General features: G+C 45.0%; 2 protein-coding genes and 1 long non-coding RNA gene across 3 annotated transcripts; 2 read left to right on the top strand and 1 right to left on the bottom strand.

Moving 5' to 3' along the window:
• The first annotated feature begins 30,995 nt into the window (after positions 1 to 30,995).
• On the top strand, positions 30,996 to 91,039 carry GPA33 (glycoprotein A33). Its single transcript, XM_077479743.1, has 7 exons — positions 30,996 to 31,172; positions 64,054 to 64,205; positions 65,674 to 65,890; positions 66,526 to 66,690; positions 72,568 to 72,684; positions 83,607 to 83,733; positions 87,848 to 91,039. The coding sequence occupies exons 1-7, from the start codon at positions 31,133 to 31,135 to the stop codon at positions 88,026 to 88,028; spliced, it is 999 nt and encodes a 332-aa protein (XP_077335869.1). The 5' UTR covers positions 30,996 to 31,132; the 3' UTR covers positions 88,029 to 91,039.
• A 16,738-nt stretch (positions 91,040 to 107,777) lies between these two features.
• Positions 107,778 to 158,054, bottom strand: MAEL (maelstrom spermatogenic transposon silencer). The gene is made up of 13 exons (XM_077479742.1): positions 157,841 to 158,054; positions 151,791 to 151,904; positions 148,959 to 148,994; positions 145,788 to 145,863; positions 135,629 to 135,784; positions 134,306 to 134,347; positions 134,022 to 134,149; positions 130,737 to 130,791; positions 117,898 to 118,039; positions 117,618 to 117,680; positions 115,653 to 115,788; positions 114,293 to 114,350; positions 107,778 to 112,185 (listed from the first exon to the last, which is right to left on the bottom strand). Exons 1-13 carry the CDS (start codon positions 157,970 to 157,972, stop codon positions 112,070 to 112,072), a joined length of 1,254 nt encoding a protein of 417 aa, XP_077335868.1. The 5' UTR covers positions 157,973 to 158,054; the 3' UTR covers positions 107,778 to 112,069.
• Positions 158,055 to 175,218: 17,164 nt separating this feature from the next.
• Positions 175,219 to 176,005, top strand: LOC143984227 (uncharacterized). Its single transcript, XR_013274729.1, has 3 exons — positions 175,219 to 175,294; positions 175,640 to 175,818; positions 175,917 to 176,005. It is a non-coding gene; the product is annotated as an uncharacterized LOC143984227 (long non-coding RNA).
• Positions 176,006 to 273,851: the final 97,846 nt, after the last annotated feature.

Below are 273,851 nucleotides of genomic sequence, written 5' to 3'. Positions count from 1 at the left end.
TTCCTTATTCTAGTCCGGTCGTACGTCATCACGTTCGAATCCGTCGGACTTTGGTGTGATTGTGTGTGGCCAAGTCCGTTCATTCGGAAAGTCCGTCAGAACTCTGTCAGAACTCCATCAGAACTCCGTCAAAAGTCTGTCGGACCTAAGTCCGGTCGTGTGTACGCGGCATAAGAGTACCTGAAGTTTCCTCCTAACCCTCTGATCCCAATTTAGGAGACTGTTCATTGTCTACGTTTTGCAAATAAAAATCTTTTTATGTGGATCTGTCGTCAGTCTCTCAAGTTACTGGCCCATCTACCATGGGAACCCCTAGACACAGATCGAGGAGGAGAAGGTAACAGTAAGCCCAATTCAAACCAGCAACTCCTTCGAGGGTTAGTGCTACATACAGAAAGACAGGCATGTACTGGCCATCGGGACTACCGGGAGTTTCCCGGTGGGCTGATGGCTCAGTGGGCCACTCTGATGTAAGGGGGCTGGTGATGGGCCACTCTGATGTAAGGGGGCTGCTGATGGGACACTGTGATGTAAAGGGGTGCTGATGGGATACTCTGATGTAAGGGGGGGCTGGTAATGGGACACTCTGATGTAAGGGGTGCTGATGGGACACTCTGATGTAAGGGAGTGCTGATGGGACACTCAAAATGTAAGTGGGCCGGTCTGGATGAAGTCCAGGGCCAAATTTGCAGAAAAACACACAAATTGGAAATTTGCTATGAAAATAAAAAAGGATAAAAACAGATATAAACTTTAGCAAAGTCTATCCTTCTTGTAGAAGCATACTGGAACACGTGGGCGCTCCCCAGGTTCGAACTGGCTTTGTGGAAGAACGCTGTCCATATCTCAGGCTACTCAATTTATTGAAATATGGATGTGAGCGGGACTTTAGCCCTTGGCCAATCAACCCTGGGGGGTGTTCCTGTCTCAACCCACAGGATGTTTTGTGTTATGAAATTACCAGAGTTGAATTGGCCCAGAACGGCGTTGATTGCCGGGTCATGGATAGAATTTCTGATACCAGCGTATCAGTCCAATTGCAACAGTGCCAATCACTGCCTGCCTGCCGCTATCAGGTGCCATATAATGATTTTGTGTGGTTCTCTAGGATTCCACACATGCTACAAATACAGAGTTACATGTACACATAAAAGAGGGGTGGCGGTGGATGTGGTATACTTGGATTTTGAAAAAATGTTCGATACAGTCCGCACATACGGCTCATGTGTAAGGTAAAGTCTACAGGTTTGGAAATATCAGTTTGTAAATGGATGGAAAACTGGCTAAAAGACAGAATTCAGAGAGTAGCGGTTAATGATTCTTACTCTGAATGGTCTAAGGTTATCAGTGGTGTACCCCAAGGTTCAGTGCTGGGACCTTTACTTTTTAATATCTTTATAAATGATATTGGGTCTCGGACCAAAAGTAATATTTCGGTCTTTGCAGATGACACCAAGCTATGCAGTGGAATAACGTCCTTACAAGATGTCTCCAATTTACAAGCCGACCTCAATGTACTTTCTAATTGGGCAACTATGTGTCAGATGAGGTTTAATGTTGAGAAATGTAAAGTTATGAACTTGGGGGCTAAGAATATGCATGCGTCATACATACTAGGGGGAGTACAACTGGGGGAATCCGTAGTGGAGAAGGATCTGGGGGTTTTGGTAGACCATAAGCTCAATAATAGCATGCAATGCCAAGCTGCGGTTTCCAAAGCGAGCAAAGTCCTTTCCTGTATTAAGAGAGGTATGTACTCCAGAGAGAGAGATATAATTTTGCCCCTGTTCAAATCATTAGTAAGACCTCATCTGGAATATGCAGTTCAGTTTTGGGCACCAGTTGTCAAAAAGGATATCGGGGAACTGGAGAACGTGCAGAGAAGAGCAACCAAACTGATAAGAGGCATCGAGGAGCTCAGCTATGAGGAGAGATTAGAGGAACTGAATTTATTCTCTCTTGATAAGAGGAGATTAAGGGGGGATATGATCACCATGTACAAATATATAAGAGGTCCATATAGTGAACTTGGTGTTGAGTTATTCACTTTACAGTCATCAAAGAGGACACGGGGGCACGCTTTACATCTATAGGAAAAGTGATTTAATCTCCAAATACACAAAGGTTTCTTCACAGTAAGCCCCCGTACACACGGTCAGAAATTCAGTCCACAAAATCCGTCTGATTTTTTCCAACGTACAGGACCCTTTTTTTGGTCCGCAGCAGAATCAGATCGCATAGGTGTTCACACCATGCGATACGATTCCTGTCCGAGTTTGCAGATCGCACTGCGATATGCGAACTGATTTGGAGGTGTCATTAACTTTTAATTGACACTCCCAGCAGTTCGCATAGGGCAGTGTGAACTGCCGCCAGGAGACATGCGATGCGGGAACCCGCAGTGGATTCGCAACGTTCCCGCATCGCAGCAGTGTGAACCTAGCCTAAAGAAGCTTTTAAGGCCTCATATGCACAGGTGTATCTATGCATGCATCAATGCAAAGGACCATCTTCTTCTCATGCAGGCAGTCCCATTCATGTCTAATGGGAGGCAGCAGCTCCATAGACACAGCTGCTGGTCCCAATTTGACATCTGTGTTGGTGCGGGTGCGTGTGTAGCACCACCCCCGTAGGGGCCGCTGTAAGATAACTGTCCCCAATGGAAGCCCTGACCTTGCAAGCCTCCTGACATCCTGGGCTCTGACATTATTCAAAGAAAAATTACGAATGCACAAGACACCAAAGACATATTAGAAATTGCAAATGGATACTTTACTGGGTATACTTGAGTCAACAATGGAAAGAAATGTAAAAAAAAACATTTTTTCCCCTGAAGTGCATTTTTTTAGCATACAAAAACTACAGAGATATGCAAAGAATTGACCGTAACAGTGAACCTCGCAGTATAAACCAGCAGAACTAAAGGAGACCTATGACTTCAAGTACAAGGGGGAGAAGAGAAGACTTTTTGTCAATCAGCTCCCTCTAAGCCCTGATGGCACAGGCATAAAGACAGGGCTCAAGTCCTGCGGGAACGCATGGGAACAGAGTTCCTGTACTTTTTCCACAACAGGAACTCAGTTCCCGTTAGCAGCCGCGTCCTGCAAGACTTTGAAGCGAGCCGTGTGGCAGGTACTACACCAGCAGCTGCTGACACAGCTCGCATTGCCAGTAGGGGGCCCCATGACAGCTTCCTCTTCGCTCTACCTGTCAATAACAGCTAGCTGACGGGTAGATCAGGGTAGATCAGGTCCCTGCTGCTAAGAGATTGTATTTAGTCAGACCTCTCGTGATGGGCTCCTCCCCGCCGGCCCCTCTCGATTTTCTGTCTCCTCACTCCCTCCCAGTCTCCTGCATACTTGCTCTGTGTGTCCCACTGAATCCCCCCTCCTCTATCTTCAGTGCTATGATGAGAGAACCCAGAGAAGGAGCACAGCTATTCTGCTCACAGGACATGCATGGAAAGAGGTGAGCTGAGGGAGGAACATCAGTTTGGGGTGGTAAGCTGAGCACAATACCTGACAAAGTTTAATGCCAGGAGGGAAGTTTATGTGGAAATATGTGAAGGGTTGGAATCGCAGGGAGTATGTGTTGGAGCCCTGCAGAGTTTGCAGCCCCCCAAGCTAACATCCATCTCCTAATCACTATCTCCCCAAGCATTCTGTCCAGATAATGTGCAGTTAATTTATGACCTTTCCGTTTAACCCTGTGTTATCCAAACTCTGTTCAATGAAAAGTGTAAACTCGCCAAACTTGTTTTTTTTATGTACTAACAGTTAAGCTTCATACACACAATACGAAAATTGGATGAAAAATACCACTTTTGAAGCGTTCGTGCATATAAGCGTATCATTTATTTCTTGGTGGGCGAGTGGATCTTGGGTGGGAGTTCCCACACGTTTTTTCCCCAGGACTTGACCCCTGCATAAAGACATAACAAAATAATACAAAATGTACAATGTGAGTAAGCCCTTGTACACACGATCGGAGATTCCGACGACCAAATCCATCGGAGTGACTCTCATAAGGGGACCTTATACTTTAGGCTTTAAATACTCAGTTCCCAAAATGTTATACTAATCTTGGCCAAAAATGTTTGTATACTAATCTGCTTGTAATGTTGATTTGTAAAATTACAAATTTTTGGTCTTGTTTCACTCCACAGTGTCCTTCAACGCCACAGGAATGGCAGACTGTGGCCTCCCACTTTGCCAGTCGTTGGGACTTTCCCAATTGTGGAGGAGCAATTGATGGGAAGCACGTCCGCATCGTCCCACCACCCAACTTGGGGTCGTACTATTATAATTATAAGGGGTTTCATAGTATCGTGATGGTGGTGGTGTATGCAACCTATGAGTTTTTGTATGTGGACGTGGGGCAAAATGGACGGATGTCGGATGGTGGAGTGTTCTCACGGACGGAGTTCTACTGGCGTCTCCAGAGTGGCAGTCTGGGCTTGCCACCCCCAGAGGAGAATCAGGAAGGACTCCCGTTCGTCTTCGTCGCGGATGAGGCGTTTGCCCTGGCGAACCATCTGATGTGGCCTTTCCCGATGAGGACCCTCACCCCAGACCAGAGGATTTTTAATTTCAGCCTGTCCAGAGCCCGAAGAGTGGTGGAGAACACCTTTGGAATACTGGCCAGCCGGTTCCGCCTTTTTTTAACGCCTATCCACATGGCGGAATACAAACTAAATCACATAGTGCTGGCCTGCTGTGTTCTTCACAATTTTCTAAAAAGACATTCTGCAAACTATGCAGTCTCAGTTGTCCAACAAGAAGCAGACTTGCTGGAAAATGATAACCTCACCGGCCTTGAACCTGCTCATCCTGGCTTGCCCCCCCAAAGCGCCCGTGAGGTTAGAACCCAATACATGGACTACTTTGTTTGTAGGGGGGCCATTGATATGCCAGACAATGTCTGAGCGGCATTTTCAGAATACATTTTTCTTTGAAACTCCTTCATTTACTGCTTGGCTTGCTTTTAGGTGTCTCCTATGTAAATTTATGTTTTTTCTTGTTATGCCTTTTTCACCAACAGTGCAAACCCAAGTTCTGAGCGAGGTGACAGTCTCTTCTTCAGATAAGCTTATTATGCAGCACCATGGCAGGAAAATGGCATGATTGTCAAAATTAACACATCACTGTGTGTGTTTTTTACTAAAGGCACTTCCACTATGCACTACAAGTACACTGCAAAAGTGCACCTGAAACTGCACTTGGAGTGCAAAGTGGAGTTACCTTTAGTAAATAACACCCATTCTCACCGAAAACAACAATTTTACTCCAAATACATCTTTTGCGCAATGAAAAAGGAAGCCACACATTGTTGATAATTTAACTTTTTAATCCAAACACATTCACATGTGCGTTTAGAAAAGGGTTTTACAACAAACCAACAAATTGTGTGTATCAAAAACAGTCTTTCAGGTAATTTTTTATACTTTGTGTGTTTTGTGTAAACAGGCATGTAGCAAAGGGTAACATACAGAACACAGGAACTTACAAAGTTCAACTTTGAAAAGTGAAGACAATATCAGACATGAGTATGTACAAACTGGGTTGATATTGCCTTCATCACATGGGGTGTCACCCCTGGAAAATCCAAATTTGGAAGATGCACACAGTGTGTCAACATGTGCTATCTCCCATCATGGGGGATCAATGTACATGTTTTGGGGCTGCAACCCCTTCATCTCAGCCACTTTCCACAAAACACGTACATCGATCCCCCATGATGGGAGATAGCGCATGTTTACACACTCTGTGCATCTTCCAAATTAGAATTTTCTAAAAATACAAAAGTTGTGGTTTAAAATCCAAAAAATTAAACCCTAGCTAGTTTGGGCTGTTTCACACTCTCCCCAAAACATCAATGATGTTCTTCATTTTATTTTTTACATCATTGATGTTTTGCTGTATATTTTCTAAATCCCGATTGCACCCCATTATCTCCCCAATCAGGATCTGGGCACTTTCTCTGGTAAAATGGGATTCTTCTTCCACATCACCTACAAAACAAAGCAAAAAAACACACCATGTATTATAAATATGGTGACATACATTGATGAGCTTACCGGAAGCTGTGTTCTCCGACACTCACCTGTTGTGGTGACAATTTGTCCAACTTCAACGATCTTTCCTTCCTCCTCCTCCTCCTCCTGCTCCTCTGCTTCTGGTTTTGGAATTTGGCCTTCTTTGGGAGGGGTGTGGTCCCTGGTGTCCTCATACTTGCCGAGTCTTCTCTCACCTATGAGAATGAAAAAAAAGAATAATTAGCACACAGAGGGCAGAAATAGGAATATGAAACATTGCTTGGAAGTGTTGTACAATTGTGTTTTTTGGCCGAGTCCCAAGGTGTGAACATTATTGTGGACACTTTGTTAAGCTGAAATACTTACCTGCAGAATGATGTTTCTTACGAACGAATGAAACCATGAACTTGAAAGTGGCCATTTTAAAATGCACAACATGAAATCAAAGCACATGGAGCATGTATGCAAGCAAGAATAATCATATGAACACACAACAAATATGTCATGGTTATGCAGTGATCTTTCTGTGTTTGCTTACCTCCCCTCATGTCTTCAGACTAAGAAGCCAGCCACTTCCACCTGGTGGTTTTTATAACCTCTCCTCTAAACATGGCTCCACCCCAGGCCCTATCAGGGAGCCCTATATTAACCTGTGCACTGCAGGCCATCAGTGCTGATCAACCATTGTGTATTCCTTTGTGTGTTAACTTCCTGTTTCCTGCCGTGTGCTCTTCTACTGTTTTCCGTTACCGACTTTGGCGTGTTTTGACTATCCCTGTTTGCCTGTGATCCTGACCTTTTGGCGTGTCCCCGACTATTCTTGTCTGCTTGTGGCCCCGACCTTGGCTTTGTCCCTCACCATCCCTATCCTCCTGTTGCCTACTGTGGGTGTGAGCTGGGGGACCCTGGGGGTCGCGACCTGGAGCCAGTTGCAGCCCATTGTTGAAGTCCACAGTTGAACTCCATCCTCACCACCAGAGGCGCTGGTGAACACCTGCTGGCTCTTAGACTCCGTGCCCCAGGGAATCTTATGCTCTAACCCCAGTGGGATCTGTCCCCCGTCTGCAGCAGTCAGCCGTAGGGTCCACAACCTTGCGGTGCACTCCTGATCCTACGGTGTGCACCTGTCACCTCGCCTCAAGGTGACCTGACAAAATACTTACTTTTTTCAAGAACACGCTTGATCCTTATGTACTGCTCGTGCTCTCTCAGTTTCAGGTCTGACCAGCGTTTTCTCAGTTGATCCATGGATCGGCGTACCCCAAAATTCTTATGAAGACTCTTCACAACTTTATTCAAGATCTTGGCCTTTCTGATATTTGAGTTTGGGTAAGGTCCATACTTCCCTTAATAGTCGGTCCTGTTCAATATGTCCACCATCTCCAACATTTCTCCGAAAGACATATTTGAGGCCTTAAATCTTTTCTTCCTGTATTGGGACGTTTCAGGCTCCGGGCTTTCCTCACCCTCCTCCTTGTTAGTGGAACTGTGATTCCGCACCTGCATTCTCTCCGCCATGTGCTCTCCCCACTGCACCAAAAGCAAAGGGGCGGGGAATAGTCTAGAAAGAGCTTCAGGGGCGGGCAGAGTTTCACGCATGCGCACTGTATATAAAACGCAACACGCGTGTGTCGTCCGTACGATCTGTGAACAGAGGGAGAAGCTGAGGCGATGAACGTGCAAACGAAGGTAAAATTTTGAACTTGGTACATCACTAGGCTATACTGCTTCTAGATTGAGGCCTGCATTAGTGGAGTTTAGCCTGACATTAGGGTTTGTCTGTTGTTGTGTCTTGCAGACATTATGGACGGGTTTAATGATCATAGCTTCCTCCCTCTGTTCATCGATAAATACAGAGACATGCCCTGCCTGTGGCAACCAACACAACCTCAATATAGTAACAGACAAAAGAGGCAGGCAGCAATAGCGAAACTGTTTGAGTTTGTGAAGCCGGTGGTCCCCAGGGCAGACGTCAACTATTTAAAAATAAAATCGGTGGCCTGAGGAGTACATATCTGAAGGAGAGGACCAAGGTGCTGAAGTCCATGCAATCTGGAGCTTCAGCAGATGACGTTTATGTTCCCACCCTGTGGTATTATAACAGGATGCAGTTTCTGTCAGACCAGGCTGAGGTCAGAGAATCACTCTCTACTCTTCCTTCCACGCGTCCTATGCTCCATTCCACACCCGATGAGTCTTCCGACGCCCAACCTGGGCCTTCCACTCAGGAAGAACTGGGGGAGCCCAGCTTGAGCCAGGTTTAGTATTGTTGTACATATTTTGGGAGTATAAATGAATGATGTTAACTTGATTTTTGCTCACTAATTGCTGATTTTAGAAAGTGTTTCACATATCAATAGACAGTAGTGGCCAAAACCTTTGGGACAAGAAAGAAAAATGTTGGGCACAGAATGATAGTCTTTTCTATTGGTTAACAATTTGCAACAGTGTTGATGATAAAATTGTGTGTTTGATGAACCAAAAACTAAAACTATGTCCCTTTTTCATACACAGGAAGAACTCAGCCAGGAAAAGGAGGGTGTGGAATGCAGAAGCCAGGAGGTGGCTGTGGAAAGTGGCAGCCAGGAGGAGGCGGGGGTAAGCGGCAGCCAGGCGGTGGGCGGGCAAAGGAGCCTCACCGAATGCCAGGTCCCTCCCCTCCGCCTTCCACACAAAAGGGCGAGAAAGGGGGGGAATGTTGAGGAGTCGGCCCTGAGGCTGATTGGGGAGGCATCAGCGGCCCTCCAAGCAAAACCCACCTATCAAGAGGCCTTTGCCGCCTTGGTTGCATGCAAGCTTGAGAAAATGGAGGAGGGGCAACAGCTCTTGTGTGAGGAGGTTATTATACACACTCTCAACAAGGGTTTGTTGGGCCAAATGACACAAGAAACACACTTGTGTCATTTGGCCCCTGCCCCTCCTCCTCCTCCTCCTCCTCCTTCTGCCACACCTCCAGCACCACAGCCACAGCCTGGAAGGAAGCGTGGAAGGAAGACCAGAGAGTGATGACCTGGGTTCAGTCTGGTCTGACAGAAGATGCAGCCTGTTGTAGTACCACAGCCTGGGAACATAGATGTCATCTGCTGCTGTTCCAGGTTTCATGGACTTCAGGACCAGACTTCTCTCCCTCAGACATGTATTCCTCAGGCCACCAAGTTTGGCGTTTAAATAGTTGATGTGTGCCCTGCTGTCCAGGCAGTGGTGTCTGCTCACACCCACCAGGGGAGACTAGGCTCTGCTCCTGTAGCTGCAGGCCTTGAGAGCAGAAGAGTGGCAAAGGTACTGTCTGTTCTATCCGCCATCGGTGTGCCTTGGATTGGAGGTGGTGGCAGCTCATCCAGCAAGAGCTTGTGGAGACTCCAATCTTCCTCCTGAAGGGGTGCAGGGTCCGCAGATGCCTTGCAGAGTGGCAACTCAACCCCAAAAGCCATGGGGGAGGCCATCTTGTCACGGCTGGGCTTTAAAATCTTTGTCTGAGGCTCAGCAATGGAATCACTCCTGGACAGGTGGTCCAGTCTCATTTCATAGCTAGGCTCTTCTTCCAGCATGCGCTAAGTAGAATATGTCCAGGTGCCTCTTGCAAGTTGGGCATAGGCATCGGAATTCTTCCTGGGTGCCTGAAGGGCAGAAGGCAAACCTATATGCAGATTAGTATCATTCCCCGGGATCAGTGGTAATCTAGGGGCTGGCCATAGTGGCTGGCAGCAATGCACGTGGAGCTTCTGAGCGTCATTCCAAGTCTAGTTGCTATATACACTCTATACCAGGGTATGCGCTAATCAGACATGTGCATTTTAGGTGGTGTATTGCTGGGCAAGTCTGGACAAGTTCTAACTAGCTAATGTTTGCCATGGTCCCTTTAGCAGTGGTCTTCAGGTGTATACAGTAGGCATAGCCCCACGTTGGGTGCCAAATTGTAAGGGGTAGATTCGTGGGGTGGTCATCAATTCCTCCATGTTTCCCTCCTTATTGGGTGCCAAGCAAGGGTCACATATGAGGCCTACCCCGGGATGGGTTCTTCTGGGCTAGGCTGGACACTTAATACAGGTCACTCTTCTACACATGGAGTACCTTTACTCAGTGGCGTAGCATGTGTTGTCAGTGCCCGAGGTGAGGCAAGTAAATTTGCGCCCCCCCTTAACCTTAACTTAGTTACAGCAAAGCAGCCAGCTAATGATGTATCACTGTTACATCAGGGTTATAGGCTGGCCAGAAAGAATGACAATAAAAATCTGTTATGGGGGAAACGCCATATTTTTTTTGTTTATATAAATGAAACGCCTTATTATTATATGCCAAGTGTCCTCTCTGCAATCCCAAATCCTCACCCCACAGTTCTCACCTCTTCAAAAACCCCCCCCCCCCACACACACACACACACACACACACTTTTCACAGTTCTCAAATCCCCCCCTTCGCTCTTCACAATCCCCCCCCTTCCACACACAAACACACACAGTCTTCAAAAGTCCCCCGCACACACAATACACAAATTCTGACTCCATACTTCACAAATTCCCCCCACACTTCACAGCTCTCACCTCTTCACAAATCCCCTCCCTCCCACTCTTCACAGGTTTATAAGAATGTGAGAAAGAGAGCGGGTAAGAGAGGGCTAAAGAGAGAGAGGGGTGGTGAGAGTGAGAGAGAGAGAGAGGGGGGGAGTGAGAGAGGGAGTGAGAGAGAGAGGGGGGAGTGAGATAGAGAGAGAGGGGGAGAGAGAGAGCGATAAAGAGAGAAAGGGGTTAAGAGAGAGGGGGCTAAAGAGAGAGAGGGGTGGTGAGATCAAGAGAGAGAGGGGGAAGAGAGAGGGGGTGAGAGAGAAAGGGGGGGAGTGAGATAGAGAGAAAGGGGGAAGAGAGAGCGAGAAAGAGAAAGGGGGTGAGAGAGAGGGGGGTAAGAGAGAGAGAGATGGGGGTGTGAGACAGGGTCCCCAAACACAAATAGTGTGCGTTTGGGGGCATGTACCCGCATCTGAACCACTGTGTTCCAATACACATGAATGGGACTGCCATCACATGGATGCACAGAACATGTTTGGTACTCTTCTGTAGTAAGAATCTAATACACTTGTTAAAGGTATTGTAAAGTTAATTTTTTTTTTTTTTTTTAAATAACAAAGATGTTATACTTACCTCCACTGTGCAGCTTGTTTTGCACAGAGTGGCCCTGAACCTGCTCTTCTGAGGTCCCTCGGCAGCTGTCTCGGCTTCCCCCCCGCAAGTACTTCTCACGTTCATGTGAGCTCCCTCGCATTGGTGAGAAGCACTTGCAGGAGCGCTCCCATGATACAGCCGGCAGCTATAGACGCTCACTGTATCACTCGGCCCCGCCCCCCCAGAGCGCCGCGTCATTGGATGTGATTGACAGCAGGCGCGAGCCAATGGCTGCGCTGCTTTCAATCCATCCACTCTAGCCAATCGGCAGCCAAGCTGAGCGGCGAAGAGGAAATCGGGGGCGAGCACGGGACTTTCGAGGGGTCAGGTAAGTAAAACAGGGGGGCTGGGGGGACGGGCACTGTCAGATGTTTTTTCACTTTAATGCATAGAATGCATTAAGGTGAAAAAATATTTACCTTTACAACCTCTTTAAATCTAGGGGACTATAACTGAGAAACATACTTAATTCCTTGCACAGGGTTCCTCTTTGATAGATGACTGGTTCCAAAATCCCAGCCCTCTTCACGGTTGTGCAGCTGCCCCTTCACCAACATCATTATGTACAATACAGAACCAGTGTTCCTGCATTGTACGCAAGGACATCAAACACCTGCCAACATTGCAGGTGAAAAGGAGAAAAACTGACTGCCATAGGAGTTTGTTTCTCCGGTATAGCCCCCTAGACCTAGCAAGCATTAGAGAAGAGGGAGCTACCTAAAATGCATTTGTACATGCTGACCAGAATTCAGCTTTAAAACAATCCCTCACTGACCTCTGCAGCTACAAGCATTGTGCAGCAATTTGTCCTCAAAGTTCACAGAATAAGCACTGAAGCCATTCAAGTTGTTCTCTGAGCAGCTTAGTGGGGGTCCAGGTCACCGACCCGGAGATTACTGAAGCCAGAGACAGCCAGGCAGTTAGCATTTTCAGAAGGAAGCCAGAAAAGGAAGTCCCTGCACTTTTCTCAGAACGAGTGCACTTCAACCCAGGGGGAAGATTTAAGTTTTGGATGGAGTTGGATTTCCTGGCCACACATGGGAATAGGTGCTGTAGAAGTCACCTCTTAACCCAAGCCCATGATCTCATCTCTGGTATACTACACAATCATCTTTAATTACCTATTTAAGCTCTGCAAAATCTCATAAATTCACTATAATATTTTATTGTCCATTAGTATGGTGTATGTTAAGACACTCTTGTGTTTTATGGCACGGGCCTCACTACTCCTGCTTTTAAAAGCAGCACACGGCTTGAAACATGTTCACATCATTTGTTTTGGCCCGATTCCCAGGTTTATTTTTTGGCAGAGTCAGTTTTGGTATTTTTTCCCATTCTAGAATAAGAATTTGGTCAATAGTATGAACTAAGCCCTCTGTTATGTAGTTTCTTTACCTACAGAAGATCTGGTTATGAGTAGTGATGGGCGAACGGTTCCCCCGGCGGTCGTTTCGCGGCAAATTTCGGCTGTTCGCCGTCCGCCCGATCGGCGGACTATTGCCGCCGTTCGCCCGGCGGACTTCCGTGTTTACTGTGTAAAAGAACTTTGACCTATGATGACACATCCATCATGGGGTACAGGACAGCCAATTGAGACATTACAGCACATGGACACTTGGACATTCCCCCTAACTTATAAATACACCCGATCCGGCGGCCATTTTACATTCTTTCTTCTGTCACTATAGGGAGAGGTTGCTGTGTGGAGCAGGGAGAGATTGCAGTGACCCAAATCGCTAGCTATTTGGTACACAAAAGTTCTTTTCAGGACTGGTATAGGTGTTAGCTGTAGTTCAGGATATAGATTTGAGGCAGTGCTGTGCTAGTGATTGTTGCAGCAGCCTGAGTGTCTTTTGTCAGTGTAGAGAAAGGGACAGGACGCTGTGTGCTGCAGGGACAGTCAGTTTAATCATTAGCTGTTACTATTAGGTCTACAAAAGTGCTATTCAAGTTATTGTTCCAGCAGCCTCTGTTTTGTCAGTTTATATAGGGACAGGCAGGAAGCTGTGTGTGAGGCAGTGAGGGTCAGTTTAATCAGTAGCTGTTACTATTAGGTCCACAAAGGTTCTTTTCAGGACTGGTATGGTAATAGGCCTGTACACGTATAATATTCTTTCTTCCAAATATAGAAAGAATATTATACTTGACTGCTGCCCTTCTGCTGCAGTAGTCCTTTATCAGTATAGGGACTGAGGTACAGTCTGCTAATCATTCACAACCTACTTGTTCCACAAAGGTCCTTATAAGGACTAGTAAGGTCTAGGGTGCTACAGTACATAGGGTTGAGTGAGGTACAGTCTGCTATTCCGTAAGGACTGGTATAGGTCCACAATACATAGTGTTGAGGTGCACTACTGCTGACCGCTGCCCTATACTGCAGCAGTCCTTCATCAGTATAGGGACTGACGTACAGTCTGCTAATCAGTCACAACCTACTTGTTCCACAAAGGTCCTTATAAGGACTGGTAAGGTCTAGGGTGCTATAGTACATAGGGTTGAGTGAGGTACAGTCTGCTATTCCATAAGGACTGGTATAGGTCCACAATACATAGGGTTGAGGTGCACTACTGCTGACCTCTGCCCTATACTGCAGCAGTCCTTCATCAGTATAGGGACTGACGTACAGTCTGCTAATCAGTCACAACCTACTTGTTCCACAAAGGTCCTTATAAGGACTGGTAAGGTCTAGGGTGCTACAGTACATAGGGTTGAGTGAGGTACAGTCTGCTATTCCATAAGGACTGGTATAGGTCCACAATACATAGGGTTGAGGTGCACTACTGCTGACCGCTGCCCTATACTGCAGCAGTCCTTCATCAGTATAGGGACTGACGTACAGTCTGCTAATCAGTCACAACCTACTTGTTCCACAAAGGTCCTTATAAGGACTGGTATAGTCTAGGGTGCTATAGTACATAGGGTTGAGTGAGGTACAGTCTGCTATTCCATAAGGACTGGTATAGGTCCACAATACATAGGGTTGAGGTGCACTACTGCTGACCGCTGCCCTATACTGCAGCAGTCCTTTATCAGTATAGGGACTGAGAGTTTTGTCACAGGGTCATTTAAAAAATGACAGGCAGAGGAAGAGGCAGGCCCTTCCGCAGGGGTGGTAGGGGTAGGGCAGGAGCAACAGGCTTGAGCCAAAGTGGGAAGTTGCAGAAGGTGCGTTCAATTCATTTAAAGGACGCACCAGACTTGGTTGAGTGGCTCACTCAGCCTTACTCTTCTGCACCCTCCTCATCCACTCGATCTACATCCTCTTCTTCACTCTCTGCTATGTGCACCCCCAAAGACACTACCACCAACAACACCACCACATACCTTCCGCTTGAGTCACAGGAATTATTTTCAGATCCATATCAAGACATTTCAGATGCGCAGCCACTCTTGGTATTGGATCAGGAAGAGGAGGTAGCAACAACCGCTACTCAGCAGTCTGACGACAGTACCCAGATCAGCCCAAGGAGGAGGTTGGTCCCCGGTGTTGCTGCCTACTCCGAGATCTCTACTTATAGCGGTGGGGAAGGTGACGTCGATGATGACGTGTCTAGTGATGTCACGTGGGTGCCCACAAGAGAGGAAGAGGAGGGGAGTTCAGAGGGAGATATGGACCAGCAGATAGGGAGGAGAAGCAGGAATAACTTACATTGCACAGGAGGGACAAAGCAGACTGCAAATGTATCAGGAGCGAGTCATCGACCATGTACGGTCACATCTGGCGCTCCCAGGACCAGGGCCGCTGATAGAAATCAAGGGGCCCCGTACAGCCTACCTGATGGGGCCCCCTTCAGCTCCACCCCTGGCCCCGCCCATGGTCCCTCCTTCAGCCCTGCCCTGTCCCAGCCCCTCCCCAGACCCCGCCTTGAAACAAAGTGCAGGTTTGTCTACAAGTGATAGGCATGGCTGGCACTGGCTGCAGCACATTACGGCATTGGCGGCATGGGTGGCACTGTCTGCAGGACATTACAGCATTGGCGGCACTGTATGTAGCACATTACGGCATTGGCGGCAGGGGTGACACTGTCTGTAGCACATTACGGCATTGGCGGCACAGGTGGCACTGTCTCTGCAGGCAGCACATGCGTTATGGGCCATAAAGCTTGTGCTACCGGCAGACAGTGCCGCCAATGCTGTAACGTGCTGCAAACAGTGCCAGCCGTGACACTAATGGCATAACGCATGTGCTACTTGCTGACAGTGCACCCATGCCGCCAATGACATATTGTGCTGCAGACAGTGCCACCCAGGCCGCCAATGGCATAATGCCATTGGCAGCATGGATTGCACTGTCTCTGCAGGCATCACATGCGTTATGACATTAGCGTCATGGGTGGCACTGTCTGCAGCACAATATGGCATTGGCAGCATGGGTGGCACTGTCTTCAGGCAGCACATGTCTTATGGGCCATAACGCATGTGCTACCTGCAGACAGTGCCACCCATGCCACCAATGCCATATTCTGATGCAGACAGTGCCACCCATGCTGCTAATACCATAATGTATATACGCTGCTGCATTAGTAGTAGATCTTGAATTCCCCCCCCAATCAAGCACACACCTGTGTCATTTTTAGCTGGGCTCCATGAGGCACTTCTTCCCTGATCCTGCTGCGCTGCTGCCTGGACTGGAGTGTCCAACTGTCCACAAATTATTCCATTCAGATGCGATCATGTCAGCTACTTGTTTTTTGTGTTCTGCCAGTCTGCCACCGCCGCTCGCCTCACTGGCACTTCTCGCAATATGAGGCGGAGGACTCACTCTGCGGCGCCAGGGGGAGGGCACGATAGAGGACGCACTGGCTGGGACTTGAGCCACAGCCAGCATGAAGAGCGGGTGCGGAAGAGGTATTCTTCCACACCCAAAATAGAGGAAATAGTCCTTCCCCTGCCACCACCTAGTCTGCAGATAGCTATTGTGGCAGCAGGCAGGTAAAGTCACCTGGTTGTATCCAGGATGGTAAATATGTGTGTCCTAGATTCAGGCTTTATGCAGACTTTTACAATTAGAGGGGAAGAGTTAATGAGCCCAGCTGAAGTAAGTGGGCTCATTAAGACCTCTACAAAAAACCCCAGCATGCTTAGGGAGATGCTCCATCCTGGAACCAGTTTTTGTGTTGTATAGACTGGGGAGTGTGACACCTGTTCTGTGCGGTGAGTTAACGCCTGTGTGGCAAATCTCTACAACAGGGACAGGGACTGGGGCAGCACAAGGCTGCTCTCAGTTGTTAGACAGGGAGTCTACGTGTGTAGTTAGAGGTCAAGCTGACCAGGATTTATTTTCATGTTTTATTTTGTTTGGCTGTTATATGTATCACTGCATGTAGCCTAAATAAACCGGATCTTTTGTTTTTTGAACCTACACCGCTGTCTGCTGTGCCTGACTTTGTGTTGTGAACCCATCCAGGGGGTCACACACACCCGCTGCCGAGCTAACCCCTCACAGTTGGTGGAGAATGCGGGCACTTTTTTTTTTGTTAAGGCCAGCATGGAGGAGATACTGAGACAGCTGGCTCTAGCAAATGCAAACCAGCAACAAGCAAATGCAAATCAGCAGCAAACAAATGCAGGTTTACAAAAGAGCCTTGCAGCCCAGCAGCAGATAAATGCAACTTTGCAGCAGAGTTTGGAAAATCAGCAGAAGGCTCACCAGCAGAGTTTGGAAGCTCAGCAACAAGCCCAGCAGCGATCTGAAGCCCGCTTCATAGACCTGTTGCAGAAGCAAGAGCAGAATTTTCAACAGAAAATAGAGACATTAATACAGCAACGTCCGCAGACCAATGAAGCAAGTGGTTACAATAATACCGCATCCTTTGGTGTGAGCCGTTTACTGACAAAAATGACTGGAGAGGATGATCCGGAGGTGTTTTTGACCACATTTGAAAGGACTGCTAAAAGGGAAAAGTGGCCTAAGGAGCAATGGGCTGGACTGGTGGCCCCTCTGTTAACTGGGGAATCGCAGAAAGCTTATTATGACCTAGAGCCTGACCAAGCAAAAGACTATGTGGTGCTAAAAGCAGAAATATTGGCACGGCTGGGTGTCACCCTGGCCGTCCGGGCTCAGCGTGTGCATAACTGGACTTTTCAGGTTGGAAAACCTCCCAGGTCTCAAATGTATGATCTCATTCACCTGAGCAGGAAGTGGCTGCAGCCAGAGACTTTGACTGCACCAAACATTGTGGAACGTGTGGTTATGGATCGTTTCCTGAGAGCTCTTCCTACTGCCATCCAAAAATGGGTAAGCCATGGAGACCCAGAAAATGCAGATAAACTTGTGGATCTGGTTGAGAGGTACTTGGCTACAGAGAACCTGACCACCTCTTCCAGGGACTCACGGACTTTCCCCCCTAAGACCAGATCATCCCCAGTGACGGGTAAGATGACTCCAAGGGGTGAGGGTGGAGAGAGTGAGAGGGTGGGAGTTCTACCTAAGGTCTGGCGGGAGCAGCCCAGAAAGCCCATGCTGCAAGAGGCAGCGAAAAAGATTATTTGCTACCGCTGCCGGCAAGAGGGACATATTGCAGCCAATTGCCCCGTTGTGGATGAGCCTATGCAATGTGACTTTATAAGGGAGAGACGTCAGTCGCTGTTTGCGACAGTTGCATGCACTGCCATTCGGGGACCTGAGAGACATTTATGTAAAATGTGTATTAATGGTAGGCATGTTGATGTGTTGCTAGATTCAGGTAGCCTGGTAACATTGATAAAAGCTGAATTAGTTACTACAGAGGTCTCTGGGAAGAACAGGGTGGCTGTTATTTGTGTGCATGGGGACACCCGAGAGTATCCTGTAACTTCAGTGTTTTTTGAGACCCCCAAAGGTAACCTCTCTCATCAGGTGGGGTTAGTGTCTCACTTACCACATGATGCTATTGTGGGAAGGGATTTTCCAAAATTCTGGGAACTCTGGGATTGTCCTGAGCCCCCCACTGGTGCCCCTATAGACCAGGAAGATGACCAGAATTCCTCTGGGAGTGGTGAGGACTCTCCTGAATTTCCCTTGTCGGTATTGGCGGGGGAAACTCGAGAAACTGGGGAGGAGCCAACATCCTCAGTTGAAAACATGCCGTCTGTGGAGTTTTCGGACCTTGAGGTTCACAGGGAAAATTTTGCCACAGAACAGTTAAAAGACCCCACCCTAATAAAGGCACGGGAAAATGTGGTGAAAATAGATGGCGAGTTAGTGAACCCAGATAAGACTTGCACTTACCCGTACTTCACTGTGGAAAGGGACCTGCTGTATCGAGTGGCTCAAAGGGCAGAAGAAACCATTGAGCAACTTGTGGTGCCCAAACCTTACAGGAAGTTGGTGTTAGAATTGGCCCATGGGCACATTCTGGGAGGTCATCTGGGGACCGAAAAAAACAGAGAGAGGGTACTGCAGAGATTCTATTGGCCTGGGGTCATGAAGGAAACAGAAAATTATTGTTCCTCCTGCCCTGTGTGTCAGAAGTCGGCACCTATGCCACATTTCCGTAACCCGCTGGTACCTCTTCCTATCATTGAGGTCCCCTTTGAAAGGATCGCAATGGATTTGGTAGGTCCGATAATGAAGTCCGCTAGGGGGCATCAGTACATTTTGGTTATATTGGACTATGCCACCCGTTATCCGGAAGCAATTCCTCTTCGAAATACCTCGGCCAAAACCATAGCCAAAGAGCTATCTCTTGTTTTTAGCCGCGTGGGTATTTGTAAGGAACTGCTTACGGACCAAGGTACACCCTTTATGTCCCGGGTTATGAAAGAATTATGCAAGTTGTACAAAGTGAAGCAATTGCGTACATCTGTGTATCACCCCCAAACAGATGGGTTGGTTGAAAGATTCAACAAAACAAATGTTAAAGAAGGTGGTGGATAGAGATGGAAAGAATTGGGATTGTCTAATACCCTATCTGATGTTTGCCATTAGGGAGGTACCCCAATCCTCTACGGGTTTCTCACCCTTCGAGTTGCTCTATGGGAGACACCCAAGAGGGCTGCTGGATATCGCCAAGGAAACTTGGGAAAATGAGAGTTCTCCTCACAGGAGTGTGATTGAGTATGTTGCCCTGATGCAAGATAGAATTGCACAGGTAATGCCAATTGTAAAGGAACATTTAACCCAAGCGCAGTTAGCACAGCAGAGAGTGTACAACCGCGGGGCCAAGACTCGTACTTTTTCCCCAGGGGATAGGGTCTTGGTGCTAGTCCCTACGGTTAAAAGCAAATTTCTGGCCAAATGGCAAGGTCCATATGAAGTAATTGAAAAAATTAGTGAGGTGAACTACAGGGTTAGACAGCCAGGAAGGCGAAAGCCGGAGCAGATCTATCACGTCAATCTGCTGAAAGCCTGGAGGGATAGGGAATCCCTAGTCGCAGAGACTTTGTCACAAGTACAGCCTGATTGCTTAGTTCCTGAGGTTGGAATAGCAGACACCTTATCGAAAGCCCAACAACAGGAGGTTAAAGAGTTTGTACTTCGTAACAAAGAGATTTTCTCTGAGCTTCCGGGACAAACATCTGGCGTAGAGCATGACATTATCACCCCGCCAGGAGAAAGGGTAAAACTAAAACCTTATAGAATACCAGAGGCCCGACGGGAGGCAATACGTGGGGAGGTTCATAGGATGTTGGATTTGGGTGTGATAGAGGAGTCCCAGAGTGACTGGTCCAGTCCTATCGTACTAGTGCCCAAACCTGATGGGAGCTGGCGGTTTTGTAACGATTTTCGACAATTAAATAAAGTTACAAAATTTGACACCTACCCCATGCCGCGTATAGATGAGTTGATTGACCGGCTGGGAACAGCCCGATATATGACAACTCTTGATCTCACCAAAGGGTATTGGCAAATTCCCCTGGCCGAGTCGGCCAAGGAGAAAACTGCGTTTGTAACCCCAGATGGGGCATTCGAATATAAGAGAATGCCGTTTGGGTTACAGAATGCACCGGCAACATTCCAGCGGAAAATGGATAAGATTCTGAGGCCCCATCAGAAATATGCTGCAGCTTACCTGGATGATGTGATTATCCATAGCACAGACTGGGTCTCACATTTGCCAAAAGTACAAGCAGTCCTAGACTCTATCCGGGAAGCTGGGTTTTCGGCCAATCCAAAGAAGTGTACCATTGGACAGGAGGAGGCCAAATATCTTGGGTACACTATTGGGAGGGGGGTGATAAAACCCCAAGTCAATAAAGTCGAGGCCATACAGAGTTGGCCACATCCCAACAGCAAGAAACAGGTACGAGCCTTTCTGGGAATCGCTGGCTATTATCGACGATTCATTCCCCATTTTGCTTCTCAGGCTGTGCCCCTCACCAACCTGACAAAAGGGAAAGAGTCGGTTATGGTTAAATGGTCCCCAGAGGCTGAGGAAGCATTTCAGTCCTTAAAAACAGCCTTATGTAGCCAGCCAGTGTTGTACTCACCAGACTTCTCTAAGGACTTTGTTGTACAAACTGATGCATCAGACGTTGGGTTAGGAGCAGTGTTATCCCAGGTCTGGAACGGGGAAGAGCACCCAGTCATTTACCTCAGCAGGAAGTTAAAGTCCCATGAGGTAAATTACTCCACGATTGAGAAGGAATGTTTAGCAGTGAAGTGGGCTCTAGATTCCCTTCGGTACTATCTGCTAGGTAGGCACTTTGACCTGGTGACTGATCACGCTCCTTTAAAGTGGATGGCTCAGAACAAGGAGACCAATAGAAGGGTAAATAGGTGGTTCCTGGCCCTACAGGAATTTAACTTTACAGTTAAGCATCGCCCTGGTGTTAAAATGGGGAATGTGGATGCTTTGTCTCGGATACATGCGTGTCTGACTGCTGGTGTTACAACCCCAAGGTTGAAACAAGAGGGGGGGGGGTATGTGGCAGCAGGCAGGTAAAGTCACCTGGTTGTATCCAGGATGGTAAATATGTGTTTCCTAGATTCAGGCTTTATGCAGACTTTTACAATTAGAGGGGAAGAGGTAATGAGCCCAGCTGAAGTAAGTGGGCTCATTAAGACCTCTACAAAAAACCCCAGCATGCTTAGGGAGATGCTCCATCCTGGAACCAGTTTTTGTGTTGTATAGACTGGGGAGTGTGACACCTGTTCTGTGCGGTGAGTTAACGCCTGTGTGGCAAATCTCTACAACAGGGACAGGGACTGGGGCAGCACAAGGCTGCTCTCAGTTGTTAGACAGGGAGTCTACGTGTGTAGTTAGAGGTCAAGCTGACCAGGATTTATTTTCTTGTTTTATTTTGTTTGGCTGTTATATGTATCACTGCATGTAGCCTAAATAAACCGGATCTTTTGTTTTTTGAACCTACACCGCTGTCTGCTGTGCCTGACTTTGTGTTGTGAACCCATCCAGGGGGTCACACACACCCGCTGCCGAGCTAACCCCTCACACTATCTGCAGAAAAAAAAAACGTAAAAATAACCAGAGGGTGGTGGGGGCTATTTGGTTGGTAGTTGAGCCGGATCGGCCATGGCTGGAGGATTTTTTATTTTTTTTTATATTATTTATCTGCTCAGCTTGCCCGGGCCCCCCTGCTGGCCAGGCCCGGTACAACAGGGCCAGTCGTACTGGCCTATCAGCGGCCCTGGAGCCATTGGCTGCACTACTATCAATCTATCCAATCAAGAGCAGAGAACCCTCAGGCAGAGAGTGCAGCGCATCTCCGCCGATGAATTGAAGGGGTTAGGTGAGTAATACAGGGGGGCTAAGGGGCTGGTCAGTGTCAGAAGTTTTTTCACCCTTTTGCATAGGAGTTCAAAGAAAGAAAAGACCCCTTGTGCTAAATAAAACTAGTCACTTGGGCAGATAAGTAGAGAATAAAATGTGTTAATAGTAACTCCGGGGAATCCAGCAAACCTTCAGCTAGCACTTAAAGTATGATGAATAGAATAATTCTTTATGATAGAACAGAGTCAATTTAGCTGGTATGTGATTGACTCTTCTTCAGTCACAGACTTTTCCTATATGACCTAAGCACACATGGTCACAACAGATGTTTTTTACTATTATTGTATCCAGTAGGATTACAGATGATAGGGATGTGAGCAAAGCACTGATGTCTGCCTACAATGTCTATTGGAGTAACGAACTTGCTTCCAGTGGAACTACAAGTAACAGAAATCTGGGCAGAGACAAATGATGTCTATTTGCAGTGTCTTACAGGATTAAATGGGCAGATGCCCGCTCACCAACAACGTCACAGCAGTTACTGGTAGAAATGCAGATTATGATGATGACTCTTTCAGGAACTCCCTCTGGGCCCTGGCTCAGGGAATGGCATCTGACCTCAATCACACCGCGCTCCGGCCTACCTGGATCTGAAATGCAGGGACCGCGAACAGCCTCCGGACCGCTATAGGTAGGAAGTGCTGCTGTTCGCAGATGTCCCTCTGGATGCAACTGTACAAATCTTTCCTAAGCAGGCCGCGACTTGGCCGCAGCTCACACTGGCACAGAGCTCCTGCTGGCAGATCCAGGCCGATGTCCCAAGAGAGCTACCTAGGCTGGAACCAGCCTTTTATATCCTCTCCCAGTAGCCTGTTCTTCTCTCCTCAGCAATCTGGTAGTTGTAGTTCAGGCCAGTCCTGTTGAAATTGAAAACCCCGGCATTCTAAACTACACATCCAACAATGCTTTACTCTGCTCTAAGTTCTGTTTTTAGGAAATGACACACGGACTCCAAGCCAACACTAGAGGAAGACAGCTCCACATCAATAGCACTGCACATGCATCATGCACTCCTGTTATTTATTGCCCCTTTAAGATCTTCCCACTGTAATTTGGCCACCCCCATTGTTCATTGCGGATCGGCGCGCGGGGGGGGGCGCATGGTTGAGTTTCTGTTTCTGCACCTATTCTCTGTAAAAAAAAAGCCCTGGATAAATGTATATAGTCTTAAAGATAGAACCGACCCTTTGAGAGCAACCATAATGCTGATTCGGCCCGCAGTGAAATTGAGTTTGACACCCCTGGCTTAGACCTTCTATCAAGCCTGCCACTGATCATAGCTCCCAACTGTCCCTGATTTCGAGCAATGTCGCTCTGTCCCTCTTTCCTCCTCATTTGTCCCTCATTTTGGTCTGATCTATATAGATGTATATAAAATTAACTTTTTATCTTTCAAAAAGTGTTTCCCAGTGCTAAACCTTTAATCAAATTTCTAAATGGCTGCATTTGTCAATTTTAAAAGCCAATATAAAGGAATAGTAGTGGTAAAAAAAAGTCCCTATGGATTTAAATAACCTTTTTTTTGGTAAATTCTCCTTTAAGAGGCTGTGCCAGGGGGCATGTCCTATGCCTACATACGTTTGCAAGTAGGTGGCCCTTATTCCTATGTCAAAATGTTGGAAGGTCTGACTGATGATGACACAGGGAGAGCTGTGTTCTCGTCATTAACAGAGCACAACACCCGGCTATCATAGAGCTTCAATGATTACACAGGGAGAGCCTCATTCTCCTGATAAGCAGAGCACAATGCATGGCTGTCAAGCCGGCCATAGACAGGTCATATCTTAGCCAGTTCAGCAGGAACAGGCCAAGATTCGAATCATGTATGAGCAGGCTGATTGTACCCAAGCTGATTGATCGAACAACTTGGGTACAACCTGCCTGTCAGATTTTTTTTTATGTGAATATTGCCAGCGGCTATAGCTGCTAGCAATGATCACTGTGTGTTCTGGCAGGGACGGCTTCCCCCACTGGGAGAACACAATAGCTCCACGTAGGGCCGTCTTTAAGGCAGGGCAAAAGGGGCAGCTGCCCTGGGCCCTTCATTGTTGTGGGGCTCAAATCAGCTGCCTTATACTTGCCAACTATCCCAGTTTAAATCCCCTTATCCTTTGAAGTTGTGCTGTGTCCCGATATCTCAGTGTGAAGTGCTGCTACTAATGCTACCCCACTCTGCCCTATTGTTGTGTAAAGATGACTAACCTGTAGACCCCTTGTTTATATGTACATTACCAGCATTCATATGTAAATAGCTGCGGCTGACGTTATTGATATGTAAATAAAGGTGGCATTCATATGTATATCATGCTCCCCTGCAGTGAGGAGATGCAATCAGTGAGCAGCAACACTGTACAGTAATCTCTAGCAACCAATTAAGCAGAAATAATTTGTTGTAACCTCTAGCAACTTATCAGTGAGCCGTAATGTGTGCTGTAACCTCTAGAAACCAGTCAGAAAGCAGTAATGATATGCAGTAACGGCTGGCAACCAATCACAATCGCTGCCTGATCTGGTACAGTAAACTGATTTTAAGTCTAGCTGCTATCTATTGTATGTCTCAGAGCAGGTGGAGAGTGAAATTGTATGGGGGGGGGGGGCAAGAAAATTTTTGCCCAGGGTCCAATCAATATTAAAGACAGCCCTGGCTCCACGGTAGCATCCCTCCCAACTTTTTGAGATGGGAATGAGGGACACCTATCAGCCAAAGTATACATGTATAGGATAGACCCTTGGTCACGCCCCCTTAAAGGAGAATTTTACAAAAAAAACAAGATTGGTTAAACCCACAAGTGCTTTTTTTTTTACCATTACTATTCCTTTATATTGGGACAAATGAGGAGGAATGAGGGATAGAGGGACATTGCTCCAAATCAGGGACAGTCCCTCGGAATCAGAGACAGTTGGGAACTATGCGGTAGAGATTCCCCCATCAACACTGACTATGTTGATGAGGGATGCAAGCGTTGTTCTTGAGTTGCAGGAAAGAAAATCGCACCATCTTTGGCCGACTTCAATGATTACACAGGGAGAGTCGTGTCTCCCTGATAAACACAGCACAATGCCTGGCTGAAAAGCTCCTTCCTGTGTAATCTGAAAGGTCTGAAATATAAATTTGACAGCTCGGGTCATGCTCTGCAATTATTTATAAATGAAGACAACTACTATTATTATTATTATTATTATTATACATGATTCATATAGTGCCAACAGTTTATGCAGTGCTTTACAGTGTATGGGGGGGGGGGGGGGGGAACACAATTACAGTACAGTTGAATACAAAAGTACTATTATACCTCATTCATAAATTAATTTTAAGTGCGAAAAAAAAAAATTTAATATTTTTTTTGGCCCCTTATTAACATTTATTGAACCCTACCCAGTTTTTACCTTCTTTTTCTTTCTTTTTTAAAATATTTTATTATTATTATTATTAGCATGTTAACTTTTTACATTTGCATTCATTTGTGTTTTAAAAATTGCTTTGTACCAGTAAATACAATTCTGGCGCCAAAAAGCTGAAAACCCTTATTCGCGTACACACAAGCGATGTTTCCGCCGGAAAAATCTTGGATGGTTTTTCCGACGGAATTCCACTGAAGCTTGGCTTGCATACACACGGTCACACAAAAGTTTGCTGAACTTTCGACCATCAAGAACGCGGTGACATACAACACTACAACGAGCCGAGAAAATGAAGTTCAATGCTTCAGAGCATGCGTCTAATTGTTTCCGAGCATGCGTAGCAATTTTGCACGTCGGAATTTGTACAGACGATTTAAATTTTCCGATCTAAACTTTTTCCGACCGAAAAATAGAGAACCTGCTCTCAAATCTTTTGCTGGCTGGAATTCCACCAGCAAAAGTCTGATGGAGCATACACATGGTCGCATTTTCCGACCAAAAGTTCTCATCTGACATTTGCTGGCGGAGTTTCCGATCGTGTCTACGGGGCATAAGTTAAAATTTTAGTTAACGTTTATTTTTAATTCCTTTTATTCCCTTCCTTTCCATTTCTTTTTTTTTGTAGCAACAAATTAACCACTTGCTGCCCGCCCTATAGGCAAACGAGAGCTGCAACGTGGTTTCAAAATCCTGACCGGACGCCATAGGACGCGCCGGGGGCGCGCATCGCGGCGATCGTTGCTGCGGGGTGTCAGTCTGACACCCCTCAACTACGATCTCGGTAAAGAGTCTCCGACGGAGACTCTTTACCATTTGATCAGCCGTGTCCAATCACGGCTGATCACAGTGTAAACAGGAAGAGCCGGTGATCGGCTTTTCCTCACTAGTATCAGTCAGACGCGAGTAGAGGAGAGCCGATCGGCTGCTCTTCTGACAGGGGGGGTCTGCACTGATCAATTATCAGCACAGCCCCCCCGAGGATGCCCTCACTGGACCACCAGGGATGCCACCAGACCACCAGGGATGCCCAGCACCAGGTATGCCACCCTAGACCACCAGGGATGCCAGTCAGTGTCCACAATGGATGCCAATCAGTGCCCACAATGGGCATCACTGATCGGCATGCATTGTTTGGCACTGATTGGCATCCTTCAGTACAAAACAATGCAATACAATGTCGCCTATCAGTGCCCATCCGTGCCACCTATCAGTGCCCATCTGTGCCAACAAACAGTGCCCATCCATGCCCATCTGTGCCGCCTATCCATGCCCATCTGTGCCGCCTATACATGCCTATTCATGCTGCCTATCCATGCCAATGCATGCCAGCTATCAGTGTGAATTTGTGCCACCTATCAGTGTCCATCCATGTCACCCATCAGTGCCACCTATCAGTGCCCATCAGTATCGCCTATCAGTGCCGCATATCAGTGCCCATTAATGCCACCTCATCAGTGCCACTTCATTGGTGCCAGCTCATCAGTGCCCATCAGTGAAGGAGAAAACATACTTATTTACAAAGTTTTGAAACTGAAAAAAAAAAAACATATTTTATTTCTAAATTTTCGGTCTTTTTTTATTTGTTTAGCAAAAAATAAAAACCGTAGAAGTGATCAAATACTACCAAAAGAAAGCTCTATTTGTGGGGAAAAAAAATTATAGAAATTTCATTTGGGTACAGTGTAGCATGACTGCGCAATTGTCATTCAAAATGCGACAGCACTGAAAGCTCAAAATTGGTCTGGGCAGGAAGGTGTTTAAGTGCCTGGTATTGAGGTGGATAAAGAGCTTAGGGGAAAGGGAGGGCACTTTAGCATACTGGCCTTGGGCATCAGAGGGCCATGCCCCGACACTGCATTACTGTACTCCAGACACACCCTATGTGACCTGTGACTACACCGTGCTTCCAGCAGTTTTATGACCCTTTGACCACACCTGTCCTACTCTGCTATTGACCGCACTTCCTGTTTAATAATTCATTCCGAATCATGATCTTTTCTGAGCCTGAAACCAAAACCATCTACATTAGTCCCTAATTTTCTGGGCTTTTAGGATTTAGGGGCATTTGTAACAAGCTGTTCCCTTGTCACCAACGCTTCATTGCAGATTGATTGTCCATCATTAGGTATTTTTTACTTAACCACTTCAGCTCCCAAAGGTTTTACCCCCTTCATGACCAGGCCATTTTTGGTGATCAGGCACTTTTTCACTTCAATTGTAATATTTATTGGTTTAGATCAGGAGTCTCCAAACATTCCTTCAGAATTTAGAGGGCCGGGCTGTGGCCAGCGGGAGTGAAAACTTTCCTGGCATCAGTGGAAGTAGACATCACCACATTTGGAATTAGGAGGAGGAATAGTGCCCCATCATTGGTATCTGTAGGAAGAATGGCACCCCATCATTGGTATCAGTGGGAGGAATAGTGTCCATCATTGGTATCAATAGGAGGAATAGTGCCCCATCATTGGTATCAGTGGGAGGAATAGTGCCCCATCATTGGTATCAGTTGGAGGAATAGTGTCCCATCATTGGTATCAGTGGGAGGAATAGTGCCCCATCATTGGTATCAGTGGGAGGAATAGTGCCCCGTCATTGGTATCAGTGGGAAGAATAGTGCCCCATCATTGGTATCAGTGGGAGGAATAGTGCCCCATCATTGGTATCAGTGGGAGGAATAGTGCCCCATCATTGGTATCAGTGGAAGGAATAGTGTCCCATCATTGGTATCAGTGGAAGGAATAGTGTCCCATCATTGGTATCAGTGGGAGGAATAGTGCCCCATCATTGGTATCAGTGGGAGGAATAGTGCCCCATCATTGGTATCAGTGGAAGGAATAGTGTCCCATCATTGGTATCAGTGGAAGGAATAGTGCCCATCAATAGTATCAGTGGAAGGAATAGTGTCCCATCATTGGTATCAGTGGAAGGAATAGTGCCCCATCATTGGTATCAGTGGAAGGAATAGTGGGAAAAAAAAGGACATCGATTTTGTTTGGGTGCAACGCTGCACGACCGCTTGTCAGTTAACCACTTTCAGACCGGTCCATTTTGCTGGCTTAAGACCAGACCACTTTTTGTGATTCGGCACTGCGTCGATTTAACTGACAATTGGCGTGCGATGTGGCTCCCAAACATAAATGACATATTTTTTTCCCACAAATAGAGCTTTCTTTTGGTGGTATTTGATCACCTCTGCGGTTTTTATTTTTTGCACTATAAACAAAAAAAGAGCGTCAATTTTGAAAAAAACGCATTATTTTTTACTTTTTGTTATAATAAATATCCCCCAAAAATATATAAAAAAACATTTCTTTTCCTCAGTTTAGGCCGATACGTATTGTTCTACATATTTTTGGTTAAAAAAAACGCAATTATTGATTGGTTTGTGCAAAATGTATAGCGTTTACAAAATAGGGGATAGTTTTATGGCATTTTTATGAATAATTTTTTTTTGTTTACTAGTAATGACGGTGATCAGTGATTTTTATTGTGACTGCGACATTATGGCGGACACATCGGACATTTTTTGGACCATTGTCATTTAAACAGCAATCAGTGCTATACAAATGCACTGATTCCTGTGTAAATGACACTGGCGGTGAAGGGGTTAACCAGGGGGTGGCAGTGTAGGGGTTAAGTGTGTCCTAGGGGCGTGTTACTAACTGTGGGGGGCGTGGCTGTGTGTTAGTGAATGCTGATCTCTGCTCCAATCACAGGGAGCAGAGATCAGTGTCACTTGTTGCTAGGCAGAATGGGGAGATGCTGTTTACTTCCGCATCTCAGCCTCCCTGTGAGATGATCGCGGGTATCCCCGCGGCGATCTAGTCTGCGGGACCTGCAACTGGTCTCACGGGGGTCGATGGCATGGTGGCAATTTCAAGTGGATGTACCTGTAAGCCAATTTGCCTGCCCGTGCCATTCTGCCAACGTACATCGTCGTGCGCCGGTCAGGAAATGGTTAAAGCGTTGCAGTGCCTTTTGCAAAAAATGGCCTGGTCATTCAGCAGCCAAAACTTCTGGGGCTGAAGAGGTTAAAATTATTAAAGCAGAATTCCACCCAAAAGTGGAACTTCCGTTTATTGAATTCTCCCCCCCCCCCTCCCCCCCTCCAGTGCCACATTTAGCACCTTTCGAGGTAGGGTGGGGTGCGGGTACCTGTTTTTGACAGGTACCCTTTCCCACTTCCGCTGCCACAGCAGAGTCCGTCATCAGTTCAGCCAACCCTTTCTCATCCCCCCGCCGACGGGCCATTCAGGAAGTGAAGTGTGTTTCGCGCATGCGCAGTAGGGACCCGACAATGCCGGTGGCAGCACCTGACAGCCGATGGAAAAATCAGCTGGGGTGCTGACATCACTGGAGGGGAGGGTGGACCTCCGCTTTAACAAATAAACTAGCGATACTGAAACAGGGAAAAAAAAAAAAAGAAGGAAAAAAAACACAAATGAGAAAAAGAAAAAAAAAAGCTATTACCAATAGTACATATGTATATAAATAAAAAACTTCTACAATACACGTACCCAACTCCATGTAACAGACAGCCGTGCAATGGTGCATATGGATGAACTGAAAAATTGACAGCCAGACCCGATCGGACTTCTTGTGTGAAAGGGGCCTTAGGACTGGTTCACATCTATGCAGTTTGCTTTTGATCCATTTCTGCGCTGCATTTTGCGTATTTGCGAATGTATTTTTTCCATGTTTTTTCACACATTTTCTGATGCTTTTTTTTATGTTTTTTTTTGCCCAACTTTTTTTGTTGAAAAGAAAGTAAAACGCATTAAAAATGCATCAAAAACACACTACATGCTTTTCTGCAGTGTCTCGATTGAAGTCTATTGAACCAAAAAGCACCCTTTCTCGTTTATAAAAGTCCCTGACCCTTTCCAAAAAGAAAGCAAGAGCATAGATGTGAACGTGTCCCATAGGAAACCATGTTAAATGGATTGTAGTGGGTTTCTGTAAAAAGCACCAAAAAAAAAACAAAACCCATAGGTGCGAACCATGGATCTTCTCTACTGAAATGTTTTCAAAATATTGGGTTTAGCCCTCGTTCACACCGAACACGGCTTTGAAAGCCGCATTTAAGTCCCACTTCGGGGGCGACTTAAAAGACATCTTTGCGGGTGCCCCCCCCCCCCTCACCCCCAAAGTCGGCAAAAGTAGCGCAGGACCTACTTTTGGAAACCGATGTTGCGCCGCAAAGTCGGCGTCGCGCTGATTAGGACTCTCCTATTGCCGACAATAGGCTGCGATTTGACATGCGATTTGACCTGTGACCAATGTAAACGTGGGGGGGCTAAATCATTTAAAAATAATTATAATCCATGAAAAGCAATAGCCGGAGTTATAACTCACCCATGTGCTTGCGGATTTGCGCAAGGCCATTTTATTTCATTTTTATTATGTTTTTATTGTTTGTATACTGTTTTTTTAAACAATAACAAAAAATAAAAATAAAATGAATGTGTATGTACAATACGTACAATATATCATTGAAGTCCCAGAATGGAGATTTTACAAGTTCTAATTACCTAACTGAAACAATGTATCATAAAGGGAAGTGCACCATGTGACCAGCAGTATCTCCTTACTAATACAAGGTAAAAGGTGTGGTGGAGGGGAGGAGTCCCAGACAGCCAGAAACCAAGGACAAAAGAAAGGCTGTGATTGGCTGATACCTGTGTGTATGAGCCAGGAAGAGAGAGAGAAGGGGGCAGGGAGGGGACATTTCAGTTGAAGGTTTCTTCTTGGTTGGAGCTGAGATAGTCCTCCTGTGTGATTCAGAGATCTCTGGCAGGGACACAGCCTGAAGGTTACAGATCCCCACCATGAAGACAAGGGCAGCGATCGTCGTCTACCTGTGTGCAGGTAAGTCCCCTCCATCCCCATCCTCCACCTTCCAGCTCAGGTTACTGCTCAGGGTTCTGGGAGGGAGTCTCCGGCTATCAGTCTTTGCTTGCTGGGTAAACTCTGATATTTCTTATCAGACGTTATTATTTATATAATACAGAATTCACACATCGCTGATATTCTTTACATATAAAGTTTATTCTGGTGTACGGCGGCGGAAATCTGTTTTCTAAATATTTGCTCAGATGTTTATCCTTCTGGGTATTTAATAATTACAAATTTGCTTTAGGGAATGTCACACTAGAACTGAAGATGAGAGATATATATATATATATATATATATATATATATATATATATATATATATATATTATATTATATTATATTATATTATATTTATTTATTTTTTTCTTCTCTTCCTTTCTTCTTCTTTTATTTTTTATTTTTTTATTTTTTCACATTTTGGATAAAGTAAGGGAGGGTTATAACCCTTCTGTGTCCCAGTGTGGAGATTTCACTTCCTGTCCCAGACTTAAATGGGAAATGAAACCTACTGAGTGTGATCTTTTTCGTTTTGTTTGTTTGTCTTAGTTTTATATCGATTATCTATAAAAGTTTTATAATATGACTCATAACAACATGGCTTCTCTTTCTCCTCTTGAAAAACCTTTAAAAAAAAAAAAAAGTGTCCCCATTGGAAGTTTTCCCCTCTATTCCTGTTCTGGTGACACCCCAAAATGTGGGATTTTTTTTTTTTTTACTTTTGGTGTGAGGGTCAGACAGCAATAACATCTGACAGGGGTGCTAATGCATCTCCACTCTGTTTTAAACAACAACAAAAAAAGTTTTTTTTTTGCCTTTTTAGTTCTACCTTTAGGGCTGGATGTAGACGTATGTGGTTGATGCATTCTCTATTGGACCACCAAAATGCATACCATAAGATGCAAGTACTGATGTACGTTGACCTATCATGATGGGTGTTCTGACATTCAATACATTATCCATTGCAATGCATGCTGGCATTTTGATGCGTTTCCACTGGTTTTCAATGGGAAAACTCCTTAGAGGGGGAAAAATGCATAAGTGTGACTACAGCCTTCCATTTGTGCATGCTGGTAGGATAATTGGCTTCTGTCAAAATTAGATATTATGAAACTGGCTATCAATGTAGGCCAAAATGTATTCTGCTGCATGGGTTTTATTTTTTTTAATTAATTTTTTTTAATACCAAAAATGTAGGTGTATCTTGATTGGTCTGCGCAAAAGTTATATCGTCTACAAACTATGTGGTATTTTTATGGAATTTTAATTTCGCTAGCAAAAGCAGCGATCAGGAGGCGTGTGTGTGTGTGTGTGTGTGTGTGTGTGTGTGTGTGTGTGTGTGTGTGTGTGTGTGTGTGTGTGTGTGTGTGTGTGTGTGTGTGTAGATCGATCGATACTGACTTTTCCCTTTTTTTTTTTTTTTTTTTTTTTTTTTTTTTTTTTCGAGGGGGGGGGGGGGGGGGGTGTATGGAGCCTGAAACTCCCCCTTTTTTCAGTTTTCTTATGGGCGGGGGGGTGGGGCATCACCTGCATATGGGTGGCTTTAAAGGGTATCTAAAAGTACGTTTTGCTACTGGTCATTCCCATCGATTGCTCCCCACTGGTGGATGGTGCATTCCTTTCGTCCGTTCCATCTTTGGATCCTGGATCCCATTCAACCCCAAAACCTTTTCTCCTGGGACTCTCCCCTCAATCCTCCTTCTCTGAAATGTCTAACAAAACTCCTTGCACAGGTGCCTACAGCAGCGTGGTGCTTGGTTGCTTTCAAATGGAAGAAGCTGGAGCTCCCACCCCTCATTGGCTGACCTGCACACTGGCCATGTTTCCGCGCATTCATTTCAATGGACTGCCGAACAGGCGAGAAACGCAGAAAAGATGACTCTCTTCTCCAAAAAATAGGCTGCACCAGTTTTGGAACATATGCGCAGATGTGTGTGGGTGCCATTAATTCATGGCACCACCATGTGTCTGTTAAAGGGCAGTGCGTTTCTCTGCATTTTGGGAAAGCGCATGATCCCAACATGCCAAGATATGAACCTAGCCTCAGTGGCGGCTGGTGCTCAAAATTTTGGGGGGAGGGGGGGCAAACAAACTTAAAAACATCAAATGCAGCTACTGTGCCCAGTCAATTGCCACCAGTAGGCCCATAAATTGCCGCTACTGTGCCCCATCAAATGCTGCCAGTGTGCATCACCCGGGAGTCGTGACTTGCCTACCTCGCAGTGGGTCACGGTGGCGTCAACACTCCTCAATGTCTCCAGTCCTCTCTATCAGGCGTCCAATCACAGCACCTGTTGTTTCAGCCAATCAGGTGACAGGTAACCAGACCCGAGCACCTGATTGGCTGAGAGGCGGGTCAGCATTGCGCCCGCTGTTTAACATTTTGGAAGCCTATTAGAGCCTACGGCTTTAATCAGGCGCTTCAAAAAAAGAAAAAAAAGCCGCTCTAATTCAGGTGCCCGACATAGGGCTAGACACCTGAAGACGGGGCGGCAGCAGCCACCATAGATAAATTCATGCAATGTCTATCTATGGTGAGAGAGGGGGCGGCGCTCCTGCGCCTTTATGGATGCACCGCCACTGCTTGGCCTAAAAGTGATGGGTAAATCTAAAGTTCTGAGTTGCCACCAGAGCAGAAAGAAAGGGGAAATATTCCATTCTGGAAGCTTGTTCTGTGACAGATGTCTAAAACCAGGGAGCCCTCATTGGATAATAATTCTTACTTCCTGTTTGTGCAGGAAGTGAAGAGAAATATCCCTAATGAGTAACAGAAAATTTACATAAATTAAGCTGAGCGTGGTTTTAGCATGCCCCTACTCCTATGCAAAATGGGGTGAAGTTTTAACTTTAGATGTAGCTGTTTGTTAATCCTAGGAACAACTTTTTTTTTATTTTTATTTTTTTTTTTTAAAAAAGCCAGCAGCTACAAATACTGCAGCTGCTGACTTTTAAAATAGTGACACTTAACCGCCCAGCACGCCCGCGATGTCGCAACCCGAAGCCGATCTCTCTATCGTCTCTCGGGTGCTGCCACCGCCATCTTGGGAAGTGGAGCCTTTCGGCTTCCTTTTTCTGGTTCCCTACTGCGCATGCGCAAGTCGCGCTGCGCAATAAGGATGGTCCCCGCTGTCTCTGGGATCCGTGTGTTTCCCAGCAGGCAGCGGGGGACCTTCGGAAAGGAGCGTAGATTCTGCTGAAAGGGGCGTACCTTCTGCAGAATCTACGCCAGAAGTGGGTGCAGATACCTGTACTGTACAGGTACCTGCACCCCCCTCCCCCCTGAAAGGTGCCAATTGTGGCGGAGGATTCCAATGAGCGGAAGGTCAACTTTAGGGTGGACCTCCGCTTTAACAAGACCTTTGGTTTACCTTGTGATCCTGCCAGTAACACATTTCCTGTTCTAGGATGACTACTCTCACTTGCTGTACTGTATCTACAGAGTGGCAGTGTTGTCACCAGGAGAGGACAACCGAAGACCTCTTTTGTGCCTAATCTCCATAATACTTGGAGAGGTGTTCTATAGTCCACAGAAAGAACTGGAAAAATTTAACTATTGAGAGTCGGCATAGAAAATTAGGAGCTCACTGAATTTCTGGAAGGTTTCTAGGAAGTTGAGTTTAGAAGCATTTTTTGGGGAAAGGAAAAATTTAAATTCATTGAGGACGGAGGTTCAGAGGCCTTTAACAGCTAGTAAATGCTGTAACTTGCGTTTAGCCACATTTAGTTTACAGGTGTTTTTAATTTTTGACTATTTGAATAATAAGAAATAAACGCAAATGCGACATGTTAACGTGGCAAAAAGGACATTTTTAAACTTTGGTTACTATCTCTCAAGTTAAATCATTCAGGAGAGGTTGTAAAACGGCCAGTGTACATTAGGGTTTTGTACACACGGTCGTACATTCCAACGGAAAATGTCCGATCGGACCGTGTTGTCGGATAATCTGACTGTGTGTGGGCTCCATCGGACTGTTTCCGTCGGAATGACCGACAAAGTTTCAGAGCTGGGCTATAAAACTTTCCGACAACATGATCCGATCGGACTTTGTCCGATTGTGTGTAGAGAATTTCCGATCGGACAAAGTGCCACGCATGCACAGATCAAATTCCTAGACCAAAGCTATTGGCTACTAGCCTGAACGTAGTCCAGTCGTAACTAAATAAGGCCATCACGTTACATACTATCGGATTTTCCGACAACTTTATCCGACCGTGTTTATGCAACACAAGTTTCGGACAAAATCCGATGGATTTTGTTGTCGGAATATCCAACCGTGTGTACAAGGGCTAAGAGTTGATATAAGACACCACCCAGCTGAGGATTCCTCCTCCTGGTCCCTAAGTCACCAATGTGTTCTATAGTAACTTATTGGCCAGGAGGAACCATTGGGGGACCAGCCATACTACCCAGAAGACGGTTCTTCATCTGACCTACCTCTTGAGCAGAGGGTAATCGGGTATCGCCACCCACCAGAGAAGTAAATAAGGTTGCATGCATTGGTGCAATGTGATGTCATTAATTGTCCAACACACTTGCATTGTAGTGCACTATAATGACTATGTTAAATGTTGGGTGGATATTTGGTGATCTACGTTTTTTGTAAAGCCTTGTACACACAATCTGATTTTCCGCAGACAAAACCGCAAGGAATTGTCGGCCAACAAACACAAACGTAGTGATGTACTAAGTGGTTCTTTAGCACCACCCTTTGGGCTCCTTCTGCTAATTTTTGTGTTTAGAAGTTTGGTGAGTGTTGATTCACGCTTTTCAGTTGGTTTCTGAACGGTCGTTCGTCAACCAGACATATTGCGGAATCAGAGGAGATAACAACATTTTATTTGTTATTGCTTTGACCCAAGTCCAGTCCAGGAACAGGAGGAGTATTTTTTGGACCAAAAATTGGTTGTTTTATTAATCGTGACCAATTATGTCATATGCCTTTGCTGTGGGAGCTCCAGGAGAATAATCCAGATGTTTTTCAGAATTATGTCTGGATGGTAGACCCCTGCTTTCACCAACTCTTGGAGTTGTTTACCCCCCCCCCCCCCCGATATTAAGAAGCGGGACACAGGCTTTTATTTTTTGGTTGAATAATGATTTGATTTGTTCGATTTTTGGAATCGTAGAATGCATTTTTTGGTTTGTTTCTATTGGCAGATAGCATGTCTAATTTAAATAAATTTGTGTAGCATAATAATTGGCTGTGTGTTTTACTTCAAATGGCAGGTTGGGAGTAGGCAGGTACTGTGTGTGTGTGTGTGTGTGTGTGTGTGTGTGTGTTTTTACAAAAAAAAAATTTGACAAAGGAGTTGAGTATGAACATAGTATCTTTGACCTTAAAAACTATGGGATAATGGTGTTGTTGTAACTTGCCCAACTAAAAAAACAAAAACCCATCATAATATTCTTGATATCGCTAGACTCTGCAATAACTCCATCAGTATCACCAGCAAAGCAGCTTCATTATTATCCCACTAAAGAAGAAGAGAATTGTGCACTGCATTTCCAGATTTCATAATTTGCCGCATCACGAATGTTAATTCTCCATTATGAGCGTTCGTTTACAAGACCGTCCGCCTCCAACTCGTCCTTGTTTCTGAGCATGCGTGTTTGTACTTTGGACTTTTGTCTGACAGACTTGTGTACACACGCTCGAAAAATCCAACAGCAGACATTTGTCCGTGTAAAAATCCGACAACAATTGTCGGATTTTCCGCCAACAGCCTGTCATCACACAATTCCAGTTGGAATGCATTTCCTGCATCATCTAATGGTATAAATGACTATGACTTATTGGTGAGTGAATTCTGCACAGAACGGGCATCACACCTTTCTGTATTCATATAGTCTTCCAGCATGTTCTTGGCAACTGTCTTGACTAGTGGAATGTAAATAAAAGCAAGGGTTTGTCTGAAGTCAACTGCAAAATCATGTGGATCTGCACACAAAGTAATATGGAGGATGCCAGTACTGACCTCCCACTGATAATACCAAGGTTGTTGTCCCTAGAACCTGCCTTCTTGCTATAGGCAACTAACCAACTGATGGTTGCATCCGAAATACCCGAAAAGTGTTCTGGATGTTGATGGCTCTTTAGCCAACCTAACTCCCGAACAGAGTATAGTCAGGAATCCAAATCCATCGGAGAGGTAAATATTACGGCCCTGCCTTGTGTAAAGGTGCTGGAACTGGGGGTGGCCTTGAGGGTTTAGGAACTGGCCTGAAGGAACCCACCCTCTACATTAGTTAGCAGCATTTCCCTATACATCAGGGTCCGTGCACTGTAATGGGGAACCCTGCAGTCGTAAGAGGGAACTTTGTGCTGGGTTATATTAACCTGACCTTTTATGTAGTGTGTGTGTGTGTGTGTATATATGTGTATATATGTATGTGTGTATATATTTCTCTATCTCTCCTTTTAAGCACATAGCTAATTTTGCTAGTTAAAATTTTATAGCGTAAATATTGATATTTGCCCTGAGACCGGTCATTTTTGGCTAATTTTTAAAGTCCGTAAAAAATTGAGGACTGTCAGTAAATTTTTTATGTGTGGTGTCAATCAGAAATTGGTGCTGTCGGTACATTTTTGGCATCCTGTCAGTAAATTTCACTTCGGGAAATTGGCAACACCGGGATGATTTAATGGTCTTAAGGTATAGGAATTTGGGTGATCTAAAGGTTTAAGAATTGGGGCTGGTCTCAGGTTCAGGAACGTGCAGGAATTGGGGGTGATCTGAGGTCTGAATAAACCATCATCTGTGTTGTAATATGGTGTGTATGACTTGATTGGTGAGCGGATTATGCACACAATGTGAACCATGTGTCTTCCAGCATGTCCTTGGCAACTGGCTGCCTACTGGAATGTAAATAGTAATAGCGGCAATATGTCAGGCTTCTGCTGCTGGATTCATGCAGATCTGCAGTGAAATGAATACAGAGGCTGCTACAGCTGACCTTCCTCTGAAAATACCAATCGCCTGGCTTTTTTTATTTTTTTTATATCTGTATGTAGTGGATGGCATTTTGGACAAATGTCATACGCATGTACATTTAGTTTTTGCCTCAGAACAGTAGGGGTTCTGAGCGTTAATTACATAGGTTGGCCTTAACATCAGTCTGGCTGGGCTGTGTTAAGCCCCATACACACTATCAGTTTTTCTGCTGAGTTTTTCCTTCAGATTTACCAAAACCATGTAGTGCAAGGGCCTGCTTGATTGCATACACATTGAAACTCCTAAGGTTTGACCTCATATTACATGGGTTTTGGTAAATCTGAAGGAAAAACTCAGCAGAAAAACTGATAGTGTGTATGGGGCTTTAGAAGTTTTGCCTGATCATGTGAACGGTGAGGTGCACATGACAGGCCAGAACCAGGCCTGGTTGGATATTTTAGATATCGGCCTTCTCTGAACCAAATCGGTGGGAGTGCCAGGGCCCGCTGAGGAGTCTGGGAAGGGGTACTTAAGAGGTGTGGTTTAGAGAGAGGAGTTCGTGAGGCCCATGTGGTCTGTTCTAGTTCCAGGACTGGGGTAGTCCCGTGAGGGGTCCCGATCACGGGGTGTTCGACATCCCGCAACATGTTCCTGTTAGAGGCCCCTAATAGACCTGCCTGGTCTGGGGTAGGGACCCGTCTGTTCCCGAGTCTCAGAACCTGCTGGTTCTGAGGGAGGATTCAAGGTGTCCGGGTGTGCTCTCGGCTTGGAGAGGCGCCACAGCTCATAGAAGTGACCGGAGGAGGGCCGACAAGTGGCATTCTGGGAAGTGCCTGGTTACTGAGTTGGGAAGGACATTGACAAATTCACGTTTTTCCAGTACCACTGAGGAGATGGAAAAACGTTCCAGGTACTGAGGAAAAAGGTTCCTGTTCACCCTCAGTTACAACTTGTACACGTTCATAGGATTGTTTCAAGTTTTTGAGTCAACGTGCTGACTGCCATGATCTCTGGCTAGAGATCTGTTCAGCCTTGAAGTAGCCAGCTGCCAGTGGCTACTCTCTGGGTGGAATTAGAGACTTTTTGCTAGACCTGCAGTTCAAGGTGCCTGAGTTCTTCACCCGTGCCCTCTGTTCCCATGAGAAATTGTGTTATTGGATGTTACTACTGCAAAAAAAAAACCTTCTAAAAAGGACTTTATCCTTGTCAGCGTTCATGTCGTTGGGTATCAACCCTGGGAACCCCTAGATGTGGAAGAGGAGGTAACTGGTATGCCCAATAAGTCTAGGCCGCCCAGCAAGGGTTGTGGCCGCTACATGTACTTCTGTCTGTTGTGTGAAATGCTGACCTGGGATATGCATGCAGATCATGAATATCACTGCTCCCTATCTGTATATTTGCCAACACTTCACTTCACTTTGTCCACGTTCTGTCTCAGTCCTGTCCAGTGACTGTAGTCCCCGCTCACTTACCCTACTTTTAATTATGCAAGAACCGACCACTTGTGGCCTCAGTCGCCATAATGAAATTTGGCACTGTCCAGAACATTGCAAAGGGTTTTTCCTTTATTGTGACCCGTCAGGATTTCATGCAGACTTGGAAAGTTTTTATTTTTTATTCTCTCAATGTAACAAAATGACAACACGGAGTCATCCAGGTCTGAACTACAAGAAACTCTTATCAGTTTCCAGTATAAAGTTTCTGTCCTGTAGCAGTCATTACCCAGAAAGGGAGAGATCTTCAGATTTGAGTTTTGTGTGATCACATGGGTTTGGCCGTTGTTGTGACGTAACTAAATGGTCGGCATCATTTTGTCTCGCATGACGTTAAACTCTCAGGTGAAACAGTGAGGAATCCTAACCTCAGGGCAGGAGGGGGGCGGCTTTCAACAAAACTGGAAAAACCTGATTCAACTGCTTTTCCCAAGTCCTGTTTAAGGCGGATCACATGCATCTCACAAACATTTTGACTCTAGCATGTTTCTGGACAAATAACTTTTTTAGATTTGCATACATTTCCTTTTACCTTACCAGAAAACTGATTTATTTATTCTTTCTCAAAGAGGAAGTGAAATATGGAAGCCAGGCACAGGGCAAAGGACTAGTAATCGGTATTGTCTGTGGTCCTCTTTCCTTCATTACAGACTTGCAAACCTTTGTTCTGCATGGTGTCTTTGTGTGGAGGTGGCCATCTTGGTAGAGGCAGGGCTTTGCTTCCTTATGTCAGTCTCCGGTGTTCTGTCAAATTTTGCCAAACTGAAGAAATATTACCAGCACACCCAGGCTCTCCAAAAAAATGGGTCCAAAGCTTCACTGAAGATCAGTTACAGCAGTTTAAAGAGGAAGTAAACCCTGATGAGTTTACTTCCTCTTTGATTCCTTGCAAAGGTAAAGCATAATGGACTACTATGCATCGCATAGTAGTCCATTATGGGTCACTTGCCTGACACAGGAGCCAGCGAAGTCACCGCTGTCCCCTGTAGTCCGGAGCATCCATCTTCTCGGTGGGGCTCGCTGCTCCGCCGCTGTTATTCGGCGAAGCCGCAATGAAGTCACTGCGGCGCATGCGGTGCCTGTCTTTCGGCAAATCTCCTAAACCGTGTAGGTTTAGGAGATGTTTCTTGAACCTACAGGTAAGCCTTAATCTAGGCTTACTTGTAGGTCAAAGTTGGTTGTAAGGGTTTACAACCACTTTAACAATGTGGTTTTTATTTATTTTTTAATTTCGTTTTTTTTTTTTTTCAATAAAGCTTTTGGACCTATATATAATACATTATTTTTTTTTTTTTTTTTGGAGATCCTCAGTGTGCTGGTCACATTTCTTCAGTTTTAACTTTTTGACGGTAACAGCCTTGGTCGCTGCAGAACCCATCTATTTGCACAGCCATTGCTGCAGGTACATGTGCGTTTTTTGGATTGAGTGCGCTTGCTGTCAAATCCCAACCACGTCACTTCCAGTTTATTTAAACCATCAGTAACTGGAGATTTTGACGAATTGCTGTTTGGAAACAACACCGGCCACTGAATACAGTCTGGTACAGGGAAGATTTAGCAGTTTTGAGAGCCCAGTGGCTAACGAGGCCAAAGTTGACGCCGCCTCGGAGGCGGACATTTTGTTGGCTAGTATCAGTGTGGAGTAAAACAATCTCTGCTCATAACACGGTGCATCTGGCTGTATTGGGTTGCTGGTGTTGTCCAAACAGCAATTCCTCCAATCTCCAATTACTGATTGTTTAAAGAAACTGGAAGTTTAAGTAGTTGGAGTTTCTGACAAGTTGGATATTCTGACAGAACACCGGCAAGGAGAACCGTGAACAGCACAAGAGTGACATCATCGAATTCTACTCCAAATCTTCTGAGACTAGCAGTCAGAGGCAGCAGTGTCTTAGTTCTCGGCTGGAAGTACGGAGGACCTCAAGGTTTGTGCAAAAGGATTTGTTGCCTTGGTACAGCTTTCAATAATAATAATAATAATAATAATAATTTATTTTTCTCCAGTCATCTTCCAGGACGGCACACCTGAGATGACTGGTCCACCTGACAGGAAACACAATCAACAACAAATTTAAAAGTCCCCACCCCTCCCTCAGACCCTCAGTTCTTGATTGTGTTTCCCACAGGATGGCAGCGAAACCAAGTTTCTTTCTAAAGTTTTTTCTTTGGGGTCTGGGACCCCGTGTTTTTTTTTTTCGTGAGGTTCCTTTCCTGGGACTTAAACAGACAGGGTCTGTGGTGCTCCCTTGTATACCCCCAGGAGAAATCTTGGGGGGTATTCCTCACTCAAGGTCTCCTTAGGGAGCCTTGTATGAGCCTCGTGGGACAGGGGAGTTGTCCCAGTAGGCTATTCCCCTGTTGTCTTGGCTTACCTGCACTTTCGTTGGTGGAGTGGTGAGGTGATGCCTTTTCCCTATGCGGAACGCGGTTGGCGTGCGTTCCAACGCCACAGCGCATGTCCGGAAGTCCAGGGGCGTCACTTCCGGGTATCGAGTTCCGGAGTGGGACGGCTGGACGCACCGGCGTGCGTTCCACCCTCAGTGCGCAGGACCGGAAGAGGCCGTACGTCACTTCCGGGCGGCGGACCTCCTTAAGATGGCGCCGATCGGCGCGTTTTTCAAATAGAACGGGGGTGCTGTGATACACCCTGTCTCCTCGCACGGCAAGACGCTTTCCCGGCACTTGGAAAAAAGAGACAACAAGGGGACGCTCGAGACCTGATCCAGCGATCCTGCAGGGCAGCAAATCGCCATGGAAGAGGAAGGTCCGTCTGAGCAGACAGTCGTTGAGGTCGCCACTGGGGGTGAGTGATCCAACTTTATTTAGGGGCAGGGTTCTCTGGGAAGAGCTCCTGTGCCCCTTTTAGGACTTGTGTAGCTAAATTGTCTATTTTTTGACTATTCCCAGGGACCGAAAGCTCTGCCCAGGGGTCAGCTGCTAGGTCTAAGGGGAAGGTTACTTCAAAGTCCAGACGTTGTGGTTATTGTAACTCTAAGTTAGCACCAGACCACTCCAAACCTTTCTGCGATCGTTGTATCATCAAACTCGCAGGCAAGGAGACCGCTCAGGTCGTGAAAGAATGTAGGGCCTTACAAGCAGAAATGTTGGCTACCCTTCAATCTTTTCAATCCACCCTTGTGAAGGGTTTGGAGGAAGTACCATCAGAGAGAGAGACTTCTCAGTTACGGGAAAACTTTTCCACATCTTATGCGGAAAGTTCCCAGGGCCAAGTTTCCCTATTATCGGAGGTGGAGGAAGGCCAGGTCCCAGATTGTAGTTCTGGAGAGGAAGATTCAGACCAAGATAGCCAGGGGGAGGCTAAGCTTGGGGGTTTTTTGTTCTCGAGTGAGGACATGGAAGGTTTATTAAAAGCCATTTACACCTCAGAAGATATTCAGGTTCCCTCTGCTCAAGTCTCAGCTCAGGATAGAGTATATAGAGGTTTAGGAAGGTTACAGTCCAGAACCTTTCCCATCCACCAGTCTCTGAAGGAGATAATCCTCAGAGAATGGAAGGAACCTGAACGCAAGCTTCTCAAACTGAAAGCTTGGAAAAGGAGGTGTCCCTTTTAAAGATGAGGAGGAGGAAAAATTTTTTAAAGCTCCTCGCTTGGATGCAGCCTTAGCGCAGGTATCTAAGAGGTCCGATTTTATCCTTTGAAGATTCCGGAAATATCCAGGATCAGATGGATAGAAAGTCGGAAACTTTACTCAAAAGAGCCTGGGAGGCGAATGCGGCAGCAATGGCGCCTGCCCTAGCTTCCGCCTGTGTAGCCAGAAATGCTGATACCTGGCTTGGCAAATTAATGGATCATGTTTCCCGCTGTAGGGAGGCTAAAGAGATCGTAGACTCGCTGGAGGTAATCAGTCGAGCAGTAGCATATGTGGCAGATGCAGCAGTAGAGACTGTTAGGACCACAGCTAAAGCAGCAGCACTTTTGAACTCTGCCAGGAGAGCTCTATGGGTCAAGACCTGGGATGGGGATTTTACTTCCAAGTCTCGCCTATGCGGCATCCCCTTTGAGGGTTCCTTGCTGTTTGGTTCAGGCCTAGATCAGGTTTTGTCTCGATCTACGGAGAAAGGCAAGAAATTTCCTGTAAGGCCCAAGAAGGAAAGGGGTAAGAAATTTTTTCGAGGCCCCTATTCAAAGACCCATCATAAGGGGAAAGCTGAACAAAGGAGGAAATGGAACTTGGGAAAAGGAAAAGAAAAAAGTGCAATTCTTTTCTCCAGCTCCGGAGCCTCTCAGAAAGAAGGCAAATGACGCCACCGTAAAGGTAGGCGCAAGACTCAGCGATTTCCTTCCACAGTGGGAAAGGATTACGCAGAGTCCGTACATTTTAAACCTTTTAGAAGTGGGGTACAGACTGGAATTTCAGACTCATCCCCCACAGGAATTTCTGGTTACTTTTCCTCCCAGGGACCCAACCAAGGCAGAAGGGTTACTGAAAAATCTAAAGGAGCTAGCAGAGCAAAGGGTTATTACTCCAGTACCAACCAATCAGCTTACCCAGGGTTTTTACTCACACGTATTTGTGGTTCCAAAACCCTCAGGGAAATTTCGGTTGATAATAAATTTGAGAAGACTCAACCGTTACCTGCTTCACAAAAGATTCAGGATGGAGAGTATATACTCAGTAAGAAAGCATCTGCAGAGAGGAGTCTTTATGGTCACCCTGGACCTAAAAGACGCTTATCTACACGTACCCATTGCTCCCGAACACCAGAAGTACCTACGCTTCGCAGTTTGCATACAGCAGAGGATACAACACTGGCAGTTCAGGGCTCTTCCCTTTGGGCTGGCGGCAAGTCCAAGGATATTCACAAAGGTGTTAGCCGAAGTAGTAGCATACCTACACCTGCAGGGGATGGGGTTAATACCCTATCTGGACGACTTGCTGATCTACAGTGTGGACCAGAGGCAAGCAGTAATAGACAGAGACATCGTGTTAGAAACTCTGGAGACTTTGGGCTGGATGGTCAGTCGGGAGAAGTCCTCACTGACTCCATCTCAGTCCAAAATATACCTAGGTTACCTGATAGACTCGCAGGCACAGAAGGTATTCTTACCAACAGAGAAGGTAACGAAGGTCCAGAATGCGGTTGTCACCCTTCTCGAAAGAGGAGAAGCCTCTCTGAGATGTATAATGAGACTGCTGGGTCTCATGACGGCCTGCATTCCGGCAGTAACTTGGGCACAACTCCATTCTCGGGAGCTTCAGGCTTTTCTACTTGCCTCATGGGGAGGAAAAAGAGAAACATTAGAGAACAGAGTAGCCATCACAGAGGAGGTATCTCGTTCTCTGCGGTGGTGGCTCGACCCACAGAATTTGTTGAATGGTCGCCCCTGGTCTCAGGTAAACCCTTTGGTCTTAACCACGGACGCCAGCGCTTGGGGTTGGGGGGCTCATCTGGGAGACCGATATACCCAGGGGTCCTGGAACCACAGCCAAGCCAGGGAGTCTTCCAACTTCAGGGAGCTTCTGGCAGTAGGCAAAGCCCTAGACTATTTCCGAGAGGAACTGCAGGACAAGGAGGTTCAGGTCCTCTCGGACAACCTGGTTACGGTGGCATACCTAAACCACCAAGGGGGGACAAGGTCAGACAAGCTAAGACGGTTAGCACAACAGATCCTTGTGAAAGCAGAAAAGAGGGTACTTTCACTGTCAGCGATTCATATAAAGGGCTCACTCAATCTGCAAGCAGATTTTCTAAGCAGACAGCCCATCCTTCAAGGGGAATGGGGATTGAACAAAGAGATCTTCTTCCTGGTGTGCAGAAATTTTGGCAAACCAGAAATAGATTTGTTCGCTTCCCGGGAGAATACGAAGGTTCTCAGGTTTTTCTCCCTTTACAAGGATCAAGAAGCAGAAGGGATAGACGCTCTTGTACAAGTGTGGGATTTCAGGCTGGCTTATGCCTTTCTCCCATTGGTTCTCCTTCCCAGAGTACTACAGAAATTAACCTACTCAGAGTCAGACCTGATACTGATAGCACCCTGGTGGCCCAAGAGAGTTTGGTTTCCCACCATTCAGAGTCTCGCGATAGCTCCCCCACTGCGTCTGCCGGTGCAACGAGACCTACTCAGTCAGGGTCCAATCCTTCACCCCGACCCGGGTCGTCTCTCTCTGACAGCATGGCTATTGAGAGGGAAATACTCCGAGACAGGGGCTGTTCGGAAAAAGTGATAGATACTCTTCTCCTCAGTAGGAAAGGCGTCACCAGAAAAATTTATGCAAAGGTCTGGAAAGTCTTCTCCCACTGGCTACAGTCTAAGGAGGGGGCTCTCCAGATGATACCTACCATCCTAGACTTCCTTCAGGAGGGGGTGGACCAGGGTTTGGCAGTTAGCACCCTAAAGGTCCAGGTGGCAGCCCTGTCCGTGTTTTTTGATAGGAAGCTAGGACAGGTGCCGCTAATAAAAAGATTTTTGTCAGCCAGGGAAAGGGTAGTTCCAGTTAGGTCGGTCAGTTGCCCTCCATGGGATCTGTCCCTGGTTTTAGATGCCCTAACAAGGGGGCCTTTTGAGCCGGTGGCTCAAATTTCGGTTAAACTCTTGTCATTTAAGTTGGCCTTCCTCCTGGCTATCACTACGGCCAGGAGGGTGAGTGATATACAGGCTCTGTCGATTAAAGAGCCGTTTTTGCGCATCCTAGAGGATAGGGTAATCCTCACTCAGGATCCTCTTTATTTGCCAAAGGTGGCTTCATTATTTCACAGAACACAGGAGATTATTCTCCCGTCTTTTTGCCAGAACCCTAAGAATAAGGAAGAGGAAAGATTTCATTTCTTAGATGTCAGGCGTTGTCTCCTAGTCTATTTAGAAAGGGTGAAAGACTTTAGGAGATCCAGTCATTTATTGGTCACTTTTTCAGGGAAGAAAAAGGGTCTTCAAGCATCTAAGTCTACGATAGCTAGATGGGTTAGACAAACCATATCCATCGCTTATAGACAGGCAGGTAAACCAGTACCAACCCGCCTTAAGGCGCATTCAGCCAGATCCCTAGCGACCTCCTGGGCAGAGAGGGCAGGCGCCTCAATCGACCAGATCTGCAAAGCAGCAACATGGACGAGCCATAGAACATTTCTGAGGCACTACAGAGTGGAGCTGTTGTCCCCTCAGGATTTGGCATTTGGCAGGAAGGTCCTACAAGCGGTTGTCCCGCCCTAAAGGTAGGCCTGAACTTCTTGCTTATCCTCTCAGGTGTGCCGTCCTGGAAGATGACTGGAGAAAATGACCAGTTACACTTACCGGTAACGTCTTTTCTAGGAAATCTTCCAGGACGGCAGGCCTACTCCCTACCCTTGTTTTATTGGTGTGATGTATTAATTCTTCACAGAATGTTCCCTCTGACACTGGTGTGGGATTTTCTTTACCATAACTGAGGGTCTGAGGGAGGGGTGGGGACTTTTAAATTTGTTGTTGATTGTGTTTCCTGTCAGGTGGACCAGTCATCTCAGGTGTGCCGTCCTGGAAGATTTCCTAGAAAAGACGTTACCGGTAAGTGTAACTGGTCATTTTCTCTCCTGGTATATTGTGGTCCAAATTACGCAGACAACAGTTTTACAAAAGACCATAAAGGACCTTAGCTGTAAGTCCTAGGTTCACATCTATGCGGCTGCACTTGATGTCTTTATCCGCCGTATTTTTAAAGCCGCGTTTTTTTTTTTTTTTTTTTTTGCATGCAGTTTTTTTCATTCATTTTGCGTCGCCAGGTGGCCCCATGCCTTATCTATTAGGAACTATCAGATGCCGGAGCAGGCAGTCGCGGTTAGCCTTTATCAGCGGAGCTTTTTTCGGGTGCGGCGGGCGGCATGCTTCACGATGGGTCTACATGGGGGGGGGGGGGGGGTGTGACTTTATGTAAAAGTAAATACATTTTGTGAAAAACTGTTTTTTTTTTTTTTTTTCTTTGAGAGAACCAGAGCAACCAGCTATACACAGTGCGTTTTTTGGTGCGGCTCAATTGAAACCTATTGCATGCAAAAACGCAATCTGCTGTGGGGGGAGGTGCCTGACCCTGACCCTTTCTCTTTCTATAAAAAAAATCGGTGCCGCAAAATGCACAGGTGTAACATTCTTAGGAAACCATGTTAAATGGACTGTAGTGCTTTTCTGCAAAACGCACCAAAAAAATAAAATGGGCGCGAACGTAGGGTAAATCCTTATTCTAAAACTTCTTTGTGTGAGTTCAAGTCTAGGTAAAATAAAAAAAGGGAGGGGGGACCCCCCCCCTCTTCTTCTTCTTCTTCTTCTTCTTCTTCTCCTTCTTCTTCTTCTTCTCCTTCTTCTCCTTCTTCTTCTCCTTCTCCTCCTTCTCCTTCTCCTTCTCCTTCTCCTTCTCCTTCTCCTTCTCCTTCTCCTTCTCCTTCTCCTTCTCCTTCTCCTTCTCCTTCTCCTTCTCCTTCTCCTTCTCCTTCTCCTTCTCCTTCTCCTTCTCCTTCTCCTTCTCCTTCTCCTCCTTCTCTTTTTTTTTTTTTTTTTTTTCTTTCGGGCAATAATACACTGCCCAACAAGAATTCTCTTGCCTTTGTGGTTGTGTGTGGTGAAGAGATGAACTCGGGCGTATTTGGATATACCGTATTTATTGGCGCATAGCACGTACCTTCACTTTAAGAGGTGAAGTTTCAGGGGAACATTTTTTATTTTTTTTTTAAATGAAGAACTGTGAAGCAAAATAAGGGTCAGTGCCCATCTGCAGGGCCCACCATTGCCAGGAATGCACTCACCATTACCATCAGTGCAGGAGAACACTATGAACACAGTGGCTTCTTTAAGAGAAAGTCCTGCCTCCTTTGGACAGAACAGTCATCCAATGGCAGAGCCGGAGATGGGACTTCCTGTTACAGAGGCTGCCTTGTAAACAGGAAATACTCTTCCTGTGTGCACGGCACTCGTCCTGCTTCCTCCCTCCGGAGGCAGACTATATATCTTTTGTGGCCCCGGCGCTGGGAGATCGTCGAAGGCCACAAGGTATGTATGTATGTAATACATACACCTCATCTCTGCAGAGTACACTTTCCTGAGCCCTGTGTGTTATGTGCTCCTCTGTGCCTTTTGGGCCTACGTGGATTTGGTGCCGCTTTACTTCTCTCCCCCGTGGAACAACATGATTGGGGGTGGAGAGTTGGCTGGGAGGGTGAGTTCCTGCACCTATTTTCTGAGGGGAAAAAAAGCCCTGAGTATAACTAAGGAGTAAAATGGATTTTTATAAGGTCTATACATCCGACTGGGAATTAGGAGAGCTGAGGAAAGATGGGCAAAGGATGGCTACAAAAGAGGGACAGGAGGGTGAGCTGGGCGCCATGTCCTCTTTCCTTCAATATTTGGGGTGACCTGAACCGGAACTAAATGCATAGCAGATGTCCCCTGGATGGCATAGGACAATCTAATGCAACTTTCTATGTCATGGTTTTTATTTTTTTATTTTTATTTTTTATACTCTTTTGTTGGTGTAAACCTTCCAGTTGGTGCTGCTGCTAGTCTGAACATGCTGAGTTATCTAATCCAGCTCCTTTCATTCTCATTCTGCACTTTGCTGAAAGGTGTGTGTGTGTGTGTGTGTGTGTGTGTGTGTTAACATTCCTCAATAAATGTTCCCTTTTTCCTGGTGATCTGGCCATTAAACCACCTAATGGGACAGGAAATCCATCACAAAATTACACTAATTTCAGGCCATTTTCCTTTTTTGTTTTAGCTTTGGTTCAAAAGCTGCAAAGGTGAATGCCAGGTAAACACAAACGTAATACATTTACGGGGGCTGTTTTACATGCCAAAGGATTGGTATTCATGTCTGTCCTGAGATATACGCAGCTCTGCCACACAGCAGTCTTGTGTGACGGGAGGAGACCTCTCTCCTTTCTTTTCTCCTTCTCCTTCGGTACACCACCTACATGATGTTTAGCGGATAGAGCAGTGTGAGAAGACGGATAACCTCCACTGTATACTGCTGCTTCTTTTTATGATGGAATCAGTAAACTGGGGGATTATCCAAGTCCTATGGAAGTCTCATGCCGCGTACACACCACCAGACTAGGTCCTACGGATCGAATCCGCCGGACAATTCGATCGTGTGTGGGCTTCATCGGACCTTTGCTGTCAAAATCAGATGGAATTTAAAACCTGTTTCAAATCTTTCCGACGGACTAGAGATCGGTCGAAAAATCCATTTGTCTGTATGCTAGTCCGACAGACGAAAACTGATGCGAAGGCAGCTATTGGCTACTGGCTATGAACGTCCTTATTCTAGTCCGGTCGTACGTCATCACGTTTGAATCCGGCGGACTTTGGTGTGATTGTGTGTGGTAAAATCCGTCAGAACTCCGCTGAAAAGTCCGTCAGGAAGACCGTCGGACCTAGTTCATCAAAGTCCGGTCGTGTGTACGCGGCATTAGTTGTGTGTGCTCTCTGGCAAGGCTAATGACCCCCTTCAGCATTAAAAGCAGGACCCTCCTTCCAGGTGCCCAGAGCCTAGACTTCCTATTTAGGGTGGTCTGCTTGGCACTGCATATAATAGTAAACTGGTAAGTTGCTGTGTGAACCTTCCCCTTTTTCTTCTTCTTCTCTCTTCCTTTTTTTGTTTTTTTGCTTTTCTTGAGTGACTCTTTTTCGCTGGTGATGTGAGTTTTCCGGTTGACCCAAATTTAGTTGCTCACCAATTGTATGCTTGCACCCCTTCCATGGTTTGGTTGCAAGGGTTTGATTACTTTAAAGTGCTAAATGTTCACTTGGCAAAGTAAACATATTTTCACATTTTGAATATACAATCACGTGCAGACAAATTTAAAAAATTGGCTTGCACATGACTGATGTGAACATGGCTTCCTGAGTAAATGTTCTAGCTCTCTGGTCCCAACCTGCAGTCATTTTGATACTTTTTCACCCAACGCTCAAGCAGCCCATGCTCTTCCCTGCTTACCTGCTTCGGGTGGCTCCTGCTAGGTAAATGTTTGTGCATTGGTTTACTTCTTTATTACGGTTCAAAAAAAGTGTGTGTGTGTGGATAGATATCTCCTATCCCTGGGACGTTTAGTTGCTAGGCTGTCTGACGGACTATCCAAAAGCAGCGCAGAGTTGGAATTGCGGGCTTTTAGTCCAACCAGAAGTAACCGTTCCACCGGGCGAGGAACCAGTCGTGGTCAGAGGTGGGGGGGGGGGGCGGATGGATGAGTTGTCACCGCTAAGGGTCCATCCACCTTGTTACCGGAGACCACTGTGAGTAAGCTAAGGCCAGTACCAGGGCTGCTTGTGAGTAAGCTGAGGCCAGTACCAGAGCAGACTTCTCGCCAACTGGGGACAGTGAAGAAGTGGGAAAATTTCAGCAAGTGCCAAGTCAGGGACTTGGCAGGACAGCAGTGGTGATGCTTGTGGAGCATCAGAGATTGCCAAGCCAGGGGTCCAGCCGGACAGCGGGGGTGATGCTTGAGTAAGATACTGCTTCAGGGTGACATCCCTATATCATTTTTGATAATGAACCCCACTGACCTGATTGTGTTGACCTCCAAGAAAAGCAGAATGGTCCACTTTTTAGTGTGTAGCACCCTCCTAGTTTACAATAGACTGCAAGGCTACTTCCCTCTGTCTTTCAGAGATTTCTAGAAGTATAGTGGGAGGGAGAGCAGGACAGGAAGCCTGAATATTTATGGAACTCTGGCCAATTCCTGGGGAGGCGTGCCCAGAAGGTGGAGGAAGAGCCCATAAATATTCTGAGGATTGGTGGCAGATTTTCAGGGTCCAGCCTTCTGGTGGAGACCTCTGTGCTGGGGGCTCTGCCCCAGGGCAGAAAGAGAGAGGCGGGAAGCTAAGGATCCCCTATTTGAAGACATCGCAGTCCCAGCTAGGTGTCGCTGGAGGGCCTACAGAAGAGAGAGAGAGCCTGGATTAGAGTCAGAATCATTTGTGCGAGGAAGCTTCATCACACTGGGACCGAGCGAGTACTCAATCATGCTATACAGAGAAGTAACACTGGAGTGATTTTTTTTTTTTTTTTTTTTTTTTTTTTTTTATCTTGCAAGCAAGAGCAGCCAGGAACGTACAATGCAGGTAACGTGTGCTGGGAGCAGCTAGATGCTGTGCAAGACGGACAGGAATTTTACTAGTGAGCCAGGAGAGAGCACAGTGCAGCCAAGGGTTGTGTAATACAGCCTGAATTATTGTACAGAGCAGCCAGAAGCCTAGTAGTGCTCAGTTTAGGGTATCCCAAGCACCCCATACCTATTCTTGTTCCAAAAAAACAACAACCTAAAAGATACCCCCTAGGCTGATGCTTGCGCAAAAAGAGTGCCAAGAATGCGGTGTGCATGCTGTGAGTGAAGGGAATGGGCCCAAGTACCAGCGGCCCCGCACCAGTCTATAAATGATGCATGCACCTTTAAGATGGTTTCATGCTCAGTTCCAAACCTTTCAATACATCGCAAACTGGCTTGTCTACAGCCACATGACGTGTAATGTACAAGCAGAGCCATAAAGCTTTCAATGAGTCAGACGATTCAGGTCAAGCCCTTTGTTTAATGAGCCGTCATTTAAATAAATAGATTACAGCTGCCAATTCGCCTTTGAAATGCCAAATGGGTGAAACTGCTCTTTTATGGCCATATTAAGATTAATCCAACATAGGGTTTTTTTATTTATTTTTTTAAAGTGATATTCCACATCTAACCAGATACTTTTGAATTGAACCTTTTAACATAAGGCTCCTTTGACACTGGGGCGGTGGGTCCATTGGCGGTAGAGCACCACTATTTCTAACCACGCTTTAACGTTGTATTTTCAGGGGTATTCGGCCGCTGGGGGGGTTGCTTTTAACCCCTGCAAGCGGTTGAAAAAGGGTTAAAATCGCTGCTACAGCAGCACTTTGCTGACGGTATAGCCGCGCTGCCCATTCATTTCAATGGGCAGGAGGAGTGGTATACACCGCTCCAAAGATGCGGCTTATGGGAGATATATAATTTTTTTCGTCCTGCCAGCGCACCGCTCCAGTGTGAAAGCCCTCGGGGCTTTCACACAGGAGCGGCGCTTTGCAGGAACTATTTTTAGTGCTGTAGCGCCTGCAAAGCGCCCCAGTGTGCAAGGGGTCTTAAAGCAGATAAGTCAGTCATGCAGACAGTGCATTTGGTCCATCAGCCAAATCATAGACTTGTACGGTGAGGAAGTGCAGTCGCATAGCCTTTACGTTATAGTGAAGTTCTGGTGTTTTGGAATTTCTGGTGTCCTGGAAGGGGAAGTCCATACCTCCCCAACTTTTTGAGATGGGAATGAGGGACACCTATCAGCAAAAGTATGCAGGCATAAGACACACACCCTGCCACGCCCCCTTAAAGGAGAATTGTACAAAAAAAAAACAAGATTGGTTAAAACCACAAGTGCTTTTTATTTATTTATTTTTTTTACCCCCTACTATTCCTTTATATTTGGCTTTTGGAATTTTAGGTCCTGCGTGGCTCTGAAACATCACTTTCATCATTTCATTATTGTTCCTTTTTGTTAAGAAAAAAAAAAAAAAACTTTTTATAATTACCTGCTCTGTTGCAGTGGATTTGCACTGAGCAGCTTGGATTCTCATTTTTCTTGGGTCCCTTTTATCACTGCTTCTGGCCCCTCCCTCCTGTCTAGTGCCCCTACAGCAAACAGCTTTCTATGGGGTACCCCACAGGGGCGTAACTAGAAATCACAGGGCCCCATAGCAAAATGTTGTATGCCCCCCCCCCCCCCCCCCCCACAAAAAAATAATTAACTAATGCCATTGAACAACAGACTACCACATCCATGTGGCACAGTACCCAGGCAACGGCTTATATTAATTTTTAACAACAAAGTATGCAGTATACTGTATGCAGCCCCTGAAGGGAACACATTGCTGACCTCAAGGCCTTCCAACCAATTTCTGTTCTGTTATATAAAACAAAATAGTTCAACTCACCATAATGCAAAATCAGTGGGATCCCTGAGCGTGTCACTTGCCATCATCGCCTGCCACCAGATGCAGATTTTAACATGTCACCTGCCACATGTCACCTGCCACATGTCACGGATTGTCCACTTGCCACGTCGCCTGCCACCAGGTGCAGATTGTTACTTGTCACGTTGCAGAATGTCACCTGCCACATGTTGCGGATTATCCACTTGCCACGTCCTAGATTGTCACTTGCCACACATTATGGATTGTCACCTGCCACATTACGGATTGTCACCTGCCATGTCACGGATTTTCACTTGCCACGTCACCTGCTGCATATTACGGATCGTCACTTGCCACATCCAGGTTGTCACCACATCACCTGCCACACATTACGGATTGTCACTTGCCATGTCCCAGGTTGTCACCTGCAACACATTATGGATTGTCACTTGCCACGTCACCTGCCACCAGGTGCAGATTGTCACTTGTTACACGTTGCAGAATGTCACCTGCCACATGTTGCGGATTATCCACTTGCCACGTCCCGGATTGTCCCTTGCCACGTCCTAGATTTTCACTTGCCACACATTACGGATTTTCACTTGCCACACATTACGGATTTTCACTTGCCACGTCACCTGCCACACATTACGGATTTTCACTTGCCACGTCACCTGCCACACATTACGGATTGTCACTTGCCATGTCACGGATTTTCACTTGCCACGTCACCTGCCACATATTACGGGTTGTCACTTGCCACATCCAGGTTGTCACTTACCACATCACCTGCCACACATTATGGATTGTCACTTGCCGCGTCACCTGCCACACATTACGGATTGTCACTTGCCACGTCACGGATTTTCACTTGCCACGTCACCTGCTGCATATTACGGATCGTCACTTGCCACATCCAGGTTGTCACCACATCACCTGCCACACATTACGGATTGTCACTTGCCATGTCCCAGGTTGTCACCTGCAACACATTATGGATTGTCACTTGCCACGTCACCTGCCACCAGGTGCAGATTGTCACTTGTTACACGTTGCAGAATGTCACCTGCCACATGTTGCGGATTATCCACTTGCCACGTCCCGGATTGTCCCTTGCCACGTCCTAGATTTTCACTTGCCACACATTACGGATTTTCACTTGCCACACATTACGGATTTTCACTTGCCACGTCACCTGCCACACATTACGGATTTTCACTTGCCACGTCACCTGCCACACATTACGGATTGTCACTTGCCATGTCACGGATTTTCACTTGCCACGTCACCTGCCACATATTACGGGTTGTCACTTGCCACATCCAGGTTGTCACTTACCACATCACCTGCCACACATTATGGATTGTCACTTGCCGCGTCACCTGCCACACATTACGGATTGTCACTTGCCACGTCACGGATTTTCACTTGCCACGTTACCTGCCACACATTATGGATTGTCACTTGCCATGTCCCGGTTGTCACTTGCCACGTCGCCTGCCACACATTATGGATTGTCACTTGCTCTGTCACTTTCCTGCTGTGTCACATAGTCAGGCAGCAGAGAGATAATGTCATTTTCCTGCTTCCTGGCTGCCTGCACAGTGAGGGGGAAACTGCACTGCAGGGATGAAGGCCGGGCAGTGAGAGATGTCATCTCTATGGTCCCCCACCCGTCAGCTCCCTGATTGGCCCGCCCACTCTCTCGCCCGCGGACCATCCCGCTCTCGCCCGCGGAGCCGCGGGCTGCCAGCTATCACCCACGGAGCCGCGCCGCCTGTCCTCACTGGGCCCCACTTGACTGCGGGCCCCATAGCGCCCGCATGTGTTGCTATGACGGTAGTTCCGCCACTGGTACCCGAGCTATAAGCTGCAGCTCCGTGTGTCCATTCAGACACCTAGCTGCCGTTAGGCCCCGCCCCTGATTGGCGCTGTCAGTAAGTTAGCCAATGACGCCGCTGCTGTGTCTCAGCCAACCAGGGAGAGTCCCAGATGGCCGAGGGACTGATGGACATGGCTGGACACAGAAGGAAGCTCAGGTAAGTATTGGGGGGCTGCTACACACAGGTTTTTTATCTTAACACATAGAATGCATTAATATAAAACAACTTCTGCCTATACAACCACTTTTCTAAAGGTGATCTTTTGAGCGTTCTAGTGTGCTGGTAACTACATTCAAATTGTCCTGTGTGTGTGTTGTGTGTGTGTTTTTTTTTTTTTTTTGTTTTTTTTTTTTTTTTTTTTTTTTTTGAGCATTATATCTATATCTCAAAAAGTTCCATCAAAATTTAACACTACTCTGCTGGCCATTTCTAAATCGGCAACACAATTCCATCCCAAGCCTGTAGTGGCACATTAACCATTTCAGTTCTGTAAGATTTTACCCCCTTCCCGACCAGAGCACTTTTTGCGATTCTGCACTGCGCCGCTTTAACAGACAATTGCGCGGTCATGCAACTTTGTACCCAAACAAAATTTACGTACTTTTCCCCACAAATAGAGCTTTCATTTGGTGTTATTTGATTGCCTCTGTGTGTGTGTTTTTTTTTTTATTTATTTATTTATTTTTTTGCGCTATAAACAAAAAAAAAAAACCGACAATTTTGAAAACACTATTTTGTACTTTTTGCTATAATATCCCCCTTTAAAAAAAAAAAAAAATTCTTACATCAGGGGACACAGAGCCATAGTGGGTTATATCGGACCGACAGGTGCTGGACACTGGCATTCCCCTAAGGCGTGTACTCCCCTATATAACCCCACCTATTACTGGGAGTCTTCCTTCCTTTTTTTTTTTTTTTTTTTTTTGCCAGTGTCTAAGGTGTTGGTCACGAGTAAAGATGTGCTGAGCTCCACTGGTAGTAATCCTTGCTGGGGCTAGCTATGTAGCCGGATCCGTTCTGATGTCTTTTCATGGGCTAAATGAAGGGTACCCCAGCCTCGTGTCCGAAGAAACAAGGTTGTGCTTGCAAACGCTTCTCATTGAGAGCTGGGCCCTGGGATCCAGTACTTTTGGGTAGTAATGCCATAAAGTTTTTACTGGCAGGGTGCTGTCGCAGGTCCAGGATTGTGGGTAACCCGAGGTTCTCCAGTTCCTGAAGGTTTCCTAAAAGGTCTCTGAGCCCACCGTGAAGGGTGAAGATTGGGTTTTTAGCTCTGATAAAACCCTGCTACGAGGAAAAGGCAAGTGAGATTTTCTCAGGAATTTCTCCTTCTATGTATAATATTGTCATGCCTATGTATCACCACTGGGGGCTGTATTGAGCGCTTGCGTTCTGGTGCTGGAAACGGCAAGGAAGCCCTCATCCTCCTCTCCTCCAGCTGCAACAGATCCTCCGGTAAGAAGGGGGGGTCTGGTCTCCTCCTGTGCCCCCAAATATTTTTTTTATTTTTTTTTCAGGGGACACAGGATGCAAAGCAATTGCCTTTTTTATATTCAAGGTACAGGCCGCATCGGCGGAGGATTTATTCCCCAGTGCCCCCCCGGATGCCGCTCACGTGGGAAAGCACTTTCCTTTGAAAGGCAAGGAGGGGGTCCATAATTCGCGTGGGGACGTGGCTAATGGCGTCAGACGCCAGCCACACATGGAGGAAGGTGTTCTCAGCGCTGTGTATGTGAAAGCTGCTGCTGGCTGTAGAGGGACAGAGCAGGTGGACAGCTTGGTCAGGTTAGTGAACACAGGCTTATTCCTTTTGGCACATTATACTTTACTGAAGCTAGGGTTAATAGCAGCTAATGGCGCTGAACTATAGCCTAGCAATGTACATTCTTTTGCATAGTGCCTCTGCTTTATGCTTCAGGCTATGAATGGTAATGGGACCAGGAACTTCTCTAAAAGGTAATTTGTTTTGCACTATAAACTAAAGCCATTTCCAAAAGAATGTCATCCTCCTCTGGGAGGATACGGCTAGTCAGATTGAGCTGTCAAGGGTAGAACACTTCAGTCCCTGTATATATCATACAAACGGATTTTTTTCTTCTACCATTTGAAAGTTGTAAGATACTTATTTATCCTCTTCGGAGGATCCTAATATGGAAGGAGTAGCATCACAAGTCGGGTTGCTTGTGTACTCCCTTACTCAACCCTTTTGTTGCCTACAGCACAGGCTCTTGAGGTAAACGGTAAACACCTGGGGATGTTTTTTCCAATTTATGCATAGCTAAAAAAAGCAAAAAAAAAAAAAAAAAACGTATGTATTCCGAATGGTAACATCCGGATAAACAATATTATCCTCCCACGAAAATTCTCAACACTTTGTCTATGAAAGAGGATGGGCGGTCCAGCAATTGATGCTGCAATCACCTCAGTGAGCATAATGCACTGATGTTAAAGAATCCACCAAATTAAAGTTGGAACTTCCTTTTTAAAGACAAGATGTATTTTGCAGTTCAGTAGCGCAGCCGGTTCTTGCTGCAATTGGTGTATCTCAGTCCATTAACCCTTTAACGTTCTGCTCCACCGTTTTGGTGGAGCACATTTTGAGTCACGTTAAGTCATTGAAAAATGTGAACTTCAAAGGGTTAAGGAACAGTTTGTGGAGATACCTGAAATTCTGCCTGATCAGCAGTATGCAATGGGCTGGTGTATCAGACGCACTATGTCTCACAATAGATGCTATGAGAGACTCTATAATTTTAAGCCTTATGGCTTATGCTTGGATTAGTGCATTCTCGCAGAGTTCTGTGGCTTAAATATTGATCAGCCGAAGCACCATGTGAAAGCTCTTGGCCAGTTTGTTTCTCTTCATGGGGTACAGCTATTTGGAGACAGTCTGGAATAAAAAAGATTCAGGCCTTGTTGTTTCCAATAGGCTAGGCTCCCGACATAAGTCAGAGCCTAAATTGGTGGTTATCCAGCAAAAGGGAAAATCTTTACCCTAGAAGGTGTTAACAACATATGTCAGCCTTCCAGCCTGGGGAGCAGCCCTGGAAGAAGATTCTGTACAGGGGAGATGGCCCAAGTTAGAGGACCTTGCCTATCAACTTTTTTTGGAAGTTTCGGGCAGTACATCTGGCCCTAGAATCTTGGACGGACAGACTACGGGACTGTCCTGTCTGGATTTAGTCTGACAAGGCCACAGCGGTGGCTTACATGAATCGCCAGGGTGGAATGAGAGGTCGCGCAGCCCAAAAAGAGGTGAATGTTTTAGCTTGGTCAGAACAAAACATTCCTTGCCTATCGACAATTTTAATTTTTCAGGCGTACTACTTGAGTCGCCAACAAATATTTCCGGGAGAATGATCTCTTCACCCGGACGTCTTCCTAGCAATATGTCAGAGATGGGGTATTCCGGACATGGACCTATTCGCATCCAGATTCATCAACAAGGTCAACAACTTTGTCGAAAAACAAGGGGCCCGCTAGCAGTCTTCCCATGGGATCAGTTTTCACTGATCTATGCATTTCCTCCAGTTCTATTTCCGCGCCTTTTCCACAGGACTAAGCAGGAACAAAAGGAGGTGATTCTAGTGATTCTAGCGGCCCCAGCGGGTCCCAGTAGATCTTAATTTACCGAGATCATAAAGATGGCAGTAGGAGTCCTTCGGACTCTGAAATTATAGCCAGACCTTCTTGCACAAGGTCTGGTATTTCATCCTACCTTACGGACGAAAAGGTTTGACAGTTGAAGCCTACTCTATAAAAGATCGTGGGTGATCTCCTTCGGTATTGTCTACTTTGATTGATGCCAGGAAGCCAGCTTCCAGAATCACTTACTTACTTTAGAGTCTGGAAGGCATATGTTTCTTGGTGTGGATCCAGGGGTTGGCACCCCAGGAAGTATGTCATAGGCAGGATTCCTGATTTTCTGCATCTGAAATTAAGCTGGCCTTGACTACTATCAAGAGCCAGATCCCGGCCTTGTCAGTTTTTTTTTTTTGTTTTTTTTTCCTTTCCTATGGCCTCTTGCTTCCCACTCTTAGTGCGTAGCTTATTCAGGGGGTAACCTGGTTTATTCCCCCTATCAAGGCACCTCCTAAATCCTTGGGATTTAAAATTTGGTCTTATTGGCTTTGCTGAATCAGCCCTTTGAACCTTTTTACGAGACATTTCCTTGGTTCCTTTGACAAGAGATAATCTTTTCTGGTTGCCATTTATTCTGCTAGAAGAGTATCGGAACTAGCGGCTCTGTCTTGTAAGAGCCATATTTCATCATCCTGCATAAGGATGAGGTGGTTTTATGTCCTCATCCTCAATTCCTACCAAAAGTGGTAACAGGTTTTAATTGAAACCAAGATATAATATTCTTCCTCCTTTCTCCCCAGAGCCTTAATCCTAGGGAAGAGAAGGCACTACATTCTCTTGATGTAGTAAGAGCGATTGGAGTCTATTTAAAGGCGACCGCTCAGGTTAGCAAAACACATGTTTTGTTTGTACTGCCAGAGGGTCCAAGATGTGGACAGGCAGCGTCAAGATCCACTATTTTCCAAATGGATTTGTCAAATGATTGATCAAGCTTCAGCTTAAAGAAGAAAAGTCTTCCTTCTCATGTTAGAGCAAACTCATCCAGGGCGATTAGTGCCTCTTGGGTGGTGCATCATCAGGCCTCTATGGCTCAGATCTGTAAGGCTGTGACTTGGTCTTCGGTTCATACGTTTATCAGATTACATACCACATAGTAATTACTATCCGCACTGATGATTGTAGAGGAGGGGATGAGGATAACCGAAAGAGGAGCCTGCTGGGATGTGTTTGACCTGAGCTGTGCTGGGGGCAGATGGCAGAGTTAAGCTCTTGGTGTGTCTGATCATGGGCACCGGAGTGTGCAGCAGGAGGCAGAAGTCTTCTCAATACCGCCTTGTGGCGGGCTCTACTTTATATAACTACGCTCAGGACAAAGCCCGGAGCTCCAAGGTCCTGGCAATTAAATTCAAGCAGTCACCTCTCCTCCTCTGGATGCCTGCTGTGACGCATGGGTGCGCTGCACACCGCAACACAACGGCTGAGGCTGAACTGAAGTCTTGTCTTCTGGTCAGGTAGGTGAGGTCAGTTGTATGTAGGTCAGTGTGTCGGGTAGCTGAGTGGTCAAAATTGATGGGCACTAGTAAACCCATGTAACCACCCTCCCCGGTTCAAGTATCGGTCTTCAGACTGAAGTCCCTGGTCTTTTTGCCACCTAGCAAGGCCCCTGGAGGAGGGGACTGTGTAGGTGAGATGGCAGATCGCAGTTCATACTTTGTATGCGCGATCGTGGGAGCCCGATGGTCATCGAGGCACTCGCTTCGGCTCCTGGGGCAAGCAGGCCCCTAGTGGCCATCTCGGGAACCGACGTAAACATGACAGCAATTCGCACAGCCGAGCTATGTTGTCACAGTACAACTGCGGCAGCTGGTCGGCAAGTGGTTAAAGTTTTTTAAAACATGTATTGCACTACCACATAAGGATAAGTAGGGGGCATCTACTAAGCTGTTGAAAGAGAAAAAATTAACACAAGCTTTTCTTATATTTTTCCTAATATTTAAAGTTGGTAATGTGTTCAGGTAATATGTGCAATGGCATTACAGCAAATAGAGACACAGGTAGAGGTAGGTGTGTGTGTGTGTGTGTTTGTTTTTTTTTTGTTTTTTATTGCCATACTCAGGAGTAGCAGAACATATTTTGGGGTGTAGTTGCAAGTATGCATATGCTGTGTGTGAGAAATAACCTGCTATTGTGACAATTTTGTGGCGGGGGGGGAGGGAATTACAACTTCAAAAAAACACACCATGCCTCTTCCTAAATACCTTGGACTGTCTACTTTTCCAAAAAGGGTTGTTGTTTGTTTTTTTTTGTTTTTTTGGGGGGCGGGGGGGGGGGGGGGGATTTGTACTTTCCTGGCTTGTTACCTTTGGTTCACACAGGAGCGACTTGTCAGCCTGACAAGTAACACTCCATTCAGTACAATGGAACTGTTCTAATAGGAGTGACTTAGAAAAAGGTTCCCGTACTACTTGGGGGCGACTTTGGAGCGTCTTGCCTTGACTGCTATACAGAAGTCATTTTGCAAGCCGCATTGAAGTCGTGCTGTACAGGGCAGCTTCAGAGTCGGACAACTTTGAAGCCGCCCCAGTGTCACTTGGTGTCTCAAGAAATGAGAGAGGCTGTCAGTACATCAGGTGTGATCAATTTGCAATGATTGGCACCATCGCTTGTAGACTCTTTTGCAGGCCATACATGGTCGAATTTCAAACAAATTTTCTTTTCAAAATCAATTTTTTTTTTTTTTTTGTCATCCAATGGTGCCACTATTTGATTTTCTAAATTTGGCCGACCTTAAATATCACCTGATGTTGCTACAGAAAAGAATTTTCTTGGCCGGGAATCTTCTTCCTCTTCCTCTTCCTCTAAATTTTCTTATTACTTTTCTCGCACGATTCTCCCATCATTGATTAGAAAATCGTTAGGTTTTTCAAAAAAATTCCAACATGTCCGATTACTCAAATTTTTATTTCCGCACGAAAATCGGCTGTTGCTGCAGCCCACTAATGGTGCGAAATTCTTAGATACGATTTTCGAAAGAAAATTAATTCGAACCATGTATGGCCGGCCTTAAACTTTCACAAAGACCAAATAAAATCCACTTTTTAAATGACCGGTGGTTAAGTAGACAGCAATAAATGTACCTAGCTGTTCCTCTGTTAAGCAAAGTACTGTACTGCGCAGCGCTTGCACAGTACGAATGACTACGGAGCTGCTGAAAGTCTCCGAAAATGAACAGTTGATCGTCAGCTCTACATGGCGACTTAATACTACATTCTGCCTTGAGTCCAGGTTCAAGCCCCACCATCCAAGCAGACATGGAGTTAGATTATAACTCTAGGTGTTCAGCTTTGGTTATTTTAGGTGGTTCGTACTGCGCAAGCGCTGTGCCTGCACTCCCAAACCAGTCTGTGTGTCCCTAGATACACACCCTGCTGGTAAGCCACACCCACTACTGCATCGAAGGAGGAGTTTGACTGACAGCAGTAGGAGCCTATGGCTACAGAAGTCGGGTAAGTGTTGAGGGTAGAACAAGTAGCAGAGGCTGCATTAAGGTAAAAACACTCAGACTTTAGAACTATTTTAATTTCAGAATTCTGACTTTACATCTTTAGAATATTTTATTTTTTTAATTTTTATAAAATTTTAATTTTGGAATGGCTCCAGGCTCTTCCGTTCTTCCATGCTCTTTCTCCCTTTCCCCATTGCCTGCCTGGCTAACATCCCAGTCGCAACTAATTACAGTCAGCATGTTTCCTGCACTCCAGGCAAATAAAGAGAATGCAGTTGGGTATTAATCATTACAGGTATTCTTAAAAGTAACTAACTAGTGTTTATAACAAGATTATACCTGGCTGATATTCCAGATACAAAGGTCCATAGCCGGAAGCTTTCATTTAAAATTGCACTCCCGGATATAAAAGAAAACAATGGATGCAATTATGTACGAAGATGATATCCTGGTATTGGCCTCTTGCATACCACTGTACAACAGAATGCAGATTGGCAAGGGGAGCAGCAGCACTATGAGCCAATCGGGCATGCTGCATGCGCATATGCTAATGAGGAACAAGCTGAAAACTAGCAGAATGGAGGGATGAACTTGTTGGTATTCTGATGCTCCTTAGCAATCCAATCATAGGCTGGGAGGGGGAGGGGGGGGGGAGGGGGAGGGGGGGGGGGGCCTTGCTGTGTAAGGGCCGGTTCACACTGCGAGCCGCGGCGAGGCGTCTCCGACTTCCTCGCCGCGACTTGCAGGGGGGGTCAGGGGCGACTTGCAGAGGACTTCTGCATAGAAGTCAATGCAAGTCGCCCCCGAAGTCGCCCCGAAGTAGTACAGGAACCTTTTTTCTGAGTCGGAGCGACTCGAGTCGCTCCTCTCAGAACGGTTCCATTGTACTCAATGGGGACGACTTGCGGGAGCGAGGCGAGGCGAGCCGTGTCGCCTCGCCTCGCGCCGCAGTGTGAACCGGCCCTTAGTCTCAAATGTATGGAAAAGAAATGCAAAATTCTTTGTCAGGTGACAAGGCTCCTATACACCATCTATCTTTCAGTGTGTAATTTATTATTATTATTTTTTTTTTTTAATTTATTGAAAGGTGTTTCTATAGCGCCATTGATGATTTAGGCCGTGCCTTGCATACTATTCATTCACATCAGCTTTGTAAAATTATATGTTGGGGTCAAAGTATTTTTGTAGAAAAAAACTAAATGTTTTTCACATGGAAACAAAGTGACAGAAAATGCCTGGTCTTCAAGTGGTTAACTTCTCCCGAGCCTCGCCCATCCTCTGGAATTCGCTATCCCAATCTGTCTCCAAATGTATCCACTTTTAGGCGATCCCTGCACTATTTTCTCCTTTAGCTCATCCCCCACAGCTATTACCCATTTGTATAACTTGACTCTCCCTCCTAGATTGTAAACTCTAACGAGTAGGGCTCTCTCATTGCCCCCTGTATTGAATTGTATTGTAATTGTACTGCCTGCCCTAATGTTGTAAAGCGTCTCGTAAACTGTCAGCGCTATATAAATCCTGTATGATAACTGACTTTTTTGGATTTCTTTTCTTTTTCAGTTTTGGTTGCAGTTTGTGCGATCAATGTGCAGACGCCGCAAAAAGTAGTTGAAGCCCCCAGGGGGAAAAGCGCAACCTTGCCATGCACCTACCAGACCACAGCACCGGATACCCTCGGAGGCAGCGCCATATGGTACAAAGAGCCAGATCAGGTAGGTTTTGTGCCTTTTCCCTACTGATTAGGGCATCTTATGACAGACCTAATTGCGACAATCTATATTCACCTGTTTCCAGTTGTTATCTTATCTTTTGATTCTTCTGCCCTTCTTTTTTATTTTTTTATTCCTTTTTAATTATTGTTAAGCAAATGCTGGAGAGTGGTACAATGAGTATCTGCAGGCAACAGTGCATGGTGAATGTTCCTTGCAAGTTTTCAAGTTTGGGGCTGCATATCTGCAAATGGAGTTTATAGATTTGGTCAGGATCGGTGGTGTCCTCAGTGCGGAGAAATACAGCCAGATACTTGTCCATCATGCCATACCATAAAGGACCCAAGTTTATTTTGCAGAAGGTCAACAACCCCAAACATATAGCCAATGTCATTAGGAGCACAGAACAAGGAGTCCTGAAATTGATGGTTTGTTACCCACAGAGCCCTGATCTCCTCATCTCGACCTGGTCCAGTGAGAGACAATCCTCATCCAGTCCTGATTCCTATGGTAAAGTTCCACAGCCATGGAGTTCACTTCAGGCCCTCAGCCCTGACTCTGGAGCCTCCAAATTGGCTACACAGTCCAGGCTACCTAAGAGGGGCAGCAGCCCCCCCCCCCCCCCCGGCTTGAAACCCTCCCGGGGCAGAGAAAGAACAATATCTCTCCAGGACGCCAGACTATTTATTGCCTCCCAGACACCTTTCTGGACACTCCCCTTCAGGGATTGACAAGGCCATAATAAATATTTAGACTGACTTTCGAAGAAGAGAGAAAAAGGGGTTTATTTACAGGGAAGGTGGGACTTTATATGCAGCATGTAGCAGTAAAATGATAATGGATGAATGTAAAAGAATTTTATTAGAAAATTAATTTTGTAAGTTTATACCATGCTTGTGAGCAATGGGGGAGCTGGCTGTGTGTCAGTTGGCTGGCAGTCCCGCTATCCAGTGCATGGCGCCCCTCTCCACACAGCATGGCATTGGTGGACCTTCCCATGGCTGGTCTATCTAGGGGTGGTCCCGGCATGCAGGGCTTTCCATACACCCACCGTCACACTGTTTGGCTGCGCCTGACTCTTCCGATTCCCTCCCACTGGATTCCTCGCCTTCACTAGGCAAACTTGTTTATACTCAGCACCACTACTATGGGTTTTATCACCTTTTCACAACCTTTTGGATCCCTCCCTCCCAATTCACACTCCAGCCACCTTCACCCCCATTCCCAACACCATCCCTTCACTTATATACCCCCCCTTCTTTCCCTCTCTTCTCCCCTTCCCTCCCCCTTCTTTTTTTTCACATCTTTTACCTTTTAGGTTTATGCCTCCAGAATGAATTTAGATTTAACCTGGCTTAAATTAAAAAAAAAAAAAAAATGTTCTATTATAAAAGTAACTAATGTATATTAGAGTAAAAAATGGCCTCTTATGTATTTCATCCCTATGTCATTTTTTTCTTGTGTATTTCAGATTGAAGCCATATCATCATTTTTTGGAGCTGGTGTCAATCATAGTGATGCAGCTTACGAAGGTCGGGTGACATTCACTGGAAATGTCTACAAGAGCGATGCCACTATTGTCATCAACCAACTTACCATGGAAGACAACGGCACCTACCGCTGTGAGATAAATCTTCCCAAAGATCGCACTGGGACCCGACAGGCCAAAATGGAACTCGTAGTCTTAGGCAAGTTTTATACTGCTCTCTAACCATCACAGTCACTGGATAGGGAAAAGTTAAAAGTGATTGTAACCCTTGAAATTAAAAATGAACAGATCATATCCTTCTATAATGTGTACTTGCCTTAATCCAAAGCACTCAGTGGGACTTCTATCTGCTCCCTCATTCCTCTATCTGCATGAATCGCTCCTCAGTCTATGCCGACACCAAGCAATCTCAGTAGCTGGCCCTGCCCCCTCACCGCCCCTACACACAGGTGATTAATGGCCTCAGTTGTGCATGTTTCCCTATGAGACTGTAGAGGGAGGTGAGTATATTCTCTCCATCGGGTCGTTTTTTTTTTTTTCTCAGAGAAAAGGTACAGGAATATGTGACCCCCCCCCCCCCCCCCAGGCCACACCCATCTCCACCCCCTAGGCCTACCCCGTGTGTGCGTGTGTGTGTTGGGAGGGGAGAGCCTGGGCAGTAGGGGGAATCGGCACCGCACATAGCGATTAGGGTGTGTACACACCCTGCACACGCCTATGCACAGTACCCTCATGAGATCAGATTTTAACTTGCTAATTAACAGTTTACTTTTTTTTATTTTTTTTTTTTTTTTTTTTTTTTCTTTAACTTTTTTTTTTCCTTCCTTTTGACAGTGGCTCCATCAAAACCAGACTGCGCAATTGTTGGGACTGCAGAATATGGGCAGGCAATCCAGTTGACCTGTGTTTCCAAGGAGGGATCTCCTCCACCCACTTATACCTGGGAGAGCTTCAGCCCACAGAATGCCCCCCGAAACTTGCCAGCAACTGCAACCATAGGTAAATATCAAGGTGTTTATATTGCCAAGGAGGAAAAAAAAAAACAAATGTTCTCAGGAGGTTCACACACACACCAGGGATAAATCTCAACCCCTGCATATTTTCAGTCCACTACTGTAACAGTCGCCTTTGCCTCCTAAAGGGCTCTTTTACATGTGCAATGCTCTCTGAAAGGTCGCTCTTCAGAGAGTACTTGACAGGCAGTGTGAGGGTGTTGTATCGCCTCCTCACAGCTTGTCATGGCCCCATTCACTTGAGTTTGGGGGGGTGCTACGCCTTCCCAAAGCAACAGGGGGCATGATTCCTGCTGTGTGGATGCATATCGTGTATACCCCTGGACACTGCCACCACAGCTAAAGGGGTGGGGTGGAGGGCGCGAATGTGAAAATAAAATTGTGGTTCAACTGCAGTGTTTAATTCCTCTTAGTTTCATTGGGTGATTCTGGCAGTAACATACTTCATGTCCTAGGGCAGAGATATGCAATTAGCGGACCTCCAGCTGTTGCAGAATTACAAGTCCCATGATGCCTAGCAAGACTCTGACAGCCACAAGCCTGACACTCAGAGGCATGATGGGAGTTGTAGTTTTGCAACACCTGGAGGTCCGCTAATTACATATCCCTGTCTTTGACCCCTTTCACACCACACCGCCCATAGCGTAGGCGGTAAAATGCCGATATTTTTAGCGGCGCTTTACCGTTTGATTTGCGGCCTATTTCGGCCGCTAGCAGGACGCTTTTAGCCCCCGCTGGCAGCCGAGAAAGGGTTAAAAACCGGCGGCAATATGCCGCAATAGAGGGATTTTGCCGGCGGTATTACAGCGCTGCCCCATTGATTTCCATGGGGAGCGGTAAACACACCGCTCCAAAGAAGCTGCTTGCAGGACTTTTCCTGACGTCCTGCCAGCGCACCGCTGTAGTGTGAAAGCCTGAGGGGCTTTCACACTACAGACAATGGTGCAGCAGTTTTAGAGCGGATTGCATGTGCTATTTCTAACGCTATAGTGCCTGCAAAACTCCCTGGTGTGAAAGGGGTCTTAGGGTGACAACGCTCTCTCACTCATTGCTTCTGTACTGTATCTGTGAAGGAGCAGGAATATTAGCTTAGGACAGGACTACAGAAACCTCCTCTTCTCCATGCCATCAGGGATGGTGTTCTGTAGTCCTCTGAGGAAAGTTGGAAATAATGCCAACGGGTAATAGTTGGCATAGGCCAAGAGCAAAGGAAGTTATCAGCTCACAAGATTTCCAGCGGGATCAATTGGAATACTTTTTTTTTTTTTTTTTTTTTTTTACACTTGTTGAACAGATATAACAACCTGCTTTAAATAGTGTATTTATTAGCCCAAAAAGGAGCAAATAAAGTTAATTGTTTTGGGTTTATATACCCTATCACAAAACAAATATGAACTCGCGCTGCGGAGATGTGCTCAAATTAATCACTTAAGCCCCGGACCAATTTGCAGGACCAGGACCAAAAAAGGACCAGGCCCCTTTTTTGCGATTTGGCAATGCGTCGCTTTAACTGACAATTGCGCGGTCGTGCGACATGGCTCCCAAACAAAATTGGCTTATTTTTTTTTTTTTTTCCCCCTACCCCCACAAATAGAGCTTTCTATTGGTGGTATTTGATGACCTTTGCAGTTTTTTTATTTTTTTTGCGATATAAACAAAAATAGAGCGACTATTTTGAAAAAAATTCTATATTTTTTGACTTTTTGCTATAATAAATATCCCCCAAAAATATATAAAAAAAAAAAAATTTTTTTTTTTTTTTTTTTTTTTCCCCCCTCAGTTTAGGCCAATGCATATTCTTTTACATATTTTTGGTAAAAAAAAATCGCAATTAGCGATTTGATTGGTTTGCGCAAAAGTTATAGCGTTTACAAAATAGGGGATAGTTTTTATAGCATTTCTATGAATCAATTTTTTTTTTTTTTTTTTTTTTTTTTTTTTATTGTGACTGCGACATTATGGCGGACGCTTTGGACATTTTTGACACATTTTTGGGACCATTGTCATTTATACAGCAATCACTGCTATTTAAATGCACTGATTCCTGTGTAAATGGCAGTGAAGGAGTTAACCCCTCCTTGCCCCCTAGTGGTTGTGTTTGTTTTTTTATTTGTTTTTATTGTAGGGGGGCATGGCCTGGCATGTGACGTCACTGATAGTCTGTTCCCTGCTATAGGGAACAGACGATCGGTGACAGCCACAGTAGGAAGCATGGGGAGAGGTTTGTTTACACAGACCTCTCCTCGTCGTTCAGCTCTGTGACCCGATCGCGGGACCCCGCGGGCACAGTTACGGAGTTCAGGATTGGGCCGCGAGCGACTCACGGCTGAGCAATTAAAGAGCCACGTTCAGGTACGTGATTGTGCCCAGCCGTGCCATTCTGCCGACGTATATCGGCGTGAGGGGGCCCTTAAGTGGTTAATGGTGAAAAAATGAATAAAACCGCAGCTGCTGTTGCAAAGGTGATAAACCTAAAAAATAAATAACAGAAAATAACTGCACTAGCGGGATAAAGTGCTTGTGCATATAAAGTGCTATAACAAGGGACAAGATAATCCTATGACGCCATAACATAACAAGTGCTGGCAAACTTGCTTAACCCCTTCCCGCCGAGCGTACGCAGATCTGCGTACTCGGCTTCCGGGGGGTATACCGGGATGATGCCCGCACCTGCAGGCATCATCCCGGTACTGTTTTTTACAGCGGGCGATTGGCTTTCCAGCCATAACAACCGATGCGGCTAAAAGCCGCTCGGCTGTTATGCCAGAGGAGCGGGAGGGGACGTCCCCCCCCCTCCAACTGCCTCTCGCCGCTGTTACCGGTGCTCCCGCTCGATCGGGAGCACCGATTAGCGATCCGTCGGCTCTGGCTGCTGGGGAGGAACTGGAACGAAGCCGTAATCGGCTTCGTTCCAGTCTCCTCATCGTAAACACGGAAGCGACGTCATGACGTCACTTCCCGTTTACTCGGCTGCCAATGGCGCCGGTTTAAAAAAAATATCCGGTATTCAGAATCGCCGTTTTCGGCGATCTGAATACATTGAAGTGTAAAGGAGGGGTGGGGGGTCTTTTAGACCCCCGATCCCTCCATAAAGAGTACCTGTCACCACCTATTACTGTCACCTATTCCTTGTGACAGCAATAAAAGTGATCAAATTTTTTTATTTTTTTTTTTAAAACAATTTAGTCATTATAAAATAAATAAAAAAATAAAAAAAATTTTTTCAAAGCGCCCGCCGTCCCCGCGAGCTCGCGAAGCAAAGAAAACGCATACGGAAGTTGCGCCCGCGTATGTAAACGGTGTTCAAATCACACATGTGAGGTATCGCCGCGATCGTCAGAGCGAGAGCAATAATTCTAGCAGTAGACCTCCTCTGTATCGCTAACCTGGTAACCGTAAAAAATTTTTAAAGCGTCGCCTATTGAGATTTTTAGGTACCGTACTTTGTCGTCAATCTACAAGTGCGCGCAATTATAAAGTGTGACATGTTTGGTATCTATTTACTCGGCGTAACATTATCTTTCACATTACGCAAAAATATTGGGCTAATTTTACTGTTTTGTCTTTTTTTTTATTCATGAAAGTGTCCCTTTTCCCAAAAAGTTGCGTTTAAAACACCACTGCGCAAATACCGTGTGACACAAAATATTGCAACAATCGCCGTTTTATTCTCTAGAGCCTCTGCTAAAAAAATATATATAATGTTTTGGGGTTCCAAGTAATTTTCTAGCAAAAAATATGGATTTTAACTTGTAAACACCAAATTCCAAAAATAGGCTTAGTCATGAAAGGGTTAACCACTTGCTTACTGGGCACTTAAACCCCCCTCAGTCCCAGACCAATTTTCAGCTTTCAGCGCTGATGCACTTTGAATGACAATTGCGCGGTCATACAACACTGTACCCAAATGAAATTTTTATCATTTTTTTCCCACAAATAGAGCTTTCTTTTGGTGGTATTTAGTTACAGCTCGGAGTTTTATTTTTTGCTAAACAAACAAAAAAAGATGCAAAAAAAAAAAAAAAAAAAAATCATGTTTTAATAGTTTGTTATAAAATTTTGCAAACGGGTCATTTTTCTCCTTCATTGAAGTGCGCTGATTAGGCGGCACTGATAGGCTGCATTGGTGGGCACTGATGGGCTGCATTGGTGGGCACTGATGGGCTGCATTGGTGGGCACTGATGGGCTGCATTGGTGGGCACTGATGGGCTGCACTGGTGGGCACTGATGGGCAAAGATGGGCACAGATAAGATGGCACGGATGGGTGGCACGGATGGGCACTGATAGGTACCACAGATAGATGGGACTGATGGGCACTGATAGGTGGCTCTGATAGGTGGCACTGCTGGGCACTGATGGGCGGCACTGCTGGGCACTGATGGGCGGCACTGGGGTGCAGCACCTTTGAGGCAGATTTTGGGTGGCACTGCTGGGTGGCACTGTGGGCACTGCTGGGTGGCACTGTGGGCACTATGGGCACTGCTGGGTGGCACTGACAGGGGGGCACTTACTTTATTTCAGGATGGCACTGCGGGTGGCAGGTGGGCACTGGCAGGGGGCAGGTGTCCGCTTAAATTGCTGGCCGTGATCGGGACTGATGTCCCGAACACGGCCGCCGGCGATCGGCTTTTTATTTTTCTCCTCGCGCTGTCAGCGCGAGGAGGAATACTAGCCGATTACCGGCTCCGTTTTATCACATGATCAGCTGTCATTGGCTGACAGCTGATCACGTGATAAGGGGTCGGGATCGACCCCTTACACGGATCGGTGATCAGGCGAGTCTCACGGACTCGCCGATCACAGAGCGCGCCGCGCGCGCCCCTCAGGGGGCGCGCAGGCCGCTCGTATCCGGGACGACGTCAATAGACGTAGTCCCGGAAATGTGGGTCCGCGCTGTTGCCGTCATTTTGCAATAGCGCGGTACCCAAGTGGTTAAATAAATAAAAATGCTAAGTGCTTTAAATATTGCTTTCGGTGATGATGGGGGGGGGGGGGGGGGGGACTCTCTATTCCTTGAGGTAGTGATCCCCTCTGGTAACCCCACTCACCAGATTTGCTGGACCCTCAGCTTTTCAGTCCAGGGGTCAGGAAGATCTTAAAGAGTGGGGGAGATAATGCATAAACCATCCAGAGACTCAATCCATATGTTCTCAAAAGAATCCAGAATGTTGGAATATCCTGGGGTAAAAAGGAGAAAAAAAAACCTCCGTACCTCCGATACACACATACACTGCGCTGCAAACATGTGTCACTCACGAGACCTATGGATAAAACAGGCAGATGTTTGTGGGAGTCTTCTCTCTGTTGATATGACCCCCTTGATGCCAAAAATATTGTCCTGTAGGAGTGAATTATACTTGGACCTGTTGCAGATAAACATTTTACTAAGCATGCATGCAGGGGCGGACTGACCATTCAGCCACTAGGGCACTGCTGGGGGCCCTAGGCAACTAGGGGGCCCATCAGGGTTGCCAGCCTCAGTAAAACCAGGAACCGTATGTAAAAATCTGTGTGTTCTTCTCCTCCTTTTTATCTCTGAAATGTCCATTACTGGCATCCTTTTGGTCTAAAAATCCTGAGATTATAGCTGCCCCACCTCTCCGGTACCTTCTCAGCCAATAGAAACTTGTCTATGTATACACTGTGATTGTATACTGTGTGGCCTCATAATCTCTGACTGCCTGGGGGCCCCATAATCTCCTATTGCCCGGGGCCCCATGAGTTGTCAGTCCGCCCCTGCATGCATGTCCTTTTTACATGCTAAAAAGGTAGATGTAGCATGAAAGTACACATTGACACACTTTTATACTGCATGGTTTGGATTCGTCCTGATTTATATAAATGTGTTTTTGTCTCTACAGAAGGAGGTGTTTTGAGCCTTAAGAACATCTCTATGGAGACCTCGGGATTCTTTATTTGCACGTCAAAAAATCGAATTGGACAGGAGTCCTGCAACATGACGCTAGCAGTAATGCCACGTAAGGGACCCAACTAACCCTTCTGTGCCTAACTATACAAGCTCTTAATACCTGTTTTTTAAAATGTTAAGAGCTAAAAAAATTATATAAAATAAATCCTATGCAGTACATCTCTCCAATAAGTCTTTTTCCTGTCTTTGACTCATTCTAAAATGATGCAAGTGCAGAAACATACCTGTCTTAAAGCTGTATCTGAGCACCGCAAACTGAAAACACTTTGATTCATTTTTAAAATTCAAGCAAACTCCATCCATGTTTCCATGCTTTATTTTGCTGCAAAATCACTTTGAACCCCACCCCCAGCATTGCTGCCTGTGGCCATCTTGAGGAAGGGCAGATGATTCATGTAGCACTTCCTGGAATCCATCTGCCCTTAGCTCAGGCAGGCAGGGGGGGTGTGCTTAGCCGAGAGCCCCTCTTCCAGATGAAGAAAAATGGCCATGGAGACTCCTGGGATGTATGACATCATTTTGGCCTAGGCTAGAAACCAGGAAGCAACTAAAGAGATTTATTTATTTTATATTTATTATTGATCTTCTCCTCCTTCTCCTTCTCCTTCTCCTTCTCCTTCTCCTTCTCCTTCTTCTCCTTCTCCTTCTCCTTCTCCTTCTCCTTCTCCTTCTCCTTCTCCTTCTCCTTCTCCTTCTCCTTCTTCTCCTTCTCCTTCTCCTTCTCCTTCTTCTCCTTCTCCTTCTCCTTCTCCTTCTTCTCTCTCTCTCTTTTTTTTTTTTTTTTTTTTTTTTTTTTTTTGTAAACCTGTAAATGTACCTTCCTATCCATTTACTAATGCTTGTGTTAAACTAACGGCATCACTTTGCCATCTGTGTCCCATTGGGGAGACATCCCTTCACTTTCTGTCCCATAGCCAAAACCGGAAACGAGAGAAGAAATGACCCTCAAAGGGAGGGAATGCCAGGGTGTCACCAGAACTAGTGTTCCCATTTGGAAGATTTCCCCTCTCTTGCTTGTCTGGTGTCAACCTAAAATTAGTAATTTTCTTGACCACTACAATACAGGGCACTTTCGCCCCTTTCCTTCCCAGGCCAATTTTCAGCTTTCATCGCTCTCGCACTTTCAATGACAATTGCGCAGTCATGCTACGCTGTACCCAATTGAAACTTTTTATCATTTTGTTTGCACAAATGGAGATTTATTTTGGTGGTATTTATTCATGACTCCATTTTTATTTATTTTTTTATTTTATTTTTTGTGATTATATAAGCGAAAAAATAGCGGAAATTTGGAAAAAAACCTCTTTTCTTCTTTCCATTTTAAATAAAATCTAATTGTGTTATAAATTTAAGCCAAAATGTATTCTGCTACATGTTTTTGGTAAAAAAAAAATTCCGTTAAGTGTGTAATTGGTTTGTGTGATCAGACATATGTACGCAAATGATCATGTACAGATGTGCGCAGGTGATCACGGACATGTGTGCAGATAATCATTGGGACATGTGATTTTAGTGGGACATATGTGGGGGACATGTGTTTTTATTATTTGCGGACATGTGTTTACACTAGGTTGGTGATCGTGAGTAAAAGGCTGTAAAAAAAAAAAACGGCTCATACTCACTGATCACCAGCCGGTTGCAGCGATTCGCTCTTCTCTCCTCGGCGACGACTTCCGTGTGAGGAGAGCTGATTGCCTAGCAACCAGCTGTTTGTTTACATCACATGAGGGCTGTGATTGGAAACGGCCATCATGTGATCAGGAGGGCCAATCACAGAGCCCTCCTGCTGATCCGTGATGCGCCGTGTCTGGGTGAAACTAGCGCATCGGGATCGTGCGGGCATGCGCGTGATCCCCCTCCTTCTGATGGACATTCAGGAACGTTCAGTCAGAAGGAGAGAGCTCCCACCCGGCCGTATATACATTGGCCGGGTGGGAAGTAGTTGAGGTAGATTTTAGATGTGCGTCTAAATGTTACCCTTTCCTCTGAAGTCCCGATCTACATTCAGATCGCGCTTCAGAGGCTGACAGGTGGCAAGGAAGTGAGATGGCGCCTCCTCGCCACCTGTTTTAACCTCGCTATTGCCGACAAATGTGCCACAATTGCAGAGGTTGTTTGCTTTCCCCCCCCCCCCCCCCCCCCAAATTTGCTTGGCTGTGTAGCATTTGGAAGGCTTTTTGCCGCCCATTGATCACTGCATGTTGGTTGAACTTTGCAGCGGAGCGTCGCTGCATGTAAACCTTCCTATCTACTGCCCATTGCAGCTTAGGGGGGGGGGGGGGGGCAGTTGGTGGGTGGCAAAATTGGCTCAACCATGCTTTTTTTTTTTTTTTTTTTTTTTTTTGACACCCACTCATCACAGGGCCTAAAGTTGGCCTTGCTTTCACTTTCAATGATAAACGGAGATAAATGGAGATATTGAAATATCTAGGCATATATTTAACAGATGTCAGCCAGTATGTGGATAGGAACTTGGGTCCGTTGTTGAGCAAATTTAACCACTTCAATACAGGGCACTTTCACCCCCTTCCTTCCCAGCCCAATTTTCAGCTTTCAGCGCTCTAGCGCTTTCAGTGACAATTGCGCGGTCATGCTACACTGTACCCAAATGAAATTGTTATCATTTTGTTCGCACAAATAGAGCTTTATTTTGGTGTTATTTATTCACGACTCCGTTTTTTTTTTTTTTTGCGATATAAGCGCAAAAAAAGCGGAAATTTGGGGAAAAAAACTATATTTTCTTTTTTCTATTTGAAAAGAAATCCAATAAAATCAAATTTTGTCATAAATTTAAGCCAAAATGTATTCTGCTACATGTTTTTGGTAAAAAAAATTCCGTTAAGTGTATAATAATTGGTTTGTGTGATCACGGACATATGTACGCAAATGATCATGTACATATGTGTACAGGTGATCACGTACATATGTGTGCAGATAATCATTGGGACATGTGATTTTAGTGGGACATATGTGGGGGACATGTTTTTATTATTAGGGACATGTGTTTTTATTATTTGGGGACATGTATGTTTTGGGGACATGTGTGTTTTGGGGACATATGTGGGGACTGTGTTTTCACTGTGTGGTGTGTTGTGTGTTTACACTACACTGATGATCAGTGAGTAAAAAGCTGTGAAAAGCAGCCCATACTCACTGATCATCAGCCGGCTGCAGCGTTCTGCTCTCCTCTTCTCAGCGGTGACTTCCGTGTGAGGAGAGCCGATTGCCTAGCAACCGGCTGTTTGTTTACATCACATGACGGCCGTGATTGGACACGGCCGTCATGTGATCAGGAGGGCCAATCACAGAGCCCTCCTGCCGATCTGAGATGTGCCGTGTCCGGGTGACACGAGCACATCGGGATCGCGCCGCTGCGCGGGCGCGATCCCGCTGCTCCTGAATGACGTTCCTGAACGTCCTATCAGGAGCAGGCGGCTCCCACCCGGCCGTATATATACATTGGCCGGGTGGGAAGTGGTTAAGAAGAACTGTGACGCCTGGAGTCGGCTTCCCCTGTCAGCGGCAGGCCGATGCAGTCTGATCAAGATGATATGGCTGCCACAATTGTTATACGTCCTGCATAACGCACCAGTTTGGATATGTAAGAAGTGGTTTAGAAAAATTGAAACTCTCTTTCGGGAGTTAATTTGGAAAAAGGGAAGGGCAAGAATTCGGCTCCAGGCACTGCAGTTACCAACAGATAGAGGGGGAGTGGCGATACCCAGCCCTAGGAATTACTACCTAGCAGCACAGCTGTAACACATGGTGGATAGTGATCAGAAAGAGGTGGGTAATTTAAATAGGGGGGGGGGGGAGGTTGATAGAAGCCTCACATGAAATCCTGACTGATGCGCTAGAGGCGAATTCCTTTAAGTATAAGGTCCCTACAATAGTAATGATGTGGAAAATATGGATAACGGTAAAAAAACTGACAGGGTGCAGGGAATGGTCAGAATACACGCCCCTATGGGACAATAAGAACTTGCAGGAGGTATTGTCAGTAGGAAAAATTAACATATGGGAGAAGAAAAGGATAACAAGACTGGGTCAACTATATGAGGGCGGAATTCTGAAGTCATTCATGGACTTAAAAAAGGAATACAGTATACCCCAACAGACATTTTTTCGATATTTACAACTCCGGCATGCCCTGAGAGCACAATTTGGCTCCCAGACACCTTTATTGGATAGGACATCTCTAGCACAGAAGATACACTCGATGGATAAGTCCAGGGGGTTTATCTCTACCATGTATGAATCATTATGTAAAAGTCCTAATTGGGAAACCGACCTGGTTAAACAAAAGGAGAAATGGGAGGAAGACATAGGTGTAATGTCTGATGAACAGTAGAAGAGAGTATTGGAGCTCGGACCACTAACCTCGGTTTCCCCATCACAAAAAATATTGCATTTAATGTTGATACACCGAGCCTATTTCACCCCCAAGAAGCTGTTTAAGTTTGGTAAGAGGACAGATGCTAATTGTCCTAGATGTGGTGGCTTTGGAGACCTCATACACATGGTGTGGAGGTGTCCAAAGCTATTCCGGTACTGGGAGGAAATAGTTGAAACTATAAACAGAATTTTTGGGACAAGGCTGGACCTAGATCCAGGTACATGTATACTGGGTTATAGGAGAACCTTGGGGGAAGGGTGGAATATAACTGTAGTTACACGGTGTTTGTTTCAAGCGCGGAAACTGATAGCGCAAAGGTGGCAGGCGATGGGAGCACCTCTCTCGAGTGAATGGACCCAAGTTATTAATGAGCTGGTGTGGAAGGAAAGGACAGTATATATACATAGGGGAAACCTCAAAGGGTTTGAGAAAATATGGGCCCCTTGGTGGAAGGGAATGGAGCACCCAATGGATTAGTACTACTGTACAAGGATAGGAGTAGATCGAGGTCAATACCTATTAACAGTTGAGTCCCGAAATGGTGACAGTTATGGAGATTGTGTGGCGTTTAACTGGTAGAGGTGGTGACTGGGGGGAGGGGGAGGGAAGGGAGGGCCAGGGAGATAAGAAACTGGACAGCAGATCCTATTGTATTATGTTTTCTTTTCTTTTCGGTTTTTATGATGTGTACGGCTGTTTAAAATATATTTGGATATTGTTATGATAAATTGAAATAATAAATAAAGAGAAATTAATTTAAAAAATAAAATAAACGGGTCAAATGGAGAGGGTGAAAATGGGGGGGGGGGGGGGGGGGGGGGCACAGACGGCAATATGACAGGTGTTCCAATACAAAGTCACACTGGTGCAACTTGTCATGCGACTTGACATAAGTCGCAGCCCATTGTTTGCAATGGCACTTGTTCAGATCAGTGCAATTTTGAAAAGGTGCCTGCACTTTTTTTTTTTTTATTTTTTTTTTGTGGTTTTTATTTTTTGATGCGACTTGGGTACAGGGAGTGTAAAGTTGCGATCCAAAGTCGTACTGGAAATCGCGTGACTCTAAAAGTCACGCTAGTGTGACCGGAGCCTTGGTTATACTTTTAATGTCGATTTGAGAGGGATTAGTTCCACTTTTTCTGAGCTAACACAGTGACTACACTTGTTAAATCCCATGTTGTCCGCTCTCCCAGGTTCTCCCCTGCTTCACAATAGAACATCCCTCTTCTCATCTGTAATGGAGATATGGAGGCTTAGGTCTGGAGACTGGCTAGGCCCTTCCGTGAACCTACAAAACGCTGCATACTAGCTCATTATGAAATGCTTGCCTTAGAACGAGTCATCGGCAGGTGATCTCAGTCCATTCCGAGGGAGCCGACATTTTCCCTTGGCGTGTCTTCCGGGTATCGCGGCTCCGGAGCTGCAATGTTGTCACTCATGTGCATGGGAGGCAAGGTCCGGCGTCTGGGAAATTCAGAGGGTGCGTGCCGCTGAAGTCAGCGGCTGCATGCAAGGGGAATATCTCCTAAACAGTACTGTTTTTTTTTTTAGGAGATATTATTTTTACCTACAGGTAAGCCTTATAGGCTTTCCTTTAGGTCAAAGTAAAAAAAAAAAAAAAAAAACTTTACTACCGCTTTAAAAAATGTTGACTAACAAAAGAACACCCAACTTTCCCTTTTTTAAGAATCCGAAAATGCAGGAGCAGAAATGAGCACCAAACTTTCCTTTTTTTTTTTTTTTTTTTTAAAGAGTTCAGAAGCATAGAAGCTGGCGAAAGTCTTCCATGTATGGTGATCTAATTGCAGCTGTAGACCTTATGTCCATTTTATCCTCCCAGACTATTTCAATTCACAAGTCGCAGATGGGCAGGTACTTGACCATCATGGTAGATGGAACTTTGGCTTGTTTGTATAGAAAGTTCAGGTACTTGACCATTTATAGCAAATGGAATCGTTGAGGCCCTTGGCCATCATGGCAAATGGAACCGCTGAGGCCCTTGGCCATCATGGCAAATGGAGCTTGCACAAACCGTTCAGACGCTAAGAAGTGGCAAAGGAGTTTGTCTCCTCCTCCAAGATGCTTATGGTTGATTTCAAGACGGGTGTTGCGCTGAGAAACAGCCGCTCCCACATTGCTGTCTTGGGGAACCCCTGCTAAAAATGAAAATTCTACAACTCATCATACATTAGTGTGATGGGCAATGAGAAGAATGCTTCTTACACTTGTGCTTTTTGGGAAGAATTTCCCCCTTTTATAGATACAGTAACTAAAAAGATCAATGGTGTCCTTGAACTTTCCTGAGAGGCAGAAATTGAACATTGCTCAGGGAACCCCTAGCAACCTCTAGAGGAACCCAAGGGTTCCACGGAACCCTGGTTGAGAAACCCTGTCCTAATGGTTTACCAAGAACATGTTCTAAATCCTAAATTTAAGTACCGTATATACTCGAGTATAGGCCGACCCGAATATAAGCCGAGCCCCCCAATTTACCACAAAAAAACTGGGAAACTTATTGACTCGTGTATAAGCCGAGGGTGAGACATCCCTGTGTCCCGTCCGTCGCTGTGTCCCGTCCGTCGCTGTGTCCCGTCCGTCGCTGTGTCCCGTCCATCCCTGCCTACCTGTGCCGATCTGCAGCCTCTGTGTGCCGTGCCATGCTCTGCTCTCCTCGTCCTCGGCGGCCATTCCTCTGTTCAAAAGCCGCGCCTCCCTGTCTGTGATAGGCGGAACACTCAATTTCCCAGCAGTCAGTGTTCCGCCTATCACGGACATCCGCTCATTCTCATACTACGGACGAGGATGAGAGGATGTCCGTGATGGGCGGAACACTGACTGCTGGGAAATTGAGTGTTCCGCCTATCAGACAGGGAGGCGCGGCTTTTGAATACTAGAATGGCCGCTGTCTGTCTGCTCGACACGCTGATCGGGCAGGTAGACGGCGATGACTCGAGTATAAGCCGAGGGGGGCACTTTCAGCCTCAAAAAAGAGGCTGAAAATCTCGGCTTATACTCGAGTATATACGGTATATAAAAAAAAAATGGTGACCAAAGGAATTGCTGAGGGTCAGCAATGTATATTATTTACAGTACTTAATTTTGTAATAACTTTTAAATTTGCAACCATTGCAGCCACCAACAATTTTATGAGTAGGCATGAGATTTTTCCTTAAAGTGGTTGTAAAGGCTCAAGCTTCAACCTAAAGTGAGCCCCAACTTGATCCATTAATGTACATGAGAGCAGTAGTTCTCCTGGGTTGTCTCTTCCTCATTGGCTGAGACCAACAGGAGCAGCCAAGGGTTAATCCTTACACTCCACGCCAGCACTGAAGTAATTGAACCTCCTGCTCACAGCGCCTTATGTGATGGTTAAACTTTTTTAATACTTTTCGGTTCCCATGTTTAACCTTTTCAGATATGTAGATGTAGTGCAATCATTTGACAACTCAAAAGTATAATAGGATTTTACTTGGCTTGGTTTAAAGATGAATAGAGCATTGTTCCAATCCAGGGGAGCCCGTAATTTCATTTGAAATTCCTACACTACAGGGATAGATTGGAGATATGGCATTGTCGTCTGATAAGAAATGTACCAGCAGGGCCAGGACAAGGGGCGGGCAGCCGTTCTTGTGCCCCTTCGTTGCACTCATCAGAAGATTAGTGGCTACGAAGCAGCAGGACCCAGATTAATGTCTGCTCTGACAGCTATTGATGTCGCACTATGCTTCAACATAATCGCTCTCAACCACCCACAGCATGAAAAAGACAATGTGCACGTGCAACTATATTTTAGTTGCTAGAAAGCAAACAGTTGGCCAAATGTGTTGTGAACACCACCCCATGGCAACCATTGACAGCTGAAGAAAGGGGCAGAGAATGGGAACGGTGTGCTACACCAATTTTACGGCATGGAGCAGAGGAAGTTCCTCATCCTTGCCCTGGGCGAACGACAGCACCTGCCCCAGTGCTGTGTACCAGTGACTGTGCTGACCACCAGTGCAAGTGGCGCCGATATATACACCATGGTTGAAAAGGATGTTCTGTAACCTGCTACTGAAAAAAATGCTGACCTCCACTGCAAGAAGAGAAGAAAAATAAGTCCGACTTGTCCATGTACTGTAATAGAAAGGCCTTTTATAATCACGTGTTCAGCGCTGCCACTTACTGCCCTTTTTATACTGCTAACTTTTTATGATTGCTTGGGAGTAGGCGGTGTTCTATGGCTGTAAACGTGTCACCTCCTTCACCAACCAGAACAAAACCAGTCAATAAATTTTCGTGTCAATATTTTTTCTGCGGCTACTGGAGAAAAATGCCAAATCCCCTTCACCATTCGGAGAGAAGAATGGCAACTCGATAAACTTTTGTGTCAACATACTGTAATGTTAGGCCTTTAGACTTGTTCAGTACTGCAATTTACCGCCCTAATCAGCATTTATACGACCAGTGTTTTTATGATTGCGTGGGAGAGGATAGCCCGGTGTACCGCCACAGCGATCTAACAAATGAGAATTCTCCTACTTTTAGACTTTAAAAGTCTCCTCGTAAACCCTAAGTAGTTTAACCAGAACGTCCAAGTGAAAGGTCCTCAGACTTGGCCCATAAGCAGACCAAATATTATGCTGACCTCTGTTCTTCATAGTGAAATAGGATAACCAACCAATGGGGACGGCCTTTTATTTGGGGTTGGACCAACTTGCTTCCTATTAAGTTTTGTCCCTTGACCTCATTGCATCATGGTTGGCACAGAAAGGTGCATCACGATTACACATACAAGGAGAAAGTCTATGGTCTGTAAGTCCTGGCCACAGAAGGGTGGAAAGGCAGTTCCTGCAAGAGCCAGACTCCGATGTTTTGGGCACTGGAAGGGTTTTCCTTCCTATAAGGGGTCTGGCCAACCCCTCAGGCTTTTAGAACAAGAAATATATTGGGCTTGGTAAACTATTGGAGGTGCAAAGTGAGATAAGGTAACAGACATTTTGTGTGAAATTGTCTCAAAAATGTCACAAATTGTAACATCTATTATGTCAACGTGACAGTTTATAAGGAGTTCTGCGACAACTTCTGCTTGGCACCATATGTTATTCTGTGCAGCCAAAAAATATGGAATGTTTTCAAATATATGTTGCAGAAATTGCAACATTTTTGTCAAATGTCGGAAATATGTATTCCACAGTCTTGATGAATATGCAAAATGATGCAATCTGCACTAGGCTAGGTTCAATTTGAGCTTCTGGAAGCCTCTTTGGAGTGTTTTTATGCTTATGTGTTTTAAGGCTTGAACATTTTAGTTTATAGCCTGTGGAAAATGGGGGGGGGGGGGGGGGGGTTGGAGAGAGAAACAGTGAGGCGAGGAATCGTTCTCCCACCTTTTCTTTTTTATTTTTATTTTTTATTTTATTTCCAGGTGTCCCCATTGAAGTCTATAGGAAAGAAACTTGTGACTCTGCCCAAAAAAAGCTCATGTATTTTCTCAAGCTTCAGGCACCCCATTTCTTGGGTTGTGAGCAGACACCATTGGATACAATGGGAATCCTTCTTTTGTAGAGTGTTGAAGTGCTTCTTAGAAAGGCCCTTTAAATTGCTCAGGTGTGAACAAGTTTATTGGGCCCATGGGTTCTAACATGATTCTGTTTAAGGCTGCATATATAAAAAAAATAAAAAAATAAACTACGGTAAGCTAGTCCTTCTTTTTTTTTTATTTTATTTTTTTTTTTCCATTAAGATAATGGAATGGTTATGTTGTATTCTATAGATATATTCTACCCTCCAGTGAAGGTGTTTGTTGTGGGTTTTTTTTTTCCTTTTGTTTCTGCCTTGGTATGCTCCTACTTTGAATTTCCAGGTGAGATTCTCTTGCAATATATGGAAAGCCTCCTGACCTACTGCATGCAGCTTACTGTAGATTGCATTTGAAGCACCAATGATGACATATGAACCATTCCATTCAGGAACACAAGCAACAATGTAAAAACCCTCAGGGTGGTGAATTGGTCTTGATGGGCTCTCTAAAGAGCTTGGTTGGTCCGACATCCTAAAACTAGGTGTTTTTTTTTTTTTGTTTTTTTTCCCTCTTTGGTTTAAATAATGCTGGAGTAAATTAGTCTGTTTTTGCTCTTGAATTTTTCTTTCTTGAATGGGTCGGTTTTGTTCTTCTTGACGACTGTTCACTTTGGTATCTTTCTGATCCCTCTCGCATATAACGTGCAACTTAAAGCGTACTCAAAAAGGTTGGAGTTGCCAAAATTATCTAAAAAATACTTCTGAAAATCACAATTTTTCCATTTGAGATCACTAATATTCCTATTGGCCCATTATTGTCAAGAATAGGCACACTGGATAATGGGGAGGCTCGAGAGAGCAGGGACAATGGTTTTTGACTTTTACAGCAGTCAAGATTTTAATAAAACTTCAAAAGCCTACATTTGCTGATCGTTCTGACGTGTAATTTTCACTGAACTTTTTTTTTACTGGTTTAATTTTAATATTGTTTATATTAAAAATGTTGGAAATAGGAAAAGGTCAGTCAGTTTTAATTAAATAAAATTTTTCTTTAATGTTTTGTGCACTAACAGCGTCCATGAATATCGCCCTCTACGCTGGTGTGATCGGAGGAAGTCTGGCTGGGATCATAGTTATTGGTATCATCGCTTACTGCTGTTGCTGTCGTGATAAAGAAGAGAAGGAAGATTATGAGATGGCGTAAGTTAATATGATGGCCCAGATGTGTGTCTTAGGGGTAAACCACTGTCCTGAAATGTGCCCAGCTCAGGCCCTGTTTTATTTAAACTGTACAGGGATTATGCTGCGCCCTTCCGTTTGCAGCCTTGCTGTACCATATTGTTTACAGTCTTTCCTTTCTCAAATGAACACAAACCACATAAAAAAAATAAACATTTATCTGTACTTTTCGGGCAGTTTTGGCCCCTACAAAATGGGCAAGTAACTGCCCCAATGGCCCAGTTCTTATATCTGCAGTTGGGGGATGTATAAACAAAGTGTTTGTTGCCCCAACATTTTTATGTTTCTGATATGTGCCTGTTGTACCATGTAATTGTGAAGTATCCTGTTCTTTGCATTGCTTCCATTGTGTGAAATATCCGGTGATCCTGCCAGTCCTGCTGTTCTATTTCAGACTGACCATGCTAAGCATGAGAGCACAGCTTATCCAGCGTGGTCAGTTTTCTGGCTCTGTCCTCCAATGGTCAGGTGGGAAGATCATTGTATTACTGTTTCTCTGCCTCCTGATGACACACTTCCACCTACAGTCTCCACCCCTCTCTAAGCCCCTTATGCAGCTGAGAACAGAGATGATGTGATTTCCTATAGAAAAACCAAAAGTATTTATAATAATAAAAAAAAAAAAAAAATAAAAAAAAAAACCCTATACATAAAGTGTTGCCATTCTATTTTAAACTGAATGGGTATTATTATTAATATTATTATTCACAATTTATATAGCTCCAACAGTTTACGCAGCGCTTTACAATGTATAGGGGGGACGACACAATTACAGTTCAATACAAAAGGTACAGGAGGGCCCTGCTCGTATAGCTTACATTCTAAAGGGAGGGGATGGTGGTACAAAAGGTAATGGCTGCAGAGAATGAATTGATGGGGGTGGTGAGGGTGAGGGTTCACATACAGTGCTTTGCAAAAGTATTCACCCCCCTTGGTATTTTTCGTGTTTTGTTGTTTCACAACCTGGAATTAACATGGATTGTTTGAGGATTTGCATCATTTAATTTACAAAACATGCCCACAACTTTGACGATGTGTGTGTTTTTGTTGTGAAGCAAACAACAAATAGGACAAAATAACAGAAAAAGACAATGTGCATAACTATTCAAACCCCCCCCCCCCCCCCCCAAAGTCAATACTTTTGTAGAGCCAGCTTTTGTGGCTATCACAGCTCCAAGTCGCTTTGGAACTGAGATTTTTGCCCATTCCTCCTTGCCAAACTGCTCCAGCTCCTTCAAGTTGGATGGTTTGCACTTGTGAACAGCAATCTTTAAGTCTGACCCCAGATGTTCTATTGGATTAAGGTCTGGGCTTTGACTAGGCCATTCCAACACATTTACATATTTCCCCTTAAAACACTCAAGTGTTGCTTTAGTAGTGTGTTTGGGGTCATTGTCCTGCCTAATGTAGAACCTCCGTCCTAGCCTCAAATCACACACAGAGTGGTACAGGTTTTGCTCAAGAATATCCCTGTATTTAGCACCATCCATCTTTCCCTCAACTCTGACCAGTTTCCCAGTCCCGACTGCTGAAAAACATCCCCACAGAATTATGCTGCCACCACCACGTTTCACAGTGTGCTGTTCTTTGGGTGATGTGATATGTTGGGTTTGCTCCAGAAACAACTTTTTGGTATTCAAGAAAACATTGTTTGTCTCATCAGACCAGAGCACCTTCCAACTCCATACATTTTGGGAGTCTCCCACATGCCTTTTCGCAAACTCAAAATGTGCAGTTTTGATTTTTGCTGAAAGTAATGTTTTTCTTCTGGCCACTCTGCCATAAAGCCCAACTCTATGGAGCGTACGGATTATTGTCGTCCTATGTACAGATACTCCAGTCTCTGCTGTGGAACTCTGCAGCTCCTCCAGGGTTACCTTAGGTCTCTGTGCTGCCTCTCTGATTAATGCCCTCCTTGCCCCGTCCGTGAGATTTGGTGTGCGGCCGTCTCTTGGCAGGTTTGCTGTTGTGCCATGTTCTTTCCATTTGGTTATGATAGATTTGATGGTGCTCCTAGGGATCATCAAAGATTTGGATATTTTTTTTTATAACCTAACCCTGACTTGTACTTCTCAACAACATTGTCCCTTACTTGTTTGGAGAGCTCCTTGGTCTTCATGGCAGTGTTTGGTTAGTGGTGACTCCTTGCTTAGGTGTTGCAGCCTCTGGGGCCTTTCAAAAAGGTGTGTGTGTGTGTGTGTGTGTGTGATGACAGATCATGTAACAACATCATTTCATGTATTATGTGACTTTTGAAGGTATATGGTTGCACCAGAGCTTTTTATGGGCTTCATAACAAAGGGGGTGAATATATATGCACATGACAATTGTTTATTTTATTTCTGAAAATTATAGACATAAAACAATTTTTCTAATTTTATTTCACCACCTTAGACTATTGTGTTCCGATCCATCATATATAATTCAGAAAAAAATTACATTGAACTAAAGGCTGTAATGTAACAAAATGGGTAAAAAGCCGGGGGGGGGGGGGGGGCGCAACTAATTTTGCAAGGCACTGTAAGTCCTAAGGTGACTCAAAGGTTAAAAAGGCTATCATTGCTCCTCTTCTATCACCAGAAGCAGTCATGCTTATCCAGATACTTTCAAGTCCAATTGATCGCGGGACAAAAAAATTGGCCATACCCACTACTCTCCACCAGATCCCTGGAAAACCCCTCTCTAGATGGCTTATTGCACAGCATTCCCCACAATTCCACTTGCATAGATGGTGTGATGCATAGAGGGGAAACCTTTTGACTCAAAGTGTCTGAAACTGACCAGTTTTGGAAAGCCTAGCAAGAGCAAGGGGCGGCATTTCAAGCCAAGATGTTCACTTTAACATTAAAAGCAAGTCTTGATAGGTCTTCCACAAATTGCCACAAAGATCTGCAATCTCAAGGTTTTCCCTCTATGCTTTATGCCATTTATGTATGTAGGGTAGTAGGCAAAGATGGGGAACCACTCAGTTGGAGGTTCTGGTGGGAACTTTGTCCTGGAGATCATTTTTGACCTGCAAAAATCTGGCCAAGTGGGACTGCTGATGGTTACCAAGAATGATCCTCGTCTTGCACCTTTTGGGCAATCTTTGGACTTGTTTACACATCCTCCCAATCACAGATAAGTTGATATGAGCATTCATTTTGTGAAGCAGATACAGGAGATCATGTTTATGGAATTCCTTATTTTATTCAGAAGAATTAAGTCAGACCACCATTTTCTATCTATAAGCACCTTTATAAGCCCACGCAAACCACTTACATCTGTACCATTTTTAAATAACTAAAGTCTCTAGGAATAAGTGACGGGTCTGTTTTTACACTAGAAGGAAGTTGCTGTTCTAGGCTCACTTAACCTTAAACATTGGTGGGTTTTGCTTTGGTGGATGCCACTGGCTTGAATTGTCTGGTGACTACTTTGGAATCTTTCAGGAAAAACAAAAAAAAAAAAAACCAGTGTCAGGATCATTGCTCATAGTTCCAAGCTCCACACTCCACAAGATTTTGACTGTCCAGGCCTTAATCATGGCTCATGATTAACGCCGGAATGGTCAAAGCACGTTGGCATTTTTATGGCTGTGTTCCATTGTGTACAATAAAGAACAACCTCTTTGCTGATTTAATACCAATGTACTGGCGTTTCCTCAAGATTGTGTATTGGCAAAGTTTCTGAGACCTCCAGAGACCTTCTAGCCAGACCCCGGGTTTCAGAGACCCTTATAAATCGCAGTAGAGGTTGTAGCGCTGCACCATTTGTTTCAAGCTCCAACCCATTAGTAGTACATTTGCAGCTATGAAACCAAGCTTCACCCCTACTTCTGTTGAGTATTATACCTCCATAACTGGTGGAAATTTATCAAAGCTGTAAAGTCGTGTTCAGATTTAACAATCATGAGTACCAGAAGCTAGAAGTGTGGCCCACCCACAAAAAAAATGATTTTGGATGGACTGACCCTTCTAAGCATAGGGTTTGTTTTAAAAATTAAGATGGCAGCTTACACTACATTGAACACCTCACATTCCCTCCCTTGACATAAGATTGTTTGATAACACCAGTTTATTGGTTTCTTATTTAGTGACCGAGAAGAGGGGGAGGAGGAGGAGGAGTCTGATCGCCCCCCACAGAAGGCTCAAGTAAAACCACAGCAGCAACAATACCACGAGGAGGACGATGATGAAGAAGATTTAGAGGACCATGACCAGCCTAGACCACCTATGCCACCATCTAATAAACCCAAATTAGTAATCAATGCCTGAGTAACATGGGCACCTAGAGCCCCTGTTTTTTTTAAAGTATATTATACTTTAGGTGGAAGCAGAACAAGGCTAGAAGAATGAACGAAAAGTATGAATGAGTCATATATAACCACCAACATTTTATCATTCAATTGCAAATGAGCCTAGTTGCTAAAGACTAAGCAATATGTAAGAATCCACACATTGTTCCAGCTTACAACTGCATCCGTGGTTTTGTGTTTTTTTTTTTTTTTTTTTTTAATGTTGCAATATGTTTCTTATGCATTTTAATAATGTTGATGTTGAAGCCCAATGAGCCTTTAGTTTTAAATGATCAAAATATTGCAGGTGCATAAAAACAAGTGCAACGTTTTTGTTTCCTTTCCAAAGTTGCTATAGCCTAAGTAGTAACTCCTGCCAGCATGCTATAGACCAGGACCTTGATCTCTGTGTGGAAGCAGTGGTCTCTCTGCACAGCTATAGGTCTGACTCAGCAGGGGCATGCCAAACCTTTGCAATCAGCAAAGCTCAAACCCCCTGCTGATTGGAGAGCTCAGGCTCTGATTTAGCAGGAGGTATATTGGACCTCAGAGAGACAGTTTCCCCACAGAGAGCAAGGGTCTGGGCTGTGGCTCCTTAGTTTATTTTCTTTAAAAATAAAAATCTTAATATATAAACTTGCAATTGCCAAGATTCAAACATTTTTAGAAATTGGTTTTATTTTAAAGTGTAACTCATGCAAGGTTTGCTTTTAACGGCTACACAATGTGGCACATCACTAAGTAATCGTAACATAGAATTTCTTCATTCCACAATCACAGGTGTTTTTAGGTCGCGCAACCCGAAGTATTATGTAGCTTAGCGCGTTGGATAACAAAAGAGAAGTACGGGTTTCTGTGTGTTTGGTTTTTTTTTTTTTATACTTGCCTAGGTGGATGCAGCAACGGTCCGATGCTGCAACTGTCCCCAGGCACCTCAAGCACTGAGAAACGAGCAAACTCTTTTGATCACATGGTTCACACAGCTCCCTGAGTAGAGAGCTGGAGACTCGCTCACTGCTCTCTGCTCTGCCCCCTCCTTGCTCATTGGAGCGCTGGGCTGTGGCGGGGGTGGGAGCACTCGTCTCAGCCTCTCGGTGGCTCGCTGTGAGGCTGAGCCGGGTGTCAGTGCAGGAATCTGGGTAGACCCCGACTCCATGGTCGGCATGACGCAGAGCCTGGACCTGAATCTGACATCAGCAGAGAACGGACTTCAGCCCCCTCTTTGCTGAAAACGGGTCACAGGAGTGCAAAACTAACTGTAATCCACAGAAAGTTTGGCTGTACTTCTCCTGTAAAGGCCTACCCAAACATAAAAAATGTAATATATTGGAGCTTACTAGTCTTTACGTGTGATGGCTGCATTTGTTTTTTTTCACCTGGTATTCTTGCAAATAACACACTTCCTGTTCCATTTATAGCTATATTTACTTTTCCACTGTATATAGGGAGGGATCCATGGTTGTCACACAGGCTGGATTTCGAGCGTGTCTGCCATTACATGGGAATGATGGAATATAATTTTTTTGGAGGAGTGGCAGTCAGATAAACTTTGAAGTAGGGGGAGTTTCGTACACGTCTATCTTCTAACCAATTCAAATGTAATAAGCTTTTTTTGTTTAAGAGGCTCAATGTGAAAACCTCTCTTGTTTGGCAGTTGTTTTCTTGATACCGAGTCATTCATAGCATAAATCTTTAAAGGTTCAGTTCATAAGGGTACATATTTGGTTTTATATAATCCAATGTGTGAGTAGCCCAAAAAGGAAATGGATCCACGTACTGTGAGCTGCAGCAAATTTTTTTCGTGTTTTTTTTTTTTTTTTTTTTTTTTTTTTTTTTTTCTGAATAATTTGCCAGAGTGCAATGACAGACCAGCACCTGGAGCATTTGCAGTGAAGCCTTTGGTGAGCCACTCGCCTTTTTAGGCTTCATTCACATTAGCACTACAGTGTTGAGCAGCCTATTCACTTGAATGGGTTGCCCTACGTGCGACAAATGTGCCCAAAGTAGCTTCTGTACCATTTTCAGGCGCAAACCTTGGTGCCTTTGTTTACCAGCACTTTAGCGCATTTTCCACACAACAAAATGCGCAACTCCTAACCTCATTTTGTTGTCCTTTTAAATAATGGCACCTCAAATGTGGTGTGTATGTGGTATTTTTTTTTTTTTTTTTATGCGTTCTAGAATGCCAACATGTGAATAGGGCCTTATCGATTATTGTGTCTGTATATATATCTTCTCAAGCTATTAAAATGGCATCAGTGTTTTTATTAACTGAAATTTAAATGCATATTTTGCAACTTTTAGAGACCTTTAGGGCAAATTTAAGTGAATCTCTTGTTGGACCGCTCCCCAGGAAGGTATACTTGCACCCCGCTCCCTCGTCTCTCCACTGCAGGAGTTCACCCCAAATACGTTGTGATGGATGCTGTCACTGCCCCCAAAAGCTAGTATTTGGTCTGGCAGTTGGCTGCTCAGGCCTGAACATGCACACAGGGAAGGTCACATGTTCCCTCATACCCAGGAGTGCTGCTTAGCTAGCACAATGCATCAAGGGCGCAAACTGAGAGGAGAACCTAAATGGTTGGCGGCACTGTGATTTTTGGTGGCTTTCTACTTGCGTCTGGGATTCCTTTTTACATGGGTACCTGTTCTTTTATTTTTATTTTTTAATTTCTATTTAAACGTTTACAATTTTTGGACTTTTTTTTTTATTTTTTCAGATTCACTGGAAAAAGTGCAAAGAGATGCTCAGATTTGTAAGCGTAGGTGCGTTTTTTTAAACCTGAAACTTACAGTGAGACCAAAAACTATAGATTTTAAAATGTAAATTGCATCAGATCTATATAACTATGAATGTAAGCATTTTTGTTTTTTTCATTTTCTAAACTTGTCATAGAATTTTCAATATGCTGTATATGTAAATATACCTGTTTTTACAGATTATTATTTTTTTGTTATGTAGAGGAAAAGAATAAAAGTTTTATTCTAATATTTTGTTGTTCTGCTGTCTATTGCATAAATCGGGGGTGTTGAACCCATGGGCTGGAATCGGTCCCAAGAACATTTCTCTCCTTCCAATGTGGCCCAAGAAGGTCAAAAGTTTGGACACTCATGGCATAAATGATAAAGTTATGGGACTTGCTCTGAAGGTCTCTCCCTATCATTTTATCAGAACAGGTGTATTCATGACTAGCAATATAATGCATCAAATAACTAACTAGCCCAATATAATGTGTACTCCAGAATGCCTGTATGTATATAGGTACCCTAAATTGCCAAGTTTGTGGACACTTGACCATCACAACCATATGAGCTTTTTGCCCATTCAAAAACCATGGTAATTTATCAGAGTGATTTACTGCCCCTACCACCACCACCTAAGTTTTGCCTTTTTTTTTTTTTTTTAAAAGCCTCCCTCTTCAGGATATTTTTCAATACGTTTTGTAAAAATGTATTTGTCTTATTTGGCCAAAAGAATATTTATGAGGTTGAGTACAGATGTTGGATGTGAAGACCTGGCTCACAATCTCCTTCTAATTCATTCCAAAGGTGTTCAGTAGGGCTAAGGTCAGGGCTCTGTGTAGGTAACTGCAGTTCCTTTATGCCAGTGGTCTCCAAATTGCATCCCGGGGGCCGGATGTGGCCCTTTGCTTGCTTTTATCTGGCCCTTGGAGCACTATTCCATCCACTGACACCAAGAACTTTCCATGTGTCCTATTGACACTAACAATTGGACATATGTCCTTCCAATTACACCGCACAATTCCTCTCAATGACACCAACAATGGAGCAGAATTCCTCCCAACAATGGGGCACATTTCTTCCCGCTAACACCAACAATATGGCACTAATCCTGACACCAACAGTTGGGTATACTGTATGTCCTCTCACTGACACCAATGAAGGGGCACAATTCCTCCTAGTGATGCCAGCGAGGAGGCACTATACCTATCACGGGCACTATACCTATCAGACACCAGGACATTTCTACTCCCACTGGACTCAGTACGGCCCAACACAAAGTCTGAAGGATAGTATACTGGCCATTTCTAGAAAGTTTGGAGTCCCTTGCTTTTCACCAAACCGGTAAAACTACGTCTTCACAGAAGCTAGCTTTGTGCACAGCAAAGGGCCATATATTGTGTGCTTCTATCCTCCCAAGTGGGTGAGGCCACATTCGGACCCCATGAATGTCTGATCAGTAGGGCATTGGTGAAAGGCATAAATCACTTGAGTGCCAGATTAGTTAGAGACCATGGCACAGTTTCAGTGTCCTTACACTGCACCCCTTTTTCTTTTGTGGGGGGTGTATGCATTTAAGTATAATTGCTCTGGGGTGTTTGCATTCATGTTAATTTGCCCTGTACTATTTGCTCCTGTAAAAGTTGGATGGATTGCCATTTTTTAAGATGTTTGAATAGTGAACAGCTGCACTTTTTTTGCTCTAGCCCCAGGTTGCAATGCTAAAGCAGTAATGTAAACCTCTGCTTATGTATTTTTTATTTCTTTTTTTTTCATCATATGTGGTTTGATTTGTCTAAATCTGTGAAAGATTTATATTGAGGCCCATCTTCACTTTTTTGTTTAAATTCTGTGGCCTAGGAACAGCCAAAAATATAAAATCCCCTCTCGTTGCAATAATCTCCTTCTCGTTGGCACTGTGCTCCTCAGGCTCACCACTCCCAGTCCTTGTTCACCTTATGGTGGAAGTACACCTATTTTATAAAGTCTAAGGTAGAGCCCAAGGTGCCACATACAATTTGCAAAGTAAGGCACCAACAAAATTAAACAACCTTATAAAACAATATTTACTGAAAATCCAAGCATAAAACCATGATAAAAACAGGGCTGATGCAAAGCTGCTGTAAGAAGCCAACATTTAATACACGTCGTAAAGTTTACAATCTATCAGAGGTTGACAGATTAATACATGTGAGTCCCAACACATTTTCATTTTCTATAAAAATCTTCGACAAAAAAGTAGTTGGTCCAATCCATCAAGCACCATCTTAATGAAGATACAACATGTTGGCTAAATTGTAACAAACAATAACTAGAAGCCAAAATGAGAATCAACCAAATCTCAACAAAGGCGGACCCCAACAGATGGCTCAGTCATGCACATTTTCCTTACAATATCATTCCAAAGGCCCCAAACTAAAAAGAAACAAAAACCTACCGTACTCCTTAGTGCAGGGGTCTCAAACTGGTGGCCCTCCAGCTGTTGCAAAACTACAAGTCCCATCATGCCTTTGCCTGTGGGAGTCATGCTTGTAACTGTCAGCCTTGCAATGCCTCATGGGACTTGTAGTTTCGCAACAGCTGGAGGGCCACCAGTTTGAGACCCCTGCCTTAGTGGGAACGCCAACCTAATCAAAATTGGCCCCCATGGCCTCCCACAAAGTAAAGGGAAGCAAAAAAGCCTATATTGGACGTAAGATCTCACCAATGAAGGATATACATGGCGTGCAATTTGAATGCCTCGATCTAACCTACCGGGGGGGGCAGACTGCAACATTTAGAAAAAAGAAATGAACTTGTAAAACATTTGCACAGAGGTGAGGGGAGGATGTAAGGTAATTATTACCCTACACATGAACCATCCCAAGCAAAGCAAAAATCAAAAATGGAATAAAGGGGGGTGGAACTTTGTGTGTACCCTGTAGGGTTTAATGAATACATATACCAAAAGGTTAAAATATAATTAATCTTTATTTTCCATATACAAATGGTTAAATAAAAACATTACGATTTACAACGGGTTAAAATGACAGTTACTGTTATTTGGTCCAGGATGTGCTGGTCCTGACTAAGGGAATCAAGACAGATGGCCTACGTGTTTTGTGGGAGATCCCGCTTCATCAGGGCCTTGAGGTAACACAAATTTTGTACATATACTGTAATAACCTACAAACAAGATGTTGACAAAAATATAAATATTGATTGATATTTTGATCATTATTAACTATAGAAACAGGGGGTTAAAAATCTTAAAGTGGGAGTAAACCCGCCAACTTTTTTTTTTTCTAGACCTGTAAGGGAAAAGGCATATTGAGCTAGTATGCACCACATACTAGTTCATTATGAAATACTTACCTTAGAACGAGGCGCCGCATTTCACTCGGTCCACGCAGAGGGAGCCGACATGTTCCCTTGACGTGTCTTCCGGATATCGCGGCTCCGTCGCTGTGAGTGGTCGGAGCCGCGATGTCACTCCAGCGCATGCGCGCGGGAGTTTTCTTCCCGGCAGTGTCTGGCGTCTGCCGGACTTTCTGAAGTCAGCGACTCATTGCGAGGGGGAATATCTCCTAAACCGTACAGGTTTAGGAGATATTCTCTTTACATACAGGTAAGCCTTATAGGCTTACCTGTAGGTAAAATTTAAAAATATGACTGCGCAACCGCTTTAATCGCTCCAACAACATTACAACATATTATAGAGCTACATTAAATTTTTTTTTGTTTGATGCCCAGCAGTGTGTCAAACCGAAGGAGGAAGCAAAGGGACAAGTGGAGGAAAAAGACAGGAGGGTATAATTCCCTAAAATAATATATAATTTTATTTACATTTTAACTTAATATCAATTGATGCCTATATTCTCGCCTAAGCGGCTAAATATATGAGATTATGTAATGGAGGCTTCCTCCCCGACTGACTGAACAATTGGCATTACACAGGTGAAACAGCAGCATATTTCACTACATCATCTCGTATATTTAGCCGCTTATGCGGGATTATAGGCATCAATTTATATTAAGTGAAAATTTAAATAAAATTAGATCTTTTAGGGAAGTATACCCTCCTGTCTATCACTTGTCCTTTGCTTCCTCCTTGGGTTTGACACACTGCTGGGCATCAAAAAAATAAATAATGTAGCTCTATAATATGTTGTAATGTTTGTTTGTTTTTGAGCGATTTAAAGCCGAGTTCCGCCAACAAAAAAAAAAAAATCAGAGGCTACAAATCCCACAGCTGCTGACTTTTAAAATGAGGGCGCCCACAATGTCCTCACCCGAAGCCGACCTGTCCCTCGGCTCCCAGGTGCAGGCACTAGCATCTTCAGTAAGGGAATCAGGAAGTGAAGCCTTGCGGCTTTACGGGTATAAACAAAGCCAAGGATAAATCCAAGGAAAAACTAGCTTAATTACCAACCAGCTCTTAGACAACCAAATGACCTAACAGTATGCTTAAAAAGCAGGGGTTTAGTCTGCACACATTTGCAAATGCATGCGTAAGCCACAGAGCCTCGTCAAGGCACCCTGGTATCTGTGGTACCTAACACTAACTTATAAGCGTCTCCACAGCGGAGGCACATGCATTCTGATGAATAGGTGAGGGCAGATGGACTGAAGGGCAGCCACCCCTTCTTAAAGGTATAGGGGCACACTGAACACCCAGCATATAGCACAATGGCTGCACAATTAACACTGGTTGGTAAGTTGAGCTTGGTTTTTTTCCTTGAATTTATCCTTGGCCTTGTTTATACGTATTGTTAGCCTTCCAATTCTTCTTACTGCGATAGCCAGCTATAGATGGGGGCAAGTGGCATCCTTTTTGTATCACTGTTGTGTTTTTTGGTACCAGCCGATTGGAGAAAAGCCAATGTAGCACCAGTATTTAAAAAGGGCCCAAAATACATCCCTGGGAATTACAGACCAGTTAGCCTAACATCAACAGTATGTAAACTCTTGGAGGAGATGATAAGGGACTATATACAATATTTTAGTAATGAGAACGGTATCATTAGCAGTAATCAGCATGGATTCATGAAGAATTGTTCTTGCCAAACCAATCTACTAACATTCTATGAGGAGGTAAGGTGCCATCTAGATAAAGGAAGGTCCGTAGATGTGGTGTATATGGATTTTGCAAAAGCATTTGACACAGTTCCCCATAAACGTTTACTGTACAAAATAAGGTCCGTTGGCATGGACCATAGGGTGAGTACATGGATTGAAATCTGGCTACAAGGGCGAGTTCTGAGGGCGGTGATAAATGGGGAGTACTCTGAATGGTCAGGGGTGGGTAGCGGGGTCCCTAAGGGTTCTGTGCTGGGACCAATCCTATTTAACTTGTTCATAAACGACCTGGAGGATGGGTTAAACAGTTCAATCTCTGTATTTGCGGATGATATTAAGCTAAGCAGGGCAATAACTTCTCTGCAGGATGTGAAAACCTTGCAAAAAAATCTGAACAAATGAATGGGGTGGGTAACTACATGGCAAATGAGGTTCAATGTAGAAACATGTAAAATAATGCATTTGGGTGGCAAAAATATGAATGCAATCTTTACGCTGGGGGGAGAACCTCTGGGGGAATACAGGATGGAAAAGGACCTGGGGGTCCTAGTAGATGATAGGCCCAGCAATGGCTTGCAATGCCAAGCTGCTGCTAACAAAGCAAACAGAATATTGGCATGCATTAACCAATTTTCAGCTTTCAGTGCTGATGCACTTTGAATGACAATTGCGCGGGCATACAACACTGTACCCAAATGAAATTTTTATCATTTTTTTCCCCACAAATAGAGCTTTCTTTTGGTGGTATTTAATTACAGCTGGGAGTTTTATTTTTTGCTAAACAAACAAAAAAAATACAAAAAAAAAAATCATGTTTAATAGTTTGTTATAAAATTTTGCAAACAGGTCATTTTTCTCCTTCATTGAAGTGCGCTGATGAGGCGGCACTGATAGGCTGCACTGGTGGGCACTGATAGGCATAGTTAAGGCGGCACTAATAGGCACAGATAAGGGGGCACCTATGGGCACAGATAAGATGGCACTGATAGGTACCATTGATAGATGGGACTGATGGGCGGCACTGCTGGGCACTGGTAGATGACACTGATGGGCACGGATATGTGGCACTGGGGTGCAGCACCTTTGAGGCAGATTGTGGGCACTGCTGAGTGGCACTGTGGGCACTGCTGGGTGGCACTATGGGCACTGATGGGGGGCACTTATTTTTTATTATGCTTAGTGATGAGGGGGCAGGTGGGCACTGGCAGGGCTGGCCGTGATCGGGACTGATGTCCCGATCGCGGCCGCCGGTGATCGGCTCTTTTTTTTCTCCTCGCGCTGTCAGCGCGAGGAGGAATAATAGCCGATTACCGGCTCCGTTAGATCACATGATCAGCTGTCATTGGCTGACAGCTGATCACGTGATAAGGGGTCGGGATCGACCCCTTGCTCGGATCGGTGATCAGGCGAGTCTCATAGACTCGCCGATCACAGAGCGTGCCGCGCTCGCCCCTCAGGTACCTTGTACCCCTGTACCTTTAAGAAGGGTTGGGATCCCCTTCAGTCCTCCTGCTCTCACCTTTCCATCAGAATGCATGTGCTTCCACTGTGGGGACACTTATAAGTTAGTGTTAGGTACCACAGATACCAGGATGCCTTGATGAGGCTCTGTGGCTTACGCATGCATTTGCAAATGTGTGCAGACTAAATCCCTGCTTGTAATGCATACTGTTAGACAGGTTATTTGGTTGTCTAAGAGCTGGTCGGTAAGTTAAGCTTGTTTTTTTCCTTGGATTTATCCTTGGCCTTGTTTATACCTGTTGTCAGCCTTCTGATGCTTCTTACTGCGATAGCCAGCTATAGATGGGGGCAAGTGTCATCCTTTTTGTATCACATGCGGCTTTACAGCCTGGTTCCCTACTGCGCATGCACATTCTCTGAGTGGTCCCTGCTGTCTTCTGGGACCTGTGTATCTCCCAAAAGACTGCTGGGGGGGCAAAGACGGGCTGGACATGGCGTAGATCACCACAGATTCTGCGGCGATCTTTTACTGGAAGTGGGAGCAAATACCTGTATTAGACTGGTATCTATCCCCCCCCCGCCCCCGAAAGGTGCCAAATGTGACACCTGAGGGGGGGAGGAATCCAAAAAGCAGAAGTTCAATTTTTGGTTAAGAAGATTTTTAGCCCCGTTTCTATAGTTGATAATGATCAAAATATCTATCAATATTTTTATTTATAATTTTGCTTGTAGGTTATTACAGTATACGTACAAAATAATTTGTGCTAGCCCTGATAAAGTGGGCTCTCCCGTGAAATGTGTAGGCCATCTGTCTGGATTCTCTTAGGCCCAGCACCAAATAACAGTAACTGTGATTTTAACCTGCTGTAATTGTAATGTTTTTATTTAACCATTTGTATATGGAAAAGAAAGATTAATTATATTTTAACCTTTTGGTGTATGTATTCATTAAACCCTACAAGGTATACAAAGTCCCCCCCCCCACTTTATTCTTTTTTTGATTTTTGTAATAAAAATTTGTTGTAAATGAGTCAAACCCACAAGCCCAACCAGAAATTTCAAAGCCTCATTAGAATGCAGACAAGATGGTATCTCCATGCTCCAACGGACTCCCTGGAGTAGCAGCAACAAACAATACCACTCCCGGAAAGCTTAAAATAGATGCAACTGGTGGGAGGAGTAGTCCTGATTAAACCTTGCCAGCCAATGATTGCACATCCACAGATCACTTTTGTGAGACCATTGTCATTTTTTTCAGCGATCAGATTTAAAAATAGCCGCTGCTTACTGTATAAATGTCACTGGCAGGGAAGGGGTTAACACTAGGGGCGATCAAGGGGTTAAGTGTTCCCTAGGGAGGTGTATCTAACTGTGGGGGCAGTGTAGTGACTATTGCTGTTCCTAATCACTAGGGACAGCAGATCTGTCTATCCTCCCCTGACAGAACGGGGATCTGTCTGTTAAGTTTGGCAGATCCCTGTTCTGTCTCTCTCAGGCGTGATCGCAGGTGTCTGGCGGACATCACATCACGCTTCACTAGTGGTCTTAAAGTGGCCGACGTACCATAACATCGATTTGCCCAGGAGAGCCAACCTGCCACAATATAACTGCGGCGGCTGGTCTTTTATAGAAAACACAAGATGAGAATATCAATGACTGAAGCCCAGAGAAAGATTACAACAACATTTTCTAAAGGTTACAACAATCAACAAATAGTAGAAAGTGAAACTTTCTCTTGCTATGGCTGGTCATCCCGTTGGCCTTCATCTGGACAACCTGCTGCCAGAGGGTTTCAGTCACTTTAGAACAGCTCACCATCTTGCAAAGCCAGTGAAAACTGGAAAGTTAGGCTGCAAATTAAATAGTGTTTGTGAAATAATAAAATAAATCAGCACTAGGTGCCAGATTAAACCCAATAACTGGGAGGTATCTGAAAATGTTCTCTCATTTTCATCAATATTCTTTTTCAAATCTTATTGAAGTTTTTCATTCTGTGCTTCAAAGTATATCTAACGCATGAAATATGCTAAACAAAACTGCTCTTTTACTCCTGTTTACATCATTTCAAATAGGACTAAGCGGCGACCTTGAAATTTAGGAAATTGTAGGTTATTCTCTAATGTTGATTTCCAGTGTATGTGTCAATGTAATTTATTTCTCAATCTTCTATTTTGTGAATTCGTCCTTGTACGATAGATACTTTTTGTTTACAAGTTAAAATAAGTATGTGTTGCTAGAAAAATTACTTCTAGCCCCAAACATACATTTTTATTTTTTTAAGCAGTGAATATAATGGCAATTTTTTCTGTCATGCGGTATTTGCGCAGCGGTTTTGCAAACACCTTTTTTCTTCTTCAAAAATACATTAATGATTTTAAAAAACAAAAACAACCGTTACCGCCAATTTGTTTGTATAATATGAAAGATATTACACCGAGTAAATAGATACCCAACATGTCACGCTTTAAAAGTACGCTCGTGAAATGGGGACAAACTACGGTACTTAAAAATCTCCATAGGTAATGCTTTCAAACACCTTTACAGCTTACCTGTTTAGCTTTACAGAGGAGATCTAGTACTAGAAATATTGCTCTGTCAGACTCTTTACCTAGAACGGAGTTGCGGCGTGTTAGATTGACAAACCGCAACGATAGCCACGATGTGCGCCCCCAGGGCACGCAGCGGCTTGATAACCTGGCGATGTCCGGTCAGGATATCGCAACCACTTTGCCGTCGTCATATTGCTTTATTGCGGGCGGTAAGTGGTTAACCACTTAAGGACAGCCTCACGCCGATGTACGTCAGCAGAATGCCACGGCTGGGCACAAGCACATACATGTACTTTGCTTTTTAAGTGCCCAGCCGTGGGTCAGAAGCGCGACGCCGGCGCTGAGCTCCATGACCGTGGGACCAGCGGACCCGATCACCGCTGGTGTCCTGCGATCGGGTCACAGAGCTGAAGAACAAGGAGAGGTCTGTGTAAACAAACCTCTCCCTGTGCTTCCGTGTGGCTGTCACCGATCGTCTCTTCCCTTTTATAGGGAAGGACAATCAGTGACATCATATGCCAGGACACGCCCCCTACAATAAAAAAAAACACATAACGTCATACATAACACTACACTGCCCCCTAGTGGTTAACTCCTCCACTGCCAGTGTCATTTACAAAGGAATCAGTGCATTTAAATAGCACTGATTGCTGTATAAATAACGGTCCCAATAATTTGTCAAAAATGTCCGATGTGTCCACCATAATGTCGCAGTCACAATAAAAAAAAAAAAAAAAAAAAAAAATCGCTGATCGCCGCTATTACTAGTAAAAAAAAAAATGAATAAAAATGCCACAAAACTATCCCCTATATATACGCTATAACTTTTGCGCAAACCAATCAATAATCGCTAATTGCAGATTGTAGAAGAATACGTATCGGCCTAAACTGAGGGAAAAAAAATGTTTTTTTATGGATATTCATTATAGCAAAAAGTAAAAAATATTGAATTTTTTTTCAAAATTGTCGCTCTATTTTTGTTTATTGCGCAACAAATAAAAACTGCAGAGGTGATCAAATACCGCCAAAAGAAAGCTCTATTTGTGGGAAACAAAGGACGCCAATTTTGTTTGGGAGCCACGTTGCATGACCGCGCAATTGTCAGTTAAAATGGTTGTAAACCCTTACAACACACTTTGACCTACAGGTAAGCCTAGATTAAGGCTTACCTGTAGGTCCAAGAAATATCTCTTCAACCTACACGGTTTAGGAGATATTTGCCAAAAGACAGGCACTGCTGTCTACGGTGCATGCGCCTTAGACAGCGGCGCGCAGGTGCACTGAGCTTGCCGCGTTCAACGGCGATATGCCGTGAGTGGCGGCTCCCGTGCGCAAGCGCGGGAGTGACGTCATCGCGGCTTCGCCGAATGACAGTGGCGGAGCAGCGAGACCCGAGAAGATGGATGCTCCGGACTACAGGGGACAGCGGTGACTTCGCTGGCTCCTGTGTCAGGTAAATGCGATGCATAGTAGTCCATTATGCTTTACCTTTGCAGGGAATGAAAGAGGAAGTAAACCCATCAGGGTTTACTTCCTCTTTAAAGCGACGCAGTGCTGAATCGCAAAAAGGGGCTTGGTCCTTTTGCTGCAAATTGGTCCGGGGGTTAAGTGGTTAAACGTATTTTTACACTGCCCCTTAAATTTTTTTTCACTTCTATTCCTATTACAAGGAATGTAACCATTTCCTGTAAAAGAAATAGGAATGACAGGCCCTCTTCATGAAGAGATCTGGGGTCAAAAAGACCCCAAATCTCTCCTTTACCCTTTAAAAGCAAAAAAAAAAAGTCCTTCCAGCGTTGACCAGAATTGACATCCTTCCAGTCCTCTAAGGCCATAGAATCGATCATGAGAAAGCCCGCCGTCTGCAGAAAAACCCCCAGAACCAGGGTTATGGCTGATATCTTCAGCCATAATCCCAGTAAACCATTTCCAAGCTGCAACATTATATTATATACACGTTGCGGTTGGCAAGTGGTTAAGGCAGCTTGCTTACCATGGTTTTTATGCTTGGATTTTCAATAATTAAATATATATATATTTTTTTTTAAAGGAGAAGTCCAGTCAAAGCTCGTTTGGCTGGACTTCTCCTGTGAATCACAGAAGTACAGTTCGTTTTGCATCCCTATGACCTGAAGTCTGCTCTCTGCTGACATCACAGAGGCGGTCCAGGCTCGGGCGTCATCACCACCATGGAGGAGTCAGGATCTGCCCACAAGCAAGCCGATGAGAGCCTGAGCCAGCCAACTCCTGCCCCCTCCACGGGGGGGGGGGGGGACACATGCAGCATCGGACCCATGCTGCATCCACCTAGGCAAATATGAATCAAAAGAGGGAAAACACAAAACCCATACATCTCTTTTTAGCTGGCCACAGAGGGTTTGAATCTCTCAGCAGGGACCGGCCGGGAGTCCAGCCATCTATAGGCAGGCTGATTGTACCCAAGTCACATGATGTGACTTGGGTACAACCAGCACGCCGGATTTTTACATGCTTGTATTGCCAGCAGCTATAGCCGCTAGCAATAATCAGTGTTCTAGAGCTGCACGATTCTGGCCAAAATGAGAATTACGATTTTTTTTTTTGCTTATAATAAAGAGATCACGATTCTCTCAATGTAAAATCTTTCACATACCAAAAAAATAAAAAAAATGGGCTAACTTTACTGGTTTGTTTTTTTTTTTCTTTTTTTTTTTATTCATTAAAGTAATTAAAAAAAAATGCATTTGGAAGACTCCGACAGCCACAAGCATGACACCCAGAGGCAGTGGCATGATGGGACTTGTAGTTTTGCAACAGCTGGAGGTCCGCTAATTGCATATCCCTGCTCTAGGGTGTCTACTAAAAAAAAAAAAAAATTATATATATATATATATATAATGTTTGGGGGTTCCAAGTAATCTTCTAACAAAAAAAAAAAAGATTTCAACTTGAAACCAATAAATGTCAGAAAAATGTTGTGTTTAAGTGGTTAGACTTTTTTCACCTACACACGAAGTCTATTCCATTGACAAATTGTTACAATGTTTATACTTACAGTAAGTTCAAATGCTAAAGAATGTCCGATTCTTGGCAGACTGCCCAGTTTTTCCTCTTCCTTTCTTTTGAGGGCTGTGGCTTCAGAAGAGCAGAGAGAATTCTTAGCATAGAAAGAATTGTGAAACACTTTAGTCAAGATTGCGATAACGATTCTTGACGATTAATTGTGCAGCTCTACTGTGTTCTTCTGGCAGGGATGGCTCCCTGGTCCACCATCCCCTTTCCCGGGTCACAATAGTGCCACAGGAGGGATTCTCCCAGCAACACTGACTGCGTTGATGAGGGAATTAAGCAATTTTCTTTACTGCAACTCCTGGCTGTAGGAAAGAAAAATCACATCAAATATATCCTTTCCTTGCTTTCTAAATTGAAGCACACCAATGAGCATCCACAGCACCACAACCTGCCCTGATGATTGCAGAAAAAAAAAAAAAAAAAAACGGTCCTCGTTTATACTAGCCACTCCATGCTCCTGCTAGATCCCCACTGTGGCGGCCTCATGGCTACCACCCGTCTGATACCTCCATTCTGCTGACAATATAGTTCTTTACTATTGGAAAGGCAGTCTATCTTGGGTGAGGCATTAAAAAAGGCCCCTCCAGAGGAACTCACTTCTTTTCACTATGTTGTCCGTTTATGAAGCAGTGATCAGCAGCGATCCTGAGGATCGCTGCTGATCACAGCCCATAAACAGTTTATGAACCAGAGATAAATCAGGGGAGAAGTGTTTGAACTTTTTCTCCCGCCTATTATCTCCACACATGGAGAATCCTCATTGAATGACACAGTAACGGGCAGTTTATGAAGCTGCGATCTGAGCGCTTCACTGGTGATCTGTGTCAGAATTCACCCTCCCCGATTCACCAGATCAGAGGTGGAGAATCGGGGAGTGAAGAGGGAATGTGGGGGGGATCTGAGGAGGAAAGAGGAAGATAATTAACTTCCTTATGCCTCGTTCAGACCCCCCAACACTGTAACCATGTCCCCGTCATATTTATGTGTATACATATATATATATACACACACACACATTATATATATATATATATATATAAAATGTGTGTGTATATACATGTATATATAATGTCTGTGTGTGTATACATGTATATATTATGTAGGGGGACTCTTTATTTTACTAACATTAATCACACCGTGTGTCAGTGTATTGAGCTGTGATAATTTATCACTGCTTAATAAATTGACATCTCTGTGTATCGGTGAATTTCTAGAACTGTAATCTCGTAAAGTCTCACGAGATTGCGGTATTAGGGGCCGTTCTCCAGTGTTAGAAGCTTTTGTAGATCTCTTCACTCCTCCAAGGGTGAAGCGATCTACTCCGCTTTATAAACTGGCATACAGAGGAGAAAGATCTCCTCTGTTAATGCCGGAGAATGAACCAGTGAATAGATGTCACTGCTTCATAAAAAGGACACCTACAGTGCCTTGCGAAAGTATTTGGCCCCCTTGAACTTTTCAACCTTTTGCCACATTTCAGGCTTCAAACATAAAGATATAAAATTTAATTTTTTTGTGAAGAATCACCAACAAGTGGGACACAATTGGGAAGTGGAACGAAATCTATTGGATATTTTAAACTTTTTTAGCAAATAAAAAACTGAAAAGTGGTGCGTGCAAAATTATTCGGCCCCTTTACTTTCAGTGCAGCAAACTCACTCCAGAAGTTCAGCGAGGATCTCTGAATGATCCAATGTTGTCCTAAATGACTGATGGTGATAAATAGAATCCACCTGTGTGTAATCAAGTCTCTGTATAAATGCACCTGCTCTGTGATAGTCTCAGGGTTCTGTTGAAAGCGCAGAGAGCATCATGAAGACCAAGGAACACACCAGGCAGGTCCGTAATACTGTCGTGGAGAAGATTAAAGCCGGATTTGGATACAAAAAGATTTCGCAAGCTTTAAACATCCCAAGGAGCACTGTGCAAGTGATCATTTTGAAATGGAAGAAGTATCAGACCACTGTAAATCTACCAAGACCTGGCCGTCCCTCTAAACTTTCAGCTCAGACAAGGAGAAGACTGATCAGAGATGCAGCCAAGAGGCCCATGATCACTCTGGATGAACTGCAGAGAACTACAGCTGAGGTGGGAGAGTCTGTCCATAGGACAACAATCAGTCGTACACTGCACAAATCTGGCCTTTATGGAAGAGTGGCAAGAAGAAAGCCATTTCTCAAAGATATCCATAAAAAGTCTCGTCTAAAGTTTGCCACAAGCCACCTGGGAGACACACCAAACATGTGGAAGAAGGTGCTCTGGTCAGATGAAACCAAAATCAAACTTTTTGCACACAGCTCATCACCCTCAACACACCATCCCCACTGTCAAACATGGTGGTGGCAGCATCATGGTTTGGGCCTGCTTTTCTTCAGCAGGGATAGGGAAGATGGTTAAAATTGAGGGGAAGATGGATGCAGCCAAATACAGGACCATTCTGGATGAAAACCTGTTGGAGTCTGCAAAAGACCTGAAACTGGGATGGAGATTTATCTTCCAAGACAATGATCCCAAACATACAGCAAAATCTACAAAGGAATGGTTCACAAATAAACGTATCCAGGTGTTAGAATGGCCAAGTCAAAGTCCAGACCTGAATCCAATCGAGAATCTGTGGAAAGAGCTGAAAACTGCTGTTCACAAACGCTCTCCATCCAACCTCACTAAGCTCGAGCTGTTTTGCAAGGAAGAATGGGCAAGAATTTCAGTCTCTCGATGTGCAAAACTGATAGAGACATTCCCCTAAGCGACTTGCAGCTGTAATCGCAGCAAAAGGTGGCTCTACAAAGTATTAACGCAAGGGGGCCGAATAATTTTGCACGCCCCACTTTTCATTTTTTTATTAGTTAAAAAAGTTTCAAAAATCCAATAGATTTCGTTCCACTTCACAATTGTGTCCCACTTGTTGGTGATTCTTCACAAAAAATAAAAATTGTATATCTTTATGTTTGAAGCCTGAAATGTGGCAAAAGGTTGAAAAGTTCAAGGGGGCTGAATACTTTCGCAAGGCACTGTATATGTGCTGCAAGAGCAGTAAGGAACTGGCTGGAGGAATTTGCTGCAGTAGCTGTGCAGTTTCTTGTGGAGACCTAGCAAGAGCATGGACATGGAAGCGTAAGGTGGTTGGAAGATGTTTGTATTAAAAGGAGAACTGAAAAAAATAAAAAAATAAAAATAAAAAAAAGGTACAAAACCTTTTAATTTTTTTCAACTTTATTTCAAACTTATAACAGAGAATTAAGTCAAATAAGGAACAAACATTTTACAGTTTTGTTTTCAAACAATATATGCAGTAGGTGGACTGCTGTGAGGAATATGTTGTACACATAGAAGCTATCTGAACTGGAAATCAAATCTGGACCACCAAGTGTTCATAGTTTGAACCAAGCCATTCAGTGTTCTCACTCATGGATACTGTGGTTCTCATCGCAACAACCTGCAGACTTGGAAGTTTTACTAGTATTACTACTACCTAGCTTTAGAGCCTTTGTAACTTAATATGGAATGCTTACTCCTTTTGATGCAATTTAGTGCATTTCCACCTTTTGGAGTCAAATTTGAGAAACCCTCACTATATGTTTGTCTTCCCATTAAATCCCTCCCCCCCAGACCTTTTTTCATTTGGAATTCAGAATCGGCCACATTTATTCACAGATCTGTGCATGGAAAGACTAAAAGTCCCATCTTCCACTGCTGCAGAGGAACATGAAGTTCTCAATGGAGCACAAGTGCAGTGATTTAGTACTTTGCTACTGCTTTCAAGCGGAACTTCACCCAAAAGTGAAAGTTCCGCTCTTCTGAAAAATGTAGAGTCACAGCAGACTTCCCTTAGTAAATATGCCAGGGACCCTTAGACCAGCGAGAATGGCTCTGGATCCTTGGACCGGTAAGTGTTCTTTTATTAAAAGTCAGCAGCTACAGTAGTTTTTTTTTTCTTTCTCCTTTACAGACTGAAGATGATTCTCTTTAAAAAAGTGATATTAAAGCTTTGTGTGGTTTAAAAAAACAAACAAACAAAAAAAAAAAACACAACATACTTAACTGCTCTATGCAATGATCTTGCACAGACCAACCCTGGATTCTCCTCTTCTAAGGTCCCTTTCTGGTACTCCTGGCTCCTCCTCTTCGGCAAGTTCCCCCACAGAAGGCTGCGTTCTATAGAGGCCCTCATGCAGGCTTGTTCCATAGCCACCCTGTCTGCGTCCATTGACACACAAAAGGTGTCTCAGCCCCATCCCCTTCACAGGATTTGATTGACATCAGTGGGAGCCAATGGCTCCCAATGTTATCAATTTGCTGAGTGAGAGAGCAGCCATCTCATGCACAGTGCTAAATCGGGAATAGGCTCAGGTAAGAGTATATAAGTGGGGGCTGCGGGTTCTGCGACACAAGGTTTTTATTTTTTTACATCTTAAAGTAGAACTATAGGCAAAACTTTTCTTTCATTTGGATAGCATGGGGGGGGGGGGGGGGGGGGGGGCGATAATAACCCCTGGTGATTTTCTTTTTGCCATCTGTGTCCTGTTGCAGAGATTTCCCTTCACTTCCATAGCCAAACAGGAAGTGAGAGGAAAGCTCTGCAAAGGCCGCCATTGGAACATTTCCCTACTAAATGTAGCTCTAAAGCTACACTTAGTAGGGCGCTTGTGTTCTCTTCCAGCGTCCTCCCCAGAGCTGTCTTATTGCTCCTGCACTAAGCTGCCATCTTTGTGGGCTCCATACAGATTTTTATGGACCAACCGGTTTTTCCCATTTGACTTTCTGCTCTCCCCTAAACCTGGGACTCATTTGTGCCAATGTTCTCTGTTTTTTTTTGATTGGAAGATTTCCCCTCTAATACTTTTCTGGGGAGAACCCAAAATTTTTGATTTTTTTTTTTTTTTCACATTTAATATTATAGTACTGGCAAATAGGACAAAAAGGGAGGTGAATCTCTTAAAGCGGGAGTCCGCCGTTTTTTTTTTTTTTTTTAAAAGCCAGCAGCTACAAATACAGCAGCTGCTGACTTTTAAAATAAGGACACTTACCCGCCCAGCGCGCCCGCGATGTCGGCACCCGAAGCCGATCCCTCGATCGTCACTCGGGTGCTGCCGCTGCCATCTTGGGTATGGGAATCAGGAAGTGGAGCCTTTCGGCTTCATTTCCCGGTTCCCTACTGCGCATGCGCGAATCGTGCTGCGCAATAAGGATGGACCCGCGGGGGACTTTCGGAAAGGGGCGTAGATCTACGCCCCTTTCCGCAGAGAGCTATCCCGGAAGTGGGTGCAGTTACCTGGATTATCCAGGTAACTGCACCCCCCTCCCCCCTGAAAGGTGCCGATCGTGGCGCCGGAGGGGGGGAGGATTCCAATGAGCGGAAGGTCCACTTTAGGGTGGACCTCCGCTTTAAGCAGAGTTCCACTCGGTTTTGTGCTATCACAAAAGCTATACTTTTTGTAGCTTCTGATTTTTAATAAATAAACACACACTCACCTGTCCCACGATCCAGCGATGTGGCTGGTAAACCTTCGCTTCTCCCCAGCGACGGTCCCACAAGTGTGGGCAGCTGACCATGTGGCTTCACAGCCGGGTGTGCACTGCGCATGTGCAAGTCGCGATGCGCCTCCTCAATGGTCATGTAATCTTCTGGGACCTGCGACGTGTCCTAAAAATTTGCAGGATGGTACGGGGAGAGAACTGCTTAGAGTGGAGCTCCACTTTAATCGGGAACACAGAAATAAGAACTGAAAAGTGTTCCAATTCCTCTTCCCATTATGAGAAAAAAAAATAAAAGTTTTGCCTTTAGTTACTTTGCATATTATGCATTATGGTAAAAAACCTTCAGGTTTACAACCACTTTAAACTTGCATATTAATATGAACCTGGAGCTGGCTGCAGAGGCTACAAGAGCCCGTGCATTGCACCTGCAATCCACTGGAATGCTCTGCAGTCTCCAATGCAAAATTGTAAGAAATGCACAAAAGAAAAAAAAAGAAAATTATAGGTGCATGCATTACATTTTTGCAAAAGGTGGAACATCCTGTTAATGTAAATATAAAACCCAAGTTTTGAGAGTTTTACGCCTTTGTTAAGGACCTTTCTCACAGGTGGACCGATCAGGTCCGCCTGTCAGTTTTTAGGCAGACCCGATCGGACCATTCATTGCTCTCTATGGAGCGGCGAGTTTTAACGGATATATGTCCATTGATACCCACTGACAATCCAATCAGCTAAAAACAGATGGATGGGGGATCTGTTCCCCATCCATCTGGAAAATCAGATGACCATTGGATAGAAACAGATAGACGGTCCGTTTCTATCAGACCGCCTACAGAGGATAGTGAACTGTGTCCAGTTTGCATCACCAGAGCGGATACGGACCTTTTATCCGCCTGCTTAGTGCGGGATCAGTGGACAGATTCCCTGCTGAGCAGGCGGAAAACCTTCCATCTGAAAGGCGCCTCAAGGCAGTGTGTTCAAATCTAGTTTACAACAGAGATCTGCCAATGCAATATAGTGTACTTAGACCCCTTTCACGATAGGGCTGCCCGTGCGTTAGCGATAAAGAAGCGCTAATTTTAGCGGTACATTACCGCTGTTTAAGCAGTGCTTTTGGCCAGTAGCGGGGCGCTTTTAACCAAGGTTAAAAACGCCCGTGTGGCAGCCCCCAAAGATGCTGCTTGCAGGACTTTTTCTAACGTCCCACAAGCGCACCGCCCCAGTGTGAAAGCACTCAGGCTTTCACATTCGGGCAGCATGGGAGGCAGTTTTCAGGTGCTATTCCTAGCGCTAAAACTCCTGAAACTGTCTCAGTATGAAAGGGGTCTTATAGCAAATACTCATTATATTACATAAAAGGAGAAGCTAAAGTAAAATTTTTGTGCAAGGAAAAGGGGTAAGCAGCAATTTAAGGGCACTTTCATACTGGGATGGTGAGAGCGCCGGCAGTAAAGCGGCACTAGTTTTAACCGCACTTTACGGCCGCTTTTAACCCCCGCTATTGACCGAAAATGGGTTAAAAGTGCCCGCAAAGAGCCGCTGCCAAAGCACTTTGCTAGTGCTTTGGCAGCACTGGCCATTGATTTCAATGGCAGGGGCGGTTTAGGAGCGGTGTATACAATGCTCCCGCACCATCCTAAAGATGCTGCTTGCAGTACTTTTTTTTTCTGTCCTGCAAGCGCACCACTCCGACTTTCACACTGGGGAGGCTTGAGAGGCAGTTTTCAGGTGCTTTACAGGCACTATTTTTAGCGCAAAAAACACCTGAATAGCGCCCCAATGTGAAAGTAGCCTAAATGGGAACAAAGTAGGTATTTCTGCAGTTTGGCTGCAAATGTAGAAATACACTTTAAAACTACACTTGGGCTTAAAGGGGTTGTAAACCTTCAAGGTTTTTCAGCTCAATGCATTGTATGCATTGGTGAAAAACCTCCTGTAATGCTGCAGCCCCCCCCCCCGAGCCCATTTTACTTACTTGAACTCCCTCTCTATCTCATCCCAGGGATGAGCACACCAGCAAAAGCCGGTGTTTTGGGTCCAGATTGGATGGATTGATAGCAGCGCAGCCACTGGCTCCTGCTGTTGTCAATCAAATCCAATGACAGAGGCGTCGGGGCCGAGTCCAGCATTCATGCCTATGGATGCAAATGAGACTTGGGAGTGCGCCCGCAAGGTAGCCCCCTCGGGAGAGCGCTTCTCCTAGGGGGGTATCTGATGCGTGGAGGAGCCGCAAGAGCCACCGAGGAACCCCAGAAGACGAGGTTCGGGCCAATCTGTGCAAAATGAGCTGCACAGTGGAGGCAAGTATATCATGTTTGTTATTTTAAACAAATAAAAAAAAAAACCTTTAGTATCACTTTAAAGGCCAAGGTCACCTTCTTTTCTAAATTCCAGCCCCCCCCCCCCCCATGTACCAATACAGCATTAATGTACTTGTGTCCCCCCTTCCCAGGTCCTATATTGTCCCAACTCATAAAAATCCAATCCTAAAATAATTGCACTGTGCATTCAACAGCTGCTGCACACTACAAAAGCAGAGTGGAGAATATTTTTTTATATATATATAATATGTATATATTTTTTTTTCTCTTGATCACATAATTAAAGAGAACCTGTCCCCAATGAAAGAAAATTGCAGGGAAAAAGAGCACAGAAAAGCAAGTATTATAATGCTTACTTGCAGCAATTCACTCCATAATTATTAATTTTTAATTAACCTGCAATGTCCTTCAGCTATCAAATGTGACCGTTCCCTAGACCTCCCACCAGGCCATAGCCCTCTCCTCTTCTGAGTGTCCAACTACTGCCTGTGCTGGTGCGGCTCCTCCATCCCCTCTCTACATAACCTTTTAACCAGCTGCCAGTGAAGGAGTATTATGGAGTGACAGCTCTGAATACACTGCCATTACACCCAGGACGCCTCAAGGGTCTCAGGGCTTTTGCATTTCTATATAAAGTGAGATGTACATAGGTGGTAAATAATGTGCCTAAAATATGTTAAATGCACGTATGATTTTTATGTCAACATTGGATGTGGAAATGAATAGTCTCGTACAGGATTAAAAAAGGGTATCAGAACAAACACTAAATCTGGATTGAGTGGGGAAGGACCTTTAAGGTTTTTGGCTAGCGAGTGCACTCACAAGTTGGTTAAAGTCACTGGTAACCAAGCATCAACATTAGGCACAATGGTAACAAAGGAAAAAAAAAAAAAATTACTGCTGTCTAGTTTAAGTGCCTGCTGACTTCTCAATTGCTCTTGCTGGTAGAACTGAAGTCATCCATAGTAACTTGTGCATTCCCAGTAAAAACTAGAGAAGCTACAGTCCAAGGAAAAAAAAATCAAAAATCAAACGGATGACATCTTGCAAGCCATCAGTAACCTGGGACATTGCAGCAAATAACAGAACTGTACACATGTTGTGTAACCTGGCCTAGAAAATCTGCTTCGTTCACGTGAAAATACAAACAATTCACGTAGGAATTTTCTACAATCCTGACAACTACAGAACATTGGTCAGAATCTTTGGTCAGCTGATCAAAACAAACATAACCAAACTGATAAATCAAAAGAGGTTTTCATCTTTGGAAAATGCAAGATTTTGAAAAAAAAAAAAAAAAAAAAAAACTTTCACTGCAGGGTTGCAAGAAACTGGAATTAACCATTCAACATCGCAAATGTTTATCCTTCAGTAGGGTTTAAATCTGGCATTTCCTCCAATAGTCTCAGAATTCCTCTTCCTCGCCCTCTCCTGGGAATAAAGGAAGCTGCTCCATTCATCCCGGAAGTACTGGCTCCTATTTGGACAGAACAGAAACACACCATCAACAATACACTTGTGAAATTTTTGGCAAATTGACACAAAGGTTCTAGGTGAATGCATTTATTACTTTTAAAGTGGTTGTAAACCCACAAAAAAAACACCCCCCAAAAAAAAAAAAAAACCTGCAAGACAAAGGCATAATGAGCTAGTATGCACAGCATACTAGCTCATTATGTATTTACCTTATATCAAAGCCCCAGCAGCGGTCCTCGTTCGCTGCTCTGGAGTTACTTCCGGGCATTGCGGGCTCCGGCCAATCACAAGGGAGCCGCAATGACATCACTCCCACACATGTGCACAGGAGCCTCCGGTAATGGCACAGTCTAACTGAAGCAACGGCATGTATGTGCCGTTGCTTCAGTGCTCATGTGCCGATAAGGTTGGCACATGCTATTACAGGGGATATCTCCTAAACCTTGCAGATTTAGGATATATCTGGGGTAGCGACAGGTAAGCCTTATTATACCTGTAGCAAAAAGTGGTTGTAAAGGGTCTTTAATATTTTTATTTTATTTTGGATATAGTAAGAAATATTGGAAAACCCAAATCAGGTTTTTGTTCTTCATGCTTAGTGAAATTTTCCTTCACTTCCTGTCCCAGACTTTAACTCATCATATGCCAGCACTTTTTACAAAGTGGCTAAAATGAGGTGCATGCTACACCTGGACTAAGCTCTTTAACCACTTCAATACCGGGCACTTACACCCCCTTCCTGCCTAGACCATTTTTCACTCTCACACTCATATGACAGCACATTTTACAAAGTGGCTGAAGTTCTGGAATTCAACTTTAACCTCCTACGCCTGTGCCATCCAATATTTTGAACTACACTGATACCAAAGAAGGCCAACTGATTCTCCGCTTCATATCTGGACAGAAGCTAACATCACAAACAAGGTTTAAAAGCAGAATTTAACCCCCCAAATAATAATAAAAAATGGTCTCTAGGAGCTTTTGGACATAATAGTTACATAGTCAGGTTGGGAAAAAAATAACAAACAAAAACACAAGTCCATCCAGTTAAGGAAAAAAAAATAAATACAATCCCATATAAACAGTTGATTCAGAGGAAGGCGAAAAACCCCATCAAAACATGATCCAATTTGCTATAGCAGGGAAAAGAATTTCCACCCTGATACACCCCCCCCACAAGAGGATTTCCCTGGATGAACGTTACCTATAAATGTCAGTAGAGAGAGAAAAAAAATAAAATAAGAATGCCATAAATATATCCCCTATAACTTTTGCACAAAAGCGATTTGTTTTACCAAAAATAAGTAGAAGAATACATATTGGCCTAAACTGAAGAAGAAATTTGTTTATTTTATTAATATTATAGAAATTAATTTATTTTTTTCCAAAATTGTTGGTCTTTTTGTTTATAACGCAAAAAATAAAAATTGCAGAGGTGATCAAATACCACCAAAAGAAAGCTCTAGTTGTGGGGAAAAAAGGACATACATTTTGTTTGGGCACATCGTTGCACGACCACACAATTGTCCGTTAAAAAGACGCAGTGCCGTATTGCAAAAAATGGCCTGGTCAGGAAGGGGGTAAATCCTTCTGGGGCTGAAGTGGTTAAGGCGTTAATTGAGCTATAGTACATATGAATCAAATTCAGAGGTGAGGGCATACCGAGCACAGTGTGGTGGAATAAACAGGTTGATTAGATCACCTTGGTTTCTTTGAACTTTATAATTTTTATAAGAACTCTGAGCATTCACAGGGAGCGTATTTCATCTGATATATGGGGATTAGAGGATGGGAATATGTGGATAATATAGTCGTGTGCCATTTAGCGATTAATTTTCAGCACTCTGGACACTTTCTTTTTTCTAACCATGTAGATTTTTTTGCAGATCACATTGTATAGAATTTGGGTTGAGCATCGCTGCACTTCATAAGTATTTAGGTGTGGGAACGGACAACAGTGTTGGCTATCTCTTTAAGGCTAGAGTTTTATTTGTTGATTTATTTTAGGAATAATTGTAGCACAAGAGTTAATCTGCACATTTTTAAAATAATATTTTGACATAGTATCACCTAAAGCAACAACTCAATTCAAGGAAGGACACGCTTACCACAAGCAGCACCTGCAGAATCCAAACGGTCAGTGAGACGCAGATGATCATTTTTTTTCTGTTGAAAGAGCGTACAATAAAGGGGATTTGGTTATTCATTCAAAAGTACTATTTTGTAGGCAGAACATTAAAGTGGTTGTGACAAAACTGGTTATACAGCACAGTGCTTGTGCAGCATCATTTGTCCCAAGCTATTAAAAAAAAACAAAAAAACAAAAAAAAAAACTGGTTGATCCTGCCTGTTCCTGTGTCCCCCTGGCTGTGTAGACCACGGTAATTATGGCTGCTGAGCCATAACGTGGTCAGCTTATGTGTCTCCGTCAGCCTGCAGTCTCTCCCTCTCCTCAGCTTGGAAGTCTGTGCTGATCTCCTCCCAATGCTATTCTATGTAAAATAACTGTAATTAGTAGAATCCCATCTGTTATATGCAACTATATTCGGTCTTTATATAAAAGTTTTATAAAAATGATGCCGCGCAATACCCTATTGCAAAGCTCCGCTATTCGGTCACGTGACCGCCCACCACTCTCCTACTGGTTGAACAGGGAATCTCAGCCCCTCCCGCTGTAGTCCTCAGAAAGGGGAAGGAGAGCGCTGGCACTTCAAGTGACTGCACAGTGGCACTGTGAATTAAACTCCATCTGTCCATCTATTAAATCTTCTGTCCTTGTGCTTTTAACTTTGGATAGTAAAACATTTTTTTTTTCTGCTAATAAATACCTTATACAGCCCACTTCCTCCTCCTTGTCTGGTCATTAGCCTAGGCTTATGATATCATGCACAGCTCTCTCTCTCTCTCTATAGTGAGAGTTTGCCAGGAAGGGAGGGGAGATGATTCATAAGAGGGCCAATGAAAGGTGCAGAGCTGGAGGTGTGCCTCTCTGTAAATCCAGGGAATGAACAGGCAGCAGCTTCAGCTACCCACAGTTAAAATGGATGCAGTCAGACTTAGTGGAGGGAGATTTCTGCAGCATATTTGGCAAGTACAGAATCACAGCATATATGAAATATGCAAAGTGGTTGGAGGGAAGCTTCAGAGCGGCAAAGATGTTTTTATTACAAATTATGTGAGCAGACTGCAGTTCCTCGTTAAAGGTATTGTGCTGCAAAATTTTTATATAACAAAGGCACTGAGCAACATAGCTGCATATAACAGAGGGGATTCTACTAATAACACACCAAGTGACTTTACAAGCACTTTGAGCCCATCATGAAGCACCTTTGTGGCATAGTCGGCAGCACTGTAGCCCCGCTTATGTATGTTTTCACCACATTTTATTGTGCTTACTCCAAATCTCACTTTAGCTCCCCCAAAACACTATGCCAAGATAACCAACCTTACTTAGCCAAGCTGGCATACCTGGAATCTTTTAGCATCAAGGATGATGGTTTTATTATCAACAGACGACCGCCTCGCTTGTAGATTTGGGCTGGGCAAGTGAGACGGTGTAAGCGTCACGTCATAAACTGAGGCCAAGGCTTTGCTGATACAGTAGCTGAAGGAAGAGTAGCGTAGGGAAAAAAAAAAAAAAGGAAGAAGTAGTATTTAATGCAGTTTAGTGATCTCCATATAAAGGTGCATTTTATTAAAAACCCTAATAAGAGCCAATAAAAGTTGAAAAATAAAAGTTCACAAATTTATTTATTTTTTGTTAATACTAACTAACTATCTGACAATTACAACATTACAGAAATGCACATTGCTAACTTTCAGGCTGTACTGCCATCTGCTGGTTTAGTTTGTGAATAAAGCCTCCAGTTTCCATGTGATTACATTTGAAACCACGTAAGGACTGACCCCACACAGATATACTGCGGCAGGGAGGCCATGCTACGATAAATTGCGTACCTGTACGTGATTTCGTGCACAGGGTCTGGGGCACACGCGGGGCACACGCATGGCCCACTCCTGCTGCGATTGGACACAGCGGGAGCAATTTGGCAGGTCCAGCGGACGCAATGTCCACTGGGACCCGCCGATCATTGACAGGAGAGGCAGAGCGGCGGTCTGCCTATGTAAACAAGGCAGGCCGCCATTTTGTCAGTCAGAAACATGGATCTCAGTCTTCCTCCAGTTGAGCCACCCTCCATACTGTAATAAGCACTCCCTAGTAGCACACTTCTCCCTTTGATCACCCTTGATATTAACCCTTTCTCTCTCAGTGTCATTTGTACAGTGAGAGTGCATTTTTTTTTTAGCACTGATCACTGTATTAGTGTCACTGGTCCCCAAAAAAGTGTCAAATGTGTCCGGTGTCCAAATTGTCCACCGCAATGTCAGTGTCTGGCAGAAAAAAATAAAAAAAAGGAAATGAAAAGCCGATTGCCGCCATTACTAGTAATAATTTAAAAAAAAAAAAAGCCCACAGTTTGTAGACACTAACTTTTGAGCAAACCAATCAATATACACTTATTTATTTATTTTTTAAACAAAACATGTAACATGTTTTTCCAGAATTGTTGAGCTCTTTTAGTTAATAAAAGCAAAAAATAAAAACTGCAGAGGTGATCAAACACCACCAAAAGAAAACTATTTGTGGGGGTGGGGGGCAGGGAGGAAGGACAACAATTTTTATTTGGGTACAGAGTTGCACATCCGTGCGTCAGGTAAAGTAGCGCAGTTCCAAATCACAAAAAATGGCCTGGTTGTGAGGGGGGTAAACCTTTCCGGGGGTTAAGTGGTTGAGGTTCTCCAATTGTTAGCGTTCACCTGACCAGTCATTGGCGGCTCAATGTGACAGGTAGCACCAGAAAAGCGTTTCAAATGACAGATGTAAATTAAATTAAATACAAATACCCAGTGAAGTGGCTGACCTCAGGTGATATACACATGAAACAAATCCTCGTATAAGTTATACCTGTTTAGCTGGAGTCTCTAAATCCAAAGTCCAGAAATTATAAAGCTTGTCTGAGCCCTCAAAAAAAAAAAAAAAAGGGGGTGGAGAGCAGAAATTACACACTGCAGACCTCAGCGAGGGGAGCTCAGAGCGGATTAGAGGGAAGCAAATGGACACCCTTCCCTCCTTCACGCAGCAACAGAGCTAAGGCTGTGTGCTGGAGCGCTCCCCCGGTCTCCTTTTTTCTCTTGACGTCAGGAAAAAGCATCAGAAGAAAAGACTCTTGCTGATAGGAGCCTAACGAGGCAGCAGACAGAAGACACACGAAGTGCTCTGGATTGAGACAAGTACACACTATAGAGGGATATGCTTTGTTCATGAGTTTTACAACCACTAAGATTCTTACCAAAAGGCAAAGTGCAGGAAAATACTATAGTTTACAGACTTCGGGTGGGAAGGGATAGTTACAGCAAGGTCTATACACTTACGTAACTTTCTTGCAGCTGGCAAGAGCACAGTACCACATGTCATTCTCCTCATGCCATTTGCACCTGCCAAGACACAAAATTGTTCCACAAGGTTTTAACAAACAGGAGGTCTATAGAAAGAATTTTGGGTCTGATCATAGATGAAACAACAATGTGATATAAACCTAAATGTCTGGAATGTTTAGGAGCCAAGGAAGAGTGAAGAGTGAAGATTTTTTTTTTTTTATCACACTATTTCCCACTCCTACCTACAGCTGCTAACCGGGCTTGGTCTTTTTACCTGGTGTTGCTGGCGTAATCCCAATGAACGACATCCAGTAGTCGATGCACAGTGGATTTTGAAGGCTCCTCACCAAGTTTGTCTCTAAAGTATTTCAATATTAAATTTTCTAGATCCAACAATTCAAAACGGTTATCCATTCCTGCAAAATAGGAGGATGAAGCATTACATTGTGATTGACAGTACTTCATTAAGCTCTAGCAACGTCAGTGTGAACCGGCCCCATGTACAAAGCTCCATCAAAAAAGTCATAAAATAAAGTAAAATGGAAAAAACAAACATGTTATCCTTACCTGCTCTGTGCAAGGGTTTTGCACAGAGCGGGCCCTGATCCTCCTTTTCTGGGGTGTCCCAGGGTCCCCGCTATTCATTGGGTGCCCCCACAGAAAACTGCTTTCCGGGGGTGGCTCTGTGGGCAGCTGCAGCACAGGTTTTTCACCTTAATGTATAGAATGCATTAAGGTGAAAAACCATGAGACTTTACAGCCCCTTTAATTTCCTGTAGGACAAAGACAATTAGATTGGAACCTGAACAGGGTTGCACTTTGCACGGATATTAAAAAAGGATTAAAGATCACTCTAAGAAACCACTGGCTTAGGGCCAATTCACACTGCAAGTCACAGAGCAGCCAAGGCGATTCAGGGCCATGTCCGCTCTGCATTGCAGGATGACTAGGGGGCAGTGTGGTGCACAGGTCTGCACAACGTCCCATCCCTTTTTTGTACCAGCTTTATATAAAGTGTACAAAATATAGACTTTATTCACTGCAATTTCGGGCAGCGCAATGCACTGCCCGACATTGTAGTGCGATTTGGGCTGGTGTACTGGGAATGGGTCTGCATTTTAGTGTGGTAAAACATCTCTCAAAGCACAGTGTGTATAGGTCCTTACAGAAAGGAAAATTCAGTGGTGGTGGTTTATTGCTACTGAAAAGATCGTCCTAAAAAGATTGTTTTTTTTTTTTGTTTTTATATGCAAACAAACACACACCCCACAATAAAAACTTTCATACGCAAAAGAAAAGATGAAGTATCTGTTAGCAGCATTTAGTGCAGGGGCACGTCCCTCAGACATGTCGTGACTATAAAGCACCATAAAAACTGGAGATTTATAAGGCTTAATTTCAAGCAAAACCAGCAGTGGGGACATGTCTCCTTGATGTTGTATGGTGGGATTAAGTGCAGAGAGTATGGGCAACCCTTCCCCCATTGGATATATGTCCATGCTCAGTCCCACAGTGCAGACCCCTTGTGCGGCAAAACTGGCACGATCAGAGAATAAGGCGCACAGTGACTGAGGTAGCTCCCAGTGCATGCCAGACTGGCTGACTACTCACCAAGTGAGATTTGCTGGGGCAATGCCTATGGCTCTAGACCCAGAAAGAGCTCAGCTATTAACTTATCAGAAGTATGAAAAAGTACTAAAACTAAAAAATAAAAAAACTGTGCTTGGTGAAAAAACAAAACCAAACCATACACACAACCATATGTGCATGTGTCCTGTAAAAAAAAAAAAAAAAAAAAAAAAAAAAAAAAAAAAAAAAAAAAAAAAACACGCGCTCATTGATACCAGAGAACCATCTGCAGCAATCTACCACAAGTATAGTGAACCAGAGGACACACCAGCATGGATCGTAATAGTCTGCAACACCACTCAGTATGTAACAAGTGTCCAACAAGACACAAATCAGTTTCCATAGTGTAAAATTGCTTGGTATATGTATTGTTAACCACTTAAGGACCGAGCCTCTGACATTTGTTGTGTACAAGTTAAAACATTTTTTTATATTTTTTTGCTAGAAAATTACTTCGAAAAAAAAAATGTATAATGTTTGGGGATTCTAACACCCTAGAGCAGTGATGGCGAACCTTGGCACTCCAGATGTTTTGGAACTACATTTCCCATGATGCTCCTGCACTCTGCAGTGTAGTGGAGCATCATGGGAAATGTAGTTCCAAAACATCTGGGGTGCCAAGGTTCACCATCACTGCCCTAGAGAATAAAATGGCGGTCATTGCAATACTTTGTCACCCCGTATTTGAGCAGCGATCTTACAAGCATGCATTTATAAATAAAAAAAAGTAAGTTAGCCCAATTCTTTTTATATTGTGAAAGATAATGTTACGTCGAATAAATTGATACCCAACATGTCACGCTTCAAAATTGCGCCCGCACGTGGAATGGCGACAAACTTTTACCCTTAAAAATCTCCATAGGCGACGTTTAAAAAATATTCTACAGGTTGCATGTTTTTCATTACAGAGGAGGTCTAGGGCTAAAATTATTGCGCTCGCTCTACTGATTGCGGCAATACCTCACATGCGTTGTTTAAACACCATTTTTATATGCGGGCGCTACTCAAGTATGCGTTCGCTTCTGCACGCCAGCACGGTCACGTTTAAGATAGGATTTTTGTACTCGCCGTGAGAGCCTTCTCTGAAGTTCATTGATGGACACAGCTCCATTAAATCGTGATTGTAGGGTTATCACGCCACCTTCAGGAGAGGACTAGGCAGAACGTGTCATACATGTGAAAACTGTACAGTTCCGCCCAGGGGGGTGGTCCCTCTGGCTATAACCCCTTAGCCTGCTTCCTGCAGCTCAGTACGTCAAGAAGCAGTATAACTGTGTCCGTCAATGAACTTCAGAGAAAAGGATTTTACGGCGAGTACAAAAATCCTATTTTCTCTTTCGTTAATTGACGGACAAAGCTCCATTAAATCTTGACCATAGGGACGTCTCCAAGCAGTGTCAGAACGAGGGGTGGAAACAGCAAAACATAACTTCACCCACAGCCAGATGCGCTCCTCAACGGAGGAGCTGCCATCTGAAACAACCGCATCAGAAATTTCGGCTAACGTATGCATCAGAATGCGTGTACAACCAAAATGTAACTTACTCTTACAAGAAAAAAAGTGTAAATTGCAAAGAATACACGGCCGCCTGAAAAACTTTGTGGCCAAAGCAAGCATCTGAAGATGTGCTCACATCAACTTTGTGAACATATGAACGGACGACCAAATTGCCACCTTACACACCTGGGAGACAAGCGCTTGATGTCGGAAAGTCCAGGAGGTCCCAATTGCCCTGGTGGAATGGGCCGTGACAGGAAAGGGGGCACCTGCCCCTTCAAGGCGCAAGCCTGGAACACGATATGTCTGATCCACCGTAAAATGGTGGTCGAGACCACCAGCCCTTTTTTCAGACCAGCCACCGAAACGAACAGAGTCTGACTTCTGAAAGGGAGCCGTGGCAGACAGATATACCCTTAGGGCCTGGACCACATCCAGGGAATGGAGGGCCACCTCCTTAGGCTGTGTCGGCTTAGGACACAGGGATGGTAACACAATGTCTTCATTGAGATGGAAAGTCAAAACCACCTTTGGAAGAAAGGTTGCGGACGCAACACCGCCTTAACCTTGTGGAAAACCAGGTAGGGTGACTTGCAAGACAAGGCCTCCAACTCAGAAACCCTCCTGGCAGATGTAATAGCCACTAGAAAGACTACTTTCTGAGAAAGAGTCAACAAGGGAATTTCCCTGATGTTCTCAAAATGGCGGTTGCTGAAGCGCCAATAGCAACAGGTACAGATCCCACAGAGGTAGGGGCGGTCGAACCGGAGGGACTACATGTCGAACCCCTTGCACAAAGGTGCTTACCAATGAGTGAGACGCCAGGGGACATTGGAAAAAGACAGCCAAGGTGAATATCTGTCCCTTGATGGTGCTTAAAGCGGGATTCCACTGTCTTGATCGTTTTTTTTTTTTTTTGCATACTGACAATCATTATTATAATTAAATCTAACACTTACTTTTTCATTTTTTCCATCCAGCAGCATGCTGTTTTGTCATTAAAAAAGGATTTTATAAAACCGTCTCCTGACGGTTGTCATTTTGCCTGTGGGCATGTGAAGCCCACAGGTATCCTCTTCCGGGAGAGTGCGCTGATAAAAGACCAGCATGCACCACCCGTTCGAATTGGATCTTGCGCATGCGCAGTCAGCGCTATATCGAGCGCCGTTGTAGTGTCATATTTTGCTGCATGTTGGAACGCATGGCGCGAGTGTTTGGAACGCATCGCGCATGCGCAGTACGCAATTTCTGGCGGCAACGTCACTTCAGCAGCATCCTGTGATAGGCAGCAAAATATGACACTACACCCTCGGTGATGCCCAAGGCATCCTGGGAAATGGTGACATACTTCTCCCAGGAGCCTTAGCGAGCCGGGCTGCCGAGGGAAGTGACGTTTTTAGCCCGGGCAATGGAAGAGGCAGATTTCGTGGGACCACCTAGCAACCGCAAGAAATAGGCAAGTAAAAAATGTTTTATTATCCAATTAATTTTATTAAGACCCTTTGCTGCACATACAAGTTAGGTTATATTTTTGGTGGCAACACCACTTTAAGGCCAGTTTCTGGTCCACTTCTTGCTGCAAGAGTAGCAGGATCCTGGAAATGGAATAGGTGTGCGGACGCCACCCCATCTCCTCATACATGGAGATATAAGCCTTCAACGTACTAAGGTATATCTTCCAAGAAGAATATTTTCATGCCCTCAGCTTTCAATAGCCATGCCGTTAAAACCAGCGACGGTAATCAGGATGGAGTATCCTGGACACAAACCTCGACACCTTTAGATTGAGCCAGGAGATCCACATCTGGTGTGCCCCACCGCAGGCAAAGAAGCCTGAACACCTCTGGATGCAACGACCATTCTCCTGGGTCCAGCATCTGGCGACTTACGTAGTCTGCCTGCCAATTTTCTACTCCCGGGATGTATATGGCCGACAGGGCCAGTACATGTCGCTCTGCTCCACACCAGCCAGTAAGGCTGGCGTCCATTGTGATCACCGTCCAATGAAGAGGTAGGAACGATTTCCCAGACCGAAGGTCCCCAAGTAGTGCCAAACGAGGGGTGGGGAAAACAAATCAGCATAAAAACTTCAACCACCTTGGCAAGTGGGAACTAGTGAAACTAAACCCACACAAAAACAGCAGTATGGGGAAAAACTCCACCATATAACCGGATATACGCAACAGGAGCGAACCCCCAGACTGCAACAGTGCGGAGGTAATGCAACAGAGCATTAACATAACAGTACTGCGTTTTGCTCGAAAACCAGGAAAAAAAAAACGCAATTGCAACTACACGGCCGCCTGCAAAACCTTGCGGCCGAAACCAGCAGCCGCCGATGCACTGACATCTACCTTGTAGAACTTGGTAAACGTACACACCTGAGGGACAGACTTGGTGTCGGAAGGCCAAAGACGTTCCTATTGCTCATGTAGAGTGGGCCGTGACTGGAAAGGGAGGCACCTGCCCCTTCAAGGCGTAGGCTTGGAATACAATATGTCTGATCCACCTGGAAATGGTGGCCGACGAGACCGCCATGCCCTTCTTAGGACCAGCCACCGAAACAGTGAGTCTGACTTCCAAAAGGAAGCTGTGGCAGACAATTACACCTTCAGAGCCCTAACCACATCTAGAGCATGAAGGGCCACCTCCTTGGGGTGCTTCGGCTTAGGACACAATGATGGCAATGCAATGTCCTCATTGATATGAAAGGCCGAAACCACCTTCGGTAGAAAGGACAATTGCGGACACAACACCACCTTATCCATGTGGATGACCAGATAAGGCGACTTGCAGGACAAGGCCGCCATTTCCGAAACCCTCCTGGCCGATGTGATGGCCACTAGAAAGACCACCTTCTGTGAAAGGGTCAGCAGAGGAATCTCCCCGATATTCTCAAAACGGTGGCTTCTGAAGCGCTGACAACACCAGGTTCAAATCCCACGGAGGACACACCGGAGGGACTACATGTTGCACCCCCTGCACAAAAGGTACTCACTAATAAAGAGCTGAAGAGCCAGAGCTGAAATCTGCCCCTTGATGGTGCTCAACGCCAACCTCTGGTCAACACCTTGCTGACGCAACAGCAGGATCCTAGATATAGAGAAGGAGCGCAGATGCCACCCTTTCTCCTCACACATGGAGATGTAGGCCTTCCAAGTACGATGGTATATCTTCCTGGAAGAAGATTTCCGCGCCCTCAGCATAGTTCGAATCACCGAGTCCGACAGACCCCGGTTCCTCAATACCTGGCTTTCAATAGCCAGGCCGTTAAAGCCAGCGATGGTAACGCAGGGTGAAGGATTGGACCTTGAGATAGGAGGTCCTCTCTCAACGGCAGTCGACAGGGAGCGTCTGCCACCAGGCCCACTGAGGCCAATCTGGGGAAATCAGGATTACTGGAATCCCCTTGGCTTCCACTCTGCGAAGCAGAAGTGCCAACAGTTTCAGCGGAGGAAAGGTGTAGATCAGCTGGTACTGATCCCACGGAGCCACCAGCGCGTCTGCCCACGGATCTCTTGTCCTGGACACGAATCTCAGCACATTCTGATTGAGATGGGAGGCCAATAGATCCACATCTGGTGTGCCCCATTTCAGGCATAGGAGCCTGAATATCTCCGGATGCAATGCCCATTCTCCTGGGTCCAGCATCTGTCGACTCAGATAGTCTGCCTGCCAATTTTCCACCGCCGGGATGTAAATGGACGACAGGGCCGGAACGTGTCGCTCTGCCCACCGAAGTATTGAGCGACCTCCTGAGCAGCGGCTGAGCTTCTTGTTCCCCCTTGGTGATTTATGTATGCCACAGTCGTGGCGTTGTCCGACTGTATCCTGGTCGGACGCCCTTGAAGACACGTCGACCACGTGTGGAGGCACAGCCTGATCGCTCTCAATTCGAGCAGATTGATCGGCAACTTGGATTCTCCCGTCGACCAGAGGCCCTGAGCCGATTGAATCCCAATTACTCCACCCCAGCCGGACAAACTGGCGTCCGTAGTGACCACCGTGCATTTCAGAGGAAGGAACGATTTTCTGGACTGAATCACCGGGGACCTCAATCACCAGATCAGGGAGTCACTGACTGGCTGGCTCAGCTGGATCAGCTGATCCAGGGACAACGGAGATTTGTCCTATTTTGTCAAGATCTCCTTCTGCAGGATGTTGGTGTGGAACTGGGCATAAGGTACTGCCTCGAAGGAGGCTACCATGAGCCCCAGCACCCGCATGCAAAAGCGGAGCGATGACCACTTGCGGTTCATCAGTAGTTGGACCGCAGATCTGAGTCAGCAATTTGAGGGGAGAAAAACCCCTCGCTTCCCTGGAGTCCAATAGTAACCCCAGGTACTCCAGACGCTGAGTCGGTACCACCACCGACTTTAGGTTCAACAGCCACCCAAATGCTTGCAGGGACTGCAAGGTGATCGCCACATCCTCCTCTAATTCTGAGGCGGAAGAAGCTCTCAGGAGGAGATCGTCTAGGTAACCCACGATCGCGGTCCTGCGTTGTCTCAACAACACCAATACTGGAGCCAGTACTTTGGTAAAGACTCGGGGGGCTGATGCTAGGCCAAAAGGAAGAGCCACAAACTGGTAATGGGCTTCCCCGACTGCCAAAAACGCAAAAACTTTTGATGCCAAAGGCATATGGGTATGTACAGGTAGGCATCCTGAATGTCCAAGGACGCCAGGAAGTCCCCTTGATGGAGTGCAGCAACTACTGAGCGAACTGATTCCATTCTGAACCTCTGCACTTTCACAAAGTGATTTAGGGCTTTTAGGTCCAATATTGGACATACCCTTTCCTTCTTGGGAACCACAAACAGATTTGAGTAGAACCCCTGGAAGCGTGCCGATTCCGTAACCGCTACAATCACCTCCTGATTCAGCAAGTCCCTCATTGCCCCTAACAGGGCCTCCCGGCGAACCGGGGACACGGGTATGCTGGAGGGAAAGAATCTGTTTGGCGGCCAAGAGAGAAACTCAATCTTGTAACCCGTGGAAATCAGATCGCAGACTCATTGGTCTGATAACCGGGAGGTCCAACGGGCTGCAAACTCCCGAAGACGACCCCCCCCCCACCCGAGACATGGGTGGGGGCAAACCTTCATGCGGTAGCACTTTTATTCGCAGGCTTGCGGTTCCAGGGACGCTTCTGACCGTCCTGTCGGGCTGGGGTCATTTTGCCGAAGCACCGGGCGGACCAAAAAGCCGCTTGTGAGCGAAAAAAAGGAGGGCCTTTGCCTGCGGCGTAGCTCCTTAGCCTTCCTGGCCTGTGGGAGTAGTGTACTCTTACCACCCGTGGCATTTTTAATAATGTCATCCAACGAGGCTTCAAAGAGCCGTTTGCCAAGGAAGGGAAGATCCGTCAGGGCTTACTTGGATGCCTGGTCAGCAGACCAGCATTTCAGCCAAATCAGGCGCCTCAGCACCACGGCTGACACTGAGGCCCTGGATAGCAGGGGGAGAGTATCCAGGGTCAAGTCACAAACGTACTTAAGGCCATGCACTAGTTGGTCTGCTAGTTCCACGCAGACAGGGGAGGCATTCTGCTCTCCTAATTCGGGGTGCAAACGTTTTGCCCACTCAGTCAGTGCCTGCGACACCAGTGCGGATGCCAGTACAGGTCGCACGGCTGACCCCACAACCGTACACAAGGAACAAGACACTACTTCGGCCTTCCTGTCCGTGGGATCCTTGAATGCAGGAGTCCCCTCAACCGGGTCGTGGTTACTTTATTTAACCTAGATACTGGGGGTCCACGACCGGAGGAGCTGACCACTTTTTGAGAAGGCTTTCCTCAAAGGAGTAACGCACCGCCAAATTTTTGGGGACCGAAAAGGTCCGTTGCGGGCGACCCCATTCCCTGTAGATGAATTTGTCAAAATAAGTCAAATACGGGAACACCTTAGGTGAACGTGCTGGCTTGCGGGACCCAAAAGGGACCGGTACATCAGCAGAGGAATCCGCTGGCTCCTGAATCTTCAGGTTATCACGCACTGCTGTGATAAGTGCTCCAACAAGCTTCCTCACTGTCCGAACGGTCCTGGTCAGCCACGTCTGATAGGTCAGAGCAGGGGTCTCCAGCCACAGCAGGGCCCGAGTCTGCATCAGAGCTCTCCCCAGAGGAGGGGGGGGGGGGGCAAGGGCTTCTTACGTGCACCTTTCCTGCCACGTGCCACCTCTTTCTTAGCAACATAGGAGTCAAGGACCGCCATCAGGGTGTCCATGCGCATCGCGCTAACTGCAGGTGACCCGGTTGCTATAGCCTGGATTTCAGGGGAAGAAACACCAGTTTCTGAAGCCATGCTGACCCTAGCCTGTCTGCCACCTGCAAGGGGACTTAGGACAGTGAAGGTCCCATCCTCCTGCTGCCGCCGCGTGGGGGGGGGGGGGGTGTTAATTAGCACTAGACTCACCACCCTGGGGCGTTCTGTGCCTCAGCAGTGCCTATAGTCCCTAGGAGGTTCCCAGTTGCAGTGAGGAGAAAACTCAGCAGCAGCAGCTCCCAACAGCGGTGCAACGATCTGCAGAGCAGCTTCAGTGTTCAGCAAAGAGCCATCCAGCGTCCTGCACACACACAGTGGATACAGGAAGCAGCAAGAGAAAACACATATAATGCTGCCACAAGAGGCCAGCGGTGAAAAAAGCGCTCAAGCTTTAAGAAAATGGCCGACAATGTAATCAATAGGTATCCTAAAGAAAATGGCTGCTGAAGCTCACCAGGGGAATTTATAGCTTTCCCAAATCCAAGATGGCCGCCGGAACAGCGCCATGCAGTGACACAGCAAAAATTAAAAACGTGCTGCTAGCTATCAGAGCAACCTCCATAAACACGTTTTGGGACCCCCAGACCTGGACCAAAGCCAGCCGCACAGACCCCCACAGGTGAAAAACAGCGACCCACACACACACACCGCCCACAGCGCATGCAGACACCCCCCTCAGAGGGGGGAAGGAGGGGTGATAGGGACTTGGGAGAGAAGATAGGGAGGTGAGGTGGCCCCCGAATCAACCCCGCAGGGAATGCCCAGCTGCTCACCCCACCGAAGCAGGGAGAGCCGTACTTACCAGTCCTGAAGAGCTGGGAGACATTCCATCACAGACCCACTCCTGCGCAGTTACAGGGTGGCTGTTGGCCTCAGTATACTGTGATCCAGACATCAGTAGCCCGGTCATATGTATACCCCGGAGCATTGAAGCTCACCGACCACCTCTGGAGCGGAGGCATGTCGTGGCCTGCTGAGCCTTAGCTGCGGCCTGCTCACGCTCGATGGCCGGACTGGGGAGACTACAAGGATATCATTAACCAGCTTGTCACCTAGTCGGTAGTTGATAGAAAATCTCAGGATCTTTATCTTGCGCAAAAAGCAGCAAACCTGCAGCAAAAATATGGACCGAGAGGCCAGCAGAGTTTCCTAGGTCATTCTCCTTGCTAGGCAAAATAAAAAAACTGAAGCTGCTGTGAGCAGGCGGAGGGTTGATAGCATGGGGAATGCCCCCCTGGGGCGGGATTAAAGTTCTGTGTATTGTGTAACAATTTTCCCTAGTTTCTCCTAAGGGCAGCCTATACAACCCATTTAGTTACAGAGAGGAGCGGTGTCGGTCGGTGAATATAAGAGAAATGTTCTGTTCCTAGAAGGGATAAAACTGCTGTCATGAGGCCCTCTACTTTTTACTCAGGCAAGATCAGCTTCTGTGCTGCTGAATCTACCAGGAATCCCAAATAGACCTTGGTCTGAGCGGGAATCCAGGATGACTTTTCTCAACTGACTAACCAGCCCAGGGACTTCAGGGTATTTACTACCTTCTCTAGGTCAGTAAGAAAGATCTCAACTCTAGTTGTAAACCAAGATGAGATGGGGATGAGGGGATTAGTGCTACCCCCTGGAGATGGAGGTATGCCACTACCTCCGCAAGGATCTTTGTTAACACCCTTGGAGTGGATGCCAGACTGGGAAGGGCACAAAACTGCCAATGCTGCACTCCCTGACCGGAGGGGATCGCAAATCTCAGAAGGGCCCGATCCTCTGAAAAAATGCGGACATGAAGGTAGGCGTCCTTTAGGTCTATAGTGGCCATAAACACATCCTTCAGGAGGTGCCTTCTGAGGCTAAACACTTTCCGTTCGGAATTTCTTGTACCGTAGAAAACTATTTAGCCTTAAGTTTATTATGAGGCGGTACTTATGAGGGTTTTGGGACTACAAAAATTTGGGAATAAAATCCCTGTCTGCGTTGCTGCATTGGAACTGCCACTATAATCCTCTGATCCACCAGCTGCCTGCCGCTTTGTAAGAGACCCACCGTTTTTTTGACGATCTTTGGGAAGGTGGGATAAGAGGAAACTCGGGGAAGGTGAGACGAGAAGCTCCAACCTGTAACCCTCTCTTATCTGTAGGATGTGGGGGCCCTGAGTAACACCTTCCCACCAGGAAAGAAAGTGGGAAAGCCTTTCCCCCAACCCTTCACTTGGAGTCCTTATCGGTAGATCTTTGGTTGGGGAAGAGGAGACGCCCCTTTTGTTGCCCTTACCAGCCCCAACGCCTGGCAGGACCGCTTTCCTTTTTCTCTCGGTTTTTAGCCTGGGGGCCTCGAAAAAAACCTTCCCTTATCCTTTCTGGTTTTAATGGGAAACTTTTTGCCCTTCTCGGTTGACCTAGACAGGGCCTGCTCCAACCCGGTGCCAAAAAGCAGGGAATCTTCAAAGGGGAGTCCGCACAGCCATGTCTTTGATGTGTTCTCTCCCTCCCAGGGTTACACACACAAGGCTCTCCTCGCAGAATTCAGCAGGGCCCCCGACTTTGCAGTTTTCCATACGGTTTCAACTGCTGCGTCTGAAAGGTAAGCTACCGCACTACCAATGACCTGCTTAGATTTAGAGGTTCTCGCTACATGGTCCCTCAATTTGGAGACGCACATATCGGCAGTCCTAGTCACACAGGTTGAAGCCAAGGCAGGACTCACAGCCGCTGCATTGGCTTCCCAGGCTCTGCACAGGAGGGTTTCGTCCCGACGGTCCATCTGAACCCTAATGTTACCCGCATCCGCAAAGGATAGGTCTGAGTGTTTAGAGACCTGGGCCAAGGAAGCATCTGACCTAGGAGTTTTAAAGAATCTTTCCTCTTCCTCATCCTTGAGGAGGCACCTTCACTTCCAAGTTTTAAACTTTAACAGCTTCCCCTCCGGTTCCTTCCATTCCCTTAAAACGATATCCTTAAGGGCCTGATGAATCAGAAGAAATTTGGACTGGGGCTTAACTAAGCCTCTACAGTCTGTCCAGACAGACACCTGTGCAATAGGCTCCTGAATATCTTCAGATGCATATACTGCCCTAAGGAGTCCCTCCATATCGTCAGTGGAAAAGATAAATCTGCCAGGTCTGGAGACCTCATCTTCCTCCCCCTGACTGTCATCTAAGCCCTCGTTAGAGGAACTGGGATCAGGAGCTTCAGCCTGCTCAGAGTCCTGAGAGGGAAGAGACCTCCGAATCAAAAAATAAAAATATAATAATAATAATAATAGAAAACCAGCAGTGATTAACTACCACCAAAAGCTCCATTTGTGTGAAGAAAATTATTAAAAATTAATTTGGGTACAGTGTTGCATGACTGTGCAATTGTCCTTCAAACTGACAGCTCTGAAAGCTGAAAAATGCCCTGGGCAGGGGTGAAAATGCCCGATATTAAAGTGGTTAAAAAGGTACAGCGCAACGTAATTTTATATCAAGTATGGAAGCATGCTCCAGACTATCCCACATGTTTAGCTCTGCAGGGGCTGGTTGCCTTATCTCTGAAAGCCAGCCTAAGGATAACTGTCTGAATGTTGAAATCAAAGAGATGTAGCTCTAGCAGCAGTGTGGAGATGGGTAATGATTGAAGAAAATGAAATAAAAACATTAAAAAAACAAACAAAAAAAACCCCACCACACCCCACCGGTCAATGAAAAGAAAGAAAACCCCTTTAAAAAATAACAGATAACATACTTACCAGCTTTATAAGCAAGCCACTGAAGACACCATTTCACTCTGTACATGTCATTATTCTGAAAAACACAAAAGTATGTATAAGTGCAAGGCCCCTTTCACACAATCGGACCCGCCTGTCCATTTCAGGCTGATTCGATCGGGCCACCCATTGTCTTCTATGGGGAGACAGAAGTCAGTAGATGTGTGTCCGCTGACACCTGCCTGCCATCTGATAGGATACCGTATATACTCGAGTATAAGCCGAGATTTTCAGCCTCTTTTTTGAGGCTGAAAGTGCCCCCCTCGGCTTATACTCGAGTCATCGCTGTCTGCCCGCTCGATCAGCGTGTCGAGCAGACAGACAGCGGCCATTCTATTCAAAAGCCGCGCCTCCGGCTCCGCCTTCGCCTGTGATAGGCGGAACACTGAATTTCCCAGCAGCCTGTGTTCCGCCTATCACGGACATCGTATCATCCTCGTACTACGGACGAGGATGATACGACGTCTGTGATAGGCGGAACACAGGCTGCTGGGAAATTCAGTGTTCCGCCTATCACAGGCGAAGGAGGAGGCGCGGCTTTTGAACTTTACAATGGCCGCCGACGAAGAGGGCACGGGACGGCACGGCACGGGACGGGACGGGACGGGGGCAAGGCAAGGCAAGGCACGACACGGGACGGATGCAAGGAGGCAAGGCACGGGACGGAGGCAAGGAGGCAAGGCACGGGACGGAGGCTCGGGACAAAGGTAGGCTGGACACACACACACACACACACACACACACACACACACACACACACACACACACACATGGATGGAGACACACACAGGGATGGATGGATGGATGGATGGAGACACACACACACAGGGATGGATGGATGGATGGATGGAGACACACACACACAGGGATGGATGGATGGATGGATGGATGGAGACACACACACACAGGGATGGATGGATGGATGGATGGAGACACACACACACAGGGATGGATGGACGGACACACAGGGATGGACGGACACACAGGGATGGACGGACACACAGGGATGGACGGACACACACACAGGGATGGACAGGCATGTCTCACCCTCGGCTTATACACGAGTCAATAAGTTTGCCAGTTTTTTTGGGGGTAAATTGGGGGCCTCGGCTTATATTCGGGTCGGCCTATACTCGAGTATATACGGTAAGCTGGAAAGACGTATGGCGATACGTTCGCTATCCGCCCAGCAGGTTGGATCGGATGAAAACTGACAGATTGTCAGTTTTCATCCAATCTTCCCATAGAGGAGAGCGGGGCTCCGACAGATGCGTCTGCACAGTGAGCGGGCACGGACCTGTCATCCGCTTACTCAGCTGGGATAAAAAAACAGATCCGCCCCGTGTGAAAGGGGCCCCAATACTTCAGTAATGAGCTGCAGATTGTAAAGGGAAAGGTCATTTTTAACAACATTCAAAATGTGCAGTTTTGATTTTTGCTGAAAGTAATGTTTTTCTTCTGGCTACTCTGCCATAAAGCCCAACTCTATGGAGCGTACGGCTTATTGTTGTCCTATGTAGATACTCCAGTCTCTGCTGTGGAACTCCGCAGCTCCTCCAGGGTTACCTTAGGTCTCTTTGCTGCCTCTGATTAATTTCCTCCTTGCCCGGTCCATGAGTTTTGGTGCTCGGCCGTCTCTTGGCAGGTTTGCTGTTGTGCCATGTTCTTTCCATTTGGTTATGATAGATTTGATGCCGCTCCTAGGGATCACCAAAGATTTGGATATTTTTTTTTATAACCTAATCCTGACTTGTACTTCTCAACAACATTGTTCCTTACTTGTTTGGAGAGTTCCTTGGCCTTCATGGCAGCGTTTGGTTAGTGGTGCCTCTTGCTTAGGTGTTGCAGCCTCTGGGGCCTTTCAAAAAGGTGTGTATATGTAATGACAGACCATGTGACACTTAGATTGCACACAGGTGGACATCATTTCACTAATTATGTGACTTCTGAAGGTAACTGGTTGCACCAGAGCTTTTTTTGGTTTTCATAACAAAGGGGGTGATTATATACACACACACACATGCCAATTAGCATTTTTTTTTTAGTTCTGAAACATTGTTTTATGTATATATTTTTCTAATTTTACTTTACCAACTAAGACTATTGTGTTCTGATCCATCATATATAATTCAGATTAAAAAAAACATTGAACTAAAGACTGTAATGTAACAAAATAGGTAAAACCCAAGGAGGGGTGACAACAAAGTCGAGTTACCCCTTAAAGTGAATAATGGCCCTAGAATTTTTGCTTGGGGCTGGTATTACTTCACTAACTTTTTGTGATCTTTTTCTCCACTTCAAGGTTGAAAAAAAGCCCCCCAAAAAAATACTACCTTATTGGCATAACTCTATGGAACAGGGGTGTCCATTTCAACTGCGGGATGTCTCAGCATTATGGTTTCCCTCAAAAGTGCCGTTGCATTTGCAAGTCTACATAAAATGTACCCAGGGATATGTTATTCAAGTGCACAAACTCACCCCCACCCCCACGCTAAGGTCTCTCCTGCAGCTGTCAGATAACCTGTAGGGAGAATTCCCAGTGGCCAGAGTAGCTCACTCATTCAGGGTTTGTAAGGGAACACAAGAAAAAAAAAAAAAAAATCTCTCATCATGTAAATCATGCATTAAAATTTTTTAAATTACCCATCACTACAGTATTAACCCAAATTCACTAAGGGTTTGGCTTTAGGGCCAGTTCACACATGCAGTGCAGTGCATTTATTTTCTGCATCAACAAAGTAGGTTATATGATTTTCAATGGCATAGTTCACCCCAGTGCTTGCAGTTACAGGGAAAAAAAAAAAAAAGGAGAGAAAGAAGGAGAAGGAGAAGTAGAACATGCTGCATTTTTCCTGCACTGGAACGTTGTAAAACGCATCAAAAACACACTGGAACCAGTCCTCATTTAAAGGTCATTAAAAAGAGGGTAAAATGCACTGGATTGCATCAAAAATGTGCATGCAGAAAAGCATCTGGACTTCGTTTTTATGATTTAAACTGGCCCTTAGGAGGAACCTCTCATAGGTAGAGGATATGCAGAACTTCGGCATCATGCACCATCCAGCGTGTTCTCAATTAGAATACATAAAATATTCACTTGGGTTTTTCCACAACTGTAATGTGTCAAAAACAAACTGTCTTCGGCCTGTCATGGTTATGTTGGAATTTGGGGGGGTGGAGGAGGAATCTCACTGCTTGGGAACCTGAAAGAGGAGACGAAATATATAGATGGTTCACAAATGAAAGAACAAATGAACACAAACGTACCCTGCAATAAATTTGTACTTGTAGAGAAGGCATTGGACAAATAAAGTCACAGAGCGAACGGTACAGTTTGTGATAGTTGCGGTTTGCAAGCTCAAATCCAGACACCGGAATCTGATGCGTAGCAGCACCTGAGGAGCAAGAGACCACAATCAGCTAAACAAGCTCAGCAGTAGTATCTGTCGGTATACAGAAAACCAAAAAGGAAAAAAAATAAATAAAAAAACCACACACACACACACACACACACACACAAAACCACACACGCACACAAAAAAGCGTCTTACTTCCAGCCTGACAGTGGTAACGGAAACCAAAAGGCAGCTCTCCTGGAGAAAAGAAAAGAGACATTTAATCCTGTTAATGCATATTATATTAGAGATATATATATATATATATATATATATATATAAAATTTATATTACACACAAACACGCGATATATGAGCATTTTAGCTAGGAGTCAGACACAAAGGGAGATATACATTTTTATATTAAAGTGGCTGTAAACCCTAAAAAAAAAAAAAAAACCCTGCAAGACAAAGGCATAATGAGCTAGTATGCATAGCATACTGGCTCATTATTATTTACTTGCCTGAGATCGAAGCCCTCACAGCGGTCCTTGTTCACCACTCCAGCGGCCGACGTTGCTCCCGGGGTTACTTCCGGGTATCGCGGCGATTTGATTGGCCGGAGCCACCGGTAATGGCACAGTCTAACTGAAATGTGCATGTGCCGATGACGTCAGCATATGCAAATACAGGGGATCTCCCCTAAACCGTGCTTTTACTATAGGCTTACCTGTAGTATAAAGTGGTTGTAAAGGGTTTACAACCACTTTAAAGTAGAGCTAAAAGCCAAGACCTTCTCCCCCCTTCTTCTAAAATATATAAATAAATAAAATAATTTATATATATATATTATAATTATTATTCATTCATTCTCAGCCAGGTAAAGCTGAACTGCAGACAAACAGCCAAAAATGATAAAAAGTCAAGCAATTTGCCTGTAAGCCAATCTACACTTCCACCGATGATTAAAGCCAAGTACACACTATCATTTTCTGTAGATTTTTTTTTGTCCCTTTAGATTTACCAAAAATATACAATATATGAGGTCAAACCTTAAAAGTTAAAATTTTTATGCAATCAGGCCCTTGTACTACATGGTTTTGGTAAATCTAAAGGAAATCAGCAAAAAAAAAAAAAAAGTTGCATAGCATGTATGGGGTCTTACACAGCACAGTCCTGGCTGGCAGGGCAGGATACCTGATTTTTCTCTGCTGCAGTTAACACTTGCAGATCTTGCTTGTCAACAAGACTGGACAGTGAAAGTAGAAGCAGCAGAAGTATGGGTGAGCTCACCTCTCTGCTCTCCACCTCCTATTAGCAAGCTTCTTGTCAGCACATGAGCCCTGCTGCTCAATGAACTAGAAGTGGGTTAATCAGTAAATACACTGGTTAAAAAAGGATAAGTTCACAAAAAAAAATATAAAAAATAAAGCTTTTTATTTTTTTATGGTCAGCCAAGGTTGGGCATTTACACACACACACACACACACACACACAAAATAAATAATAATAATAATAATAATAAAAGAGTGCAGTTTACCTGGGTCTATGAAATCATGGAAAGAATCCATAATTCCTTCTTGCAGTGAGTAACGCACGCAGCCAATCTCACAGGGAACAAACCTCTGTTCACATGCAGCGGGCATGTCTCCATGGCTGAAAATATTTATGACGTAAATCACTTTTTTCTCCAAACCTGGAAATCAAGTTGACATGGTTATTAAAAAGCATGGATTAGTATTGCATACTGCTTCCTGGTACTGTCAGAGTTGCAAAGACATGACAATCTGTACAAGAGAATGCAGAGGGAAGGTACAATATACACTGCTGTGAAAAAGCATTTGCCCCCTTCCATCGTTCGTTTTTTTGCATATATGTCACACACTTAAACGATTTAGATAAAACTAATTTTATTACACAAAGATAACCTGCGTGAATACAGAATGCAGTTTTTAATTAAACTTCATTAAAGGTGGGGACGGGGGGGCGGAGTACAAACCTGCCTGGCCCTGTGTGAAAATGTAATTTTCCCTAAAACTAATAACTGGTTGTGCTACCCTTGGCGGCAACAACTGCAATCAATCATTTGCAATAACTGGCAATGAGTCTTTCCCATCACCGTGGAGGAATTTTGGCCCACTCTGAAAAATTGTTTTACATTTTCCAGCATGAATGGTCTGTTAAACCACTTCAACCCCAGAAGAATTTGTCCCCTTAACCACTTAGGGACCGCCTCACGCCGATACAAGTCGGCAGAATGGCACGGCTGGGCACAAGCAGGTACAGGCACGTTACCCTTTAAGAGCCCAGCCGTGGGTCGCGCTCACAACCTGGTCCTGAGCTCCTTGACTGTGCCCACAGGACCCGCTGGCCCGATCGCCACCGGTGTCCCGCGATCGGGTCACAGAGCTGAAGAACGGGGAGTAAACAAACCTCTCCCCGTGCTTCCTAGTTGCCCGTCACTGATCGTCTGTTCCCCGTCATAGGGAACGGCGATCATTGATGTCACACGCCAAGCCACGCCCCCCTACAGTAAGGAACACACATTAGGTCACACTTAACTCCTTCACTGCCAGTGACATTTTTACAGTAATCAATGCATTTTTAATCACACCGATCACTGTATTTAATGCCAATGGTCCCAAAAATGTGTCAAAATTGTGTCCGCCGTAATGTCGCAGTCACAATAGAAATCGCTGATCGCCGCCATTACTAGTAAAAAAAAAAAAAATTATTAATAAAAATGCCATAAAACTATCCCCTATTTTGTAGACGCTATAACTTTAGCACAAACCAATCAATATATGCTAATTGTGATTTTTTTTTTCCACAAAATATATGTAGAAGAATACGCGGAAACTGAGGGAAAAAAAATTATTTTTATATATTTTTGGGGGATATTTATTATAGCAAAAAGTACCACCAAAAGAAAAACTATTTGTGGGAAAAAAAGGACGCAAATTTTGTTTGGGAGCCACGTCGCACGACCGTGCAATTGCCAGTTAGACGCAGTGCCAAAAACGTGCCTCGTCCTTTAGCTGTAAAATGATCCGGGGCTTAAGTGGTACTGACCGGCTCACGCAGATATACTGAGGCAGAATGGCTCTCCTGGGCAAAATCCTGCATAGATTACGGTTTTGTCCATGAAAGCCACTAGAGGGCACCCAAGCGCCGCCAGAGGCACATGTGATTGTGTGCACGAGAGCCAGTGCGGGGATTAGTGTGTGTAAACACACAAATCCCTGTGCTGCCAGAGGAGAGAAGACAAATCGTGTGTTCCTACAAAGTAGGGACAGCAATCTGTCATCTCTCCTAGCTAGTCCCATCCCCACACAGTGAGGGAACACAAATTTAACCCCATGATCGCCCCCTAGTGTTAACCTCTTCCCTGCCAGTGACATGTATACAGTAATTAGTGCATATTTATAGCACTGATAGCTCTATAAAATGTTAATGGTCCCAAATATGTATCAAAAGTCCCATCTGTCCGTCGCAGTACCACAACCCCCCCCCCCCCCCCCCAAAAAAACACCACACAACGTTCCCATAGTTTATAGACGCTATAAAACTTTTGCGTAAACCAACACATAGGCACACTGTCACTCCCAGTCACAGTGTCACTGATTGCAGTGATCATTTATTTACTGATCACTCCATTTAGTGTCAGTTGTAACTGTAAAAAGTGTCAGGGCAGTTAGTGTTAGGTCCAGGGTAGCCCCCTACCCCCCCTAATAAAGGTTCAACCCCCTGATTGCCCCTAGAGTTAACCCTTTCACCCCCTTTTGCCAGTGTCACTAAGCGATCGTTTTTCTGTTCGCTGCATTAGTGTCACTGGTGCCACTAGGTAGCTAGTTATTTTTTAGATTCACCGCCAGGTTTTTATAGTGTTAGGTACCCCCATATACTACCTAAAAGATTTTAACCCCCCGATTGCCCCTAGAGTTAACCCTTTCACCAGCGATCACCGTATAAGTGTCACTGGTGACGCTGGATAGCCAGTTATTTAGGTTCCCCGTCAGGTTTTTATATAGCATCAGGGACCCCCATATACTACCTAATAAAGGTTTTAACCCCCTGATTGCCACTAGTTAACCCTTTCACCAGTGATCACCGTATAAGTGTTACGGGTGACTCTGGTTAGTTTGCTTTTTATAGCATCAGGGCACCCATTTATTACCCAATAAAGGTTTAACCCCCTGATCACCCGGCGGGTGATATCAATTAGGTTTTAGGGTCAGATAGGGTCTGCGTCGCCCCAGGCAGCGCTAGGTTAGTGCCAGTACCGCTAACACCCACGCGCAAAGCATACACCTCCCGTAGTGGTATAGTATCTGAACAGATCAATATCTGATCAGATCTATACTAGTGTCCCCAGGAGTTTAGGGTTCCAAAAAAACGCATTGTTAGCGGGATCAGCCCAGATACCTGCTAGCACCTGTGTTTTGCCCCTCCGCCCAGCCCACCCAAGTGCAGTATCGATCGATCACTGTCACTTACAAAACACAACTGCGGCGTTCGCAGAGTCAGGCCTGATCTCTAACAGTTTGTTTTGGTAGCGTTTTATATTTAAATCCTGAAGGCAGTGCTTGGTTTTCGGGGGCCCCATACACGGCTAGGCTCCCAAAAAGTCCCCCACATGTGGTATCCCCGTACTCAGGAGAAGCAGCAGAATTTATTTTGGGGTGTAATTTCACTTATGCCCGTAGTTTGTAATATTCCCGCAACATGTGGCAAAATATAAAATATTCCATGGACTCAACATGCCTCTCAGTAAATAGCTTGGGGTGTCTACTTTCCAAAATGGGGTAATTTTGGGGGGTTTTGTGCTATTTTGGCCTTCGAAACAGTGATAGGTAGTGAGGAGTGAAATCAAAAATTTGCACCCTTAGAAATCCTGAAGGCAGCGATTGGTTTTCGGGGTGCCGTACACGGCTAGACTCCCAAAAAGTCCCCCGTATGTGGTATCCCCGTACTCAGGAGAAGCAGCAGAATATATTTTGGGGTGCAATTCCACATATAACAATGGCATGTGTGAGCAATATATCATTTAGTGACAACTTTTTTTTTCGTCATTATTCAATCACTTGGGACAAAACAAAAAAAAAAATATTCAATGGGTTCAACATGCCCCTTAGCAATTTCCTTGGGGTGTATAAAACACTTTCCAAAATGGGGTCATTTGGGGGGGGGGGGGGTTGTACTGCCCTGCCATTTTAGCACCTCAAGAAATGAGATAGGCAGTCATAAATTAAAAGCTGTGTAAATGCCAGAAAATGTACTCTAGTTTGTAGACGCTATAACTTTTGCGCAAACCAATAAATATACGCTTATTGCCTTTTTTTTTTACTAAAGACATGTGGCTGAATACATTTTGGCCTAAATGTATGACTAAAATTGGAGTTTTTTTTTTTAAGAAAAATCTAATAAAGATATTTTCTACTTTTTGTTATTTCAAAATTTTCAGTCTTTCCTTTTATATCGTAAAAAAAATCAAAAAAAAACAAAAAAAAAAAATCGCAGAGGCAATCAAATACCATCAAAAGAAAGCTCTATTTGTGGGAAGAAAAGGACGCAAATTTGGTTTGGGTACAACATTGCATGACCGCGCAATTACCAGTTAAAACAGTGCAGTGCGAAATTGTAAAAAGACCTCTGGTCCTTAGGCTGAAAATTGGTCTGGTGCTTAAGTGGTTAAAAACATTTGCGGGATATTAATTATAGCAAAAAATAAAAATAGTTTTTTTTTTTTTTTTCAAAATGGTCACTCTTTTTTTGTTTATAGCACAAAAAATAAAAACCACAGAGGTGATCAAATACCACCAAAAGAAAGCTCTATTTGTGAGAAAAAAAAGGAGGCAAATATTTGTTTGGGTGCAGCATTGCACGACCGCACAATTGCGAAGCAGTGCCAAAATTGTAAAAACTGCTCTGGTCAGGAAGGGCATAAAATCTTCTGGGGCTGAAGGGGTTTTGAGAGAGAGAGATATATAAAATTTCCAGACTGATACATGTCAATGTATGCTTTTCATTTATTTCTTGAATTTCTTTTGATCGCGGCATGAGGTGTTGCTTTTTGAGATCTTTTAGCATGCTTCTTTGTCAGACAGCTTCTATTTATGTGATTTTTTTGATAACAGGTCTGGCAGTAATAAGGCCTGGGTGTTGCAAGTGAAATTTAACTCTGCTTTACAAAAACCGTGGTTAATCACAGGCAATTACTTTTTCACATAGGGCCAGGCAGGTTGGGACAGCTCATTTCCCTAAAAAGCGATTGTGAGCCCTGGTTCACATTGATGCGATTTGACATGTCGATTCCCAAAATAAGTTTCTGTACTACTTTTGGTGATTTGGGGGTGCAATTTCCATTGACATATGTGCAGAAACCCACACAGATGTCTCCGAGATCACCCCCGAAGTCAGGACTGACGTATGGGAACGAAATTGTGCGAGTTCAGCTGAACGTGCACGATTTCATTCCCGCAGTCAGCGTGAATCTAGGCTAAAAAAGTTTTTTTTTTCCCTGCTCTGTGCAAGAGTTTTGCACAGAGCGTCCGATCCTCCTTTTCTGGGGTCCCCGGCGGCACTCCTGGCTCCTTTTCATTGGGTGCCCCCACGGAGAGAAGCTTTACCTGGGGGCACCCATGCAGGCGCCCCTAGGTCCTGCTGCTGCTTCCAGTGACAGACAGCAGGACTCGGCCCTGCCGTCACTGGATTTGATTGACAGCAGCGGGAGTGGCTGCTCCTGCTGCTATCACTCTATCCAGACAGTGGCTGAAGAAAGAATAATTGCATGCATTTAAAAACTGCATTTTGTATTTACGCTGGTTAGTTTTTATTTTATTTTTTTGATTTATGAAATCAGGAAGAGGGCAAATACTTTTTCACAGCACTGTATCACATCCTCCTACACTAGCAGCTTATCTTGTACATACGCTGCCAGAAAGCTTGTCTTAGGCCGCGTACACACGCGGGGACTGTTCGCCCAACTTTGTCCGTCAAACAGTTTCGGCAAACAGTCCGCTCAAAATTAGCATGGACGGACATGGCCACACACGACGAACGAACAGTTTGCTGAAACCGTGCGCGATGACGTGAACGGCACGTACGACGGGACGAAAAATACGACGTCCTATACACTGCATTATAACTTTCGGCGTGTAAATCCTTTCTGAGCATGCGCGGAACTTAGTTTGACGAACAAGCCTACACACGAGGGGACTGTTCGCTGAAACAAAGTTTCAGCGGACAGTTTTTCGGAATTTCCGAAAAACCTTGTTCAGCGGACTGTTCGCTGAAACTGTCCGCTGAAAGCCCACACACGAGCGGACTGTTTGCCGAAACACTGTTCAGCGGACAAAGTAGGGCGAACAGTCCCCGTGTGTGTACGCGGCCTTACAGGTCAGTAAGTAGGATCAGGACCCACTCAAATCTCAGCAAAGTGCTCTGCAAAGCATGCGCCGAGGCATGCGTTAGGCACTATATATTAATTTTGAATGCTCTATACCAGTAATGGCAAACCTTGGCACCCCAGATGTTTCGCAGCTTCCTTTTCCCATGATGCTCATGCACTTCGCAGTGTAGTTGAGCATCATGGGAAATGTATGTTCTAAAACATCTGGGGTGCCAAGGTTCACCATCACTGCTCTATACGATGAGGGCAAGGTCTATGCTGGCCATTATTCACTGTAAGCCAATCCAACACCGATCCCATATTTCTGGGTAGTAGATGTTAGTCTCTTGACTTTATCGGGGGCAGAAAGTGTTTTCCTGCAAAGATTTCAAAGCTTAGAAAATACTTGAAATAGTTTCCAGATCTCATGGAACCTAGGCTAAAACTACATCTACAGCTATGGTAGAATAGTGGTTCTAAACCCCATTGTTTTGCTAAACTATTCAAGGAGGTTGATACCTGCTCTGTGCAATACCATTGCATTGGCCCCTTACCCTCTTCTGGGATCCCCCACCACTGCAGTCTGGTCCTTCCCTCCTGCATGTGCTTCCATAGCAAGCCACTTACTATAGGGGTACATATGCATCCATAGACATACGCAGTGCGGCTCGGCCACGCACCTCGCTCCCTCCTCAAAGGATTTGACAGACAGCCGCAGGAGCCAATGTCCCCCCCCGCTGTACTCAGTCTGTTCTGCGACAGCAGGAACAGACAAAACGCTACTGCAGATGGGCACAGCATTGGATTGAGAGGACGCGTTTGTGATTTCTTGTTACCTCAGGATAGGTATCCTTCTAATAACCGATATTGCCATACAAAATATACAGCACTACAATAGGACATAGCGCAAAACAAACAAAATAAAGGATATCCTCTAATTTAGCTCAATTTTCCGAAAAACCTTGTTCAGCGGACTGTTCGCTGAAACTGTCCGCTGAAAGCCCACACACGAGCGGACTGTTTGCCGAAACACTGTTCAGCGGACAAAGTAGGGCGAACAGTCCCCGTGTGTGTACGCGGCCTTATAGGTCAGTAAGTAGGATCAGGACCCACTCAAATCTCAGCAAAGTGCTCTGCAAAGCATGCGCCGAGGCATGCGTTAGGCACTATATATTAATTTTGAATGCTCTATACCAGTAATGGCAAACCTTGGCACCCCAGATGTTTCGCAGCTTCCTTTTCCCATGATGCTCATGCACTTCGCAGTGTAGTTGAGCATCATGGGAAATGTATGTTCTAAAACATCTGGGGTGCCAAGGTTCACCATCACTGCTCTATACGATGAGGGCAAGGTCTATGCTGGCCATTATTCACTGTAAGCCAATCCAACACCGATCCCATATTTCTGGGTAGTAGATGTTAGTCTCTTGACTTTATCGGGGGCAGAAAGTGTTTTCCTGCAAAGATTTCAAAGCTTAGAAAATACTTGAAATAGTTTCCAGATCTCATGGAACCTAGGCTAAAACTACATCTACAGCTATGGTAGAATAGTGGTTCTAAACCCCATTGTTTTGCTAAACTATTCAAGGAGGTTGATACCTGCTCTGTGCAATACCATTGCATTGGCCCCTTACCCTCTTCTGGGATCCCCCACCACTGCAGTCTGGTCCTTCCCTCCTGCATGTGCTTCCATAGCAAGCCACTTACTATAGGGGTACATATGCATCCATAGACATACGCAGTGCGGCTCGGCCACGCACCTCGCTCCCTCCTCAAAGGATTTGACAGACAGCCGCAGGAGCCAATGTCCCCCCCCGCTGTACTCAGTCTGTTCTGCGACAGCAGGAACAGACAAAACGCTACTGCAGATGGGCACAGCATTGGATTGAGAGGACGCGTTTGTGATTTCTCGTTTCCTCAGGATAGGTATCCTTCTAATAACCGATATTGCCATACAAAATATACAGCACTACAATAGGACATAGCGCAAAACAAACAAAATAAAGGATATCCTCTAATTTAGCTCAATTGTTCATGCTACAAAAAAGGACTTATACTCAATTGTAAATGAATATACATTTTCTCCATTCTATTAAAGAAGAAGTAAACCCTAATGGGTTTACTTCCTCTTTGATTCCCTGCAAAGGTAAAGCATAACGGACTACTATGCATCGCATAGTAGTCCATTATGTGTCACTTACCTGACACAGGAGCCAGCGAAGTCACCGCTGTCCCCTGTAGTTCCGAGCGTCCATCTACTTGCTGGGTCTCGCTGCTCCGGCGCTGTGATTCGCCAAAGCAGCGATGACGTCACTCCCGCGCATGGGAGCCGGCACTTGCAGCATATCGCCGCGATCTGCGGCTTACCCAGTGCGCCTGCATGCCTCTGTCTACGGCGCATGCGGTGGCTGTCTTCAGGTAAACACGGTTTAGGAGATATTTCTTGGACCTACAGGTAAGCCTTAATCTAGGCTTACCTGTAGGTCAAAGTGGTTTGTAAGGGTTTACAACCACTTTAAATGGTCTCTGGAAGGTTTCTGATGCAAATACAGTACATCCGGAAGGTATTTACAGCTCTTCACTTTTTCCACATTTTGTTACGTTACAGCCTTATTCCAAAATGGATTGATTCTTTTCTTTAACCACTTCAATAGCAGGCACTTATACACCTTCCTGTCCAAGCCAATTTTCAGCACTGTTGCATTTTGAATGACAATTGCGCAGTCATGCTACACTGTACCCAAACAATTTTTGTTATCATTTTGTTCCCACAAATAGAGCTTTCTTTTTGTGGTATTTGATCACCTCTGCGGTTCTTATTTTTTGCGCAACAAATAAAAAGACCAGAAATTATGCTTCACTGTAGGGATGGTATTGGCCAGGTTATGAGCAGTGCCTGGTTTCCCCCAGACATGACTTGCCATTCAGGCCAAAGAGTTCAATCTTTGCTTCATCAGACCAGAGAATGTTGTTTCTCACAGTCTGAGAGTCCTTCAGGTACCTTTTGGCAAACTCCAGGCGGCCCGTCATGTGCCTTTTACTGAGGAGTGGCTTTCGTCTGGCCCACTCTACCATAAAGGCCTGATAGGTGGAGTGCTGCAGAGATAGTTGTTCTACTGGAAGGTGTTCCTCGCTCCACAGAAAAACGCTGTTAGAGTGACCATTGGGCTCTTGGTGACCTCCCCGACTAAGCCCCTACTCCCCCAATCACTCAGTTTGGCTGGGTGGCCTGCTCTAGGAAGAGTCCTGGTGGTTCCAAATTTCTTCCATTTACAGGTGATGGAAGGCCACTGTGCTCATTGGGACCTCCAAAAGCTGCAGAAATATTTTCTGTACCCTTCCCCAGATCTGTGACTCCATATAATCCTGTCTGAGGTCTACAGACAATTCCTTGGACTTCATGTTTATGCTATGACATGCATAGTTAACTGTGGGACCTTATATAGACAGGTGTGTGCCTTTCAAAATTATGTCCAATCAACTGAATTTTATTTTTTTTCAAATATAAACTTTATTCAATACCAAGGAGGAAGGGGGGGAGGTTCCCACAAGACAAACAAGGGAGGGTCCAATGTCACGGTTATACAATCAAAATATAACATTTATGGCAATTACCGATATATCAGACTTCACTATACATATTCACATGCGCAAGAAAAACAGGTATCTGGTATTATGTGGAGCTACGTCCTCCCTCTTGCATTCCCTTATCGATGGCCCCTAGTTCCTCCTCTTTTTCCCCATTAACGATAATGTAAAAGTAGGGAAGGGGAGGGGGGGGGGGGAGAAAGCATGACGGAGGCTCCAGGCTATGGGTTTGGTACAGTTGGTGAGGAGTTCTGTGTCCCTAGAAGTTGCTGACCCTCTGCAGAATAGAGGAAGATCAGCCATTTGTCCCAGGTCTTCTTATAGGTCTCTTGCCTATCCATTCAACTGAATTTACCACAGGTGGACTCCAATCAAGTTGTAGAAACATCTCAAGGATGATTAGTGGAAACAGAATGCACCCGAACTCAATTTTGAGTGTCATAGCAAAGTCTGAATACTTATGTACATGGATTTTGCTTGATTTAAAAAAAAAAAATTGCAGATTTCAAACAAACTTTTTTCACGTTGTCATGGGGTATGGTTTATAGAATGTTGAGGAAAATAATGAATTGAACCCATTTTGGAATAAGGCTGCAACAAAATGTGGAAAAGGGGAAATGCTGTGAATACTTTCTGGCTGCACTGCAAAAACATATTTAATGCTGTATATGCCAACAGATGACACTGTACTTGCCCATTTTCACGACAGCCGATTACATACCTTCCGATTTTCTATACAGTCTCTCATGATATCGAATTTGATCTTGATGTCTAGAGACCTCTTCTTTATGTTGCGCCTTTAAAAAAAAAAAAAAAAGACAAAATCGTGTGATCAAGGACTAAAAATTGTAAGTCCACCATAGAACCACATGATGATGGGGGAGGATGAGGCAAACATCCCTTTTGTGACTTAGTGTACCGATGACAGATTGTTGTAATACGTTTCATGCTTTGACTTCCTTCATCCAATAATAACCAAACTCAGCAGAACTTGTTCTACTTTGCACAACTTTAAAATAATTCAGCATGAGATTTAACTCGTTAAAACTGTTACCTGCAAAATGATGTAAGTCCTAACTCTGGGCTCTGCAGTATGTTATGCTTTTCTTTTTATACTCGCCTTTTCCAGATGTCTTCAGGACAACACACAGGGGTCTCTTAAAGTGGTTGTAAACTCTAATTCATAACTTTTCCCCATGTAATGGAGCCTAGAGTAACTTACATGTGCATGTCTCTTATATTGCTCCAATGTGGTGCCACCACTGGTAACTTCAGCTTACTTTGTACCACATCAGCCAGGAAACCCACTGCAATCTGTCTCAGACAGCCCTGGACCCCAAGATTTCACCTGGGAGAACTAGTTTACGAAGTATTCCCAAACCGTGACAGCTCAATCCTCATCTTGGAGGATGTTCCCCCAATGCATCATCCTCCTGCAAAAAAGGGGAGGAGGGAAAGAATTGCACCCATGCATGCATCCTAGGACTTCTGAGCCACGAGAACCCATAAAATGATCTGAAATATCCCTCCCCACCCCAAGGCCATTGCTCGCCAAGGATCTGTAGGGGGGGGGGGGGGGGGAATGGTCACCGAGCTGACGGGGTATAGGCACAAATTAAAACACTAAGCCCTTGTACACACGGTTGGAGATTCCGACGTAATGTGTCCTATCGGACCGTTTTGTCGGATATTCCAACTGTGTGTGGTCTCCATCGGACTGTTTCCGTCGGAATATCCGACGGACCAACTTTTCCAACTTGCCGGTAACATTTTCTGACAAAATGCTCCGATCGGACATACTCCGATCATGTGTAGCCTACTCTGACGGACAAAGTGCCACGCATGCTCAGATCAAATTCCTAGACCAAAGCTATTGGCTACTAGCCTGTACGTAGTCCCGTCAGAACGAAATAACGTCATCACGTTATGTACAATCGGATTTTCCGACAACTTAGTCCGACCGTGTGCATACAACATCACTTCCGGACCTCTTCCGGAATTAATCCGTCGGAATTACTCCGATGGATTTGGTTGTCGGAATCTCCGACCGTGTGTACAAGGGCTTAGTGTTCCGTCCCTGAAGATATCATGACGAAACGCACAGGGTGGGGATTGTCCGCTATCATGCGAGTATGGAGACTCGGTCACAGCCCATGTATGCAGCTGGAGAGAAGACTTCTTATAATGCTATATTTTTAAGTGTCAAATGTAATACTTAATTTAATGCGACCAATGATTTTATGGGGTTTTACTAATAGTTTTATGCAATGACAATTGTTTTTTCATGTTTCCGCCCATAATTTGTCTACAAAATTCATACTGAGAAGGTCTTTTGGAGGATACACCATTGTCGTGGATTGATTGAGCGAGAGCTTGACCAACTAGTTCTAGTCATTAGTCACTAGTCCTGGTGATGGTTTCACTTGGGATGTTTGCACTTTGGAATTAAAACCTACTGAGAAGATTTATGAAATTGAAGATTCTGAATGCAGGACACTGTTCAAATAACACTTTTTATTGCGACAACATCACACAAGACACTTTTGAAGCACAGGACACATTCATGTACTGCAGGAGTGTCCAAACTTTTTTCAAAGAGGGCCAGATTTGATGAAGTGAACATGCCTGAGGGCCGACCATTTTGCCTGACATTCTTTGAACCATTAAAATTCGGTCGTTCGAGCACTAATACACGGCCCAACAAGAATTCTCTTGCCTTTGTCGTGCTCGTTCCCAACATACAGATGAATGCTCTGCTCTTTAGGGGGTACCGTTAATTCTTAATGGTACCCCACACATTGGAAAATGTGGGGTGCTTTTGGTGCAGTGCAATTAAAAAAAAAAAAAAAAAAAAAGCTCAGGGACTTCTTTCCCTGCATTTTTGTGAGTAGGGACGTCCATTGAAATTAATGGGCTGCCCTACACATAGCACGCAGCCACACAGATGTGAACCAAGGGCTTGTTCACATGTCAGGTTGGAGGGGCAGTAAAACCACATGGTTAAGCTGTTTTTACCACCCCCAACTTCTCCCCCTTTAGCTGCAGAGGGAGCAGCTGGAGGTGTACACATGCTCTGGCTGCAGCTGGAGGTATACCCAGGGTGAATGGGCCTGCACCACTTCAAGTACACACAGTTGCGGTATAGTGATTCTGCATTTACGGGCTTAAAACAGGTGGTGAGGAGGCAACATAATGCCTCTTTACCGCCATTCAAATGCCTCGGAAAAGATCTGTGCATGGATTGCTTTTCAGAGGAGCAACAGCCCTGGCTAATATCACACACAAGCCCTACAAAAGCAGTTTTGATGGTACAAGAATGGGGGGGGGGTCCGGATTAAAAGTAACATACACACACACACACACACAGACACATGTGCACACACACACACAGACACACGTGCACACACACGCGAATAAAGCCCTTTTTAACACTAATTTAGCTTGTAACATAGTACAGTACCTTTCCAGCTTCCTCATTCAGCCGGGTACTGCACTGTAGGAAGAAGCAGAGAGCACAGCACACTCCTCTGCACTTTACTTTCACTTTTGAAGCTCACGGAGCGTCTCACAGTGCCAGGGATCGGCTCATCTGACAGCCCTGATCCCGCGGCACACTGATCGAGAAAGACCAGGCAGGCCGTTCAAAACCGGACCGCGATTGGCCCGCGGGCCGGACTTTGGACATGCCTGATGTACTGGGTTCAGTATTCAAGAAAGGTGTTGTAGTTAGCACGGTTATACAGTATATTATGGATTTATAACTGGGGAGGCATCAATTGATGCTCCTTTAAACAGCAGCTGCTACTCTAATAGATTTTGGTGATCCGTGGCTCATACACATTTTTTACGTACTTTGAAAGCTGGCAATCAATATATAGTAGTAACTACTTACCAATACTTTAGTAACTTGTGCTGCCAAAGAACCCCCCTGAAAATTAAAGACAGACAACTGCCATTACATTAACCAAATACATTTTAAACAGTGGAAAAAAACAAAACAAAACAAAAAAAACACAAAAACAATTATAGTAATCTGGATGCAACTCTTCTTTACTTGCATGTCACCAAAGATCCTCTTCAAATTGCTGAGCTTCACAACCAGTTAGTTTATTTTTTGCAATCTGTGTCCCAATATACATACACACACACACACACACACACACACGCACACACTATAAATGAACCCTTTATAATATATTATTTCCTCTTTTGTACTATAAAAATGGGGCAAATTTAGTTTTTTAACCCCATTATGACAGGTGATTTAGCCACTGTGTATTTGGAAAAGGTCAAGGACCTTTTTATTTTCAACACAAAAAGGTGCTTTTTTGGTTCAATAGACTTCAATGGAGGAGAAGCTGCAGAGAAGCATGTAGTGCGCTTTTGCAGCGATTTACGTTTTTTAATCTGCCCATTAAATTGGCCAAATAAAACAATTAAAAATAAAACATATAAATGCAAAACACAAATCACAGCAAAATCGCATGTGCAGAAATGAAAAGCACACAGCAAAAAGCACTGCAGAAACAGATATACTATACACACACACACACACACACACACTAGAGGATATATAATGCATGCACTATTAAAAAAGGGTGAATCTGGTGAATATCAGACTCCGATCAAATTTTTTTAAAATAAAAAACGAAAAACAATGTCTCTTTCTTCAAAAAAAAAATAAAAATTAAAAAAAAGCAGCGTGTGATAGCACATGGCATGCTGTCACTAGAGAGCTGCGGTGAAAAAAAGCACTCGGGCCTCAAGAAAATGGCCGCCAATGATCCGAATAGGAAAAACCTACAGAAAATAGCAACTGAAGCTCACAAGGGGAACCTGCTCTGCCCCCATCCAAAATGGTCGCCGGACAGCGCCATGCGGTGACGAGTGAAAACCACATCACAGAACAGTGCTGCCTCCAACACAGCAAAATACCTCCACAGGCACCTTTTTGGGACCCCCCACACCGGAACCAGGACCATCGCTAACAACACAGACCCCATATAGGTTTGAAACCCAGTGATCCCCTGTACACAAACCGTACAGCAGACACATGCAGTCGCTCCCCCTGATTCGGGGGGGGGGGGAGATAGGGACGTGGGAGAGGAGAGGTGGCCCCCGAATCAACCTCCCAGGGAATGCCCAGCTGCTCAACCCCCCGAAGCAGGGAGAGCCGTACTTACCAGTCCTGAAGAGCTGGGAGACATTCCATCACAGACCCACTCCTACGCAGTTACAGGGTGGCTGCTGGCTTCGGTATACCGTGATCCAGACATCAGTAGCCCGGTCATATGTATACCCCGGAGCATTGAAGCTCACCGACCACCTCTGGAGCTGAGGTATGTCGTGGCCTGCCGAGCCATAGCTGCGACTTGCACACACTCGATGGCCAGACTGGGGGGACTACAAGGATAACTTAACCAGCCTGTCACGCAGCCGGCAGTTGATAGAAGATACATTCATCTTGCGCAAAAGCATAAGTCCTGCATCAAAAAAAATGGACCAAAGGGCCCGCAGGGTTCCTAGGTCATTCTCCTTCACTAGGCAAATTAAAACTGAAGCTGCTGGGGCAGCAGGGAGGGTTGTTAGCACAGGGTCCGCCCCCCTGGGCAGTACTGACAATTCTGTGTATTGTGTTACAATTTTGCCTAGTTCTCCTAGTGGCAGGATAACAAACCCATTTCGTTTTTTTTTATATAAATATTATATATATGCTGTTACTGATTAAAATGTTTGTGTTTGATTAATCGATTTTTTAATAATCGATTAATCTACTAATTTCGATTAATTATAAACGCACATACAGAGCCAACTACTTTTAACTGATCTCCTTGCATTGCAGCTCTGCATTAGTCAGTGGTAAATGTGGTATACACTATATACAATCACCCGACACTAGTTAGTTTCCACAATCCATGACTTAACTTCACAGTTCACACAAATACGTTTTAAATTCAAACTGTAGCGCTGACGCAAGTCATTTTTTTCCCACAGTAGCGTGACAATCCCTCCACCTCCGGTCTAACTAATCACTCTCACCTTATGGAATGGACCCCTGTGCAAACAGGTGGTCATGCAAGCGGGTATCAAAATTGTTTAACACGGACCATAAACTTCTCTCACGTCTCCTTAGATCTCAGCAAGGACGCCGGGTCATGGGTAGAAAGAAAAGATCTAAGTGCTCACCGCTTAAGTATAAGATTTCATTTTTGTGTTCAAACACAAACTACTCACATAATGATGATAAAAACACAGCATGTAAAGCCGAAAATCGTGTTAGTTCTATAGGGCAGCAGTGGGTGACGTCATGCGTAGCTCCTCCCCCGTTCATGTTACGTTCAATCAGAACTTCAACGTCACCGGACTCCTCCCCCTATCCCTTCATTAGCAGACGGAGGCAATTGGGGAGGAGTCCAGTGACGTCACTGGATCTCTGACGGAACTCCCTGAAGCCGGCAGAGAGGTGAGTACCAAACAAAAGAATTTTGATTGATCAAAAAATTTAAGATTAATTTCTCAAATTAATTTCCACGGCAGTGCTGGGCAAATGTGATGAGCTGATGCGAACTGCATTCATATGGAATTTATTTTCGTTGCCATCCATTGGAAATGCGCTCACAAAAGTACCCCAGTGTATCTGGTGTGAGAATAACCTGATTACATATATAGACCTGTACAGAATAGAACGTTTATATCTGCCTGAAGCTTCCAATGACATTCTTACTTTTCCTTGACCAACACCTGTGGAGGACCTTGGAGGACTGGGGGGATCCGACTCACGATTCCTCCACTCTTTGGCTTTTTCAGCATACTTCTCTTTTTCTTCCACCGTCAACAACTACAATTGGGGATTAAAGAAATGTCATTATATAGGAATGTAAAACAGGTCAACTTTGGATTGGAGCACATTAGAATTTAAATGTGTAAACCCTCACAAAAACAACCCATTCCTTTAAAAACAGAAATGAAAAGCAAAAACATTTTCGTATAGATATAGGAAAACATTATAAATATACACTCAGCGGCCACTTTAAACAGGTACTCAAAACTTTTGGAGGAAAAAATAAAAAGGGCTAACTTGCGTTTGAAAGACCTCTGCGCAAATACCACGTCACATAAAATATTGCAACAACCGCTATTTTATTCCCTAGGGTCTCTGCTAAAAAAAATATATATGATTTTTGGGGCTTCTGAGTGATTTTCTAGCAGAAAATACAGGATTTTTACTTGTAAGCAACAAGTGTCAGAAAAGATTTAGTCTTTAAATGGTTAAACTGAGAACTCTACACAGGGAGTTCAGCCCATTGAAGAAGAAACATTGTATCACTTTGATCTTTTCTTGGCAGCCTGCCCAGAGAGGAGGAAAGTCCTGATGTCTTCAGGCAACTTAAGGCCCGTACACACGGTCGGACTTTTTGACAACAAACATGCAAATTAGCTGTTTTGGAGCAACACCCGACTGTGTGTACGCTCCATCGGACAAACTTTTTCTGTTTTCATCGGACTTTTGTTGGCTCTGCGAACGGACAAACTTTCTGGCAACAAAAGTCCGATGGAGCAAAGTCCTACCGTGTGTACGCAAAAGCATCGGACTTTTGTACAAGGTACAAACACGCATGCTCAGAACCATTGCAAACGATCAGACTACAATACAGAAGTTGACCAAAGGTGGCGCTGGAGTCATTGAACGTCCTCTTTTGAAGCGGCGTCAGTACGTTGTGACGTCATTACGTTCGTGTTTGTTGTCAAAAAGTCCGACCGTGTGTATGCAATACAAACTTGTGGACAACACACTTTGTACAAAAGTCCACGGAAAAGTTTGTACAAGTCCGACCGTGTGTATGGGGCTTTACATTGACTTCTATCACAGAAGTCTTCTGCAAGTAGCACAATCTGCCGATGCAGATTAACTAGGGATGCAACAAATGGTTTTGGTGCCGAAACCGATACCGAAAATGAAAAATACACTAGGCCGAAAACCGAAACCGATACCGAAACAGCACCAATACCGAAAATGACTGTTTTTAAAAAATATTTTTATACAGGAGGTGGTCAGAGACTGGGGACATGGTACAGGAGGTGGTCAGAGACTGGGGACATGGTACAGGAGGTGGTCGGAGACTGGGGACATGGTACAGGAGGTGGTCGGAGACTGGGGACATGGTACAGGAGGTGGTCGGAGACTGGGGACATGGTACAGGAGGTGGTCGGAGACTGGGGACATGGTACAGGAGGTGGTCAGAGACTGGGGACATGGTACAGGAGGTGGTCAGAGACTGGGGACATGGTACAGGAGATGGTCAGAGACAGAGGACGTGGTACAGGAGGCATCCCCCATTGCAGCCAGTGTGCCCCATTGCAGCCAATTGCAGCCAGTGTGCCCCATTGCAGCCAATTGCAGCCAGTGTGCCCCATTGCAGCCAATTGCAGCCAGTGTGCCCCATTGCAGCCTGTGTGCCATTTTGCAGCCAGCCTGTGCACTGTGTGCAGGGAAGAGAGCCGCCTCCGCCGCCTTTTTGATAACAGAGCCGGGAACATCACAGCTTTCATTTCAATTGCTGTGTGTTCCCGGCCGTGCGCCGTCACACGCAGCCCCTCCCCCTTGTCCGGGCACTTTGATAGACAGATCATCCGTCCAATCCTGCAGATGATCTGTCTATCTAAGTGCTCGGACAAGGGGGAGGGGCTGCGTGTGACGGCGCACGGCCGGGAACACACAGCAATTGAAATGAAAGCTGTGATGTTCCCGGCTCTGTTATCAAAAAGGCGGCGGAGGTGGCTCTCCTGCGCTATGATGGGCGTCACCAGGGGCGGAGCCCCGCCCCCAGGCCACGCCCCATTTTCGGCACCATTATCGGCCGTTTTTCTCTTTCGGCAAATTGCCGAAAAGGGCATTTTCGGCGGCCGAAATTTCGGTGCATCACTAAGATTAACCACTTAATAACCGCCCTATAGCCGAATGACGGCTTCAGGGCGGTTTCTTAACTGTGGGAGGCCGTCGTATGACGTCCTCCCAGAATTCCGCTCTCGCGCGCACTCGAGAGCATCCGTGACCGCCGGGTCCACAGGACCCGGCGGATCACGGATCACGGTAAACGGCCGCTCATAGCGGCCGTTTACCACGTGATCGCTCTGTCGAATGACGGAGTGATCACTTGTAAACAAACCGGCGTCATGTTATGACGCCGGTTCCTCCCTCCCCCTCTCTGTACCGATCGGAACAGCGGAGGGGAAAGAGATCGGTGTCAGCAGCGATGTGGGCTGCATCTGCAGTGCCCACATCGCTGCTCACCGAAAATTAACCCCTCAATTCCCTGCAAACACTCTGCATTACTCTGAAATACCCTGCCATTACTCTGAAATACCCTGCCATTACTCTGCAATACCCTGCCATTACTCTGCAATACCCTGCCATTACTCTGCAATACCCTGCCATTACTCTGCAATACCCTGCCATTACTCTGCAATACCCTGCCATTACTCTGCAATACCCTGCCATTACTCTGCAATACCCTGCCATTACTCTGCAATAACCTGCCATTACTCTGCAATACCCTGCCATTACTCTGCAATACCCTGCCATTACTCTGCAATACCCTGCCATTACTCTGCAATACCCTGCCATTACTCTGCAATACCCTGCCATTACTCTGCAATACCCTGCCATTACTCTGCAATACCCTGCCATTACTCTGCAATACCCTGCCATTACTCTGCAATACCCTGCCATTACTCTGCAATAACCTGCCATTACTCTGCAATACCCTGCCATTACTCTGCAATACCCTGCCATTACTCTGCAATACCCTGCCATTACTCTGAAATACCCTGCCATTACTCTGAAATACCCTGCCATTACTCTGAAATACCCTGCCATTACTCTGAAATACCCTGCCATTACTCTGAAATACCCTGCCATTACTCTGAAATACCCTGCCATTACTCTGAAATACCCTGCCATTACTCTGAAATACCCTGCATTACTGTTTTAGCAAAACAGTAAAAAATATTGTGTTTTTTTCAAAATTGACGCTCTTTTTGTTTATAGCGCAAAAAAATTAAAACTGCATAAATGTTCAAATAGCACTAAAAAAAAAGTTATTTGTGGGGAGAAAAAAAAAAAAAAAAAAAAAAAAGGACGTCAAATTTTGTTTGGGTGCAGAGTCGCACGGCCGTGCAATTGTCAGTTAAAGCGACGCAGTGCCGTACAGCAAAAAATGGCCTGGTCATTGAGCAGCCAAACCTCCCATGGCTGAAGTGGTTAAGCGATGCTCAATTGGTATTAAGGGGCCCAAAGTGTGTCAAGAAAATATCCCCCCCACACCATTACACCGGCGATACAAGGCAGGATGGATCCATGCTTTCATGTCGTTTATGCCAAATTCTGACCCCACCATCTGAATGTTACAACTGAAATCCAGACTCATCAGTCCAGGCAACGTTTTTCCAATCTTCTGTTGTCCAATTCTGGTGAGCCTGTGCGAATTGTAGCCTCAGTTAACTGTTCTTAGCTGACAGGAGTGGCACCCAGTGTGGTCTTCTGCTGCTGTAGCCCATCTGCTTCAAGGTTCGATGTGTTGTGCGTTCAGAGACTGTATTCTGTGTACCTTGGATGTAACGAGTGGTTATTTGAGTTTATGTTGCCTTTCTATCATCTGGAACCAGTCTGCCCATTCTCCTCTGACATCAAGGCCTTTTCCTCCACACAACTTACGCTCACTGGATATTTTCTTTCTTTCGGGCCATTCTCTGCAAACCCGAGAGATGGTTGTGTGTGAAAATCCCAGTAGATCAGCAGTTTTTGGAATACTCAGACCAGCCCATCTGGTGCCAACAACCACGCCACGTTCAAAGTCACTTAAATCTCCTTTCTTCCCCATTCTGATTGGTTTGAACTCCAGCAAGTCGTCTTCACAACATCTACATGCATGGAGTTGCTGCCATGTGATTGGCTGATTAGCAATTCATTCATCAAGCAATTGAATGGATGTACCCAATAAAGTGGCTGGTGAGTGGATATTATTATTTTGTTTTAATAAGCAATCATATGACCTCTGTTCTCAGCTGCATAAAGGACTTTGAGAGCTGGGGGAGGAGAAAGAACAGCACACCGAGCTTCACAGTGAATGGCTGAGCGGCGGGGGAGGAGGGAGGAGTGGAGATGGTGTCAGGACAAGTATGATTGTTGGAGGAGAGCAGGCCGAGTTTCCAGCACAGCCAGAGAACTGACCCCTCTGTGCTCTCCTGCTTAGTGTCAGGTTAGGTCAGTTTTTAATAGGAAAGCAGAGGGACTCGCAGGACCACTCTCCACCACACACCTTCAGAAACATCCCCCTCCTCCCGCCGCACCTTCAGAAACATCCCCCTCCTCCCGCCGCACCTTCAGAAACATCCCCCTCCTCCCGCCGCACCTTCAGATACAACCCCCACTCCTCCCGCCACACCTTCAGATACAACCCCCACTCCTCCCGCCACACCTTCAGATACAACCCCCACTCCTCCCGCCACACCTTCAGATACAACCCCCACTCCTCCCGCCACACCTTCAGATACAACCCCCACTCCTCCCGCCACACCTTCAGATACAACCCCCACTCCTCCCGCCACACCTTCAGATACAACCCCCACTCCTCCCGCCACACCTTCAGATACAACCCCCACTCCTCCCGCCACACCTTCAGATACAACCCCCACTCCTCCCGCCACACCTTCAGATACAACCCCCACTCCTCCCGCCACACCTTCAGATACAACCCCCACTCCTCCCGCCACACCTTCAGATACAACCCCCACTCCTCCCGCCACACCTTCAGATACAACCCCCACTCCTCCCGCCACACCTTCAGATACAACCCCCACTCTTCCCGCCACACCTTCAGATACAACCCCCACTCCTCCCGCCACACCTTCAGATACAACCCCCACTCCTCCCGCCACACCTTCAGATACAACCCCCCTCTTCCACCACACCTTCAGATACAACCCCCACTCCTCCCGCCACACCTTCAGATACAACCCCCCTCTTCCGCCACACCTTCAGATACAACCCCCCTCCTCCCGCCACACCTTCAGATACACACCCCTCCTCCCGCCACACCTTCAGATACACACCCCTCCTCCCGCCACACCTTCAGATACAACCCCCACTCCTCCCGCCACACCTTCAGATACAACCCCCACTCCTCCCGCCACACCTTCAGATACAACCCCCACTCCTCCCGCCACACCTTCAGATACAACCCCCCTCCTCCCGCCACACCTTCAGATACAACCCCCCTCCTCCCGCCACACCTTCAGATACACACCCCTCCTCCCGCCACACCTTCAGATACACCCCCCTCCTCCCGCCACACCTTCAGATACACCCCCCTCCTCCCGCCACACCTTCAGATACACCCCCCTCTTCCCGCCACACCTTCAGATACACACCCCTCTTCCGCCACACCTTCAGATACACACCCCCTCTTCCGCCACACCTTCAGATACACCCCCCCTCTTCCGCCACACCTTCAGATACACCCCCCTCTTCCCGCCACACCTTCAGATACAACCCCCCCTCCTCACCTTCAGATACCCCTCTGGCTACTGCACAGCAATGGAGCACCCCACTTTACAGACAACCCCCCACCTACACAACCATAGGACCCCTCCTCTATCAGGTACCCCTAGTAGCCCCCCCAACTGCAATGACAACGTCCCCTCCCCCAATACCCTTTATCTCACCTATATACACCCCCAGTACCCCTCTCCCAGCCCATAGTTGCCCTCACTCACCGCCCAGTCCCCGGAGCAGTACGGTATGGCGTCCTTCACCCCGCACACCGGCAGACCCCTTCGCTTCAGCTCCGGGATCATCTCCAGGGCGAAGAAGAAATAGGCGTTCCGGGAGGCCTTCTTGTTCGGCATGATGAGGAATGAGAACGGAGCTCCGCACAGGACCTGACCGCACCGCCCCACGTGATCTTCAGGCGCCAGAACACGAGTCACGTGATCCGCGTCCCCGGCCTCCCTGCTGTGAGGTACCTGAGGGAGGGCGACCAGAGCGGGAGTTCTGTCCAATCCGGGATACAGCTGTGATTACCGGACTGATAATGACACACAGCGCTCCTCGGTGATAATCATCTACAGAAATGTGTGTCTGGTCTTATGTGTCCCCCCACATCATCCCCATGGCAACGAGAGGCCTTACCAGATGTGAAAACTTTTCTATACTACTGGTGAGCCTACTACTGTATATACTGTGTGCTATGGATACTCCGGGTGCACCCCCCCCCCCCAATGTGGTTGCCAGGGCATAGGCAGCAGCTAATGATTCTGTGGTTGCTAGGGCGTAGGCAGCAGTACATCATTGGTTGCTAGGACAGGCAGCAGTACATCATTGGTTGCTAGGACACAGGCAGCAGTACATCATTGGTTACTAGGACACCGACACCTGTACCTAAATGGGCTCCTAGGACATAGGCAGGTATACATCATTGGTTGCTAGTACACAAGCACTTGTACATCATTGGTTGTCAGGACTCAGGCAGTTTTACATCATTGGTTGCTAGGACACAGGCAGTTTTACATCATTGGTTGCTAGGACACAGGCTGTTTTACATCATTGGTTGCTAGGACACAGGCTGTTTTACATCATTGGTTGCTAGGCACAGGTAGTTTTACATAATTGGTCACTGGGATTCAAGCGGTTGTACATCATTGGTTCCTGTAACACAGGCAGCTGTATACAATTGGTTGCTAGGACAAAGGCAACTATACATCATTGGTTGCTAGGACACAGGCACCTGTACCTCATTGGTTGCTAGGACATAGACAGCTGTACCTCTTTGGTTGTTGTGACACAGGCAGCTGTACCTCATTGGTTGCTGTGACACAGGCAGCTGTACCTCATTGGTTGCTGTGACACAGGCAGCTGTACCTTATTGGTTGCTGGGACACAGGCAGCTGTACATCATTGGTTGCTGGGACACAGGCAGCTGTACCTCATTGGTTGCTGGGACACAGGCAGCTGTACCTCATTGGTTGCTGGGACACAGGCAGCTGTACCTCATTGGTTGCTGGGACACAGGCAGCTGTATGTCAGTGGTTGCTTGGACATGAAGGGCTCAGAGAATTTTAGTCCAAAAAAATAGAATGTCAGCCCTTTTAGGATTTAGGGTTTAATTTTTTGGCAAGGGAAGGAGAATGCAGAAAGCAGGAGCCTGAAGGCAGCTGGCCCACAAGTGTCATTGGTTGATATGGTGCAGTCAACGCAAGTGGCCTAGGAGCCAAAGATGCTGTGAGTCTGTACGTCCTTGGTTGCTAAGACACATGAAGTTGTACATCATTGGTTGCTATCCCTTTTAGAATTTAGGGTTCAATTTTTTTTTTTGCCAAAGAAAAGAAGGGGAAGGAGATTGAGGAAGGCAAGTGCAAGGAGGGCCACATGGTGTCATTGGTTGTTATGGTGCATGTGGTGCCAGTGACCTGAGAACCAGTGATACTGTGTGGATGTACATCATTGGTTGTTAAGGTTTAGGAGGCACCGGCGACCTAGGAACCAATGATGCTGTACAACTGTACGTCACTGGTTGGTAGGACACAGTTGCTAGGACACAAGCAGCTGTGCATCATTGGTCAGTCAGTGCCAGCGGCCTAGGAACCAATTATGCTTTGCAGCTGTACATCATTGCTTGCAGAAACACAGGTGGATGAGCTGTACAGCATCATTGGTTGTTCTGGTGCAGGAGGCACCAGTAACCCAGTAATCAATGATGCTGTACATCACTGGTCGCTAGCACACAGGCGGCTGTACGTCATCGGTTGCTAGGACAAAGGCAGCTGTACATTTGTGCTAGGACACAGGTGGCTGGGCTACACAGCCATACATCATTAGTTGCTATGCATTGTTATGGTGCAGGTGGCACCAGAGACCTAGGTACCAATAATGCTGTGCGGCTGTACATCACTGGTTTCTAGGACATAGGCAGCTGTACGTTATTGGTTGTTAGGACACAGACAGCTGTACATCATTGGTTGCTAGGACACAGGTGGCTGGGCTGCCAGCATCCTAACAACCAGCTCAGTAACACTGGCCTTTTTTGTATACAGGCAAGGTTATTAAGCTGCAGTGAGGACTGAGTGTCTGGTATGGCCTTAGCACAACACCACCCCCCCCCCCTACCTCCCATTGAGTGCTACCAGATGCTGTCCCATCATTTAGGTCTCATTAGCAGGATGATCCCCCATATACATACAGTATACATTGCCTTGAAAAAGCAAGTTTCAAGTTTTGCCACAGATTCTCAATTGGATTTAGGTCTGGACTTTGACTGGGCCATTCTAATACATGAATATGCTTTGATTTAAACCATTCCATTGTAGCTCTGGCTGTATGTTAAGGCTCGGTTCACACAGTGTGCGGCACGACTTGCAGCGCCGCGACCTGCACACGATCAGCGGCGACTTGCAAAACGACTTCTGTATAGAAGTCAATGCAAGTCGCCCAAAGTCGCTGCAAAAGTAGTACAGGAACCTTTTTTCTAAGTAGGAGCGACTTGAGTCGCTCCTATTAGAACGGTTCCGTTGTACAGAACGGAGCGCGACTTGTCAGGTGGCGAAGTTGCCTGGACAAGTCGCCCCTGTGTGAACCGAGCCTTAGTGCCGGTTCACACTACCGCGACTTGTCAGGCGACTTAGCCGCCTGACAAGTCGCGCTCCGTTCTGTACTACGGAACCGTTCTAATAGGAGCGACTCAAGTCGCTCCGACTTAGAAAAAGGTTCCTGTAGTATTTTCGGGGCGACTTCAGGCGACTTGCATTGACTTCTATACAGAAGTCATTTTGCAAGTCGCCGCTGAAATCGTGTGCAGGTCGCGTCTGTGAGACGCGCTGCAAGTCACGTCGCCCCTGTGTGAACGGGCACTTAGGGTCGTTGTCCTGCTAGAAGGTGAACCTCCACCCCAGTCTAAAGTCTTTTGCAGATTCCAAAAGGTTTCCTTCTAAGATTGTCCTGTATTCGGCTCCATCCAGCTTCCCTGTCCCTGCTGAAGAAACAAATCCCCACAACATAATGCTGCCACCACCATGTTTCACAGTGGGGATGGTGTGTTCAGGGTGATGTGCAGTGTTCATTTTCTGCCACACATGGCGTTTTGCTTTTAGGCCAAAAAGTTCAATTTTGGACTCATCTGACCAGAGCACCTTCTTCCACATGTTTGCTGTGTCCCCCACATGGCTTCTCACAAACTGCAAATGAGACTTCTTATGGTTTTCTTTCAACAATGGCTTTCTTCTTGCCACTCTTCATAAAAGCCAGATTTGTGAAGTGCACAACTAATGCCTTGTACACACGGTCGGAAATTCTGACGGAAAAGGTCCGATCGGATTACATTGACGGAAAATCCGATCGTGTGTGGGCTCTATCGGACTGTTTCCGTCGGAAGTTCCGACGGATAAAATTTGAGAGCAGGATCTCAAATTTTCTGACAAAAAAATCCGATCAGACTTTTTCCGATCGTTTGTAGAGAATTTCCGATCAGACAAAGAATGCCACGCATGCTCAGATCAAATTAGGAGACCAAAGCTATTGGCTAATAGCCTCAACGTAGTCCCGTCGCAACGAAAGTCATCACGTTCCGAGCGATCGGATTTTCCGTCAACTTTGTCCGACCGTGTGTATGCAACACCAGTTTAGGACAATATCCGTCTGAAAAAATCTGACGGATTTTGTTGTCGGTATGTCCGACCGTGTGTACAAGGCATAATAGTTGTCCTGTGGACAGATTCTCCCACCTGAGCTGTGGATCTCTGCAGCTCCTCCAGAGTTACCATGGACCTCTTGGCTGCTCTTCTGATGAATGCTCTCCTTGCCCCGCCAGTCAGTTTAGGTGGACGGCCATGTCTTGGTAGGTTTGCAGTTGTGCCATACTCTTTCCATTTCTCTTTCGTTCATTGACAGACAGAGCTCCATTATTCAGAACCGTAGGGTTACACCACCCCCTACAGGAGTAGGACACTAGGCAGAAAAAAGAGTTGGCTACGCCTATGGGCAGTCCTAGGTGGTATACACCCCTCTCTGCTATAGGTCTTCAGTTTTTTTTCGGCCTAGTCAAGAGTAAGGACCTTGTTCCCTGCTGGGATTTCTAGTCCTGGGAATTTGTTTTTGTCTTCTGTTTTTTTCTGGATTTTTCTCTGGTGAGAACTACAATCAACTGCCGGGCTGGGTGACAGGCTGAACACTAAGATCCAGTGGTCTGCCCGGTCTAGCCAGCGAGTGCGTGCAGACCGCAGCTAGTGCGAGGTCGGCCGCGTCATAGTTAGAGGTCGACCGATATATCGGCCGATATTTGTCATTTTTTAATTAATCGACATCGGCCGATTGTGCTGATAAAAAGGCCAATTATATGTTCAGCGCTACTTGCCTGGAGTTTGCATGTTCTCCCTGTGCCTGCGTGGGTTTCCTCCGGGTGCTCTGGTTTCCTCCCACACTCCAAAGACATGCAGGTAGGTTAATTGGCTTCTGTCTAAAATTGGCCTTAGTATATGAATGGGGACCTTAGATGGTGGCTCCTTGAGGGTAGGGACCAATGTGAGTGTGCAATGTACAGGGATAGGGGTAGACACTCACTCAGGTTGAACTGGATGGACTGGTGTCTTTATTCAACCTTACTAACTATGAAACTATGAAACTTGCAAAAGACTTCTGTAATAGAAGTCAATGTAAGTTGCCTGAAGTTAATCAGTGAAAGTGGTTGTAAACCCTTACAAACCACTTTGACCTACAGGTAAGCCTAGATTAAGGCTTACCTGTGGGTCCAAGAAATATCTCCTAAACCTACACGTTTAGGAGATATTTACAAAAAGGACAGCCACCACTGTCTACGACTCATGCGCCGTAGACAGCGGTGCGCAGGCGCACTGGGCAGGCCGCAGATCGCAGCAATATGCCGTGAGTGTCGGCTCCCGTGTGCACGCGTGGGAGTGACGTCATCGCTGCTCTGGCGAATCACAGCGCCGCAGCAGCAAGACTCGGAAGTCACTCCAGGATCCATGGCAGCGGCGGACATGAAGACGGAGGACCGTTTCGGGGGCTTCGTTCTCAGGTAAGTTATTCATAATGAGTTATTCAATATGCTATGCATACTAGCTCATTATGCCTTTGCCTTGCAGGTTCCTTTTTTTTTTTTTTTTTCCAACTGCCTTTAGAGCCGGTTCACACAGGGGCGACTCAGATCCGACTTCAGTTTGGCCACGCCAAATTTAAAAAAAAAAATTGGCGTGGCTTCCGCCTCCGAGAGCATAACAGGCCCTTAGGTCTGGTATGGATTTTAAGGGGAACCCCCTACGCTGAAAAAACGGCGCGGGGGTCTCCCCAGATCCATACCAGACCCGTATCCGAGCACGCTACACGGCCGGCCAGGAAAGGGGGTGGGGACGAGCGAATGCCCCCCCTCCTGAGCCGTACCAGGCCACGTGCCCTCAACATAGGGGGGTTCCTTGGAGAGGGGGGGCGCGCGGCCCCCCACCCCAAAGCACCTTGTCCCCATGTTGATGAGGACAAGGGCCTCTTCCCGACAACCCTGGCCGTTGGTTGTCGGGGTTTGCGGGCGGGGGGCTTATCGCAGGGCTCGACAAAACCCGGGCGCCAGGTCGCATTGGAGACTAGAAATAGCGACCTCGCGCCTGGGGCAGCACAGCTGGGGGTATCCTGTCTCTGTGGACCCCCCCAGCGTGATCGCGTCGGGCCGTTCCGCCGGCGGCCGAAAATTTAGGCCGCGGCTTTGAGGCCTTCTGCGGTCCTATGATTCCTTATGTAATCTGGCGCCCTCTTGTGGTCGCTGTTGGTATGACAAACCAGCAATGCTAATGAAGTTTTCTCTGCCTGTTTTATATTACCTGCCTCTTCCCTTTATTTAGAACCCCCTAAACATTATATATATTTTTTATTCTAACACCCTAGAGAATAAAATGGTGGTTGTTGCAATACTGTCTGTCACACCGTATTTGTGCAGCGGACTTACAAGCGCACTTTTGTTGGGAAAAATAATTTAGTTAATAAAAAAATAAGACAACAGTAAAGTTAGCCCAATTATTTTTTATATTGTGAAAGATAATGTTACGCCGAGTAAATTGATACCCAACATGTTACGCTTCAAAATTGCACCCGCTCATGGAATGGCGACAAACTTTTACCCTTTAAAATCTCCATAGGCGACGTTTAAAAAAAATTCTACAGGTTGCACGTTTTGAGTTACAGAGGAGGTCTGGGGCTAGAATTATTGCTCTCGCTCTACCGATCACGGCGCTACCTCCTATGTGTGGTTCGAACACCGATTTTATATGCGGGCAGGACAGGGCGCGTTTAAAAATTATTTTTTCTGCTTATTTTAACTTTTTTTTTTTTCCACTGTTCTTTTAAAAAAAATGTTGTGTCACTTTTATTCTTATTACAAGGAATGTAAAAATCCCTTGTAATAGAAAAAGCATGACAGGTCCTCTTAAATATGAGATCTGGGGTCAGAGAGACCTCGGATCTCATATTTACACTAAAATGCAATTGAAAACAAAATTGTCATTTGAAAAAAATAAATAAAATGTCCCTCTAAGAGCTATGGGCAATGACTTGGAGACGGGGGGGCGGCGACGGTGCTGCTATCTTCCCCTCACTTGTCTCCATGTCAGGCCAGGGACAGGTCCGGATCGCCGTCATGGACCTGGCTCCTAACTTTTTAAGCTGGCTCCTAGATTCCAAGCAAATTTGTCAACCCCTGGCTTATCGGATCCCTTATTAAAGGGGGCTCCCGGATCCCGCCCCCCCCACCCTATGTGAATGACTATGGGGTACAATGTATCCCTACCCATTCACCTGTGAACAAAAGGAAAAAGGATAAAAAAAACAACACACAAGGGTTAAAATAGTTTATTGCACAGCTCCGGGGGTCTTCTTCCGTCTTCGGGGGACTTCTCGCCGGACTCCTCCGCTATCTTCTGCTAGCTCTTTTACTAGCGGAGGAGCCCGGCTTTCTTCTTCGCCGCCGCCCTCTTCTTCCGACTTCGGGGGTCTTGTCCCCCCATGTTGAGGGCACGCGGCCTGGTACGGCTCAGGAGGGGGGGTGGGGGCGCTCGCTCGTCGCCACCCCCTTTCCTGGCCGGCTGGGTAGGGTGCTCGGATAAGGGTCTGGTATGCATCTGGGGGGACCCCCACGCCGTTTTTTCGGCGTAGGGGGTTACCCTTAAAATCCGTACAAGACCTAAGGGCCTGGTATGCTCCTGGAGGGGGAACCCATGCCGTTTTTTTTATTTTTTTTTTTATTTGGCGTGGAGTTCCCCCTTGAGAGCTCATTCTCTGATTGGCCACGGCAAAAGTCGCCTAGCCTGGGGCGACTTAAAGTCGTGTTGTAAGTCGCCCCAAGTCGTGTTGAAGTGGTGTCCAAGTTGCCTCCAAAAGTCGTGTTGAAAGTCGTGTTGCCCCTATGTGAACCAAAGCGACTTTCCTCCTCTCTGGGCAGTCTGCCAAGAAAAGATCAATGAGGTACAATGTTTCTTCTTCAATAGACTGAACTCCCTGTGTAGAGTTCTCAGTTTAACCATTTAAAGACTAAATATTTTCTGACACTTGTTGCTTACAAGTAAAAATCCTGTATTTTCTGCTAGAAAATCACTTGGAACCCCCAAAAATTATATATATATTTTTTAGCAGAGACCCTAGGGAATAAAATAGCACTTGTTGCAATATTTTATGTGATGCGGTATTTGCGCAGAGGTCTTTCAAACTCAATTTTTTTTTTAGAAAAAATACACAGATTTAAAAAAAAATAAAACAGTAAAGTTAGCCCTTTTTTTCGTCCAAAAGTTTTGAGTACCTATTTTTGTGTATTTAATATATAGTTTTTTGTTTTTTTTTTATCTAAATTATACATACAAGTGAACTGATTGGAGTTTTGTTTAATAAATGTTTAAATGTAAGACATTTTCTGTATCACTTATTACTTAAGGCTGCTTTCATACTGGAGCGGGCAGGCGTTGACGGTAAAACGCTGCTAGTTTTAGTGGCGCTTTACTGTAATTTTAGCGGCGCTATTCGGCTGCTAGCGGGGCACTTATAACCTAGCTAGTGGCCGAGGAAGGGGTTAAATGCGCTTGTGAAGCGCTGCTGCCAAATTGCATTGCATGCGCTTCAGCAGTGGTGCCCATTCATTTCAATGGGCAGGAGTGGTGGAGGAACTGTTTACACCACTCCAAAGATGCTGCTTGCAGGATTTTTTTTTTTAACATCCTGCCAGCGCATCTCCTCATTGTGAAAGCACTCGGGCTTTCACACAGACTGCAGGGGAGCCGTTTTGAAGGCAATTTACAGGCACTATTTTTAGCCCAAAAGCACCTGAAAAACGCCCCAGTGTGAAAGGTGTCTAACTTAGATTTTATGAGATGAAGGGAAAAAAAAAATAAAAAAATCGGCCTAACATATCGGCCCAAAAAAATCGGCGTCATATATCGGCCATCGGCCGCCACGATTTCTAAATATCGGCATCGGCCAGAGAAAAACCCATATCGGTTGACCTCTAGTCATAGTCCCACTGGACGGGGGCTGGCCCTGCGAGTAAAATGGCTCGCGAGGTTGCATACGACTGGGTTTTGGCCTCAGTTGCAGCGTTCCTCATGGCTGGCAGCCCCCCACTTCGGTGGCAAGGGAATTTGTCTGGGAGCCTTACCCGCATGCTTCGCTGGATTGGTAAGTACGGGGTTTCTCCCCTCCTCTCCTTCACTGGATGTGGTGTAGGGTGCGGGTACTCCCTGGGTTGGTTGATCCCTCCCGGGGTTCTCCTCCACCCCACTTCCTCCCTCCCTCCCTTCCTTCCTGGGTGAAGCCCAGGCTTCTGGTCTAGGTGCTTTTTGGACACCCTGTCCTCCCTCTTCCACTCTCGGGGTTGCTACTGGAGGGGTATCCCTTGGGCTCACCTGCTGCAGTGGTTGGGCCTAGGAGGGGAGTGACTGGACATTCCACGATCGAGGGACCGCCTGCGGCGGACCTCCCATAAATTAGGCCGCTGCTTGTGCCCTACTGGCCAGGCACTGGGTTGATGGCCCCAGGGCGGGTGGCGGAGGCCGCTGCTTTCCATTTTTGGGTGTCCGCCCTCCGTTCAGCAGCTCAGATCGGTCCAGCCCCCCCCGTGGGCTGCTCACTTGCGGACAGAAATTTAGGCCGTGGCTTTGTGACCTACCAACTGGGTGCTGGTTGGGTGGCCCCAGGGCAGGCGGCGGAGGCCGCCGCTTCTGTTTTCAGGGTGTCCAGCAGATCGGCCCAGTCCCCCACAGACTTCTCACTCATGGCAGGCGGCCGTAAAAAAATTTAGGCCATGGCCTACTAGGCCATGGCTTTTGCAGCCTGCTAGGCCTCATGGCCGCCTCCTACCAGAGGGGCGGCACTGTGGGGGCTCTGAGGGCAATCTTCTTTTGGGGTCCCTTAGGTGTGCCCGGTGTGTGGGTGCTCCTGGCGCTCCCTGTGAGGGGCCTCAGTGGTGCCTTGTGTGGGTGGAATCCATTGGCGCCCCTGTGAGGGGCCTCGGTCTGTGCCCCCTGTGAGGGACCTCGTGGTGCCCTCTGTTCAGGGCATCCGGCTTCCCCTGTGCAGGGCCTCAGGCAGTGGGGGTCTCAGTTGGTGGCCCCCTCCCTGAGCAGTGGTGCACGAAAAGGCGCTGGTTGTCGCACTTATTACATCTGTGTGGGAACTTTTCCTCATTGGTCAGCCAGCTTTAAAATGGGGCATGCAGTGGTGGCTACGGTGGAGCGCCGGTTCCCCTTTGGCATCCATTAGCCGTCTTGTGCGGCCAAAGCATTTTCTTCTCCCTCTTATTTTGCCAAATTTGTCCATGAAGACTGGGAGTGTCCAAAGTGCTTCAGAAAACGCTTGCTGTGAGGTACCCCTTTTGAGGAGTCCCTCTTTCAGTACTGGACCGTTCCACCAGTGGTGGACCCCCTGTCTCTAGGCTGCTCAAGGCAACCGTGATTCCTATAGAGAAATCCCTGGCTTCTAAAGATCCAGCTGACATACCTGGAGGGGGAGCAGAATCCCCCTGCCTTTGCTGCATTTGCGGACCTGTTGGTCTCGGCACTGCAGTTTGTCTGCAGTTCCCCTGGTTGCTGAGCTCTTTGTTTCCGCAGTGGTGCTTAGACATGTATTGTGGGGGTATACCCTGGATGACATCATTATGCGTCTTGATTTTGTCCAGTTACAAGATAGTTTTCCGGCCTTGTTCCCGAAAAAAGTTTTTGCTTCCAATGTGCATCTGCCGCCGGACCGTTTGCTGTTCTCCTCCTGGGGCTATGCAAGCCCTGTTGCTTCAGAGTGTGATTGTCCTGGTTCCTGTGTCGGGAACAGTTTCAGGTTTTTTTTTTTTTTCAAACCTGTTCACAGTCCAAAAGATGGAGGGCATAGTACGTCCAATTCTGAACCTCAAGGCCCTGACCTGCCTTGTGTGGGTACAGAAGTTTAGGATGGAGTCTGTCTGCATGGCGGTGGCACCCCCTCATCATGGGTACTTTCTGGCTCCTATCGATATCGCGAATGCTTACGTACGCATTCCACTATGTGCCTGACTCTAGCACTTCCTCCGTTTTTTGCTGTGGGTGCTGAGCATTAACGGCACCTGGCATTGCCCTTTGGTCTTGCCCCCACTCCTCCGGTGTTCACGAGGTGTGGGCCCCGGATTTGGCGTGGCTACGTTAGTGGGGGTTTTTGGTCCTGGGCTGCCTGGACGATCTTCTTCTGCGAGTCCTCGACTACCCAGAGGGGCAACGTAGCTCCTATACAGAACTTGACAGATTTCAGTTGGCTTCTATACTATCTGATGTCTTTTTGAGGGGATTCCATTTGCACAGTTCCATACAAGCTCCCTTCGGGGAGATCCTGGCATAATAGGACAAGTGCCCAAGGTCTCTGGACAATCTGATTTGGCTGAGCCAGGAAACCAGCCGCTCCCTGGTCTGGTGGCTTTGTTCTCCAGTTCTTCGGCGGGGTAAATCCTTTCTCCCCTTGTATTGAACAGGGTGACCACCAATCCCAGTCTGTCCGGGTGGGGAGATGTCCTGGGACTGAGCTCTGCTCAGGATCGTTGGACGCTGGTGGAATCTGGACTACCGAGCAATATCTTGGAACTTTGAGCATGGACGGATCGACTTTGGGGGCTCCCGGTACGGATCCAGTTGGACACTGAAACGACAGTGGCTTATGTCAATCACCAGGGCGGGCAAAATGGGGTGTTGGCAGCCCTGCCAGTTTCCTCCGGTGGGCAGAATGTGTCGTTCCGGCCCTCCCCGACATACGCATTCCAGGAGTGGAATACTGACAGTCAGATGCCTTAGTTGCTTAGGGTTGAACCACGGGGTGGGCCCTACTCTGGGCCGTGTTTCATTGGATGTGTCTCTGTTGGGGCACTCCTGAGGTAGATCTGTTGGTGTCCTGGCTCAACAAATATAGGAGCATAGTGGGCATGATGGACTTTTTTTTTTGCTATTGCTGTTCTAACATTAAACCCTAACTGAATGTATAATGGAGTGACTCTTTAACTCCAGAGTTGACAATATTTTCTGGCAAACAGTATGCAAGGATGTTATAAAATCACTTAGGTCCAGGACTCGAGTCCTGCAGGAACACATGGGAACACCGTTCCTGTACTTTTTCCATAGCAGGAATGCCATTCCCTTTAGCAGCCGTGTCCTGCAGGCCTGGCCCCTATATTTTGCTGTTTCCACTCCTCATTTTTTGACACTGCTTGGGGACGTCCCTAAGATCAAGAATTAAAGGAGCTGTGTCTGTCAATAAACAAAAGAGAAAATGGGATTTTTGTACTCACCGTAAAATCCTTTTTTCTGAAGTTCATTGATGGACACAGCACCCACCCCCTCAGTTTGTACTGCTTTGTGACAAACTGAGCTGCAGGAAGCAGGGTGAGGGGTTATAGCTGGAGGGACCGCCCGGGCGGTGCTATGCAGACTTGCTTGTTTTACATGTTCTGCCTAGTCCTCTCCTGAAGGTGTCGTGATAACCCTAGGGTCAAGAATTAAAGGAGCTGTGTCCGTCAATGAACTTCAACGAAAAGGATTTTATGGTGAGTACAAAAATTCCCATTTTTTTTTTCTGACCCAGGGGGCGGTATCAAATAGTAGTTGCCTTTAAGGTGCATGAGGGGTCACTATATCTCTGCTATCAAGAGTGCGCGGTTCGAACACAATGCTATACTACAGGTATTACAGACACAGGAATGTGAATGTGCTGACTTACCGTATATACTCGAGTATAAGCCGAGTTTTTCAGCCCATTTTTTTGGGATGAGAAACCCCCCCCGGCTTATACTCAAGTGAGCTGTACCTTTCATTACTAAAACAGTGTGTGTAACAGCATGTGTCTCACGCTGTGTTATGCAGTCTGTTCGGCTGTCTGTTGTAACAAAGCCCTGCCTCCTCCTCATCCGTGATAGAGGAACACTAATACAATGCTGGGTAACTGTATCAAGGTATCAGAGATGAGGAGGAGGCGGGGCTTTGTTACACTTAACAGCCAAACAGACTGCATATCACAGCGGGAGACACATGCTGTTTCAGTAATGAAAGGTACGACTACAGATGGGCACAGTGATACTGCAAATCGGCACAATTAGCCTGCAAAGAGGCATTGTTTACCCAGTAGCTGCTGCATTTTCCCACCCTAGGCTTATACTCGAGTCAATATGTTTTCCCAATTTTTTGGTAAAATTAGATTCCCCCGGCTTTTATTCGGGTCAGTCTATACTCCAGTATATATGGTGCATGCTTCTTTAAATAATGAGACCATGTATAGAGATTTACTGGAAGCCTGTAGAATGTTAACCCTTCACCTTTCAGACTTGACCCAGACTTCCTTAGTTAAGAGGGTGGAGGCACTGTTTGATCAAGGGGACTAGAATGGTAAGCTCTTAGCCATTCTGGTTGCAGGTCAGATGGCTTAGACTAATGTTCCTTATATTAAAAATGAGCAGGGAGTCCTAGTTACAAACCCCTCCGACATTATGGACACATTTGTGCAGTTTTACTCAAAACTATATGCACAGCTTCCGGCATGGTCGGAGGAGGATTTGGAGCGATTGTTAGCTCCCTTATCCATACCCACTTTGGTAGACATAGATAGGAGTGTTGGAGGCGGACAATACGTAAGAAGAGATTGATGTGGCCATTAGAGGGGTTCCACCATATAAAGCTCCCGGACCCGATAGGTTCACTATTGAGTGGTATAGACAGCATCCTGCCCTACTGGTTCCCAGACTCAAGCCCCTTTTCTATTACTGTTTAGAAAATTGGGTCTTTCTCTCATATTTGTTGGAGGCTTATGTAATCCTACTTCCTAAACTTGGTAAGGAACCATTGGACTGTTCTTCGTATAGACCAATTGCCCTCCTGAACCAGAATCTGAAAATCTTAACAAAGGTGTTAGCAAATAGCTGTCCCAGGTCATCACCACATTAATAGACATTGGTCAGATGGGATTTATTTTGGGGAAGTCCACTGGCACTAATTTGAGAACACTGCTCATGCTCTGCTTGTAGATGTGTGAACAGTCTGGGAGAAGGGTTGTACTTTAGATATGGAAAAAAGCATTTGACTGTAGATTGGAAATTCATGGCTGCTGTGCTGGGTAGAATGGGATTCGGGCTTAAGTTCCTAACATGGATTTCTTTCAGAGCTACAACATCAGATTTTTTTCTTGGTGTGCAGGGGAACGAGACAGAGGTGCCCGCTGTCTCCCTTTTTATTTGCTTTGATGATTGAGCCTTTGACAAATGCTCTGCAGGTATCTCCAGAGGTTCAGGCACTAGAAATCAGGGCATTCGTGAGTGCACTGCTCTCTATGCGGATGACATGTTACTTTTTCACCAGGTTCCAGGCCCATTCTTACGAGCGTTTTTGGCATACTGGCAATGTTTGCAAGGTTTTCTCGTCTCAAAGTCAATTGATGGGGATTACAAAGTCGAGTGTGATGCCAATTAATGATGGGACTCAGGCGTTTGCTGATCCCAACATTCCAATTATCTGGGTACCCAAATTCAAATATCTGGGTATTCAGATATAACCTAGAGTGGCGGATTATATCACCCTAAATTTACTACCTTTTAATTCCAACGGTTAAGCGTAAATTGGAGGATTGGGAAAATTTACCTTTGTCATTAATTGGAAGGGTGAACCTGCTCAAAATGAAAATATTACCATTATTTTTATATTTTCTTCTAAACTCCCTGATATGGGTTCCGCAGACTTACCGTATATACTCGAGTATAAGCCGAGATTTTCAGCCTCTTTTTTGAGGCTGAAAGTGCCCCCCTCGGCTTATACTCGAGTCATCGCCGTCTGTCTGCCCGAACAGCGTGTCGAGCAGACAGACAGCGGCCATTCTAACTTTCAAAAGCCGCGCCTCCCTGTCTGTGATAGGCGGAACACAATTTCCCAGCAGTCTGTGTTCCGCCTATCACGGACATCCGCTCATCATCATACTACGGACGAGGATAAGAGGATGTCCGTGATAGGCGGAACACAGACTGCTGGGAAATTGTGTTCCGCCTATCACAGACAGGGAGGCGCGGCATTTGAACAGGGGAATGGGCGCCGACGAAGAGCGGTGATCCTGGGACGGGACCGGACGGAGGCTCGGCTCGGGACGGGACGGGACCGGATGGAGTCTCGGGACGGGACGGGACCGGACGGAGTCTCGGGACGGGACGGGACCGGACGGAGGCTCGGGACGGGACCGGACCGGACGGAGGCTCGGGACCGGACGGAGGCTCGGGACACAGGTAGGCTGGACACACAAGGCCACACACACACATTATGTGCCATCTGCATACTTTGATCACTACCACACCTGTTTGGCAAGTGCTGCTGACATTCCTACTTCCTCCAGTTCCACAGTCCACTGCCTTAATGTCCCAGGAACTCTCAACTTCATGCATCCTCCCCCTATGCAATGCTTTATTTGCATGTTCTCTCTTTTAGGGAATGTAGAAAATGTACACACACACACACACACACACACACACACACACACACACACACACACACACACATGGATGGACACACACACACACAGGGATGGATGGATGGACACACACACACACAGGGATGGATGGATGGACACACACACAGGGATGGATGGATGGACACACACACACACAGGGATGGATGGATGGATGGACACACACACACACACAGGGATGGATGGACACACACACACACAGGGATGGATGGATGGATGGACACACACACACAGGGATGGACAGGCATATCTCACCCTCGGCTTATACACGAGTCAATAGGTTTCCCAGTTTTTTGGGGGTAAATTGGGGGCCTCGGCTTATACTCGGGTCGGCCTATACTCGAGTATATACGGTACTTAAAACGTATTCATAGTCTTTTTAGTACTTTTTTATGGCCCGAGTCGCATCCTAGAACCAGTGGGACAGGGAGGTTTGAGGCACTACTGAACCCATATAAATATTTTCTCGCAAGATAAATGGTGCTTGCAAGACGCTGGCTTTTGAGGGATGATGAGGGTGCTGCCACAGTATTTGAGGCAGCGATCCTTGGATCGTATGAGGGTTAGGGCTGGGGAAAAAATCGAGTTGAGAGGTCAAATCAGTTCAAATTTTCAGCAAATCTATTATTTTTTTTTCACCAGGACCGACGCAGACACCACGCCGTTCCTGAGGTGCTGAAAAACTCCTGCCCACAGCTCCTCAGGACTGGTGCGGTGTCCATAAAAAAAAAAAAAAAAAAAACTCGGTTACAATCGTGAATCAAGTTTTTTTTTTTTTTTTTTTTTTTTGGAGAAAATCACCCAGCTCTAATGAGGGTCTGACCATCCTAATTCATAGAGGTTCCAAATTACAGTTCTTTTTAACAGGATCTATGAAAGTGACTATTAAGGCATGGGATAGGGTGCAAGACCTCATGGCTCCTGGAATAAAATGTATCTCTCCATCTACCCTATTGTGGCTTAACCCTAAACTACAGCATTTTAGTGGCATTCCTGATCCAGTCATATGGGCAGGAGTCGGAATCAAGAGGTTGCAGGATGTGGTTGAAGGGGGGTGGTTATGTACTTTTGATAGACTCAAGGCCAGATTTAAGCTGCCAAACTGGCATCTGGTATCTGTTTCGATATCTGCAATTGAGGCATGCTTTTCTGTCTCAGTTTGGTTCAGTCCTGGCTCTTCCCCCCCCTTTTTTGCATATATATCGGGATGGAAGTACCTGGATATACGGGATTGATAGTGTCCCCCTATCTTCCCGGCGTGAGGTCCATTTATATATTGCTGATGTCTTTAGATTTTTTTATGTACCTACATACATTTATTCTATTCATGTTTATGTTGTACATTGACAGCATTACCGACACCGTATAAACGTCCCACCTGGATATTTAATTAATAGGGTCCAGTGCACACTCGCTGGCCGATTGCGGTTATTGTTATGTGTGGGGCAGTTGGGTATTTGGGTGTTGCTGGGCTCTTTTCTTCCCTTGCAGGAACTGCGATGCACCAGTTGGTCCTCCCCTCCTCCCCCTTCACATCTGATTGGGAGGTTCGGGTGGACTCTACTTTGCGCATCGGCGCCACGCGTCCTATGTCGTGCATGTGACATCATCTTTGACGTCATCACGCCGACGTTTTAGTGATTCCCGTCTCCATGTCTCTATTGGGGGGATCTGGCGCGCCTGTCGCTGTTTTTTTTTATCCAGGTTAGGTATGGCTCCTCCCCCTATGTTTCACGCACGTGGCGTTGGCGGCATATTTAAACCCCACTCGGAGATAGCTGTGTGTGCGGCGGGTCTCTGCATGGAGTCTGCACACACTAGCCGTCTTGTCTGCTGGTGTTGTTTTTAGGAGCGATGTTTAGGTGAAAAATCTCTTTTCTCCTTCTACTCACACTTCATCTCTGTTCTGATTGTACTTGACCCTGCCTATGCTCATGGTTACTACCTTTTGTCTTAAGCTATTATACTAGCTTTTATAAATATTACCATTACTATCATTAAAGTTTACCTTATATTTTTTTTTTTTCCCATGCTGGTTGTGCAATCAGCATCAGCTGTTGATAGTTAAAGGGGCCTTTATTATCAGAGCCGCCCTGACCGGTGTCTGCAGACCTTATTGGCAGGACGCCGGCTGGATGGATCTCTCATCCTAATATCTTGTCTGCTGGTGTTTTAGGAGCGATGTTTAGGTGAAAAATCTTTTTTCTCCTACTACTCACACTTTTTTTTTTTTCTTGCTGACTGGTAATTCTGTCACTCTCCTTGTCTATTATGGTCTATGTACACCCCTTCATCAATTTTCTTCACTTTTTGTTAACCTGCACACTCATACTTTCTTTCACACTATTACATTATTTTTAATTTTGCACACCATTCACTGTTTACATTCATCTGCATATACTTACTACATAGTATATACTTGGCTTATTGCCAGCACTCTCTCTGTACTCTTTGAGAGTCACTATCAATTTTCAATTACTTTTGCATCACATTATTCTCATTAATCATACATACTATTAACATTTTGTTTTTAGATATGTTGTTTTCAACAATTGCCACACACTCCATATCTGATACTCTTCAACACTGCTGTATCTTTTTGGTTTTGACTGATATCGCATCCATGTCTATGCCGCCTCAGTTCCCGGGGAGGGATCTTGCCCATGGCCCACCCTATGCCCACTGCCGCACACTGCACTTTCCATCCAGATTGGTGAGTCTGCCCTGGCTAACCATTTACACGCATTAAATCCCCATTAATTTATTTTTATTTATATGGTTAGTATATTATATTTTTATTCTATTCCATAGGAATTTTTTGGTCGCATCAGCTCCTGATGAGTGGGGAGACACCCACGAAACGCGTCGAGCTTTTGAAATGATGTCCCAGTTATACTTTATACGGAACTATATTTATTTTATTATGAATTTACTTTTTTAACTATATACTACATTTATTTTTGTTTTACATCTAGTGGATGCATATCTATTATGTGGATGTACTTGCTGATGTCGGTTTTGCTGTCATAGGCACTACCATGCCATATTACCCAATTATTTTATTTATTACTACTATGTGCTGCTATATGTGAATACTATATATCATGCTTCTACTGTATTTACGCCTATATACTTTATGAATTTGATCTTTATTATTTTTTATGATCTGTTACCGAACAATCAATAAAAACATTTTTTTTTTTTTTTTTTTTTTTTATTTAATTTTTTTTTTTTAAATATGGTTAAAACCTACCTCCATTATCCAAGTGCTTCATTTTAAAGTCCCAAACTTCCTCTATTACGTACCGATTACAGGGATGGAGGCACATACTTGTGCTTCATTTAAAGTCCCAAAATTCCCCCCCTTTTTTTGCAGTCCTGGCTCTTCGGTCATCCATCATGCAAAAAAACTGAGGCACCGTCGCTTTTGTTTTGGAAGGGTATGGTTAATCAATAAATCATTGCCCTTCTACAAGGCAACTTATGTGGCTTGGGGTTGTCAACACAAATTTGATAAGGTTTGGCAGGGGTGGCTGGCTGATTTGTCTACTCTTGGCTGAGATATTATCAGGCTCCTGATAAGGGTTGGAGTTAAAGAAACTACTTTTTTAGCACTCACACCTGGTAGATAATGAAGGTGGTGATTTGAAAATTGCTTTTATTGAGATATTGGTGGTAGGTGGGAGTGACTTCATCCTACTGTTTGGGGACAGGTGTGTTGCACAAGGGGGTGGGGAACGATAGTCAGTCAGTTGTTTCTGTGTAGATAGATGGTCCTAGAGACCCCTTTAAGCCTGGGTATGCCCAATAGGCTCTGTGTTGTATTTATGTATTACTTTTTTTTTTTTTTTCTTTAAATAAAAAGATGTAAGCTGTGGCAAGCAGTGTGGATGTGCCGGAAGTAGAGAGCGTCCGTGCCAAGGTGGACAGTCCGCCCCAAGTACCACACATTGGGGGGGTCATCCCAACTAGCCAGTCCTCCCCTCCTTTGGTCCTCATCTTCCAGTGGATGCTATACTATACCGCGCCCACCAATCTGCAGCTATAGATCCACACTGCACTACTGCCATTGCCTCCCCGCCCTCTTCAATAAGTTCCCTCGCCCAGCTCCTGCCCCCTGTAGCATGCTTCTTCTTCAAGCGCCGCATCTGCCCCCTGCCTGCTGTCTGGAAGGACTTATCCAGGTACACTTTTCTACTTTGTGATGGCTCTCAACTCTGATGGGGACACTCTAATGGGGAAACTCTGATGGGGGCCACTTTCATGGGGACATCTGCTCTCTGATGAGGTCACTCTGATGGGGATACTTGCTATCTGATGGGGCCGCTTTGCTGTGCACTGGTAAGGCCGCTTTGCTGTGCACTGGTAAGGCCGCTTTGCTGTGCACTGGTAAGGCCGCTTTGCTGTGCACTGGTAAGGCCGCTTTGCTGTGCCCTGGTAAGGCAGCTTTGCTGTGCACTGGTAAGGTCGCTTTGCTGTGCACTGGTAAGGCCGCTTTGCTGTGCACTGATAACGCTGCATTTTCTGGGCACTGGTAAGGCTGCATTTGGTGGGTACTGGTAAGGCTACATTTAGTGGGCACTAATCAGGCTGACTAGGTAACTAGAGAGCAGAAGGTCTTGAGAGGAATGAAGAGAATGATTAGGTTGGTATTTTCAGACTAGGCTAGTGATGTAGCTGGGGGCAGAGTAGTGGATGGCTTTGTAAGTACTTGTCAGTATTTTGAATTTCATTCATTGGGTGAGTGAAAGGCAGTGGAGGGATTGACAGAGAAGTGTAGCAGGTATTGAGCGATTGGTATGGTGGATGAGTCTGGCAGCAGCATTCATGATGGATTGAAGGGGGAAAGACTTTGTAGAGCTAAGTCAGTGAGAAGGGAGTTGCAGTAGTCGAGGTGAGAGAGGAGCGAGGTGCGAATTAAGAGCTTTGCTGTGTCATTGGTTAGAAAGGGCGAATTTTGGAGATGCTGCGGAGGTTGAGGCGGCAAAATTTGGACAGTGATTGGACGTCGGGCTTAAAGGAGAGTTCAGAGTCCAGGATACATCTAGGACCTTGGCATGCGGGGATGGGCTTATAGTTGCGCCGTCGATTTTGACAGATCAAGGGAGGGGGCACGTGGGGGAGGAAAAATTATAAGTTCAGTTTTGGCTAGATTGAGTCTGAGGAACTGGTGTGACATCCAGACTGATTTATCTGTTAGTAAATTAGTGATTAGAGAAATAGATTTGGGTGTTATCAGCATATAGATGGTATTGGAAGCCATGGGAGGCTATCAGTTGACCAAGGGAGGTGGTGTAGATTGAAAATAGGAGATTTCCAAGAACAGAAGCTTGGGGGACACCAACAGAGAAAGGAACAGGAGACGAAGAAATAGAATTGTAAATAATGCTAAAGGTGCGGTTGTATAAGTAGGAAGAGAACCAGCGAAGAGTAGAGTCATGGAGACCAAAGGCGTGGAGTTTTTTGTGGAGGAGGGGGTGGTCAACTATATCAAAGGCAGCAGAAAGGTCCAGGAGTAGGAGTACAGAATAGTGTCCTTTGGATTTTACTGTTAGTAGATTGTTAGTTTTAGGAGAGCAGATTCTGTGGAGTGTTGGGGACAAAATCTAGACTGAAGAGGATCAAGAATGCTATTTTCAGCAAGGTGGTCACTCAGTCGGTTGTAGACCAGACGTTTAAAGTGGTTGTAAACCCTTACAAACCACTTTGCAGAAAGACAGGCACCGATGTCTACGGTGCATGCGCTGTCAACGGCGATATGCCGCGAGTGGTGGCTCCCGTGCGCATGCGCGGGAGTGACATCATCGCGGCTTCGCCGAATGACAGCGGCGGAGCAGCGAGACCCACCGAGAAGATGGATGAGCCGGACTACAGGGGACAGCGGTGACTTCGCTGGCTCCTGTGTCAGGTAAGTGACACATAATGGACTGCTATGCGATGCATAGTAGTCCATTATGCTTTACCTTTGCAGGGAATGAAAGAGGAAGTAACACCCATCAGGGTCCTCTTTAACCCTATTACAAAATGACGGTGGCAAAGTGGTTTCATAATCCTGACCGGACGTCATATGACGTCCTCAGGATTATGAGCCGCTGCGCGCCCCCGGGGGTGCGCATCGCGGCGATCGTTGTTGCGGGGTGTCAGTCTGACACCCTGCAACTACGATCTCGGTAAAGAGTCTCCGACGGAGACTCTTTACCATGTGATCAGCCGTGTCCAATCACAGTGTAAATGGGAAGAGCCGGTGATCGGCTTTTCCTCACTCGCGTCTGTCAGACGCGAGTAGAGGAGAGCCGATCGGCTGCTCCTCTGACGGGGGGTCTGTGCTGATCGATTATCAGCACAGCCCCCCCGAGGATGCCCACACTGGACCACCAGGGATGCCACCAGACCACCAGGGAAAAGGTAATCCTCCCTAGACCACCAGGGATGCCAGTCAGCACAATGGATGCCAATCAGTGCCCATAATGGATGCCAATCAGTTCCCACAATGGGCATCACTGATTGGCATGCATTATTGTTTGGCACTGATTGGCATCCATTAGTACAGTATAACACCAATGCCGCCTATGAGTGCCCACCTGTGCCGCCTATGAGTGCCCACCTGTGCCGCCTATGAGTGCCCACCTGTGCCCATCTGTGCCGCCTATCCATGCCCATCTGTGCCGCCTATCCATGCCCATCTGTGCCGCCTATCCATGCCCATCTCTGCCGCCTATCCGTGCCAGCTATCAGTGCCAATTTGTGCCACCTATCAGTTTCCATCCGTGTCGCCCATCCGTGCCGCCTATCAGTGCCACTTCATTGGTGCCCATCAGTGCCGCCTTATCAGTGCCCATCAGTGTAGCCCCATCAGTGCCCATCAGTGAAGGAGAAAACGTACTTATTTACAAAGTTTTGAAACTGAAACAAAAAAAAACATTTTTTTTTTCAAAATTTTCGGTATTTTTTTATTTGTAGTGCAAAAAATAAAAACCGTAGAGGTGATCAAATACCACCAAAAGAAAGCTCTATTTGTGGGAAAAAAATGATAAAAATTTCATTTGGGTACAGTGTTGCATGACCGCGCAATTGTCATTCAAAATGCGACAGCGCTGAAAGCTCAAAATTGGTCTGGGCAGGAAGGTGTTTAAGTGCCCAGTATTGAAGTGGTTAAGGAGTTTGAACAAAAAGTGGAGCAAGGAGGGCGTAGGTTCTTAACCACTACAATACAGGGCACTTTCACCCCCTTCCTTCCCAGCCCAATTTTCAGCTTTCAGCGATCTAGCGCTTTCAGTGACAATTGCGCGGTCATGCTACACTGTACCCAAATGAAATTGTTATCATTTTGTTCGCACAAATAGAGCTTTATTTTGGTGTTATTTATTCACGACTCCGTTTTTTTTTTTTTGCGATATAAGCGCAAAAATAGCGGAAATTTGGAAAAAATACAATATTTTCTATTTGAAAAGAAATCCAATAAAATCAAATTTTGTCATAAATTTAAGCCAAAATGTATTCTGCTACATGTTTTTGGTAAAAAAAATTCCGTTAAGTGTATAATAATTGGTTTGTGTCATCACGGACATATGTACGCAAATGATCATGTACATATGTGTGCAGGTGATCACGTACATATGTGTGCAGATAATCATTGGGACATGTGATTTTAGTGGGATATATGTGGGGGACATGTTTTTATTATTAGGGACATGTGTTTTTATTATTTGGGGACATGTATGTTTTGGGGACATGTGTGTTTTGGGGACATATGTGGGGACTGTGTTTGTACTGTGTGGTGTGTTGTGTGTTTACACTACACTGATGATCAGTGAGTAAAAAGCTGTAAAAAGCAGCCCATACTCACTGATCATCAGCCGGCTGCAGCGTTCTGCTCTCCTCTCCTCAGCGGTGACTTCCGTGTGAGGAGAGGAGAGACGATTGCCTAGCAACCGGCTGTTTGTTTACATCACATGACGGCCGTGATTGGACACGGCCGTCATGTGATCAGGAGGGCCAATCACAGAGCCCTCCTGCCGATCTGAGATGTGCCGTGTCCGGGTGACACGAGCACATCGGGATCGCGCCGCTGCGCGGGCGCGCGCGCGCGCGATCCCGCTACTCCTGAATGACGTTCCTGAACGTCCTATCAGGAGTAGACGGCTCCCACCCGGCCGTATATATGCATCGGCCGGGTGGGAAGTGGTTAAGACTGGTTGGGTCCAGTGAGGGCTTTTTAAGTATGGGGCTGACTAGTGCATGTTTTAGAGAGTTGGAGAAGATGCCAGAGGAAAGGGAGAGATTGAAGATGTGGGTTAGAGAGTGTAGAATAGAGCCAGAGGGTGAATGTAGCATTTGTAAGGGAACAGGATCCAGAGGGCTGGTGGTTAGCTGGACGTTGGCAAGTAGTTTAGCAACGTCGTCTATAGTGGTTGGGCTTGAAAGAGAGAAGTAATGATTGTGCCTGTGGGCATGAAGTGTAAAGCGTGGACGGTATCAGAACAGCAGAGATCTCCTCATGAATTCTATCAATCTTCTGTTTGAAGTGATTGGCGATCTCCTGGGCAGTGAGTGAGTTAGTAGGTTGAGGCAGTGGAGTGTTTTTGTGTGTGTGTGTGTGTGTGTGTGTGTATGTGTGCCTCTTTTCCTTGTGTGCTCCTCAGGCTAAAACGGCAGTGCAGAATTTCTTCCTGTCATTGATTCATACTAGGTATCTGAGATTGTGGGAACTACTGGCAAAGTTTGTTGATTGATGCCCTGGGCTGCATCTTCTATAATTGCTGTTGTGTCAGCCTGTTAGGCCCTGACTGTTCACATGTAGCAATTTGACATTGTGGGTAGAATATTGTGATTCTGCCCTCCGCCACACGTGGATTCCAATCCAAATGGGACTGCAACCCTGGCAAAACACAGCAGATGTGTTTGTGTTCTGTTCATTTTTACTGGCACCAAAATGTGGTGTGGTTTTTGCTGTGATTATTGAGCAATTTATCGCACAGCAGGCATCCAAAACCACACCGTGTTTTGGTGCCACTAACAATGAATGGAACACAAATACATGTGTTGCTTTTTTGCCAGCATTGCAGTGTGATTTGGAATTGTGGCAGAATCGTGACGATTCTGCCCACCGTCACAAATCGCTTCATGTGAACATTCAGGGCCTAACAGGAGAACACAACAGCAATTATGGCAGACTCCGCCTCAGCATATTTTAGATGTACAAGGAAGCCCAGATTTTGTTTAATCACGGCCCTTAAACCCCTCCCACTATCATGTTTGGCCACACCCACTTTTTTGTAGCAGTGCACACCACAGGTCACTACCTCCCTGTCATGTCCCTCCTTCTCAAGTTCAACCCCTTGTTAGAACACAATTGAACGGGGGGATTGTATAGTACATTGCATTACGTGACAGTACACTGATCTTTCTTCTTTTTTTTTTTCCTTCAGCCAGTACCTGGCTTTAGACTGGACTATAGCCGCCCTCACTGGGCAATGTTCAAACTGGAAGAAGGCAAAACTGAAATCAGGTTCCATTTTTTTAAGAAGATCTGAAAAAATAGAATTAATAATGTGATTGCTTACTACAAGCAACACATACTTTTTCATTTTTCCAGTCTTTATCAACTTGGAGCAATTTGTTTTATTTCAAAAGACTTTTACTAAGTACTTGCTGCTGACTTCCGACTTACAAACGACTCCTACTTACAAATGGAGGGAGACAACAGGAAGTGAGAGGAAATCTACCCCTAGGAAGGGAAATTCTCTCCTTTAAGCCCTTGTACACACGGTCGGAGATTCCGACAACCAAATCCGTCGGAGTAATTCCGGAAGAGGTCCGGAAGTGTTGTTGCATACACACGGTCAGACAAAGTTGTCGAAAAATCCGATCTTTCAGAACGTGATGACGTTATTTTGTTACGACGGGACTACGTTCAGGCTAGTAGCCAATAGCTTTGGTCTAGAAATTTGATCTGAGCATGCGTGGCACTTTGTCCGTCGGAGTAGGCTACACATGATCGGAGTATGTCCGTTTTGGAGCATTTTGTCTGAAAATTTTACCGGCAAGTTGGAAAAGTTGGTCTGTCAGATATTCCGACAGAAACAGTTCGATGGAGACCACACACAGTCGGAATATCCGACAAAACGGTCCGATAGGACACATTCCGTCGGAATCTCCGACTGTGTGTACAAGGGCTTAAAGTTAATATGGTAACAATGTGTCTCCACTGATTTTATCACCAATCCTTGTTTCCCTAATACCCCAAATCTAAAAAATCCAATTGTCATTGGGACACAGACAGGAAAACAAATGTTACAGGGGTGATAACCCTTCCCTATGCTATCCAAAAAGCTTAAAAATAGTTTTTTTGGGCTGGAGCTCCTCTTAAAAAAAATACCTGTTCCAACTTATAGATTCAACTTAAAGTGGGGTACCCCCTAAAAAAAAAAAATTAAGTCAGCAGCAACAAATACTGCAGCTGCTGACTTTTAATAATCAGACACTTACCTGTCCCAGGGTCCAGCGATGCAGGGGAACGAAGCCCTATATAACGTCCTCCCAGAATTCCGCTCTCGCGCGCCCCCTGGGGCGTGCACTCGAGAGCATCCGGTCATCGTGGCCGTTTACCACGTGATTTGATGGAGCGATCACTTGTAAACAAACGATCGGTACAGTGGAGGGGAGAGATCGGTGTGAGCATCGCTGTGGGCTGGATCTGCAGTGCCCACAGCGCTGCTCACCAACAATTAACCCTGAAATTCCCTGCCAATACTCTGCAATGCCCTGCCAATGCTCTGCAATTCCCTGCCAATACTCTGCAATACCCAGCAATGCCCTGCCAATACTCTGCCAATACCCAGCAATGCCCTGCCAATACTCTGCCAATACTCTGCCATAAATTGCCATACCCAGCATTACCCAGCCATACTCGGTGATACCCTGCAATACCCAGCCATACTCGGTGATACCCTGCAATACCCAGCCATACTCGGTGATACCCTGCAATACCCAGCCATACTCGGTGATACCCTGCAATACCCAGCCATACTCGGTGATACCCTGCAATACCCAGCCATACTCGGTGATACCCTGCAATACCCAGCCATACTCGGTGATACCCTGCAATACCCAGCCATACTCGGTGATACCCAGCCATACTCTGCGATACCCTGCAATACCCTGCCATACTCTGCGATACCCTGCAATACTCTGTGATACCCTGCAATACCCAGCCATACTCTGTGATACCCTGCAATACCCAGCCATACTCTGTGATACCCTGCAATACCCAGCCATACTCTGTGATACCCTGCAATACCAAGCCATACTCTGTGATACCCTGCAATACCCAGCCATACTCTGTGATACCCTGCAATACCCAGCCATACTCTGTGATACCCTGCAATACCCAGCCATACTCTGTGATACCCTGCAATACCCAGCCATACTCTGTGATACCCTGCAATACCCAGCCATACTCTGTGATACCCTGCAATACCCAGCCATACTCGGTGATACGCTGCAGTACCCAGCCATACGCTGCAGTACCCAGCCATACGCTGCGATACCCAGCCATACGCTGCGATACCCAGCCATACGCTGCGATACCCAGCCATACTCTGCGATACCCAGCCATACTCTGCGATACCCAGCCATACTCTGCGATACCCAGCCATACTCTGCGATACCCAGCCATACTCTGTGATACCCTGCGATACCCGGCCATACTCTGTGATACACTGCAGTACCCAGCCATACTCTGCAATACCCAGCCATATTCGGTGATACCCTGCAATACCCAGCCATAGTCGGTGATACCCTGCAATACCCAGCTATACCCAGTGATACTCTGCAATACCCAGCCATACTCTGTTATACTCTGCATTACTCAGTGATACCCAGCCATGCTTGGCTGTACTCAGCCTCTGTATGTTACCAGGCTGTGGAAGTCTCACACATGTGTTATCGCCGTACTCAGGAGGAGTAGGAGAATCTATTTTGGGGTGTCATTTTTGGTATGTACATGCTATGTGTTAGAAATATTGTATAAATGGACAACTTTGTGTTAAAAAAAAAAATGCATTTTAACCACTTCCCGCCCGACGGCCGTCATATGACGTCCTTGACTTTGTGCGGGGATATCTGAATGATGCCTGTAGCTACTCTCTTTCCACAGATTCTCGATTGAATCTCTTTCCACAGATTCTCGATTGGATTCAGGTCTGGACTTTGACTTGGCCATTCTAACACCTGGATACGTTTATTTGTGAACCATTCCTTTGTAGATTTTGCTGTATGTTTGGGATCATTGTCTTGTTGGAAGATAAATCTCTGTCCTAGTTTCAGGTCTTTTGCAGACTCCAACAGGTTTTCATCCAGAATGGTCCTGTATTTGGCTGCATCCATCTTCCCCTCAAGTTTAACCATCTTCCCTGTCCCTGCTGATGAAAAGCAGGCCCAAACCATGATGCTGTCACCACCATGTTTGACAGTGGGGATGGTGTGTTGAGGGTGATGAGCTGTGTTGCTTTTACGCCAAACATATTGTTTTGCATTGTGGGCAAAAAGTTCGATTTTGGTTTCATCTGACCATAGCACCTTCTTCCACATGTTTGGTGTGTCTCCCAGGTGGCTTGTGGCAAACTTTAGACGAGACTTTTTATGGATATCATTGAGAAATGCCTTTCTTCTTGCCACTCTTCCATAAAGGCCAGATTTGTGCAGTGTACGACTGATTGTTGTCCTATGGACAGACTCTCCCACCTCAGCTGTAGTTCTCTGCAGTTCATCCAGAGTGATCATGGGCCTCTTGGCTGCATCTCTGATCAGTCTTCTCCTTGTCTGAGCTGAAAGTTTAGAGGGACGGCCAGGTCTTGGTAGATTTGCAGTGGTCCGATATTCCTTCCATTTCAAAATGATCGCTTGCACAGTGTTCCTTGGGATGTTTAAAGCTTGGGAAATCTTTTTGTATCCAAATCCGGCTTTAAACTTCTCCACAACAGTATTACGGACCTGCCTGGTGTGTTCCTTGGTCTTCATGATGCTCTCTGCGCTTTCATTAGAACCCTGAGACTATCACAGAGCAGGTGCATTTATACAGGGACTTGATTACACACAGGTGGATTCTATTTATCACCATCAGTCATTTAGGACAACATTGGATCATTCAGAGATCCTCGCTGAACTTCTGGAGTGAGTTTGCTGCACTGAAAGTAAGGGGCAGAATAATTTTGCATGCACCACTTTTCAGTTTTTTTATTTGCTAAAAAAGTTTAAATTATCCAATAGATTTCGTTCCACTTCGCAATTGTGTCCCACTTGTTGGTGATTCTTCACTAAAAATCTAAATTTTATATCTTTATGTTTGAAGCCTGAAATGTGGCAAAAGGTTGAAAAGTTCAAGGGGGCCGAATACTTTCGCAAGGCACTGTATATATATATTTATTATAGCATAAACCTAGAGTGTATTATCAACACTAGTGACCTTGTTAAGTTAATCAGCACAGCTCAGCTTTTAACATGCGTGCACAAGGGAAATGTTTTCAATTATAAAAATTGTAAGCATTTGATTAAAGTAAAGCCCTTGAAATAATACTACAATTTGTTTTAGGTGTTTTTACATTGAAAATGTTATATTAGGCGTTGCTTCAGATTTTTAGCCTAAAGCCTCATACACGCGATCGGATTTTCGGTAGGGAATTGTGTGATGACAGACTGTTGGCCTAAAATCCAACCGTTAGTATGCTCCATCAGGCCGCGTACACACGGGCGGACTGTTCGCCCAACCTTGTCCGCTGAACAGTGTTTGGGCGGACAGTCCGCCCGTGTGTGGGCTTTCAGCGGACAGTTTCAGCGGACAGTTGGACGGACAAAGTCTTTCGGAAATTCCGAAAAACTGTCCGCTGAAACTGTGTTTGAGCGAACAGTCCGCCCGTGTGTAGGCTACTTTCGAAATGAGCAAACTGTTCCCGCTCGGAAAGTCCGCCCATTTCGAGCGCGTGTACAGGTAGGCGGGGCCCGCGAGGGAGACGTCGCGGGCTCCGCCGCCTGGAATGGGCTTAAAGGGGAACCCCAACGCCGAAAAAAATCGGCGTGGGGGTTCCCCCAAAGTCCACACCAGACCCTTGTCCGAGCACGCTACCCGGCCGGCCAGGAAAGGGGGGCGAGCGAGCGCGCCCCCCCTCCTGAGCCGTACCAGGCCGCGTGCCCTCAACATGGGGGGGTGCCTTGGGGAAGGGGGGGCCGCGCGGCCCCCCCACCCCAAAGCACCTTGTCCCCATGTTGATGAGGACAAGGGCCTCTTCCCGACAACCCTGGCCGTTGGTTGTCGGGGTCTGCGGGCGGGGGGCTTATCGGAATCCGGGAGCCCCCTTTAAGAAGGGGGCCCCCGGATACCGGCCCCCCACCCTATGTGAATGAGTATGGGGTACAATGTACCCCTACCCATTCACCTGTGAAATAAAGTACAAAAAAAAACACAACACAGGGAAAAAATATTTTATTGCACAGCTCCGGGGGTCTTCCGTCTTCGGGGGTCTTCTCGCCGGACTCCTCCGCTATCTGTGTGTAGCTCTTTTACTAGCGGAGGAGTCCGGCTTTCTTCCTCCCCGCCGCCGGCCTCTTCTCCCGACTTCGGGGGTCTTGTCCCCCTTCGGTTCTTCTGCCGGGCCACCGCGCCTTCTTGTAGCTCTTTTGCAGGCGGTGGCCCGGTCTTCTGTCACCGCTGCCTTCCGTTCTTCTGTCGCCGCCTTCGGTTCTTCTGCCGGGCCACCGCGCCTTCTTGTAGCTCTTTTACAGGCGGTGGCCCGGTCTTCTGTCGCCGCTGTCGTCGCCGCCGCCGCCTTCCGTTCTTGTTCTTCTTCTTGTTGTTCTTCTTCTTCTTCTTCTCCTGGAGATGTTGACTCGACGAGCTCTCCGGCCGGAATGCCAGGGACACGCTCCGCTGCCACTTATATAGTGACAATGGGGCGGTGTCACATGGTATATGTCACATGGGTTGGTCACATGGTGACCCCGCCCCCTTACGATGTCATAGTCCCCATGTGACATCAACCCATGTGACCAACCCATGTGACATATACCATGTGACACCGCCCCATTGTCACTATATAAGTGACCGCACAGCGCGGCTCTGGCATTCCGGCCGGAGAGCTCGTCGAGTCAACATCTCCAGGAGAAGAAGAAGAAGAACAAGAAGAAGAACAAGAACGGAAGGCGGCGGCGGCGACGACAGCGGCGACAGAAGACCGGGCCACCGCCTGTAAAAGAGCTACAAGAAGGCGCGGTGGCCCGGCAGAAGAACCGAAGGCGGCGACAGAAGAACGGAAGGCAGCGGCGACAGAAGACCGGGCCACCGCCTGTAAAAGAGCTACAAGAAGGCGCGGTGGCCCGGCAGAAGAACCGAAGAGGGGGACAAGACCCCCGAAGTCGGGAGAAGAGGCCGGTGGCGGGGAGGAAGAAAGCCGGACTCCTCCGCTAGTAAAAGAGCTACACACAGATAGCGGAGGAGTCCGGCGAGAAGACCCCCGAAGACGGAAGACCCCCGGAGCTGTGCAATAAAATATTTTTTCCCTGTGTTGTGTTTTTTTTGTACTTTATTTCACAGGTGAATGGGTAGGGGTACATTGTACCCCATACTCATTCACATAGGGTGGGGGGCCGGTATCCGGGGGCCCCCTTCTTAAAGGGGGCTCCCGGATTCCGATAAGCCCCCCGCCCGCAGACCCCGACAACCAACGGCCAGGGTTGTCGGGAAGAGGCCCTTGTCCTCATCAACATGGGGACAAGGTGCTTTGGGGTGGGGGGGCCGCGCGGCCCCCCCTTCCCCAAGGCACCCCCCCATGTTGAGGGCACGCGGCCTGGTACGGCTCAGGAGGGGGGGCGCGCTCGCTCGCCCCCCTTTCCTGGCCGGCCGGGTAGCGTGCTCGGACAAGGGTCTGGTGTGGACTTTGGGGGAACCCCCACGCCGATTTTTTTCGGCGTTGGGGTTCCCCTTTAAGCCCATTCCAGGCGGCGGAGCCCGCGACGTCTCCTTCGCGGGCCCCGCCTACCTGTACACGCGCTCGAAATGGGCGGATTTGCCTCCTCCTTACGTGGGCGAGTCCGTTCATTTCAAAAGTTGAGCGAACTGTTTGGCAAACAGTTCGCTGAAACAGTCCGCTCGTGTGTGGGCAAGTCCGCTCATGCAAATTTTGAGCGGACTGTTTGCCGAAACTGTTTGACGAACAAGGTTGGGCAAACAGTCCGCGCGTGTGTACGCGGCCTCAGACAATTGTTGTCCAACTTTCCACCAACAAATGTGGGTTGGCAGGCTAGTAAATTTTCAGCGGACAGCGGTCTGTTGTCAGATTCTCCTGTCGTGTGTACACAAGTCCAAAGTACAAACACACATGCTTGGTATCAATGTTCACCAAACACGACATTAGCAGAAGGTGCCCAAAGGGTGGCACTCGAGAGCTGAAATTCCACGTAGTACGTCACTATGTTTGTTTGTTGGCTGACAATTGTGTGTCATTTGTATGCAAGACATGTTCACGGCACACGCCCTTTGGGCAAAAGTCTGACGCTTTGTTGGCCAACATTCCGATTGTGTGTACGAGGCTTTAAAGTGGTATGAAAGACATGTCTATTGTATGGCCATAGTGTGTACCAATTTTGAAATTGGCCCATGACTTTAAGGAGATTGAACATCACGGTTCTAAAACATTATCTTGCTTTAGAAATAAAAAGTATTGATAGCGCTATCTATCCATACACTTCTTCAGCCATTTGATAATGTAAATATCACATATATTTTTTTCTGTTAATCACTTCGCACCCGCGCTATAGCCAAAAGACGGCTGCAGCATGGACGCTAACTGCCGGGAGGACATCCCTGGACGTTCTCCCTTTAACTTCCCCCGGACACAGCCAGTCAGAGATCGCTGTAAACGGCCAATCACAGCGGCTGTTTACAGCGTGATCGGCGTGCCCAATGAGAGATGATCTCATATGTAAACATATGAGATCATCTCTCATTGCCGGCTTTCCCTCCTCACACAGACAGCGTGTGAGGAGGGAGAGATGAACCGCTGCATTTCTGCAGCGGTTAGTGTAAAAAATAAAATTAAAAATACTGTGCCCATCTGTCCCCACTGCCACCTGTCCCCACTGCCGTCTGCTCCCACTGCCACCTGTCCTCAGTGGCACCTGTCCTCAGTGGCACCTGTCATTAGTGGCACGTGTCATCGGTGCCACATCGTGCCATCTGTCATCAGTGCCATATCGGTGTCAAGTGTCATCAGTGCCACATATTAGTGCCATCAGTCATCAGTGCTACGTATCAGTGCCACCTGTCAGTGTCACGTGTCATCAATGCCAGGTATCGGTGCCATCTCTCATCAGTGTCATCAGTGCCACGTATTAGTGCCATGTGTCATCAGTGCTACGTATAAGTGCCATGTGTCAGTGCCACATTAGTGCCATCTGTCAGTGTCACATGTCATCAGTTCCACGTATTAGTGGCATCTGTCATCATTGCCACGTATCAGTGCCATCTGTCATCGGTGTCACGTGTCATTGTCCCGGTGCTCCAGGGCCTTAAAAAGTGTAATAGGTAGTCAAGTTAGATTTGTAATTTATGCTCCTAGAACACGTGATGGCGCTCCCTGCATGTTGGGCCTTTCTAAGTGGCCAGGCTGTGAAAAAGTCCCACACATGTGGTATCGTAATACTCAGGAGGAGTAGCAGAATTTATTTTGGGGCATTATTTGTGGTATACACATGCCACATGAGAGAAATAACCTATTACAATGACAATTTTGTGGAAAAAATTTAAATAAAATAAAAAATCTTCATTTTGCAAAGAATTGTGGGAAAAAATGACAACATCAAAAAGCTCACCATTCCTCTTACTAAATACCTTGGAATGTCTTCTTTAAAAAAAAAGGGGTCATTTGGGGGTATTTGTACTTTCCTGGCTTGTTCGGGTCACAAGAAATGAGATGAGGCCACCAGTACATCAGATGTGATCAATTTTGTGCGATTCGCACCACAGCTTGTAGACTCTCTAACTTTCACAAAGACCAAATAATATCCACTAATTTGGGTTATTTTTACAAAAGATATCTAGCAGTATAAATTGTGGCCAAAATTTATGAAGAAAAATGTATAATTAGCAAAATTTTATCACAGAAACAAAGAAACGTGTTTTTTTTTTTTCAAAATTTTTGTTATTTGTTTCATTTATAGCTCAAAAAATAAAAAAACCCCAGAGGTGATCAAATACCACCAAAAGAAAGCTCTATTTGTGGAAAAAAAGGACAAAAAATTAATTTGGGTACAGTGTTGCATGACCGAGTAATTGTCATTCAAAGTGTGAGAGCACCAAAAGCTAAAAATTGGTCTGGGCAGGAGGGGGGTTTAAGTGCCCAGTAGGCAAGTGGTTAATGAAAATTGCATTTACTTTTATTTTGTTTTACATAGGTGACAGAACCATGGGAGTTATTAGGAATGAACTTGATTGGAAATTTAACAAAAACTCATGGCAAGCAGTACATATATACAATGATTATTTAATATCGCATTCCAGTTAAAAAACAAATCTGCATGCAAAGTTCTACAATGCATAATTAAATTTATTTTACTTATTCGGTGCACCAGAGCAAATTCTGACTGACCAGGGCAAGGAATTTTGTAATAAGGTACATGTCAAATTTTTTGTATAGCCGCCAGCTGTATCACGGGAGCGCGCCCGCAGATGCTTCTCACCATGCAAACGTGAGAAGCACCTGCGGGAGGAAGCCGAGACAGCTGCCGAGGGACCCCAGAAGAGCAGGTTCGGGGCCACCCTGTGCAAAACGAGCTGCACAGTGGAGGTAAGTATAACATGCTTGTTATTTAAAAAAAAAAAAAAAAAATCACTTTTCAATCCCTTTAAATTATGTCCTCTACTTAAAGGAGAAGAATAGCCAAAGCTGGTTTTGTTGTAAGTCTCCTATGGATCACAGGAGTGCAGATCATTTTGCACTTCTGTGACCCGTTTTCAGCAGAGAGTGGGATGAAGTCCGCTTTCTGTTGACATCACAGAAGTCTGTCCAGGCACCGCGTCATCCCGACAATGGAAGTCAGGATCCACCGGGTGCCTGGACTGACACCTGGCTCAGCCTCTGTGGATGCTCCTATGCCCCTCTACAGCCCAGCGCTCCAGTGAGCAAGGAGGAGGCAGAGCAGAGAGCTGCTGATTAAAAGTTAGCAGCTCTCTGCTCGGGAAGCTGACAGAACCGAGTGATCAGTGGTGTTTGATCGCTCAGGTCTCAGTGTAGATGGGCCAGAGGACAGAAGCAGCATTAGACCCATGCTGCAGCCACCTAGGTAAGTATCACTCTGTAAAAAAAAAAATAGCAGTGGAATTGTATTTTTTTTTTTTTTTTTTTTTTTTATATATTAATGATTATTGTTTGATACTTGTGTAAACATATAATTTTTTTTTGCTGTATTCTTTTGCCATCTTGCAAATACAATTGTATTCATTCCTTTACATTTTTTCCTTGGATCATAAAACTTGTTGATGAAAAACCATATACGCGGGACACATATTTGGATGCAGTTGTATTTGGACTAAATACTAAGAAACCAATAATGACAAAATATTGTACATTCTTTATGTTGTTTGGAAAAGAAGCACAGTATTCCTGTTAAATTCCAGAGGATTTCCCGGCTAGTTATTAGCTTTAAAAATTCAATAATAACTAATTAACACGCTAAATACTATAACCACTGCAGATAATTCTATTGTACATTACATTAGTAATTGGTTAAACATCTTTTAAAATAGTTTGTCAGCAAAGTTACACCAGCCTCTACATTTAGTCTTCATGATGTGTCTAAAGTGCCTTAACCAAGTAAATATGATGCATGTTTTCATGTAATTGATTGATCATAGTCAGGTAATAAATGTGTTAACTTGGAATGACTTGCTATAGCAATGTTGATGTATGAAGTTTACTTTTGTATTTCAGAAATGAATGAAAGGACTGCAGGCCCCTGACAGAGTCAGATATATATGATAAAATGATTTTCACAGCTTTGAGTTGGACAGGAGACCAGTGCCCTCCTCAAACCATTAACACTAGTGTTCCTATAAATTGTGGAATTTGAAAAGGAAAAGAGGCAAACACTGCAGGATGAAATTGGGAACAAAATAACTGGGACAAGAGTTTCTTGAGAGGGTTGTCAAAGGGCATAAGGCAAATCTCCCTTGGGTGACTTCAAGCTTAGAACCACAATGAAGATGGCCACCAGGAGTGAACTGATGGCCATGCACATTTTGGTTGTGTAACTAGTGTCACACCCACCCCAGTAACGCCACTGATCAGTAAGATAAGCTGCAGAAAGACACAGGCTAACATGAAATTATGTCTACAGGAGTCAATGTCAGTAGTAGAGATGTTTAAAGGGGCTGTAAACCCTTTTTTTAAATTTTGTAAAATAACAAACATACTTGCCTCCACTGTGCAGTTTGTTTTGCACAGAGAGGCCCTGATCATCATCTTCTGGGGTCCCTCAACAGCGCTCACGGCTCCTCCCTGCATTGGTAAACCCCCTAGAAGAAGCACTCTCCCTGGGGGTTACCGTGGGGGCACGCTCCTGAGTCTAGCATTTGCGTCCATAGACACAGAATGCTGTGCTGCTGCTATAAATCTATCCAAGCCGAGCCGAGAACCCCGGGCAGAGAGGTAGAGCGCGTCTTTGCCGTGGACACGAACGGGCTCAGGTGAGTAAACCGGGGGGGCTTCTCAGTGACAGAAGTTTTTTTCAGCTTAATGTATAGGATGCATAAGGTGAAAAAACATGAGGGTTTACAATCCCTTTAACCAATTGCTTACTGGGCACTTAAACCCTTCTCCTGCCCAGGCCAATTTTCAGCGCTGTCACACTTTGAATGGCAATTGCACGGTCATGCCACACTGTACCCAAATTACATTTTTTTATCATTTTTTTTCACACAAATAGAGCTTTCTTTTGGTTATATTTAATCACTACCGGGGTCTTTATTTTTTGCTAAACAAGAATTTTCAAAAAAGAATAAAAAAAAAAAAAACATGTTTCGTAGTTTGTTATAACATTTTGTAAACAGGTAATTTTTCTCCTTCATTGATATGCACTGATGAGTCAGCACTGATAGTCTGCACCGATGGGCACAGATAAGACAGCACTGATGGGCACTGATAGGTGACACTGATGGGCAGCACTGTTGATGATGCACTGATTGGTGACACTGATAGGTGGCACTGTGGCCACTGATGGGTAGCACTGTGGGCACTGGTAGGTGGCACTGTTGTGCACTGTTAGGTGGCACCGATGGGCACGAATGAGGCGGAGGCTGCTCTCCTTGATCAGGACCGATGTCCCTCTGACAGCTGCTGGTGATCACCTTTTTTTTCTCCTCATGCTATCAGCATGGGGAGAAAAAATATCCAATTACCGGCTTTGTTTACATCACATCATTGGCTGACAGCTGATCACGTGGTAAGGGGTCGGGATCGGCCCCTTACTCCGCTGTGATCAGCCAAGTCTCATAAACTCGCTGATCACAGAGCGCACTGCGCGCGCTCTGCAGGCTGCTCAAGCACGGGAGGACATCTATTGATGCCCTCCTGGCAAAGTAGGTCCGCGCTGGAGTTGTCATTCTGCTATAGCACGGATCTGAAGGGGTTAAGGAGGCAAGCAAATGCCCACGTTTTGAAGGTAAACAAAACCTTGATTTCAGCTCCATGTTTGTTCAAACATAGTTTTCCTTTTCACATAAAGTGCATCCACACTTATTATGTATTGTTTTTTAGAGGACAGATAGGACTATGTGTTTAGCACACACATGTGATATAAGCACCTCATTTAGTATAAATAAAAAACGTAAAAGCTGGAAAAAAAAAAAGACTTTCTCAGTTTTGCTTCTAATCTCTTTTTTTTTTTTTTTTTAAAGCTAGGGTAGCTAAAGAAAATTTGTCAAAATTAGTTTTGTCCTAATATTGGAAATACCTGATATGCCTAGGATTTCAATAACTTTTTTAGAATTCTGGGCCTTATATTGCAAGCGGAAAGACTGACCAATTTTTGTCAAACTTTTGGTATAAGCTATACATTTGTTCAGCCATAATTTACCATTTTCACATTAAGTGCGCCCACACATATTATATATTGTTTTTTATCCAACAGATGAGACTATATATATATGTATGTCACATATGTGTGCCTCAATTAGCATGAATAAAATATAAAAAAAGGGGTAAAAAAAAAAAAAAACACAAAAAAACTTCACAGTTTCACTTCAAGTTCACAGTTCTGCTTATAATTTTGTTTTAAATTAGGGTAAATAAATAAATGTATTTCTCCTGATTTTTGGAACACCACACATGGATGGGTTTTTTGGTAATTTTGAGCAAGCTAAAAGTTAATGGTAGTCACCAGATAAAATAAAATGGCATACAATGTGTGCCTGCTGTCACTGAAACACTTCCAGGTCTATTCACTAAAGTTCGAAGAGCTAGCCGAACGATTGGTTCCAATCATTTGGCTAGCTCTGGCTGTGCGGAGCATAATTTTTAAATGGTAAAAATGATACTTCGCAAACAGCCAGAGCTACCCGAACGATCAGAACCATTGTTCGGCTAGCTCTTCAATAGTTAGTGAATAGACCCGTTAGTGACAGCTGCATACTTTGTACATGACCGGGATGAGGGTGTTGAACAAAAAAATAACCCCTTAGGATGCAAAACAAATTTAAAGTTCAGCTGTAGATAATGAACGTAAACGGTTAATATTTATAGTGATAAAAGTAAAAAAAAAAGTTATTTTCAATATTCGTAATTTCATTCTTTTTTTTAACAGTTGCAATTCTCTTTCTGTCAGTTTGTGCTGAATGGTAGAGTATAGTACATGGCAAGCCAGTGTATTTCAGCACTGGCTTGCCATTCATTATAGGCAGTAATTGTGGCATTCAGTCACTCTTACTGCTGGATATTTTATTGTTACTGGCTGTCCCACATTAAGGACTGTCAGTAATAATCCAGCATGCACTGGGATCAGCTGTCACTCAGGACTTTTGATGGCTGTGACTAGGGTACAGCCATCAGAGGTCCTGGGCAGCTAATTAGAACTGTCACTAAATGGCTCTAAGCAGCTAAGCATTTAGTGACAGCTCTGTACATGGTAGGATCTTACGGATCTCAGCTTCTACCAGCTGCCTAAAAGTGATAGGAGTGTGATTTCTCCTATCACTCCTGTCACGCTCCTATCACTCTCAGGCAACCAGTAGAATCTGAGATCAGTGAGTGAGTGGATGGATGAACATTTAAAATATACTACATGTTCATTAAAGTCAAAAGACCTAAAAAGTTGTTTTGTTGCTTTTCCAAAGTCAAATAATTGATTTATATTTTCCTATTTATCATTTTGTTTAAATTATTTCTGGTAATGTTTTTCTGTTAATAGAATTCCCCTTATTGAAGGCTATAGCCCAGTTATATGCAATTAGCGGACCTCCAGCTGTTGCTAAACTACAAGTCCCATCATGCCTCTGCCTGCACAACTGCACAATCGTCAGGAAAATCATAATCTACCGTATTTTTCGGACCATAAGACGCATTTTTTTCCCCAAAAATATGGGGGAAAATGTCTCTACGTCTTATGGTGCAAATATACGACCGGCTTCGCCGCTGTTGTCACCACTCGCCGCGGTTGCAATGCTAGTCCCGGTAGACAGACGTCCCAGGGTCCCACGAGCGCCGGGCGATCTCCCGGCCTGACACCTGCTGAGGAGACAGAGCAGCCTGAGAAATGGCAATAGTTAGGCTGCATTAATGGTACTATTCAAGCTGCATCATTGGCAATATTCAGGCTGCATAATTGGCAATATTCAGGCTACATCAATGGCAATATCCAGGCTGTATCAATGGCAATATCCAGGCAATATCCAGGCTGTATCAATGGCAATATCCAGGCTGTATCCAGGCTACATCGATGGCAATATCCAGGCTGCGTCGATGGCAATATCCAGGCTGCGTCGATGGCAATATCCAGGCTGCGTCGATGGCAATATCCAGGCTTCAGCATTAATGGCAATATTCAGGCTGCTGCATTAATGGCAATATTCAGGCTGCTGCATTAATGGCAATATTCAGACTGCTGCATTAATGGCAATATTCAGGCTGCTGCATTAATGGCAATATTCAGGCTGCTGCATTAACGGTAATATTCAGGCTGCTGCATTAACGGTAATATTCAGGCTGCATTTTTTGGACGCAGGTCAGGCTGCATTTCATTGGCACTGGTAAATATTTGGTTCAGAATATTTTTTTTCTTGTTTTCCTCCTCTAAAACCTATGTGCGTCTTATGGTCAGGTGCGTCTTGTTTAGAAAAATCGGAACGACTAAGTGATTCTACCATCAAAGAAGTTTCAGCAGATAGCGTCATTCCAAAGGAGGATTTAAAAAAAGAAAAATCACACAGTCCACATGCTCAAGGTATGCCTTACAAAAAATGAATACGTTGATATGTTCTTTAATAAAAATAAATAATTTAATTTACTTTCCTTTATAGTTACACTGGAGATATGGAGAAACACAAGCGGACATATAGTTATGTCGAAAATTGGTCCATATTCCATTTTCAACAATGATATACTTGGTCTTAAACAAGGAAATGAGCTGGAAAGCCAAGTGAGTTATTTAAAAATGTTTAGTTAATTGATAATTCACTAACACTGGCATGTTTTAGGCGCATGCTTTTTGGACATTTTTGAATTATGTTTCTTCTCATAAAATTGTTTTTGCAGATCATAAATGCCTACATGTGTTTATTGGTGGCAAACTTTAATAAAAAGTCAATTGGGGTTGTCCATGAGTCGCATCATTGGACATTATTGGTAAGAAATTTTCAGTGGTATTTAAATAAAGATATTATATATGCAACATCCGAGACTTGACATTTTTCCAATCTACTGCTTGTTTCTTGGAAACAATTTAAATATTTTTTCTATTATTTCATTTAAAATGGCTTTTAAATCCACCAAACCTCAAATATATCTCCCACACTCTATTACTGTGACATTATATGCAATAGAAGAGAAATATAGGCTGAGAGGTTCATATATCTAAGGAGGCATGATTCATGTTTTTATTTACTGTTGCTATTTCTCACAATGATCTACTTTACAATATTGCAATACTAATGCAGTTAGTTAAATGTTTATTGTATATCCTATACATTTCTCTTTGTTCTTGCTGAAATTTTTATATTGTTAAATACAATAAAGCCCAAGGTATTTGGAAAGTATGCCGATCATTTTGGAACAATCTACATAATGTAATTTTTAATAAGGTTTTTAACTAGGGTTTTTACCTATTAGATAAACAAAAAATCCATATCCTTAAATCCATTGGGTAAGCAAACAGAAGACATTAGAAAATGCCAAAATGTAACTAGGTAAGATTACTTTAAAATGTAAGATACTGTATTTTCCAATGTATAAGACGACCTTTTACACTTAAAAAAACGCCCAAAAATCTGGGGCCATTTTATACGCTGGGTATTAAATGTTGGAATAGATATACAGTGGTGTGAAAAAGTGTTTGCCCCCTTCCTCATTTCCTGTTCCTTTGCATGTTTGTCACACTTACAGCCCGTTCACACCTGAGCGTTTTGTAGCCCTACGCCTGAAGCTACAAAACGCTGGAGGGGAAAAAATACATTATTCTCAATGGAGATGGTTCACATCTCCACTCCATGTCGCCTGAAGCCCTACGCCTGAAGCTCAAACAAGTTCCGGACCCTTTTTTGTCGCGCGAATTGGGCTGATTTGGGCGTTTTCATTCCCATAGAAACTAATGGAAACGCTCGATTCGAGCGTTTAGCGCGACAACGAGCGTTTCTACGGGCGTTTTGACGCTGTATCTGCTCAAGAAAAAATATGATTTACATAATTTAAATAAGGAAATGACATAAAGGACATAAAAAAATACACAGGAAGTGCACAGATCACCATTTTTAGCTCACATGGAGAACATGAATATGGATGAAGAACTGGATGAGACAGTATGTCTCCTAGAGCAGGAGAGGTTCATAAGAACGGTGAAGGAGCACCCCTGTCTATATGATACGAGAGATCCATGCTACAAACTGCGAGCGAGCAAGAGAAGGGCATGGAACCAGATTGCCATCCAAGTTTTTCCAAACTGGGCAGACCTAACTGGCCATGTGAAGGATGAGAAAGGTAAGAGAAACCCCTGCAAACATAACCACAATAGGGACATAATAGATTGATTAGTACATTATAAGGCCCCTTTCACACTGGGACAGTGTGGGTGTTGGTGGGTTGGCGCTTTTCCGTTATTTCGTATGTGGTATGCGGCGGCTAGCGGGGCTGTTTTAACCCCCGCTAGCGGCCGAAAAAAGGTTAAAATCGCATGCAAAGCACCGCTGCATTAACCCTTTTTCGGCTGCTAGCAGGGGTTAAAACTGCCCTGCTAGCGGACGCTAGAACGCTGGCAAAGGGCCGTTGCAGCGGTGCTTTGTGTGCGATTGCGGCCCTTTGCCAGCGTTCTAGCGTCCGCTAGCAGGGCAGTTTTAACCCCCGCTAGCGGCCGAAAAGGGTTAATGCAGCGGTGCTTTGCATGCGATTTTAACCCTTTTTCGGCCGCTAGCGGGGGTTAAAACAGCCCTGCTAGCGGATGCTAGAACGCTGGCAAAGGGCCGCTGCAGCGGTGCTTTGTGTGCGATTGCGGCCCTTTGCCAGCGTTCTAGCGTCCGCTAGCAGGGCAGTTTTAACCCCCGCTAGTGGCCGAAAAGGGTTAATGCAGCGGTGCTTTGCATGCGATTTTAACCTTTTTTCGGCCGCTAGCGGGGGTTAAAACAGCCCCGCTAGCCGCCGCTAGAACGCTGGCAAAGGGTCGCAATCGCACACAAAGCACCGCTGCAGCGGCCCTTTGCCAGCGTTCTAGCGGCCGCTAGCAGCGGCGCTTTGCCGGTGGTATAGCCACGCTGGCCCATTGATTTCAATGGGTAGGAGCGGTATTCACCGCTCCAAAGATGCTGCTAGCAGGACTTTTTTTACCGTCCTGCTAGTGCCCCGCTCCAGCACTCCTGCTTTCACAGTGCAGTGAAAGGAGTCGCTTTTTCAGGTGCTATACCGGCTCCTTTCTCTCAATTGTGAAAGCCGGAGGGCTTTCACACTGGAGCGGTGCGCTAGCTAGTGAATACACTGCTCCTTCACTGCTTCTGCCTGAACAATGCCACAGTGTGAAAGGGGACTATGCATGGGAGTATGAGTATAGTATTATCATAATGTCCTAAATACATGATGTCACACTCTGACCCCTAGTGGATATTGGAAGGATACTGCATAAAAAAAAAATATATTTCTAAAAAAAAGACATGGGACTTCTTGTCAATACATCCAAGCATTTTTAATAATAAATTAGTACAGCATAGTATATACTATGGTTGTATTTACAAAGAAATAACGTTTATTAGATTGCCTCAAGCTGCCATGGGACCTGTCCTGCTGGTGACATAAAGTAGGAGGCAAATTGATCCCTAACCTGTGTCCCTTGCCTGCTTCCACGAACACCGGTCCAATGAGCCCTTTCCATGTTCTCATGGACTGGGTCCTCAAAGTCATATCCAGCCCGCTGGCGAACAAAATTGTGCAAGGCACATGCAGCTTCGACCACACAAATTGCATTTTGCATGTTGAGACCAATCGGAGTGTGCAGTACCCGCCATTTGTTGGCCAATATGCCAAATGCACATTCCACAACGCGACGTACTCGAGTTAGTCTATAATTGAACACACTCCTATGTTCCGTCAGGTTGTGCCCCGAGTAAGGCAGTAGCAGATGCTTACTCAGAGCAAAGGCTTCATCTCCAACAAAAACACTGGGTAGGGGAGGGCCATTTGTGCCAGGGAGTGGCCTGTTTTCTGGAAGGTCCAGAGCATTGTTGCGCAGCAGGTGTCCAAATGTTGAATGTGAGAAAATGGCAGAGTCAGCGCTGCTACCATATGCTCCAATGTCGATGTAGCTGAAGCAATAATTGGCATCAGCCACTGCCATTAGAACAAAAGAAAAATATTTCTTATAATTGAAAAACTGGCTTCCACTACCCATGGGCTTTACGATACGAATATGTTTCCCATCGATGGCTCTAACACAGTTGGGGAAGTTGCAGCGTTGCCAGAAAACATCCGAGATCCTTGCCCAATCTTCCGCTGTCGGTTTTTTGAATACAATATCCTTTAGTATGTCGTAAATGGCAGAGCAAGTGTCCCGAATTATGTAGCTTGCTGTCGATTTCCCAACTCGAAAGGCATAATGTATGCTCGCTAAAGATTGTCCGGTTGCTAGGTACCTACAAAGAAATAAACATATATATTTTAATGTGTTTTTTAACAGTTAAACAGCTCAAACTAAAGTGGAAGAGTATACGTGATGCCTACACTCGACATCTAAGACTGCAAAGGGAATTTAGGAGTGGATCTGGGGCATGTGCTCCGAGAGATTATCTGCATGCAAAAGAAATGGAATTCCTTTGGCCAATGCTGGCTTTGGGGCGGTAAGCTATCATCTGTGCACGAATGTCATTAAACAAAATTTAAAGAGAAAGTTATAATAATTCAATTCTATTTTCAGGACTGAAAACTACTGGGAGGACAGTAATCCAAATGAGGATTTGGACACAGATGCTAGTCAGCAAGCAAGCCAAGCATCAGGTGATCAAAGTCAGCAAGCAAGCCAAGCATCAAGTGATCAAGGAGGCCGAGATCTGGAGAGCCAATTGTCGACTCCAGCACGGTCTACATCTGAGACACATGTGCGAGCTGAGACGTCCCCACTATCTATTTCTGCTCGTGTACCTGCTAGAGCAATAAGAAGGAAGGCTCCTGATCCTGACTTCAACCGCATGCTGGACATTATGACCAGTATGTCAGAAAAAATTAGCAGCAACAGGTCTCATGTGCAGGTTTCTGCAAGATGTCTGGAAGGTCTGATGGAGAAGGTACCATCAGAACTCCAGGCAGACATGTTGGCAGGTACCATACGCTATATTGCGACTTTTATACCACCAACCCCCACATATAGGTCCTCAGAGCCTCCGCCACCTTATGGTCCCTATGCAAATCACCCCCCGCCCCATCTGCCAGCACCACCATCCTCTCATTACCTTCCTCTGCCAACACCACCACCTTCAAATTACTTTCATCTGCCAACACCACCACCACCACCTTCTATTTGGCAGCAAAATGAGAATCCCTCTACCTCCAACTGGTCACAATATGGCCATGCAATGAATGTGGTGAATACACCCAATGAGGGAGACAACTCCTCCCAAACATTCCATCGTCTCTAATTTTTTATTTTTTTTGATTCATGAGCTACGTTAGCTCTATTTCTTTGTTGAGCTGTATATGTGCAAAACGCACAAACGAACAGGAAAAAGTTATAACAGAAAAAGTTATATTTCAGTAATATTTTAAATAAAAAAAATAAAGTTTTTATTTGGCTTTAAAAATGTGTGATTGGTGTTTATTTTAGGCATATAAAAAATTATTCATATTAGGTTCTTCATTAAAGTGGTTGTATACTCATTTTTGGGACTTTTACCTACAGGAATGCCTATAATAAGTTTTACCTGTAGGTAAAAAAAATATCTCCTAAACCTGTATGGTTTAGGAGATATTCCCCTCGGTATGCGCTGCTGACTGCAGCGGTGCATGCGCACAAGGGGATTCTCAGCCTGAAAATCCAGCAGTGGCTGGCCGGCCGGAATGAAATCTCCCGCGCGCATGCGTGGGAGTGACAATATCCTGGCTCCAGCCACTCACAGCGCCAGAGCCGCGATACCCGGAAGAAACGCCGAGGGAGCATGTCAGCTCCCTCGGCGTGGATCGGGCTAGATGTCGGGGCCTTGTTCTAAGGTGAGTATTTCATAATGAGCTAGTATGCGGTGCATACTAGCTCATTATGCCTTTTGCTTTGCAGGGGTAAAAAAAAAAGCGTGTTTACTACCGCTTTGATCTCAGTTAAGCCCCAAACCAATTTGCAGCCAAAGGACCAGGACCCTTTTTGTGATTCGGCACTGCGGCGCTACAATTGCGTGGACGTGCAACGTGGCTCCAAAACAAAATTTATGTCGTTTATAGGGCATAGTTTTATAGCATTTTTATCTTTTTTTTTTTTCTTTAATGACGGCGATTAGCGATTTTTATTGTAACTGCGACATTTTTGCAGACACATCGGACATTTTTAACACATTTTTGGACACTGGCAGGAAGGTGTTAACCACTAGGGGGCAGTGTAGGTCTTATGTATGACGTTATGTGTTTTTTTATTTTAGTGGGCGTGGCCTGGCATGTGACGTCACTGATTGGCTTTCTGATCGGTGACAGCCACAGTAGGAAGCACAGGGAAAGGTTTGTCTACTCGGATCTCTCCTCGTTCTTCAGCTCTGTGACCCGATTGCGGGACACCAGCGGCGATCAGGTCCGCTGGTTCTGCGGCCACGGTCACAGAGCTCAGGGCCGGGTCAGGAACGCACCACCGGGTAAGTGGTTAAAAAATTAAATAGAAATATGACAATATTACCTCAGTGTGATAATTAGTCGTTCCACAGGGGTATACTGTTCCTAAAATATGTGTCCATTCGCTGCAAACGGCTACTGAGTAAACCCAGTAACTCATCAAAGCTGTGAAGAAAAAAAAAATAACAAATATGGCGTTTATGGGTGGACATTATAATATAAGACAGGAACAATGTCAAACATCATGAATTCAACTATTTTGACTAACCTTTTTATGGACATCCTGGTGTAGTCCAAAAATTTATCTTCATGGGCACATAGGTCACTGTACATGGCCCAAAATTGCACTCTCTCTTCCCGATCGGCAATTACGGGGTGTATCCAATATCTGCATGCCCTCTTCTTCCTCCTCTCTTGTTCACGCAGAAAAAATGTGGCAACAGCGGATGCTGCCACAAAACATGCCATCTCATCGTCACTCATGTTATAGTAGATATGGCGCAGAGAGCACAATGCTGAACCGGAAGTACATGAGCACAATGCTGAACCGGAAGTACATTAAGTACAGTACTCAGGAAGCAGATGAAAAATATTTTTCCTATTGGCTGAAAAAAAAAAACGCCGAAGTTAAAAAACGCCGTAAAACGCTGTATGCAAAATTGTCGCGCGACAATACGCGCGTTGTCGCGTGACAAAACGCGCGACAAAACGCTGGTGAAAACGCTCAAACACGCTACGCTCAGGTGTGAATGCAGCCTTAAGTGTTTCGGAACATCAAACCAATTTAAACAATAGTCAAGGACAACACAAGTAAACACAAAATGCAATTTGTAAATGAAGGTGTTTATTATTAAAGGTGAAAAAAATCCAAACCATCATGGCCCTGTGTGAAAAAGTGATTGCCCCCCTTGTTAAAACATACTATAACTGTGGTTGTCCACACCTGAGTTCAATTTCTCTAGCCACACCCAGGCCTGATTATTTCCACACCTGTTCACAATCAAGGCATCACTTAAATAGGAGCTGCTTGACACAGTAAGGTCCACCAGAAGATCCTTAAAAGCTACACATCATGCCGAGACCCAAAGAAATTCAGGAACAATTGAGAAAGAAAGTAATTGAGATCTATCAGTCTGGAAAGGGTTATAAAGCCATTTCCAAAGCTTTGGGAATCCAGCTAACCACAGTGAGAGCCATTATCCACAAATGGCGAAGACATGGAACAGTGGTGAACCTTCCCAGGAGTGGCCGGCCGCCCAAAATTACCCCAAGAGCGCAGCGATGACTCATCCAAGAGGTCACAAAAGACCCCACAACAACGTCCAAGGAACTGCAGGCCTCACTTGCCTCAGTTAAGGTCAGCGTTCATGCCTCCACCATCAGGAAAAGACTGGGCAAAAATGGCCTGCATGGCAGAGTTCCAAGGAGAAAACCACTGCTGAGCAAAAAGAACATCAAAGCTCGTCTCAATTTCTCCACAACACATCTTGATGATCCCCAAGACTTTTGGGACAACATTCTGTCGACTGATGAGACAAAAGTGGAACTCTTTGGAAGGTGTGTGTCCAAGTATATCTGGCGTAGAAGGAACACTGCATTTCATAAAAAGAACATTATACCAACAGTAAAATATGGTGGTGGTAGTGTGATGGTCTGGGGCTGTTTTGCTGCTTCAGGACCTGGAAGACTTGCCGTGATAAAAGGAACTATGAATTTTGCTGTCTACCAAGAGATCCTGAAGGAGAATGTCCGACCATCTGTTCGTGTACTCAAGCTGAAACAAACTTGGGTTCTGCAGCAGGACAATGATCCTAAACACACCAGCAAGTCCACCACCGAACTGAAGAAAAACAAAATGAAGACTTTGGAGTGGCCTAGCCAAAGTCCTGACCTGAATCCTATTGAGATGTTGTGGTATGACCTTAAAAAGGCCGTTCATGCTCGAAAACCCTCTAATGTAACTGAATTAGGACAATTCTGCAAAGATGAGTGGGCCAAAATTCCTCCAGGACGCTGTAAAAGCCTCATTGCACGTTATCGCAAACGCTTGGTTGCAGTTGTTGCTGCTAAGGGTGGCCCAACCAGCTATTAGGTTTAGGGGGCAATCACTTTTTCACACAGGGCCATGATGGTTTGGATTTTTTTTCACCTTTAATAATAAACACCTTCATTTACAAATTGCATTTTGTGTTTACTTGTGTTGTCCTTGACTATTGTTTAAATTGGTTTGATGTTCCGAAACACTTAAGTGTGACAAACGTGCAAAGGAACAGGAAATGAGGAAGGGGGCAAACACTTTTTCACACCACTGTAATATATAATATTCCTTAGATGGATATATTGTTTGCACTTTGAACTTTATTGCATCATTGCACTATCAGCTATTATTAAGGTCATCCTATGGTTATGGTATTCATTTGACCTAATTTTTGCACTTTTTATCATTTGCACTATTGCATATTTGCACATTGATTCTATGGAAATTTACTGTATTTTTATGAATTTGTTGCACATGTATTTGTTCACTTATTAATGGTTGATTTCGATTGTTTTAATTTTTTGTTATATTGAGTATTTAGTTCACATTCTTTTAGGTAGTGCCACATTACCCCCCCTTTTTTGATATTCTACTTACTGATTCCTATTATTGTTCATCTTTGTTGACATTTGTCTTGATATATGCTGGTGGAATATACACTTTCAAACTGCTCTCTTTTATGCTTGTAAGTTATATGTCTGATGTTTTGATGCCTTCACAATGATCTGTTTTCACCCGTCGTGGGTTTCAATAAAAATTATATTTGCAATAGAACTTGAAAAGCATGTAGCAGACATAGTGCATGATCATCGTCACAATGGTTTTGTAGTGACATGAAAAACATACAGATTTTTGCACTTCAGTGAGCCATGTATAACCCAGCAAAGGATTTAAGGTCACAATATCCTGATGTACTAGGTTCTTGAAAAGGAATGATTTGGTACCAAAATTGCACAAAAAATGCCTGCAGATCTCGATGGCAAAGTAAGCAATTTCCATCAATATGTAATACAACAGTGCAGGAAACATGGCTAAGTGTTAAGTCATATCGGAAATATGGATGAAACTCCTATGAATTTCGATATGGTTGGAAATAAAACTGTCAATTCAAAAGGTACAAACACTGTGTTAATTAAAACGGGATATGAGAAGTCCAGTTTTACAGTGGTACTAGCATGTACAGCTGATGGCGCCAAACTAAGACCAATGATTATTTTTCAAAGAAAAACAATGCTGAAAATCAAGTTCCCTGTTGGAGTTTTTGTACATGTGAATGAAAAAGGCTGGATGGATGAAGGTGTAAAGCTATGGCTTGAAAATGTATGGAGTAAGCGTCCAGGTGGACTTCATTGAGAATGTAGTCTACTGGTGTGGGATATGTTCAAGGCTCATTTTAACTCCCAGCACAAAGGAAAGGCTGACAAGAATAAACAAAAATGCGGCAGTTATTCCTGCAGGATTGACATTGTTGGTACAGCCACTGGATGTGTGCCTAAACAAGCCATTTAAAGATCGCAATCGAGAACAGTAGAATGAGTGGATGGTTAGCGGTGAAAAGTCATTCACAAAAGGAGGAAACATGCATGCTCCACAGTTGGATGTTTTGTGTAACTTTGTCATAAAAGCCTGGAATGATATTGATGCAGAAAAAGTAATCAAGTCTTTCAAGAAGTGTGGCATATCAAATTCATTGGATGGTATGGAGGACGACTACTTGTGGCAAGATGAAGGGGAAGCTGAAGCTGAAGCCACACCATCTGATTCGGAATTAGATCCATATGATGACTGTCTTACAAATGCAACACAAGATGTCATTGATGAACTTATGATGTCAGAGGATGAACATGATGAGGATTTGGAAGGCTTTTAAGTACTGGTAAGTATAACCATTTTAATTAAAATTATTTAAATTAATAATGATGTTTTTTTTGAAGCTTCTGTTTTTTGTTTTGTTTTTTAAATCGTGTTGCCTCGGAAGGGGTAGTCTTTTATATGGTGAGTATAGCCCAAAACCTATGTTTTCACTCGAAAAATAGGGTGTTGTCTTATACACCCAATTGCCTATATATTGCCCAATATGCCAAATACGTTATTGAAAAAAAATTATTTGATTTAAAGAAGCATTTTGGATATTTTGTACTACTTTAACCACTTCGGGACCGCCGTATTGCCAATGTACGTCAACACAATGGCACAGGCAGGCACAATCACGTAAATGTACGTGAATGCCTTCTAGCGGGTGGGGGGTCCGATCGGACCCCCTCCCGCTAGATACGGCGGTCCCTTTCGGTGCCGGAGCGATCGGCGATGAGGGGATGGCCGCTGGTTTCCGCCCATCGCCTCTCGATCGCTCCTGGCCAGTGACGAACTTCCTCCCCTGTGAAAATGTAAACACAGGAGGAGGAAGTGATGTCACACTCCTCGTGGCGGTCTTTTTGAACCGGACAGCGAGGAGTGAAGACCTTCAAGTAAGTGCACCAACAGTCCACTGACACATAGGTACACACAGGCACACATTTCACCCCAGTCACCCCCCGATCACCCCCCCGATCGGCCCCCCGCCCCCCCCCCCAGTCACAGTGTCACTAATGCAGTGTTCATTTATTTATTGATCACTACATTTAGTGTCAGTTGTGACTGTAAAAAGTGTCAGGGCAGCTAGTGTTAGGCCCCTTTAGGTCCAGGGTAGCCCCCTACCACCCCCTAATAAAGGTTTAACCCCTTGATTGCCCTCCCAGTTAACCCTTTCACCCTCTTTTACCAGTGTCACTAAGCGATCGTTTTTCTGATCGCTGCAATAGTGTCACTGGTCCCGCTAGGAAGCTAGTTTTTTTTTAGGTTCAACGCCAGGTTTTTATACCGTTAGGTACCCCGATATATAACCTAATAAAGGTTTTAACCCTTTGATTGCCCCTAGAGTTAACCCTTTCACCAGCGATCGCTGCATAAGTGTCACTGGTGACGCTGGTTAGCCAGTTAGTTATTTAGTTATTTAGGTACCCCCATATAAATACCCAATAAAGGTTTTAACCCCTGATTGCCCTTAGTTAACCCCCTGATCACCCGGCGGGTGATATAAATTTGGTTTTAGGGTCAGAAAGGGTCTGCGTCGCCCCAGGCAGTGCTAGGTTAGTGCCAGCACCGCTAACACCCCCGCGCAAAGCATACACCTCCCTTAGTGGTATAGTATCCGAACAGATCAATATCTGATCTGATCAGATCTATACTAGCGTGCCCAGCAATTTAGGGTTCTAAAAAAACGCATTGTTAGCAGGATCAATCCAGATACCTGCTAGCACCTGCGTTTTGCCCCTCTGCCCAGCCCAGCCCAGCCCACCCAAGTGCAGTATCGATCGATCACTGTCACTTACAAAACACAACACACATAACTGCAGCGTTCGCAGAGTCAGGCCTGATCCCTGCGATCGCTAGCAGTTTTTTTGGTAGCGTTTTTATACAGTCGCTGACAGGCTAGGTGCTTTTTTACCTGTGAGTCTCACTACTGTACCCCTAAATTTAGAGCCCAAAATGGCAAAGCGAAGGTACACTAGTGAAGAGGCCTACACGTTTCTGAGCATGACAGATAGTGAAGAGGAAGACACTGATCTGTCAGATTCAGGCTCAGAATACGAACCTGTAGAGGACAGCGCCTCCATGTCAGATAGCTCTGACGACGAAGAAGAGGTCCCTGCTATTGTCAGGCGTACCCGACCCCGATTTTCTGATGTTGTTGAGGTGCAGGAACCGCAAGTCCCTCGTATGGAGTATAGAGCCAGTACTAGCGCCGCTCATCCTTTTGGTGAACTGGCAAGCACCAGCAGCCTAGTACACCCTGGACGTACATCCAGCACTGCAGTATCACGTGGTGACGTGGCGAGTCCCATAAGTGCAGTTCAAGCTGGCGAGGTGGCAAGCACAAGTAGTGTCCCGCTGCCACCAAGAAGAAGAAGACAAAGACAGGCCCGTCGTACCCATAGTGCCCTTCCTGCAGAATTCGCCTATCCCAATTGGGTGCCCACCACTTCTGCAGAACCCGTACTTCCCCCATTCACTGCCCAACCCGGTATTCAGGTGGATACAGATGATTTTACGCCACTCGATTTTTATTCTCTGTATCTCACGGAAGATCTCTATAGATCTATTGTGGACCAAACCAATTTATATGCTGGTCAACGCATCGCCGCTAATCCCCAGTTGCCGTCTCTTGCCAGAGATTGGAAACCAGTTACGGTTTCCGAATTTAAGACGTTTTTGGGCCTTTCCCTCAACATGGGCACACATAAATTTATGCGGATGCGGGCTTATTGGTCCACGCATCCGGCTGACCACATGCCCGTGTTCTCTAACTCCATGTCCAGGAAACGATACGAGCAGATCTTGCGGTTCTTGCACTTCAGTGACAATGAACTTTGTCGTCCACGTGGAGACCCTGAATACGATCGGCTCTACAAAATTCGGCCCCTCATAAACCACTTCAACCAACGTTTTGCAGACTTGTTTACTCCCCAAAAAGTTGTCTGCGTTGATGAGTCCCTGGTTAAGTTTACTGGTCGCTTGTCATTCAAACAGTACATTCCCAACAAGCGTACCAGGTACGGGGTCAAGCTCTATAAGTGCTGTGACAGGGCCACAGGCTATGCATGGAGCTTTATGGTTTATGAGGGTAAAGATAGTTACGTAGAGCCGGAGAACTGCCCTGATTACATAGGAAGCGCTGGCAAGATAGTGTGGAAATTGGTGTCACCCTTATTCGGAAAGGGGTACCACTTGTACGTGGACAACTATTACACCAGCGTGCCACTGTTTAGTCATTTATTTGATAATCAGATTGGAGCATGTGGCACCATGCGACCTAATCGCCGGGGCTTTCCCCAGCGGCTTGTAGATTCCCGTCTTAGGCTGGGGGAGAGAGCCTGCTATCGGTGTAATAATTTGCTCGCTATGAAGTGGAGGCATAATAAGAATGTTTTCGTTCTTACCTCCCTTCATGCAGACACGACGGTCCAAATTCCTACGGCGACTGGTATTGTGGAGAAACCCCTCTGTGTCCACGAATATAACAAAAATATGGGAGGGGTGGACCTCAATGACCAGATGTTGGCGCCGTATCTAACTTCCCGTAAGACCAGACGCTGGTACAAAAAAGTGTCTGCTTACTTATTTCAATTGGCTTTGCTGAATGCTTTTGTGCTATACAAAACTTCAGGCGGAACATTAACCTTTCTTTTCTTCCAAAGAGAGGTTGTCACAGAGCTTCTGTTTCCAGACGGTTCTGTACCTCACCATTCCCAACCAAATGCAGTAAGCCGGCTGCATGAGAGGCATTATTCTTATGTCCTCCCGAGTACCCCTACCCAACGAGCCCCCCAAAAAAGATGTCGTGTCTGTAGCAAGCGCGGATATAGGCGTGACACCCGTTCTTATTGTCCACGCTGTCCTGGCAATCCTGGTCTTTGTCAGGGTGAGTGTTTTGAACGCTACCATGAACTAGTGAAGTATTAGCGTAGGGTACAGCATTTCACAGCCTAGGCACACTAACACAGAGTCTCCCAAGATGCCATTACATTTTGAGAGACCCGAACCGTTACAGTTACAGTTTACAGTTCAAAAAAAAGTGTATAAAAAAAAAAAAAAAAAGTAAAATAAAAAAACCAAAAAAAGTATAAAATATAAAAACCCAAAAAAATATAAAATATAAAAACCAAAAATAGTTGTCGTTTTATTGTTCTCTCTCTCTCTCTCTCTCTCTCTCTCTCTCTCTTCTCTCAAATTTTTTATACTTTACTGTTTACTGTGTTATTGTTAACCATTTTTTATGTTTTCAGGTACGCCATTCAGCTGCAGCGTGGATTTATTTATCTTGACAGCAACAGCGTTTGCTCCCACGATACATAAAGCCGCGACTCCAGCACTGTCGGGGGTGATTTCACCACCACAGTTAAAAAAGAGCATATATGCCGAAGCATGGGGGCATAAGGGGTGGAGGAGCGATTTTGCTCCTAATGCCGCGTACATACGGTCAAAATTCCGACGGAGGGCTTGCCCGTGGAAAAGTTTGAACGTATGTACGCAGCATAACTTTTTTGCGGGAGGATGCCCCCATGCTTCGGCATATATATATTTTAGGCACAGGTTGTGTTAAAAAATGTTTTATTTTTTACAGTTTTTTTGGGAATTTGCTTTGCAGGTATGGTATGGTAAGGTTTTACTGTTATACTGTAATGTTACTTTGTTTTAACGTTAACCATAATTTGCTTAGCAGGTACGCCATTCAGCTGCAGCGCGGATTTATTTATCTTGACAGCAACAGCGTTTGCTCCCACGATACATAAAGCCGTGACTCCAGTGCTGTAGGCGGTGATTTCACCACCACAGTTAAAAAAGAGCATATATGCCGAAGCATGGGGGCATAAGGGGTGGAGGAGCGATTTTGCTCCTAATGCCGCGTACATACGGTCAAAATTCCGACAGGGGGCTTGCCCATGGAAAAGTTTGAACATATGTACGCGGCATAACTTTTTTGCGGGAGGATGCCCCCATGCTTCGGCATATATAAATGGTGCATGTATGTCCATCATTAGAAGTGGGTGGATGAAGGGAGGTATCTAATGGTGGGCATACCCACCGATCAATCTCTTTTTTTTCGTTCAGACAACATGACTCTCAGTAAATAGCTTGGGGTGTCTACTTTCCAAAATGGGGTAATTTGGGGGGGTTTTGTGCTATTTTGGCATTTTATGGCTCCCAAAAAGTCCCACACATGTGGTATCCCTGTACTCGGGAGAAGTAGCGGAATATATTTTGGGGTGCAATTCCACATATAACCATGGCATGTGTGAGCAATATATCATTTAGTGACAACTTTTTGTACATTTTTTTTTTTTTAGTCATTATTCAATCCCTTAGGACAAAAAAAATAAATATTCAATGGGCTCAACATACCCATCAGCAGTTTCCTTGGGGTGTCTACTTTCCAAAATGGGGTTATTTGGGGGGGTTTTGTGCCATCTTGGCATTTTATGGCCGTCAAAACTGTGATAGGTAGTGATAGGTAGTGAGGAGTAAAATAAAAAAATTATGCCCTTAGAAATCCTGAAGGCGGTGCTTGGATTTTGGGGTCCCGTACGCGGCTAGGCTCCCAAAAAGTCCCACACATGTGGTATCCCTGTACTCAGGAGAAGCAGCAGAATGTATTTTGGGGTGTCATTTCACATATGCCCATAGCATGTGTGAGCAATATATCATTTAGTGACAACTTTGTGCAAAAAAAAAAGTTTGTAATATTCCCGCAACTTGTGGCAAAATATAAAATATTCCATGGACTCAACATGCCTCTTAGTAAATAGCTTGGGGTGTCTACTTTCCAAAATGGGGTCATTTTGGGGGGTTTTGTGCTATTTTGGCTTTTTATGGCCTTCGAAACTGTGATAGGTAGTGAGGGGTGAAATCAAAAATTTGCACCCTTAGAAATCCTGAAGGTGGTGATTGGTTTTCGGGGTGCCGTACGCGACTAGACTCCCAAAAAGTCCCACACATGTGGTATCCCCATACTCGGGAGAAGTAGCTGAATATATTTTGGGGTGCAATTCCACATATAACCATGGCATGTGTGAGCAATATATCATTTAGTGACAACTTTTTGTACATTTTTTTTTTTTTTTTTTTTTGTCATTATTCAATCCCTTGGGACAAAAAAAAAATATTCAATAGTGTCAAGATGGCCCTCGGCAAATAGCTTGGGGTGTCTACTTTCCAAAATGGGGTCATTTGGGGGGGTTTTGTGCCATCTTGGCATTTTATGGCCGTCAAAACTGTGATAGGTAGTGATAGGTAGTGAGGAGTAAAATAAAAAAATTATGCCCTTAGAAATCCTGAAGGCGGTGCTTGGATTTCGGGGTCCCGTACGCGGCTAGGCTCCCAAAAAGTCCCACACATGTGGTATCCCTGTACTCAGGAGAAGCAGCAGAATGTATTTTGGGGTGTCATTTCACATATACCCATAGCATGTGTGAGCAATATATCATTTAGTGACAACTTTGTGCAAAAAAAAAAAAGTTTGTAATATTCCCGCAACTTGTGGCAAAATATAAAATATTCCATGGACTCAACATGCCTCTCAGCAAATAGCTTGGGGTGTCTACTTTCCAAAATGGGGTCATTTTGGGGGGTTTTGTGCTATTTTGGCTTTTTATGGCCTTCGAAACTGTGATAGGTAGTGAGGGGTGAAATCAAAAATTTGCACCCTTAGAAATCCTGAAGGTGGTGATTGGTTTTCGGGATGCCGTGCGCGACTAGACTCCCAAAAAGTCCCACACATGTGGTATCCCCGTACTCGGGAGAAGTAGCGGAATATATTTTGGGGTGCAATTTCACATATAACCATGGCATGTGTGAGCAATATATCATTTAGTGACAACTTTTTGTACATTTTTTTTTTTTTTGTCATTATTCAATCCCTTAGGACAAAAAAAATAAATATTCAATGGGCTCAACATACCCATCAGCAGTTTCCTTGGGGTGTCTACTTTCCAAAATGGGGTCATTTGGGGGGGGTTTGTACTGCCCTGCCATTTTAGCACCTCAAGAAATGAGATAGGCAGTCATAAATTAAAAGCTGTGTAAATTCCAGAAAATGTACTCTAGTTTGTAGACGCTATAACTTTTGCGCAAACCAAAAAATATACGCTTATTGACATTTTTTTTACTAAAGACATGTGGCTGAATAAATTTTGCCCTCAATGTATGACTAAAATTTAGTTTATTCGATTTTTCTTATAACAAAAAGAAGAAAATATCATTTTTTTTCAAAATTTTCGCTCTTTTTCCATTTATATCGCAAAAAATAAAAATCGCAGAGGCAATCAAATACCATCAAAAGAAAGCTCTATTTGTGGGAAGAAAAGGACGCAAATTTCGTTTGGGTGCAATATTGCATGACCGCGCAATTACCAGTTAAAGCAGCGCAGTGCGAAATTGGAAAAAGACCTCTGGTCCTTAAGGTATTTATTGGTCCGAGGCTGAAGTGGTTAAAGTGGTTGTAAACCGAACCCCCCCCCCCCCTTAAGGTAAAAGGCATAATGAGCTAGTATGCATCGCATATTAGCTCATTAGGAAATACTTACCTTAGGTCGTAGCTGTTGCAGCGATCCCCGCATACCGCTCTGACTGACGATATGTTTCTCCGGAGTTATTTCCATGTTCCTGGGCTCCGGGGCTGTGATTGGCTGGAGCCGTGATGACATTACTCCCACGCATGGACATGGGAACCGCCGATCATGGCACCGGCCCTGAAGAAATGGCACAAGCAGGCCGTTTCTTAAGTGCGCATGAGCCAATGACATCAGTGCAACCATATATGGTAAATATCTCCTAAAACCGCGCAGGTTTAGAAAATATTTACAGTTCCTTCGGGTAAGCCTTATTATAGCCTTACCTGTAGGTACAAGTGGTGTAACAGGGTTTACAACCACTTTAAAGCACTGTAATAATATATATATATATATATATATATATATATGTTATTATTTAATGGATATATTTTTGTTATGCAATCCATCATTTTTTACAACTAACTGTTCAATGTTTAGAAACCTGAAAAGTAGTCACATATATTGCATTTATAATTAATAAGTTTGCTAGAAGATATTTTAAAAAAAAAGCACATTGGGGTCTATACATAAGCTATGAACCCACATATTTGTGTTTTTTAGCACTAGGTAAAAGGCACCTCAATAATATTTGGTCCATTCATGTATTTAACATTTTTCATAGTGTATGTGGACTAATTTTATTTCAGTCTTAATTTTATTGTAAAATGATTATACAAATAGACACACATGCATACATTAATTGCATAATCATACCATCAGTCAATGTACAAATACATTATACAAGCTTACATAACAAAAAAACAGCAAAACAAAATAAAAAACAAAAAATGGGGGAAGATTTTGGCAACACATAAAGATTATGTTGCTAAGCCTTAAAGCGGGGGTTCCACCCTAAAGTGGAACTTCCGCTGATCGGAACCCTCCCCCCCTCCGGTGTCACAATTGGCACCTTTCAGGGGGGAGGGGGGTGGAGATACCTGTCAAAGACAGGTATTTACACCCACTTCCGGGCATAGACTCCCGTGGGAGTCTATGCCTCTTCCTGTCCTGCTGCGCTGTCTGCTGGGACACACACGGGTCCCAGAGACCGCGCGGACAATTCCTATTGCGCTACGCGACTCGCGCATGCGATGTAGGGAACCGGGAAGTGAAGTCGATTCGCTTCACTTCCTGATTCCCTCACCTAGAATGGTGGTGGCAGCAGCCGAGAGCCGAGCGATCGATCGGCCTCGGCTGCCGGCATCGCTGGAACCCGGGACAGGTGAGTGTCCATTTATTAAAAGTCAGCAGCTGCAGTATTTATAGCTGCTGGCTTTTAATATTTTTTTCCCCAGTACAGTCCCGCTTTAAGGTCATAAAAAATAGCTAAAAAACTGTAATAATGAAACCTTTTTTTTTTTTTGGAGTGTGTTACACCGCTTGTAAATGGTCCCCAATTTTTTTTTATTACGTATTTAGTGAAACCTTTATGATTTGTATTTCTTGTAAAACGTTCCTTAGGAGGAAAGGTGAAAATGTGTCTCCGATAGAATGCAAAGCATTGAGTCATCCCAATCAAAAAGATGGAGTGAGACAAATGTAAACTAAGTGCCACTTTAGAAAATGTATCTTTTGGAACACTTTGTCTATTGAACACAAAGATCAGCATTTACTTTCAGCTACAAAATTAAGTGTTTCTAAAAAATTTTTAGTTTGCAGAATGTTTTGAGAGAGGAAACGATCAATTTTCAGAATAGCAAGGAAGCTATAAATGATTACCGCATCGAGATAGCGGAAAGAGTTTTAAATGAGTCTGGTATTACAGTTGAAATCGGTTCAAACCAGTTGAAAGTTAGTAACTAGGTTAAGGGAAACTTTATAATTCCTGAAACCTATTTACTGTTCTAATTCATTCATTGTTCCTCCTGCATGAAAGGAATATTTTCACATTCAACAACAATTATATATTACGCTTATGTGACCAAATAAAGCTGTTTGGGTCAAAGACAGAGAAAAAATTGTATCCGTAATCAAAAATGTTTTTTTTCAATATTTATTTGATCTTCTGCCTACAAGTAAAAAAGTAAAAACGGATAATTTAAACCAAATTATCTTTCAATTATCGGGATTATTTTAATATTCAATTTCATATTAAATAATAACGCGATTAACAAATGTATCACTTATCTATAAAGTGAATACCTATCAAAAAAAAATAAAACAAATGGTTGAATTTGGAAATTCTTAAAGTTAACCACTTGCCAACCTGCTCACGCAGATATACGGTGGCAGGTCGGCTCTCCTGTGCCGTAAAAGCAGGATAGCAGGAGCGTGCCCTCACACTCAATGTCCGCCGTCGGCTCGTGATCTCGGCGAGAAAAGTCAGAATGGAGAATTGCCTAATTTCTGCCTAGAGACATGACAGAGATTTACTGCTCCCAGTGATCAGGAACAGTAATCTGTCATATTTCAGTAAGCCTATTCCCCCTACAGTTAGAACACACCTACGGAACACACTTAACCCCTTGATCGCGCCTAATGTTAACCCCTTCCCTGTCAGTGTAATTTTTACATTGATCAGTGCATTTTTATAGCATTTATGTCATTGGTCCCCAAAAAGTATAATTTGGGGTAAGATTTGTCCGCCGCAATGTCGCAGTCCTGCTAAAAATCGCAGATCGCTGCCATTACCAGTAAAAACAATACAAATTAAATAAGTCTATTGCGTAGTTTGTAGATGCGATAACAAATAAATATGTAGAATAATATATATCGGCCTAAACTGATGAATACATTTGTTTTTTGGATGTGTATTATAGTAGAAAGTAAAAGAAAGATTGTTTTGTTTTTTGTTTTTTTTCAAATTGTCGCTCTTTTTTTGTTTATAGCACAAAAAATAAGGCGATGAAATACCACCAGAAGAAAGCTGTATTTGAGGGAAAAAAAAGGAGGACATCAACTTTGTTTGGGTAGAGCGTCGCACAACCGCCAATTGTCAGTTAAAGCAATGCAGTGCTGTATCACAAAAAATGCTCCGGTCATCAAGGGGGAAATCCTTCCGGGGCTGAAGTAGTTAAAGAGTATGTAAACTCCCCCTATGAAGCTGTGTTTAAAATAAGCCAGTATGGCAATGTATTACAACACATTACACATTAGAGCTGCACAATTAATCATTAAAAAATCGTGATCTCGATTCACCGCCCTCTGACGATCTCTCCTGCAGAGGTTGCCGATTCCTTCATATAAACAAGTGGAGAAACTATCTGCTCACTCAGCTGTCAAAAGAAAACATCCGGGCAGTCTGGCAAGTTTTTTTAACTTGCAACTTTGTAACTAAGTTTCCTTCTTAGATCAAAGGGATAGAACTTCTGTGTAAATAAATAATCCAGGCAGACTGTAAAGTCTAAATCTTTTTCTGACACGTATTATTATTTTTTGCTAGAAAATTACCCCCAAACATTATATATTTTAGCAGACACCCTGGGGAATAAAATGTCAATTGCTGCAATATTTTATGTCACACTGTATTTGCCCAGCGGTCTTTCAAATGCAATTTTTGGGGAAAAATTCACTTCAATGAATAAAAAATAAAAAAAAACAGTAAAGTTAGCCCAATTTTTTTGTTTTAATGTGAAAGATGATATTACGCCGCGAGAATCGTGATCTATCTTCTAAGCAAAAATAATTGTGATTATCATTTTAGCCAGAATTGTGAGGCTCTATTACACATTAAAAATAACCCCCAAGTATTTGTTTCTTAGGCCGCGTACACACGCGCGGACTGTTCGCCCAACCTTGTCCGCTGAACAGTGTTTGGGCGGACAGTCCGCTCGTGTGTGGGGCTTCAGCGGACAGTTTCAGCGGACAGTTGGCCGAACAAGGTCTTACGGAAATTCCGAAAAACTGTCCGCTGAAACAAGGTTTCAGCGGACTGTTCGCTCGTGTGTAGGCTTGTTCGGCCAACTAAGTCTCGCGCATGCTCAGAAAGGATTTCCACGTCGGAAGGTTGCATTGCAGTGTATAGGACGTCGTATTTTTCGTCCCGTCGTACGTGCCGTTCACGTCATCGCGCACGGTTTCAGCAAACTGTTCGTCCGTCGTGTGTGGCCATGTCCGTCCATGCTAAGTTTGAGCGGACTGTTCGCTCAAACTGTTGGACGGACAAAGTTGGGCCAACAGTCCGCGCGTGTGTACGCGGCCTTACTGTTCATCTTGCAATTTACTTCCGCCCTTTTTACTAGACCAATCTTTGATCTCGTGCATGCACACTGGGTTCTTAGCAAGCTTCATTCTACTTCTGGGATCACTATGGTAACTCTGTCCTATGGCTCATCCCCACTGCAGTTAGTTGCGATGTCCCGGTGTTTACACGACCTCCCTGTGATGTGTAAGGTCACATGGGGTGTATCAGGAGACTGTTATACCACAGGATCTCGGGGCTTTGCCTCACAGAGCTGATATGACAGACGCGGCACACATCTTTATGGACTGACGGCACAGGAAGTGTGCCGCGAATCGTGTTAAATATGTGCATGCGCCGGTGACATCAGCAAATGCAACAGTACACATTACAAGAAAACGGAGCAAATAAGATGACATTTGCATACAGTGATGTTAACTGTTTGTAGTGATGATTGATGTGGGCATAACTTATGGGTGAGAGTTTACTTCCGCTATAACCACTTCGGTCCTGGAAGGTTTTACTCCCTAATGATCAGGCCATTTTTTCCGATACAGCACTGCATTACTTTAACCACTTAAGGACCACCGCATGGCAATGTACGTTGGTGCAATGGCACAGACAGGCACAAGCACGTACATGTACGTGCTCACCTTCTAGCGGGTGGGGGGTCCGATCGGACCCCCTCCTGCTGGATGCGGCGGTCCGTTTCGCTGCAGGAGAGATCCGGGATGAGGGGATGGCCGTTGGTTTCTGGCCATCCCCTCTCGATCGCTCCTGGAGAATGAGAAGCTTCCCCCGCTGTGTATAGTAAACACAGGCAGGGAGGAAGTGATGTCATTCTCCTCGGGGCGGTCTTTTTGACCGGACTACGAGGAGAACACTGAAAGTAAGTGTGCACCAACACTACACTGACATGTAGGCACACATAGGCACACAAATCCCCCCCGATAACCCCACCGCTCCCCCTCCCAGTCACAGTGTCACTGATTGCAGTGATCATTTATTTTCTGATCACTGCATTTAGTGTCAGTTTTGACAGTAAAAACTGTCAGGGCAGTTAGTGGTAGGTCCAGGGTAGCCCCCTACCCCCCATAAAGGTTTAACCCCCTGATTGCCCCTAGAGTTAACCCTTTCACCCCCTTTTGCCAGTGTCACTAAGCGATCGTTTTTCTGATCGCTGCATTAGTATCACTGGTGCCGCTAAGTAGCTAGTTATTTTTTTAGGTTCACCGCCAGGTTTTTATAGCGCTAGGTACCCCCATATACTACCCAATAACGGTTTTAACCCCCTGATTGCCCCTAGTTAACCCTTTCACCCCCTTTTGCTAGTATCACTAAGCGATCATTTTTCTGATCGCTGCATTAGTGTCACTGGTGCCGTTAGGTAGCTAGTTATTTTTTTAGGTTCACCGCCAGGTTTTTATAGTGCTAGGTACCCCGATATACTACCCAATAATGGTTTTAACCCCCTAGTTAACCTTTTCACCCCTTTTGCCAGTGTCACTAAGCAATTTTTTCTGATCGCTGCATTAGTGTCGCTAGGTAGCTAGTTATTTTTTTAGGTTCACCGCCAGGTTTTTATAGCGCTAGGTACCTCCATATACTACCCAATAATGATTTTAACCCCCTGATTGCCCCTAGTTAACCCTTTCACCAGCGATCACCATATAAGTGTCACTGGTGACGCTGGTTAGCCAGTTCGTTATTTATGTTCCCCGTCAGGTTTTTATATAGCGCCAGGGACCCCCATATACTACCTAATAAAAATGTGAACCCCCTGATTGCCCCTAGTTAACCCTTTCACCAGTGATCACCGTATAAGTGTTACGGGTGACTCTGGTTAGTTAGTTTGCTTTTTATAGCATCAGGGCACCCACCATTTATTACCCAATAAAGGTTTAACCCCCTGATCACCCGGCGGGTGATATCAATTAGGTTTTAGGGTCAGGGTCTGCGTCGCCCCAGGCAGCGCTAGGTTAGTGCCAGTACCGCTAACACCCATGCGCAAAGCATAAACCTCCCGTAGTGGTTTAGAATCTGAACAGATCAATATCTGACTGATCAGATCTATACTAGCGTCCCCAGCAGTTTAGGGTTCCAAAAAAACGCATTGTTAGCAGGATCAGCCCAGACACCTGCTAACACCTGCGTTTTGCCCTTCCACCCAGCCCACCCAAGTGCAGTATCGATCGATCACTGTCACTTACAAAACACTAAACACATAACTGCAGCATTCGCAGAGTCAGGCCTGATCCCTGCGATCACTAACAGTTTTTTTTGGTAGCGTTTTATATTTAAATCCGGAAGGCAGTGATTGGTTTTCGGGGTCCCGTACGTGGCTAGGCTCCCAAAAAGTCCCCCACATGTGGTATCCCCGTACTCGAGAGAAGCAGCAGAATTCATTTTGGGGTGTAATTTCACTTATGCCCATAGCATGTGTGAGCAATATATCATTTAGTGACAACTTTGTGCAAAAAAAAAAAAAAAATTGTAATATTCCTGCAACTTGTGGCAAAATATAAAATATTTAATGGACTCAACATGCCTCTCAGTAAATAGCTTGGGGTGTCTACATTCCAAAATGGGGTCATTTGGGGGGGTTGTGTTATTTTGGCATTTTATGGCCTTCGAAACTGTGATAGGTAGTGAGGAGTGAAATCAAAAATTTGCACCCTTAGAAATCCTGAAGGCAGTGATTGGTTTTCGGGGTGCCGTACGCGGCTAGACTCCCAAAAAGTCCCACATATATGGTATCCCCGTACTCAGGAGAAGCAACAGAATATATTTTGGGGTGCAATTCCACATATAACTATGGCATGTGTGAGCAATATATCATTTAGTGACAACTTTTTGAAAACTTTTTTTTTTTTTGTGTTTCATCATTCAATCACTTGGGACAAAAAAAAATATTCAATGGGCTCAACATACCCATCAGCAATTTTCTTGGGGTGTCTACTTTCCAAAATGGGGTCATTTGGGGGGGGGGGTTTGTACTGCCCTGCCGTTTTAGCACCTCAAGAAATGAGATAGGCAGTCATAAATTAAAAGCGGTGTAAATTCCAGAAAATGTACTCTAGTTTGTAGACGCTATAACTTTTGCGCAAACCAATAAATATACGCTTATTGACATTTTTTTTTTTTTTACTAAAGACATGTGGCTGAATAAATTTTGCCCTAAATGTATGACTAAAATTGAGTTTATTCGATTTTTCTTATAACAAAAATTATTTTTCCATTTATATCGCAAAAAATAAAAATCGCAGAGGCAATCGAATACCATCAAAAGAAAGCTCTATTTGTGGGAAGAAAAGGACGCACATTTCGGGTATTTTTGGGTACAACATTGCATGACCGCGCAATTACCAGTTAAAGCAGTGCAGTGCAAAATTGTAAAAAGACCTCTGGTCCTTAGGCTGACAATTGGTCCGGGGCTGAAGTAGTTAAATGACAATTGCGCAGGTGTGCACATTTTTTCCCACAAATAGAGCTTTCTTTTGGTGATATTTGATCACCGCTGCGGATTTTATTTTTTGTGCTATAAACTAGAAAAGACCGACAATTTTTTACTTTCTGCTATAAAACATTCCCAATAAAAAATAAAAAAAATCTAATTTCTTCATCAATTTAGGCCAATATGTATTCTGCTACATATTTTTTGTAAAAAAAAAAAATGGCAATAGGCGTATATTGTTTGATTTGTGCAACAGTTATAATGTTTACAAAATAGGGGATATGTTTATGGCATTTTTCTTTTTTTACTTGTAATGGCGACATCAGCGAATTTTAGTGGGACTGCGACATTGCGGTGGACAGATCGGACACCTAGCTGACACTTTTTTGGGAACCAGTAACTTTATTACAGTGAAAAGTGCTAAAATATGCACTGACACTGTATAGATGACACACACAGGGAATGGGTTAACATCGGGGACGATCAAAGGGTTAAGTGTAGTTCTTGGTCTGCTTGTTTACATCAGCAGACCACCGTTCTGTCTCTGTGGGGAGTGATTGTGGGTGGCTGGTGGACATCACAGCCACCAGGCCCGCTGATTGGCTCCACCTGTGGCCAATCAGTATGCGATCGTGGCTCCGGTGGCGAACACGCATCCCCCCCAGTGGCTATTGAACAAAATCACATACATGTACTTGATTTAGTGCAATAGGGCCACCTTGCCGCAGCATATGTATGGCAGGTGGTCTTTAAGTGGTTGTCTTTTACAATAAACCAAATGTAAATGTTATAAAAATTGCTTATTTATATTTTTAAACAGAAAATCTGGGCAATTTGTGCAGAATCTGCGCAATGGAAAACTCTGATCAAGAAAACAAAGCAAATGAACAATGGGTAATCTTACATTACAACATTTTTACAAGATATTTAGGTAACTCATTACAAAAGGTTTAAAGGGACAATACGTACCATAACCAGTAATGTGCACTGTAATAAGTAGGGTGGCAGAAGTCCACTAGCACTGTCAGTGGTTACAAAAGTGGTTACAAAAGTTTTAAACTTACCATGTTGGGTTGACCCTCCCCAATGGTTCTTTTCTATAATAAAGATCAACGTAATACTCTACATTATTGTAGCAGCAAATAAAAGTTTGGACATTGATTATGGGGCAACTCTCTACCAGAAATATGCATCTTAACTTATCTCATGAGCTGATAAAATGATGTAGCATTAGTAACTTCTGCTATATTGTTGAATCTCAAAACAATGTTAACAGATAAATGTATTAACCGGTTCCCAACCGGCTCATGCCGATATACGTTGGCAGAATGGCACCGCTGCGCGAATGGCCGTACCTGTACAGAGCTTGCGCACGCCCCCACCGTGCCTACGACGATCATTAACATTTATTTTTGTTTTTCAGGTTGTATATGTTATATGTACATACTGGTTTCACCTTGTTTGCATTGAGAGCTCACAAAGGACAAAAAAAAATCCAGAAAGTTCTCCATTCGTAGTGTTCTTGTCAGAAGAAAATTTTATTTATGTGTCAGTTGTTAAAATATAAGTTTTTTTGTAAGTTATTTTTATTGTTTGAGCGTTCGCTGCTTCAATGACTTAAAGGTATTACTTTTACATATTTGTTAATTTCTTATTGATTAAAAATGTAATTTCAAATTGCCCAGTTGATATTGTTTCTATTAAAGCAGGAACATATGCTACATTTTGTAACCATACATTTAGGGAAAAATAATAATACAAAAATGCTGGTGTGCAGTTCTACATGTACCATGAACTATGGGAGATGTGGGAACCCTAATAGCATCACACACAAAACTGGGATATATTTGTATACAGGTGTACAATATAAAATTAAAGAGAAATAATATATAAAATAAAAGATATATTAATATATTTAATTACATCACACTTAAAGTGGTTGTAAACCCTTACAAACCACTTTGACCTACAGGTAAGCCTAGATTAAGGCTTACCTGTAGGTCCAAGAAATATCTCCTAAACCTATACGGTTTAGGAGATATTTGCCCGAAGACGGGCACCTGGCATTTGCCTGAGTGTGGCATCCTCGATAACGAAGATGCCGCACAATGCCGCGCGTCTCGGCTCCCGTGCGCATGCGCGGGAGTGACGTCATCGCGGCTTCGCCGAATGACAGCAGCGGAGCTTCGAGACCCACCGAGAAGATGGATGCGGCGGACTACAGGGGACAGCGGTGACTTCGCTGGCTCCTGTGTCAGGTAAGTGACACATAATGGGCTACTATGCGATGCATAGTACATTATGCTTTGTCTTTGCAGGGAATGAAAGAGGAAGTAAACTCATCAGGGTTTACTTCCTCTTTAAACTGATTGTAAACCCTCGTTTTCTTTTTTTATTTAAAATAATAAACATGTCATACCTCCACTGTGCAGCTTGCTTTGCACAGAGTGGCCCCCAATCATCCTCTTCTGGGGTCCCCCGAGGGCACTGGGCTCCCCCCCGCATCAGATAACCCCCTAAGAGAAGCGCTCTCCCTGGGGGTTACCTTGCGGGCATGCTCCCGAGTCCAGAATTCGGCGTCCATAGACATGAATGCTGGACTCTGCCCCGGCGCCTGTGTCATTGGATTTGATTGACAGCAACAGGAGCCAATCTCTGCGCTGCTATCAATCTATCCAATCAAGAGCCGGGACCCTGTTCAGAGAGGGAGAGTGCGTCCCCACTGAGGGAAATACAGGGCTTAGGTAAGTAAAATGGGGGGTGGGGGGGAGGTGGTCACTGCCAGGTGTTTTTCATATTAAACTGAGTTCAGACTAAAAAAAAATAATTAATTAAAAGTCGGCAGCTACAAATTCTGCAGCTGCTGACTTTTAATAATCGCGGACATTTACCTGTCCCAGGGTCCAGCGATACTGTGATGTGTCCCAGATGTTTGCCGAGAGGGGGGAGGAGAGGTGTACTTCCAGTGCCCCAGGAGAAAGTGGGAGCTAGAACCCTCTAAAAAGAGTGTTTCCGTCCCCCCCCCCCAAAAACATTACATGGCAAATGGGGCATGTGGGGGGGGGGGGTCACCTTCCTTTAAAGCAGAAAGTTCAATTTTTGGGTGGAACTCCACTTTAATGCATTGGATGCATTAAGGTGAAAAAACACAAGGGTTTACAGCCCCTTTAACGTCATATAGTGATTCAGTTTCAGTAGGTTCAGAGATATACGCTGTAACAAATAGTTCATTGTATCACTTTATTGATAAATGGAAAGTTTATCGTTACTGTTGTTTCAACGCAGTGAATCAATAAACAAATTGTGACTTCATATCTATGATGGTTTTTTTACACTCGTAAAAGGTTGAGTATTGTAGAATAATTTCTATTTTTACCTGTTCAGCTTCAGAAATAGCTGGGGATATTGACCACTATTAACCACTTAACAACGGGCCCATAGCCGAATGAAGGCTACAGGGTGGTTCGATAACTCTGGGAGGGCATACTATGACGGTCCTCCCAGAATCGCATCCCCTGGGGTGCGCACAAGCGAGCATCCATGACTGCCAGGTCCAGAGGACCTGGCGCATCATGGTAAATGGCCTACTGACAGCGGGCGTTTACCACGGTATAGCTCCGTCAAATGACGAAGTGATCACATGTAAACAAACCGGCATGATATCCGGTTCCTCTGTCCCCTCTCCGTCCAGTGTGAGTGGAGAAGGGAGAGATTGGATGCAGCAGCGCTGTGGGCCGGCCCGATCACCTCCCCTGCTCCCTGTGGACTACTACAGCTGGCTGCCTCAAAGCTAGCGGCGTCACTAGGGTTGGTGTCACCCGGTGTGGAAAAAATTGGTTTCCCTCTCTCAGTATAGACCCCCCACTAAGTACTGACCCCCTCCCTCAGTATAGACAGCCCCTCAATCAGTAAAGACCCCCTCCCTTGTTGCAGACCCCTCCCCATCAGTATAGACATCCCCCGCAGTGCAGACCCCCATCAGTCATAGATCACCCCTCAGTGCAGACTCCCCCATCATTATAGACACCCCCCCTCAGTGTAGACACCCCCATCAGTGCAGACCCCCTCCATCAGTATAGACCCCCCCCTCCCCTCTCATAGCGCCCCCCCCCGCACATGTCCATCTACATATAGTAAAGAATACAGACCTCAGAACAACCCGGATGGATATACACAGTGTTGTGTGTCTCTCTGGCTCCTTCTCCTGTCTGGATGTAAACAGAGAGTAGGGGAGGCCGTTTGGGTCCTCTCCTCTGAGAGAAAGCTGAGAGGCACAGATCACTGTAGGGCACCACGGGTGTCACCCCTCTGGCGAGTGTCGCCTGGGTGCATCCTGCACCCCCCCGTTTCCGCTAACGACACCACTGGTGACATCATGGGGCACTGGCGACCAACCAATGTGCAGGCAGCGCAAGCACGCTGCAGGGAGGGAGCCTCGGGTCCTTTGGCAGGCCGCCCCTCTTAAATGACCGCCTGGGTCCCATGGACCCACTGGGACCCTTGGTAGGGCTAGAGTATGGAGAAGTCAGGGTAATCATATAGAAGTGATTTTAACCCTTAAAGCGACATGGAAGCTATATGGGGGGGGGACCCGTTCTGATAGCAATAGGCAGCTTGCTATCAGAATCTGTTTCCCCTGGACAGAAAGGGTGCAGGGTAAGAAGGAAGAGTGAAGAAGACTTATTCAAATAGTAGAGTATATATACATACATATATATATATATATATATATATATATACACATATACAAGTCAACTGATTTTAACCCGTGAAGTGCCATTGAAGCTATATTGGGGGGGGGGGGGAACCAGACCTGATAGCAATAGGCAGCTTACTATCAGAATCTGTTTCCCCTGGACAGAAAGGGTCTGGGGAAAGAAGGAAGAGCGAGGATGGTCTATACAGAGTATGGAGCAATCAGGGAAATCATATAGAAGTGATTTTAACCTTTGAAATGAGATGGAAGCTATATTGGGGGGACCAGATCTGATAGTAATAGGCAGCTTGCTATCAGAATCAGTTTCCCCCGGGACAGAAAGGGTCTGGGGAAAGAAGGAAGAGTGGGGATGGTCTATACGGAGTATGGAACAGTCAGGGAAATCGTATACAAGTGATTTTTAACCCTTGAAATGCCATGGAAGCTATATTTTTGGGGGGGGGGGGACCAGATCTGAAAGAAATAGGCAGCTTGCTATCAGAATCTGTTTTCCCTGGACAGAAAGGATCTGGGGTAAGAATGAAGAGTGAGGATGGTTTATGCAAACAGTAAAGCAGTCAGGGAAATCATATACAAGTGATTTTAACCCGTGAAGTGCAGTGGAAGCTATATTGGGGGGGAAACCAGATCTGATAGCAATAGGAGGCTTACTATCAGAATTAGTTTCCCCTGGACAGAAAGGGTCTGGGGAAAGAAGGAAGAGTGAGGATGGTCTATACGGAGTATGAAGCAGTCAGGGAGATCATATAGGGAAAATGAAAGATTAATTCCTTGATTAATCGATACATTTTTTGATTGATCAAAATTCTTTTGATCGGTATTCACCTCTCCGCCGGCTTCCAGGTCTTCAGGGAGTTCCATCGGAGATCCGGTGACGTTATGGACATCGACATCACTGCAACTCCTCCCCCCTTCCCCAAGTGCCTCCGTCTGCTAACTAAGGGAAGGGGGGAGGAGTCTGGTGACGTCGATGTCCGTGACGTCACCAGACAGCCTGGACAGTGATGGTAAATATGGATGTGGTTAACTGGGATCATTCAGTGAGCTAAGTGTAGGCAAATTTGATCACCTCAGTTTTTAATATTGTTGCAAAAAAATAAAAAAAAATGTAAACACTCTGGTATGTCTGCGTGACTGGGTAAAGTGATGCCTACGTGCCTACTATAAAGTGACTGACAGTCAATATACTAGATACGTTTTATAATTAAAGTTAAACTAAACTAAGTTTTTTTTTTTTTATTTTAATTAAAAAAATTACTTGCATCAGTGCTACAGTTTGAATTTAAAATGTATTTGTGTGAAGTTAAGTCATGGATTGTGGAAACTAACTAGTGTCGGGTGATTGTATATAGTGTATACCACATTTACCACTGACTAATGCAGAGTTACAATGCAAGGAGATCAGCTAAAAGTAGTTGGATCTGTATGTGCGTTATAATCGAAATTCATCAATCGATTAAAAAAAATATTGATTAATCGAACACGAACATTTTAATCAGTAACAGCCCTAATTTTAACCCTTGAAATGTCATATATTGAGAAGGAGGGGGGCAGATCTGCTGGCAATAGGCAGATTGCTATCGGAATCAGTTTCCCCTGGACTGAAAGGGTTCAGGGTGGTAAGAATGAAGAGTGAGGTTGATTTATTCACAGAGTCGAGCAGTCAGGGAAATCATATGCAAGCGATTTTAACCCATGAAGAGCCATGAAAGCTATATTGAGGGGGACCAGATCTGATAGCAATAGGCAGCTTACTATCAGAATCAGTTTCCGCTGGATAGAAGGGGTCCAGGGAAATAAGGAAGAGCGAGGATGGACAATACGGAGTGTAGAACAGTCAGAGAAACCATATACAAGTGAGCCACAGTGTGTGTGTGTGTGTGTGTGTGTGTGTGTGGGGGGGGGGGGCGGTTGGGGGACCAGATCTGATAGCAATAGGCAGCTTGCTATCATCAGTTTCCACTAGACATAAAGGGTCATGGGGAGAAGCAAGAGTGAGGATGGTGTATCTGAAGAGTGGAGCAGTCAAGGAAACCAATGACAAGTGATTTTTAACATTTGAAATGCCAGAGTCGGGAGAGATGGAACAGTGGGTATGCTGTTACCGAGTGAGTAGCAGCCAGCGAAAGAGAACAGAAGGCTGTTTAACTTGAACCGTGGATCAAAATTTTGACTGTCAAAATGTTGTTTGGGTACAAACAACCAGAATGCAAGTCCTATGTATCTGTGAGCTTCCCCTGCTTTCCTTGGCCAGAATGAGTCCAGTGAGTGAAAAAAGGGTGAGCGCAGTTTAATTGGGATGGCCACTCAGGGAAGGGGGGAGGGGGCTCTGAAATAGTTTAAACCTTGAAAGGCTGGGGAAACCAAATCTGACAGCAGCACCGTTACTGTGAGATACCTCTGTTTTCTAAGGCTGCAGAGAGTCCAAGGAGAGTAAAAACTGTTTTTATATCCTACAATGTCCCCAGTAACCCCAGTGTTCCCAGTGAATCCAATGTTCCCAGTGTCTCCAGTATCCCCCCGTTTCTCCAGTGATCCTAGTATGCTCTGTGGCTCCAATGATTCCAATGTTCCCAGTGTCTCCGGTATCCCTCCCCCCCCTGTTTCTCTAGTGCGCCTACTATACTCTGTGGCCCCAATGTCTCCAGTCTTCTGTGATCCCAGTGTATCCAGTAACCTTAATGCCTCTGGTCCCCAGTGTGCCCATTGTCCCTAGTGTCTCCAGTGACCACAGTGTCTCCTGGGATCCCAACGTCTCCAGTGCCTAGTGATCTCAGTGTCCCCAGTGTGTCTAGTGTCTCCAATGATCATCGTGTCTCTGGTCCCCAGTGTGCCGTTTGTCCCCTATTTCTTCACTGGTTCCAATGTCCTTAGTGTCTCCAGTGACTTCAGTGTCCCCATTGTCTTAAGTCCCCAGTGTGCCCAGTGACCTCAGTGTCTCCAGTGTGTCTAGTTTCCCCAGGGTCTCCAATGATCTCAGTGACCTCAGTCTCTCTGGTCCCCAGTGTGCCCATTGTCCCTAGTGTCTCCAGTGACTTCAGTATCCCCTATGTCTCCAGTGACCCCAGTGTCTCCTGTGATCCCAGTGACCTCAGTCTCTCTAGTCCCTAGTGTGCCTATTGTCCCCAATGCCTCCACTGGTTCCAATGTCCCTTGTGTCTTCAGTGCCCCCTATGTCTCCAGTGACCCCAGTGTGCCCAGTGACGTCAGTGTACCTAGTGACCCCCAGTGTCTCCAATGTCCCCAGTGATCCCAGTGTCTCCAAAGTCCCCAATGTCTCCAGTGACCCCACTGTGTCTAGTGTCTTCAGTGACCTCAAGGTCTCTAGTGTGTCTAGTGTCCCTGGTGTTTTCAATGTCCCCAGTCACCCCAGTGTGTTTAGTGTCCCAGTGACCCAAGCACTACTGCTCCTTCAAGGGACCTCACATCATCCCCTGACTCCGGTGCTCTCTGAGCCCCAACCTGACACCTCTGTATGAACATCCCCCAACTTTGTCAGGACAATCATCACACTCACTATAGGAATTCCTTCTTTATGTCTATTCTGTTTTTTTTCCCACAGCTTAATTCTTACTGCAATCACTCCCCTCTACTATATCCCATCACTAGTCCTGGACAGCTTGGCCCCCATGTAAATGTGGAGAGAATGATTAATACCAGGGAGTGTAACAATGAATGATGATGATGAGTGTGATCAATGCTGTCAATTGGGATAAATGTAATTATTAATCATCATATAAAATGATGGGCGGTGTAATAATAAACTTTAATAAATAATGAGAGCAATAATATATAATACAGTATGGGTATAGTGATATCGATCTGAAATTTGAGTTACTGTTGCCTTTCTATCATCTGGAACCAGTCTGCCCATTCTCCTCTGACATCAACAAGGAGTTTTCCTCCACACAACTGCCGCTCACTGGATAGTTTCTCTTTTTCAGATTATTCTCTGTAAACCCAAGAGTTGTTTGTGCGTGAAAATCCCGGTAGATCAGCAGCTTTTAAAATACTCAGACCAGACAGAAGAGGAAGCCTGCCAGAGATTCTAAACTTTCCCACTATATCCAAAACTAGAAAAAATATTCCTGGCTGCTGTTGTACTTTAGTATGAGATTTAGTGCCCAAGGTTTGTTCTTTGGCCTTTGTCGGAAAACAGTTGGTGTGATATCACAGTTCACCACTGGATGGCAGTACAGGAATATAAATGTTGTGCTTGCGAAGTGTTTTTTTTTTTTTTTTTTAGGTGTATCTTTGTAGGTACATTTTTCATTATTGCAGGCATTTATATAGCACAGACAATTTAGTCAGCACATTATGTGGTGTAATTTCACATCAGCCCCTGTCCTCAAGGAGCTTACAATGTAAGGTCCCTATATCACACATGTACACACATACTAAGGCCAATTTTAGAGAGGAGTCAATTAAGGTACAAACATGTCTTTGGCGTGTGGGAGGGAACCAGAATACCAAAACAAAGCAATGCAAGCACAGGAAGAACATGAAAACTCCATGCAGACAGTATCTTGCAAATGAAGGGTCCCAGTGCTGCAAGGCATAAGTGCTTACCATTAAGATACTGTGCCACTAGTAAGTGTGTATTGTTTCAAGATAGAGAACATATATAAATCAAGCATTACCTTAAAGCAGTATTAAACCCTTTTGCATTTACGGAGATTTGGCAGGGGTAGATTGCAGATGAGTGGTTCTGCAATATAGTAGCTCATGGCTACAAGCTGGAATTTCAAGGCTTTAAATCCTTAAACAGAAATTGCTCTTTTAAACGCCCTTGATCATCTATCTCAAGGAGTGATCATTCCGGTTCCAAAGGACAAAAGATTTCACGATTTCTACTTGAATCTCTTCACAGTTCCAAAAGCAAAAAGGCGATATTCACCCCATTTTGGATCTCAAGAGACTCAACGGATTTCTGCGAGCGCAGAAGTTCCGGTTGGAATTGGTGTGGTCAGTGGTGGTCTGACTCCAGCAGGGAGATTTCCAGGCATTAGTGGATATCAAAGGTGCTTGGAAGTGTGGATGTCCTTGTGGATGTTGAAGATGGAAAAAGGTTCTGACAAGGATTGGTCCCCAAAGAAGAGTTCATTGCCAATCACTATCCTGCAGCTGAGGGCGATTCGTCTTGTACTTCTGTTCTGCATTAGTCAGTACAGCTGAAAGGTCTTCCTGCAAGGGTATAGTCAGACAGGCAGTGCCATTCATAAATAATCAAGGAGGCACCATAAGTCTCAGGCTGCTCAGGAGGAAGTGGATCTCATTCTGTCTTGGGCAGAACTTTGTTTCTGCACCGTCTGTCATTAATGGGTGGGAAATTGGCAGGCGGATTTCCTCAGCCTTCAACAACTGTCTCCAGGGGAATGGACTCTATACCAGGAGGTGTTATAGGAACTCTGTTCATGGTGGGGCAACCCGGATGTGGATCTTCTGCAGCCCAGGTTCAATGTGAAACTGAATAGGTTCATCTCCAGGACCAGAAATACTCAAGTGTCTGCAGTGAATGCTATGGAGACACTGTGGGACCAGTTCTTCCTGATTTATGCCTTTCTGCAATGGCAGCTCCTACCTCACCTGCTTTGCACTCTGGAGAATGCGGTTTTCTGACATTGTGAACATGCTGACAGACGGCCCTTTCTAAATCGACACAACCTTCTGGCGCAAGGTCCAATCTTCCATCCCTCTTTAAAGACCCTGGCTTTAACGGCAAGTCTTGAGAGACAGGAGAGTCTCTGATTCAGTCATTCCTACCCTTCTGAGGCTTGCAAGTATGTTGTGGGTCGCATCTTGGTCTTTATCCGATATGTAGTGCATCTGAGATTGGCTTTGAATGCGATCAACGCTCAGCTTTTGGCCTTGGCAATCTTTTTTTCAGAGGCCGGTTGCTTCATATTCCTTGGTGCATGCCTTTGTTTAGGGTGTCATTCCTATTGTTTCACCAGTCAGAACTCTGACTCCATGGGATCTCAACTTGGTTCTTTCGGTATTACAGAAATCTCTATTGGAACTTATCCAGGATCTTCCTTTGGACCTTCTAGTTTAGAAGGTTGTTTTTTCTGATTGCACTTCCTTTGCAAACCCATGGTATGTATGTGAGCTGCTCAAGCTGCAGATAAGTATAGTCCTGTGCCCACTGCTGTGAGTGCTGGCCGGGAAGGAGCCAGCCCACTCTCCAGGCAATAACAGATGAGAGGCTAGATGTCCCAAAATCTGCAGATCAAAACACTACAATTGCCAGTCTGAGCCTGCACCCCTACCAGGCCACGTGGGGCTGTGGCCTGGCGGGAGTCCAGACTGAGACTGCCACTCGTCCACACACAGCAGGTCTTGTTTGTATGTGCATCTTTCGGGACATCTATCCTCTCGTCTACCATTACTTGGCTTTATGGGGTTTAAAAATTGGCTGCCCTTCCCTGTAAGGAACCGTTCTTGGTCCTCCACCACAACAAGGTGATTTTTCGGCCTAAGCCATCTTTCTTACCTAATGTGGTTTTGTCTTTCCACCTCAATTAGGACATTGTGATGCCATCTTTTTGTTCTAACCCACAGATGTTGGGGGACAAAGCTCTTCACAATTTTGATGTGATTTATGCTATCAGGAGTTATGACTTCAACTGCTGTGATTCAGCAGTTAGAATCCAATTTTGTGCTTCCTGAGGGACCAAAAAGGGGTCATGCAGATTGCAAGTTTACTTTTTCTTGATGGATTTGTCAGCTTATTTCTCATCTTATGGTTAGAAGGAAAAGTTTCACCGTTTTCAGTGATGGCTCATTTTACCAGGAGTCTCTTTGCTTCCTGAGCTATTTGTCTCAAGCTTTTACTAGGTGGATGTTAGAGCCATTGAGGATACTATATATTTGGTTGGCATCATGTATTGCAGACTGCTGCGTGAGGTTCTACCCTGTTTTGGCTTAGTTGTTTGGTGCCTTTTGGCTTGTTGCCGTTTTGCACTTCCCTCACGTTTATTGCTTAGGGACATCCCTTTTGTAAGGATTCTGAAGAAGTTGTATTTTGTTGTGGGGCAGCTCCCAGTTTGTAGTGCACCCTGAGGAAGACACTTGATCCCTGTGTGAACATACGTTGGTGAGGGGATAGGACGGTGTAGGCATCCGCAGCATCGTAAGGACGAGCAGCTGCGGACAAACAGACCTACAGCTCCTGACAGGGTTATATACAGATTCGCTTGATTAGTTTGGTGCGCTACAAGCACCTAAAGTGTGAGTACCCTGAGTGAAATTTTTCTAAATAAATGTGGTTTTAAATGACAAAGCACCATGTGGGTTCTTTTTTTTTGCATTGAGGATATACTCATTGAACATCTCAGGAACCTGCAGAGTTTATTCATCACAGAGCCCAGGGATAGTTCATCAGCGTTATTTGACCAAACTTTACTGTGTGGTCTCACGATCTGAGGTGAGGATAATCACAAAGGGGGGGAGCACGAGAATGTTGGCCAAATTGGGCCCAAAGTGTCAATAATTTGTGTGGCCACCGTTATTTTCCAGCACTACCTTAACCCTCATGGGCATAGAGTTCACCAGAGCTTCACAGGTTGCCACTGGAGTCGTCTTCCCCTTCTCCATGATGACATCACAGAGCTGGTGAATGTTAGAGGCCTTGCACTATCCCCTCACCTTGCACTCCTCTACCTTCCATTTGAGGATGCCCACAGATGCTCAATAGGGTTTAGTCTGGAGACATGCTTGGCCAGTCCATCACCTTTACCCTCAGCTTCTATAGCAAGGCAGTGGTTGTCTTGGAGGTGTTTGGGGTCGTTATCATGTTAGAATACTTCCCTGAGGCCCAGTCTCTGAAGGGAGGGGATCATGCTCTGCTTCAGTTTGTCACAGTACATGTTGGCATTCATGGTTCCCTCAATGAACTGTAGATCCCCGGTGCCAGCGGCACTCATGCAGCCCCAGACCATGACACTCCCACCACCATGCTTGACTGTAGGCAAGACAAACATGTCTTTGTACTCCTTACCTGGTTGCCACCACACACACTTGACAGCATCTGAACCAATTAAGTTTATCTTGGTCTCATCAGACCACAGGAAATGGTTCCAGTAATCCATGTTCTTAGTCTTCTTATCTTCAGCAAACTGTTTGCGGGGTTTCTTGTGCATCATCTTTAAAAGAAGCTTCCTTATGGGATGACAGCAATGCAAATCAATTTGATGCAGTGTTTTCAGGCATATGGTCTGAGCACTGACAAGTCACCCCTTCAACCTCTGCAGCAATGCTGGTATCACTTATATGTCTATTTCCCAAAGACAACCTCTGGATATAACGCTGAGAATATGCATTCAACTTCTTTGGTCGACCATGGCGAGGCCTGTTCTGAGTGGAACCTGTAGTATTAAACCACTGTATGGTCTTGGCCACCGTGCTGCAGCACAGTTTCAGGGTCTTGGCAATCTTCTTATAGCCTAGGCCAGTGAGACAAACCTTTTTGAGCCAGAGTGCCCAAACAGCGACACAAAACCAACTTATTTATTTCAAAGTGCCAACACAGAATTAAACCCACCAGTGGCTCTGTACAGAGGAGGGAACTAATAATCCTCCCTCTGAATGAGCCCTGAGGAACCAAAATCGTGCGATTCTGACAGATTCGCTCAGAATGCAGGGTTCAGGAATGTGTTTTGCTCAGAATGCACTGTGCAACATACACTGACCTACCTGCCACATACATTGACCTACCTGCCACATACACAGACCTACCTGCCACATACACAGACCTACCTGACACATACACTGACCTACCTGACACATACTTCCTGCACTACTCACCCCCCCCCCCCCATTCTCCCACACAGTGCAATAGATCCATCCTCCTCCTTACCTCTCCATGGGCTTATCGTCCATCACATCAGAACTCTCCCCAACACCGGGCAGGCAGTATTTCAGGAGTCTCTGCCACCCAGCCGCTCCTTGGTGTACCAGCCACTGGGAGGTCAGCTAGCAGCCACTGCACCTCTGCCATGGTCATGATCTGCCTGGAGCACTGCCCCCCCCCCCTCCGCTGTTCCACGGGTCGCATTGCATTTGCCAGAGGGACAAGTTGTACCAAAGTAGTCCTGGGGCAGGGGGCGCTGGAATAGGGTGCTGCAGAGAGGAATGCCCCAATGCCTCACTGGAGGTGTAGGAGTCTGGGGGAGGCAATAAGCTGCAGAGGATGACAAAAGAGGTAGGGAGCTGGCTCCTCCGTGCCTGCACTGCCAGTGCAAGTGACTGTCTGGCTGGGGGATTCCCCCCTATCCTGTCGGTGCACTGCGTGCCCACGGAGAGGGCTCAGTGTGCCAGCTGTGGCATGCATGCCATAGGTTCACCATCACTGGCCTAGGCCATCTTTATGTAGAGCAACAATTCTTTTTTTCAGATCCTCAGAGAGTTCTTTGCCATGGGGTGCCATGTTAAACTTCCAGTGACCAGTATGAGAGAGTGAGAGCGATAACACCAAATTTAACACACCTGCTCCCCATTCACACCTGAGACCTTGTAACCCTAATGAGTCATATGACACAGGAGAGGGAAAATGGCTAGTTGGGCCCAATTTGGATATTTTCACTTAGGGATGTACTCACTTTTGTTGCCAGTGGTTTAGACATTAATGGCTGTGTGTGGAATTATTTTGAGGGGGCAGCAAATTTACTCTGTTATACAAGCTGTACACTCACTACTTTACATTGTAGCAAAGTGTAATTTCTTCAGTGTTGTTACATGAAAAAATATAATAAAAAATTAACAGGGGGCTGTAGTCGATTGGTATATTATATTATGAAACACTGGTAATGTTTTTTTAGCACTGATTCAAAGGATGCACATTGATTGTTAAGTATAGCGCGACACTTTGAATTTGTAATACAGTATATATTTAGCACACTTTTATGGGACTGTGAACAGTGTCAGCAGCTGATAACTATTGCACATACAATTATCTTATAGTGAATTTCTCTGGTACCTCACACCATCCCCTTTACTCTAATTTAAAAAAAAAACTTCTCAGAGTCCCCCCTGTGTTCAGTTGGGGCTGGGGGACAGAAAGCAAACTATTTCATCACTTTTGGCTTTGGGCGGAGTAATCTGCAGCAGCGCTCCTGGCCGGCTCCAGTGTACTGATATAGCACAGCCCGGCCTTCAACTGTGTAGTGCACTGTTGCGGATTAATCCGCCCAAAGCTGAAATTGATGAAATAGTCTGCTTTCTGTCCCCTGGCCCCCACTGAACACAGGAGGCCTGGAGAAGTTTTTTTTTATAAACAGCTGCACAGTGGAAGATTCGCTTATTGGTGGATAGGGTTTGGGAAGTTTCTACTACTGCTGTCGCTGAAACCGGCCCACTGAGTCATGGGCCCACCGGGAAACTACCAGTAGTCCCAATGGCCAGTACATGTCTGGCTATTTAGCATCAAGCATCTGTTTTCCAGTTTTTCAAGGCTTCCACTTCTATTCACGTTTTCTCTAAGTTCTACCTGGTGGAAAGCTCAACTTCATCTGATGCCTTCTGTGGGTGTAAGGTGCTTTCAGGTAGCCCTTTGAGGTGCAGGTAGTCCCCAGTTCTCCATTGTTTCCCTGGGCCTATTGGTCATTATTTGCTATGATGCCCCCCCTGTTGCCAGTTTTGATGAAAATTCTCATTGGCAGATACATCTATATATACCACAATGATTACACACGATCCTCACATCCCAGATGATCTCCAATAGAAGGAAACATGTCGGATGACGCTCGTGGAATCATTGCATTTGCCTATGTTTTAAAGAAGTGGAAGTGGTTAAGTGTGAAGTGTTACTTCGGACACATAAAGTCTCATGACAATTCACAGCCTATGAATTTCAATTGAAGCTGTTCAAATCTATGTGACTTAAAAGTCGCAGCGACTGTAACAAGGTTCCTGCACTACTTTGGTGTGACTTGAGTCCCATAGATTGCAATGAAAACTCCCAAAGTCGCATCTTAATGTTATCAATGTGCCATTTGTGCCACAGTCAGTCACGTCCATCCAAAGTTGCATCAAAGTCGCAATAGAAATCGCACAACTTTGGAGTCGTACAAGTGTGAATGGAGCCTGAAATTTTGAAAGTTTGTGTATTTTATAAGCTGATGTTTTTCTATCTTTTTTCAAAATTGATTCAGGGGGGGTTATAGTGGTTATCAGTATTTGCTTTCTAAATTTGCACAGGTCTTAGGCCCCCGTTCACACCTGAGCGTACCAGAATCACAGGCTATTCTGTCAGCGATTCCGGAATCGCTGCAAACTGCAGGACGTGTTTGCAGTGCCATTATTTCTTGAAGGCACCCCAAACACAATTCAGTTTTGCTGTGCGACAACATGGATAAAAATCACTGCAAAAAACGCACACGTACCTGGCTCAGTGCCAAAATTTGATACCTGAGCTTCTTTGCCTCTTTTATTTGGAGCGGAGGGAGGCCCATTCAAAAACGCTCCAAAAACGCACCACAAAATTGCACAAAAAAACAAAAACCGAAGCGGCAACGCTGTTTAGCCACTTCAGCCCTGGACCATTTAACTGGCCATTTAGCTGGCCAAAGACCAGAGCACTTTTTTTGCGATTCTGCACTGCGTCATTTAACTGACAATTGCGCGGTAAATTTTTTTGTATTCTTCTACATATTTTTGTTAAAAAAAATCGCAATAAGCATTTATTGATTGGTTTGTGCAAAAGTTATAGCGTCTAAAAAATAGAGGATAGATTTATGGCAATATAACAAGTGTAGGCACAATCAACTCAGAGGTCATACACATTCAGATACAGATCTGCTACAAAAGGATACTAAAATAGAATCTAATCAGTCCATATAGTATATACAGGCTAAAGAGTCTATTAAGGAATGATGACAAAAGTGAAAAAGCATCCCAAAAATGCAAGCAGGGCTGCCGTCAGGATAGGGTAGAAACCAAATTCCATAGCTGCAACAAAACAGAGAGGGTGCAGTAGTTTGAAAAAAACTCTTTAACCACTTGCTTACTGGGCACTTAAACCCCCCTCAGTCCCAGACCAATTTTCAGCTTTCAGCGCTGATGCACTTTGAATGACAATTGTGCGGCCATACAACACTGTACCCAAATGACATTTTTATCTTTTTTTCCCCACAAATAGAGCTTTCTTTTGGTGGTATTTAATTACAGCTCGGAGTTTTATTTTTTGCTAAACAAACAAAAAAAGATGCAAAAAAAAAAAATCATGTTTAATAGTTTGTTATAAAATTTTGCAAACAGGTCATTTTTCTCCTTCATTGAAGTGCGCTGATGAGGCGGCACTGATAGGCTGCACTGGTGGGCACTGATAGGCTGCACTGGTGGGAACTGATAGGCATAGTTAAGGCGGCACTAATAGGCACAGATAAGGCGGCACCGATGGGCACAGATAAGGCGGCACTGATGGGCAAAGACGGGCACAGATAAGATGGCACGGATGGGTGGCACGGATGGGTGGCACTAAGGGGCACTGATAGGTACCACTGATAGATGGGACTGCTGGGCACTGATAGGTGGCTCTGATAGGTGGCACTGATGGGCGGCACTGCTGGGCACGGATATGTGGCACTGGGGTGCAGCACCTTTGTTTAGGCAAACTGTGGGCACTGCTGGGTGGCACTGTGGGCACTGCTGGGTGGCACTGTGGGCACTGCTGGGTGGCACTGACAGGGGGGACACATTTTTTATTTAGGCAGGCAAAGCAGGGGGCAGGTGGGCACTGGCAGGGCTGGCCGTGATCGGGACTGATGTCCCGATCACGGCCGCCGGTGATCGGCTTTTTTTTTTCTCCTCGTGCTGTCAGCGCGAGGAGGAATAATAGCTGATTACCGGCTCCGTTATATCACATGATCAGCTGTCATTGGCTGACAGCTGATCACGTGATAAGGGGTCGGGATCGACCCCTTGCACGGATCGGTGATCAGGCGAGTCTCGTAGACTCGCCGATCACAGAGCGCGCCGTGCGCGCCCCTCAGGGGGCGCGCAGGCCGCTCGTGCACGGGACTACGTCAATAGACGTAGTCCCGGAAAAGGAGATCCGCGCTGTAGCCGTCATTCGGCTATAGCGCGGGTCTCAAGTGGTTAATTATATATATCAACTCACATTTAGTAGAGGTAAAATAGGCATGGTATTAGTATCACTGAGACGTATATCCAAAATCCTAAGCCATGTAGGTTCCTTGATGACAGCAGTAGTGTCTTCTAGCTGACGAAGAACAAAGAATGCCAGCTCCGGGAAGTGGCCTTAGAACGAGGCATGGAACACAAAGAACGGCTGGCTACGATCGGATGATGTCATCAAAGCTGGACGCGTTTCGAGAGCGTGTGCACTTGACGGTGTTAGCAAGTCGAGCTCATTTATCAACAGATACAATAGACATACCGTGGCTGAGCTTTATAGGGCGGGACATGGGCAGAACCATAATTAAAAACACAGACCATACAATTGTGAAGGGGTTAACCACTAGGTGGCACTGTAGGGTTTGTGTGTCCTAGGGAGTGATTCTAACTGTGGGGGGCTATGTGTGACACGACACTGATCACCGCTCCCGATTACAGGGAGCCGTGATCAGTGACAGTGTCACTAGGCAGAATGGGGAAATGCTTGTTTACATCAACGTTTCCCCGTTCTTCCTCTCCGTGAGACAATTGTGGGTATCCCCGCGGACATCGAGTCTGTGGGACCCGCGATCCTACTCACGGAGCTTGCGGCGAGTGCCAGTGTTGGAGCGCACGTGATGGCACAGCGGCAAATTCAAAGGGACGTACAGGTACGCCCATTTGCGCAGCCGTGCCTTTCTGTCGACGTATATCTACATGTGGAGGTCGGGAACCGGTTAAGTGTCAACGGGGCCTAAACCTATCTGCCCCAACCACTACCCCGCCCCCACTCCATGTGACTGCATTTGTGCCTGAAAATTAGTAATGTGTTCCTCTATACTTGGAAGACGCCGGATTTTGATGGAGGCACCGGAGAATCAGAGGAGCAAAGGACACCAGGCAATCTGTTACCCTTATGTATAACTGATTTATTTTATCCTTTCTTTTCTTTTTTATTATATACAGTCGCCTTCAAGTTGATCTTAACACACGTAAATCGTTTTTTCCCATCCTGTGTAATTGTGTAATAATGCCTTGATATCTGCAAGTGGGAAAATGACACATTTCTCAGAAACCTAACTGCCCCCTCATCACCTCTTCTATAAGTTGTTTTAATAACACTGCAAGCCCAGAGCTCAGATAACCTGACATCCTGACTCTCTCTGTGTCTCCTCCACAGTGCCAACGATTAAAAAGTCATCAAATGTTAAACACTTGTTTATGTAAAATGGTGTTCCAGCAGAAATTTGCTCATCGCAGTTTGATAACAATTTATGTTCTTTAACGAAAGGAACATATATTCCACATTAATAATTATGCTACCAAAATGAATGTGTGCTGTAAATTGCCTCCAGCATTGCTCCTGTTTCTTCTTGCTGGAGACCGCCATTCTGTTGAAGCCCAGAGCAGTTGCTTCCTTATTGGTAACTCATCTTTCGTAGGGGGAAAAAAATAGCAAATAAAGAACAAATAAAATAAAATAGTGTGCACAATTCCAACACAAGTCATATTGTAATTGAATGTTATTAGAAATTACCGTATCTATCGGGGTATAACAATCACAGGCGTATAACGCGCACATTCATTTGAATGCCCCGTACACACGATCGGACATTCCGACAAAAAAGTCCATCAGATTTTTTCAGGCGGATGTTGGCTCAAACTTGTCTTGCATACACACAGTCGCACAAAGTTGTCTGAAATTTGGATCGTCAAGAACGAGGTGCCGTACAACGCGTACGACTGGGCTATAAAGAGTTCAATAGCCAGTAGCCAATAGCTTCCGTCTCGTAATTTATTCTGAGCATGCGTGGCACTTTGTGCGTCGGAATTGTCTACACATGAACAGAATTTACACGATCGGATTTTGTTGTCGAAAATTTTTTAGATCCAGATCTCAAACTTTGTGTGTGATGGCAATTCCGATGGAAAAAGTCTGATGGAGCCGACACACGGTCAGAATTTCCGACAACACGCTCCGATCGCACATTTTCCATCGGAAAGTCTGATCGTGTGTATGGGGCATAAGAGGGAAGTTTCAGGAAAAAACCTTACATTTTTACAGATCCTCAACAACAACAACAGACCCTCCCAACTATAGACCCCTTCCAGTGACAATGGATCCCCCAGCAGCCAGCATCAATAGATCCTCCAGCATATCCCGGCACCCCTTGCCATTACATACACGCAGTGTTAGACGTACTAGAACTGTGTTCCTGCTGGAAAAAAAGCCCTGCCTATAACTTTGGACAAATCCAGTGATTTGTCTACTCGAAATGGGTGTTTTTAGTTTTTTTTTCTCAGCAAGCAAATACCTAAATCCAAAAAGTTGTGTAATTTGAGCACATTACATGTATATAAGGGGAGATAAGTTCTACATTTGGTGGGGATGAATTGCCGTCATAAGTGCCATACGAAATAGTGGAAATGTACATCTGCCTGTAGTTCCCCTTTAACTGCATAGCACCTAATTAAAATTAGGAATAAATTCAGGCCATCATCATGAAATGCCTGCCGGAGGACACCAGACAATTGTTAATTAAAGCCAAACTTGTTTTTGCTGCATAATTTCTCCTAAAATGGAGATCCATCAAAGGAAGCGAGCTTCACAGGTTACCATTGCAGAGAAAATTGCTTATTATGCAGGATCTCCACAGATAATCGTTATGAATAAAAAGATACGTGTGTTTAGCTATTTCAATTGCTGCCTTCCTCTGAATAAAAATAAAAGCTGTTTATTGTGCCACACATACACGTTTTGTTAGGACTATAAAAAGTGTATTCAGCAGGGGATGCTCCACTTACAACATCACATCCTGTGATAGCTCGGCTACAAAATCATTTACAATTCTAGTGCTTAAAAAATTACGTATAAGAACCTCTTTTATTTTTGTTTGTATATCATTTTAATATATATATAAATTGGGGGGACACCATCTTTTTAAAGTGTCACTAAACTCACATCATAAAAACTATCAGGAAATAGTGTATTACATGCTGTTCACACTCACTGTCACTATGAAATTCTTAAAAAAAAAAACTGGTTCATCCTGTTGCTCTCTATCTCCCCCTTCTGTCCATGTCTCCAATTCAGCTAGGGATTTTGCAGAGCAGTGTTGGCAGCTCTGCACATGCTCAGTTTTAAGTGAGTTTTTATGCTGAGCATTTCCTCCCTATCGCATCTGAGCAGCCCATGTGACTACAGCAGGGGTCTTCAAACTACGGCCCTCCAGTTGTTCAGGAACTACAATTCCCATCATGCCTGGTCATGTCTGTGAATGTCAGAGTTTTACAATGCCTCATGGGACGTGTAGTTCCACAACAGCTTGGGGGTCGGAGTTTGAAGATCCCTGGACTACAGAGTCACACATGTGGGCATATGCACAGTGCTAAATGCCAGCCAACTCCATCCCTCCTCCTCCACCTCCATGCCCACTAACCAGCTAAACAGAATGAGGTTGGGATATTACATGTGGAGTAATGGAGTCTTCACCTCCCTCTTATTCTAGGACACAGGCTGGAGGGCATGGCACATGTAATCTGCCCATACCATGTTATTGAAAAAATAATAAAGATTTGATCTCAAATACTGTATTTATCTGCGTATAAGACGTACTTTTCCATACCTCCCAACTTTTATGAGATGGGAACGAGGGACACCTATAAGCAAAACTATGTAGTCATAGGACACTCCCCCTTAACCACTTAAGGACTGCCTCATGCCGATATATGTCGGCAGAATGGCACGGCTGGGCACAAGCACGTACAGGTACATTGCCTTTAAGAGCACAGCCGTGGGTCGCCCGCGGACCCCATCGCCACCGGTGTCCCGTGATCAGGTCACATAGCTGAAGAACGGGGAGAGGTAAGGGTAAACAAACCTCTCCCTGTGCTTCCTAGTGAGCCTGTCACTGATAGTCTGTTCACTGTCATAGGGAATGACGATTAGTGATGTCACACTCCAAGCCACGCCCCCCCTACAGTAAGAAACACACATTAGGTCACACTTAACCCCTCCCCTGCCCCTAGTGTTAACCCCTTCACTGGCAGTGACATTTTTACAGTAATCAATGCATTTCTAATCGCACTGATCGCTGTATTAATGCCAATGGTCCCAAAAATGTGTCAAAATTGTCCGATGTGTCCGCCATAATGTTGTAGTCACAATAAAAATTGCTGATCGCCTCCGTTACTAGTAAAAAAAAAATATTAATAAAAATGCCATAAAGCTATCCCCTATTTTGTAGACGCTATAACTTTTGCGCAAACCAATCAATAAACGCTTATTGCGATTTTTTTTTTGATTTTTTTTTTTTTTTTACCAAAAATATGTAGAAGAATACATATCGGCCTAAACTGAGGAAAAAATAGTTTTTAAATATATTTTTTTGGGGATATTTATTATAGCAAAAATGAAAAAAATACTGAATCAAATTGTTGCTCTATTTTTGTTTATAGCGCAAAATATAAAAACCGCAGAGGTGATCAAATACCACCAAAAGAAAGTTCTATTTGTGGGAAAAAAACGGACATTGATTTTGTTTGGGAGCCACGTCGCACAACCTTGCAATTGTCAGTTAAAGTGACACAGTGCCGGATCGCAAAAAAAAAAGGGCCTGGTCCTTTAGCTGCAAAATGGTCCGGGGCTTAAGTGGTTAATGGATAATTATGCAAAAAAAAATTTGTTAAACCCACAAGTGATTTTTTATTTTTACCACTACTATTCCTTTATATTGGCTTCTGTAATTTACAAATGCAACAATTTAGAAATCGGATGAAAGGTTTAGCTCTAGGAAACACCTTTTGATAGATAAAAAGTGCATTTTATATACAACTATATAGATCAGACCAAAATAAAGGACAAATGAGGAGGATAGAGGGACAGAGGGACGTTGTTCCGAATTAGGGACAGTCCCTTGAAATCAGGGACAGTTGGGAGCTATGCTTTTCCCCCTGAAAATCAGGGTGAAATCTTGTGTGTGTGTTATATGCCGATTCCTGCTGTCTTCGAGTAAAGAGGAGGAGCTCAGTCATGCACAGCCACGCCTCCTGGCCCCACATTGGGCCACTGTTCTGCCTATCATATGAGCAAGGCCAGGAGGCGTGGCTGTGAGTGACTAAGCGCCGAGTACACAAGAGATTGCAGCTCTTTGTAATCCAACACTGGCGAGGATACAATGATGGGAAAGGCGATACTGCAGATGGGCACTGAACAGGCATTGTTGGGCAATTGTTGGGCAATTCAGTAGCTGCAGATGGGCACTGAGCATGCACACCCATGCGATCTGATTTCTGCAGCATGTGGCAGTTTGCACTGCCATCTGTGAACTGATCTGGGGGTGTCATTAACTTTGTGATGATACCCACAGCGGTTCGCATAGGGCAGTGTGAACTGCCTGCCAGAGACATGAAATGCGGGAACCTGCACTGGTTCCCACATCGCAATAATGTGAACCGAGACTAAATATGCCATTTTTCCTTTGTTGGATTTGGTGCAGACATATACTGGGGTCTTTGGTTACCTGAGCAAGTCTGGACTTTTGATGCTGTACTTTTAATTAGGGTTTTTGGACTGGCTAGCAGGATAATGTGCTGCTTTTTGCATTTTTAACCACTTGCCGCCCACCCACCGTCAAATGACGGCCCTCCAGAACGACTGCTCTCAAGCGCACGTGGGGGGCGCGCATCATGGCAATTGATGGTGTGGTGTGTCAGTCTGAGATGCCACGTGATCAGCCTCGTCCAATCACAGCTGATCACGATGTAAACAGGAAGAGCCGTTGACTAGCTTTTCCTCACTTGCGTCTGACAGACATGAGTAGAGGAGAGCCGATCGGCTGCTCTCCTGACAGGGGGGTCTTTGCTGATTATTTATCAGCCCAGGACCACCAGGATGCCGCCAGGACCACCAGTGAGTGCCAGTGCCACCACACTGGACCACCAGATATGCAACCCTAGACCACCAGGGAAATGCCAATCAGTGCCCATCCCCAATGCCTGCCAATGCCATCAGTGATGCCTATCAATGCCATCAGTGCCACATATCAATGCCACGTATCAGTGCCCAACAGTGCCACCTATCAGGGCCACCCATAAGTACCCATCAGTTCAGTCTTTCAGTGCCCATCAGTGTTGCCTATCAGTGCCACCCATGAGTGCCCATCAGTGCTGCCTATCAATGGCCATCAGTGCTGCATATTAGTGCCACCCATCAGTGCTACCTACCAGTGCCCATCAGTGCCCGTCATCAGTGCCCTTTTGGTGGCACCTCATTGGTGCGGCCTTATCAGTGCCCATCAGTGAAGGAGAAAACTTACTTATTTACAACATTTTATAACAGAAAGAAAAAATTTTAGGTCTTTTTTTATTTGTTTAGCAAAAAATAAAAACCACAGATCTGATCAAATACCACCAAAAGAAAGCTCTATTTGTGGGAGCAAAATGATAAAAATTCTGTTTAGGTACAGTGTAGCATGACCGCACAACTGTCATTTAAACAGCGACAGCGGTGAAAGCTGAAAATTGGCTTGGGCAGGAAGGGAGTGTAAGTGCCCGGTATTGAAGTAGTTAAACAAAAGTACACAAGCAATAAACAGCTGCTTACTTGCTGAACTTGCCTGTATTTTTCTTAGAGCCGGTTCACACAGCGGGCGATGCGAGGCGACACGACTCGCCTCGCCTCGCTCTCGCAAGTCGCCCCCATCCTGTACAATGGAACCGTTCTGAGAGGAGCGACTCGAGTCGCTCCGACTCAGAAAAAAGGTTCCTGTACTACTTTTGGGCGACCTCGGGGCGACTTGCATTGACTTCTATACAGAAGTCATCTGCAAGTTGCCGCTGAGGTCGCGGCAGGTCGCGGCGAGGCAAGTCGGAGTCGCCTCGCCTCGCCTGCAGTGTGAACCGGCCCTTACCCTCATTTATCCCCCTCATTAACGTGCTTATGACGTGAGGGTTTTTTCAGTAAAATATTTCCAGTTTCATTGCATACCTTATTTTAGATCCAGTGATGTGATTACTTGGTCTCTGTTTTTCTCTATGCCATGTAGGCAGATTGTTATTTATGGGAGGGTGCTGTACATAGCTACCTGAAAACATCACTATGCTCTGCCTCTATACTGTACTACTCTAAGCAGTGGGCTGGCTCTTCAGAGCTATTATGCAAAAATCACAATGCCTTGACAGGTAGTCTGGAGGAATACATTTGCATGTAGACCATCCTAAGTAATGCCCACCTGATGCTGAGCCTACATAATTGAAAAAACTGAAACCCAATGAATGCACATTTTGGTTCACACTAGATTGCGGTGCAGGAAATCTGCGATCTGTGCGTGTTTCCCACACCGCATTCAAATCTTGCTGTCCTTGAGATCTGCAGCGGGTGTCCGTGCAATCTTAATGACACCCCAAATGCAGGTCGCACACGCTGTGTGTTGACCTGCACTGGATTGCACGGTACAAACCGACCATGCGATCCGGTTGCAGTGAGTTCTAAAATTGCTGCATGCACAATTTTGGTGTGGGTGCAGTGCAATTTGAGTCAAATGAATAGCTCAAATCACAACCGCACACTTAATCGCATGTGAATTTTACAGTAATGTGGTGCGGTTCCTGTGCCATTCATAGTGTGAACCGAAGATAAAAGAGGCCGGCCAGTGACGGTCAGACTGGGAAGGAAAGGGTTAAAACCGCCTGTGTTCATATCCTCGAAGACATCACCCCTATACCCAATTCTGGGGAACCCCCTTTTCCCTTCGGGAATTGGCAGTCCCAACTTCCGAAACCTGAAAGTCTTGGGCCAGGATACAGGCTGCCCGTATTGTACAGGGGGGGGGGGTGGCCGAAGATCCCGGAGCTGATGGACCAGTCAGGATCTTTCCGGCTGGACTTTTGGAGTGCCCTCCAGCTTTCCCACTTCTACAGAACACTTCCAGCTCCGGGGATGTTTGCCAGGCACCTTACCATCTTCGAGGGGTTTTGCTCAGAGACAGGGGCAATTCCCCACACACTCTCTGCTAACTACGATCTGCTTATTACTCCTGCGGAACCTCATGTTTTGAATTGTATACAAAACCGGGAATGGGAATTAGGCAGAACTTTCAGCACAACAACAACACATCCTAAGATTTATGGACAAATCTTCTATTTGCACGAAGACACAGGAGACCAACTTTAAAATCATAACCAGGTGGTACAGAACCCCTGCGATATTGAAGAAAATATTTCCGGTTACCTCTGACCAGTGCTGGAGATGCAAGGAGGACAAGGGCACCCTCTTACATATTTTTTGGACCTGCCCCAAATTACAACACTTCTGGACAGAGGCAGTGGCGGAATTATAGGGGTCGCCGAGATCGCCATGGCGACCAGGCCCCTTGCTGCAGGGAGTCCTTGAGGGCCCCCTGTACTCTGCGATAGGAGGGGAGGCTGAGAAGAGCTCCCCGATCATCAGCCGAACTGAAATCGGCACTGTGCGGGGAGCTCCTCACATTAGCCTAAGTGTGTGCTCTTTGTCTCCCCCTAGAGTGCAGTACCCGGCAGGAAAGGCAAAGGTAAATGTCTGCCGTTTTTTTTTTATAAGGCTATCTACTGTATTTGTCTTTATATGTATGTGTGTGAGCATGCATGTGTGTGTGTGTGTGTGTGTGTGTGTGTGTGTGTGAGCATGCATGTATGTGCGTGTGAGCATGCATGTATGTGTGTGCGTGTGAGCATGCGTGTATGTGTGTGTGAGCATGCATGTGTGTGTGTGCGTGTGAGCATGCATGTATGTGTGTGTGTGAGCATGTGTGTGTGAGCATGCTTGTATGTGTGCGTGTGAGCATGCATGTGTGTGTGTGTGTGTGAGCATGCTTGTATGTGTGTGTGAGCATGCTTGTATGTGTGTGAGCATGTGTGTGTGTGTGAGCATGCTTGTTTGTGTGCGTGTGAGCATGCATGTATGTGTGTGTGTGCGTGTGAGCATGCATGTATGTGTGTGTGTTCGTGTGAGCATGCATGTGTGTGTGCAAACATGCTTGTATGTGTGTGAGCATGTGTGTGTGTGTGAGCATGCTTGTATGTGTGTGTGAGCATGCATGTATGTGCGTGTGAGCATGCATGTATGTGTGTGCGTGTGAGAATGCGTGTATGTGTGTGTGAGCATGCATGTGTGTGTATGCGTGTGAGCATGCATGTATGTGTGTGTGTGAGCATGTGTGTGTGAGCATGCTTGTATGTGTGCGTGTGAGCATGCATGTGTGTGTGTGTGTGTGCGTGTGAGCATGCATGTATGTGTGTGTGTGTGTGTGTGTGAGCATGCATGTATGTGTGTGTGTGTGTGTGTGTGTGTGTGTGTGTGTGTGTGTGAGCATGCTTGTATGTGTGTGTGAGCATGCTTGTATGTGTGTGAGCATGTGTGTGTGTGTGAGCATGCTTGTTTGTGTGCGTGTGAACATGCATGTATGTGTGTGTGTGCGTGTGAGCATGCATGTATGTGTGTGTGTTCGTGTGAGCATGCATGTGTGTGTGTGAGCATGCTTGTATGTGTGTGAGCATACGTGTGTGTGTATGTGTGTGCGAGCATGCTTGTGTGTGTGTGTGTGTGTGTGAGCATGCTTGTGTGTGTGTGTGTGTGTATGCATGTGTGTGTGCATGTATATGAGTGTGCATGTATGCATATGTATGTATGTGAATGTGTTTATCAGTGGCGGTGCATCCAAAAGGGCGCACAGGTACCGCCCCCTCTCTTCAGCCACACCCTCTATGACCAAAGGATAGATTCATGCATAGCATAGCATGAATCTATCCATAGCCACCGCTGCCACCCCCCTATTTAGGTGTCTGGTCCCTTTTGGGGTGCCGGACGCCTGAATTACAGCAGCGGGGGTGTTTTTGCAGCACCTGATTAGAGCCATGGGCTCTAATAGGCTTCAAAATAGGTGAACTGCGAGCGCCATGCTTGACGCTCACAGTCCACCCAGGTGTGTTAGAAAAGTGAATTAATATTCACTTTCCTAACACTGAACCGCCTCTCCACCAATCAGGTGTGCGGGTCTGTTACCCATCACCTGATAGGCGTCCAATAGCTGTGCCTATCATTTCAGCCAATCAGGAGGAGAGGACGGAAGATGAGGATGGCAGGAGATGCATGGAGGACCCCGCTCATGGCTGTTACCCGCTGCCCCACCAAGACAGGGTAAGTGGCGGGCAGACAGCGAGCGGGCGGTGGGGATTCACAGTGGCAGCATTTGATGGACACACCAACAGCATTTGATGTGCACAGTGGCAGCATTTGATGGGCACAGTGGCAGCATTTGATGGGCACACTGGCAGCATTTGATGGGCACACTGGCAGCATTTGATGGCACAGCGGCAGAGTTTTATGGGCACAGTGATGACATTTGATGGCACAGCAGTGGCGTTTGATGGTACAGTGGCTGCAATTGATGGGCACAGTGGCTGTAATTTATGTTTTTTTCTGAATTTTTCAGTTTGCTTGCCCCCTCCCCTAAAAATTTTGAGCATCAGCTGCCACTGGTTTATATGTGTGTGCATATGTGAATTTTCCTCCTGCAGCCGCTGAATGCCTGTGGGTGGGAGAGGAGGAGAAGCAGGGGGAAATGGAGAAATCGGTTCCTTTATAGGGCAGCCACCCACTTGGGACCGAGCCCTGGTGTTCCACCATCGGGCTCGGAGAAAAGAGCCCTGTCCGGAGGTCGGGGGGCCCTCCATGGTTTCTTGCATCGGGGCCCTGAAGGTTCTAGTTACGCCACTGGACAGAGGTCCAACATATCCTTCAAAAACTCACGGAGCGCTTAATACCAAATGACCCAGCATTCTTCCTCCTACACACCACCAATATATCAGGGAAAATTTGGAAAATATACAAAAAAAACAATTATCCGGCACCTTCTTGACGCTGCTAAAGCTTGCATCCCCCTTAGGCTGGGTTCACACCGCTGCGGGGGGAGAACCGGATGTGATTCGCACAGCAAATCACATCCGATCTCCGTAGCGCTGCGAGTTCAGCCATACAGATAGTATGGCGGAACTCGCAGCGGTCCCGCAGCAAACTCGCACGGGACCCTTTTTTGGGTCCGCAACGGAATCGGATCGCATGGGGGTTCACACCATGCGATCCGATTCCTGTGCGAGTCGGCAGATCGCACTGCGATATGCCGACGGATCTGGGGGTGTCATTAACATAACATTGACACCCCCAGCCGTCCGCATAGGGCAGTGTGAACTGCCGGCGGGAGGTATGCGATGCGGGAAAACGCCGCGGATTCGCGGCGTTCCCGCATCGCAGCAATGTGAACCTAGCCTTAAGTGGAAATCTCTGCAACCCCCGGCAATAGGGATGCGGATCCGAAAAGTTAAGGAAATAAGTAGACTTGAAGACCTGGTACTAACTGCACCAACAGGAGCGATACTCCAAGACCTGGTCACCATGGCACGTCTTTATCTTCTCAGATGAAGGAAGAACCCTCCTTGACAGCGACCCGAATGACTAAATGTCACCCTACTAACTGACTAATTAAATACTGACCCCATTGCTCAAAGAGCACCCAGGGGTAGGGATGAGCCGAACACCCCCCGGTTTGGTTCGCACCAGAACTTTCGAACGGACCCCGCGTTCGAAACGAACGTTAGAACCCCATTGAAGTCTATGGGACTCGAACGTTCGAAATGGAAAGTGCTAATTTTAACGGCTAATATGCAAGATACTATCCTAAAAAGGGTTTGGGGACCTGACTTCTGCCTCAGGGGACATGGGTCAATGCAAAAAAAGGTTTTAAAAACGGCCGTTTTGGCGGGAGCACTGATTTTAATGACAATTAAAGTGAAAAAAAAAAGTGAAATATTCCTTTAAATATGGTGCCTGGGGGGTGTCTGTAGTATGCCTGTGAAGTGCCACGTGTTTAGAACAGTCCCTGCACAAAATGACATTAAACGGAAATAACACCATTTAAAACTGCTTGCTGTTTTAATGTTATATCTGGTTCCTGCAATATGGTTGAAAATCATTCAGAAAAATGGCATGGGTAGCCCTCCCTGCCCATTACCAGCCTATTTGGGTCTTGTACGCATATTAAGGGGAACCCCGTACCCATATTAAAAAAAGGAAATGCGTGTGGCCCCCAGGCCCTATATACTCAGAACAGCAGTATACAGGCGGTGCAAACAAGACAGGGACTGTGTAGGTTTGTTGTGTTAAGTTGAATCTGTTTGTAATTTTCAACTGGTACATTTTTAAAGTGTAGCTCCAGTCAAAAAATACTATTTTTAAGCTTTTTGGAAAACATAGGGAAGGGTTATCACCCCTGTATAATTTGTTTTGTCGTCCATCTTTTTTCATCTCACTTGCTGCTGTCTGATGTTTGTAAGTTGGATGTTAGTAAGTAGGGGCCTGCCCTATATGCTCTGCAGAAATGGCGGAACAAGGTGTTGGTTTTGCCACAACATTGTAAGCCCTGAAAGTGACTCTTGGTGGGCGCTGGAGCGCCCTGCTGTGAACGATTATATTAAGAATTGTAATTACATGCCATTGTTGAACAGTGGTAGAAAAATTGACCTTTGGTGGTTGTGGTGCTGGTGCCACAACACTATAAGTCCTCACCGTTACTCTGGGTGGGCACAGGAAGGGGCCCTCCTGTGAAATATTATATCAAGAATTGTAATTACATGTCCCTGTTAAACAGGGGCAGAAAAATTGGGCCTTAGACACTGGTGCCATCACACTGCAACCTCTGCCATATACTCTAGTTTTATTGCAGGAATTAGCCCTGCTGCAAAGCATTGCATCAAAAATTGTACTTAAACGCCCCTGTTAAACAGGGGCAGAAAAATTGGGCCTTAGGCACTGGTGCTGGTGCCATCACACTGCAACCTCTGCCATATACTCTAGTTTTATTGCAGGAATTAGCCCTGCTGCAAAGCATTGCATCAAAAATTGTACTTAAACGCCCCTGTTAAACAGGGGCAGAAAAATTGGGCCTTAGGCACTGGTGCTGGTGCCACCACACTCCAACCTCTGCCATATACTCTAGTTTTATTGCAGGAATTAGCCCTGCTGCAAAGCATTGCATCAAAAATTGTAATTAAACGTCCCTGTTAAACAGGGGCAGAAAAATTGGGCTGCTGGCATCACCCAGAACCAAAAATGTTCTTCCAACATATCAGCGGAGGAGGAAGAGGATAGACAATCAACATAACAGGACAGTCACTCAGCATCAGCATAGGCAGTCTTGAAGGGATGTGGTATTTCAAAAAAAATTATTCGGTTACATCAGCTTCAGGTGCTTGGTAGCTGTGGGTGATCCAAGACTGATTCATCTTGATGAAGGTCAGTCGATCAACTGATTCGGTGGACAGGCGCACCCTGTGATCGGTAACAAAGCCACCAGCAGCACTGAAGGTGCGTTCCGAAAGAACGCTGGATGCAGGACAGGCCAGTAGCTCAATTGCATACTGTGCAAGCTCTGGCCAGTGATCCATCCTCAAGACCCAGTAAGCCAGAGGATTTTCAGTGGGAAAGGTGTCCAAGTCTGACCTTGCCCCTAGGTATTCCTGCACCATGTAAATTAGACGCTGGCGATGGGTGCTGGAACCAATCATACCTTGGGGCTGCGGACTAAAAAAATTTCTGAAAGCATCAGTCAGACGGCCACCTTCTCCACCGCTCCTTCTGACTGATGCCTCAGCAACACGTTGTCCAGGACCAGGAGTTTGTGACCTCCCAGTCTCTGGGAACGCGTTGCACAGAGCTTTCTGCAAGGCCTCCCGGAGATGTCTCATCCTCTGCTCCCTCTGCGATGGTAAGATAAGGTCGGCAACCTTACCCTTGTACCGTGGATCAAGGAGAGTGGCCAGCCAGTAATGGTCCCTCTCCTTGATCCGAAGAATACGAGGATCCTTCCGCAGGCTTTGCAGGATCAGGGAGGCCATGCAGCGTAGGTTAGCTGAGGCATTCGGTCCGGAGTCCTCTGGGTCACTAAGGACAACATGATCCGCAGCTACCTCCTCCCAGCCACGTACAAGTCCACGTGTTTCTTGGGACTGTAAATCATCCCTATAAGACTCCTGCTGCTGATGCTGATGCTGAGTGCCAGCCTCCACCTCCATGCTGACACAATCATCCTCCTCCTCCTCTTCCTCCTCCTCACCCTCTTCCTGTGTGATGGGTGGCACAGCAGGAACACTGTCTGGATAAAGGGGGCCTTGAGAGGCAAGGAAGTCCTCCTCTTCCTGCCTCTGTTCTGCCTCAAGTGCCCTGTCCATTATTCCACGCAGCGTATGCTCCAAGAGGTGGACAAGAGGTACAGTGTCACTGATGCATGCACTGTCACTGCTCACCATCCTTGTGGCCTCCTCAAACGGTGACAGGACAGTGCATGCATCCCTGATCATGCCCCACTGGCGTGGTGAGAAAAAACCAAGCTCCCCTGACCCTGTCCTGGTGCCGTAGTCGCACAGGTACTCATTGATGGCCCTCTGCTGCGTGTGCAGCCGCTGCAGCATGGCCAATGTTGAGTTCCATCTGGTGGGCATGTCACATATAAGGCGGTTCTTGGGCAGGTTCAACTCCTTTTGGAGCTCAGCCAGCCGAGCACAGGCATTAAATGATCGGCGGAAATGCACACAGACTTTCCTGGCCTGCTTCAGGACATCATGTAAGCCGGGGTACCTGCCCAAGAACCGCTGCACCACCAGGTTAAGGACGTGAGCTACACAGGGCACATGGGTCAGTTGTCCCTGTCGGAGGGCGGAGAGGAGGTTGGTGCCATTGTCGCAAACCACCATTCCTGGCTTAAGCTGGCGTGGCGTCAACCACCTCTCGGCCTGCCCCTGCAGAGCTGACAAAACATCTGCCCCAGTGTGGCTCCTGTCCCCCAAACAAACCAGCGCAAGCACGGCATGGCATCGTTTTGTCTGCGTACTTGCGTAGCCCCTGGAACGCCTACGGAGCACCGCTGGTTCTGAGGACAGAGCACTGGAAGAGGCCATGGAGGAAGAAGAAGAGGAGGGGGTGGAGGAGAGAGGTGTGTCACAACCAATAGTAGCATTTTGGAGGCGTGGTGGCGGAACAACCTCCAACACTACTGCACCTTGTCCTGCATCCTTCCCAGCAGCCAGAAGAGTGACCCAATGGGCCGTGAAAGACAGGTAACGTCCCTGTCCATGCCTGCTGGACCATGAGTCAGCGGTAATATGCACCTTACCGCTGACCGCCCTGTCCAGCGAGGCAAGGACATTGCCTTCCACATGCCGGTAGAGAGCCGGAATCGCCTTCCGTGAGAAAAAGTGGCGTTTGGGGACCTGCCACTGAGGAACCGCACATTGTACAAACTCACGGAAGGGGGCCGAGTCTACCAACTGAAAAGGCAGCAGTTGAAGTGCTAGCAATTTAGCCAAGCTAGCATTCAACCGCTAGGCATGTGGATGGCTGGGAGTAAACTTCTTCCGCCGGTCCAGCAGCTGGGGCAGGGACATTTGCCTGCTATAATCGGATGTGGATGTACCACTAGCAGAGTTCCCGGAAGCACTTGGCTGTGACACACCTAATTCTACACCTTCATTCCTCTCAGAGCAGGTTTCAGAGAGGACTGAAGGTCTAGTGGGGTTGGAGATGCCAGCTGATGAGGAGCAAGGAGAGGTCCGCTTTGTTCTTTGGTGTGGGTCTTTGAGGTACGCTTGCCAACGAGCTGCATGGCAGGTCAACATATGTCTGGTCAAGCATGTGGTGCCCAAGCGGCTGATGTTTTGGCCACGTGAGATACGCTTGAGACATATGTTGCAAATAGCAGCGGTGCGCTCTGATGCACTCGTCTCAAAAAAGGCCCACACTAAAGAACTTTTAGAATAACGCGCAGAGGAAGCGCTCTGCGCAGGCGGAGCTCTGCGGTGTGATTCAGTTGGTGTGATGCCCCTAAGCTGACCCCCGGAGGGCATCCTGCCTCGTTGGACATGTGCCTCCTCCTCCTCCTCCCTCCTTCCAGGCACCCACGTGGAGTCAGTGCCCTCATCATCCCCTCCCTCTTCATCGCTGTAGCAAACCTGGCAGTATGCTGCAGCTTGTGGAACATGACTGCCATATTGCTGTCCTTCTTGAGCATCCCCTCTCTCTGCGCTCACGCTACTGCCTTCCTCTAGCTGAGTGTCATCATCAGAGCCCACCAAACACTGGGCATCCTCCTGGAGCATGTACCCAACACTGTGCTCAAAGAGTTCAGGAGACTCCTCAGGAGGACGTGGTGGGTCTAGGGAAGGAGTCACTGATGATGACATTGAGAGGAGGGAAGACGATGTGTTGGCAGCTGCTTTGCTACTACCCTGAGACTGGGTGAGAGAGGATGAGGAGGATGAAGAGGGCTTGGTCATCCACTCTACCAAGTCGTTGGCATGTTGCGGTTCAACATGTCCAGCTGCAGAAAAGAAGGACAAGCATGTCCCATGGCCACGTGCTGATGACAATGCACCGCGTCCACGACCAGCACTGTTGTCTCTAGACACAGAGCCCGCTTGCCCTCTTTTATCGGCTCGCGCCTGTCTGCCTCTCCTTGCTGGCCTTCCAGACATGGTAATGGCCTGAAGGGAGTTGGGTAAAACAGTAGTTGGGTAGTTTATATTGTGCTGGAGGCACACAACACCCACTAACTCCTGCAGATGCCTTTTTTATAGAACAGCAGAGATAAAGGGGTATATACAGATGTATACTGTGCTGTGCTGGAAGCACACACAACTTCCAATAACTCCTGCAGATGACAATTGGGCCCAAATAGAGAACAGCTATGTAGGTGGATTATAGCGGTATGTACTGGGTACAGAGCACGCAGACAGCATGCACTATCTCCTAACACTACTGACTGCAAGCTCTATTATTAAAGCTAGATCACTAGCTATATAGGTGAGGTGAATATAGTGATGTATACTGCGGTCAGGGCACAGACAGTAACCACTACACAAGAGCAAGATAGGAAATCAGCCAAAAACGATTGGTGTGTAACTGTGTTGAAGGTACACAGAACACCCACTGCTTCAGATGCCAACACACTACACGAGGCCGCCTCAAAGGCGGCCTTATATAGTGTGGGGCGTGCACTACACAGCCTGAGCTATGATTGGCCACAGGCAGGACGCCCGTGGCCAATCATGGCTCTCCTCGCTGCTGGCGCTGCGATTGGCCAAGCATGCGGGGTCACAGTGCATGCTTGGCCAATCATGAGCCAGCAATGCACTGCGCCATCGCAGTGCATTGTGGGCCACACGAATTTTGCCGCGAACGGCCCAAACGTTCGGAATTCGCCGAACGCCCGAACGACCAATGTTCGAGTCGAACGTATGTTCGACTCGAACACGAAGCTCATCCCTACCCAGGGGCCTTGCCAGACTTCCACCGCACTCGGCTTGCACAAGTCACCCTCCAGACCCCCCCCTCCCCTACCCCCCTTCCATCCCCCCCACCCAATCTCCCCCCTCTCTTTGTCTTCTCTCTTTATCCTCCTTTTTCTATATAATCGCTTGCTATCCTTCTTACTATCCTGTCCCTCGGTTCCACGGACCCGAAGTTATGGGATCCAAACTCTTCTAGCACATTAAACTTAAAACTGGATTGGGATCGGTCTGAGACTCATTGAAGGGTAACACTCCTGCAGCATTGGGACTGCAGCATGGTGTACAAACAGTAACTGGACGATGATTTAAACACCCATCACACAAAATGAAAGAGGCGTCTCAGACAAGAAAATGTCATATTGTCCTATGCATGTAATAATAGGATCTTGTATACAACATGTACATGTAATGCGACGTAAGATAACATAATGTGATTGCCCAGATGTCTGTCTTTGACCGTTTTCCTTGAATAAATAAAATAATTGTAAAAAAAATAAAATAAATAAAAAGCCTGTGTTGCGGCGCTTCCGAATCGGTTTTCAGGCGCTTCGGAAGCGCTGCTCATGCATTACAATTGGTAGGGTCGGTTTAGTAGTGCTGTATACAGCGCTCCAAAACCGCCCCAAAGATGCTGCTTGCAGGAGTTTTTTTTCCTGTCCCGCAAGCGCACCGCCCTAGTGTGAAAGCACTCTGACCTTCACACTGGGGTGGCATGGGGGTCGGTTTTCAGGCACTTTACAGGTGCTATTTTTAGCGCAAAAAAAAACCCCAATGTGAAAGTAGCCCAAATTAGATGGATTCTATCTGGCTTACTGCAACTTCTAATGCACACTGTGAGATGCTCACAATGTGCAGTGAAATCACAGTAAGCACTTTCAGTACAGGAGAAGAGTCTGTACAACTGGGCAAGACTGAAGAGAAGCCCAGAGTTCAGCTATAACTGCAGGTTAGAGAGAGTGGCGGCTGGTGCTCAAATTTTTTTGAGGGGGGTGCAAACAAACTGAAAAATACTGAACACCATCGATTGCAGCCTCACTTTGCCCATCAAATGCAACCATTGTGCCATCAAATGCAGCCACTGTGCCCATCATACCCAGCCACTGTGCCCATAATATGCAGCCACTGTGCCCATCATATGCAGCCACCTGTGTCTATCAAATGCAGCCACTTGTGCCCATCATATGCAGCCACTGTGCCCACCACCCCCCCCCCCCACTTGCGGGGCTCACGGCTCTGCAGGACCTCCCCCAAAGGGGACTTACCGCAGCAGCTCCTCTCTGATGCACCAGAGCGACCTCCGCTCCAGCGTGTCTCCTCTGCTCCTCTTCCTAAGCACCAGGCATCCAATAGCATGGCCTGGCGCTTTGGCCAATCAGGAAACAGGTCTGATGCCCTGCCTCCTGATTGGCGGGGAGGAAGGTTAGTGTGAAAATAGCGAAAATTAATTCGCTATTGTCACACAATTAGGTGGGATCAGGGCGCACTCTCTGTGCCCCAAGCCCATTCTATTTCGAAGCCTATTAGAGCCTCTGACTCTAATCAGGTGCTTTAAAAACTACCACCCCCTCCCACCCCCACCATAGGAATCCATGCGTCATGGGACCACCACTGGTTAGAGACCTGGGGCCTTCATCTGTAGACCTGGGGCCTAACAAAACCCATGAGTAATTTGAGATGTCTGTATGAACAGTGACTAATACTTACTACTTTTAGTTATGTTCATTACTGCTTGGCTATTATCCCCTACACTGCCCAATGATCAAGTGTTTCATTCAGAGCACTGGGCAGCAAAGGTGATCCTAACCTTATGGGGTGGATTTACTAATGGCGCTTACAAACGACTGGACTTTTCGACAGCAAAGGTCCGACGGAATGAATCCGCCGGACAATTCGATCATCATGTGTGGGCTTCATTGGACCTTTGCTGTCCAAAAATCAGACGGACTTTAGAAATAGAACATGTTTCAAATTTTTCCACCGGACCCAGTTCCTATCGAGAAATTCGCTCGTCTGTATGCTAGTCCGACGGATGAAAACCGACGCTAGGGCAGCAATTGGCTACTGGCTATGAACTTTCTTATTCTAGTCCGGTCGTTTGTAGTCCATCGGAAAAACTGTCGGACCTAGTCTGCCGGAAAGTCCGGTCGTTTGTACGCGGCATTAGGGTAAATAGACTATGCACTTTGCAAGCACAGTTGCACAGTTGCGCTCATTTTCTCAGAGCTTAGTGAATTCAGTGAATCTTCATTTTGTAAAGAATACCCAATCAGGTGCAAGAAAAATAAAAAATAAAGCATTTTTGATTGCACATGATTGGATGATGAGATTAGTGGAGCTTCACCATATTAAAGTGGAAGTAAACTCCCCTATCATTTTCAGCCAAGGAAGCTGCCATCTTTGCCTCTGTTTAATCTTCAACTGCTATGGTGCTGCACATGTGATTCATTATGACACCAGCCATTGGATGGTTTGATCGTTTGGCTGAGAGCACAGCCAATGTGCAGTTAGCATTCCCGGCATGCCTTTTTTTTTTAACTGTTTAAATCAATGGGTTTACTTCCACTTTAACTAAGCTCTGGGGAAAATGAATGCAACTGCACTTGCAAAGTGCAAAGGCTATTTTACTTTAGTGAATCAACCCCTGTGTCTGTGGCTCTGAAATGCAATGGGTAAAACACAAACATGTCTTCCTTTTTAAAGGTTAACTATACCCAAGACTGATATTTCTATTTCCAGGCGAGTTGAATCACATGTTGGCTTTTTATATTTTTAGGGGTCTCCAGTGGCCAGTTCCTGATTCCTTCCAACTATTGCCATTATTGAGCCAAATGATTGTGTAACGACCATAACGTAGAATAAAGAAATAGCCGGCCAGTTATAATGGCTTTGGCAGTGAAAATGTTGACGGTGAACTCTGGACAGATATAAAAAAAAAAGTGTGCATCCAATAAATAATTGAATGTATTTTAAATGAGACTAGTGTAAGTAGTTGAATCTGACTTGATATTATCCACTGGTAATTCCCTGTAGAACTAACGGTGAGAGGTTGGGTCAATACTCCGAGACAGCCTCTGCTACATCTACTGACAAGTGTATCCAATACAAGGGACATCTATTTAGAATCTTTAAAATAGCTCTTTTGTTTTCCTCATAAGTAAAGTTCAGCAAATGTTACAAATTCTTCCTAATGGAGTGGCCTTTCCTGACCTCAACTCTGCTGAACAGCCTTTATAAAGAAATGATTTATTGAATTTGGTGAGGAGAAACTTGAGTGGCCTTCCCTGACCTCAACTCTATGAACACCTTTGGAATGAATTAGAATACCAATTCTCTTCCAACGTCAGTACCTGACTTCACAAATACCTTTGGGGCTGAATAGGACACCCTCCAAAAGTTTGTTGAAACCTTTTACAGGCTGATTATAGCATCAATTGGGGGAGAGGGGCACCACCATATTAATGTCCATGGTTTTTGAATGGTATTTCCAACAAGCTCGTATAAGTGTAATGGAGTGAGTGGTGGCCTCATAATTGTGCTATTACTTTCATGTCCAGTCACAGTTTGATAACAGGGAGATAACCACGCTGTATTGCTTACCTACAGTATAAAAAAGGAAGGTCACCTCCCAGCTGTTATATCAGGAAAAATTGTGTAAATCTCAGAACTGGCCGGACTAAAATACTAATTAATTTGTAAATAAGGCTACGCTGGCAAGCAAAACTCTCTTCTGCTTCTGAGAGGTTTACTGACCAATTGCCCATTATCTCATTAATAGTACACTGATTTAAATGTGGTGCAAATAAAGATACATTCAAAGCCCCTGTACACAGGGTCGGAGATTTCCACAACCAAATTCGTCGGATTTTGCCCGTCGGATTTTGTCCGTCGGATCTTGTCCGAAACTGTTGCATACACACGGTCGGACAAAGTTGGTGAAAAAATACGATCTTTCAGAACGTGATGACGTAATTTCATTAAGATGGGACTACATTCAGGCTAGTAGCCAATAGCTTTGATGTAGGAATTTGATCTGAGCATGCGTGGCACTTGGTCCGATCAAAATTCTCTACACATGATCGGAGTATGTCCGATCGGCCCAGTTGGTCGGGAAATATTTCCAACATGTTGGAAAATTGGGTCCGACGGATATTCCGATGAAATCAGTCCGATGCATACCACACACAGTCGGATTATCCAACGACACGGTCCGATAGGACACATTCCGACGGATTCTCCGACCGTGTACAAGGGCAAAGAATTGATCAATCTCTCATTAGTAAAGAGATTTGATTGCTAAAGTAGCCTAGCCTTAAATAACATATACGGTGTGTGTGTGTGTGTATATATATATATATATATATATATATATATAAATCTGCACACACTCACAGGCCACTTTATTAGGTACAGTACACCTTGCTAGTACTGGGTTGGACCCCTTTTTACCTTCAGAACTGCCTAAATTTTTGGTGGCATAGATTCAACAAAGTGTTGAAACATTACTCAGAGATTTTGGTCCATAGTGACAGGATAACATCACGCAGTTGCTGCAGATTTGTCAGCTGCACATCCATGATGCCTATCCCCTCGTTCCACCACATCCCAAAGGTGCTCTATTGGATTGAGATCTGGTGAGTGTGGAGGCCATTGGAGTACATTGACCTCATTGTCATGTACAAGAAACCAGTGGTGAGATGATTTGAGCTTTGTGACATGGTGTATTATCCTGCTGGAAGGAGCCATCAGAAGATGGGGACACTGTAGTCATAAAGCGATGGACATGGTCAGCAACATTACTCAGGTAGGCCTTGGCGTTTAAACAATGATCAGTTGGTACTAATGGGCCCAAAGTGTCCCAAGAAAATATGCCTCACACCATTACACCACCACCAGCCTGAACCGTTGGTACAAGGCAGGATGGATCCATGCTTTCATGTTCTTTACACCAAATTCTGATCCTACCATCTGAATGTCACAGATGAAATTGAGACCTATCAGACCAGGCAAAGTTTTTTCCAATCTTCTATTGAGCCTATATATATATATATATATATATATATATATATATATATATATATATATATATATATATTATATATATATATACCAGCCCAGTGGGAGTGTCATCTTGCTGTGCATTCTGGGAGAGGGTACTTAAGGTACTGACATCACACGCTTCTGGGTTCCGGTCCAGAAGGTCTTCCTGTCTGTTTGGTCCTGGTCCTTCTGACCAGCTCTCATGGCCTGGGGTGCGGATCCATCCAATTCTGAGTCTCGGGGCTGTCAAAGGTTGTGGCAGAGACTTTATTCACAAGTGTTCTACATGCAAGTCTGTGGCAGAGACTTTGCTCTACTTAAGCACTCTATCGGCTGCTAGGCCTAGTGAGAGGAGGTCTATCCGGTAACTGTGAGAATCCAGTTGTGAGCGGTAATTTTCTGGATTTCTATAGTGAGAGACTTCCTATCTTTTGCAGTTCCAAGAGTACCTGAACTTCCTACCCAACCCTCTATCCTTTATTGAGAGACTGTTTTGTCTACTTTTTGTCAAATAAATATCCCAAAAGTAGATCCAGTGTCAGTTTCTGCAGTTCTTTGGGCCATCTACCTCGGGAAACCCCTAGACGTACACGAGGTCAAGAAGATAACGGTAAGCCCAATCAAACCAGATATATATATATATATATATATATATATATACACACTGTATACTGTACATATTCTGTATATTTATATACAGAAGATGGCTTGGCGTTCAAATTTAATACAAAAAGGTCTTTAGAGCAATGGGAGCTAGAAAGCAAGACCTTTTTCAGCTTCGCGGGTCCACGTGCTCATTCTTGCAAGTTCATTGGTTAACCTTCGCTTCTAGTGGGCCTGGAGGCATTTAAAATGGTCCCACCTGTATTCATTGCTGAAAAACCAGCACTAATCTAAGTTTTTATAGCAGAGTTCAAATTCAGTCCATTTTCCTACATTCTGCTATCACACATCTGTGCAGTAGGTATGATAACAGGGAGAACTTATTCCCCACTTATCAATAAAATATATTTCCTGTCTCTTCACAGCCATGTCCTGGCTCTGTGCAGCATAATCACCTATTCTGTCCCCGTGGAATGTGCCGGAGATGTGTGTGTGATGTTTAGGGGGCATTCAGAGGACAATGAGGTAAGAGGATTCAGCTACCATCAATGGTTTTTATATCTCTGAAATGTGCTGTTATTCTTCTGACAAGATTGATGTATTTATCTAGTTTTCTGTAGCAAGCTAATAGTTACCTTGAGTGCCGATCTCAGTCTGTGTAGTGCATCTCAAAAGTCAATTGTACAGTCTCTGTAGACACACGGTTCTTGGTCTTTGTGCATGAAGAAGTGGTGCTGTACGGCCACCAGACATGAAACGCATGCACATTCTTTATGAAAGAAATATCTTGTAACTTTTACTATATCTGGGATAAGGTTCTTTAGCAAATTGACATTGTCAATGCAGTGGCTCCAGAGGTTAGTAAATGAAGGGAATCCAACTTCCATTGTCCAATCATGTTCATTTTTTCCCCCTTGCATGTAAGTATTCTTTGCAAAGTGAATCTTAATCTCTGTCAGGGCTGGGCTCTCAGCAACTCCCTTCTGGCTATTTAAACTGCTTTGTTCCAGGGTGCATTTGATTTAAATCACAATTTAAATCACCAGTAAAAAGGCTTGATTTAAATCAAGTCAATTTAAATCATAATTTTTAAAGAGCAACTGTCATCTCTGTCCTCCTCTGACCCGCTGTTGACTCCCCAACAGTCCCATTCACTTTAATGGGACGGCTGGTGATGCAGCAGTGACACAACAAGGTGAGTGACGTGGCGGCAGCAGCTGAGTGGATGCCCGCTAACAGGCGCTGCCATGATGGATCTGAAATTACAGGTTCTCTTTAAATGTAAGGACTTATTCTTGCTGGTAGTTAGAATCTTTAATATTTGCAAACAAAATGAAGGTTTCTTATTTAGAATAATAAATAATAAAGCTGTCAGGTTAGTAAAACATCAATATCAGAACCAATTCAATCATACAGTTTGCAGGGTACATAGATTTGCAAAACAATGGGGATAAATGAATATTCCTGAATGTTTATCTCATGGTTACTGTGAAGTTGTGTGAATGCATCAATGCAGTGCATGTTATGTAAGATGGCAGAGATTCATTGAATGAGTTTACCAAAAATTTAAATATTGCAGAATATACAGCCTCATGCTATATAACTAAGCTCCATTTCATGCTGAATAAAGAAAATTATTAATGTATCTTAAATATAAAACTATCATTAGATAGATTTTTACTCCAAAAGCATTTTATTAAAATAAATTTGCTAAAAATAAATAAAATAGATTTAAATCCAAAAAATCTGTTTTTTTTTTTAATTATTTTTATTTTTTAAATCATTTATTTTTATCCACCCTGCTTTGTTCATTCCTTTCGTGCCTTCGCCGACATATCTGGAGATTCTCTGCTGTGTCTGTGAAAGACTTTGCCCGGCTGACGTCCCTCCTGGTTCCTGATCCTGTTCTTCTGCCTCCGACTACACTGATCTCTGATTTACTGATTACTGGCTTGTCTGACTATCCACTTTGGCTTCCAATCTCTGGCTTATGTTTTGACTACGTTTACTGATCTGTACCATTTTTACCATTACATTAAAAGATGTGATTTTTACTGCATTTTTTGTCTCAGTCTGATTCATGGTTCCTGATAATCACATTTACTAAGCTCTGGAGCAACTGCAATTGCAAAGTGCATGGTCTATTTGCCTTTAGTAAATTAATCTAATTGTGAAAGATACAACGGTTGAACGGCACCCTCCGCTTAAAGTGGTTGTAAAGGTGAGGAAATATTACTGCCACTTCCTCCGTTCTATCTATCCATCCTACACTGTGTAAATGTTTGTATAAAACGATGCCTGTAAATACCTTATTTCAGATCTTTTATGGTTGGTCACATGACCTCTGGCCACTCTCCTCCTCTGATCTAAGGGCTACAGTGAGAGGGGCCGAGATCCCCATCTGATGTCAACCAAGGAGGTCACGTGAACATTGTGCTGGCCAATCAGCCTCTCCCGCTGTAGCCCTTAAATGGGGAAGGAGAGCGGCCGGAGGCCACGTGACCAGCTATAAAAGATCTGAGATAAGGTATTTACAGGCATCGTTTTATACAAATACAGTGCAGGATGGATTGATAGAACAGAGGGATTGGCAGTAATATTTCTTTACCTTTACTTCCAGCTACTAATAGCAGTAGGGGGGGGGGGGGGTGGAGACGACTCACACACGCAGAAGCTGACAAGCAGGGAGAGAGGGAAAGAGAGGAGAGCAACGGGAAGACGGAGGCACATAACCTGACCACGGTAATCATGGATCAGCACGCATGATTACCGTGGTCAGCACACTAAGGGGGACACAGGAACAGGCAAGATCAACCATGTTTTAGAACAAATTAGATAGCATAAACACTATTCTGTATAATCTGATATAAGGAAACAGCAACCTCTTTAATTATTGGAAATTGGGGTTCATTGTGTAAAGTTCTGTTAGAATCTAATATTCATTATTAAGAAATATAAAAAAATGAATGAATGGATTAGATCTTACAGAATAATTGCGTTGTAAATAAATAAAAAAAAAAAAAAATATATATATATATATATATATATATATATATATATATATATATATATATATATATATATAATTATTATTATTATTATTATTATTATGGAAAAAGTGAAATTATGTAAAATTTTTATACTTGTGAAAGTATATGCTTTTATAAGCTCATAAGCATTTTTTGGGACAATCTCACCATAAGGACAGCTACGCAGACACACATTGCTGCCACATCTACACATACACACGCATTTGATTCAATCTTCATCTTAAGAATATAATACATTATTGACATTCTATACTTTGATATTGTTATTGTAATATTTTGCTGTTTTTATTATTAAATCGTTTTTTTTTGGTTTTTACACAAGTGAACAGACTTTCTTGGAACTTTCCTCATCAATATGGATTATTGAAATATTGATATTAATACTGTAAAAACAAGAATCTAACAGTGGCGTGCCTTAGCCAACTTCATTTTGTCCGAATATCGAACTTTTTTGAATTATTTCTCCTTCCGCTTGCCGAGAGGGAATACAAGCACAAGTATTGACTATGCAGTCAAGCTTTCAGAAGAAATAGAAATGAACTTTAGGCATCATTGAATGAACTTGGAATCATATTTATCAGAATTGGTGAGATGTTTGCGCACATGAAAGAAAATCTTGTTTTTTGATGATGTAATTTCCCGCCAATAGAGGGAACGCATGTTATATGAAGGAAGTTGGTTCTAAATTGGTAAGTAATTAATTTTATTGATGAATTGGCTAGTGAGAGTAAATTAGAATTCAAAAATCTGTCAAAATTTGTTAAAGATGATGAATTATGGTGTTACATGTTCAATGAATGCTTACAGGCCAATATTAAGATATAAAAATCAAAATGTACCTTTAAGAAATTCAGCAAACAGGTTATTAACTTGATAAAGTTAATTAAGGTTTATGACACAATGATATTAGGAGTTCCTAAAAGGAATGTTGTTGGGACAAAAGCGAAAACAGAGCAGGATAACAGTGTATGTTTGTCTGAGTGGCTAGATTATTTGCAGAGTGCAATTCAAATAAAAGATATTCAGTTATCTGAATTACAAAAAAAAGTAAAGAATTTAGTGAATAATGATAGTGCAGACTCTAAACAGAAGTCTTTTGTACAAGATATGCGGTCTATAGAGATTTATGACCAGGATCATGAAGTATGCACAAGTCTAGACAAACAAGGAAAATGGAGATCAGAGAGTTGCCACGTGTTTGGCCACACCCAGAGATGGTGAGATGCATGTCACAGGCAGAACTAAAGTTTCAGAGCAGACAGGAAATGTTACTTGCTTATATTGTAAGAAATGTGGCCATGTACAGAAATAATGTTTAAAATATAAATTAGATTCACAAAGAAAAACTTGGGAATTAGAAAATGAGGACATTTCTGAGCAGTTTATACATCTTTCTCCATACAATAGGTTGATTGATTTGCCTTATGCCTCAGAAGTCAAACAGATCAGTACACTGACTGTTAAGGACAGTTCAATCAATATGACAAACAATGCTGACAAAGAGAGAGATGGATTACTTCCATTGCCATCAGGATTTAAGAAAAAATTTCTGAGGCCTCTCCAACACTAAATTATGTTGCTCCAATTTTAATAGACTAAGGTGGAAGGCCATAGGTACATGGTTAATTAAATGGTAGGAAAACAAAATGGTAATAGATTTAGGAGCTAAACTCAGTTTAACTAAACACAAATTACCTGTGAATATTCATTCTCCAAAATGTAATTTAATTGGTTTCAGTGGAAAAGGTAATACAGTTGCAACTAAAGTTTCTGCTGTGACTTTTGAAATTCCAGGACTTTAGTAAACTAATATAGACATCTGGTGTTACCAAAATGTAGAGAATATTTTAGGCATGGATGTGATTAGTAAAGTAAATTGGATTATTGTAGGGCTGCGGAAATTGATGATTAATTCCTCGATTAATTGTTTTTTTTTTTGATTGATCAAAATTCTTTTGATCGTTACTCACCTCTCCGCTGGCTTCCAGGTCTTTAGGGAGTTCCGTCGGAGATCCAGTGATGTCACAGACATAGACGTCACCGGTCTCCTCCCCCCTTCCCCAATTTCCTCCTGCTAATGAAGGGATTTGCCAAGTTTCAAGTTCCATCTACTAACGAAGGGAAGGGGAGGTGTCCGGTGACGTTGATGTCCATGACATCACCGGACAGCCTCGACAGTGATGGTAAATATGGGCTGGGATCATTCAGTGAGCTAAGTGTAGGCAAATTTGATGACCTCCGTTTTTAACATTGTTGTCCTTAGAGTCTGATAAGCTGTGATATTTTTGCCGTGTGGATCAGCACTGGTGGAATAACTTGTGGATCTGGCTGTTTATCGTCTCTCAGGACTGCTATTTCATCTCTCTATTTGCCTTCAGATTTATTATTTGTTCTGTTGTTATTATTTATTTTATTAATTGTTTTTGTCCTGCACTTATATCCATATTTACCACTAACTAGTGTTGGGTGATTGTATATAGCAGGGATATGCAATTAGTGGACCTCCAGCTGTTGCAAAACTACAAGTCCCATCATGCCTCTACCTCTGGGTGCCATGCTTGTGGCTGTCAGAGTCTTGCTATGCCTCATGGGAATTGTAGTTCTGCAACAGCTGAAGGTTTGCTAATTGCATATCCCGTGGAATTTCTCAATCTCATATTAGAACAATTGGTTTGATCACATAAAAATCTTTGGAGTCAGACCAAAATTGATACAGGTATGTTTAAAGATATTGAAATAGAAATTGAGGGAAAATACCCTAAGCCCCAAATTCAAAATAAGTTGCCACAAGAATCAATAAGTCCAGTTTCTGACATTGTACAGTCATTTTTACAACACGGAATATTAAAGAAGGCACAATCAGTGTTAAATAATTGTATTTGGCCTATCAAGAATGCTGATGATTCATATTTTTTATCAGTTGATTTAAGATCACTGAATAAATGCATTACAAATAACAAACCTATTGTTCTTAATTTAAATTTAATGTCACACCTGGATGCCAAAGCCAAAGTATTTCCAGTATTGGAGATCGCCAATAGTAATTTTTCAGTACCATTAACTAAAAGCTGTCAATATAAACTTGCTTTCAGCTTTAATAAAGAAACCTATGCATTCACAAGAATAATTCCAGGATTGGATATTAGTGACAGTATAGTGCACAAGTCCTTGGAGAAAGTATTATCAAAATTATCTAGACCAGAATATATTTTCCAGCATGTGGACACGTTTTTGTTGTCTACACAGAGTATAGAGCAGTGATGGCAAACCTTGGCACCTCAGATCTTTTGGAACTACATTTCCCATGATGCTACACTACAGTTCAGAGTGCATGAGCATCATGGGAAATGTAGTTCCAAAACATCCGGGGTGCCAAGGTTCGCCATCACTGGTATAGAGGAACATGTCATTCTTTTTTCCGAGTTATTTACTCAGTTACAAGCAGCAGGGCTGAAACTGAACACAGAGTCAGTTCAGTTGATGAAGAGTAAAGTAGAATTTCTTCATATGCAAATTAGTCTTGGACAGAGACAGTTATCACCAGTGTTGGTCATCTTACTTTAAAAAAGTAATTCGTTAAGTTAGAAATGACTTCTCCCAAAAAGTAATTGCGTTAGTAACTCAGTTACTACATTGGAAAAGTAATTAGTTACTCAGCAAAGTAACTGTGACTTTTTTTTTAAATATTCTAAGGGGTGGGTCTAGTATTACTGTAAGCAAGGGGCGCGTTCTCCCTGCACGTCTATTTCCCCTCTGTACCCCCCTGCACGTCTGTTCCCCCACACACATATATCTGTTTCCCCTCTGTACATCTGTCCCCCCCAAACTCACGGTTAGGATCCTTCCTCGGATCAGAGTCACGGATCGGATCATTTTTCGGATCAGCAAATAATAATTTAATTTGCAAAAACCTGTGGAAATTCCACCACCATATAGTCCTCACTGTAATATCCACAATCTCCCCCACTGTAAAATACATCTCCCCCACTGTAATATCCACAATCTCCCCCACTATAATATCCACGTCATCTCCCCCACTGTAATATTGGCCGAGTATGGCTGGGTACGGCTGGGTATCGCCGAGTATGGCTGGGTATTACCGAGTATTGCAGAGTATGGCAGAGTATGGCTGGGTTTTACTGAGTATGGCAGAGCATTGGCAGGATATTGCAGAGTATTGGCAGGATATTGCAGAGTATTGGCAGGATATTGCAGAGTATTGGCAGGGTATTGCAGAGTATTGGCTGGGTATGGCAGAGTATTGGCTGGGTATGACAGAGTATTGGCTGGGTATGGCAGAGTATTGGCTGGGTATGGCAGAGTATTGGCTGCGTATGGCAGACTATTGTCAGGGTATAGCAGAGTATTGTCAAGGTATTGGCAGGGTATTGCACAGTATTGGCAGGGTATTGCAGAGTATTGGCAGGGTATTGCACAGTATTGGCAGGGAATTGCACAGTATTGGCAGGGTATGGAGGGATGGCTGTGACTGCAATTGTCACAGAGCAGTGCTGTGGGCACTACAGATGCAGCCCACAGCACTGCTGCCATCCGATCTCTCCCCTCCACTGTACAGATCTGTACACGGAGGGGAGAGAGGAACCGGCGTCATCATGACACCGGTTTGTTAACAAGTGATCGCTCCATCATTTGACAGAGCAATAACATTGTAAACGGCCGATGGGTGCTCCAAGATGGCCACCGCTCTGGAGCTAGGCTGAAGCCGTGGCCTTTCCTAATGCCGAGGTCGCGGAGCACTCCACGGATCGCGGCGGGTGCGCTCCTAGTGGCAGTAGATGTAAATGCGGTAACGCCGCCCAAGTAATGGGAACGACGTTAACTTGAGGGAAAGAGTGATCAGTTAGATTACTTGTTACCCTCTAAAGTAACAGCATTAAGTAACGCCGTTTACTTTAACTCTGTTATATCACTGGTTATCACAGGAAAAAGTTAGAAACATTTCTGCTATTCCAATTCCAACATCTTACAATGCATTATATCAATTATTGAGTGAAGTAAATTGTTGCAAAGAGCTTTTACAGAAATATAATGATAAAGTTAAACCATTATTTGATTTCTTGAGACAAAAAGATGTTGTGTTTCATCATTGGGGTCAAACCCAGACATATGCTTTTGAAGTGTTAAAAAGGGATTTGCAGAAAGCTCCTTCATTGAATACAATCGAAGTTGGTGTGTCAATGCCTATTGTTTTGCATATTAATGTATCTGAGAATTCAATTTCAATAACTTTGTCTCAATTAAAAGAAGATGAACAGAAAATAACAGTTTTTCTCTCCAGAGGTTTAACAGAGACTTTTGACACACATATAAAGCAATCGTTAAGTGTTTATTTTGCAGTCAAAGTAGCAGAAAAGATTGTGTGATCTAGTAGGATCATATAACAGACACATGATCTATCATTTAGAGAATTCAGGAAAATTATATGACAAATATTGCCCATGTTTTTTTAATTTTACAATTGAAAGCTATACAGGTAGATTTGGAAACAGAACATTCTCAGCTATATTCACAAAATGATGTTTGTACAAATGTTTTCAGAAAACTTGTAAAGGGTATTTTTAGAACAAGTGCTGAGAGAGACTTTGAGCCAGTATTTGTTAATAATATGAAGAGTCATTCAGCAGGTCTTTCTATGTGTTACTCAAAGAATGGTTATGCTATTCAGTCAAAATTCTACAGAAAATACTGAATTGAAAGATGCCAAAAAATGACAGTACAGCACACATTACTCTAAATCTTAAAGAGGAGAAGTGAATGGATATAGTTTACTTCAGTCTTCTGGGGTTGATTTGAAACCTTTCTTTGTTTGTGAAAACAAGGTTTTGAGAGAGATTGCATCCTGTTATAGTTAAAGTACACAGAATAATAGTATAAGGAGTATAGGCCAGTTTAAGAGAAATAGAGCAAAGTAAGGTCATTAGAAATGTTATTACTAAAATATGTCTTTCGTGTCATAATAAAATATTATGATTGTGGTATGTTAAATGAATAAGATTTTTTTTGCATTAATTAAATTCAAAATAATGATAATGCATTCTATTTCAGGATCTGACTTGTAACCAAAAGAAGAGAAATGTAATATTTGTAGACCTTCCAGATGAAAATAAAACCTTGAAAATTAATATCATCAATTCGGGGAGACGGTTTGACATGAGATTTATTTGTTATAATTATTGTTGTCATTTTAACGTTCAGTAAAGTTTTTCCAACTTTACAGAGTGCAGGAAGAAGAAGAATAAGAAAAAACCTCAAGATCCCTTATAAGAGAGAAACTTCTAAAAGCAATTGACTTTTGATTTTTGACTACTGATGAAATGATTTATCCATCAGATACATTGCCGTTTTAATATATATACATTTATGTGATGTGATATGTTTATCATATCAAGATGAGGTATTTTTTACACATCAATTTTTACAATCACAAATGGTGTATTTTCAGAGTTGAAAGGGTTAAACATCCTTACAATAGAGTCACTTTAGTGGTATTAATTAAGATAACAGTGAATTTTTTTCTAAAGTTATATAAACAAGTCAGGACTAACTTTTACATTGTAATATGTAGTTATTTTTCTAAATCATCTCACATATATGAATGAATTGACGTTAAGAAACATATTTTAAGTTCATATTTTGAAAAAGATTATTTGAAAGATTGCATTGATTATAGGTTTATGCTAAACACAATTTGGAGGGAAAGTATGAAACATATAATTCTGAAGTGACATCCATATTTCAAAGTATTGTACACCAATGTTACCTTTATGAATTATGAAATTAAGGGGATTGGTTATTTGATAAAAGAAAATAATAAGGGTGAAAATATTTTTATGGTACATTGTTGGAATCAGACAGGAATTATTATTATACATTTACACAGCTGTTTGTACAGCCGAACCCAGCCATATGGTTGCCAGGCAGTTTCACACGTTTAAAAACAAGGAATGTGACACAACTTGAATAGCAGAATGAGTTTCTATTCAGCCCACCTGGAATGTACGGAACTTCAAAGAGGATATGGCGCCGGCTTGTCTGCAAGAACAGAGGGACAGTTGGTGGGGCGTCCGAGATCAGGCCACGAGATAGCAATCCAGTCGGAGCAGTTGCAATTATGGGCAAACACTGCCCCCAGAGGCCAAGTATGGCAGGACTGGTAGCCTTGGGGAGGAGACGCCCCAGAGTCGCTGATTGGTCTATGGGAAAGAGTAGGATGGGCTATGGGGTGTGGTATGGCTGAAGTATGTTTGACAAAAAGGGTTGTGACCTGAGCTCTGTCCCTCTGTATTCCATCAGGAGACCCAGTCATGAGGTGTGGCTGCGAAGGTCGGATAAGTATGGCTTAGATTGCACTGTGATTGTATGCTATGTATATTATTGTAACTTTTATTGATACTTGATGCACATTTTCCTTATTTCCTTGGGAAATAAATGAGATTTAATTGACCTTAAACGTGTATTGATTTCATAGCCAAGGGTGATAGCATTGTGATAGTAACAATAACATGTGCTTGGCATATTGATTGATAGCTAAACTA

The sequence above is a fragment of the Lithobates pipiens genome, unplaced genomic scaffold (assembly GCF_037356315.1).
Source record: "Lithobates pipiens isolate NorthernLeopardFrog02 unplaced genomic scaffold, aLitPip1_a1.2 Scaffold_16, whole genome shotgun sequence".
Taxonomy (NCBI): domain Eukaryota; kingdom Metazoa; phylum Chordata; class Amphibia; order Anura; family Ranidae; genus Lithobates; species Lithobates pipiens.
The sequence above is the reverse complement of the archived record's forward strand: the minus strand, read 5'-3'. Positions and strand labels throughout refer to the sequence as shown.

What these genes read in the sequence shown, in the direction of transcription:
- MAEL (XM_077479742.1), bottom strand. Translation starts at nt 157,972, where the DNA reads ATGCCGAACAAGAAGGCCTCCCGGAACGCCTATTTCTTCTTCGCCCTG. An exon ending in CAGGTGTTGGTCAAGGAAAA is followed by an intron (nt 148,995 to 151,790) that starts GTAAGAATGTCA and finishes TTTAATTTTCAG; the next exon opens with GGGGGTTCTTTGGCAGCACA. An exon ending in GATTACGCCAGCAACACCAG is followed by an intron (nt 117,681 to 117,897) that starts GTAAAAAGACCA and finishes GTGTCTTGGCAG; the next exon opens with GTGCAAATGGCATGAGGAGA.
- GPA33 (XM_077479743.1), top strand. Translation starts at nt 31,133, where the DNA reads ATGAAGACAAGGGCAGCGATCGTCGTCTACCTGTGTGCAG. An exon ending in GACGCTAGCAGTAATGCCAC is followed by an intron (nt 72,685 to 83,606) that starts GTAAGGGACCCA and finishes GTGCACTAACAG; the next exon opens with CGTCCATGAATATCGCCCTC. An exon ending in AAGGAAGATTATGAGATGGC is followed by an intron (nt 83,734 to 87,847) that starts GTAAGTTAATAT and finishes TTTCTTATTTAG; the next exon opens with TGACCGAGAAGAGGGGGAGG.